The sequence below is a fragment of the Misgurnus anguillicaudatus genome, chromosome 6 (genome assembly GCF_027580225.2).
Source record: "Misgurnus anguillicaudatus chromosome 6, ASM2758022v2, whole genome shotgun sequence".
Lineage (NCBI taxonomy): Eukaryota > Metazoa > Chordata > Actinopteri > Cypriniformes > Cobitidae > Misgurnus > Misgurnus anguillicaudatus.
The window spans coordinates 7,830,454-8,032,500 of record NC_073342.2 but is presented as its reverse complement, the minus strand read 5'-3'; the positions used below and the strand labels follow the sequence as shown (position 1 = coordinate 8,032,500).

The following is a 202,047-nucleotide window of genomic DNA, read 5'->3' as shown; positions in this document are numbered from 1 at the left end:
CACAGTTGCTGATTTCTTTTTAGCTTTGTGCAGTTGAAGCCTTGTTTACACTTTTGCAATTCGAATGGCTCTACTCTACGGCATGAACCTGCGGGCTCCTCAGTAAACCTACAAGGCTTTTATGCTTGACGTGCTCTCCGTTGTATAATTCTGTGAAATGACAGAGGGCAACTCGTGAGTAAATGTTCTCAAAACCATCAAAAAGCAGCGATGAGAGGAAGTAGTTTGCCGAATAATTTGTCAAACACTCATCTCGTGAGAAGTTTGTAAATACGTGGATTTCTTCACATAAAAACTGATTAGGTTGTGGGTCATTTTGACAATACATGAAAAAGTTTTTATTATGTTTTTATAAAACATCACTTTACTTGAAGGGGTGTTCATAAGGCTGACATGACACCTTCATAACCATGACATGACACATGTCATGAATATGAAAGAGATTTTATTGACGTTTATGACTACTGTCATTAAGTGTCATTTGTTCAATTATGTCATTTTTATTGCAAAGATGACATTGTTTGAGATGTCTTTGTTATGACAACTTGACATCAACCAAGACAACACAACTGACCACTTTTTACCAGTGATACAAACTGAATTTGTAATTAAAATGTTATTAAGTGTTAATACTCTGTAAAATAGTTTTATAACAGCATCATGAATATTTTTTCTTGACCTCAACTACAGTGGCACAAATATTATTTGTCATTAAGTGTTAATACTCTGTTAAATGGTTTTATAACAGCATCATGAATATTCTTCAGTTCATAATGTTTATTTGACCGAGTATTACTAACATTTTTGACAAAGTATTAACACTTAATGATTTAAATCACAGTTTAATGTAATGTTAACCCACAAAGCTAGGTAGTTTCTTAAGTTTGATAATTATTGTTTATGATTTATAGCAAGTTGTGTTGTATTGGTTTATGTCAAGTTGTCATAAAGATATCTCAAACAATGAGGTATGTAAAATAAAACGAAAGTTTCTAAGCAGTTGCACACATCTAAATGCTTTTTGGCATTCAGAAATAGACCCAGATAGATTTCAGCACAATAGGGATACTTGCACTGAATCACCAATTTCACATGTATTTTGTGTATTTTTAAAATACAAACTACTGTATTTGTATTTAAATACATTTTTCCTCACAGTATTTTGTATTTGTATTTAAATACATTTTTCAACACAGTATTTTGTATTTGTATTTGAAATACATTTCAATGTATTTATGCCCATCTCTGATGAAGAACAAACTAAACATCTCTATTGGTCAGAGGTAATTTAGTCTTAGTTATAGAAACCCAATCGTACATGAGAATACAGGTTATTTTTTAAAAAGACAGACAACATACATCACACATGCATAAATGTATTTACGGACAAGACCTAAAAGACATTCCTTGCGTCTCTGCAGGACCATTCACACCTTATCAGCTCTCTGTTGAGCTTCAAAAGGGGTCGTAAACAAGAGTTCTGGGATGCTTTCGGGGGAGTTCGAACCTACTAGGTACAAAGGTTGATATCAAGAGACCTTAGGAGATTAAGAGGGAAACTTACTTATGATATCATAATTCAACTGTGAATCAGATCCAACAGCTGTGGCACCCCAAGCCAGACGCTACAATGGAGATGGGTGGGGGTGGTTGGTGAGATGCTTAGAAACTTCAGCGTTGGTCAGCGAATAAAAAGTTCACCGGAGTATTATAACTACAACTCCCATCATGCCACACACTCCACATATAACCCTGTATCTGTGGCTCATTACCCAAGCAACATACTGCACGTATACTGAAGCATTACTCTGACACTGACCCCTGTGTACTTTTTATGCTCTTGTTTTGGTTTACCTGTTTGCCCTGCCTGACTGTTGTTTACTGTGCTGTCAATAACACTGCATAGAGTATGGATCCAGCCTCGTCTCAAGCCTCGTTACAATCTGTTTTTAGATTTTGTCCCTGCTGAAAAAAACAGCATCAAACCAGCATGGGAATTATGCTGGTCTATGCTGGTTTAGCTGGTGGTCACAGCATACCAGCACCAAAACACAACATATGCTGGTATGACCATCATGGGATGCTGGTTTAGCTGGTGCTAATGCTGGTGTTGATGCTGGTTTTGCTGGTGTTCACTAGCAAACCAGCACCAAAACACAACATATGCTGGTCTTGCTGGTATGCTGTTTTTTTCAGCAGCGGTGGTTGTTAGAGAATAAATAAACTTACCAACTGACCAATCAGAATTAAGTACAATTAGATATCCATGTAATAAAAAAAGAGTAATTTTATCCAGAAGAGTCTGATTTTTGTATGTTTAACCCTTTAGAAATGGCACAAATGCTATATTTCAGACTTCTCATTGGTAAGTACATGTTTATGGTTTATATTTTGTTTAAAATGTAATAAGATTTGACTCTGTTAAAACAAAGAATCAATTTCTCTCTTTCATAGCTCTCTGTGCATTATCTGAATGCATTCCTCACCGCTATCACTATATAAATATAAGTATGAACTGGACTGGAGCTCAGAGTTACTGCAGAGAGCACTACGCTGATCTGGCCACAGTCGACAACATGAATGACATGAAACAGCTGATGAGTCAAGTAAATAACAGCAGGGATATTGGCGTCTGGATTGGACTGACCAATACAGGTGTTTATAAATGGAAGTGGTCTATGGGTGATCCTGTAAACTATAAAAACTGGGAAACAATGAGTGGGGGTGATGGTAATTGTGCATATATGATAAATGGAAAATGGCGTGATCTGAGCAATGGTCAGAACCAAGGGTTCATTTGCTACAATGGTGAGTGCAGCTTCCTAAAATTAGAACTAACCTTCATTAAACAAAACACAAATCATATGTCAACCCTTATGTAGTCTCAGCCTCAGACGTCACGCCCATAAACTGTTGGCTGAACGTCTGATGGTTTTCGTACACTTTTCTGGAAACCCTGTGAGAATGTTAAAGTCGTCTTTGATTGGTTGAAAAAAAACGGATTTCCAGGAGACGCGGGTGTCGCGATTAGTTTCGGTCCCTGGAAAACAAAGCTCTGATGGAAGAGAATCAGTCGTGTTCACGTGGATAATAATGACCAGTTATCATGATCAGCTAAACATTGGATTCTCAAAAATATGCAAAGTTCGCAGCATAGACTCTCTAAAAGACGTCCAAGAGTTTTGCTTGAGGCAGTAGTGGAGTCAAAAAGTTCGGTTCTCCTGAATTGCTTGTATGTGTTAAAAAGTGGAGAGATATGCTTCAAACAGATGTTTAACGGGAGCGTTTCATTGGTGTGGCTGTTGATGAAGTGCACAACGTTGTCCTGTGGTGAGTAATGTTGTTTATTTAGAGGCTACTCGGTTGCGGCTGGTTATTTCAATAACTGACTTGTTGCCAGCCGGCTCGTTATTGTGGGGAGTCCGAAACGTGACGCTAGATGAAACAAACTGTGATTGGTTGTTTGACATGTCGGTAAAAAAGCTTGTGGGCGGGCTTTGTCCAGAAAAAGCAGTGAAAAACACCAGACCTTCAGTATTGAAGGTCTGGCTACGCGAGACTAACCCTTACGCAACAAAAATATATTTCTCAATATATTACATGACAACATATTTCATGTGTCTCCATATATTGTGAAATTTACATAGTAAAATGTATTGTGATATATTATATAAGAATATATTATATATATATATATATATATATATATATATATATATATATATATATATATATATATATATATATATATATATATATATATATATATGTGTAAGTGATATATTGCAATATATTATACAATACTGCAATTATTGCCGTTTTCATATATTGAGTAAATACATCTCATTATACTATTTAATATATCCCATAATATATTGGAAATATATGGAGTAATATGTTGATACATATATTCTAAATGTATGTAATATATTGCAGATATATTGGCAATATATGGAGTAATATGTTGATACATATATTCTAAATGCATGTAATATATTGCAGTATATATTGGCAATATATGGAGTAATATGTTGATACATATATTCTAAATGTATGTAATATATTGATGTATATATTGGCAATATATGGAGTAATATGTTGATACATATATTCTAAATGTATGTAATATATTGCAGTATATATTGGCAATATATGGAGTAATATGTTGATACATATATTCTAAATGTATGTAATATATTGCAGAATATATTGGCAATATATGGAGTAATATGTTGATAAATATATTCTAAATGTATGTAATATATTGCAGATATATTGGCAATATATGGAGTAATATGTTGATACATATATTCTAAATGTATGTAATATATTGCAGTATATATTGGCAATATATGGAGTAATATGTTGATACATATATTCTAAATGTATGTAATATATTGCAGAATATATTGGCAATATATGGAGTAATATGTTGATAAATATATTCTAAATGTATGTAATATATTGATACATATATTCTAAATGTATGTAATATATTGCAGTATATATTGGCAATATATGGAGTAATATGTTGATACATATATTCTAAATGTATGCAATATATTGCAGTATATATTGGCAATATATGGAGTAATATGTTGATAAATATATATTCTAAATGAATGTAATATATTGATGTATATATTGGCAATATATAGAGTAATATGTTGATACATATATTCTAAATGTATGCAATATATTGCAGTATATATTGGCAATATATGGAGTAATATGTTGATAAATATATTCTAAATGTATGTAATAGATTGCAGTATATATTGGCAATATATGGAGTAATATAGGGCTGTCCTCGACTAAGGATTTACATATTCGAATCAGAATTCTCGAATCTTTTCATAGTCGAATCATCTATGTGTGTGTGTGCATGGGTTGGGAGGGGGTCAGACCAGGTACAAGTTGATAACTTTTATTTTCTTTCACAAGCAGCACACATAAACAACTTTCTGATTAAGTGACCAAAACTGTCTTTCAAGTGATGAACGAAGACAAAACTTACGATGCATTTATATATTGTTGAGGTAAAATGTAAGGCAACATTGGTTTAATTATTCCTCATAACATTTTAAAGCCACGATCTACAGAACATCACACAAAAAACATTTTGATAACTAAACCTAAAAATATAACAAAGGTGATCCTGCCTTGGAAACCTCGGCTAATTCAGTGTTTTTATTTAATTTGGAGATTAAGCGCGTCAAAGCAGTCATGACCAAAAAAACGACAAATGAGAAATGACAAATAATTTGTGATTGTTACTGCAAATTATAAAAACTATAAGCTTTATATACAATTCATAAAAACACTGAAATTAATGATTTTATAGACACTACGCGTTATTATTTAACACAGAAATACCTGCTTGCTTTCACTTCAGGCATAAATATAGGTTCGGTGCAGATATTTTCCGTTTCATCACCGAAATTTAAAGAAACGGCTTACCTGTTTTGTAGTTTAACTTTTGACAAGATAACCACTATGTTCTAAATACATTTTAAAAACTTATACCCGTCGAAAACATCCGTTTTTTTTTAATGTTTTAGTTTGATGAACTTCTAAATATGAGACGAAGCGCACCTAGCACGTTCGGCTAAATTGCATGCGCAAGCATGGCCAGCACGCAATAGCGCAACATCGATACAACGAAAAGCAATCCAAAATTTACAGACTTAAATTAGATCAGAATTTACGTTTATAATAAATAAATTTTTTAATAAAATAAGGTCAGAAGTAACAAAGTGCAGAACAAATATGTGCGTGCACGAAAACAAAACACAAGCCAAATAGATACATAAGATAACCCAGAGTGATTTATAAATAAAATAAAATAAAGAAATTATTACAAGAATGAACATATAGCCAAAATTGCCAGCTTTTGCTTTTAAATGTAGAAACAAAGAGGCAATGGTTTATTAACATAGGAACCTCTTATGGACGTGTAGCCCGGTCACAGCTGGTTGCTGGATTTATTAACGCATTTTAAAAATATTTAAAGCTGATACTTCACATATTATTTGCAGAATTATAATAATATGCTGTATATTAATATATTGGGAGAAAGCTGTTATATGTGAAATCAGAGTTGTGCACAGTGCACCATATACGGCCAAAATTAAAGCATCCTCATTTCATAACACATCTGCGACGATTCGACTGTGAGATTGGTAGTTGAATCAGGCTTCTCCTATCGATGCATCAAATCTTCGACTATTCAGGGTCACCCCTAGAGTAATATGTTGATACATATATTCTAAATGTATGCAATATATTGCAGTATATTGTAAAATACATGAGTAATATGTTGATATATATATTCTATATAAATGTAATTTATTGGAGTATATTGATAAATATAAATAATTGTCGCTTTTAATATATTGTATGTGAATATAATATATGTGTTTATATATATATCTCTCAAAATATATGCAATATTATATTCATAAATATCCGCCATATTGTATTCCGATTGATATGCAAAAATTTATTAACAATATATGTACAGATATAGTGGCACATGCATGTTTACTATATGGTAGAATGTATTTTAAATAACACGTAAAATTATATAGAAATATATACATAAAAATATGTGCACACATTTATACCACATATTAACACAGACTAATGGATAATCTATCAAAAGCCACCTTTATTTTCTTTTAATCAGGCACCCATACTAAAACCAATTTGAGGTAGAGAGCTAAACAGACCTATTACAACCACAAGAGGTTTTGCACATAGTCAGACAATGTGGTTTGCTTTACATTACATAAATGTCTTGCATTACATTTACATAAATTACATGTTAAAAGAGTGACATTAAACAGAAAATATACAAAATATAAATTAAAGCAATTTAAATTACCAATGTCTATTTATTTCAAACTTCAGCAGTGCCGTTATACAGTTAAAAATACAATATAAACAAAATGCACAGACAAAAATAGATAAATACATAATAAACAAACTTTCAAGGAGCTTTGGCAACATGGAAAAGCAAAGAAATAAATTGCCAAAAGAACAGGCCTTTATCCTGGTTAGAAGTCCATCTTAGCTCTTCACTGATTTAAATGACTTATATACCCATGCTTTTACACTTCACCTGGTGTCTTAGCTCGCTTATTCTACTGTTGATGGATTTTCTAACATCAGCTTCGGCCGTGGAAACTGGTTTAAAACAGCATCTGTGGAACAAAACAACAATGATTACTCTCTCCCTTCTCACTCCTTCCCCTCTGGTTCACAAAAATCTCTCCTGTAAGAGATGCAATCAAAACTGGAAAGCACCACCTCTGAAAACTATAGCCGTTTCTCAATACCAAGTACGCCAAACTCGGACTTGTGTCCTTCGTAGTTTGAACTTGCAAGTTCAGACTCGGAAGAACGAACTCCTGACGCGAAATGCATTCTGGGAAACTTCGCCGTCATAAGTCCACACAAGTCTCCTCTGATGCATCCTCGATAAAATGGGCGGATCAAGAACACATCCGGGGATCCTATGTGAACTTGGGCTTGATGCGAACTTTGAATTGGAACAGTACTTGGGCCGCGACTGATGACGTTTCACAAGTCCACAAGAACGCAAGTACAGACAAGAACGCATATTGAGAAATGGCTTATGTACCTTGTTTTTCCTGGGTTGAAAGCATGCCAACGATCAGTCTCCTTCTCGAGTTTTACTGGTGGTTAGCAAACAACTTTTAGGTGCAGTACCGCCACCTACTGATTAGGAGTATGAGTTAGGACTATAGGTCAGGGCCTATCAGCCTCCTTGTTGCTAGTGTCTCTTACGTGTCCTGTCCTCTCCTCGTGCCTGAATCTCAGCTTCCTACTCAAGGGATTATGCTCCATCGCCTTGGCACGCATTGTGGTTGAAGCAGGCGGTGCTGAGTAGAGTACTGACAAACATAGAAAATGAAAGGAAGGTCTCTGCGGTTTCAATAAAACTGTTATTTGTGTAATGCAGATTTTTGTCTTCAATATTTTCTTTAGGCTATATCCCATTCACATGCATGCATATGGTGCAGTTGTTTATTTGGAAAGTATAAATTGTTAAATCATACATACATACATACATAGCACATGCATATATTCATGGGCATTGCTAGATATAAAGCTCTACTGGGGCACAGGCCCCCCATTTTTTGCTGACTTTTTTTGAAAGCCTGCTGTGTGCAAGAAGTGTGCAACACTTCTATACAATATTGGTATCAGTGGTCAGGCGCTAGCCTGGTTTAGGTCGTATCTAACCAATCGCTATAACTTTGTTTATGTAAACGAGGAAGAGTCATATCACTCCCTGGTTAAATACGGTGTACCGCAGGGATCGGTTTTAGGTCCTATCCTGTTCTCGTTATACATGTTACCTCTAGGAGACATTATCAGGAAACATAACATAAGTTTTCACTGCTATGCGGATGATACCCAGCTTTACATCTCCTCACATCCCAGCGAAACACACACGTTTTCTAAGCTAACAGACTGCCTTAGCGATGTTAGTGACTGGATGGCACATAACTTTCTTAAGCTGAACTCCAATAAGACAGAGATACTTATTATTGAACCGAATCGCTACAAACATAATATGTCAGATTACAAGTTGCACATAGATGGCTGCACTGTGGTGCCATCTTCCACGCTTAGGAACTTAGGTGTGATGTTCGACAGCAACTTATCCTTCGATAGTCATATCGCCAACGTCTGCCGCACAGCATTCTTCCATCTTAGAAATATCTCGAAAATACGCCATATACTGTCTACATCTGACGCAGAGAAGCTTATCCATGCTTTTATGACCTCTAGAATAGACTATTGTAACTCGCTACTCGGGGGATGCCATGCAAATCAAGTAAACAAGCTTCAGCTAGTTCAAAACGCTTCCGCAAGGGTACTTACTCGATCTAAAAAGTATGACCACATAAGCACAATTCTGGCATCTTTACACTGGCTACCAGTTAAATATCGCATACAATTTAAAATATCACTAATCACCTACAAAGCTTTAAATGGCCTAGCACCCTCATATCTTAGAGAATTACTATCAGAATACAATCCATCACGCACACTACGGTCGCAAAATTCTGGTCTCTTGATTATCCCTAGACTATCAAGTGTCTAAAAGTGGAAGGTCATTTTCCTACTTAGCCCCTAAGCTCTGGAATGATTTACCAACCGATGTCCGAGAATCAGACACAGTCGATAATTTTAAATCTAGACTTAAAACTTTTCTCTTCAACAAAGCATTCGCATAATTTGTCTAGTAAAAGTACTTAACTCGAAATAGTTATCTGTACGGAACAAAGCACTCGCGGTCATAACACAGATCAACCAAATAAATAAATAAAAATCTTATCTTAACCTATAGTCGGATTGCGATTTTGGAACTTTCGTGTTCTTGTGAATAGTATGCCATACAAACCCGTTTGCCACTGAACCTGCATTAACGACGACAGTGGGGCCTCCAGCCTTAGTCAAACGGGTTGGCACGTATGGTTGGGGTGTGATTTTGGCGCTTTCTTTCTATTGCGAATAGTATGCCATACAGACCCGTTTGCCACTGAACCTGCATTAACGACGACAGTGGGGCCTCCAGCCTTAGTCAAACGGGTTGACACGTATGGTCAGGTTGCGATGTTTGGCGTTTTTTCGTGATCTTGTAAATAGTATGCAATATAGACCCGTTTGCCACTGAACCTGCATTAACGACGACAGTGGGGTTACAGGCCTTAGTCAAACGGGTCGACAGGTTTCATTTTCTCTTAAAAATCGGAAGGTGACCCTTAGTTACTATATATACCGTCGCAGTGGGCCCCCAATTTGCAAAATCCTCAACTGTGGATAATATAATTATGCTGCAATAGTTAGTCTGTCTGAAACTAAGCTGATTCAACCACATCACTGTGTGACACTTGCATTACATGTGAACGGCCCCTACGCTAATATGATTTTGTTTTTCTCTCCCTGTCTCGTCCCTGGGTCCCATTGACCCTGAGGACAATGGGACAAACAGACCCAGTTCCTGTAGATGTGAAAGTCGGCACACCTCTGATCTACTGGTCGTCCTTCAATGTGATGCCCAGCTAATGCCTGACCAACGACCACCGGCAGGACCCGCTTAATATCCGCTTAATATCCGCTTAATATCCGCTTAATCTCTGCTTAATCTCTGCTTAAGCTCCTTATCCGTTAATATGTGTGTATATACATGTATATCTCCCAAGGGTTTTTCCCTCCTAGGACTTTTATTTCCTCGGCTAAACAACCCGGGGTTTTTGTTTTTTTTCTCCTAGGGGGTTTTTTACCCCGGGGAGGTAGCCTGCTTGGGCTTAACTTAGCTTCTTCTTCTCGACGTTACATTAGTAATAAGCTCGCTCATAATGTCGCGTCATAGCCGCAGCAAATTTGACTGCTTATGCTATTGTGTATTATGTTATGCTATCTGTCGTTTTTCTGTGCTTTTACTGCTTTTATTAATGTAAAGCTGCTTTGAAACAATTGAGTATTGTGAAAAGCGCTATATAAATAAAATTGCATTGAATTGAATTGAATATCCTTTGCTTAACCCACTATTCTACAGTTCAACAATTACTGCAAAATTTACATCTTCATTATACCTAACATTTTTACACAATTCTTGAAACTATGCCTCATATTCTCAAAACAGTAAAGACAAACTTTTCCCTCAGACAAAACACACAAGCTTTCAAAAACACACACACACTACAACATAGTATTACACACTGGTGCAATAAAATCAATATATTCAATATATTCAAAACTGGTAAGTTGCTTGGGGTTCTCCCCCTTAAAAACATTTTCATATGACCAAAAAAGACACAATCAATGTATGCATTTGCTAATAAAATGTTTTATTCATTAATGTGCTATACACAGCACAACTGTAATGTTTTTTATTATTTTGCCTCAACATCCCGTCTTACAGTTTTTCTGAATTGCTAAAACACATTTTTTGAAACCATCACTCATTTTCTCAAAACCATAAACCCAAATCCCAATTTTAAACTAAATTCACAGAACCATGACTCTTCTAGCAAAATCAAACAATTCCTTCAAAACCATTTCACTTGTATTCAAAATCAAACTAAGCTTTCAAATCATACACACACAAGTCTATAATATAAAACACTACAAGCATCCATTAGACAACACCTTAAAAAATGGAAAACACAACATCCAGGAGATCTGCTTACAGAAAAAATACATGTTTATTGTACATAACAACACACTTGACAAATTCTGTTAAAAATCTCTATCACTGTAATCACAAGTTTAGTTCAGTAAATATATAGTGAATACTTTACTGTAAGTACTGCAGGTAATAGTAAGTTTTCAAGTTTTTGCCTGCCTGTGTTTAGCATTTATAAAACAAGTTCATTGCAGTGTGAAATGTGTGTTTTAGTGAGAGGTTTGTGTTTAGTGTTTTGCAAAAAGAGTGCATGATTTGACAAATGGGTTTAGGCCACTATGAATTTGGTTCATAGATTGGGGTTTAGTGTTTTAGCAATTCAGAAAAACTGTAGTTCTGGGTCAGGCCAGAGAATCTCATAAACATCACAGGCTATATTGGTCCTAGCCAAACATCAAGGGTAAAATCCTCTTGCCTGATCCACCCCTTGCATTCATCTACTGATATGTTGATCTGTATGGAAGGCAATTTGATGCATTTCTTTATTCCAGTAGCATAGTCAAACAGTGTATGCACACTAAAGTTACTGTACAGAACAGTCTTACTGTAAGTACATCTATCTGTTTTCTTTCCTGAAGGCTCTGAAGATGGAGGCAACAGTGAAGCGACTCAAGTTAGGCTTTACTCGTTTCTCCGCCTCCCTCATAGTCATGGACCAGGACATGGTCAACTAAAGTGGCTTGAATTTCATCTGAAACTGCTTGTCACCTTGCCCTTCATCTCCCTCCTCCTCTTTCACCATGTCCTCCTCCTCTTCCTCCTCCTTCACCATGTCCTCTTCCTCCTTCACCATGTCCTCCTCCTTTCCCTCCTCCTCTCCCTCATCCTATTCCTCTCCCTCCTCTTCCTCGACCTATTTCTTCATCATGTCCCCTCCCTCCTCCTTTACCATATCCTCTTCCTCCTCCTTTACCACGTCCTCCTTCTTTCCCTACTCTTCTGCCTCCTCCTCTTCCTTTCCCTCCTCCTCTTCTGCCTCCTCCTCTCCCTCCTCCTCCTTGACCTATTTCTTCATCATGTCCTCTTCCTCCTCCTTCACCACGTCCTCCTTCTTTCCCTCCTCTTCTGCCAAGTCTGTAGAATTGCATTGTTGCTGAGACAGATTTAAGATGTTCTTAAGATTATTAGTTATTAGATTTTCGTTAGATAATAATATTCAAAGATTTTAACATTAATTAACATTAATTCTGCATATTAAAAAAACTGCATTTTTAAACTAAAACACAGCAAAAAAAGTGACACCTGAAAATGTGTTCTACAACTAATCAAGACAAGAGGTTTTCCTGAGATTTTTCCTCTAATGTTTCAGACCTGACCGGGTGAGGATGTAGTTTGTCTTACCTCCTTTAAACTCATCATCTCTCTTGTCTGCTTCGCTTTCCCTGCTTTGCACAAAACATGTTCATCTAAAGAAGCCAATTAATAATCGAGTCAAAATAAGATTAACATTATTATTTAGAAACTTTCTTTAGTCTGGCCATGTTTTCACAAGCTAAGTCACTCGCATGGCGTCACCTTTTGAATGCGGTTGTGCGCAGATGAACGCAAAGACGTGCGTGGTCATGGATACATTTCTGCAGGTTTGTACTCTAAAAATACTTTATTTGTAACAAACAGGAGATAAAGAAATTACAAACGGCTCTCCTCACGTTTCAGCACTTTGGACTGCGTTTTTTTTTAGCAAAGAGTTTTTTTAAGCATTACTTACAAATGTTTCTCATCTCGCCATACCCACAGGTACATCATATACAATAAATCCGTGAGGTAGCATTAAAAAAAAAAAACATTTAAAAACAGACGCATTTGTTTAAAGCAAAGCATTTATTTACTTATCAGGCTGCAGGTAAAGCAGCTCTTTGCGCCTTCTGACGTCTCATAATCAGTCCTCATTTATAAATATGTCCAAGAGACTCAATAATAATCTCTTAAATTCAATCCTTTAATCTTTCATATTTAAAAGCATTTTTGTGCTGCTGCGCATTTATGTACTTTGTGATAAGCAAACCCGCGTTGTCCTCCCATTTATGGGCCATTCTACCGAATTCGTGCAAATTGCTGTCCCGGAACCAAAAAACTAATTTAAAAAGCATTAATGTAGGAAAATGTTTGATAATAAAAAAATATAAGCAAATACCAATCAAAACCCAAAGTAATATTTGAGGTAGCGGCAGGCTTTATATATAAAATATCATCATTTATATGGTGCTTTCAATTGAGAGGTGGTTGTCCCAAACCCCAAGGTCTGAATTTCACCATAGGAAAAAAAATATGAAATATTTTTTGTAATTTTTTTTATCATTGTTTTAAGAAGTATCATTTTGAATACTTTTGTTAATTAAACCCAAAAATATATTTATTGAATATTTTCAGTAAAAAATCATGTAAAATCATGTAAAAAAACACTGTCCCGCATTTTCACGTCACTACCGAAACATTGCATAGTTTGGTCAATAATATAATACTGCTTTAAGCCACTCCCCTCCATTTTGAACCAGAAACTTTGTCTGTGTCTCTCTCCCTTGTGGTGACATGGTGATTAGATCAGTCCCATGGTTTTGAAGTAAATGTGATCAAAAGTTTGGAAATCAGTGTGTGACATTTAAGAATGTCACTACCGATCACACGTTTTCAATGATTAATTAAGTTTTTTTATTTTTTCTACTGGTCATTTAGGTTTTACTCATGTTTCAATGTTGAGAACTGTGCTAGTTAACTACGTACTGATTAGCATCTTAGCAGTAGGATCAAATTTAGCTTAAATCGTCACTACCGAAACAGTCACAACCGAAACATTTGTTGATATTTCGGTTGTGACGTGATTGTTTCGGTAGTGACAAAATGACACTTATTTCTTTATTTTAATAAATAAATAGAAACTTTTAAGTGCACATATATTATTTTTCAGTACAAATAATTTGTTAGTCATATTTCTGTAATGTTGTACGTGATTTGACTAGGACTACAAACTAAGATAAAATGAACTAGGCCAGATTAATTTAATTAATTCATACAGTAGTAGCTTGACTCATTATTGATATAAATGAAGGCTATATGATTCTACCTCTGGTCTCTAGGAAAACTTTCTGCACTAATTTAGCGGGACTTTGACTGATTGCTTTATATAAATGACATAACAGATAGCACTTATCAGTATCATTGTAAATTGACATGTCATTGTTAAGTGTAGACAGGGCAGGCTCACACTAATAATGTAAATGTAAATATCTTTGGTTCATTTGTAGAGATAGCTACAGAGAGAGAGGAATCACCAACATGCATAGACGGAAAGATGAAAGTAAAGCGGACAAACTGAGAGAGCCTATTTACTTGAGACGATACTTATTTTGCTCACTTAGTTTACTTGTAACATTTGGCATCTTCGTGTAATTTTTATAAGTCTCAATTTAAAAAAGTAACATTTATTGAACTTAAAAAACTATATTTCTGTGTGTAAATAATGCCGAAAAAACTCTGTGAACACAGCAGCCACAAATCGGCCAATGCCAATACACATAAAACTCGCAAAAACCGGCCGATATATCGGTCTATCACTAGTTCTTTTATATGAAAATGTATTCAACCTACCTCAAATCAAATAAATAATTAAGTTTACTTCAAACTCCAAAAAGTCAAACTCAGCAACAAGAGAATCAGTTAAGGAGGTTTAGAGAACTTAGAATGTGTAATGGAAAAACAGGCACACATGTGTACACCAACATTACAGATGGACATGGGTGCACACACACCAAATTCTGTAGTTTATACTGTGGGCTTGAAGTTTTATATGGACATACATTGTCATCTTTTTCTCAAGAGATGTGAAAATCAACACAGCATCTTGCATCCCTTCAAGGTCTGAACTATCCGCCATCTCTTCAGCGTAATTTCAGTGCAAAGTGCTTTTATGTGGTGTTGCGTTAGATATTCTTTGTGCTGTATGTTTTGACTGCATAATGCCAACCATTTTTGACTAACTAATTACTTTTTTTTACACAAAATATGGACAATCCAATATGGTCGTCACTACCGAACATTTGATGTCACGACCGAAACAAATAATGTTCTGGAAAAATAAAATAGGTTTTGTTTTCAGAAAAGATGACATAATTTTATTTAGTTAGATAAAAATTTAAACTAATGAATCCTTGAATTTGAAAACTGTATCAGTGCATGTATGGCAATTACAGAGAAATATTGCTTTCAAAATGCATTTAATTTGATGAACCACTCTTACAGTTTTGTTAAAAAAATATTTCTAACCAATTTACCCATGACACTGTCTTTAAAAAAATGTAAAAAATATATTTAGAAGGTTAATGTAAAGAAAATCAGAATAGGCTATTAAAAACCTAATTTTTATATCAAATGTTGTTGTGTTTCGGTAGTGACAAATTTTGGGAGAGAGAAAACATTTCTAAACTGTATAAAAACATGCTAGGAAACTAAAGTGTCCAATCAGTAGATTAATGTTCCTTAGATGTTCTACTATGTTTATGACTACAAAGCTTGCAGGAAAAAACACACTTTTTTCAAGAAGTTTTGAAGTGTCAATTTGCACCAATTCGGTAGAATGGCCCTTATAGGCGCATATTACTAATGCGCTCTTTAAATAACATAAAACATATTGCGCCATTGACTTTAGACTTTAGACCAGGTTTTTGTTGGTCAATGGCGTAGTCTATTTTAGTTGCCTCAAAATAGCAACGCGCCAACAATGCGCCTGAACACACCTCGTTTTTCAGACCAGAACGCCCATGGGCGCAAAGGGGGCGCAAATGCATTTGCTATTTAAACAACGCGGCGCTAAACGTGAAAATTAGGGTGGAAACTAGCGAAAGACACTTGCGTTGCGCATTGCGCTGCATTGCGCCGGGTGTAAGATAGAGCCCAATGAAACGCACACGCACGCACGCACCCAAACGCACGCACGCACGCACACACACACACACACACACACACACACACACACACACACACACAGCAGTAGCTCATAACTTTTATAATAAAGAGTGTCTGAAGATTGACTCTAAATGTAGTAAGAATGATTGAATATTATTATTTTTTTATTTCTTCCTTAAACAGCGACAATCAATGAATACGTCTATGAAACTTCTATTAAAACCTGGAGAGATGCTCAGAGTTTATGCAGACAGAATCATACTGATCTGGCGAGTGTGAGGAACCAGAATGAGAATGATCAGATTCACAAGATCATCAATGACAGTCAGATATCTGTCTGGATCGGTCTGTTCAGTGACTCATGGGAGTGGTCAGATAAGAGTAACTCTGGCTTTAGATACTGGAAGTCTGTTGAACCCAATAATGGTGCTGGTGAAATATGTACAGAAGTCAAAATAAATAATCAGGATCAATGGAATGATGAAGTTTGTAGTCACTCTCAGACCTTTGTGTGTCATGAAGGTGCGTAATAAATATTTGTGTTTCATGTCAAGCCTTTCTTCATTGAGATCTGTCCAGGGCCAATGGATGAAAAATAGCCTTTTGGCTAATTCTGGTGCATTTACAGTAATGTTAATTACAGTTTTTTCCAATTGTTAACACACTAAAATGACATGAACAGCACAACTATTTAAACTGACACACAGAGAGCAACACCTCTTCTGAAGTCTCCAAAAGTCTGAACACATTTTCTGCTTTACACATATTTTGCAATTCACAATGGCACTTTTTAAATGCACTGAACACGGTTCTCTGCACAAGACACAACAATCTGACATAAAGTCACATGTTTGCCTTTTCAAAACACTACCATTCAAAATGACACTACACAAGCTAAATGGCCAATATATGTGCCACCTGCCCAAACACCTGAATGGTTAATTGTTAACACTTCAATCAGGATGTAAGCACTAGAAAAGACCACAAGAACGTCATTGGCCACAGAGCCATTATAGATGTTCCTGGCTAACGTGGTGGGAACATCACAATGTGTGCTGCCATCTCCAATATGGTTGGTGTCCTCCACCGTCACGCCAACCTTGATACAACACAGTCCATGTTCTCACATTTCTAGAAAGACTCCACAACATGCTCATACCATCAGAGTGTATGAATGATGTAGACCAAAGAAACCGGTATGTTGTAGTATGGCACAATGTGAGCTTTCATCGTGCAGCCCCAGTCCAAAACTGGTTTGCTGACTACCAAACATTTATCGTGCAATACCTCCCACCATACTTGCCATTTTTGAACCCCATAGAAGAGTTATATGGAAGGTATATACCCAGCAGCCCTTTGTGCGCATGCCTCTTTTGCAGACTATGGAAGAGACATATGATGAGATTGATGTTGGTGCAATTTAGGGATGGATAAGGCGCTCAAGGTGCTTCTTCCCTCAATGTCTGGCAAGGGAATATATTGCTTGTGATGTGGACGAGGCGTTGTGACTTGTTTGGTGAAAAAAAAATTCAACAGCATGTGTGTGTATCTGCAAATATTTTTGTGCATGTGAACAATCTAATACATATTTTAGTATTATGGCAAAGCATACTAAAGAAAAGTGTACTTTTCATTATGCCCAACTGTGTGTAGTTGGTTAGACAAAAATCTGGTAATATGAATGAAGTGTGTTTCAAGTTGTGTCAAAGTTTGATTTTGATAATGTTATATGTAGTTTAGGTTGGAGTGCTTCATTTTGCAGGATATATGTGGTATTTTGCTATTTGGGTGTGTGGTTTTGTAAATTGTGTTAAGTTTTTTGATAAAACCAGACTAGTTTGCAAAATTGTGTGTTAGCAATTGGAAAAAACTGTAATGGACACTGTCCCTGTCAAATAAATAAATTTAATTTAATTATAACAGAATTAAATCCTACACAGTATTTCCCTTTATGTTTGTGTGTGACTGATGTCATTGTGGTTTATTGTGTGTTCAGATAAGCTAGTATTGATCAATGAGAGTCTGAGCTGGTCTGATGCTCTGAGTTACTGTAGACAGCATCATGTGGATTTGGTTTCGGTTGATTCAGAAGAGATTCAGCGCTGGGTGTCAAGATTGGTTAAAAAGGCCTCTACTCCAGAGGTGTGGTTGGGGTTACGTCACTCCTGTGCTCTGGGTGTTTGGTTCTGGATGAATGGACAGATGGTTTGCTATCAGAATTGGGTGAACAGTACAGTAGATAAGAGCTGTGACACTGTGAGATCTGGAGCAGTTCAGTCTGAAGATCAGCGCTGGATCAGCCTTCCTCAAACTGAACTACGCAACTTCATCTGCACCAGATATGAAGAATGAAATCACATGAAACTGTCACTTACTGTTATATACAACTATTAGTTCCCTTTCAGTCGGTCACTACGACGTCACGTCGTGACCGACGAATTGGGAACTCGCTTAGAGAGACCAATCTGCTTCGTACTCTACTAAAACGCCAATGAACTTGGCATTGAGATATTTGCATAATGCTGGTGCCGCCCCGCCAGGTGCGCATATATCTGCTGCTGAGAAGCTACTCTCTGCTCTCTGGGAACGGTTGCTGAAGTTGATTGACAAGCAGTACTGACACAGCGGACGCTCGCAGTATTCCACTGCTCTGCATATTTTTTGTTTTGAGTTTAGTGTGTGCGTTGCCTCTCCCTGTGCGCATCATCAGCTGAGCACCTAAAGAGTAATTTCCCTAAAGAGTGATACGTGAGAGCTCTGTGTCTTTTTAAAGACAGCCACTCTCTCGTATATTCGGAGATCAGCGTCCTTTTCAGGATAGCTTTTCATCTGTGCGATCTTGGATGCGAGAAGTATAAGGGCTCCAGTGACGGTCACGAGCGCTGTCTTCGTGCTTGGGTATCGAGCACTCCGAGGCTGCGTTCGTGGAGAGTTTTTGGTTCTCTCTGTGAGAGCATAACCCTTCTTGGATTGCGGAGACGACTGTCGTTTCTACGGGAACGACGTCCGCGCCTTTGCAGTGCTGAACGCCGCCATGGTGCGGCTGTCAAGCGTTCGCAGGACGCTCTTCGCATCACTACGCTGAGTAGGATGAAGGATGCGTCCTTCACCTACCGGCCTTCTCATCCTTAGCCGGTTGAGGCTCCGGTGGAGACTGCAGAGTCGTGTTCTGCGATTTCTGCCGAATCCATTGGACCTCCTTCTGGTCCCGTCACTTCTGCAGCATCAGAGGGGTGCCCATTTTTTCCTTCCGAGGCGGAGTCGTCCCGGAGATGGCGGCCGTGCCCGCTCGAGCGACGGAAACGGTAGAGTTGGAGGGGTTAACCCCTCTCCGCCCGAACCGTCCCGCCCACATGATTGGTACTTCGGAGCTGCCCGGGCCTCTACGGTCCTCACCTCCTGTGTGCCTTTCCCGACGGCTCGAAGAGCTGACGTGATTTGCGGCCGTCTTGGCCATTCAGCTTTCACCCCTCACCTCCCTCACCAACGGAGCTGCTAAGGACGGGGATCCCTTCAGTAGAGTGGGGGGTTGCGATGCAGCTGCATTCCTGGAGGGACCACCCAACCCTTCCCTCCCGTGTTTGTATAGACAGTCGTCCGGTTACGGGCACTGCCCATCAGGCATGCGGAGACGCGGCTTCAGCCCTGCACGCAATAACATTGCTGCAGGTTCTCCAAGCGAAGGCTTTAGAGATTTACGAGGGAGGCCGCGACCTTCAGTCATGCGATGTCCACCACAGTGGTTCAAGATGGCCACCCTTGGCTATGTCTGGCTTACATGACGGACGCAGACGAGAACAACTTCCTGAATGCTCCTGTCTCACAGACCGGCCTCTTCGGCGAGCCCGGGGAGTCATAAACAGCTCCGCTGCGCAGACTGAGGCGATCTTCTAGGTCCTGCCCCGGCGGAAGAGAGCTGCCCTTGGTCCACCAACGCCGGCTACTCAGTCTGCCTCTCGCCGTCGGCGTCCTGCGGCGGCCACCTCTGTTCCCCTCCTCGGATCTCATCTCGGCAGCGCAGGGGAACCGGTCGTCAGCAGCTCGCCCGCCCGCTTAGCCGCTTCCCGTGAAAATCGGGAGTTTAAGTGGCCAGAGACGGGCGACCCGGAGTGGCAGAGGATCACTCTTCAGGAGACGGTGATTCGCTCCTTCCCCCGGTAGAGGGTCGGGTGGAAAATCCTTGGTTTACATCTGTTCCACCGGCTGTACCCACTTAACCACACACAAGAGTGCATTCCTCTTCCCTCTCCAGGTCTCCGGAGGATCGAGAGAGCCGTGAGCGGGCACACACCAGCTCACCCTACCTTTCCTCTATCGCCAGCGGGTGTTTTCCGGAGTCTGCGCTCTCCGCGCAGGAGACCAGACAACCGTCACCCTCAGCGGGCTCAGGTCAGTGTCACACACACACATACTGTAGATGTTTATGCTGTCACAGCAGATGCACCAGCAGTCCTACCTGTCTCGCTTTGCTGCCCCACCGCGGGTACTTCGGTAGTGTCGTTAATTCTCCTCGTACGGTCCCTGGATGCTTCGTTTCAGTTCCCAGCCCGTCTCGTTGAGTTTTACGCACTGTCCGCCTCGGTTACGAAATACAATTACCGGCACTCCCCCAAATTCTTGGGCATTCGTTTCACTATAGTGAAAGCGTCCGATGCACATGTACTGCGTGCAAAAGTCAATGTCCTGCTGGCGAAGGACTTTTAAAGCCGGTCCCTCTTACCGAGATGATGATAGGGTTTTTCCAGCCTTACGACCGATTTATTTACGCACCGGCTCTACAAATGTGATCCTTTAGGATGATACGCCGAGGCTCGTATTTCTATATTCAGATTGGTTGCAGCCTTAGACTTGTAGACGTGTACTTCATGTGTCCATCTCCCCTCGCCTTAGACCGTTTTCGCTCTGCGGGTGGGTATATTAATACTAAGTACACCATTCGAGCTGTCTCTCTCTCCCCGTGTCTCCATGAAAGTGCTAGTCACGACATTAAAATCTGAGAGAGAGAGAGCGTTGTTTGCATTCTGCTTATATTTACGTCAACTTATAATAGCTTGTTCTTGGCAGACGTGCGCGAACACAGAGATTTAATGCTTCGGCATCTCGCTCGTTTAAATCATCAGGTCAACTGGGAAGAGAGCAACTGTGCCCCGTGCAGAGGATCCTTTTCTCAGTATGGAAATAGACTCGATCGACTAATTGGCGTGTTTTACAAGAGCGCGCAACCAGTCAGTTCGGACTTGCCTCGGTTTAATTCGAGGGAAGTACGCGGTCCCTCTGAAACAATTTCAGAAGCTCCTGGACATATGGCAGCAGATGCGGCTTTGACACCGCTTGAGCTACTTCATATGAGACCGCTTCAGCGTTGGTTTTATGATCGAGTCTCGAGGAGAGCGTGGCGCAACGGCATACACTGTGTAACCATTACACCTGCGTGTCATTTCTATTTTACCCCGTGGTCAGACCCAGCATTTCTGATAGCAAGATATGCCCCTGAGTCGGGGCTCCTGGCATTCTGTCGCACATGCAATGCCCCCAGCACGGGATGAGCAGCAACGTATGACGGGCTTGCAGTCTCAGGGGTGTGCTTAGCACCCCAACTGCCGCGAGCGGTGTGCTGTATATCTGGGACTTGTACGCTCCTCTATGGAGATGCGAGGGAAGGATGTATTAGCCGGCACCGACAACATTGCGACTGTTGCGTTATTTACCGTTAAGGCGGTTTTTGCCCTCTCGTCACCTGTCGCATCTCGCTCATCATCTCCTCCTTTGGAGTGAGAAGCATCTGAGGTCCCTTCGTGCCATTTACATCCCGGGTACGCTCAATACAGCGGCAGACGCACTTCCCGAGCTGCGCGCCCCGGCGAATGGCGACTCCACCCCCAGACGGTTCAGCTAATTTGTAAGAAGTTCGGTCGTGAGCAGATATATCTGTTTGCGTTGCCGGACGATACCCACTGTCGCCGGTTTTTATTCACTCCAGTGAGCTTTATGGCACAGACGCTGTGTAGGTCAGGCAGGATGAGTAGAGCCTTTTACTGGTCGCGCCTTACCGGACGATCAGGAATTGGTTTCCAGAGTTAATGCTCCTCTCGACAGCCCTCCCTGGCGGATTCCCCTGAGGAAGGACTTTCTTTCTCAAGGAGGGGGCACATTAGGCACCCGCGCCCCGACCGGTGGAATCTCCATGTATGGTCGTTGAGCGCGCGCAAGGTTTAGGTGATTTATCGCAAGCGGTATCTAACACCATCGACCCGGCACGAGCACCGTCCACAAGACGGGCTTACGCGCTTAAATTGAACCTTTTTCGTCACCTGGTGTTCTTCGCAACGCGAGGACCCCCGAGAATGCCTCATTAACATTGTGCTTTCATATCTTCAACACCGTTTGGAGCGTAGGCTGTCCCTCCACCATTAAAATTGATATTGCCGCTATTTCTGCTCATCACTCACTTATTAACGGCAGATTAGTTGGCCAGCATATTTGATTATTAGATTTTAAGAGGCGCTCGCAGGCTAAACCCCTTGCGCCCTCCCTCTATTCCTCACTGAGACCTGTCCTTGGGGCTGAAGCCCTACAGATCCCGCGTTCGAGCCTTTGCAGTCTGCGAGTCTGAAGTTTTTGTCAATGAAAACTCTGACCCTGCTAGCATTGGCCTCCGTGAGGCGGGGAAGGGAACGGAGACGTCACGTCCCGTCGCCACAGGGCTGCTCCCTGCTGTTTATCGGCCGGTCACACTTTCCGGCTTTCTCAGCGAAACGAAGGTAATTTCCATATTTGCACCTGTGGCTTATATGCGCTCCTGGCGGGGCGGCGCCAGCATTATGCAAATATCTCAATGCCAAGTTCATTGGCGTTTTAGTAGAGTACGAAGCAGATTGGTCTCTCTAGGCGAGTTCCCAATTCGTCGGTCACGACGTGACGTCTCCGTTCCCTTCATTCAGGGAACGTGGGTTACATACGTTACCGAGACGTTATTTTTGTTGTTTTCATGTTGTTTTGAATTGTTTGGCAATTTGGGAATTTGAAGGTTTATTATAGATTAAATACAACTCATATTGTCTGAAACAAATGTAATGTATACTATTTTTGGGGAGAAAACTTTTCAGTGGTAAACAACTTTCTATGGTAATCCATATACAGATACAATTTAATTTCTTTTGTCTTTTAGTAACTACCGAATTATTTGAGATCAATTTGTAAATTATATTTGAGAGAGAGCAAAAGTTTATAATATTTACTAATCAGAAATCTCTTCTTTGTTTTCTTACATGTGTGATTTTGTTTAATAATATGTTATTATTTCTATTATGTTATAATTAAATTAATTTTATAACATGAGAGAATCACATATCTGAAATACAAACAAAAGATATGAGTGCTTTAAACATCTCTGTGTTTATTGATTTAGGTTCTTGTCTAAATCAAGTGTTTTGCAGTAATAATATTTAGAATATATTGTGTCATGCTACTGACATTTTGGGGAATGCTATGCAGTGTGATGCTCATGAATAACATGTCAAACTAGGTCTATAGACGCCGGCGGATGATGTCATATGTGTGACTTCGCAACGCGAGGCTATAAATAGGAAAGATAATGTAGGTCAAAGAGCTCCTGTTAAAATGAAGTGAATGATACAGGCACAAGGAGTTATGGCAAAGAGACACAGCGTCTTGTTCTCTATCTCAGGAAATCGTGGATACAGTCGTAACCTTGAAGTTCCCTTTCAAAGGGAATCTCAAGGCTGTGTCATGCTAATGACATTTTGGGGAACAAGATACCCACTATGTCATAATTAATTGTAACTGTCTGTAAGTGTGAAGGTGTCTACACACAACTTAAGACGTAAGGACCTGAGATGCAGGAAGAGAAGGGAGGTCTAAATCATAATACCTCATAAAAAAGTGTGGGGGAGATCACCCGCCATACTACAAATATCCTGCATGGATGGCCCTGCCAAAGGGGCAAGAGCAGATGCCATACACCTAGTGTGCCTTAATTCGTAGAGGTGAAGGTATATTGCACACCTCTTATGCTATAGAAATAGCCTCTTCAATCAATTTATAGGGTTGGACCTAAACTCTATAGTGCTCCGGCCCCCCAGGGTAAGGTTTGGGGGAGCCTGGCATAGAGGATGTAGCATCTGTTGATTCGCCTCATGAGGAGGAGGATGAAAAGCCTGAAAGACCAATGTTCTAGCCACATCAATAGGAACCTTGGGAACATAACCCGGTCTTGGGTGTAAAATAGCCTTAATTTTGCCTGAAGCAAACTCCAAGCATGAAAAAGAAGTTGATAAGCTTGAAAGTTGCCCACTCTCTTCAGAGGCTAACCTCAGTGACAGATGTTAAGAGAGCCCTTTCAAAACTACTTCCAGATCCCATGTTGGAACACTGCTAACGTTTACTGTTACTGAGACAGTATTAACCACGTCACGTCAAAATAAACCATAAACCAAAAATAAACATGAATGTTTGTTTATTCGGTTACTAAACATAGAACAAAATATATGTACAGAAAATTCATTACAAACAGACAAAAATGGTAACCAAACAGGTGTAGGTTGAAGTGCCCCCTCAGCACTTGGTGCCCTACGTGTGATGCGCGTTATGGGAGCGGCGGCGCTGCTGATAGTAGATAAACCGGTTAGTAGGATAAAAAACGGTTTTATAAAAATTTCAGAACTGAAACCACTGGGCAGTTTGGATCTAAATGTTTGTCACTACACCAAGTAGTGAATAGTTTCCATTTTAAAATAGCCTTAATTTCGTCTGGAGCGAACTCCAGGCATGACCAAGAAGCTGAAAAGCTTGTAAGTCACCCACTCTCCACATACCATACACTTTTGTAGCTCCAGATTTCACTCTCTTCCTGAAACACACAGATTTTGTATGAAAACTCATCAATTTGAAAAGCTCTGTGTCCCTGATTGGCCAGCTAATCTGTACGGTGTGATTGGCCTGAATACCTCTGACGTCAGCTGGAAACGTGACGCTTCATGTAAGAGTCGGTCATAAGGCAATGCAGGAGTTAACTATGTATTTTGTTTTCTCCACTGAGAATTTTAACCCCACTTATAAGTCCAATTCTCTACATGAATGATCCCTGACTGCATTTTATTAACTATGCATTTCATATTCCTTCCAATGACCCCTAGTGCTCCAGGATCAGCGAACAATGATTTGAATATGCTTTATTGATGCAAATATGTCATTAATCATTGTTATGAAAAGCAATGACTATTTACACTTTCCTGAGGAGTCCCATTCCTCAATCTCACTATAACTTGATATATAATTCCCTATCTTCACTTCAGTATTTCTTTCCATTAAAAATTCTTTAATCCAATTATAGTCTTCCCTGTATTTCCATGTGCTTCAGCTATATTTATTCAAAAGTGTGCTTCTTTTGTTTTTAATCAGTTTGAGCCAGTGTCTCTTGCTTGTTTAAAAGACATAATTGACAAAATAATTCCACTTGTTTGCCCCACATACATTATTTCCCAGTTTTCCTGAAAAAGAGGTTTGAATATGGAAAGAAATTAGACTCAATATTATTAACAAATACATGCACATTTATCTGTGAACTGGATGCATGTTACAAATGTATTTACTATCCACGAACAAATGTCTTTAGATTTGAATATGTGAAATTCAGAATTTGAATGAACGTGTATCGATTTGTACAAATGTACAAATACACATGTTTTATTGTGTATTCAAATATCATAATTTGCGCGTGCAAAAAGGGAGATGTGCATTTGTGGATCAGGTGACACGCGTGCATTAATCCCGTTCTGTTCATTTGTATATTGAGACTTTCATTTCGCCGTTTAAAGCATTTTATGAGCCAAATACAAACAACTATCAATGAATGAACTAAAAAGATGTCTTTGATTTTGTGTCTGCGAATTTTAATATTTACGTGAATGTGCATTGATTTGTACAAACAGAGACATATTTGTGAATTCAGTTGGCATATTTCGTATCATTATTTCACAATTTGTGCACGCAAAAAAGAGGATGCGCATTTGTGGATCAGGCGACGCGCGTGCATTAATCCTGTTCTGTTCATACGAGTTTTGAGACTTAAGTTGCGTGGTTTGCATTGAAAGATCCACGAGCACAGATGTGCTATGAAAACAGTCAACACTACACTCTAAAAAATCCGGGGTTATTTTTTCTACCCAAATGTGGGGTTAAGCCATTTGGGTAATTTTTTGGGGTTATTTTCGCAGTCTTGGGTAGTTTTTTGGGTAGTTTTATGTAACCCCACCACTGGGTTATTTTCTGGGTAATTTTCACTGAGAGTGGAATCAATACACCCCCTCCCCCTCCCGGACTCAACAACCCAGCTCATTGGGTCAAAGCAACTCGGCGCAGATTCAGGTGCAGCACCGGCTGACTGAATTTGAGGTGGATGCAACACACACTAATATTTGGAGAAATAAGGTTCGTATCAACATATTTATTCATATAACATATATTTTTAAACCTATTTATACACGTATCATAATATCGAGGGCTATATAAAGACGTAAGTGCCATTACATTCAGTTTTACATGGCATTAAATACGCCGCCAGCTTCGTTCGTTTAGGTTGGCTTGTTTGATAGGCCCGTTGGATAGTAAATACGTTTTGTGCTGTTTTTGTTTAATGTTTTAAACGTCCCCTTTGGACAAAGCCTTAAGTTTCTTCTTAACTAACGTTATATGACGACATTTACGTTACTTCAAAGCCCAGTTAACTAACTTAAAACGAGATTAATATAAGTTAAAGTAAATGCATTCTTTGCTTTTTCAGATTATTAAAATGAGATTTTTGACAATTACAGCCCGTAACAAATCTCTGGTAATTAATTTCTGAAAACCATTTTTTGTACACGAACAGTTAAAGCAGCCTATCCCCCGCTGTACATCAGTGCTGCTGCTGGGTCAAATCAACCCCCTTCATGGATCATCTGTCGCGGGGATTTTGGATCGTCAGAAGGAGAAATACAGCAGGACTTTACAAGCAGACATTCTTCAGCGGTTCTTTTCTGGTGAAATAAAGGTCTGTATTTGTCTTTGTATCATTTAATCGATACCTATTGGCAAAAGTGTTGTCCAAACGAGGGCATTTCATTACGTTTAGTCAACAACATCAGTCGAGTGCTTGAAATAACTTTTTGTGAGCAGATGCGCGTTTTTACCACAGAACGGGGTAACGTTGGACAATATATTTAATATTGTAATAATGGCGATTAACATTGGACTATAATTATACTTTATTATTATGAGTATAGACCGTTTCATCGGACGCACGGGTGTCGCGGGTACGCGTCTGGCGTTTACTTCCGGTTTAATGGTCTGACTAGTGCCTCAGATGAATTCTGGAACAAATTACATCGTCAAAAATAACTAATGTTTTGGTTTCCTAAAGGCGTGGGGAGACGTCGATCATTACCATGTGAAGGGAGGTTTGATAGCCGATTTGTAGTTAACAATGTATACATTAGTACACATGTTACTTAGCAACGTTAGCTCAGTGTAGTTTTTATACGCTTTAGCTATGAAATAAGAACTGAGGTAATTTACTTGTTGTTTATTTTGCTTGGTTTCAGAAATTAACTACTCTAAAAAGACTTTGTTGTTATTTATTCTTAGCGGAGTTTACCGGAAGTTGTTTATAAATGACAGGATTCAACTAACTTTAAAATGTCCATTAAAGCCTAATCACACTCTGTGACATTCAAATCTGCCTCCGTGCTTATCCAGCGAAAGCAGTTTACGTGTAACGTAACGTATGAAACAAACATTCAGATATGTTATTCTGGAAGTACTGGAATAAATCTTTATAGTTCAAATATAAACACTGCTGTCTACGAAACGATCAAAAGAGATTAAATCGTCTTTTCGACAGTGACAATGCTTCAAATATAGTTTCTCTTAAGTGCAACATTAATGTTAGCAGGTGGTGACAAGAAAATTAAAGGTGGGGTGCATGATCTCTGAAAGCCAATGTTGACATTTGAAATCACCTAAACAAATGAATAAGTATGAATGGTCTATTACAGGGGTGGCGAATGTCGGTCCTGGAGAGCTGCAGTCCTGCAGAGTTTAGCTCCAGCTCTAATCAAACACACCTGAACAGGTAATCAAGGTCTAAAGAGTTACTAGAAACCTTCAGACGGGTGAGGTTTAGGCTCTGTTTACACGTACATGGTTATTTTAAAAAACTGAGAGATTTACCTTTGTTTGTGGCCCTCGTTTACACGCAAACGGAGAACTCGCCTCTGAAACAGATTGTTTCTTAAAACTCCGGCCAGAGTGGAGACCTTGAAAATCTTCGGTTGCACGTAAACTGAGACAAACAGATGTTTAAGCAGGCAACGTCACAGAGTATGCGCCAGAGCTTGCACCTACGTCAAAAGTGCGACCTATGTTTACATGGGACTGCTACTCTGAACGCTTCCAAGATCACATTTATGTTCGTGCAAACTCGTTTTGTGTGTTTGTATTTGCAAATACAGCTGCTCCATTATGTCGAGGAGCAGAGACGAGTGCTCGGAGGTCAGAAATTTTACGCGTGGTTGACTTCATGTGGCGTTGCAAGAACCGACAGATGAATGATGTCAAAGTACCGCGAGAGCGATTTGAAATTAGACCTCTACGTGTGATTCCTCAACTCGCTCTCGCGGTACTTTGACGTCATCGATCACCTACTGCAACAACTCCTCCCTCCAAAATGAAGAACCAGTTTGCGTCACCACCAGCGCTGCCGGTGATTGGCTTATGTGGGCTTGAGCTTCTCTTGATGGCATATATGTAGGGCTGCAGCTATCGATTCTTTTTGTAATCGATTAATCTAGCACTGAATCGATCGATTAATCGAGTAATCGGATAAAAATTTTGTTTGTGTTTTTAAACAACCAAAACAAATAATGCATAACGAAAATGACGTGGCTGTAAAATGTTCAAGCATTTGGCTTTTATTTCTAAAAAAACCAGAGGTATTTGGCTCCAAAAAATAAGCCTATTAATTTAAAAGTTTATAAGTGCCAGTGCCAACAATTAAGCACTTTAATTTATTAATATGCATAACAGGTTTCATGCTGTAATCTAGCACTGACATCAAAGTAAATATCTGGTTTATGTACATTTCTACACCTGCAGCATTTACCATTAGGCTACTAACATATCTAATATAATATATCATTTCTGGGGTGAGCCTATTTGCTATGGTAACAACCTGTGTGTGTGCGCGCGCACGTGCACCTGTGTTTCTGTGTGCACGCGTGCTGTGCTTGAGGAAGAGTGACACCCCAGTCAGACGTTCAGTTGCTTCATTGCATTTTGGTACGGCAGAAAAACATACATTCCTTTCAATAGAACGCTGCATTTGGTTTGCATCACTTGCATTGCGGTGCATTTTAGGTTAAGAATCCGTTCGAAAAAACGCGTTACGACATCACGTCCCGCTGTATACAGTAAATGCATGCTGAAATTATTGTTGCGTGGCTACATAAAAGTTTAAGCATATGTGATGCATTGCGTGATCGGTCTGACTCGCGTAAGAGAGAATAACTTCCTTATGCTAAACTCCAATAAAACAGAGATTATTATTATGGAACAAAATATGTCAGATTACAAGTTGCCCATATATGATTGCACTGTGGTGCCGTTTTTTTGGTACACACACCTGTAAAGTGCATGCGTGTTTGTGAAGGGGTTCTTTTTTAAGCAATTGAACGTGAATACGAAAACATCAAAGCTAAACATCATATCTAGTCAAACCGCATAATGACATCGCTACAAATATAGTATGGGATTAAAATCAGCGAAAGCTATGTTACCTTGTTTCATCGACGCTTGGTGAAACAGCAGTGGATGTTTTCGGTTCAGATGCTGAATGTAATGATCCCAAACTTTAAACATTCTCTCTCTGCCGTTTATGGACATATTCGCTCCGCCATCGCGCCAACTAAATTCAAAATGTACCACGCAAAATGTACGCGAATCAGATCTCGGCGCGTGTAGTGCGCGTCATAGGAATTTAACGAGGCTTCGAGGCAGAATTTTTGCCTCGAGGAATTTTTTGAATCGAGTAAATCGAGTAACTCGATGAATCGTTTCAGCCCTACATATATGCACGCGTACGTGTAAATAAACACCTTTCTGAAAACTGACATGTGTGCACGATATTATTTTTGAAACCGGAGAGGTTGAAATGTCCGTTTGAAAATAGCCGCCCACGTGTAAACATAGCCTTAATCAGGGTTGGAGCTAAAAACTGCAGGGCTGTGGTTCTCCAGGACCGACGTTCGCCACCCCTGGTCTATTATCTATATTGATAGAAAAAAAATGCATCACTTACAGCTAAAAGTTTGTGTTTTTCTGTTTTAGGTGGTCTGAGTTTCCATGAGTTTCCTAGGCTAACTACCCCAGGCATGGTACGTTAATATACTGTCCTTATCATATGGTAACAAGAGTTTTATTTAGTCTTTTTTTAGAAGTTGTTTTTTTGTTATTTTTGCATTTAGATTGCACAAGACTTTTACACATTACACCAGGATGCAGCTCCAAAACTCTTCGAGAAATGGCTCTCTTGATATACCGATAGGATCTTGCATTTTTCTAAACCAGAAGCAAAGCTTCCATGTTCAGTTGAGGAGATGACACAAGGTAAAGTTTCTCAACTATTTTGATATTATGGGCCAGATTTACTAATAGCAATTTAATAAAGACACCCACTGATAAATTAATGAAGAAAAATTTTGACAATAATTGCTGTTGGGATATTTGGCACTTTCTCCATTCATCTTCATTTATTTGAAATGCCAGACAGTTAACCGACATTATCTGAACATATTGCTTTTCAATTTCTGCTGCTACAGATGCAAAGGGATATCTTGCATTAAAGCTGCTCCCTGTTTTGCTTCCACCTCCACCCTTCAAAACTGCCAGAAAAAGTCCGGCCCAGCATTGATGATGGCAAAAAAGCTTTCATCGACATTCAGCCTGTAAGTACAAATCAAGAAATTTACTTTAATACTTTATTTACCAGGTATTTAATTAAACTACCATTCAAAAGTTTGGGACTTTTATGGCGCTTTTCCATTGCATAGTACCCCACGGTTTAGTCTAGTCTGGGTCGGGTCTGCTCACCTCACTTTGGCGTGGTTAGCTTTTCCATTGAGTTTAGTATCACTTCGCAAGTGGGAGGGATTATAGGCGTGTCGTTATATTTGCGCTGCATACTGCTGTGACGTCATACAAGTGAGAGGAGAGCGTCGTGGTATATTCCCATACGTTTATTTATTTCTCAGTCCGCTACAAAATTAAAATTGGCCACCACAAATAGATGTTTGCACATCGCGTTTATCACTACCTCTGTCTGTATCACATGACAGTTTCTGTTCAAACACCCGAGGCCTCACTGAAGTTGTGTTTAGGCATATATGCAGATGTGCGTGTCGTGAATGTGCCGCCACAAACTGCAATTCTCGAAAAAACTGTTATGGTGCCCCTGATTCTCAACCTGTGAATGTTTTTCATCGCTAAAAGAGAGTTTGGGAACTTATAGCAGAGCACAGATGACAACATGTTTGCTCGAGACAGCGCAAGCTAGCACTAAAGGTAAAGCTAACAGCGATGACGCTGTTAGTGACGTTTCTTTCAGACCATTCAGTGATCTACAGTGTTTTTGCGTCACATTTGGTATCAGCTCGGGTCGCTTGGAACCCCAACCGAGGTGGTACGAAAAAAAGTATCGGGTACCACGTACTGCACCTAATGGAAAAGCTCCCAAAAGTAAGCTGACCGACCCAAACTAAACCAAACCGTGGGGTACTATGCAATGGAAAAGCGCCATATGTTAATAGTGGCTGTCTTAAAGTGGGCAAGATCAAGGTGTAATAACTCCCAAACCCATCACCCATACCCACACCCTGACACCCCCCAAGTTTCACCTTAACTCATTTGCATTGTGTGTCCTTTAGGTTGGAACAAATATGATGGAGTACCTCCAGCAGGCTGAAGCATCAGGACTTTACCCTTATTTCCTGTCACTTGAAAATGGACACATGAGTCCCAGGCATTCGTCATCCTTGGAGGAGAAACTTTGGACAAGGCACTTTGATTGGGGTAGTAGAAGCACTACATTCTTGCAAGTAAATGACAAGAGGTTTTTTGAATAGACTGGGTTTCAGTTACAAGAGTTATCATTTTAGTTTTTTTTTACAGACTTAAAGGTGCTCTAAGCGAATCTGTGTGACGTTACTTTTTGTTGATGTTTGAACTGTTTTCAAAAAAACGGAGCGTAGCTAACTCCTTCCCTCCCTTCCGTGCTTTCATGAACGCGTCCAACCCTCACCCCCAAATGCTTCTTGTCGTTAATTGGCTGGAACACTTTGTTATCCTTTCTGGTAGTAGGTTTGGCCACTTTATTTTTATTGCAGTTTGTGGAGCCTAGGCTGTCTAAAGATATCACGTTTTTTACAGTTTGATCAGCGGACAGGCAGCCAGCAGATAGTGAGGAGATGTTTGCTGTATGTAACAAAAAATGTTTTATGGTCTAAAACGCGTGAATTAGAGCACCTTTAAAGAAGAGTATTACTTGATGAATATTAATGACATGTTAATGAAATGTTACACTGGCAAAATGCTGTATTTCATAGTTTTTTTGTGTGTGTTCATAATGTAGACTAAAACAACACTGCTTTGTAACAAACAGTTGTTCTTAAAGGTATTTAATGAATTTCATAATTTTTTTTTAAATGTTAAAACGTATAGAGGCGGTTTCACAGACAAGGATAAGACTAGTCCTTGACTAAAGTAAATGTAAGAGCTGTCCAAACTGAAAACTACTTGCACTGACATATCTTAAAATACACCAGTGCCCTTTGTTTTCCCTCAAAATGCACACAAGTAATGTTTTATTAAGATATGTTTGTTCAAACTTGTTATATTTCCTAATTAATAACTAAGGATTAGTCCTGGCTTAAGCCAATCCCTGTCCGTGAAACCACCCCTTACACTTTTGCAATTAGAGGCAAGTGAAGAAGTTGTTTAAAATTGTTTAAAAATGGAATTTTATTTATTGTATTTATAGTTTTGTATGATCTCCTGAATTTTTGATTGAGCTATTGTGTGCAAAGTGTTTGTACACACATTGTATTTGTTACATTACACAAAGTGTAATATGCTAAAAAATATTAATGAAAAATAAAGTTAATACAATGTTGACCTGTTTGTTTATCTTGTGGTTTTTAATTTTAAATGATAATTTTAAAAGGAATAAAAATAACCCTATATACATTTTTAACCCATTTATGAAGTCAAATTAACCCATCATTTTAGTAAAAAATAACCCAAGTTTTGGGTAGAAAAAACAACCCATTGGCTGGGTTAAAATTATTAACCCAACTTCTTGGGTTAATTTAACCCCATATGGGTTCTGTCCTATATTTACCCTGCAGTTAGGTTAAAAACAACCCAATTTGGGTTGTTTTTAACCCATTGTTTTTTAGTGTGTAGGTGTCAGTCTAACGGAGTTTCACACATGGCGGTGAATTCTGTTTTCTGTGTTTCCCTTTAGTCTGGTGTTTTTATAGCATTACGTTTATTATCTATATATATTAAATGTTTTAATGGCTTGGCTACTGAGATGTGTTTGTGTGCATGTATGTAATGTATCTTTATTGTCCTTTAATGGTAAGTCAATTATTTTTACAGTATAATTCACTTCATTTTAAAAAGTAATACTTTCATGTATTAAACTATACCATTTATTAAATATTTCATAATTTTCCTATTTTCTATTATTTCTTTTTACCTTATATATATAGCCTACGTGTTTGTTCTACAATTATTTTGTTACATGCATACAAATTAATATGCCCCAGCCTGTTTATATATAAATAACACTTCACATCATGGGTTTGTGCTATATTTATTAAGAATGTCCACATAATAATTATTAAAAAATTTTATTAAAACAGGTTATAAAAATACCAAAATAGAAAACTGGCGAAAGTATGAAATATTTAATAAACTGTATTATAGAATACGTTAAATTATTATTATTTTTTTGTATAAACCATTCAAATCTTTAGTCTTTATAAATATATAAAAACATACCGTGATAAAAACGCTACACTAAAGGGAAGCGAACAGACTTTGACAGAACACCTGAAATCAGTTGCCTTGCTTAGGACCTATGCTGGTATCCCCAACGCCAAACAATGTATTATCTGATATAGGAGTCTAAATTTAATTAAGATCCTAGATCAGATTATACGTTATTTAACCTGATCCGAATCCGGTGTACCGTCGGCGGCACACTGCGTGTGTTTTGGTTGATAACATTGGGAAATACAACAACTTAAAAAAGACAAACCTAAACACATCATATATCATTAAAAAGCTGAGATTCTTGTGATTCGAACGATGTAAACCATTTTAAGATACAGTCAACACAGTCAGTTCAATCAGAGTGTTTGTCAAACAACCAACAACCAAAAAACCAGCTTACAAACAGGGTATGAAAATGAGTAAACTGACCTATAACGCCTTCTTGTAGTCCAAAGATCCATAAAATTCCAACAAAAACGGTGTAGTTACACTCTGAAGGGTCCAGTAAATCCAATTCAGTGAAATATTTAGTCCACAGCACATTAAGGTGACCAGATTTTTAAAATGAAAACCGGGGACATTTCCTAGTTCAATGGTCAAAATCTCATTAAAATCTCATTTGTTGTTATCCATGAATTAAAAAATGGGGACAAAACTTTTTTTTTATTGTTGTGGGTTTACTGCAAAAATGATTTACTTGGTTGTCTCTTACTTACTACTAGTAATTACTAGTATTTTTGTCTTGTTTTTAGTACAAATATCTAAATATTCTTAAATCAAGATGCATTTTCTTGATAAGCAAAATCCCCCAACAAAAAAATCTAACTTTAAGACAAAAATAATAAATTGAAGTGAATTTGTGCTTAAAACATGCAAAAATAATTATTGATTTATTATTTATAAATAAATATGATTTATTATTTTTTATTATTATTTTTTGCTTGTTTTAAGCACAAATTTGATATTTTTGGTCTAAAATCTGACTTATTTTCTAAGTTCATTTTGCCCATCAAGAAAATGCATTCCGTTTTAAGAATTTTCAATATTTGGATTGAAAACCAGAGAAAAACACTAAAGTCATTTTTTGCAGTGTTTCTGTAGCCTAAATATTTTTTTTTTCATTTTTATACAATGCACAAAGACTTACCTAATCAAAAATGACTTCTAAGGTACTACTTCAGCTGATTTCATAGAATTGTAAACGTGAATAATGCAAAAGTAACCATATTTAGCCTACACAAAACAAATGCTCAGTACCATGCTGTGATCAGTTCACTTCATTGGTTTATTACTTTAACATGAGTAGTTAGTATCTTAACCCCCAAAAACTTTGACTGTTTTCATATCTTATGATAACTTGATTGATGATAACTTGAAGCCGCTTTCTCATGTGTCTGGTAGTAAATTCTTCTTCGCTAAAGCAGTGACGCGCAACCAAGTAATCAGTAGCTCGCAGCCCCCTCTGCTGGTGAAAATAATCATGAGCACATGTATATGTCAATAAACATCCAAGGAACATAGTAGTATCATTTATAAATAGCCGACAAAGCCACCAAGTCTCCGACGCATTCGGTCGTGTAGCGTCTCTTCACTTGTAAACATTGCAGATGTGTTGATGTCAAAATGGCCGCTGAACTCTGCCCTTTTGATTGACACCTAATTTGAGCGAATAGGTGCTTCTCAGAGGTGACAACAGGCAAGAATACGCAAGGAACGCCCTTGCGCGAGGATGGGACCTTCCCCTATTTGATTGACAATAGATCGATCCTGTCGCGTCAAAGTTTGCAAATGACGGGCGTATCTGATAGCCAATAAGATTCTGAAAAGATTGATACAAAGCTTCCCTAGAAAGATTCAACCTGTAACCCGATTGGTCGTGCACAAACATACACTTGTTTGGTGCGCTCTGTGTGCGTAAATCCCAACAGTGACTAGCGGCCGTGCGCTAAAGCTGCTAACGCTGTGCTAGGAAAGCATTGAGCGTCTAAAAAGTTTTACAATGTCGAAAAGAGCAAGTAAAAGAAACTTTTCACTTGAAGAAGTTGTCGAGCAGTGTACCAGGCGTGAGAGTGATTTGTTGGAGGAAGACGTTTCAGACGAAGAGAGCGTTTCCTCCGTCGACCCAGTAGCGGAAGAGATTTTTTGGATGGGGGAGACGTCACTCTCGACAAGTAAGTGCTTTATTGTATTATAAAACATATTTTACTGTTGGTACTGAGGTTTGAGTTTGGATGCGTGTTTTGTTTGGTGAGCCCCTGCACGAGTGGGTTTGTATGCGCTCATGCACGGGTATCTGTGCCCATGTTTGCATGTGTGTGTCTGTGTGTGCTTCTGCGTTACTTTATGCAAGTAAAATAGTAGTATATAGATTATAAGTAAGTGCTTTATTGTATTATGAAACATTTTACTGTTGGTACTGAGGTTTGAGTGTGGATGCGTGTTTTGTTAGGTGGGCTCTTGCACGAGTGTGTTTGTATGCGCTCATGCACAGGTATTTGTGCCTGTATTTGCGCGTGTGTGCGTGTCTGTGTGTGCTTCTGTGCTTCTGCGTTACTTTATGCAAGTAAAATAGTAGAATATAGATTATAAATGAAAAAAATATGTGACTCAATGTTGTTGTATCTGTCTTACAGGTGCATGCTGGAGTGGACCTTTCCAATGCCCTAATCAGCTATTATAAACTGATCCACAAAACCCAGAATTGGTATAAGACCTTTTTCATCATTTCTAAGACATTGCCACTGTGAATGCCTTACTGATTTACAAGCATATCACAAAAGGTAAAGGGGAGGTGCCAATGCACCAGAAGGCATTTAGGGAGACACTAGTGAGTAGCTGGCAGCGGTTGCTGACATACCTGCTCCATCGCCCACTTCACACAGAGCACATCACAAGCCTTTGCATATTAGTGGAGATGGCACCACAGTTCGTCTAAGGGGCAGGCACTGCCATGCAAAGACTACTGTAAAATGTTCTTCATGTGATGAGCCTTTGTGCTTTTTGCCAAGCCGTGATTGTAATAACGAGTGGCATGTTGCCAATAACCTGTAATATTGTAAAATTTCTAAATAGTTTTTTATATACATTTATATATTTAGATTGTGGTTTTTCTAATATTAAAAGTATTTTATTACTATAGAACTTGTTTTGTATCTTTATTTTTACAAGTATAGTTTCAAGAATATAGTTTTTTTCAACACTATAAAGTGTTTATGCTTCATTTACTATGTGTCAGCAATTATTGACAGTGAATTTTAACATGAAATAGAGTAGCTCTAAGTGTAACCTTTCATTAGAGCCCAAAAATATGATTGTACATTGAAGCATTCAAGAAAAACAGCATTTTATGTCAATGGTTTCAAAGGGCCATTTGGTGTCTCCAAGTGCCCTTTATAGAAGGCCGCCTAGACATAAACTTGGATAAACATGTGAAAAAGACACATTTTCTAAGATATTGTAATCAAATTTGCTTGGTAAAGCTTTGTAAGGCTTCATGCTATGATCCCAATGTGTTTTCCAGCTAATAGCTCCCCATTATTAGTCCTCTGCAGGCAACTGTTTACAAAAAAAAGTAGGCGGAATATTTTTTTCCTCTCTTTCAGTGTGTTTAAAATTCTATTACTTTATAACAGTAAGACTTACAGTGATTCTGACTGTATAGAAATAAACCTCAGAGTCTCACCTTTCAAAAGACATCAAAACCATGCATATACTCCAAATACTTCAAGAACAGTATGCAATTTACTTTGGGTATGTTTTTTTTAGGCGTTTTTGCAAAATATAGCAGGATTGCAAAGGGGGTTATGTGAATAATAGCCTATATTTAAGCACTTATAGAATATTGTATTAACAAAGTACTTATACACACTTTAAAGTGCTGAACTGCTGATCGATTCATAAGTTATGAACGAAAACATGATTTATAAACGTACATAATTATGATATGAATTGTAAAAAGTCTGTTGTTAAAAGCGCTCCTCAGGCTTCGTCTTTGGGTCGTCAGAGGGATTACTCGCCCGAATATTAACATTTACTAAATTTCCCATCGGCCTGTACCTGAGACTGATTGCGCGCGTCGCCTGTTCTTCATTTGGTGGACTTTGTTTATTTCATTTAGATCTTCATTTAGATCTCACCAAACCTGTTCGGTGCGAAGTCTTGCTTTGCCATGGTGAATCTTTACTTGGATTTATATATCCCGACTGTTTATTGGATTAGTATAATCTAATAAAAATGTAATGTACTGTCACCCAGATCAGGAAAGGCAGTAATACTTAAGGATCCTGATCTGAGTGACAGTACATTACACACACGGTAACGTTTTTTTATTAAGCTCCTAAATCAAATTACTGATTAAATTACAAATAATGTCACTGAACTAGTTTTGTAGCGGTGCCGGACTTTCCCTTGCGGTGATTTTGCGTGGCGCTGTATGCAATTTTACGGCCTTTATTTACTAAAAATATAATTTAAATCCAGAACAACGAGGTAAACTAGAAGTTGGTGCTATGTCTTAACCCTTATGAGAAGAAACATCATCAACACAAGCTATACTACAGCTACATTTAAACAAAAATACATAAATAAATTAAAGAACATGGTTTAGGCTTGTTAAGTGCAAATTTTCAGAGCATGGGGAAATACAGAACACTGCGCTGTAAATGTACAAAACGAATGCAATAGACAAGCTCTGCATATTAAATTAGGCCATTTTCAATAATATATTAGTATTCTCATGAAATGCGTACAAATAACACGCAGTGTAATTATCGTGCAATACATAGGCTACATAAAATTACAATTTTGAGTGAATATGTTACGCAAGTCCTTCCTGTTCCCTTATGGCTCATCTATTCGTGTTTTTTAATAATTGGTTTCTCATTTGTTTTTTACCATTGTCTCTTGGGTTTGGGGTTAGAGTAAGTTTTTGTAAAATAAAATGATATCCAAACCCAATCGGCAATGGTTTAAAAAACAGACAAAAAAACAACGACACCAAACGATGCGCCATTTAAGTGAACGGGAAGGACTATATGCACGCAAAATTGGAATTTGCCGTAGGCTATGTATTGCACGATAATCACACTGATTGCTATTCATACGCATTTGATGATAATAGGTTGATTAGATAAATTAATGTGTATCTATGAAGTATGAAAACGAATGAATCAGTATTTTGGCTAAATTAAGATGGATCATTTCAAGATCATTTCCAGCCATTTAGATTTTGTCATCATTTTAGAACAAGCTTATTCTATCTATAACAACTTACATTATATCATGTGTGTTTCTTGAATATATGTTAAAATATATGCAAGAAAAAAAGTACAAAATAAAATCGATCAGGGCTGCGTTTCCCGACAACGTTCTCTCTTAGCGCGCTACGAAGACTCTTAAGTTAAACCTTAACTACAGGTTTACCTTTTCTAGGCGTGTTTCCCGAACTGTACCTTAGCGGGTTTCTTAAGGTATACTTTCTTACGTACGACGTTACCAGGTGCTGTCCATGGCGATGGTGCTGAATAGGTTGATATCGATTGCTCGACAATTAATTGTTCACTTTATGTAATAGGTACTTCGCTGCGTTATCAGAGAGCGGTGTTATTTATTAAAGAAACATTTCAGAAATAGTTCAAGTTACATTTATTAGGAATATCTGGTAAAAATATTTCAAATTGCAAACAACTAAATATAAACCTTGTATATTTTATTTTATATCAAACCCGTGCAAAACTCGCAACTTCATGTCCAAAAGTATAATGCATAACCTGCTCCAATGCATCCATTATTCCTTCACTTTAAAGCAGGGGTGTCAAACTCAATTTCATCCCGGGCCACATCAGCATTACGGTTACTCTCAAAGGGCCGGCTGTATTTGAACGACTGTATGAATGTATCAACTCTTTTATTACTGTACATTGCATAATTTTCTCTGCATCTGCTAACTATTGGTTTTGTTAATAACTCAATTAATACCTAGCTTTGAAAGTAGAAGCCCAGGCAAATAATGACAAATAGAGTACAACTATTCTACAGATTATTTTAAAAATAATTGTGGTGACAAAAACACATGTTGTATGTGAGTACACTCAAAATGTTCTGTTATCCTTCATTGTGCAGGTCAGAAACTGAGAGGCATTTTAGATACTAAGAGTTTAACAATCTCCACCACAATATGCATTTATTAGACACATATACTCTTGCTTGTCATTTCTTGCCCTCTTTACAAAAAAGCTGTGATTTTTTTTACCTGACTTTGAGTGTCTGATTGACTGACGTCTCATGAGTTCAATGTTGTAAGCTACAGATCAATAGTTTCAATCGTTTATTAAAATTAATCGGTTCAGATGAGTCATTAGTTCGCGTATTTAGCGGGAATAGACGCGTTGTAAACTAATCCCAGCAGGACATCGCGAAACATTTCTGTACACGAGACGGAAAACATTTTCTTGCTGGATCCGCGTGAGCGTGCGTGAGAGAGGGAGAGAAAGCACGAGCAGATACTGTCCGTTTCCATCCGGAGGTCGCATAGGCAGCGTCATCAAGCCTGGTTTATTTAAGTTAACTGACCATTACATTCGCAAGTCATACGCATATTATAACTATTTACTATAAACAAAGAATAATATTTAACTTTATAATTGTTAATATTCTGAAACAAGACAGTCTTGATGACGTATGCAGCCTGGAAATGCGACCTCCGGAGGCTGCAGCGTTCGCATTCAGACACGCCCACTCTAGTAGTGCGCGCGTGCAGGGCACTGCTCGTTCTTTCTCATGCAATCATCAACATTATCACTATAATTACATTACAAAGACTTTGGCGGGACAAAAATTAGTTTTGGTGGCTGCTAAAAAAATCAATGTAGGAAATAACCTGCAGAAAATAAAACTTATAATAACAATAAAATAATCTGTAAACTCTCGCGGGCCACATAATTAACATAATTTGTAAACTCTCGCGGGCCAGATGAAATGAGGCGGCGGGCCGCATTTGGCCCGCGGGCCTTGAGTTTGACACCCCTGCTTTAAAGGATAATTTATATTAGGGGTTCCCAATAAATGCATTGCACAGGGAAATAAGGTGGGTCGTGCAAGTCACCTGGCTTGGCATTACACTTAAAATATAGAAAAACAAATTGTTGTTCATTAGTTCACGCGTTTATGTGTTTGGACACTGCGCTAGCAGCGCGTTTACAATGCGGATAACGCTTAATGGACGCATTTCTGGAGCCGCGCCTGTCTGTTTACCTTAAATATAACATAAAATATATATTATATGATATATAAATATATAGTATGATTGTTTTAGGTTTAAGCTTTGATTAGTTTTAATGTGGAAAATTTGTTGACCTTATACAAGCAATTATCAAGTGGAGCATTTTCTTTTTAATGTTTATAAAGAATATGGCATGCAGTTGCCTCAAAGTTATAAAACATTAAAAAAACTTCGATGCAAAGTCGAATTAACATCAATAATAATATTTAGGAAAATCAACAATTATGATTTCGTGATGAATGTGCTCCCGTGGCATGCAATTTTTTAACTTGATTTGTTTTATTTGCAGCTAAAATAGCCGGTAAACTAAAGATTTAACGGATATGAAATGCACAAATAAAATAGTAAGATTCGCTGTATAGCTGCCTGCCTGCCATAGTTTCACCAACTCCTCCACCCAAAATCTTTTTTTAATAGTTTCTTTAGCCTGTAATAATTAGTTCACAGCTGATGTTCCTTTGGAAAAAAATAAAAAAAATCTAACAACCATCAGTGTAATAATGTCTAATTATGTGAATGTTTTATTCTTTAAATAAATAAAAAATGCCTAATTTAACACGGAGTGTACTTCAACTTTTTTTAAAACAGATATTTAGTTATATAGACTGCAATCTACACAAGCTTTTATCACAGTCATGGCCCCTAGCGGAGTCAAGTGGGATAAGGTATAGCTAAGAGTGCTCCAGACCAACCTTCCGAACGAATGACTTACAGAAGAGATACGTAACTAAGAACGTTTCGGGAAACACGTATTAACGATAAGGTACAGCTTAAGGTACAACTTAAGAACGACGTAGAGCTAAGAAGGTTTCGGGGAACGCAGCCCAGCTCATGGGGAGTGAACAAAAAGACGTTAAAGTCTCTCCGCATGGACGTGCTGAAACTGTCGAGTCGACAGATGATCATCATGCTTAAAATGTTTCACCCAGAAATTAATAATGAAAACTTGAATATCTAAATGCCCAGGTAAGAGTCAAGTGTTCAGTCAGTTCACAAAAAAGGAAAAAGCCAACGACATTGGCTGCAGCTTCCTCATCCACGGGCGGATGCTGCAGATACACAAAGAAAAACTATAAAGGTTTAAATGCTGGTAAAAAACGTCAATTATATTATGGCATTTTATATTTGTGTTGATCAGTTAAAGTTATTTGAATCTTTAATACTGCATCTGCAGACAATCTGCAGACAATCTGCAGACGACGCAATCATTCTATTATCTCAGTTTCACTTTCTCACGCATTCACTGTGGCCCGGATTAACACAGTGAAGTGCCCCCCCAATATACTTTATTTATTTATTTATTATTTTAAACTAGTCATTCAGGGCTCCAGACTAACGTTTTTGTTATTAGGAGCACTGTAGCCCCTGACTGAAAATTTTAGGAGCGCTAGCAGAAAATTTAGGGCACACCTTAAATAAGCCTGCAATGCAATATTTTGACATTTTCCCAAAATAACTGCATTACTGAAAAATACTAAATAGACTTAACTATGCAGTTGCTGCACATGTCATCATTATGCACAATTAATGAAACTTTCAGAATAGGAAGTTATGAATCAAAGATTCATACAACCCCCTTAACTAGGCATAAGATAGGCTACATATAGGCTACAATAAGTTATATCTAGATAGCATACTTTAATGAGATGAGTGGCAGGGCAGCAGTTTACATGCTTGTATCCTTTACACGTTTCTCATCTTTTATCTAGTTTTCCTTGGGCACTGATGTAGACCTTTATTCTCGTCTATAATGTTTTTAGTGTTAATGTAGGCTAAAAGTTGTCCGTCTCTCTTTATCTCTCATCGCTGTAATGTTTAACCGGCGCGGTTCTGAGTGCGATGTGTTAACTTTACCAGGGCTGCGTAGATCCATCGGTAAAATCAACCGAGCGCATGGTGACATAAAACGATATACGGGATTACGCGTCATGCAATTGAGCGGTTAAAACTCGATCGTGCATTCCGTAGTGCCCGCACATGGTCGAGTACTTGTAAAAACATTTTCCGCAGTCTGGAGACCTTGGTGACCCCCTATTGCCTGGGGCACTCGCCCAATATTGACAATCCAGCCCTGGCTGTAGCCTGTGATTTAACGAAATGACCTCTTACCAATTTATTTTGCCTTCATTATACATGTATGATGTGAAAAACAAGAAGGTCATAGCTAGTTTCATTAATTCAATGTAAAAAGCGCCGTGGTTGCATTCATGCGGTTGGCTTGTCAGTGCGGTAATACAGGATTGGGTTAATTAGTAGGTCCTAAGCAAAGCAACTGATTTCAGGTGTTCTGTCAAAGTCTGTTCCCTTCCCTTTAGTGTAGCGTTTTTATCACGGTATGTTTTTATATATTTATAAAGACTAAAGATTTGAATGGTTTATACAAAAAAAAAATAATAATAATAATTTAATGTATTCTATAATACAGTTTATTAAATATTTCATACTTTCCCCAGTTTTCTATCGTGGTATTTTTATAACCTGTTTTAATAAAATTGTTTTAATAATTATTATGTGGACATTCTTAATAAAATACATAAATATATCACACACGCATGATGTGAAGTGTTATTTATATATAAACAGGCTGGGGCATATTAATTTGTATGCATGTAACAAAATAATTGTAGAACAAACACGTGGGCTATATATATAAGGTAAAAAGAAATAATAGAAAATAGGAAAATTGTGAGGTGTTTGATGGATGGTGTAGTTTGGTGCATGAAAGTATTACTTTTTGAAATGAAGTGAATTATACTGTGGGGATAATTGACTTACCATTAAAGGACAATAAAGATACATTACATACATGCACACAAACACATCTCAGTCGCCAAGCCATTAAAACATTTAATATATATAGATAATAAACGTAATGCTATAAAAACACCAGACTAAAGGGAAACACAGAAAACAGAATTCACCGCCATGTGTGAAACTCCGTTAGACTGACACCTAGTGTTGACTGTTTTCATAGCACATCTGTGCTCGTGGATCTTTCAATGCAAACCACGCAACTTAAGTCTCAAAACTCGTATGAACAGAACAGGATTAATGCACGCGCGTCGCCTGATCCACAAATGCGCATCCTCTTTTTTGCGTGCACAAATTGTGAAATAATGATACGAAATATGCCAACTGAATTCACAAATATGTCTCTGTTTGTACAAATCAATGCACATTCACGTAAATATTAAAATTCGCAGACACAAAATCAAAGACATCTTTTTAGTTTATTCATTGATAGTTGTTTGTATTTGGCTCATAAAATGCTTTAAACGGCGAAATGAAAGTCTCAATATACAAATGAACAGAACGGGATTAATGCACGCGTGTCACCTGATCCACAAATGCACATCTCCCTTTTTGCACGCGTGAATTATGATATTTGAATACACAATAAAACATGTGTATTTGTACATTTGTACAAATCGATACACGTTCATTCAAATTCTGAATTTCACATATTCAAATCTAAAGACATTTGTTCGTGGATAGTAAATACATTTGTGACATGCATCCAGTTCACGGATGGATGTGCATGTGTTTGTTGATCATTTTGAGTCTAATTTCTTTCCATATTTGAAACCCCTATTATAAATAGTAGTCTCACTAATGGATTTGTACTCCTACATTTTAAACAAGCAATAGTGGAACCACTGATTAAAAAACCTAACATGAATTTATTGCTTCTTACTTTTAGACCCATTTCAAAACTCGTGTCTTTCCAAAATATTGGAAAAAGTAGTTTTTAATCAGATACTGTCCTTTCTAGACCTGCGTGGCTTGCAATAAATGTATCTTATTTTAAATCACTTCAGAAACGGCCCTGTTAAAAGTTTATAATGATTTATTATTGGCCACTGTCGAAGGTAACTATGCTGTGCTTATGCTGTTAGATGTCACTGCTGCATTTGACACCATAGATCACAATATACTGATCTCTCACCTTGAGCATTGTGTTGATATTAAGGATGCCGCGTTACAATGGTTTAGATCTTATCTGAGTGAAATACCTTTCTCTGTACGTCTTGGAGAATTTGTGTGCTCTATGCATATCTTGTATATGGAGTCCCCCAGGGTTCTATTCTTGGACCGATTTTCTTTTCTTTATATATATATATATATATATATATATATATATATATATATAATATATAACCTTTAGGGTCCATTTTTAGGAAACATGGCATCTCGTTTTACTGTTATGCAGATGACTCGCAAGTCTAACTATCTGCCTTTGAAACGAAACGATGCAAACTCTGTGGCACCTTTGTTGAGATGTCTTGAGGATATTAAAGCCTGGATGGCCTCCAACTTCTTAAAGTTTAATGAAGAAAAAAATGAAATAATTTTATTTCGACCTGGTGGTACCATCAATACCCCTGATGTAGATTTGGGTGACTTGAAGTCATATGTGAAGCCCGTTGTAAAAAACCTGGGGGTTTTAATGGACGTTGACTTTAAACTAGACAAACAGATTAATTTGGTAGTTAGGGGTCAAGCCACGAAGTGGCGTAGACACCTATTGTTATTCGTAGTTTTCTTATTATTATTCTGCTTCTTGTTCTTCCGCCATTGAAGTCAATGGCAGCCCATAGAACCGTACGTAGGAAAGTTATGAAATTTGGCACACATGTAGAGGACAGTCTCAGAAGTTACTATAGCAACTTTGGTGTGTCTGACTCAAACCCTCTAGTGCCACCAACAGTCCAAAAATCCACTTATGTTCATGCTCATAACTTCTGACCCATCAGTCCTAGAAACTAAATTCTTGTTTCCTCTGAATCCTTGGCTCATGATGATTCAAATGCACACATTAATGTCATTTGTGTCATGCACATCTTTCCGCCATTTTGAATTTTCCGTAAAACCTACTTTTTCGAACTCCTCCTAGAGCGTTTGTCCGATTTGCATGTCCTTTGGTATCTAGCATCTAGAGACACCCCAGACAAAAAGTTATCAAAAGCTTTTTGATAGACCAATGCGTTCTCGTATACCGTGACAACATATACGGCGGCGAGCACGCCAAAACGGACGTGAGGCCGTATCTTCGCAACATTTCGTCACAGCGCCACCTAGTGGTCACGAGATTCAAAAAATGCCTATTTTTGCTTATAACTACTTCAAACTTGAGTCTAAAATCATGAAGTTGGTCTTGTTAGATTCCTTGAGGCATGCCGAGTCAAACGATATCAAACGGTTTTCGGTCGGCCATTTTGAATTTTCCCATTAAGTTCAGTATTTCACAAACAGAATGGCGTATTGCTACGAAATTTGGCATGGTTCATCAGAGACATGTTCTGAGCGCACATATAAATCTTTAGGACGGCGCCACCTAGTGGTCAGGATATGTAAAGAAATTGTTTAAAATCTTTATTTCATTTGATTAAATTGCCACACTGACATGAGACTTCACTCTATTGATTCCTTGGCTCGTGCTGAGTCCGACTGTACCAAATATGTCTGAGTCAAACCTACTTCCTGTCGGCCATTTTGAATTATATTGAACACGTACTTTTTCGAACTCCTCCTAGAGCGCTCGAGTGATTGGCTTGATTTTTGGTACGCATCATCTAGAGACACTCCAGACAAAAAGTTATCAAAAGCTTTTCGGTAGACCTATCCGTTGTCGTATAACGCATCAAAGAATGCGAGGGCGAGCACGCCAAAATGTGTTTGAGCCTGTATCTTCGCAAAACTTTTGCGTATTAATATGAGACTTGGTATATGTCATAACAGTGATGACCTGAGGGTGCATGCACCATTTCGTCACACTGCCCCCTACTGGTCACGAGATATAAAAAATGTCTATTTTTGCTTATAACTACTGCAAATTTGAATGTAAAATTATGAGACTGGTCTTGTTAGATTTCGTGAGGCATGGTGAGTCAAACGATACCAAATGGTTTTTGGTCGGCCATTTTGTGTGTCGGCCATTTTGAATTTTTTTTAAGTTCAAGTATTTCAGAAACGCAATTGCGTATTGTTATGAAACTTGGTATGGTTCATCAGCAACATGTTATCGTATTTACACCAAATTTGGTGGGTGTCATCACAATCAAGACCTGAGTCACAATTTATTTTTTGGTCAGTGCCCCCTAGTGGTCAAGTCATTTAAGGCTATATCTCTGCATCTCTTTATTGTATTTACACCAAATTTGGTGGGTGTCATCACAATCAAGACCTGAGTCACAATTTATTTTTTGGTCAGTGCCCCCTAGTGGTCAAGTCATTTAAGGCTATATCTCTGCATCTCTTTATTGTATTTACACCAAATTTGGTGGGTGTCATCACAATCAAGACCTGAGTCACAATTTATTGTTTGGTCAGTGCCCCCTAGTGGTCAAGTCATTTAAGGCTATATCTCCGTATCGCTTTATTGTATTTACACTAAATTTGGTATGTGTCATCACAGTCATGGCCTGAGGCACCATCTATTGTTTCGGCACAGTGCCACCTAGTGGTCTCAAGTTACAAAAAAAAGCAATTTTTTTCGTAAAACTAATGCAAACTTAGATCTTAAATCATGACAGTCATCAGGTATGAATCATTTTTTGCCATGTTTGGCTTGACCCCGGTATCGCTGCTTGCAGCTATATTTACATCTTGTTTTTGTCAGCTAAGGCAATTATTTTAAGTCAAGTCATTTGTATAATTTACTGATTTTGAAAGGATCATCCATGCTTTAATATCATCCTGCCTGGACTATTGAAATAGTCTCTATGTAGGTATTGGGCATAAGACCTTAGAGCAGGGTTCCTCAAATCTTACCCTGGAGGGCTGGAGCACTACAGAGTTTAGGTCCAACCCTAATCAAATTTACCCACCTGTGATTTTCTAGTGATCATGAAGACCTTGATTAGCTTGCTCAGGTGTGTTTGATCAGGGTTGAAGCTAAACTCTGAAGTGCTCCGGCCCTCCAGGGTAAGATTTGGGGAACCCTGCCTTAGAGGTTAACGCGGCTGCATGTTTATTAACGGGGACCTATATTGTATCCTGGGTTTCCTCATGCAAATTTATTCATGCTGCAATCTAGCATGGAAACTATGTGTAGCAGGATTAGGTGAGCTGTGATTGACAGCTACTGTCACCTATCAGGAAGGGGCAGTCCCTTTTTAAGCACTGATTGGCTGCTGCTCGGAATGCGTCATGTCCTCTGTTTCCCCCGGGAGTTTGCAGCAATAGCGACAGGTGAGAATTGTTAATGTGCTGTTCGTAGTTTTAATCTGTATGTTATTTAAAACTTAGTTTGTGTTGGTTTTAGCATGTTTGTCCAGCGTACTGGTGCCCTTGTGCTGTTGGTGGCTTAAATGACTGTGCACCCTCAGTTGGCTGTGGTTGACCTGTTGTAGGTTAAACAGTGCTGTAAAAGACGTTAATGTGTCTGGGGTGATGCCACTGTGCGGTAAGTGTCCAACCACAAATTGTAATGTTAGTGTATGACGTTTAGATTTTTAATATTATGTTTGTTTACTTTAGGGTTCTCCCTTTTGTTCTACGTGGTTTCCTCTGGTTGCTGCCTGTTTGAGTCTCGTGCTGTTTTATCGCACCGCTGTAACATTACATTATTGTCACTGTTGTAAACCGGACCGTCCACTGTCTGGTTTCTGACTTGAGTGTGTATTATCTTGAAGTGGAGGATTAGCGCACTGGAGCCGGCGTATGGACTTTGGTGTTTGCGCCATGACTTTCGTGTAGCTTCAGCTGCCAGTTTTCTTTGTTTGTTTTTGTTTCTATTGTAAAATTTGTATATTATTGTTTTGAATATGTATTTTGCTTAATATCCTTTCAGGAGCTGGGGTCCCCACGGGTGAGGGATATTGTGGTGGTGGTGGTACTGCTCAACGGTTCCCGTGTTACACATTTGAAGTGTATAAGTGTGTGTACATTGAGTTCACGGTGTGGTGTGCGAAAGTGTGCTTTTGGACAACTTGTGCCAGTGATCCCTCGAGTGGGTAACCTCAGCTCTGTAGGTTTGTGTATTATTTTAATTAGTTTATTATTTGTATTCCTTTCCACGCACTGCATTGTAGCAGTGAGCCTACATTGAAGTGTACCTTCAATTGTTTTGTATTTTTGTGTAACTTTGTGATTGTGATGTTTTATGTCATTTGTTTTATGTATTTACTGCAGTGAGACAGATTTGTTTTGAATAATGTTGTCTTCTGTGTATTTTACATCTAGCTCATTGACATGAACACAGAATATTGTGTAATAAAAATTTTATTTTTTTGTACTATACCCACGTTTTCTGCTCCCTTCACTTTTAAGAGGAACGAACCTGTGTGCCTTACCGCCTTTCTGGGTGTAAGGAATATTTCCGTGGGTGTAAGTCCTGGGGTGGCGTAGTCGGAATTTTATGCAAAGTCTTTCTTTCGTCACAAAGCTAAACTCTCACCCCCTCGTCATGCCACATATGGACCAATTTTGCCCCTGAAATAGGGAACTAATCACAGAACAGGGATGGGGCAGCAAGACGATGACGACGTCTATGGGACACAACGAAGCAGTATTGTTTATCCAACACAGCAGCAGACGCGAAGTTACTTTTGATGCAGCCTTAGATAGTGTTCTATGTAGTTGGCAGAAACCTGTTCACAATATACATATTGTATAAATATCTTTTATTGGCATGTGTGTTTCCATGGGTTCGACCTTTCGTTGCTAACACAGTTCTTTACCACTGAGCTTATTTCACTTAGAAAAAGTCATTTTACAGTTAGTATCTTTTCTTTTCATCATATTTCTTTGTGTCCCTGTTGCCCCAATCAACATTTCTTGTCTAATGGTCAAACCTTAATTTTGCTATTTCTATAGCATTGCTTTGTGATAATTCTGCACAGCTGAATATATGTGTTTTACCTCCAGCGATCATTAACAATAATAGGTCACTTATAAATTATTACATACAAAAAATAACGGCAGTTGTTAAGATTAATGTGGTTTGGAATTGGTAAAATGTGCCTGAAAAAATTTGCAATCAAATTATCCACATGCTGCTTAAAAATGATGCACACAATGTATCTGTATGACACACAAAAGTATTTGTATATTTATATACTCAATTTTAAGAGTTATGGAAAAGGCACAGTACATGTAAAGCTAAAACAAAGTCCCAGGTACGCCAGCCTTGGGTTTCATACACATCCTTGAAACCTAAGCATAAGTTTGTTATATTAAAATATAAAATACATTAATTAACTTAATCTACTAATATTTTTACATTTTACTAACACCTGCTGTTATGGTCAGCCCAAAACCACAAAAAAGATGGAGACCATAAACGTAAAATAAAGTTAATTTCACAATTCTAGGGGATTACAATTAAAATTAGCACATCAGTAAATTAATTTCAAAGGGCAGATCCAAAAACGTAGCGAGATAAAATGCAGGCATCATGGGATGCCCTTACTAAAAAAAAATATATTTCAGTATATTGGAAAATATCATGTAATATATTATGCAACATATTACCATATATGGGATTTAGTATTTATATTTTCCAAAATATTGAAATATATGCATAAACCATACATGTATATATGAGACAAAATATATTGCAATCAAGAACAGAAAGGGCACTGTATTTTTTACATGTAATAGTTTGTCTTTATATGCTTTGATATATTGCAATATATGCATGAAACATACATTTATATATGATACAAAATATATTGCAATCAAGAACAAAAAGGGCACTATATTATATATATATATATATATATATATATATATATATATATATATATATATTAGGGCTGTCAAAAGATTAATCGCGATTAATTGCATCCAAAATAGAAGTTTGTGTTTACATAACATATGTGTGTGTACTGTGTATAATTATTATTTATATATAAAAACACACCCAATCATGTATATATTTAAGAAAAATGTTTTATATTTACATATAAAATATTTATATTTATATATAATATAAATTATAGAAATGTATATACAGTATTTAAATGCAAATATTTCTTAAATATATACATGAATGTGTGTGTATTTATATATACATATGATGTCAGCAGGCTCCAAGGAAACTTCAAGTTTTAAAAGGTATATAAGTTTTCAGAGCTGGTGCTTTTCAGTTTTTATTGCATCTCTGAGAGATTTTTGTGAACAAGAGGGGCAGCAGGAGGAGGGAGAGAGTAATCCTTGTTGTTCTGCTCCACAGATGCTGTTTCCTATAAGGCCAAGGAAGCTGATGTCAGAAAATCTATCAACAGTAGAATCTGCGAGCTAATGGCATTAAGACACCAGGTGAAGAGCAAAAGCATGGGTATGTAAGTCAGTGAAGAAACAAGGTGGACTCCTAACCAGGATAATGGACTGTTCTTTTGGCATTTTTTTTTTTTTTTTTTGCTTTTTCACGGTTCCCAAAACTTCTTGAAAGTTTGTTTATTATTTATTTGTTCATTATTGTCTGTGCATTTTGTTTATTGATATTGTCTTTATTGATATTGTCTTTATATTGTATAATGGCACTGCTGAAATTTTGAAATAATTTAAGTTGCTTCAATTTATATTTTGTATATTTTTTTGTTTAATGGCACTCTTTTAAAATGTAATTTATGTAAATGCAATGCAACACATTTATGTAATGTAATGTAAAGCCAATCACATTTCCTTTGACTGACCATATGCAAAACCTCTTGTGGTTTTAATAGGCCTATAGAGCTCTGTACCTCAAATTGGGTTTAGTATCTGTGCCTGATTAAAAGAAAATAAAGGTGGCTTTTGATAGATTACCCATCAGTCTGTGTTAATATGTGGTGTAAATGTTTGTATATTGCAGGTTGCATATTTAAGTATTTATATATTTTAGATGTTTCATGTACATATACTGTATATATCCCAAATATATTCATACATTGTATGTGCATGTTCTCATATATGTACACATATTGTGCATACATTTACAATAAATATGTACATATATTTCCATCTAATTTTAAATATATGCAAAATGTATTCCACAATATATCAAACACATAGCTACATATATATTTCCATATAGTTGTACATATATTTGAAATATATTCTACCATATAGTAAACATACATGTGACACTATATCTGTACATATATTGTTAATACATGTTCCCATATATGCACATATATTTCACATATTTTCCATCTAGTTTTACATATATGTAAAATGTATTCCACAAGATATCGAACACATATCTACATATATATTTCCATATAGTTGTACATATATTTGAAATATATTCTACCATATAGTAAACATAAATGTGACACTATATCTGTACATATATTTTTAATACATATTCCCATATATGCACATATATTTCCCATATTATTTTTACATATATTTAAAATGTATTCCACAATATATCGAACACATATCTACATATATTTCATGTATATTTCCATATAATTTTACATATATTTGAAATATATTCTACCATATAGTAAACATATATGTGAAACTATATCTCTACATATATTGTTAATACATTTTCGCATATAAATCAAAATACAATTTGCAGATATTTATAAATATAATATTGCATATATTTTTTAATATATAAACACATATATTATATCCATGTACAATATATTGAAAGTGGCAATAATTTGTATATTTTGCAATATACTGCAATATATTACACATATATAGAATATATGTACCATCAATATATTATTCCTTGTATTGCCAATGTATAATATATTGGAAAATGGAAAGTAAAATAATATATTGCAATATATTACAATATATTTCAAGTAATATATTGGTAAATATATTTTCCTTTCGTAAGGGTGATGTCACTTCCCCGCTTTGGACCACATTTTTTTTATTTATTACTTTTTTATTTCTGCATCCCGACTTGAAGGTGTTTCCCATTTCTCCTGTCACCTAAAACAGATCACAGAAACAAAAAACCCCACACCTTTACACCATAAATCTCTCTGACACCAACATGCAAATAAGGTGAGAACTGACCTTTCATTTTGTCCAAGTTTGTCCACAAAAGAGCTCCCGCAGGTGATGTCATGCAGCATAAACTCTACGCTTTTGGTAGGCAATCGAAGAGCGCTGTAGCATTGGTATTTATAGTGGTTGAACAATAATTTTAAACCAGACTGTTTATACCTTACAATCCTTACTATGCTCTCATGTTGTTATCAATTAGTTTTATGTTTAACAGTAACCCTGAAATGACCTAAAACCTCTACACACAAATAAGGAGGAAATGAAATATGAAAATAACTTTTAAGGGAAATAACCGACTGATGTGATGTGCTGAAGAGCAGATATCATATAATCACATATGCAGATACAGACAGAGACACAGCAGATTCAAGAGAGAAACACAACAACATCAAAAGTAAGGACAACTTACATTCTCATTCAAATTATACTTTTGGCATGTCACTGTTGTGATTGCTAAAAATACTTCTCCTAAACTGTGTTAAAATTGTTTTTGTTTAGAAAGAATATTGTTTATGTTGGCATGAGAAATATGGTTAATTCCAGTTAAGATGACTTGCAGTATGTGTCACAAGCCCCTCTACAATGCTCCTGAGCGGTCACACATTCCACTTATAGACCCCTTCAAGTTTTGTAAACATTGAATGACTATCGGGTGCGCGCACAACATGGGGTCAAACTGTTCATACCATTTAGGCTGTCTAGTTTAATCTAACAGCGCTGAAAAATGATGACTTACCTGAAATGAAGTGAGCCCTACAAACACAAGCCTCTTTTATCATTGCATTGTCCCAGTCTGCACATTTAATTGCGTGCAGCCACAGATGTTGTATTTTTTGTTTTTGAGATTCTGCAGGAATCCCGAAAAACTTAACGGCAGACCTGGTGCGATTTTAAAAGCCCACGACGCAATTAGGCATTTTTGACGATACCGAATAATACGCAACTCAATCTGTTGTAATGACTTTTCTGACCCCGACATGCACAGTGGGAAACGCCTGTGACGTGAACCGTGAATGGTCTATTACCCCTAACCTGTGGGTCATTACTCTGGCCAATAAATTTCAGACTCTCGTACTAACTCTTTGTGAAGTAATATGTGCGTTGATGATGTGCTGCGACAACGGCCTGAAGAATGCAATGCAATGCATTTAAACAATTTGTCCGCCTTTCATCTGTGCTGCAGGCGCCTCACGATCACATGTGTGCCATCAAAGTACCATGAGAGCAAAACGAGACCAGCCATATAGGACAGGTGCTTAATGACAATACACTATTTTATTTGCCAGATTCTCTGAGAACATTAATTACATGCATTTTAGGTTTATCCTGACACCTCTAGCTCCACTAATGCTCATAAAATTCATAGTTTTTATAACAGTAAACTCTGATCATAACCTTATTATTTTATACAGGGCTATTATAAAAGTGAAAAGATTATAGATCATCATAGGTATTCAATAATATATGCTTATCTGTAACTTTATTTTTGTTTTATTTTATTTCCTACAATATAAACCAGCACACAACCTATTCAGTGTAAATTGTTTCTTGGTGCTAAATCGTTTGCATATCTTACAAATATTACATATAATCCACTTCATCTGATAGAAAGGCAAACAGCAAGTGTCTGTCTTGACAGCCGTCCTTTTACTCCTTTTCCCGCCAGCTTTTGCCAGCTGGTTGCAGGCTTTATTTTTACAGAAACATACTGAGCGTGTACCTAAGTTTTGGTGCCTGCTGCCGACCCCTGTTTACTCTTTATGCTCTTGTCTTGCCTTACATATATCTCATTGCCCTGCCTGATATATTGGTTGTTTACTGCGCTGCCAATAAAACTGCATATACACTGTAAAACATTTCAAGTTGGTTAAACTTAGAAACGAAAGTTCACCTGCTGCCTTACAAATCGAAGTAGAATGAACTTGAAGATATGCTTTGCTTCAACTCACAGAGATATGTTTTACATGGTGTTAAACTAATAATCATTTCTTGTTTCAACTTCATCCTCGTAGTTGAAACAACTAGCTAAGTTACATCATCAGTTCAATAAAACTCACTTTATCACTTGATCTCAACTCAAAGAGTTATGTTTTAAACGGGGTTAGATTAATAATCATTTGTTGTTTCAACTTCATACTTGTAGTTAAAACAACTAGCTAGGTTTCATTAACAGTTTAATTCATCATCTTGACTAATAATACTCACACTGAAATAAACTTGCAAATTATTAGCTCGAAAACTATTTATTTGCACAAGAACAATTTGTAACATTGGCTTGGAAAAGCATTTTTGGTAAAAATGAATTTTACAAATGTTTATTAAAAACAAATTTCATTGAAATATTATATGGGTTTCTTTATTGTTTTTAAACTGTGAAATCAACACCATAGTTGTAATAATAGATACAGGTATGTGTAATGTTTCTTTTACTGATAAAAACTCAAATATGATAAAAATAGTTTTGCACTGTTCATTTTCAAATTATTATTATTATTTTAAAAGCCACATATTTTAGTGTTAGTTTTTTTTAAAGAACAATTAATGCAATATAACTATCCCCAAACCTTTTTTGTTAATACCCAGTCGCTAAGAAAGTCGGTAACACTTTATTATAATGTTCATGACTTAACATTAGTTAATGCATCAACCAACATGAACAAACCATGAGCAACACATTTGTTACAGCATTTATTCATCTTTGTTAATGTTAGTTAATAGAAATAAAGCTGTTCATTGTTTGTTCATGTTATTTCACGGTGCATTAACTAACGTTAACCAAATTTTAATAAAGTATTAGTAATTGTTGAAATTAACATTAATAAAGATTAATAAATGCTGCACTTCATGTGCAGTTCATCATTAGTTCATGTTAACTAATGCAGTTAACTAATGTTAACTAATGAACATTATAATAAAGTGTTACCAGAAAGTCTTTTACAAAATAAACCGATGGACCTTGGAAACAGTCAACATTTCACATCAGCTAGTTTGTCTAGTATTTAACACCATTGGAAATGACCATTACTGTTCCATCCCTGGCATAGGCATCATTTGCAGCGCTCAACTGAAGTTCAACATCATGAGAGAAATCAGGAATAACAAAAGGATCAGGCCATTCCACTGATGAGGCACTAGTAGTAACTGTAATGCAAAGTCAGAAACCGAAACAGAAGCTGTCAACAAAACTTTCAGTGTCACTCGATCTGATGGTAGATCTTTAATATCGGTGAAATTGCAGTGCTCATTTCCAAAGTCTGGATCCTCGAAGTGTAGAAGAAAGTTTCCTTGCAAGCCCAGAATGATGGACCATGTCACACATAGCTCCTTGACTGACTCAGGAACACTCTCTAGGGTGACACACCTTATTTCTTGAGATGACACAATAACTCTGAGAGGTATCTTAATGCACCAACTGCTGTAGAAGTGTGAAAAAAGAGACTAAAGTTAGAAAAAGCAGCCTAGGCTTAGCTTATGAAATTGTACTACGAGTGAAGAACTGCTAAGTCTAAAGAATAAGCACCAAGTTGATAGCATTAGGCCAACATTGTTTTTACAATACCTTATGTTAACTTGAACGTCGTCAAAGTGATGGGCAGCTCTTCTTCAAAAGCAAGCGGACTAGAAAAAAAACATGAAATTGTATGAGTGAAGAACTGCACAGTTTACAGTAAATGTATTAAGTTGATAGTATTAGGCAAACATTGTTTTTACAATACCTTATGTTAACTTGAACGTCGTCAAAGTGATGGGCAGCTCTTCTTCAAAAGCAAGCGGACTAGAAAAAAAACATGAAATTGTATGAGTGAAGAACTGCACAGTTTACAGTAAATGTATTAAGTTGATAGTATTAGGCAACATTGCTTTTACAATACCTTATGTTAACTTGAACGTCGTCAATGTGATGGGCAGCTCTTCTTCAAAAGCAAGCGGACTAGAAAAAAAACATGAAATTGTATGAGTGAAGAACTGCACAGTTTACAGTAAATGTATTAAGTTGATAGTATTAGGCAACATTGCTTTTACAATACCTTATGTTAACTTGAACGTCGTCAATGTGATGGGCGGCCGCAAAGATGCAGAGTAACAAACAAGACAAAGTAATAAAAGCAGATTAGGAAAAAAAACATGAAATTGTATGAGTGAAGAACTGCACAGTTTACAGTAAATGTATTAGGTTGATAGTATTAGGCCAACATTGTTTTTACAATACCTTATGTTAACTTGAACGTCGTCAAAGTGATGGGCAGCTCTTCTTCAAAAGCAAGCGGACTAGAAAAAAAACATGAAATTGTATGAGTGAAGAACTGCACAGTTTACAGTAAATGTATTAAGTTGATAGTATTAGGCAAACATTGTTTTTACAATACCTTATGTTAACTTGAACGTCGTCAAAGTGATGGGCAGCTCTTCTTCAAAAGCAAGCGGACTAGAAAAAAAACATGAAATTGTATGAGTGAAGAACTGCACAGTTTACAGTAAATGTATTAAGTTGATAGTATTAGGCAACATTGCTTTTACAATACCTTATGTTAACTTGAACGTCGTCTATGTGATGGGCGGCCGCAAAGATTCAGAGTAACAAAACAAGACAAAGTAATAAAAGCAGATTACGAAAAAAACATGAAAGTGTATGAGTAATGAACTGCACAGTTTACAGTAAATGTATTAAGTTGATAGTATTAGTCAACATTGGTTTTACAATACCTTATGTGAACTTGAACGTCGTCAAAGTGATGGGCGGCCGCAAAGATGCAGAGTAACAAACAAGACAAAGTAATAAAAGCAGATTAGGAAAAAAAACATGAAATTGTATGAGTAAAGAACTGCACAGTTTACAGTAAATGTATTAAGTTGATAGTATTAGGTAAAATTGCGTTTACAATACCTTATGTTAACTTGAATGTCCATAAAGTGATGGGCAGCTCTTCTTCAATAGCTTATCAGCCACAAGATGCAGAGTGACAAAACGAGACTGTAAAAAGTAAAAACAGACTTTTGTGGTTAAAATGTTTAAAGGAACACGCCCACATTTTGGGAATTTAGCTTATTCACCGTATCCCCCAGAGTTAGATAAGTCCATGCATGCCTCTCTCATCTCCGTGCGTGCTGTGACTCTGTCTGACGCAGCCCCCGCTAGCTTAGCTTAGCACAAAGACTGGAAATGCATGGCTCCAGCTAGTATACTGCTCCCAATAAGTGACAAAATAACGCGATCATTTTCCTATTTATGTGTTGTGATTTGTATAGTCAAACCGTGTACAAATAACAAGGTGATATGAGACACAGCGATCTTTTAACAGTATACATACTAAGAACTATATTCTCTGAAGACGAAGCACTGCCGCATGGGCGGAGTGATCTGCTCGCAGCACATGAGAAGCCCCTGGTGAGGAGCAAAGAGTTCGGTCAGAGTTGTGCAAATCACTCCGCCCATGCGGCAGTGCTTTGTCTTCAGAGAATATAGTTCTCAGTATGTATACTGTTAAAAGATCGCTGTGTCTCATATCACCTTGTTATTTGTACACGGTTTGACTATACAAACCACAACACATAAATAGGAAAATGATCGCGTTATTTTGTCACTTATTGGGAGCAGTATACTAGCTGGAGCCATGCATTTCCAGTCTTTGTGCTAAGCTAAGCTAGCGGGGGCTGCGTCAGACAGAGTTACAGCACGCACGGAGATGAGAGAGGTATGTATGGACTTATCTAACTCTGGGGGATACGGTGAATAAGCTAAATTCCCAAAATGTGGGCGTGTTCCTTTAAAAATCACTTGAGTGTTAACATTTGCAAGACTTTAATACATGCAAATGACAAACTTTGTATAGATATTAATCTGCGAATCGCATGGGAGCCGAACCGTGGGTCGTGATCTATTTTTTTTACAGTCTATGGTCGTCTGTGATCCGGTAACTTACACCACTGTAATCGCTATGATCAAAATACTTAGTACTCTTGTACAAAATACCAAAAATACGACATACAGATTATAAAACGGTAAAAATCATGCAAATACCTGTTATTTATGACAAGATAGGGAGGCAGTTTTTAATCATATGGTATCATGTATGTTCAGCAAACACGTGCGTCCTACTTGTAAATCCAGAAACACAGATAGCACGAACAGCATTTAAAGCCACTGATTAGATCGCAATAATCAAAGAAAAAAAGATTAACTATACGCAACACAGCTGTTACCATCAACAACATGTAAGGGGATTCTCTGGCGAGAGGTTGCACACCTATGCGCGTGCGCAGTAGCCTAAATGGCTGCCCTGCGAGACTTAAACACATAATTCTGTGGAAACGAACAGAGATTGTGTCCACTTGTTAAGTGACTGAGAGATATAAATCTATTTAAAGGTTTTTTATGGCCTTTATGTCAGACGAACAGATCCTCGAACACTTATTAGACACTATTTGCGTTCATTTCAAAGCATATTCCCCTCGTGCCCTTAATCGCACGACGAGGATAAAAATCCCTCAAGCACCACAATAATACAACATTACCCGTTTCTTAAATGCTTAACTTTAGTCATATTAAAAACGTACCATGTAAACATATTGAAAGTAAACGAAGACTCAGCCCGTGATTAATTCACATTGACAGTGAATAAACAAATCTGTTAAGCTAACTGTTAAAATGTTAAACTGTAAGCTATATTTATAATCGAAATAATCGATATAACGTTACGCACAACCAATTGAAATATCCAAAATTGTCCCCATGGTGTATTAAACTCTTTTAACATTTGATGCTTCGATGTGAAAGCAGAGAAATATCCTGACGACGACGCATTCGCAAAGCAGGCTCGATGTCTGCATATTTTCTTTACTTTAAACGCAATATTTTTATCTAAAACTGTATAAAGGGCATCTTTATTACATCAAGACAAAAAAAATCATACATACCTCCTTTGCAGCCTTGCAAAAAAATGTATTATTCGTCATTTCAGATGAGCGCTGTGTCTGAGGTAAAGTTAACTGAAATTTTCCCGGTCTTTTCTGGACACGACCCCTCCCTCTCGTTGTGATTCATAACTTACAGAAGTTAGTTAAATGAACATTCACATCACAGAGACAACTCACAAGTAGTTAAGACAATATGTAACTTTAAGTTTAACTTAGTGAAAACTTACAGACTTGAGTTGAATATCTAAAACTTGCTGTGTGTAGTAGAACTAAATAGCAAATGTTAGTACACATAACTTAATGAGGCTATAATGTTTTACAGTGTATGGATCCAACCTCGTCTCAAGCCTTCTGTTACAATCTTGATGAATGTCTGTTCTTAACTTTAGTGGTTAAATAAACTTGGAAGGTCATTCATTTTGTTCAGAAGAGTCTGATTTTTTTGTATGTTTAACCCTTTAGAAATGTCACAAACGCTATATTTCAGACTTCTCATTGGTAGGCACGTTTTTTTGATTTATATTTTGTTTAAAATGTAATAAGATTTGACTCTGTTTTAATAAAGAATCAAATTCTCTCTTTAATAGCTCTCTGTTCATTATCTGAATGCATTGCTCACCGCTATCACCATATAAACATGAGTACAAACTGGAATGAAGCTCAGAGTTACTGCAGAAAAAACTATACTGATCTGGCCACAGTCGACAGCATGAACGACATGAAACAGCTGATTAGTCAAGTAAATAACAGTGGGAATATTGGCGTCTGGATTTTATACTGAATAATACAGGTGTTTATAAATGGAAGTGGTCTATGGGTGATCCTGTAAACTATACAAACTGGGAAACAAGCATTGGGGCTAATGGTAATTGTGCATTTACGATAAGTGGAATATGGCGTCATTGTAGTTGTGATACGAACTTTACATTCATTTGCTACAATGGTGAGTGCAGCTTCCTAAAATTACAACAAACCTTCACTAAACAAAACACATTATATGTCAAATTTTCATGACAACAATAGACAATAAAGACACAGAAATAGCATGTGAGTCACAGTCGATAAACTACACGTGTTTAAGAAGCATTAAGTTCAGCTTATTCTCTGACCTTTACCACTACACATTAAAATGGGATCTTAAAAACTTTAGTTTAATCCTTAAAACCAAAGTTCACCATGTGTATTTGTTAAAACATGTGTCTAAAAAACTGTACATACTGCACATACTGTAAAAACTGACTGACTGAGAGAAATACAAACAGAGACAGAAAGACAATAGCTCATAACTTTTGTAATAAAGAGTGTCTGAAGATTGACTCTAAGAGTAGTAATACGTTATATTCTTTATTTTCTTCCTTAAACAGAGACAATCAAAGGATTCATCTATGAAACTTCTAATAAAACGTGGAGAGATGCTCAGAGTTTCTGCAGACAGAATCATACTGATCTGGTGAGTGTGAGGAACCAGAATGAGATTGAACAGATTCAGAAGATCATTAATGACAGTCAGATATCTGTCAGGATCGGTCTGTTCAGTGATTCATGGGAGTGGTCAGATAAGAGTGACTCCACCTTCAGATACTGGATGTCTGGTAAACCCAATAATGGTGCCGGTGAAATATGTACAGAAGTTCAAATAAATAATCAGGGTCAATGGAATGATGAAGTTTGTAGTCACTCTCAGACTTTTGTGTGTCATGAAAGTGAGTAATAAATATCAGTGTTTCTTTATGTCAAAGCTTTCTTCATTATCAGAATTAAATCAGATTCATACACAGTATTTCCTTTTATGTTTGTGTGTGACTGATGTCATTGTGGTTTATTGTGTGTTCAGATAAGCTGGTATTGATCAATAAGAGTCTGAGCTGGTCTGATGCTCTGAGTTACTGTAGACAGAATCATGTGGATTTGGTTTCGGTTGATTCAGAAAAGATTCAACGCAGGGTGTCAGGATTGCTTAAACAGGCCTCTACTCCAGAGGTGTGGTTGGGGTTACGTCACTCCTGTGCTCTGGGCGTTTGGTTCTGGATGAATGGACAGATGGTTTGCTATCAGAATTGGGTGAACAGTACAGTAGATAAGAGCTGTGACACTGTGAGATCTGGAGCAGTTCAGTCTGGAGGAGTTCAGCGCTGGATCAGCCTTCCTCAAACTGAACTACGCAACTTCATCTGCACTAGATATGAAGAATGAAATCATCTATGTCTTACTGTTATATACAACTATTAGTTATTTTTCATACTTTTTTAAATTGTTTGACAATGTGGGAATTTGAAGGTTTATTATAGATTAAATAGAACTGTCATTGTCTGAAACAAATGTAATGTATACTATCTTTGGGGATAAAACTTTTCAGTGGTAAATAACTTTCTGATGTAATCCATAGCATACAACTCAGCATGCCTTCTGTCCAATATTTACCCAGCATTGGGTTAAAAATAACTCAGAAGAATTTAGTGTGAAAATAAAATAAAGGTTTGTTTGTTTCTTGTATGTGTTTGACTGATGTTAAATAGTGTAAGATAATATCAGTTCAAAAGAAACTTCTCTACAAACAGTGTTCTCTTTTCCATTTCCGGACATCATACTTTAACAAATTCCTCCTTGGTCTACCTTATATAAAGGCCTTTGTGATGCTAAATTGCGGAGATTTTGACTTTTTGTTGGAGGGTGTGTCTGTAGCGGCCTGACAAATGTTGGCGTTTTACCATGAAACAGGCTGTTGAAACAATGACTTACAAAGTGTGACCTGCCTCAGACGTCACAGGTTTGATAATGGTCCTGACCTGCACACATCAACATGGCAATATTCAGTTACAGTCATAACACCACCTGCTGGCAATGTGAGAAGGCGTGCTTTATATTAACTTAAACATACAGTGTTTAATCTGTGCCATTATTAATTTTTTGTAAGAGTTGAGAACTGAAGGCATTTATGTGCCACTATTCAGTTTTAAGAATTAATCTATAGCGATAGAATCCCCATCCCCCTTAGTTACCACCCATTGTTCATTTGACTTGCCTTAGAACAAATGTATACATCCTTGTTGATCTGGACATTAAGTGACATTTTGCTCTGTCTTGTTTGGGCTTAGAAAATGGAATACAATATTAATACATTTATAATACATTTTATTGCCCATCCTCCCAAAATACCTGGGATAAGTGTTACAAGTACCCCAGCCACATAGTTTTACCGTTATGGCAGCATAAACACAATTAAATCGATGTAAGCTTATGATCTTACAGTACATTGCTTTTCTGTGGCGCTGAAACACGCAGTTGTACGAGTTCCGGTCCAAGTGCAACTGATACTCAACTGACATTGGCTCATCTGCGTTTGAGGGGTGGGGCTTAGAGATAGGTCAAATGCACTACCTGCTACAGAAAGGAGGTGTGGCACATTAAAATACCATCAATATACCTAACGTATACAAATGCATATCCCTACTGGTCAAACGGTGTGATGGGGTACATGCAGGTATCCCGAGAGGCTGGGAGATGTTGTGTATTTTTTACCCATTCCCAAGCCACATCTCAACCAAGATAAGTGTCTGCTCTGGATTAAGTTATGCGGTAGACCACAACACCAACTAAACGCTGATAAATTAAACAAGGATGTCTACATCTACTCTAAGCTAAGTCAACAACAACGTATTTGAATGTTCATGTAAGGAATGCTCAGGAATACTGGGATCCATTTTGCGGTGTTTATTTAAAACAAACCAATCAAGCAAACAAATCAAAACGTGAGGCAGAAGAGTAGTCAGGTATACAGGCAGGCAGATCAAAACACAGATAGACAGTCCAATCCAGGCAAACAAAGCAAAGGGGCAAATCCAAAAGGCAGATAAACAGATAAACAGACAAATGGTCACAACGATAGGCAGTCAGAAATCACAATCAGAATAACGCTCGGTACGCAGGTAAACTGGCAATACTTCGCGCTAGCCCTAGGCTAGCTTGAATCTTAAATAGCAACAAACAGGAAACAGTCAGAGAAGCAGAGGGCGGCGCCATGTCAGTACTCCGGGGAGGGCTCCCTCTGGCGGCGTGGCGGTATGGACGTTACAGAATCCCCCCCTCTAGGAGCGCCTCCTGGCGCTCTACGGGGCCTTCCTCTAGGGCGTGGTGCAGGACGGTCAGGTCTGGCTCGATGGAACTCCTCGATGAGGTTGGGATCCAGAATGTCGTCCGAGGCTACCCAGGACCTTTCCTCAGGGCCATAGCCCTCCCAATCGACCAGATACTGGAGACGACCCCCGCGCCGCCTCGAGTCCAACAACTCCCTCACGGCGTATGCCGGTTCCCCGGCAACGTCGAGAGGGGGAGGTGGCTCAGGAGGCTCGGCGTTGGGGTCGTACTCAGCATGGTAAGGTTTTAGCAGGGAAACATGAAAAGAGGGAGAAATACGATAATTAACAGGCAGCTCTAACTGGTATGTAACATCATTGATTTGTCTTATTATTCCGAAAGGTCCTACGTACCTCGGACTTAGTTTCTTAGACGGGAGCTGAAGTTTCAGATCCCGGGTGGAGAGCCAGACCCTCTGACCAGGCTGGTACGGGGGATGAGGACGTCTGTGACGGTTGGCATGGAATTCTTGGTTGCGGATCGCCCTCTGGAGTCTAACATGAGCGCTTTCCCAAACCTCTCCACTCCTCCTCATCCAGTCGTCAACGGCTGGAACATCCGAAGGCTCTCCTGACCAAGGGAACATGGGGGGTTGATAGCCGAGTACGCACTGGAAGGGGGTGAGATTGGTGGAGGAGTGTCTCAATGAGTTCTGTGCATTCTCGGCCCAGGGAAGGAATTCTGACCAGCGGTGTTGTTCTCGGGTACAATAGGACCTCAGGTAGCGTCCAATCTCTTGATTTAACCTTTCAACTTGGCCATTAGACTGGGGATGATAACCAGATGTTAAGCTTACATTTATGTCCAGATTATTACAAAATGCTTTCCAAACCTGTGAGGTGAACTGGGTCCCACGGTCAGAGACGATGTCTTCGGGTATTCCATAGTTCCTGAACACATGATGAAACATAGCTTCGGCGGTCTCCATGGCAGTGGGTAAGCCTTTGAGGGGTATAAGGCGGCAGGATTTAGAAAATCTATCAATAATGACTAGGATGGCTGTATAATTATTAGAACGTGGCAGATCAGTGATGAAGTCAATGCTGAGATGGGACCAGGGGCGTTGAGGTATGGGTAAGGGTTTAAGAAGACCGGAGGGCAAATCTTTAGGAGTTTTGGATTGAGCACACACTCTACAGGATTTCACAAATTGGGCTACATCATGATTCAGGGTGGGCCACCAGAAGGATGTTTGGACTAAAGCTGTGGTGCGGGTAATACCTGGGTGTCCTGAGCTGAGTGAGGTGTGTACCCATTGCATAATTCGGGGCCGCAGTGTTAGGGGAACGTAAGTTCTCTCAGGTGGGCATTCAGGCGGAACAGGGTCATTCAAGTGTTCTTGGGTGATTTCCTGCATGATATCCCACGCTATAGGAGCAATGATAAGAGAAGGTGGTATGATAGGGACAGGTGAACGGTCAACAGGAGTGGGTTCGTGGTATCTGGACAGAGCATCAGCTTTACCATTCTTGTGACCGGGTCTGTAGGTGATTGAAAAATTGAAACGGGTGAAGAAAAGTGACCATCTTGCCTGGCGTGCATTCAATCTCTGAGCTCCCTTCACGTACTCGAGGTTTTTATGATCCGTCAGAATGACAATATGATGCTTCGCACCCTCAAGCCAATGCCTCCATTCCTCCAGGGCTACCTTAATCGAAAGAAGTTCCTTGTTGCCTATATCGTAGTTTCTCTCTGCCTGGGTGAGTTTTCTGGAATAGTAAGCACAAGGGTATACCTTATTTTCTGGACCGTGACGTTGCGACAGAACAGCTCCTACTCCAGTATCCGACGCGTCGACCTCCACGATGAACTGCTTTTCAGGGTCAGGATGTTTCAGGATCGGGGCGGTGGTGAAACAGGTTTTTAGCTTCTGAAAGGCTTGCTCAGCTTGTGAGTTCCACAGGAGTTTTTTGGGTTTACCTTTCAGTAGGGATGTCAGGGGAGCTGCTACAGTACTGTAGTTGCGGATAAATCGACGGTAGAAGTTTGCAAATCCAAGGAAACGCTGCAAATCCTTAACAGTACGGGGTGGAGGCCATTCGGTGACTGCCTTGACTTTGGTGGTGTCCATCTCCACACCCTGGGAACTAATATTATAGCCCAGGAAGTTAGTTTTCATGACATGAAACTCACATTTCTCTGCTTTGACATATAACTTGTTCTGGAGGAGACGAGACAGGACTTCTTTAACATGGCAGACATGGTCTTCCATAGTATTGGAATAAATCAAGATATCGTCAATGTAAGCAATAACATACTGGTTCAGGAGGTCCCGGAACACTTCATTGATGAATGACTGGAAGACGGCGGGAGAGTTAGATAGACCATACGGCATCACGAGGTATTCATAGTGCCCTCTAGTGGTGTGGAATGCAGTCTTCCATTCATCACCTTCACGGATACGAACCAGATTGTAGGCACTACGTAAGTCCAGTTTGGTATAAATCCTTGCTTCCCTCAATTGTTCTAGGGCAGAAGGTACAAGAGGTAAAGGGTAGGGAAATTTAACAGTGATATTGTTCAAACCTCTATAGTCGATGCAAGGTCTTAAGCCACCATCCTTCTTCTCTACGAAAAAGAAGCCAGCTGCAGCAGGGGATGTAGAGATCCGAATAAAGCCGTTTTGTAGCGCTTCAGTGATGTAATCTTCCATGGCTCGGGTTTCAGGTTGAGACAGGGGATAAACTTTACATTTGGGAGGCATAGCATTAGGTAGAAGTTCAATAGCACAATCCCAAGGTCTATGTGGTGGTAATTCGGTTGCTTTGACTTTGCTAAAAACTTCTGCATATTCAGAGTAGACATCAGGAATCATAACATTCTTACCAGTAGGGCTTTCAACATTGGTAGACAGACAGGGTTTGTGCTTCATATGGTTAATGCAGGTTTTCATACAGCGAGATGACCATTGTAGAATCTCTCCGGTTCTCCAGTTTATCTTAGGATCGTGTGCGACAAGCCAGGGGTGTCCCAATATGATGTCATAACGGGGTGAAGAGATCACATACAAGGTAATAGTTTCAAGATGAAGTAGACCAACTTGAAGAGTGAGGGGAACAGTCTGGTGAGTAATACCTTTGCCGATGGGTACATTGTTGACGGCAGAAATGCTTAATGGAGGTTGGCATGGGATGACAGGAATGAGAAATTTATTGACAACATCTTCATTAATGAAGTTTAGTGCAGAGCCAGAGTCAATTAATGCTGTGAATGACATGGTTATATTATCGTGGATGATCGTTACTGGTTGTGAACACATATCATAACAAGAAGGGAGGTTAAAGAATTGGTTTACTGTGTTGGTGTTGCGAGGTTTCTTAGATGGGCAGTTATCGATACGATGTCCAGGTTTCCCACAATAGAAACACAAGTTGTGCTCACGACGTCGTTGTCGTTCTGCCATGGTCAAAGGAGCGAACCCCATCTGCATTGGTTCTACAATGTCGTCATTATTTACAGCGGTATGGAACACTTTACTGGTGGCATATACAGGCCTAGTGGAAGTTTTCAGTTTCGTTCTAGCAGGTAAATTTCTCATCAGGTTATCGATGTGTACAGACAAAGTCACAAATTAAGAGAATGAGAGGTTCTCACCTTTACATGCCAGTTCAGCTTGAAGATACACGTCCAGACTGTTCTGAAAAATATCCTTTAGCGATTTATCATTCCAACCGCTTTGTGCTGCAAGCGTGCGAAATTCAATGGCATACTCTGCGACAGGACGATGGTTCTGGGACATATTTATGATCTGCGATGAAGCACTTCTTCCCCCCGCTGGGTATTCAAACACGTCTTTAATTTGCTGTACAAAATAGGAGTACGATGTGCGGAGACGAGGATCGGTGTCCCAAACAGCGGAGGCCCACTCGACCGCTTTGCCAGTCAACAAAGAAAAAACTTTAGAACACATCGCATTATCAGATAATTTATCACTCACATGATCTTGAAAATAAATATCCAGCTGACGAAGGAAGCCCCTCACGTGTTCCGCTGTACCATCAAACTTATCAGGTTCAGAAACGCTCATTCGTTTCACAGAGGTGGATGGTAATGCTTGAATATAGCCAGTGAGGTGTTCGTTGACGGCTTGAAGCCGTGTAAGCTGTTCCTGATAGCCCTGCAGGAGCGTGCTTTGTTGTTTGTAAGCAGCCATTAGATTGGTTACTTCCGCTGGATCGATGGTAGGCGAAGTATTCTGTCAGGAATGCTCAGGAATACTGGGATCCATTTTGCGGTGTTTAATTAAAACAAACCAATCAAGCAAACAAATCAAAACGTGAGGCAGAAGAGTAGTCAGGTATACAGGCAGGCAGATCAAAACACAGATAGACAGTCCAATCCAGGCAAACAAAGCAAAGGGGCAAATCCAAAAGGCAGATAAACAGATAAACAGACAAATGGTCACAACGATAGGCAGTCAGAAATCACAATCAGAATAACGCTCGGTACGCAGGTAAACTGGCAATACTTCGCGCTAGCCCTAGGCTAGCTTGAATCTTAAATAGCAACAAACAGGAAACAGTCAGAGAAGCAGAGGGCGGCGCCATGTCAGTACTCCGGGGAGGGCTCCCTCTGGCGGCGTGGCGGTATGGACGTTACAGTTATCTTTAACGTCTTTAACGGAACGTTAGCCTAACATTAGAAAACGTTAACATTAGCTTCTAGCTGCGTTTGTACATCATGTCACTTAGCTTCATGTTCAAATGTTATTTGTAATAGCAATGTTGTGCTGAATGATTCATGTAAATACTGTAGCACCAAACTAACAAAGAGGTAACTTACTCTTGGTAAAGATGGTAAAACGGCTTGTCCTGGAAACGTATGCTGAAGCTTTTCATCAACCTTCTCAACAATAAAATTATTAATATAACCCCCCAATGCATAGTTAAGGCCCTTTTGGTAACAAGATAGTCTTTCTGTCTCCAAAACTCATCAATTGCCTCATGTGAAATGTCTCCTACTGTGACAGCTGCCATTGATTGTTTGTCTGAGTGAGTGAATTGACCTTAGTCATAGGTCAATTTAATGAGCGTCGGGTAACCCTGTTGGTCTGTTTGCATTCTTTTTTATTGAAATGTTAAACAAAGACTCTGAATTCATACTTGCATGCTAACAGTTAGTCTATAAAGTGTCTATAAAGTCTACATGTCAATTCCAATAGTTCTTGTCTATCGCTTTCAGCCATTTAAGTTTCCTTTCTGTGAACAAAGTTATATATATATATATATATATATATATATATATATATATATAAATATAAAACATGGAAGTGTTTGACGGCTTCTAAACTCAGCCCTGTTTGGATTCTAAGGAATGAATGGTGCTAGGCTAAATGCGAACACATTCACAAAGCGTTGTACAAAGATTAAGTGCATGCATTAACAAAAAAGATAATGTAGTAGATGTAAGTATGTAATAATTTGTCTAAGGTAAAGGAAGAACATAGTAAAATATTGAAAAAATGGTGGTGCTTTCCTTTAAATTAGTGTTACTTTCATTTACTGACCATAACCCATCCTCCTGTAAAAAAAAGATGCAATCAGCAGCATTCAAAATAAACCTGACAATAAAAAAAAATGCTCAAATAAAACAATCAATCGGAAAAAAAAACTTATAAATGCAAATAATAGGAAATTAGACACTGTAACTGGCATTTGCATGTTATTACATAGCAAATAGAAATTAATTGTATTAGACTAAATGTGGTAAACACTCGTTTCTTTACAGATGCCAGAATTTAGTCACAAAGTTGCATCCTTCACAAATTAAACTTTCAGTTATCACTGAAAGTGTATTAAGAACTGGAAGCCCTTATGCGACACAGTGGGTGGCTCTTAAAAGAGCCTTTGGGTTGTTGGAAGCTTCAACAGATTTATTTGGAGCTGGTGTACTTTGTGACGGCCTTTGTTCCCTCAGACACGGCGTGTTTGGCGAGCTCACCGGGCAGCAGGAGACGCACGGCGGTCTGGATCTCTCTCGATGTGATGGTGGAGCGCTTGTTGTAGTGAGCGAGACGAGAGGACTCACCGGCGATACGCTCGAAAATATCATTGACGAAAGAGTTCATTATCCCCATGGCCTTAGAAGAAATCCCGGTGTCAGGATGAACCTGCTTCAGGACCTTGTAGACGTAGATAGCATAACTCTCCTTCCTGGACCTCTTGCGCTTCTTACCGCCCTTTCCGGCGGCTTTAGTAACGGCCTTCTTGGATCCCTTCTTAGGTGCGGGTTTTGCTGGCTCAGGCATGATGATTACTCTATCACAATAACACAATGAATAAAGATGTATGTTTTTAAGGAACCATTTATTCACCGCCCATGCAAATTTTCAGAGACCGTAGACGTGCCTTCTGATTGCGTGTTGTGATTGGACACAGAACACGACTGAATTTCATTGGAGTAGCTGTAAATAAGCGAGCCAATCAATGTCTTCAAAACCGCAGTCCCACCCATCGTCTCATGTTTGAAACGCCGTATGCGTTTGAGTGTTATTCAACTTTCCCGCTCATTTTTATATATAATACAGTTTATTTGCAGTTTTATCTACCGCTTCTTATTAATGAGCGTGTAACAAATAATTACATGAAAAGCTTACGCAACAAAGTTAGACGAATTTAAAGCACCTATAAACAAGAAAGATATATAAACCCGTGTTGGAAAGCAAACTTATCCAAGAGGACGTTTTAAATTAAGTTTCCACAACCTTTTCTAACTTATGTTAAGGCGATGTGCAATTATTTAAGGAACCATTTTGATAAACATTAAACAAACAAAAGTAGAGCGTGGCTGCCATAATGAAGTTGAAATAAGCCAGACATAGTATCATAACAATGTGATAAATTAATGAATTTCTCTTTATATGAGAAGATGGGCGGTTCTTAAAAGAGCCGTTTGGGTTTGTGTGGAGTTTAAGCGTTTAACCTCCAAAACCGTACAGAGTGCGACCCTGACGCTTCAGAGCATAGACGACATCCATGGCGGTGACGGTCTTTCTCTTGGCGTGTTCAGTGTAGGTGACGGCGTCACGAATAACATTCTCCAAAAACACCTTTAACACACCGCGAGTCTCCTCATAGATCAGACCGGAGATACGTTTCACACCACCACGGCGAGCGAGACGACGTATGGCGGGTTTGGTGATTCCCTGAATATTATCACGCAAAACCTTGCGATGACGCTTAAGGCTCGTACAGACTACATGACTTTGAAACGTAGGTCCGAACTGTGCGGTTCACACTGCATGACTTGCTCTCTGTGAAATCAGGAGTGTTCACGTTTTTGAGCAGTTCACACCACAAGACACAACGTGAATGCCCCACAACAGGAGGTAACGCACTACACGAGTTGAGAACAACTCTATTACCCAACGATTCTATCTTGTCTACAAACCCCGTTCTGTCACGAAAAATCACGCGATAAAACAAACCGGAAATGACGCAAAACTACACGCGCGCCGGTAAAAACCCACAGAAGAAGAAACAAGACGCGCAAAACTTTTGTTTGTATATATAGACTTCAGACAGAAATAAGTGCTGCAAACCGTTTGCGTGATGCAAAGCCGCAAAAGAAAAAAATTATAGAGATGTGATGTGGAGAGGTGGATCAGAACCACACGCGGACAGCAGGGATTAAAGATGTGAGGTGAGTAGCTTGTTTATATAGGAAATATAGCTGCATGCTTATGTTTGGCTATGATCACATTTAAATAGTGTTGTCTACTGTGCTTAAAAGCTGTGTTTCTTGATTTAATTATCGTTCAAATAGAATAGGACAGGCTTCGCAAAACATGATTTGGAGAGCGTTTGTCTTTGACCCTGCGATTCTATGCAACAGGTTTGTGTGATTTCATTTCAAACGAATATGAACTGAATGTTGTCATAACGTTTTTTCTGTCTGGGTATGTTTTTGAACTTTTTTGTGTCTTACAGGTGACACGTTCAAGTTCATCAGGTTCAAGTCCAGGATGGGAGACCAGCACCATCTCACAAATAGTTTTGGATGTTCTGCTCTGTACCAGGTTATAAAGGACGATTTCTTGAAGGTAGGGTTATTACAAAATATAAAGATATATATAAAATCTACTACTTCATTTTAAAAAAAGAACACCCATAACATTGTGGACATCAGCAGTTGACTGTCTTTGATAAAAGTATTTTAGTAAAAAGTATTATTAGAAACAGGGATATAGTTCTGAAAAGCATAAGTAATTCTATTTTTATGTCTATACATACCTGTATACATTAATTTCATATTTTTATCTGAGCTTACACTATGTGTATATTAAAGTATTTTGTGTAGAAACATGAATTGTGGAACTAACACAACAATAAATATAAAATTACTTTTAAACCTAATATTGTAATTTGTTATTCTACATGTTGTTTAGTTTATCGTTATACTTATTTATATGGATTAAGTAAGAGGGGGTCTCATTTATAAAGCATGCGTACACACAAAACAGGTCTGGAAACATGCGTACGCCAGTTCCCACGTAAAGGTTGTGATCTATAAAAAAAAAATTAATGGGAGAATGGGCTTGCATGGTGGGATCTGAAGATCATTCGTGTACGCACACTTTCAGAAAGGGAACATTGCTTTGTCTGTCTTAATAATTTTTGGCATATGCCTTTTTGGCTTTTGTGCATACGTAGACTTTTAGTAAGGATCCTACGCACAGTTTTATAAATGAGACCCAAGGTGTTTGACTCACAAAAGCATGGCTATCCAACTTTGTTCTGCATATAACTATGCAAATAAATCCATTTTTTTCTGTAGTCTTGAATATATAATAATTTAATCAGTGACATTTTGGTGACAATTGGTGTGTCCTATTGTTTTAGACACCATCAACGGAAGGAGAGTGGCATACAATAGCCATGGACTTCGAAAGGAAGTGGCAGTTTCCACATTGCTTTGGGGTACTTGCTACCACTCCAGCTGTAGCAGACTGCTGACCACAACATGGATGATGGGCAGTGGAAGATTCACGGGATGTGTGCTTTGCAACCGATGAAATACACCTCACATCGCAATTGTATGGCAATAGCAAAAGTGCAACGCAATCTGATGCGGGACTACTTTGCCTCACCAGCGGGTAGTGTTTATTGGCAAGTTCATCACATTTTAAAAGGAACTGATGTAGAGTTATCCCTGCAAACAGCAGATTAAAGCCAGTTATTGTCAGTTTAGGACATTCGTTTTCTTGTGTGTTCTAAAGTCCTGTATTTGTAAAGAACGCACACGTGGTTCACTTATTCACTGTTTTAAGTATTCTGTTTATTGTTGTGTTATTATTGAATACATTTTAATTGCATACAAATCAAAAGGTGCAGGAATGTAATAAAGGCAATCTGCATGTTGCAATTAAGTGCCTTATACAAACTTTATTTCTTGATCCACACTCATTATTCACAGAACATTAACAATGTTTCTATACTAGGGCGATTAAACATCAACATATCTGATCATGATAAAATGTATGGCGATTGTGATGATAAGCTTTGGGCATTTTTACTCAATGTGGATTAATCTAACAGCCAATCACACACAATTATATTATGATATTTATATATCACCCAGCCCTTAAAGGAGCTCTACACAGGGAGTTTTGTAATGTTTAATTGTGTTAATGTGGCGCACTGCATGTGTTCTAACAATGTATATTTTGTCTGTTCACATAATATACATTCTAATGTACTACATTGCACTAAAGCACTATTCATATTGCCTGTTTTTGTAAAATATGACTCAATGTGTTTAATACTTTTATACTTTGTAGCATTAAATGTATTACTTTCGATAGACCATTTATTTCATGAAACAGCACTGGGAAATTCAATCTAAACCCTTTAACAAGTTTAATCACCTTATTGATAAATGTAATACATAGTAAAGTCAATAGTTTGTAAACAAAAACACATCGGGACCGCACATGTCATGTATGATATATGCATAAGGTAGGTTGTTCAGGTGACAACATTGATCCACTTTTGTCAGTCTCCTGGGCAATCGAATATCATCACCATTATGCTTCTTTTGAGATGTGATGAAAGAACTGGGTCTTCAGTATCCTTCAATTCCAAAGCCATGGTTCCCAAATGAAGTTGATGTAGTTGTTTGTGAGTCCACGTGTGCAAAAGTAAAGTCTAAAATCAATAAAGAAATGCATTTTTTTCATTTACATTCACACTTTCATTTATTTTATTTGTTTATTCAAACTAAATATGAGAATTTATTCCTTGGTTTAAGCTCTTTCGACTGGTACAAAAGCAGATTGTAATGTAGCTGAATATCCTCTAATACACAATATATAACAATAAACAGAATTACAGTAAAAATAATTATACACTTTATAATGTTTTACAGACATATCCCAAAAATAGGATTACAATAATATCCATGTATATGGAAATATGACCAATCAATTTACAGTTGACCCTATAACATTTAGATAATGTAATAATAACATTTGCTCACCTGGCTGTTTTACAGCGTTTGCTATTTCTCTCCACCGTTTCTTTTTCTCAGCGCAGTTGTTGTACATATATGTGTAACGTCATACAGGCATTCATAACTGTGACATGCTACTCATCTTTCCGTGTGACCTCAACCCCTGGTCGGATTGGCTGTAGCTCGTGACATCACAGGAGGTTGAGTCGCGCGACAGCTCCAGATATCTAGCATGCTAGATATTTTTCTGGTGTCGGCGACGCGTCTGCGAGCGTCTTTGATGCGTTGTTGGCTCTTTCATACCAACAGATTCGCGAACGTCGATCGCCCGCTAATCCCCCGCGATTTGCACCCGATCACACCCCGACCTGTCGGCGAGCGAACGACTTGCAAATCGGGCTTAAATCTGGCTTAAAATCATGTAGTGTGAACTTAACTTTAGCGCCTCCTTTGCCGAGTCCTTTCCCACCTTTGCCTCTTCCTGACATGATTTCTCTTCTCGTAGCAAAAATGCATAATGGAGTGCCGTGAAACGGAGCTTTACCATTGCCTACAGGACCTGAGGGAAACACAGAAATGAAGGCGGAGCCAGCAATGTGCTCCTAGTTTGACCCACCTCCGGTTTATATTTTGTTGATTATTTATTGTCACATAGAGACAGAGCGCAGTTATGCAAATTTGAAAACCACGCCCACCGGGGGGGAAAGCGATCCAACTGTCTCCATTGACTTTGTATTGCGAGAAGCCGCCTCCTTGTCATTTCTGGCTTATAACAAAAAACTGAATAATGCTTAAAAGCTGCTGTGTGACAATATGTAAAGCTAACGAGCCAAAGAACCCAGAAATAAGTTTTTATAAGCTGTCGAGCCGTAAAACCCAGTCTTTAAGGAGAATAAAGTGGATCGCCGACTACGTTTCCCCCTATTGAACGCAGTTCTAGTATTACTATGAAAAGTTGCCTGTATCCATTTCCGTGTCTTTAAACGCTCGTTTTTTGGGGTCTACAGCTTATAAAAACTTATTTACAGATTAAACTTAAAAACAGATTAATACCTAAAAGCTGCTGTGTGACAAGGTCTACATCTAACAACCCAAAAAACAAATACGTTTTTATAAGCTTTCAACTTCAAAAAAAACGAGCGTTTAAAGACACAGAAATGGAAACAGGCAACTTTTCATAGTACTCCTATTAGTAAAACTGCGTCCAATAGGGGGAAACGTAGTCGGCGATCCACTTTATTCTCCTTAAAAGCTGGGTTTTACGGCTCGACAGCTTATAAAAACTTATTTCTGGGTTCTTTGGCTTGTTAGCTGTACATATTGTCACACAGCAGCTTTTAGGCATTATTCAGTTTTTTGTTATAAGCCAGAAATGACAAGGAGGCGGCTTCTCGCAATACAATGTCAATGGAGACGGTTGGTTTGCTTTCCCCCCGGTGGGCGTGGTTTTCAGGTTATGACGCGCTGCGCTCTGTCTCTATAGACATCACATTTCAAAAAACATAATTATAATTTTTGCACATGCACAACACAACTTGCAGTCGTGCTTGTTTACAGTAAATGTGTTGTTTTGTTTTATAGCAAATGTAAACAGAATAATAATCCAAGTAATATACATGTTTTTTCCATTATGAGCACTTTACTATGGTACCGTGTTCATTGTTGCAATTTTCTCAAAACGATTATTTAACCACGCTTTTATAGCGTACTAAAAACATGAATTTGTAATAACTCTGGGCAAGAGATTAGATAAACGCGTCTTATTTTCTTGCTGTCCTTACACGTCACGAACGCCCATGTTAGTTGTTAAATGGTCAGCAGATTGTAATTTTTACGTCTCCTTTAAACAGTGCCTACAATCAGAAATAAACTCTTAATATACTTATGATTCTATTTACTTATTCTTAATGCCTGTTTGGAGTTATTTTTTTAATCTAGTTTTAATAAGAGGTTAGACGTTTTAGACTATAACCGCTAATAAAGAAATTCTCTCGTTCGGTGGAATTGTGGTGGCTCTTAAAAGAGCCTTTGTGTTGTGGATGAGGTTGTATTTAGGCGCGTTCACCACGAATGCGGCGGGCCAGCTGGATGTCTTTGGGCATGATGGTGACCCTCTTGGCGTGGATGGCGCACAGGTTGGTGTCCTCAAACAGACCGACCAAATAAGCTTCGCTGGACTCCTGCAGAGCCATGACGGCGGAGCTCTGGAAGCGCAAATCAGTCTTGAAATCCTGGGCGATTTCTCTCACCAGACGCTGGAAAGGCAGCTTACGGATCAACAGCTCAGTGGATTTCTGATAACGGCGGATTTCTCTAAGAGCAACGGTACCGGGCCTGTAACGATGAGGCTTCTTCACACCCCCGGTGGCTGGGGCGCTCTTACGGGCAGCTTTAGTAGCGAGCTGCTTCCTGGGCGCTTTACCTCCGGTGGATTTACGAGCAGTCTGCTTTGTTCTTGCCATGACTGAAGTCAAACCTCTTCTTCGTAGAAAAGTGAATACAGAACTACACTCAGCAAGCTGCTTTTAAAGACTAGAAGACCACGAGCTCAGAGGGCGGAGACAGTACACTGACACTATGATTGGCTAATGTGTGACCTCTAAAGGCCATTGGCTCTTTTCAAACGAACATCAGCGGTTTGTTCCCGCTCAATATCCTTTGTTTAGTTTAATGCCACATTTAAGCAGTTATATTTATGTTTAAAGTCGTTTGTAATTATTTGGAGTGTTCTGATAAAAAAAAAAAAACGTTACATAAAAAGCAAAAGACATCACCAGTATGAAAGCGCCCCTCACACACAAATAATATAATCGCGATGTGATCACAGACGTCGTTTATCACCATGTAATGTGTGTATTTTTTTTTTTTTGTTGAGAAACCCGATTTTGATGTACATACCATTAATAAACATCTTTTTTTTTATTTATAACGATTCAGATTGAAATAGTTGGCTGCACTTAATGGTGAATACACAAACTTGGAGAAAAAACTTCAATTCAAATTGAATACTTCAATAATCCTGTTTCATAGAAACGTTACAAATAATACAACATTGCAAACATCACGATAAAGGGCACAGTAGAACATACTCTAAAAAAAAAAACAAGTCTTGAAAGTATGTTTGTAGGAAGACGAGGTTCATTAACTTGAGTGTAAGATTTGCTTTCATCAGTTAAGGCATAGTATTGTTATGCCCCATTCAGCACATACATACCAACCCTGGTGAAAAACAAATATACTTTATTGTATTTCAAGTATATTTAACTTTGCAATAGTACATTACAAATATACTTACAAAGGAATGTACTTTCTTTAAACATATTTAAAGTATGCTTACAACATATTTGCGCGTATTTTTTACAATTAAACTTTTAACATACTTCAAAATAATTATACTTTAGTATATTTTCTAAAAGTATACTTTAGAAAAATATACTTAAAGTTAAAGTTTTGTGCAATTTTTAAAGTATACTAAATTTAAACTTATTTTAAAATGTATTTTAGGTATACTTTATCGGTATGCTTAAAGTTATCATTATAATAATGCACTGACAGTATATTTCTAAAATACATTATTTAGTATTCTTTAGAAACAGTATATTTTAAGTACATTTTGAAAGTATATGGGGTGTACAAATGTATATTATTTTATGGAGAAATAACGTGGGCTTAAAATTACGAGAGAGCAGTATGTTCAGTTACATTTTATATTGTAGATGTATACATTTGTAATATACTATTAACATAATAAGGTAACTTCACTATAGTCAAGCATTGGATAATCCAATTAACTGTGTTTTACCACAAAATAACCATGGTTTCTGTAGTAAAACCATGGTTTTGCTAATAATAATCAATACACAAAAAAACATGCTTACTAAACTTTTACCACAAAAAAAAAACATTCATTTTCGTAAGGGGAATATGAGTGTTTGTTTTTTTGTAGTTTTTGAGTCAATTGCATACCGCTTTTAGCTGTACACATTAATTACCTTAAACAGTTTTCGTAAATGCATTTCAGAGAAAAGTGAATTCTGAGATTTGAATAATGCATCTGACGTGTGTGATGACGTCACGACGCAAGTATTTTGATTTTTACCAGTCGTTCAAGACAGACAGATTCAGTCCCAAGGTACGTTAAAATATCTTAAAATTAATATATTTGATTATCGTTTGACCATTCTGAATTTTAGCAGTAGACTATCATATTTCGAATGCGAAATGTTGTCAATAACGCGGTGTCTAACTCGCTATTAGTGATAAGCTGCTGTGTAGCTTAGCTTAGCTTATAGCTAATGTTAAAGGTTTGAAAGATAGCACTGTTAGCCTGTTAAATCGAATTAGTACACCCGATTGTTTTGTTAAATATATGTATTGGTGTGTATGTATATGTTAATGAATAAAGGTAGCGTCAGAAAATCTGTTTTTTTAATGTAGCGTGAAAGTTAACCATTTATTGACTGTTAAGAGGTTGTAAGGCTTTTACCTAACTTAACTGTATTTAGTATTAATGATGCTGCATTCTTTCCTCAGAAGCTAAAGTTTTTCAAAGACATTTGTAGGGATGACTTTGCAGCTAATGGTAAGTCATTTTAAACTCTTAAGATATAATAATTCATTCGTAATAGTAAATCAAGCTTCAGTTTAGATAATGTTATATACATATTGAGGCTGTTTCCCGGACAGGGATTAGACTAGTCCTAGACTAAAATAAATGTAAGAGCTGTCCAAACTGAAAACAACTTGCACTGACATATCTTAAAATACACCAGTGTCCTTTGTTTTGCCTCAAAATGTTTTTATTAAGGCATGTTTTTTGAAACTAGTTATATTTCTTAATTAAACTAAGGCCTAGTCCTGTTTTAAGCTAATCCCTTTACAGGAAACCACCCAATTGTCTGCTTGTTGCATTTTCTTTCTGACAATAAGTTTTACATTTAAATTTAATACAATAAAATCTTTCTTTAGGATTTTATGTATGGAGGATTTTGCAGTCCATATAGGCAAGTCATTATAATGAAAACTCTTAGGGGTGGTTTCCCGGACAGGGATTAGCTTTATCCAGGACTAGACCTTAATTTAATTAGGATAGTTTTAACAAACATGCCTTACTAAAAACATTACTTATGTGCATTACGATGTAAAACAAAGGGCACTGATGTATTTTAAGATATGTCAGAGCAAGTTGTTTTCAGTTTAGACAGCCCTTACATTTATTTTAGTCTAGGACTAGTCTAATTCCTGTCTGGGAAACCGCCCCTTAATATATATGATGACATTTTAGTCAAGCTCTAGTTTAGGTAAAAATATATCTGCTATACAATCTCTGCCAGTAAACTATAGATTTAATACAGTAAGTCTTAAATAAATGTAATGTTTTAATATTAAACACTTTTTAATTGAGCTTATTGTCTATCTTTTTCAGATTTCCTAAGGCTGAACCAAAACCTGCCAGACTAAAGTTAATTTGGGAGATAAAGACGTTGTAAACTTAATCATCTTGACATTCTTCAATGAGTAATTGTTCAATTTTTAGGCAAATACTGTACACTTTGAATGCTGTGAATAAAACTATATTTTAAATATATTTAAAATGAATTGTTTTTGACTGTTTTAATCAGCTTTTATTTATTTGGAAAAAATTATTTTGGTTATGTTACCAGCAAGTAATCTATTCCCAAAATAGCACTCTTTAAGTTAACTAATTATTAACGCACTTAAAGTATACTCATTACTAATCTAGCTGCAGGTATGTAAAAGTATACAAAATGTAATGTACTTGGCATATTCATTTTTCACCAGGGCAGTTTTTAGAATTTTTGATTGGCCAAAAATATATAGAATGTATGCAAACCGTCTATTTAAGGTATACTGATTGTATGTTTGCAAGACACTCATAATACATTTGTAATGTACTCCTAACATAAATAAAACACACTCTAAATCCACTTATGAAGCATGAATTCAGCACAAAAACAGTCATGTACTTAAATTGTACTAAATACACTTAAAGTTGTTCCACTTTAGCACACAAAAGTACACTAAATACACTTAAAGTTGTACTTTGTTACAATTAATATACAACTAAAATATATTAAGTACAAAATTAATTGTTCCAAAATAGCACTCTTTAAATAAACTAATCAATAGCACACTTTAAGTATACTGGTCATTAGTGTGACTGCAAGTATACTTAAGTATATCAAAATTAAATATATTTAGCATACTATTTTTTCACCAGGGTTGTTTTACTTTCCCGCTCAATTTTGTACACAATACTATTTCTTTTAAATTTTATATTATATACTATAAAGTTTTTTATTCTAAATTCGAGCAGAACAAATTAATGCACTCCTTTTGGTTCAAAACACGTAATGAAGTTTGTAATATGCTAATCTTGTTCTGTTCTTCCTTTTACATGAGTGTGTAACAAACTAAAACATGTAAATCTTATGTAACAAAGAAAGTTAAACTATGATTTAATGCATCTATAAGCAAGATAACGTGTATACACGTAGCATTACTATGAGCACTAACTTAAGAGCTATATTGTCATTTCAGTTGCAAAATTCTGTAATCGGAAGTAGATAAAGAACACAAAAGTAAAGTGTCGCTTAGTTTAAACGTTATGTAATGGTCGTGACCGCTGTAATGCATTTACGGTAAATAAGGGTACTCCCATATGTATTTACGGTAGTCCAATTATATAGGGGGATTACGGTAGTAAGCATGGAGTGTTTTATGAATGGAGTTGTAATGGCGGCGTGCACGCGAGTAAACAACGCCGAGTAGACAACGCCGTTTGGTGGCTGTTCTTCCTTATTTAAGGTATAGTGAATTTTAATATGTAAGGTAATGTTTTTTAAAATGCATGACATGTGGTGTAATTGCGTATATTTGGATATGTCATGCAGGCAATGATGAAGGGTTGTACCTGTGCGATGAGATTTGTTGTAGCTGCTGCCAGGTATGTGATGTGTAGCTATAGTGCATTGTTACGGTGTTTTGTAAATGTTTTTGTGCTTTGATGTATTTAAATGTATTGTATTGTATTGTATTGTATTCGGTATTTAAGTAATGCATGTATTTAAATGTATTGTAGTGTATTTGATATTTGGGTAATGCATGTATTTATGGATGATGTGTTTTATTGTTAAATGTTGGGTGTAAGATTAATGGTGATTTCTGGCTCTGTTTTAGGAGCTGGCCTATGTCACTGTTTTGAGGCTTTAGATATAATTATATATAAACCCAATGTGTTTCTAAATCCACTTGTGAGGTACTTAAAAGTGTTTGCCCATTTTAATATACCCACATGCACTTGCTACCAAAGAAGCCTATTTATGTGTTATTTTATTATGGTTGGATTGTGAATAAATAACTATGAAAAAGATGATTATGGGACTGAGGAGTTTGTTTGTTTATTCTATGTAGGCTTTACAGTTTTGGCGTCAACGAACAGGATTTTTTTTTTCTTTTTTTTCTGATTGGTAGCGAGTGATGTGGTAGGGTTGGTTAAGCATTCAAAACAGTGACGTGGGCTGAAGAACTGGAATTTCAGTAGAACAGCGGGGGACATAAAAGCTGTTATAGCGTGACTGACATTAATACAATGGAGCAAGAACTTGTAGCATTGCGGGACAGGTTGGCTAAGGAAAAAGCTGCAATGGATGAACTTCGACAACGGAACGAAGCATTGACTGCTCAGTTACAACAAGCAGCAACATCAGATCCTTTGGAGACTTCACATTCCCCTTCAGATGCAGATATGCCTGATTCTGCTGCCTCCACTGCTGCCTCAAGTAAAATTACAACATCTGTTGAAGTGATTTATATGCCCAAAGACAAAAAGATGTTACTGTTTTCTGGTGATCCAGGTACTGTTTCTTATTATGACTGGGTTGATGAAGTGCAAAATTTTATGACCTATAGACAATACAAAGAAAGAGAGCAGGCAGCATTTCTGTATGATCATTTGGAGGGGGGAGCAAAACAAGAGATAAGATATAGTTCAGCAGAAATACGTAGGAGCCCTGCATTGATTCTAGAAGCTTTAAAGGAGGCTTATGGCCATCCTTATTCATTGACTGCATCTCAAAAGCGTTTCTTTGATCGAAAACAAAAGGCAGGTGAGGGGCTGCGGGAATTTTCTCATTCATTGCTCTCTTTGGCAGGGGATATAAATCGTTGTAATGGAGGAGTGGAATTATGTGGGTAACAGACAATAAGAAATCAGTTTGCAGAAAACGTAAGGGACTCTTCACTCCGTAGAGAATTAAAACGATTGATTAGACAAGATCCAAATATTAAGTTTTCTGTTTTGCATAGAGAAGCTATGCTGTTTTGGGAAGAAGATAATGTACCTGATAGAGTTTCCTGTGGCTTAGCCCCAGAAAGTGCAATAGTTGAATGTGCTGGCATTGCAACTACAACAAGTACCCCTGTTAACCCTGATCCTCTTCTTCTTGAGCTTAGGCATGCCATGAGGAAACAGGAGGAGAAATTAGAGGGGCTTGTACAACAGGTATCCCGATTGCAAAATCTTGAGGGGAGACGGGGACGTAGGTTAAGACAGGAACCCAGGTATGATGCAAATGGAAGACCTATTTGCTTTAGATGTCAAGGAATAGGGCATATAGCCAGATTTTGTTCAGATACAAACATTATTAGTGATAATGGTCGCCAGGCCGCACCTTCTGAGGTACCTAGGGGGGCAGTGGCTCCAGTGAATGTGCAACAGGGAAACTAATTCCTTCTGTAGTTAAGAGCCAGACTACGGGAGGGGAATATTTGGGCTCAGTTGATCCTATCATTTCATGGGAAAAGGTATTTAATGCTCTTACAGGTCCTACCCCAGTTATGGATGTGTTTATGGGGGGAGTATGTGTTCCATCCATGATAGATACAGGCTCTATGGTGACCCTTATAACAGAGAGTTTTTTTAAGGAACATTTTGAGTGTAAAGGGAAGGATGTTCTACAAGAGTGTGGGTGGCTCACTTTAAAGGCAGCAAATGGCCTTTCTATACCATATTTGGGGTATCTAGAACTTGATGTTAAGATTATGGGGAAGATTTTGCCAAAATGTGGTGTTTTGGTGGTGAAAGATCCAACAGATCCTGTAACAAAATTGAAAAGGAAAAATGTGCCAGGGTTAGTGGGCATGAACATAATAAAGGATTGCAGTGAAATTTTGTCAGGTCCTCTTAATTTAATGCCACCAGAACAATGTCCTCAAGTGTGTCAAGGTTTTGCAAAAGTGATGGCACCCTTACCTATACTAATACCTGCAGGTTCTATGTGTTTGGTCCCTGCTACAGGGTTCCAGAATACTTATAATTCAGATTACAATGTGGTGGTAGAAGGCCTAGAGGTGGATGAAGGGGCTTTACCTGGGGCACTTATGGTGTCCCCTGATTTGGTAAAGGTCCAGGGTGGCCAACTAGCTGTTCCGATCATAAATGCTAGTGCGTTAGATATCAGCTTGGCCCCTCATACACGACTGGCCCGACTGCATGCAGCTGAGGTAGTAGCAGGGGGTTTAAAATCTGTTTCTTTTCAGAATATAGGCCCTGGGGAGGTTCAAATCTCTTTAGGTTCAGAGGAAGCCTTGGTTTTGAGTCAAGAGGCTGGGCCCATTTTTTCACATGATTTTCCTTTTGAATGTTCTTTGTTAGAAAGTCATCAGGTAGCTCAGGTTAAAGCATTACTAAATGAGTATGCCGATGTGTTTGCTTTCAATGATGATGATCTAGGGTGCACGTCACTTATACAGCATGAGATCCCAGTTACTGATGATGTGCCGATTCGTCAGCGATATCGTCGTCTTCCCCCTAGCCAGTATGAAGAGGTAAAAGCTCATATTAGACAACTTTTAGAGCAGGGGGTTATTAGTGAGAGCTGTAGTCCTTATTCATCACCTTTGGTTATTGTTAAGAAAAAAGATGGCAATATGCGCATGTGTGTTGACTATAGGCAGCTGAACCTGAAAACGAGAAAAGATGCTTATCCACTTCCTAGGATAGAAGAGTCGCTGGATGCCCTTAGCGGGGCCCAGTGGTTTTCAACCTTGGACCTCGCTAGTGGTTATAATCAGGTGGAAGTGGCAGAGAAAGACAGACAAAAGACTGCTTTTTGTACTCCGTTTGGTTTATACCAATTTAACCGTATGCCATTTGGACTTTGTAATGCGCCAGGAACTTTTCAGCGACTTATGGAGAGAATTTTAGGGGACCAACATTTTCAGTCTTTGCTCTTATATTTAGATGATGTGGTTGTGTTCTCATCATCTTTTGAACAACACCTAAGTCGTCTGGGGTTAGTGCTTACACGTTTTCGTGAGTGTGGTTTAAAAGTAAAATGGAGTAAATGCTCGCTTTTCCAGCACCAGGTGTCATACCTGGGACATGTAATATCTGCTGAGGGGGTTGCAACAGACCCTGAAAAGACTTGGGTAGTGGCCCAGTGGCCACGACCAAGTACAGTAGCAGAACTTAGATCTTTTTTAGGTTTTGCTGGGTATTATAGGCGATTTTTGAAGCATTTTTCGCAGTTGGCAGCCCCCCAGCATGGCCTTGCAGCATTAATGACACCTAAGGCAGGTAAAGCAAGGACAATAAGAGTGCCCCTTTCTGAACGTTGGAGTTCCGAGTATGAGAGTGCTTTTCAATCATTAAAAGAAAAATTAGTGACTGCTCCTGTGCTTGGATATGCAGATTTTACAAGGCCATTTTATTTGGAGATTGATGCTAGTCATCGCGGCTTGGGAGCAATTTTGTCCCAAGAGGGGAAAGGTGGAAGGAGACCAATTGCATATGCAAGTCGTGGGTTGAGACCATCTGAGCGAAATATGGAGAATTATAGTGCCATGAAATTAGAGCTTTTGGCACTGAAGTGGGCAATTACCGATAAGTTTCGTGACTATTTGCTAGGTCACAAATTTATTGTAGTTACAGATAATAACCCGCTGAGTCATCTGCAGACTGCCAAATTTGGGGCTATTGAGCAAAGATGGGTCTCAGATTTGGCTAGATTTGATTTTGAAGTTCAGTACAGGCCAGGGCGCCAGAATTCGGCTGCCGATGCATTGTCACGTCAGACCCCGGTAGTTTCTGCTATTGCGCAAAGTATTTCTAATCAAATTGAGGAAAAGGAGCATATAGTGATGGTTAATGAGCAGACAACAACATGGAGTTTCCCAGTGTTTTCACCAGAGGTTTGGGCAGCTCAACAGCAGGCTGATCCTATTATTGCAAGGTTTTGTGTGTATTGGAGTCAGCAAGTTAAACCAGACAGATTTGCAAGGGGGAAGGAAGATGGTAAGACCTTGGAACTTCTTCGGCAGTGGGAGAGATTGGTAGAGGAGAAGGGAGTGTTGTATCGTCGATTTGTGGATACAAACAGGGCCAAATTAAACAGGTGCTCTTACCGCAGAATTTGAGGGAGGAAGTTCTTCGAGGGCTACATGATGAACACGGACATCAGGGTGTAGAACGCACCTTTAAGTTGGTTAGAGCCAGATGCTATTGGCCAGGCATGTTTCAAGACATTGAGGCTTATTGTAGGCAGTGTGAGAGATGTATTGTGGCAAAAGCTCCTGTGCCAAAACTGGTAACTGAAACTGGTAATTTATTAGCTAGAAGACCATTTGAAGTGGTAGCTATGGATTTTACAGTTTTGGAACCTTCTAGTGATGGTAAGGAGAATGTTTTGATTTTCACTGATGTGTTTTCAAAATTTGTGGTTGCAGTACCTACCCGTGATCAGAAAGCAGTAACGGTAACAAAATCGTTGGTGCGGGAGTGGATCCATAAGTATGGAGTTCCCCAACGAATTCATTCAGATCAGGGGAGGTGTTTTGAGGCAGAGGTTGTTCGGAACTTATGTAAGATGTATGGGATTAAGCAGAGTCGAACTACTCCTTACCATCCGCAAGGCAATGGCCAGTGCGAGAGGTTCAACCGTACTCTGCATAATTTGTTGCGAACTCTTTCACCATTAAAGAAAAGGAGATGGGTAGAATATTTACCGGAAGTAGTTTTTGCTTACAATACAACTGAGCATGCGAGCACTGGCTATAGTCCATATTTTTTGGTGTTTGGGCAGCCGCCAAAGTTACCAGTTGATATTTTGTTTGGGGTAACCCAGACAGATTTTGGTGAGACAGTTGATGAGTGGGTGGTGGGGCATCAGGAGCGAATTAAGGAGGCTTATCAAAAAGCAAGGGAACAGATGGAGCATGCTGCTGAAGTAAGGAGAAGACAGGTTGGTCCACCTTCGTTGCAGAGTTCTTTACAGGTGGGTCAGTTGGTTTATCGTAGGAACCATAGTTTTGCAGGAAGACACAAGATTCAGGATGTGTGGATGCCTAGCCCTTTTAAGGTGATAGCTCGGCCAGATGATACTAAAGCTGTGTATACAGTTGTTCCGGTGGATGGGTCTGGCCCACCTAAAAATGTGCATAGAACAGAATTAAGACCTTGTGGTCCAGCGGTAGTAGGGTCACGTGACCAGGATATGGAGAGCTGCAGTGGTGCAGTCTCTGATAGTGATTCAGATGAAGCATGGGTTGTTAGGAGGGTTCCACCTGAACCACCATTGGGGGAGGGGAGTCAATTGAAACTTGGATTATGCAGTGAATCCAATTCGGACTCGGAGGATGTAGAAGAGCCCCAACATTTTGATGTGGTTCAAATACCTGAAATGCAGTTGCGGCGGTCTAGTAGGCAAACAGCAGGAAGGCATTCTAATCCATTTCATTTACCTAGGTCAGTAGTGTCTAATGATGGGGATGTTGGGAGCACGGGGTGATTAATGGCACTTAAATTATAAAGGGTTATTAAAGTGTTTTTTATGTGTGGTCAAAAAAATGAATTAAAGGATCATCGGGACGATGATCGATTGGTGGGGGGGTGAATGTAATGGTCGTGACCGCTGTAATGCATTTACGTTAAATAAGGGTACTCCCATATGTATTTACGGTAGTCCAGTTATATAGGGGGATTACGGTAGTAAGCATGGAGTGTTTTATGAATGAAGTTGTAATGGCGGCGTGCACGCGAGTAAACAACGCCGAGTAGACAACGCCGTTTGGTGGCTGTGTTCTTCCTTATTTAAGGTATAGTGAATTTTAATATGTAAGGTAATGTTTTCTAAAATGCATGGCATGTGGTGTAATTGCGTATATTTGGATATGTCATGCAGGCAATGATGAAGGGTTGTACCTGTGCGATGAGACATTTGTTGTAGCTGCTGCCAGGTATGTGATGTGTAGCTATAGTGCATTGTTACGGTGTTTTGTAAATGTTTTTGTGCTTTGATGTATTTAAATGTATTGTATTGTATTGTATTGTATTCGGTATTTAAGTAATGCATGTATTTAAATGTATTGTAGTGTATTTGATATTTGGGTAATGCATGTATTTATGGATGATGTGTTTTATTGTTAAATGTTGGGTGTAAGATTAATGGTGATTTCTGGCTCTGTTTTAGGAGCTGGCCTATGTCACTGTTTTGAGGCTTTAGATATAATATATAAACCCAATGTGTTTCTAAATCCACTTGTGAGGTACTTAAAAGTGTTTGCCCATTTTAATATACCCACATGCACTTGCTACCAAAGAAGCCTATTTATGTGTTATTTTATTATGGTTGGATTGTGAATAAATAACTATGAAAAAGATGATTATGGGACTGAGGAGTTTGTTTGTTTATTCTATGTAGGCTTTACAGTTATTTCTAATGTTCATATTAAAAAAAAAAAGTATAGCGCGACCACCGTGTGACGATCAAGTCATTAGAAATATATACAGTGCCACAACATCCGAATATCAGTTTTAAAAAGCAATGTATTCTTAAACAACAAACTGACCGGTATATTATTACAACGGAGACGTTAACTCTTTATATGAGAAGATGGGTGGCTCTTAAAAGAGCCGTTTGGGTTTGTGTGGAGTTTAAGCGTTTAACCTCCGAAACCGTACAGAGTGCGACCCTGACGCTTCAGAGCATAGACGACATCCATGGCGGTAACAGTCTTTCTCTTGGCGTGTTCAGTGTAGGTGACGGCGTCACGAATAACATTCTCCAAAAACACCTTCAACACACCGCGAGTCTCCTCATAGATCAGACCAGAGATACGCTTGACACCACCACGACGAGCGAGACGACGGATTGCGGGTTTGGTGATTCCCTGGATGTTATCACGCAAAACTTTGCGATGACGCTTAGCGCCTCCTTTACCGAGTCCTTTACCGCCTTTGCCTCTTCCAGACATGACTTCAACCTCTCGTAGCAAGAATGCATAATGGAGTACTGTGAAACAGGACTTTACAGTTGCCTACAGGACCTGATGGAAACACACACAATAAAGGCGGTGCTAACAACGCTTTATGTCACTGTTAGAAGGCAGCACTTAATCTCAGTTCTTAACAGGATATATCTTTAAATAAAATGAACACATAAACACTCTGAAATGAATATTTACTGAACTTAAAGGGCGTTTTGCAGGTAAAATTTTTCAACGAATTTGTGCAATTTGCTTGTTGATAATAAACATTTAAACTGTTATCCATTGTATTTTATGTTGTTGGGTATCACAAAACCCGAAAAAGTATGAAAAAGTACAGCAATTTGCAATGATTCTCCTTTCCCTCACAACGCACTGTATGACGTCACGCTGGGGAGAGAATTGACCAAAGCCGCCTTGAGAGCATTGAGAATGACTATAGAAAGACGAGTAAAGTACAGTTCTGATAGCGCAGATTATAGATTAGATAGATAGATAGATAGATAGATAGATAGATAGATAGATAGATAGATAGATAGATAGATAGATAGATAGATAGATAGATAGATAGATAGATAGATAGACATCTATGACAGACAGACAGACAGACAGACAGATGGATAGGCTAGTATAGAGAGATAGGCAGACAGCCAGATAGCATAACGTTAGCATATCTTCGTGTAGAAAGTAAACAAACAATTAACATACTCGTGCATGCTGGGCTGGCTTGAGGGGGTCCATGATCCTGCCTGAAATGGGTGTAACTTTATGCGATCTTCAGCACAAACAGTTTTGGCAGCATGTCTCTAATCCTGGAAGGTGAGTGAAGCACGCCACGTCTGTTCGCGGGGACCAGCGACCCAAACGCACTCACTTTCTTACAGTAGCGGAATGGCAATCGGGACTTTCCCGGTGGGCCGATCTGATAATAGTTATACATTTCGAGTTATATTAGCAACACCGTCTGGCGGCGTGTGGGCGTCCGGTTCCCGCAGCCCACTGGTCAAACTGTGCAGGCAGCCTCTCTGCTCAATAAAGTATATAAAAGTGCTCAACCTGTTCGGCAGGTCCAAACATGTACAGGATTTATAAAAATACGGTGATCAATGAGCGGTTCCTCCTCAAATGGCATAGCCTGTCGTGATGTAAAAAGCCGCCGAACGCCTGTTTATTACAGTATGTATGCGGTCGGATCCGAGTGTGCTGCAGCTGCTGACTGCTTCTGCGTATAAAATGATCGTGTGATTCGTTATAATCGCATAAACAACATAACAAAGCATCCTTTTATTTCACAAAACAATATATTTGAGATATTATCTGATAGACTAGTAAGTGTGTATTAAGGATGTTAAAAAATCTCTAGCCTGGTGGTCAGGACATGAATGGATCAAATCAGCAGATTTGCGAAGTTTTATTTATCTCCACATATATCATAAATAATAATTAGCAAGGTAACTTTGCAGTATAACACATAATATATTTCCTACGATGTATATATGATTTCCAAATTATAAACGTAAGTATTAAATAGCAATAAATGTCTCATCTATCTCTATGGCTCTGGCTGAGTCTTTCTCCACTTCTCCCCAACGTGACGTCATCGCAGAATTGCGTTAAAAAAAACGTTAATACCAAAAACGTAAAAAAAAGTGGTCTTTAAGACCATTTTTGAGACATTTTAAAAATTATACACATATCTTAAGTGATTTATGTACCCATTAATCGACAGTGGTGGTTAACCTGCAACATACAGTTTAAGAGTTTATTATCTACACTTATCTGAAACTTTCAGAAGCAGACTTCTTTGGACCTGTATAAAAACCTTTATTTTGTCAATGCAGATTGGCAGATTGTTTTTTTTTTTTTTGTTTTTTTGCAAAAGTTTATTGTTTATTTAGTCCCTGAATAAACTACACAAATAATGTTGTTTCTAACTATGTGATAAAAGCAGTTGCAGATGTTTTACAAAATATATAACAATGATTGCAACATTGAAATGTGCAACGTTTTACTACCAAAGTATTTAATATTCATTTATTAACTTACAATTACAAGTTTCCGCGACATCTTGTGAGGTCTGAGCAAAACTCTTATGATTTACATCCAGAACATGATGCATGATAGGATACACTTAATCTTCAAGACCGCTCTGAAGCAATATTTGAGATAGTGTGGGTTAAAGGCCCTGCACTTTGCCAGTTTTAAGACATGGGACAGTCTTGTGCACTTCCTGTCACATGCACACGCTCTTGAGTGGCCAAGGCTGTTTCTCAGTTCCATTAACACAAAGAACGGACTTGTGTTCTCGTGGAGATCGGTCTTGCTAGACGACCTTGGAAAAACGAACTCAGAAGGTCGCGAGAACACAGAACCCACTTGTGAGAATTGGGTTGTGTGCAATCTTCCTGTTGGTCCCCTGACCTCCACCATTGGTTTGCGGCATTGACTTCTGTGGCGTAAAGTGAATTCAGCCTGCAAGTCTGCACTCAATGTAACCTCGATATTAAAAACACATCCGGGTATTTTCATGCGTCCTCTGTACTTGCGTTTTTTGAGAATTGTAATTAAACTTCGATGGTTAAGGATGACGTAGAGTGAGAACACAAGGACGTAAGATTGCTGAAGAACGCATATTGAGAAACAACCCAAGACCGCAAGTGTGGGTATTTGGACGCAGCTCGAATTATGTCCGACTTGCTCTGATGTCACCTTCAAATTGGGATGTACCCTGCGTCTCAATCAGCTCCCTTTTCAGTAGTCAGGGCACTGATCAGGGAGTTGACCATTTTAATGGTTTCAATTACAAAATGATAATTCCCACAATGCAACGCAAAAATCAGTGCTCGCTCACTTGACACTGGGACAAACAACATATCTCTGAATGCTTTATTCTGATTGGTTGAGAAATGTAGGTGTTGATTATTTTTCTGTAAAAGGCACACCTATCCTGTCAATGCTTGTGGTAACTGTTGTATAAGAGGGATAATTGACTCCGGTCCTTTGAATTATTTAAAAATAATGCACACCCGCTGGGGACAGAGGTAGATATGTTTATGATACAAAATTCACAAATTTCTCCTTTCTGGGTTTTCATCTTTGACGGCATTCTGTATAATCACAGCCCGGGATTGTCTACTTGTCGCTTAGTTAATTTTAATACACTACAACTATTCAGTATTTAGGCTAAATTAAAGAAATCACTCTCTTCCTAACCTGCGGTCAATGGTAGATAGCGCTCTTTTGCCCATCAGGGGACTTAGGTGCCCTAAGTGCGTGACGAAACATGGACACTATGGATTGGATGAATAATAAAAACTGCAACCAATGTAGTAAATATGTTGTAACATCCCCACTAAATACTAACAACTTACAGTATTAGGTTTGTTCCAAAAGTACTACTTTCTGTCATTTTATGCTACGTTTTTTTTATAATATGCATATTTTTGTCATGTTTTTTGGAAATGTTGTCAGTAAAAAAAAATAAAAATAAAACTTTAATTTTAATTAAAGTTTAAAGGCATGGTTTGTATTTTTGATAACACAAATCATCAGCCAACTTGTGAGCTTTGATAACAGATAACATTGTATTATTCAGACTAATTAAATGTATTATTGCTAAAGTTTTGATATAATATGTAACAAAAATTGACCTCTTGGTAACAGTACTGATTAAAATAACCGATTGAGGAGAGAGGTTGTGATATTAATGCTTGTGTACAGTATTATTATGGCTTTATTTTCTATTTAAGTCTTTAAAGCTTTTTTCATAAAAGTATAACATTTTATTTTCATGAGGATCATTGCATAATCCCTTACAGACAATTCAGACATACTGTATGTCAGCACTGATTTGATTGATGCTTACTGGATTAAAAATGATCAACAGGTTTCAACAGTTTGTGAGGAAGATAGAAAAACTACACACAGTATGATAGATAGATCGTAAAATAACTTTTCAATGAGGGTTTACAGCTCTGAAAAATATCAATCAGCATTGAATAACAAATACACACACACGTAAGCAAGAAAAATATTTTAGCTCCAAATCAGAGATGGAGTCACAAATGAACAGGAAGCTTCTGGATGATCCGTGTGCTTCAATGTGGTCAAAACGACTACTATATATAACAATTTACAAGTCTTTTAATGTTATTCATGTAACGAAAATAATTACCCAAGTGTCTGCTACAAATACAAAAGACACGTTTAACCTTTAATTAAATTTAAAATACAAAAATCACATTAGAAACAAACGCGGCTTTATCCGGTGACTGATGTTGGTCGTGGATTTGATATGAAATTGGTAAAAATAATTGTTTTATCGTCGCGTAATTTAGTTTAAAGATATAGCGCTGGACCTCTGCTCTGTGTTTAAGCTGTTTTTAACGCGCCCATGTATTTTATATCTCCTGTTTAGTTGTAAAAGTTAGAGGAGAAAACACACGCGTTAGCGGCTTGTGGAGGCGCACAGACACTCAGCTGTCCCGGCTGAGTCTATATGGTTCTCATGTGCTGTATAAAAGCGCCGCGCGCTCTGACGCTCGCATTACTGATCTCTTGTTGACACTGTGATAATACAGATACTCTCAGAGAAAATGGCAGAAACCGCCCCAGCTGTTGCCGCCGCGCCGGCCAAAGCGCCCAAGAAGAAATCCGCCGCAAAGGCCAAGAAAACCGGACCAAGCGTCGGTGACCTCATCGTTAAAGCTGTTTCGGCTTCCAAGGAGAGGAGCGGTGTCTCTCTCGCCGCCCTGAAGAAAGCGCTCGTCGCCGGTGGCTACGACGTGGAGAAGAACAACTCTCGCGTCAAGATCGCCATCAAGAACCTGGTCACTAAAGGCACTCTGGTCCAGACCAAAGGCACCGGCGCTTCCGGCTCTTTCAAACTCAACAAAAAGCAGGCAGAGACCAAGGCAAAACCAGCGAAGAAAGCCGCGCCTAAAGCAAAGAAGCCCGCAGCCAAGAAACCCGCCGCTGCCAAGAAGCCCAAGACTGCAGCGACAAAGAAGACCGCCGCTAAGAAATCACCCAAGAAAGCAGCGAAGAAACCAGCCGCCACCGCCGCTAAGAAGGCAACAAAGAGCCCCAAGAAAGCAAAGAAGCCAGCGGCTCCTAAGAAAGCAGCGAAGAGCCCCAAGAAAGCAAAGGCTGCTAAACCCAAGACGACAAAGCCCAAAGCAGCTAAGCCTAAAAAGGCAGCGCCCAAAAAGAAATAAAGTCAATAGCCTACTTTATTTCCACTAAAAAGGCTCTTTTAAGAGCCACCCACCAGCCCTTTAAAGAGCAAAGTTTCAATATGTATTTTTTGTAGTTAAACTCCAGAATTTATCTGATTTATTAAAACAAACAATACTTCATAAAATAGTACTTTTACTATAAAGTACCTAAAAGTTTTACTTTGGTGCCACGCAGATTTTGGAGTATGCCATAAAAAGCATTAAAATTTTAAAATTGTTAAAACTGCTTTGTATTTATGAAGTGCAGTAAAGATGTAAGTAAATGTTATTGCAGCATAATTTCACTACAGTACACAGCAGTACATACTTTTATTTTGTTCCACCTACTTTCCACCTTTGCTTTTAAACGTGCTTACGACAAAAACAAATGTATTAGTAAACTTTCCGTTTCTGCCAGTTTAAACATTTGTCCTCAGGCAACACATACAGATATACACATATAAATTATAATGAACTGTAAGTTGGATTGAAGCATCTGCCAAATGTATAAATATGAATGTAAGCGGCAATTGTAAAACAAAGGCAGGCAGAAAGATAGAAGGGGGCGGGCTTTGGCGTTTGGAGGGAAGTTCAGTGATTGGTTTGAACTTTTCACAGACTTCAACCAATAGGCAACTAAAGCAGCTCTTAAAAACTGGAAACGTCAACCTTGAATCACAACTTTTTGTGATTACAAAAGTGAAACGAAAATGAGCGGCAGAGGCAAAACCGGTGGTAAGGCCAGAGCAAAGGCTAAGACTCGTTCATCCAGAGCCGGGCTTCAGTTTCCCGTCGGCCGTGTTCACAGGCTTCTTCGCAAGGGTAACTACGGAGAACGCGTTGGTGCTGGAGCTCCAGTTTATCTCGCCGCTGTGCTCGAGTATCTTACTGCTGAGATCCTGGAGTTGGCTGGAAACGCCGCTCGTGACAACAAGAAAACTCGCATCATTCCCCGCCATTTACAGCTGGCAGTGCGTAACGACGAGGAGTTGAACAAACTCTTGGGTGGCGTGACCATCGCTCAGGGCGGTGTGTTGCCCAACATCCAGGCTGTTTTGCTGCCGAAGAAGACCGAGAAGGCCGCTAAATCAAAGTAAACTGCGGTTTCTGCACAACTAAAAAAGGCTCTTTTAAGAGCCACCCACTTGAACCATAAAAGAGCGGAAATCGTTTAATTTTATAGATTATGCCAGTATAACTTTACAGCATTAACAAGACGCTTTAAGAAATATCAATACTATTTCTTGCTACATGCATACTATCAGATTTTTTTTATTTTAGTGGTGTTTGGTTTGTACGTCCAAAGTGCAACCAACTATTTAATTCCAAACAGTGTCTTTATTACTATTCATTTAACAGTTCAGATGTCTTATAAATGTTTATTTGTACATAAAAAAGCGGGTTCGTCTCATAATCCTTTTTCATATTTTGGAGTTCTCGGCACTATACAGTTCGAAAACTCCTGTACTAAAAGCATTGAAGGCTCTAAAATACACAATGAACCTTATATGGTTTTAAGGACGTTTGAGATCACATCGCTCGCGATTATATTATTTGTGTGTCGGGAGCGTTTTCATACTGGTGATGTCTTTTGCTTTTTATGTAACGTATTTTTTTATCAGAACACTCCAAATTATTAATTATACATGACTTTAAACTTAAATATATCTGCTTAAATGTGGCATTCAACTAAACAAAGGATATCGAGCGGGAACAAACCGCTTCAGCTCGTTTAAAAAGAGCCAATGGCCAGTAGAGGTCACACATTAGCCAATCACATGTCAGTGTACTGTCACCGCCCTCTGAGCTCACGGTCTTCTAGTCTTTAAAAGCAGCTTGCTGAGTGTAGTTCTGCATTCGCTTTTCTACGAAGAAGAGTTTTGACTTCAGGCATGGCAAGAACAAAGCAGACCGCTCGTAAATCCACCGGAGGCAAAGCGCCCAGGAAGCAGCTCGCTCCCAAAGCTGCCCGTAAGAGCGCCCCAGCTACCGGCGGTGTGACGAAACCTCATCGTTACAGGCCCGGTACCGTAGCGCTGAGAGAAATCCGCCGCTACCAGAAATCCACTGAGCTGCTGATCCGTAAGCTGCCTTTCCAGCGTCTGGTGAGAGAAATCGCCCAGGACTTCAAGACTGACTTGCGCTTCCAGAGTTCGGCCGTCATGGCCCTGCAGGAGTCCAGCGAAGCTTATTTGGTCGGCCTGTTTGAGGACACCAACCTGTGCGCCATCCACGCCAAGAGGGTCACCATCATGCCCAAAGACATCCAGCTGGCTCGCCGCATTCGGGGTGAACGCGCGTAAACTCAACGTCACCCACATCAACACAAAGGCTCTTTTAAGAGCCACCACAATTCCACTGAACGAGAGAATTTCTTTAAATGCTTTTAAAAATTAAACTAAACCTTTTCAACTTCTTAATAGTTTTAAGAAAAATACATGAACTTTAAAACCATCAATAAAAGTAACTGAAAAGATTTTCTGTAGTTACTTTTTAGTGGTCCTACAAGCACTACAACTGACTGTTTTTGCTCGAGTATAAAGTGGTTAAATATTCGTTTCGAGAAAATTGCATCTATGAACACTACCATACGTAAGTGCCTATTAAATATGGGATGAACGACCAAAAATGAAGATCCTCGCTTTACATTTGGTTTTTACATCTTGTTAACATTGCTGCATCTGTAAAACAACACATTTACTGTAAACAAGCATGGCTGCATGTTGTGTTGTGCAGGTGCGAAAATCATAATTTGGTAAACGTAAATATTTTCAAATGTGATGTCTGTGACAATAAATAATCAACAAAATATAAATCAGCTTTAACGTAAACTGGAGGTGGGTCGAACTAGAAGCACATTGCTGGCTCCGCCTTCATTTCTGTGTGTTTCCATCAGGTCCTGTAGGCAACGGTAAAGCTCTGTTTCACAGCAGTACATTATGCATTTTGGCTACGAGAAGTTGAAATCATGTCAGGAAGAGGCAAAGGCGGTAAAGGACTCGGCAAAGGAGGTGCGAAGCGTCATCGCAAGGTTTTGCGTGATAACATCCAGGGAATCACCAAACCTGCAATTCGTCGTCTCGCTCGTCGTGGTGGTGTCAAGCGTATCTCCGGTCTGATCTATGAGGAGACTCGCGGTGTGCTGAAGGTGTTTTTGGAGAACGTTATTCGTGACGCCGTCACCTACACTGAACACGCCAAGAGAAAGACCGTCACCGCCATGGATGTCGTTTATGCTCTGAAGCGTCAGGGTCGCACTCTGTACGGTTTCGGGGGTTAAACGCTTAAAGCTCCACACAAACCCAAACGGCTCTTTTAAGAGCCACCCATCTTCTCATATAAAGAGTTAACATCTCCGTTGTAATAACGTACCGGTCAGTTTGTTTAATATTTTTTTAACACTCACGTCACGGTCATTGTAGTTTTGTGTGTCTTTTTGATCGTCACATGGTTGTCGTGCTATACTTTATTTAATTCGGACATATTAGATATAATGTTTAAAAAAAAGCGTATAATTACGCTTTACTTTGTGTTCTTTATGTACTTCCGATTACAGAATTTGGCAACTGAAAGAACAATATAGCTCTCAAGTTAGTGCTCATGGTAATGCTACATATATATACATTATATATCTTGCTTATAGATGCTATAATATAAATCATAGTCTACCTTTCTTTGTTACATAATAATTATATTTATTCGTTTATTACACACACATGTAAAATGAAGAACAGAGCAAGATTAGTATACTATAAACTTCATTGCATGTTTTGAACTAAAAGTGGTGCATTAATTTTTGTTCGAGTTAAAAAACTTTATAGTATATAAAATAATATTTGAAAGAAATAGCATTGTGTATAAAATTGAGCGGGAAAGTAAAACAACCCATAAACACGTAGGGCGTTTCAAACGTGAGGCGATGGGTGGATCTGCGGTTTTGAAGACACTGATTGGCTCGCTTAGTTTACAGCTAATCCAATGAAATCTATTCGTGTTCTTTGTCCAATCACAACCCGCAATCAGAAGGTTCGTCTACGGTCTCTGAAAATTAGCATGGGCAGTGTATATATGCTTCTTCACAAACACAAATCTTTAATCATTGTGTTATTATAACAGAGTGATCATGCCTGAGCCAGCGAAGTCTGCGCCTAAGAAGGGATCCAAGAAGGCTGTTACTAAAACCGCCGTAAAGGGCGGTAAGAAGCGCAAGAGGTCCAGGAAGGAGAGCTATGCTATCTACGTCTACAAGGTCCTGAAGCAAGTTCATCCTGACACCGGGATTTCCTCTAAGGCCATGGGGATCATGAACTCTTTCGTCAATGATATTTTCGAGCGTATCGCCGGTGAGTCCTCTCGTCTCGCTCACTACAACAAGCGCTCCACCATCACATCGAGAGAGATCCAGACAGCCGTGCGTCTCCTACTACCCGGTGAACTCGCCAAACACGCCGTGTCTGAGGGAACAAAGGCCGTCACTAAGTACACCAGCTCCAAATAAACCTGTTGAGGCTTTCAACACCACAAAGGCTCTTTTAAGAGCCACCCACTTTATCATTTAAAGAGCTTCCAATTCTTTACTCTTTACACTACAGTGATGCTGTGAAAACTAACTGTAATTAAACGCAAATTTTGCGTATTAAGTAAGTCTAGACTTTCTTGATGTTAAATGCAAATCTTTATAACTGCAGCGTCTGAGCGATGTGATCTGTAAAGTTAAGCGGGTTGAAACTATTTGGATTGTAAAGTTGTGGACAGCTAAAACATTCACAGGTAAAAAAATTGTGATTATAAACCTGCTGTTTATTTAAATGTCCTCAGTGGTCCAGTGCTAGAACTCTCCAGGTCTGGGGGCTTAGCAGGCCAAGCATCATTGGGCCCTTTTAAATGTGGGCTTTAGGCCCAAACGTTCTTCCCTGCTACCCTAAAAATTGTGATTTATTCCACAATCTGTGATCGCTTTAGTCGCTTTTAAATGTCACATGAAAGCAGCGACAGACGCCTCGTCTTTTAGTTTGCGTTTTAGTGCACTTCGAGAAGGGACGTCGCATAAACTCTCGCTTTAGATGAAAAGAAAATGACGATTTTCACAAAAATAAGGTTATTAAGCTCTCGTCTAGCAATCTAGATGCGAATATAGAGTAATTAAACATCTACAATTATCTACGTTTGCACGTTTTTTGAGAGTTTTTATGATGTGTTGCTGATGTAAACGATTCTACATTGATACATACAAATTAAAGAATTGACATAAAAAAACATAATTTAAAGGGTGTATAATACATATTAATGCACAGTTTTATTGTAGACTACATAAAATACATCCATTACATATTAATAATTTGATGTCCATCAGAAGTAAAAAATTTAGGAACTCTTACAACTTACAAATGTATTTCCCATAATTCAGTAGTTACTTAAAGACAAAATATAATAAATTGTGAAGTTAATTGTGTTTGTATTCTATACATTACCACAGGAAGTTATTTACCACTGAAAAGTTTTATCCACAAAGATAGTATACATTACATTTGCTTGAAACAAAGCAAGTTGAATTTAAAGGTGCAGTGTGTACATTTTAGCGGCTTCTAGTGTTGAGGTTGCAAATTGCAACAAATGGCTCAGTCCACAGCCCAACCCTGCTTTTGAAACGCACAGAGAAGCTACGGTAGCCACCACTGGACCAACATGTCATCTTCAGAGACAACTTATTAAAAAAAGTTTGTCCATTAAGAGCTTCTGTAGAAACATGATGGCACAAAATGGCGACTTCCACGTAAGGGGACCCTCTGTGTATGTAGATAAAAACGTCTCATTCTAAGGTAATAAACACATAACAGTTAATTATAAAAGGTCTTTATACACCACTGATAATATAGTTTTGTATATTCTTTTGCATTCTTTCAAGAGATCCTTCTAAAAATTACACACTCCACCTTTAATCTATAATAAACTTTTCAAATTCACCCATTGCCAAACAATTCAAAACAATATGAAAAAAATTAAAAGAACAAATAGTTGTATATAACAGTAAGACATAGATGATTTCAGTCTTCATATTTGATGCAGATAAAGTTGCGTAGTTCAGTTTGAGGAAGGCTGATCCAGCGCTGATCTCCTCCAGACTGAACTGCTCCAGATCTCACAGTGTCACAGCTCTTATCTACTGTACTGTTCACCCAATTCTGATAGCAAACCATCTGTCCATTCATCCAGAACCAAACGCCCAGAGCACAGGAGTGACGTAACCCCAACCACACCTCTGGAGTAGAGGCCTTTTTAACCAATACTGACACCCAGCGCTGAATCTCCTCTGAATCAACCGAAACCAAATCCACATGATACTGTCTACAGTAAGTCAGAGCATCAGACCAGCTCAGACTCTTATTGATCAATACCAGCTTATCTGAACACACAATAAACCACAATGACATCAGTCAAACACAAACATGAAGGAAAATACTGTAGATGAATCTGATTTAATTCTGATAATGAAGAAAGCTTTGACATGAAACAGTGATTTTTCTTACTCACCTTCATGACACACAAAAGTCTGAGAGTTACTACAAACTTCATCATTCCATTGACCCTGATTATTCATTTGTACTTCTGTACATTTTTTATCAATACCACTGTTGGGTTGATCAGGCATCCAATATCTGAAGCCAGAGTTACTCTGATCTGACCACTCCCATGAGTCACTGAACAAACCGATCCAGACAGATATCTGATTGTTATCAATAATCATCTGAATCTGTTCACTCTCATTCTGGTTCCTCACAGTCACCAGATCAGTATGATTCTGTCTGCAGAAACTCTGAGCATCTCTCCACATCATTTGAGAAGTTTCATAGATGAATCCTTTGCTGGTGTCTATTTAAAGAAGAATTAAAGCTAATGTTATATTGTTGGATGGTCTGTGGACAAGTTGCTATAACACCAGTGAGAGAAATCAAGGATTTAAATTGCTGCACACTAATATAATGTCAGAGTCTGCTGCTTGTGTTGTAAGTAAACATGCTGCAGTGTTTTGTAACACGTGTAAAAGCTCTCTCTGACATTTCAGAGCAATTGATGAAGTAAGCTTGGACAACTTTTACACGCTCACAAAATAAACAAGCTTAAAAACGTTTTACAGGTCAGCCTCTTAGTCAATTAGTTGAAAGTATGTGCTAAGTTTATTTGACAAATGTTATAACACATACACAGGGTGTACTCTTTCAGGAATCGATATGTTGTAACCATAGAGATAATTTTAAACATACCCTTTTTAATGTTTAGTGATAAAGCTCAGAAAATAAACTGATCTCAGTGCTTCTTAAACACGCTGTAGTTTGTTGTAGTTCACAATAGAGTGAATGTGTTAAACATAAACTCACATGCTACTGCAGTACTATTGTTGTTGTCATGAAAGTTGACATATGATTTGTGTTTTGTTTAGTGAAGGTTTGTTCTAATTCCCAGAGCTGCACTCACCATTGTAGCAAATAAACGTTGAGTCCCGCTGTTTACAATGTTGATGATGCCATTTTCCAAATTTCATAAATACACAATTATCTTGACCATTAAGGTCACTTTCCCAGTTTGTATAGTTTACAGGATCACCCATAGACCATTTCCATTTATAAACACCTATATTGTTCAGTCCAATCCAGACGCCAATATTCCCACTGTTATTTACTTGATTCATCAGCTGTTTCATGTCATTCATGTTGTCGACTGTGGCCAGATCAGCGTAGTGCTCTCTGCAGTAACTCTGAGCTTCAGTCCAGTTCATAGTCATGTTTATATAGTGATAGCGGCGATGAATGCATTCAGATAATGAACAGAGAGCTATTAAAGAGAGAATTTGAGTCTTTATTAGACAGAGTTAATTCTTATTACATTTAAAAAACAATATATAAACCAGAAACACATACTTACCAATGAGAAGTCTTAAATATAGCGTTTGTGCCATTTCTAAAGGGTTAAACATAAAAAAAAAAACTCAGACTCTTCTGGTTAAAATTACTGTTTCTTATTAAATGGCTGTCTAATTGTACTTAATTTTGATTGGTCAGTCTGGACCTTCCAAGTTGATTTATTCTCCATTAACAACCACTAATTCTAAAAGCAGACACTCATTCAGATTGTAACAAGGCTTGTGATAAGTTGGATCCATATATTCAGTTTTATTGGCAGCACAGTAAACAAGCAATAGTCAGGCAGGGCAAACAGATATATATGTAAGGCAAGACAAGAACATAAACAGTATACAGGGGTCTGTGACGGCAGTCAGCAAACGCTTTGGTACACGCTTAGTATGTTGCTGCTCAAACATAGTCTGCATCTGACTGGCAAGATCTGCTGGTTGCAGGCGGAAAAGGAGTAAAAGCAACGGCTGTCAAGACGGATACTTGCTGTCTTTACATTTTTACTGCAGATGAAGTGGATTATATGTAATATTTGTAAAATATGCAAACGTTTTAGCACCTAGAAACAATTTGCACTGAATAGGTTGTGTGCTGGTTTATATTGTATGAAAAAAATAAAACCAAAATAAAGTTACAGATAAGCAAATATTACTAAATACCAATAAATTGATGTCTATAATCTTTTCACTTTTATTTTAATAATAGCACTGTATAACATATTAAGGTTATGAACAGAGTTTACTGTTATAAAAACAATTCATTTTTTGAGCATTAGTGGAACTAGAGGTGTCAAGATAAATCTAAAATTGACGTGATTGATGTTTTGGCAAATAAAAATAGTGTGTCGTCATTAAACGTTGAAGCCGGTTTGAAGGCAATTGCAGCACCTGACCTATGCGGCTGGTCTCGTTTTGCACTCACGGTACTTTGATGGCACGAATGTGATCGTGAGGCGCCTGTAGCACCGGCGGACAAATTGTCTAACCAAAATGCATTGCATTTATCAGGCAGCTATCAGTTCTTGTGGCACCACATCAAGTCAAAAGCACCTCTTACTTCACAGAGGGTGCGAGAGTCTGATATGGACATAGAGGCGTTTATGACACTGATACTGCGAGTCATCTTGACTGGTATTAACTATATTTCTCATGCCAACATAAACAATATGCCTAAACAAAACAAACAATTTAGCTCATGTCACAAGTTTATAACTTACAGACAAACAGAATATAAGTGAAAACATTACCTTAAACCCAGTGATGCCGGTAACGCGTTACTTAGTAACGCGCTACTCTAATTTTACCACTTTTTTTAGTAACGAGTAATCTAACGCGTTAATATTTCCAAACCAGTAATCAGATTAAAGTTACTTATCCAAGTCACTGTGCGTTACTATTTTTTAAATTTTCCTTAGTAAAATATATATTTTCTTGTATATTTCTTCTTGCGTCTCGGGAAGTGAAGTCAGGTGTGCGACAAGTCACGTGTTCAGCACGAGGACAATTCAGGTCACGTGTAAGCGACACAAACGTAAACAGCGTACAATGGAGAGAGAAGAGAGATGCAGCTACAAAAACACTACGTCAAATAAAAAATTAAAAAACATGTGGAGTCGCGGCACGGCGCAGACAGTGAAACTACCCACCCGGTGATGCGAAGCAGTGAGCAGGAGTTCATCCACTACCCAAACAACAAAAGCTGGACTTCAGTGCAAAACCAGTAAGTGTGGGAGAGTTTAAGAACGAAAGTAACAAAGCGATTTTCTCCGAGCCCTTATAACTTCTAAATCTCACTATGACAGCATATTAGCACATAACCTCTGAAAGAGTTGACAAAATCGCGTTATTTACTCACCGATTTCCACGTGTAGATCCAGAACTGTGTTTTCAATCATGATAAGTAAATTCCAAAAGCGGTCTTTTTTTCTTACAACGCGTTGTGTTTCTCGTTTCATGTGTTACAATACTGATAAATCTACAAGGTAAATAACATCCTGAAGACTTCTCAGTTTTTCAAAATAAAAGTAAGTCGAGTTTATAGAGTAAATAGATCCTGTCGGGTCAAAAGTAACACTTAGTTTTGTCCCGCTGCTAATACTGTGTATAATATGGTAAAAAATTGATATTATTCTAATTTGATTTAATTTTATTTTCATAGTGTTCAAACTATTGAATTTTTTTTTTAGTCTCAGCAATTTAAGTTTGTACTGTTGGTTGCTTTTGAAACATTTGATAAAATAAAAATGTAATTTAATTATTTTTTACAAAGATAAATGACAAAATAAGTTTGCAGTTACATATTAAAGAGGTCATAGTAATATATATTTAATAAAAACAAGTGTAACACAAAAATCTATCATGTTTTGTTGTGTTACTTTTGACCCACCTGTGTGTTACTTTCGTCCCTGCTGTCAAGGTCAACAGTAACAATTCACTACTCTTGTTTAAAGTGAAATTATACAGACGTCGTTTTACATTTGTTCAAAATTCCAGCTGGTTTTGATAGACCACACTTGTGAGTTATTGACCACAGCAAAAATATATCTCTGTCTAAAACATTAGCTTTTAAAATTAAGTTTTTCTGAAAATGGCCCCTGCTCACCCCTATTTATGTTAAGTGAAGTCAAGAAAGACTCATATATATATATTTTTTAGTTTTTTAAAACACAACAGTTCAACTTAAAATGTCAGGAGATACATTGTTGACGTTACTGTTAAAAATGCACTTCCAATAAAGTGAGTGTTGGCAAAACCGATTGTCAATGTTGAGGCAGTGGGGGTGTTGGCAGCTACTGGAATGTAACTAACAAAGTAACTTGTAATCTAACTTAGTTACTTTTAAAATCAAGTAATCTGTAAAGTAACTTAGTTACTTTTTAAAGGAGTAATCAGTAATCAGTAATCAGATTACTTTTTCAAAGTAACTGTGGCATCACTGCTTAAACCCAACCCTGATCACCTTGTTTAGTGGTTCATTTTAACCTAGTTTAGGAGTATTAGAATTTTAAAGTGTTTTGAGCATTCACAAAAAACAGTGTCATGCTAAAATTATCATTTGAATAGGGATGAGAATGTAAGTTGTTCTTACTTTTGATGTGCGTTTCTCTCCTGAATCTGCTGTGTCTCTGTCTGTATCTGCATATGTTATTATATGATATCTGCTCTTCAGCACATCACATCAGTCGGTTATTTCCCTTAAAAGTTATTTTCATATTTAATTTCCTTCTTATTTGTGTGTAGAGGTCTGGATTTCAAGTGACCCATTTTGTTTATGCCATCATCAGTGCCAGTTAAGGACAGTTGGGAGTGAATATGAAGTGAATGGCACCAGTAGGAGTTTCATGGCAACAGAGTTCATTGTGCACTTTAATTCAAAAGATATAGATATATACATCCAAAACTTAATAGATGAAACATAACAGTTCCCTTTCAGTCGGTCACTACGACGTCACGAATTGGGTTATCAATTGTGACGTATATATGATTAAGTGTTCAATCATCCATTATGATTGGTTTACCTTGAACTCTATACTGTGATTGGTAATTTTATATGTCTGAAGAAGATTGAATGATCAAAACATTGCAATAAAACTCATTGTATTCATTTGCAAGTTGATAGTGTGCGGGACTTCTCTTTATTTGCTGATTTCAGGACTACATTGTCTTGTTTACCTATGCACCTATCGCACACAGGTGTGGAACGCTGTTGTGGTTAAATATAGTAATGATGCAAAGTCCGATTTATCCAGTAGAGCCGCACTGCAGAACATGACATCCAGGGGGCGGGGTTGGATCCAGATCCAGGGGCGAAGCTTGATTCAGATCCAGGGGCGGGGCTGGATCCAGGTCCAGAGATCTCTTCCCACTGCATTTTGATTGGTCGGCAGTTTTACCACAAGACACGTCATACACTTGTTGTTGCATTACCATTTCCACATTGAGTCGTAACTAAATTACATGATTCTTTTGACGGAAAAACAAACTTTACTTGTGACCACAATAAAAGTAGTCTCTTTAAGGTGAAATGTAAGGTTTTTTTGCTATAATGTTTGGAGTAAAACTTTTCAGGTATTACGAGTAATCTTACCACAGGCAGTTTAATACATATAAATGTATACAAAATAATATACATAAATATTAACATATGTCATGTTATTTAGAAATTAATAAATTGAATGTTTATCTTGTATGACTTTGAATTTGTTTTAGTCTTTGCTTACAGCCATTAGGAAACAGGTTTTTCCCTCGCATCAGTTTTACTTTTCTTACAAATCTGCTAATAAAAGATATCAAATAAATTGTGTTTTTATATTTACTCATATAGAAATAGCCCTGTATAAGTGGGATAATGTACAGCCAACCGAGTCACAAATAAATCCCTTTAGTGATATTATCCTTACCTTCTCTTACAGCTAACTGTGTTTACAAAATTATGAATCTTTCTTGGCTATATTATTAATCAAACGTAAACTTAAAGGGATAGTTCGGCCAAAAACAATATATTTCAAATGTGGCTTACAATCACTAGACTGATCTGGGCCACAATCCCTACACTGATCTGGGCCACATACCTCCCACCCACAACTGGCCCAAATGTTATCTGCCATCATGGATCCAGTGCCATCATTGCCACACCTGGCCCATACTTGGCTGACATGTTGCATGCCGTTGCCAGCAGTACGCCAGCAGTGCCATCATGAGACCACTGCTATCTGGGTTGTGAAGTTAATTGTGTATGTATTCTATAAATCAGTGGTTCTCAAACTGGGGTCCGGGGCCCCCAGGGGGGTCGCGAGATGGTGCCGGGGGGCCCCAGTTTTATGACATTTTATAAAATACATTAATTTATCATGAATTCTGTGAAATTAAACCTAAAAAAAATAAGGCTACTAACCAACAGCACTACTTTGTATAACTTAATATGTTTTGTTTGATTAAAATGTTAAATTTTAGAATAGTTTTTGTCATAAATTTTCTTTCGGAGGAATGCACCGTACACAAGGGGGCTGTACGCGGAAAAAGTTTGAGAACCACTGCTATAAATTACCACAGGAAGTTATTTACCACTGAAAAGTTGTATCCCCAAAGAGAGTATGCATTACAGTTGCTTGAAACAAAGCCATTTGAAATTTAATTTTTAATAAACTTTCAAATTCACCCATTACCAAACAATTCAAAACAACATAAAAAAAGTTAAAATAACTAATAGTTGTATATAACAGTAAGACGCAGATGATTTCATTCTTCATATCTGGTGCAGATGAAGTTGAGTTGTTTAGTTTGAGGAAGGCTGATCCAGCGCTGATCTTCAGACTGAACTGCTCCAGATCTCACAGTGTCACAGCTCTTATCTACTGTACTGTTCACCCAATTCTGATAGCAAACCATCTGTCCATTCATCCAGAACCAAACGCCCAGAGCACAGGAGTGACGTAACCCCAACCACACCTCTGGAGTAGAGGCCTGTTTAACCAATCTTGACACCCAGCGCTGAATCTCCTCTGAATCAACCGAAACCAAATCCACATGATTCTGTCTACAGTAACTCAGAGCATCAGACCAGCTCAGACTCTTATTGATCAATACCAGCTTATCTGAACACACAATAAACCACAATGACATCAGTCAAACACAAACATGAAGGAAAATACTGTTAATGAATCTGATTTAATTCTGATAATGAAGAAAGCTTTGACATTTTTACTCACTTTCATGACACACAAAAGTCTCAGCATAACTGCAATTCACATCATTCCACTGACCCTGATTTTCTATTTTGACTTCTGTACACATTAATTTAGGACCACCATTAGGTTCACCAGACTTCCAGTATCTGAAGGTGGAGACACTCTTATCTGACCACTCCCATGAATCACTGAACAGACCGATCCAGACAGATATCTTACTGTCATTAATGATCTTCTGAATCTGTTCACTCTCATTCTGGTTCCTCACAGTCACCAGATCAGTATGATGATGTCTGCAGAAGATCTGAGAGTCATTCCATGTTTTATTAGTAGTTTCATAGATGTATCTTTTGATTGTCTCTATTAAAGAAGAAATAAAGAATATAAATTATTTTCAATCATTCTTACTACACTTTAAAGAGTCAATCTTCAAACACACTTGTGTGTGTGTGTGTGTGTGGGGGGGGGGGTGTTGGTATGTGGTTAATAGGGATAAGTGTATAATGACATGTAAACTGAACGTCTTAAAAAAGATACAAATGTGATGGTTGGGGTTAGAGGAATAGAACATACAGTTTGTACAGTATGAAGTTTATCAGACAAATGTTTTAACACATACACACAGGGTGTATATTTAGTTTTACTAATTGAATTGAAATTATGTGTGTTAGCCATAAAGATAACTCTGAGGACCCTGTCCCGGGTCCAAAATTATTAATTATGTCTTAATATAAAATATTCCTATATTTAGTGGTCTGTGATGAAACCAGTACTCCGTATGAAATACTGTTTGAAAGCTTATAATCTCTACTTTCTGCAGATATGCATCACTTTAACATATATTTTACTGTAAGAAAGTTATTTACATTTGATTTACATTATCCCCCCCAAAATTTGCATACTATTTAAAGGTTCAGTGTGTAATTTTTAGAAGGATCTCTTGACAGAAATGCAAAATAATATACAAAACTATATTATCAGGGGTGTATAAAGACCTTTCATACAGAACCGTTATGTTTTTATTACCTTAGAATGAGACGTTTTTATCTACATACACAAAGGGCCCCCTTACATGGAAGATGCAATTTTGTGCCGCCGTGTTTCTTCAGAAGCTCTTAACGGGCAAACTTTTTTTTTAAAGTTGTCTCCAACAATGACATGTTTGTCCTGTGTTGGCTACCGTAGCTTCTCTATGCGTTTTAAAAGCAAGGGGTGAGCTGTGAACTAAGCTGTTGGTTAAAATTTGCAACCTTACCACTAGATGCTGTTGAAATTTACACACTGCGCCTTTAATATATTTCATATTTTGCAAGTATGACAAACATGGGCAAGTCTTATATCAAATGCAACCTGAAACGGAAATTTGTGAGATCATGTTGATCAAATGAAAGCACTCATTCTCAGGAATAAGGTTACATCGTTATTTTTGTTCTATTATCATCACATACCCAACAATCGTCTAATGAATAATGAGTTAAAAAATTGTCTTTTGTAAACGTACGTGAAACTTGAGAGTGAACTTCCTCCGATAGCACAGATAGCCACAAATGCTACACCATCTTTTATCTTAGGTCCTAAATGAGTCCATTAACAGCATTTTCTTTGGTTGTGTGCATGAATAATCCCTTGCTATTTATCATATGTGCAAAACAAAAAATTAATATTTATATGAAAAATGTATTTTCGCACCCTTCAGTAAAATAAGAATAACTTTTGAATGTGACATGCTAAAGAGTTCATTCTTTTTTTGAGTGTTTACTGTCTGCTGCTGGTACAACCAGAACTATCTGCAGTCTGCTAGAGCACCCAGAACCAGAGTTATACACTATCAAAGACAGTGTTTACAACACACAAAAAATAAAATTAGGTGTTTCATCATATGAAAAACAACCTAAATAACAACAGGAACGGACTGGGGCTAAAAAACAGCCTTGGACTTTCTCCCAAATAGGCCCATCATCCGGCCATTCGCCCCTAGGCGTGCGCAACAGACACAAGGATTTCCTGATACTATGACACAATACTGTCAGACTATCAAAGAAGGTTATTTAATATTTTGTAAATGTCATATTACACTTTGATGTATAATAAGTCTGTGAAATAATGAAAATGGCTATGCTCTATATTAATTTTCCCAGTAAACAATTACGGTCTTTCAACGTTGAAATATGGTTGAAAATAAGTCAGTCCGCCTTGGTCTGGTTTACGACGTGATTTCAACTAAGTAGTTTTGGCTGGACTGTTTGACTACGTGTTTTCAAGTGACCACGATTTCAACTCATAATCTAAGACAGCTAGATAATCTGTTATACATGCTAAAACAACGGAGAATACAAATTACCAAACCATGTTTATTATTATTGTAGATCATTCTTGTTAATGACTGCGCTTGCGTACTCTATGGACACTGAGAGACACCGTACTAGTGGAAGTGCGGATGAATCCTGTTGGCGCTGTTTTACATTCCCCTGCCGGGTTGAAATGTTTAGTTTCGGTTTGTTGCCTGTGGCTGTGTAAGCTGTAAATTGAATATACACTACAGATGTTTATGTAATAAATACGGCTGGTTTGGATTTATCATGGACTCTTCACTCATTTCTACAATTATCTTAAGTAAATGTAAAGAGTTTTACATATTACGTCAAAGTTATAAAAAATTTGAAACTGCGATTGAGGTGCAATGAGGATTCATGATATAATTACCCCACCCCACCAGGTGGCGGTAATGCACCATTAAAGGTAGTTGCCAACCGCCATAAAACTTAAAGAAGAAGAAGCGAAGAGGCGTGTGAATGTGACGCGAATCTTCCACCCATCATCACAGAGAGAAGCCCAACCAACTGCCAGATTACAGAAAGCTCTGGACTGCTCATAGCAGGGATTTTCAAAGCTGTCCTGGAGGACCACTAGTACTGCACCTTTTGCATGTTTCCCTTTTGTGACACACCTCATTCAGTTACCTTACACACCCAGTTCAAGTCTTGCAGTCTTTACTAATGAGCTGAAAATTTAAACCAGGTGTGTCTAATGAGGGAGACATGCAAATTGTGCAGTACTAGTAGTCCTCCAGGACAGCTTTGAAAACCTCTGGCTCATTGCATTGGATTGACCTATGTTTACTGCGTTCTGAAATCTGTGTTGGTATATGTTTATTGCACTCTGTGTTGGTTACTGGACCGACCTGTTTATTGCAGACTGTGAAATCTGTTGGTTACTTGACTGTTTGCACTATTTAAAATGTGCTGTTTTATTAAAGTTCTTATAACCCTTTAAAGCTTTGTTTCATTTTATAAAATGTTATTTGGTATGTTAATGTGGTCCTGTTTTCAACATTGAAAAGATGGATGAATATGGACCAAAATTAGACGTTGAAGATCGACCTGATTTGAACGTTGAAAAGATGGACGAATATGACGTCTTTTCAATTTTCATTTTCAACCTTCAATGGACCAAAATTAGACGTTGAAGATCGACCTGTTTTTAACGTTGAAAAGTTGGACAAATTTGACGTCTTTTCAATTTTCATTTTCAACCTTCAGTGGACCAAAATTAGACGTTGAAGGTTTACGTCTACTCAACGTCCAATAGACGACTTTTTGCTAGCTGGGTTGCCTGTAAAGCTTTCACAAACAACCACCAGGTCTTTGCCAATTCCACAATAATAAACACAAATATAGGAAAGACAAGGAAGAACTGCACTCTGATGGAACACAGACAGAAAGTGGAAGCTAGGATTTTTTTGGTTAAACTAAAATTTTGTCAATTATTTAGCCCCCTTTCTTATTAGCACGTTTAGAGTGGTTGCAATGCATGCCTGATATTTACCCGTTTAATTCAATACCTTAGTCTTCATTGTAGCAGAAAATGTGAGCTCACTACAACCTCTCATATACAATAAAGTCAATGAAAGAAATAAAAACCAATGCAATACGATGAATGTCCACCCACAGACTGTTTTAAATGAGGTTGGATAAATATTTTTTGCTTGTGTGTGTGATTTTGGTTAGATGACAGTTGTAGATAATACAGTTTGACAAGAGTTTACACTTTGAACAAAAGCACAATATTTTGTTTTGTTTTATTGCGACTGTATACAAATGAATGATGTCCCATATGAACTAAATGACGAAGTATGTATTGTTTTTACGTTTCCATTGTTCAATCGCGCCCACGCCTCTCTCTCTCTCTCTCTCTCTCTCTCTCACACACACACACACACACACACACACACACACGTCTCTCTCTAACAGTAGTTGCGCATTACGTTAATTTTTACGCGAGTTTTATTTATTTTTATATCATGTATATTACAACCCCAAAACAGAAAAAGTTGGGACACTGTAGAAATTGTGAGTAAAAAGGAATGAACTAATTTACAAATCTTATAAACTTATATTTTATTCACAATAGAATATAGATAACATATCAAATGTTGAAAGTGATACATTTTGGGGTGTCATGCCGGGTGTTGGCTCATTTTGGATTTCATGAGAGCTGCACATTCCAGAGGGGGTTGGGACGGGTAGCAATAAGAGGCAAGAAAATTTAAATGTACATATAAGGAACAGCTGGAGGAGGACCAATGTTAAGGAATAGGAATGTTGTACTATTCTTGTCTAATACAGACTTCTAGTTGCTTATCTGTCATAGGTCGTCTTTGTCGCATCTTCCTCTTTATGATGCACCAAATGTTTTCTATGGGTGAAAGATCTGGACTGCAGGCTGGCCATTTCAGTACTCAGATCCTTTTTCTAAGCAGCCATGATGTTGTAATTGATGCAGTATGTGGTCTGGCATTGTTATGTTGGAAAATGCAAGGTCTTCCCTGAAAGAGACGACGTCTGAATGGGATCAAATGTATCTAGAACTTGGATAAACCTTTCAGCATTGATGGTGCCTTTCCAGATGTGTAAGCTGCCCATGCCACACGCACTCATGCAACCCCAAACCATCAGAGATGCACGCGTCCCAGTTTTCCAAAAAGAACTTCAAATTTTGATTCTTTGGACCACAGAACAGTTTTTCCCTTTGCCACAGTCCATTTTAAATGAGCCTTGCCCAGGGAAAACGCCTGCGCTTCTGGATCATGTTTAGATATGGTTTCTTTTTTGACCTATAGAGGTTTAGTTGGCAACAGCGAATGACACGGTGGATTGTGTTGACTGACAATGTTTTCTGGAGGTATTCCTGAGCCCATAATGTGATTTCCATTACAGTAGCATTCCTCTATGTGATGCAGTGCTGTCTAAGAGCCCGAAGATCACAGGCATCAAGTATGGTTTGTCGGTCTTGAGCTTTACGCACAGAGATTGTTCCAGATTCTCTAAGCCTTTGAATGATATTATGCACTGCAGATGATGATAACTTCAATCTCTTTGCAATTTTTCTCTGAGAAACTCAGAAAACTATTTTTCGCTGCAGCATTGGGGAAATTTGTGATTCTCTGCCCATCTTGACTTCTGAAAGACACTGCCACTCTGAGAGGCTCTTTTTATACCCAATCATGTTGCCAAATGACCTAATAAGTTGCAAATTAGTCCTTAAGCTTTTCTTACGTGTACATTACAATTTTCTGGCCTCTTATTGCTACCTGTCCCAACTTTTTTTGGAATGTGTAGCTCTCATGAAATGCAAAATGAGCCAATATTTGGCATGACATTTCAAAATATCTTACTTTCAACATTTGATATGTTATCTATATTCTACTGTAAATAAAATATAAGTTTATGAGATTTGTAAATTATTCCATTCCATTAATTATTCCATTACTCACAATTATTACAGTATCCCAACTTTTTCTGTTTTGGGGTTGTATATTATAATGTCACGTGTCCTGCTACTACTGGCACTTACAGGACATCTTGCTGATGTGAAGTTAGTTCTGTCTGTCCCTCATCATGACCAGGCTGTGATGCTCAGGCTCGCGAATTCAGGCTCACGAATTCCAAGAATCCGTGGACCAATCACGTTTAGTAGCTAGTAGGCCGTCTCTTCTTCCTCGTTTTTTACACGTAGCATCAAATAAGTGATCGTATTAGTGCCCCTGCTGTTGGCTGTTAATATTGTGTTATTAAACTTTTTTTGCTGACGACCGGGCGACGGCCCTCCGTTGAACGGCCGTTCTGGACTTTTCCAGAATGCACAGATTACCAATCCGTCCCTGAATAACAATATTTGTCGCAAACAGCATCTTTTTAGTAACTTCAAAGGGTTTTCTGCAAAATTAAAGAAATTGCATTTATTCCACTGTATGTGGTTATGGGGACAATTCAAATGTTTTTAGGTGGAAATTTTATACAAAAAGGGTATTTTTCCTCTCTTCAGTTGTAGTAAAATAACTTTTGCATAGATTATGATAGAGAATTTTTTTCTCTGTAAGCTGACATTAGAGGGAATCAAACGAAACTGTAAGCACCCAGGGCTAGAGTTATACACTTTTAAATAGACTTAAAAAAAAAAATCAAAAACACAGGTGTAGTTTGTTGACGGTGACTCAAATGCTATTTCTCTTTCTTTACTGTCTGTTGTCGTTATGAAAAGATAACATATGATGCATGCTTTGAAGGTTTGTTGTAAGGAGCTGCACTCACCATTGTAGCAGATGAACCGTGATGTCTGATCACAGTACTGATGATTCCATTTTCCATTTCTCATAAATACACAATTACCATCACCATTAATGCTACTGTTTATTACTAAGTTTGTATGGTTCACAGGGTCACCCATAGACCACTTCCATTTATAAACACCTGAGTTGTTCAGTCCAATCCAGACGTGCATCTGATTGTTCACACTTTTTTTCAGCTGTTTCATGTCATTCATGTTGTCGACTGTGGCCAGATCTGTGTACTTCTCTCTGCAGTAACTTTGAGCTTCAGTCCAGTTCTTATTCATGTCTATATAGTGATAGCGGTGCTGAATGCATTCAGATATTGAACAGAGAGCTATGAAAGAGAGAAATTGATTCTTTATTAAAACAGACTCAAATCTTATTACACTTAAAACCAAATATAAACCAGAAACACATACTTACCAACAACAAGTAGTCTGAAATATAGTATATGTGCCATTTCTAAAGGATTAAACACATAATAAACTTCAGATTGATCTTTGAATTGTAAGGGACAAATTACTTTTGCTTATTAAAATGGCTGTCTATTTATACTTCATTCTGATTGGTCAGCCGGGACCTTCTGAGTTTATTCACCAAAAACAGACTAAACCTGATAAGAGATGCTCATCCAAGTACTGCGAATCATCTTGACTGGTATTAACTATATGAATTATCATGCAAACATAAACAAAAACCCTCCTAAAAAAAACTTTATAATATTTAGCTCATGTCACAATTTTGTAACTTACAGACAAACAGAATATTAGTAAAGAAAATTGCATAAAATTGAACCCTGATTAATCTGTTCAGTGTTTAGTTTTATCTTTTTTTTGCCACAAATAAACACAGTTTAGGAGTACATTTTGAAATTATTTTAGCAAATAGATACAAAAATATTATATTTAAATGTTTAATTTGTTCATTTTTAAATGTCTCTAAAACTAAAAAAAAAATGTTTGTTAACTCTTTGCCAGATTAAGTCTGATTATAAATTATTGAACTGAAATCACAATTAAATAGTATTGCATTAAAACTTCACATTAAAACATCATAAAAGATAAATCCCATTCCCAACCCGGTCACTTTTTCAGGCAGACAGTAAACAACCCATACAATCTTTAAATGCCATGCAAGACTCCTTGAAATCTATTAATTTGTATTCCCTATAATATTTATATGAAATATTTATGTGGTGCCAAAGTGTAAATATCTGTGTCTATATTTATCTTTTGTATTTTCCATTATTATTATGATGATGAATATTATTACTATTATTATTATTGCACTGTGAGTTCACACTTAATTTTATTGTACATCCCATTGTTACAATGACAATATAGATTAAGATTAAAAGTATAATTTGAAAAGGAATGAGAATGTAAGTTGTTCTTACTTTAGATGTTGTGTTTCTCTCCTGGATCTGCTGTGTCTCTGTCTGTATCTGCACATGTGATTATATGATATCTGCTCTTCAGCACATCACATCATTTGTTTGCTTCTTTAGAAAGTTATTTTCATATTTCATTTCCTTCTTTTTTGTATATTGTCCACCTACCTTATTGTTATCTGTTGTTACTGTGAAAATAACAGCAGCCAAAGTGTAAAACAATGAGAGATCAGTTCTCACCTTATTTGCATATTGGTGTCAGTAAAATATAGTGAATAAAAGACAGATGAGGTTAATTCAGTAATACATACATTTAAGGTGGGTTGCACCAACAAGGATTAGTCTTAAATCTGGTTTAAATCAATGATGATTTGATCATTCTGTTGTAACAAACTTTATCCCTTGTTTAATTAAAAAAAAATCAGGGCTACATTTTAATTCCCATTTTGATTCAGGTTTAAATTTTACAGTAAATCTAGATTATCTTTAATCCTGTTGATCCATTAAATTAAACTCTGATTTAAAACTCAAATGGGGATTAACTTTAAATTGAGCAAATGAGAAGGGTTAAATATACAAACATTTACAATTAAATTTGTTGCTAATTGATCAGAAACAGGCACCTTGTGCGTGGTGGCACATTTCAAAGATGTAGGCTATTTAGGCTTATTACAAATAAAATAGAGACATTTGGTGGCACGGTAACTTGGCTAGTCTGTTTCGAAGCGTCCAGTCCGGGATGTCGTCTTTATTTTACAGTAAATACAAAGACATCTTTTGTAATTTCACAGAAAAGAGACCAATCGCTCGAGAAAAACATTAACAGCACCGGTGACAAATATATCCAGCCACACTGCTCCATTAGTCAATACAATAGATTGTTTTAATGAAATGTCAAATTATTATTTCAAATTTATTTATTTATGATTTATTTTGAATTAACCCATTATATTACCGTCCGATATATGGAGGTGATTTATAATCCTAAAATTACTTATTACCTTTCCCAGCAAGGATTTCAACGTTGATTCACCGTTGAATCAATGTCAAGGACAAGGTTGAATCAACATTGAATTACCTTTTGATTTTGCTAATTTTTTATTGATTTTTAAGCATTTTATTAATCATTTGCAACCTTTTACCATTCACCGTTGTTTCAAAGTTGTTTGTCCACGAGCTCCACTTTCTTCAGGTTGAAACTCTATTGTCTAATTTCTTGAGTATTGTATGACACATTTAAAGCCAAAAATATGTTGTTTTAGCCAAAAACATACTTTTTACTCTGCGCTTTTTATGTATCGTTTTCTCATTGTATTTTCCTATTTTCTTATCATTGTCCATTGGGGTTGGGGTTAGAATCACTTTCTGTTCCATTTTTAGACATCCAAACTCCAACTCTACCCAGCACTCATGTTGTTTGACTCAAACCGTTTACAAATAAAAGTGATTCTGGGAAAATGTTGTTGTTGTTGTTTGAAATCAACACTTAAAAAAAAACACACACACAAACAACAGAACCCTTGCTTCACTGCGCTGCCATCAAAGTAACGAACAACAGATGATGCATCAAACAATGAAAAATAAAAATGTCTATGTAACCAATAAATAATTGACAAAAGAAAAAATTACTTCAAAAGAAAAAATAAACCGGCGGTGGATCAAGGGCCCGTTTCAGTAAGAACTCTGAGTTGATTACTCTGAAATGGAAAACTGAAATTAGTTAGTTTAAATTGATTCTAAGTAGGTTGAATCTGAGTTAAGTGCGTACACAACTACTATAAAAAGTCATCATCAATAGAGCACCGATATTACGATTCGCCCTGTCAACAGCACGTGACAAAGAGGAGCTGCACTGTAAAAAATTACCTGTAAATTTTACAGTAAAATACTGGCAGCAGGGTTGCCAGCCAGTTACTGTAATTTTTACAGTAGTGTCGCTGTAATTTTAATTTACAGACTTTCCCTGTATTTTCTGATTACTGTAAAAAACTGTATTTTTTACAAAAATGTTGTAATTTAATTTACAGACTTTGTCTGTAATTTTTATCACTGTAAAATACTGTATTTTTAAACTAATGCTGTATTTTTTTACAGTAAATTACTTTTAATTTAGTATGTAAATGCAGTATAGTATTCTAATGATTAAAACTGGCCACTGAAATACATTTAAGGCAAACTTTACACTTTATGTAACTGCATAACATGTTGTACATAACTTAATTCACCTATTATTTCACTAAATTTAAAAATAACACAAGCTTTAAAAACAGTTCAAAATTAATTTAAATTTAATATATAACTTTTACATTTGCATGGAAAATGTCAAAACATATATTTTGAATGTTTTTCTTATGGACATAAAATTAAATATTTTTAAAGTAATTGAAACATGTACACTGTGTGGCCCTTCACACAGAAAGAGAAATATCTAAAAAACTGCATAACTTTAAAGGCACAATATTAAATATATTTAGCTAGAGGTTGCTAAACAACGATGACAACAACAATGGCATAGCTTGATAATGCTGTAAAAGAGTGTGGAACAATGGGTCTTTACCTTCACTGTTGATAGGAATCAAATCCAATAGGACTCACAAATAATTTTCGTGGATGACAAAATGAAATGAAGTTGTATAATTGTTACATAAAAAACAGATTAATTGTCACCACTGCAGGAACAGTCCAGTATGTCCAAATGATCCCAAGCGATTCCAATAAACTTCTGGTCAAGGAGAACAATTCGGCTCCAGACTGTTTTCCATCACAGGTTGCGAAAGGCAGCTAAGCAAAAATAGAAGGACAATATATTAGATATTACAAAACGTAATTATACAGTTAAAGACAGATGCATAACAAATACAGTCAGATACAGATAGAGGGATTATAGATACGGTCAGAAACAGAGCGATGTCAGGGGCTGTTTACACTTATTAAGATGTGTTTTTGTCGATCGGATCAAAAGTGGACGAGAGAGACACATCACGTTTAGACCTGGTATTTAAATCCGTATCTTTTGTTCACTTTTGACCGCTTCTGTCCTGCATACTTTGAGGGGGTGGTCTGTGAGACTGTGGGCGAGTCTCTCTGTTAAACACGAGCGGGAGTAATGATGAGTTTATATGGACGTGAACTAATATTATGTCAGAGTCAGCTGCTTGTGTTGTAAGTAAACACTGCACAGTGTTTTGTACATGTTAGATCTTTCTCTGATATTTCAGCGCAATTGACGAAATAAGATTGCGCAACTTTCACACGCTTGCAAAATGAAACTACACGGAGATCAGCCACTTTAGTTTTATCAATGAAAGGTACTGTACATCGTGTGTTCGTGCCAGATGTCAGAAAAGATGTAAAACATTGTGTTCAGTACCTCAGATTAGATAAATGGGTGAAGACATTTTAACACATTTAACCACATGTGAATTTACATTACTAGACTAGAGAAAACTACACTAGAAAAAGCTCTAATATATTTGTCACAGAGTGACTTTTTGGGGCGGAGCTAAAGTTGGTGGAAATTGGTTCCGCCCGGACCGTAAAACACAAACACCGGCACTTCCGGGAAATTCCCGGAGGAAAATCAGGCTTCATCAGGCACAGGTGTGTTAAGTGAGTGTGGCGATTATTGATTGGACAACGGGGAGAAGAGGAGGAGTATATAAAGAGCCTCAGAAGTGGCAAACGGTGCAGTTTATTCTAGCCGATCTGGTGAGAGGAGTTTAGTGTCTGGGCGAAGTCAGCATTGTGAAGGCGGCAGATACTATTGACTGGATGAAGACGGAGTTAAGGACACTAGTGATTGGGCTGAGTATATCACATTTAAATGACGATCTGTGAAACAACACATGCAAAACAATAACATACTCTGAGTAACAGCAATAGGAATACTTACCGGTAGTGCCGCCGAGGGAGAACGCCAGCGATTGATAACCGATGGTGTGAAGAGTATCCGACAACTGGAAGGAGACAAAGGAAGAGTGTTATCACCGTTTGTGGGTACCTCTGAACATTTGTAAATTACATCATATTGGAGAGTAAACCATCCAGAGAGTGTTGTGAGTTTTAGCATACAGGTGAGCGGCCCCACTGTGGAAAGGAGTTGTGGGTGAGCCAGGGATCACAAGTACAGGAAGACACAAGGGGTCGCGGCAGTCACAGTTCGACCCTCCATTGCAATCAGCGCCCAACGAATCTCAGGACGAGTCCTAGACAGCTGTGGTTGTGACCCTATTTCGCTTAGAGTGTGTGTGGTGCAGTGGGTGAGTCCTTGACCTTGCCGTGAGTGTGTACACTTGAAACCTTGCAGTGTTATGTTGTGTTTGTGCTGTCAGTAACCACCTCTAGGCTGGATGAGTCGTGCTGAACCAAGTGGACGTCAAGGCTGGTGAGTTGACATCATATTTATATGCCATCCGCGACTTCCTGCATGGATACCCTACGTTGACGCCCTGCATCGACATCCTGGATCTTCCTGTCCCTGCGGAGGCGGTGGTGAACTAACCAAGTAAGAAAGACCGGTGTGAGAAAAGTGGAAAGCATATATATATGCAAGGAGGAAGCTTGGCTGCTGAAAGAGGAAAGTTAGCTGTGTGGATAACATTACCTGTTGTGGAGCCCCTACAAAGGTTCGCCCCTGTCTAGATCTCTGTCCCGTCAGCTGGAGTAGAGGAGAGGGAAGCGTTCAGCTCAGCACAGCAGTTCCCAGCTTAACCGTTGTCCATTGGAGCGTCAACATAGGCCAGTGCCAAGACGCTCTCGTTGTTTAAGGTCTGTAAGCTCCATTTAATTACTGTTTCACCGTCTACTTGCCAAAAGTCCACCGCCAAGGAAGAATTACATAGGTGGAGCACCCGCCTGTTGTTGAGAAGTCAAAGAGGAGAAAAAGTAAAGCCCCAGTCACCTGTAAATTACTTACCTTTCTGCCTAAAGCTAAGAGCCGGCAGATCGAGTTGCACGATACCTGAAGTAACTGTAAAGCCCCAGTCGCCTGCAAATTACTTACCTTTCTGCCTAAAGCTAAGAGCCGGCAGATCGAGTTGCACGATATCTGAAGTAACTGTAAAGCCCCAGTCATCTGCAAATTACTTACCTTCTGCCTAACGCTAAGAGTCAGTGGAGTGAGTTGTACGTTACCCGAAGTAACCGTGAAGCTCCACTCCCCTGTAAAAAAATACTTGCCTTCTGCTTAAAGCTACGAGCCGCAGTTTGAGTTGTACATTACCCGAAGCAAACCCAAAGCCCCAGTCACCGATGAAGTGTTGACTTACCAGTGTTTCCATCGCAGATTGAGTGACCTCCCTTCGGCAGTACTTACCTGTGCCACCATTCAAGGGAACTGCGGACGATCACAGCAGCCACTTCTCACCTTTCCAACCGACGGGCGGAGCCAAGCCCGGCAGCAGAAGCACGGCTCATCCAGCCATAGGGCGAGTAGGGACACACCTACGGGACCGACTCGGAGTTGGGCACGTATAAGTGCAGGTATCAATACACCAGCCTCCAAATACTCACCCTCTGTCTCTCCTTGTACCCAGGAAGAGAAGAGTGCCCCGGATCGGGCCGCTGAAGCAGAACAAAGAAACCCCATGAATAAGCTGTTTGTCGTCGCAAAAACCAGGAGATAAGCAAAAGAAGGACCCACCGGAGATTTGCTTGCGACAGAGTCCAGGAGACTCGGAACTGTGCCTGCTAGTTGGATTTTAGCTTTCCCTTTCCCTTCCCCCATAATTTTAAGTAATTTAAATAAAGTTTTGTTTTAATTATACTTACGCTCTCTGTGTGTCTGGTCATTGGGGTACTCTTGGGACCTCCTCGAGGTGGAAACTAGAAAGGGGCATGACTCACGACACCTGTGGTCCGCTCCGACCTGTGACATATTCATGTACAAAACACTGTGCAGCATGTTTACTTACAACACAAGCAGCGGACTCCGACATAATATTAGTTCGCATCCATATAAACTTGTCATTACTCCCACTCGTGTTTAACAGAGAGATTCGCCCACAGTCTCACAGCCCACCCCCTCAAAGTATCGATGACAGAAGCGCTCAAAAGTGGACAAAAGAGAAGAATTTAAATACCAGGTGTAAACGTGAGGTGTCTCTCTCGTCTAATTGTGATTCGATCGAGAAAAACATATCTTAATACCAAGTGTAAACAGCCCCATAGAGTGATGATAGACTAAATACAGTCAGATACAGATAGAGGGATGATAGCTACAGATAGAGATAGAGAATAATAAAAGAAAAAAAGAGATCTTTGTATGTGTATGTACTTCTTACATTGTAGAAACTCCACTGCAAATTCATCACTTTGCAAAGAAGAGTAGCAACATGTAGGTTCACTGCAACCTGTTTCTTCTGTACCATTTGGCCTGATGTTTACTTTTCCTCCTGACTTCTTTGTTCCTCTCTCCAGATACAGAGCGCTTAAAGAGTCAGAAAATAAATATAATTCGGATTGATTTCAGTTTTTGAGGCATGTAATTGTTTTTAAAATTAGTCAATATGTTAAAGCATTGTTTCTAAACTCCAGTCCTTAGGACCCACCTCCCACAACGTTTTAAATGCCCCACTAATTTACTAACCTAGTTTAGATCTAACATATCATTCAAGTTCAGATATATCATATCTACTAAATGTGATCAACGTTTGAAAACCCAGCTAAAGCTAAATGTGAATTACAGTTTATAAAATCATCCTACATAATGTAAAGAACATTCTGTGAAAATATAATCTTGATATATTTAAAGGATTACTCTATTTTCTTTAAAAAAAAATCGAGATAAATGACTCACCCCCATGTCATCCAAATCGTTGATGTCTATCTTTGTTCAGTCAAGAAGAAATTAAGTTTTTGAGAAAAAAACATTCCAGGATTTTTTTCATTTTAATGGACTTTATTGGACCCCAACACTTTACAGTTTCAGTGCAGTTTAAAATTGCAGTTTAAAATGTCTCTAAATGATCCCAAACGAAGCATAAGGGTCTTATCTAGTGAAACGATTGTCATTTCCACACACAGATAGCCATGTGGCGCGCCAGCGTGACCTCACGTAATGCGTTATGACGTCAAAAAGTCACAGATGACATATGAGAAACTACCGCCCCAGTGTTTAAAAGTGTGGAGAAAGAGGACCGTTCCGACGTTGTTGTATGTGGGATGATACTAATTAATGTCTTTGTGCCAGTTTATTGTTTAAAATGTTACGCAAATTGTGTACCTTTCGACGTGCTTACGCAATTACACAAGGTTGCGCTGGCGCGTCACACGGCCGGTGGAAGACGTGGAGTTGTGGTTTAAAAGTGCACATTTTTTATTTTTCTTGCCAAAAATGACAATCGTTTTGCTAGATAAGACCCTTATGCCTCATTTGGGATCATTTAGAGCCCTTTGAAACTGCAATTTTAAACTGCACTAAAACTGTTAAATGTTGGGGTCCAATAAAGTATTAAAATGAGAAAAATCCTGGAATGTTTTCCTCAAAAAACATAATTTTTTCTCGACTGAACAAAGAAAGTACTCAACGTTTTGGATGACATAGAGGTGAGTAAATTATCTGGATTTTTTAAAGAAAATTAAGTACTCCTTTAATATTGACTAAGTTTGTGTGAAAGATTGAAATCAATGTAAAATCAGTGATTGAAATCAAAATTTGATGCTCCAAATATCATAATTATAAGACTGTAGAATGAATTTCATAGACAGGGTGACATATGTAATGTGCTGAAGATTTAATAGCTACTGTACCTTTGAATGAAGATGATATGCTGTGAACAGAGTGGCAAAGTCAGACAGGAAGCTGGGATGAATGCATCTAGTGTCTCCTAAAACAAATACATGTAACAACAGTTATTTTAACTGTACTCTTTATCTATACTTTATCTTTACTATTTATCTTTTTACATTTAAACCATAATTTAATGTTAGGGTAAATTACCTCTTTATTTTAAGCCAAATAAGTTAACAAGAGGCGTTACAAACAAACAATAAGCAAATTACACAGTGTATACCTAAAAATATATTAATTACATTGAAATGTAAGTCCCTAGGGATGTCAGATTAGAACTGAAACACAAATAAACAACTCTCTGTAAATAGAATATATAACTTTAAATGTATATTAGGATTTGCTCTTACCTCTCCACCTGCCTGTCCAATTGCTCACCCCACTGTAAAGATATTTACAAATTAAGCACTGTACTGTACACATGTGTATATATAAAAGGATTATGAAATAAGGAAAAAACAGTATTAATCAAACGTAATTATCCTGAAGTAATTTAAAGCTAACGTTACCGGGTTAAAGCGCATTGTGTGTGTTTATGTAACTGTTTAGGAACGCGTTTTCGTTTAATCGCATGTGTTAACAGATGGGTGCAAATTTAAACCATACCACAAACACCAAAAACATCAAGTGTGCTGATCAACACGAAATCCGCGTAAATCCTAAAGGTAACTGAAATATTTAATACCAGAGATTTTGGTTCATAGCTGCTTTTGTGCAGGGGAATATGTGTGACATTCTACCAAAACCGGGATGCAGATGAAGCCCATTGCACGTCTCATTCGTGTCCCGCGGACGACTTTGTTCCTCAACTTTCTCACTGAAGCATGTAATTCTTAACGTAGTAAAGGCGATATATATGTGAAATACTACAACGACCGCGCGGCTAAAACCCCGCGTCTCATTCGCGTCCCGCCGACGAAGGAGTTCCTGTAAATCCTAATTTTTGTCACGGAATGTAACTCTTAAAGTAGAAAGCCAGTTTTGGTCCGTAGCTGCTATATTTAGCGTCGGGGTATGTGTGAAATACTACCGCGACTGTGCTTTTCAAAACCCGCGTATGTATCATTCGCCCCCGCGAACGGAGAACGGATGCGACAACATGGGCGTGTCCAAAATGAACCACGAATATAACTGTTAGATACTTTCATATACTACTGCACTTTCCAAATATTACAAACAAATACACGAGTCACTTACCACAGCTGTGAATCACTCCTGTTGGCGCTTCACGAATCTCGACCGTTGAAGATCCCACAATGCATTCTGAAAATTTGAAATTTACAGCAATACTCTGTATATTGGGTTAAACCGCCACGCAGCCCCACAATGCATTGCAGTTTACAGCAATTTTCTGTATTATTAGAAAAACAGCCCGCTGCTGTAAAATAATGCTGTAATTTTTACAGCAATTCGTTACAGTGTGGGCCCTTATGTACAAAGGCTTGGATTGAAATCGTACTAAAACATTACTTCACGAGTTCACATTTTCAAATAATGGGCCCAGACTTATGTATCATCTAGATCCATGCGCTCTGCCATCAAGTGACGTCTTGTAATGCCATCCCAAAAAGGGAAAAAAAATCGCTATCACGTACCTTCTCTGGATCTGTATCATATCTGTGGAATGATCTGCAAGTTGCAACAAGATCTGCTGATTCTGTAGCCGTCTTTAAGAATTGGCTAAAAACCAGTGGAGACCAGTGACTTATTTTTCGAGGGGGCACACATGAATGTAGCCCGTAAGCTGCGTGGCTCGTCCTTTCAAAATATGTGTTCACCGCGTCATGTAAACTTATGTGTATCACGTGTCATGTCAAAATACAAGCCTGCAGCAGATGCTTCTAATGGGTTTAATGATAAAAGAGACAATTTTTTTATAAATTGTCTGCAGTTGGATTGCTTTCTTCTATTTAACAGTTTATAATAGTTATGCAACACACATACAAGTATTGCATGTTATAAACGAATGTTCTACTAGATGAGTGTGATAAATAAAAAAGTGAAATTGCAAAGTTGTGTAATTAGTCATTTCTGATACTCATGTGTTATTTGGAAGATCTGCTTAAATGAAGAGCAATGAAAATAATTTTGTGTCTTATTGTATTGGAACCACAAGGTGGAGCTCGTGGAGAAACAACAGACCTCAGAAGAAAACATTACATAAGTGAATGTAGATAAGACAATGGATGTCTAGGTGTGATTCTGTATTCAAGTATCTGTGATATATTTACATCAGGTTCAGTAGGCATGAGACTGATTGTCATTGATCTAAATATGTTTGATCTGTGATAGAGGAGTTCAGTAGAGATGTGTGAGATCTGAAAGTGTGATGTTACACATCTGCATGTGAAGGAAACTGTTAGTAATGATCTGATGATGATGATGATGATGATGATGATGTGATGATGTTTGTTTGTGTACTGAGATTATTCTGACACTATTGAGATTATGACAGTGCGTTTTGAAAAGGTTTAGGTGAAGGCTTGGGTCTCTGAAAACAAACATCTCAGACACATATAGGACAGATCATCTAAAATCAGTCAAAGTTTAATTCAGTGGTGGATGCAGAACGTGGCAGATGGGTGGGCATGAATTAAGTTGAGGTGGGCCTGAATCTTTGGGTGTCCCGAAATCAATTCCGAATCCAGGGCTGGGTTTTCCGAAACCTTCTTAAGGCTACATCATTCTTATGTTACACTGTACCTCATCGCAGTGGTTCTCAAACTGGGGGCCGCGATCGGGGCCCCAGTTTTATAACATTTTATAAAATATATTAATTTATCATGAATTCTGTGTAATTAAAACCTTAAAAAAATAAGGCTACTAACCAACAGCACTACTTTGTATAATTTAATGTTTTGTTTGATTATAATGTTAAGTTGGAGAACAGTTTGTTTGTCATAAATTTTCTTTAGGAGGCTGTGAATGAACCGTACACTGTGAAAAATGAAATGAAAAAGTCTGTTCAGGTAAATGATGTAAATGAAGTGAGAGTGAGTTTGCATTGTGTTGTCATGCTTCAGTGATGTGTGAGTGTTTATAGTGCTGTGAGTTTAACACTTCATGACTGAGATCAGAACAGAACAGAATCTTCATCATCACACAAACCAAAAGAACAACAATGACTTTCATCATCATCTTCATCTGGACACTCACAGTCTTTACTCAAGGTTTGTGTTGTAACATTTTTATCATCATCATTAATTCATTGAAGAGTGAAATATTGATTTGTTTCAGTGTTGTCTTATATTTCATTCTTGTTGTTTCTTTCAGTGTGTAGAGGACAGTACACTCTTACTCAGAGTCCATCAATAACAGTTCAACCAGGACAACAAGTTCAAATAAACTGTAAAGTCAGCAGTGCAGTGTATGGTGATTACTTACACTGGTACTTACAGAAACCTGGAGAAGCTCCTAAACTCCTCATATATAGAACAAACACCCTCCAGTCAGGAACTCCATCAAGATTCAGTGGCAGCGGATCAAACACAGATTTCACTTTGACCATCAGTGGAGTTCAGACTGAAGATTCAGGAGATTATTACTGTCAGAGTTTACACAGTGGTCCAGTGTTAACACAGTGATAAAGAGTGATACAAAAACCTCTGACAGTCAGACTGCACTCATACACCTGACAGATACTGCAGATGATGATGCTGATAGTTTATTTCACTTACAGCTCATTTACTGTAAATGACAACTTTATAGATACTGATACATTTAATTGATTATTTATTTATTCTGATAGTTGTAAATTGTATCATAAATTATACAACAGTTCTTTCTGGTTCTCGAATCTGATTGGCTAAGAGCTATGCGATATTGTGCTGATAACGGCACTGTAACCGCTTCACCTTTCGTATCATTCCGCCACCTAGTGAATGGAGGTCCTAAACAGGCTCATCTCTGAATGGAAAAACACAGACACCCTGTTTTTAAACACTCTCCGTGTGTCTCATTAGTTTACTAGCTCATAAATCAGTCTGTGAATCCCCAATCGGAAGTTATTATTCCGTCAAAGATCAGCGCTCTTGGATGTTACGTTAAAGTTAATGGGAGAAATGTCTTGTCACATCGTGTGGACGATTAACACTTGGAAAAAGGAATATAAACACTCGTTTTTTTTCTGGAGCTATATCTCTTATCAGAACGCGAAAACACCGTGGAACTGCAGGTAAGCACCGCAGCTTTTAAATGTGGACATTGATCATTTACTTTATCGTGACGTGACTATTAAAACATGTTATGAGATATCGCCACTGATATATTTATAAGCAGCATGCAAAAACATCTCTCTGACACTTATAAAAAAACGTTTTATATAGTACTGACAAGAACAAAGTTTAATAATAATAATCGAGTGCTCGTATCGCGTTAAGAATAAATGAGAAAACAATAGTAACGTTATACAAGTATAGTTTTATTAACTTTTACCTCGCGCCAAAACAATAACAACACAAAAGACACTAAATATGAATTAAAAAACAAGTAATAGTTTGATCATGACACCAAATACTGCTGATTTGATCTCATTTTGACGATCATAAACAAACAAGGCCAACATGAGAGCCAGGGAATCCCTGTCAGAGATGTAGCCCAGAGAGGGCGGTGGTCAGCGGTGCGAGCCCACATGGAAAAAACATATATAAACATATATGTTTCAATATAGGTTTTGATATAGGTTTTACATATATATGACATATATAAAATTGGCCGTTTTCCTATATTATATGTACATATATGTGTCAGGATTTGAACAGATGAACCCAATAGCGGACGATGAAGGGGTTAACAAAAGACTTTAGTCATAAAACAAGACAAAAATAAAGCCCACGTGGGGGCAAAATCACACTGAACAAGAAACTTCCACAAATAGACAGAGTACACTAGAACTAAAGACTATAACAAACTAGACTGGACTAGATTCAACTAGATTTAAACACTAGACTTGGAACACACGACTTGAACTGACACAGACAGTACAAAATGAATCAGCACAGGACCATGGACACAAAGGGATTTAAATAGCAAAAACTAAACAAGATAACAAAGGAGGAACAGGTGATGGGAATAAACTAATGATTAAACAATTAACAGGGAGAACAAGGGGGCGGGGTCAGGAGACGAGACACCGAAGGCACATGACTCTAAACACAAGATCATGAGCCTTCACATAAGACATGGGACTGTCAGAACCCAGCCATAATGACAAGACACAAAATTAAACAGGATACAATGGCCGGACCCTGACACTAGACTAGAACATAGACACTGCTCAAAAATAAGTCCACTTCCATGTATGTATCATGATTGCCCCTGCATGTTTCACACATTCGGTGAACTCAAAAGTCACCTGTGTAGAAGCCATTTAACGGATAATTCCTAATAAGTGATGTACTAAATTCTGGCAGCATCCTTTTCATGTTCTTAATCTTTTTTGTTTCTGATTTTTTAGCTTGAAGATTCTGAGGTGCACATTGAGAAGGAGCCACTGGAGCAATATACGGTTGTGCATTACAGCTCTAATGCCCAAATGCATAGTGACCCAGTGAATGTCTCTGTTGTTCTTGAGGACGAATTGGTCCACTCCCCACCCACAACCAACTTCCAGAGGCCTTTCCTGTCCTCTTTGGATTCCAGTATGCTTTTCACATACATATTCCAAAAGGACTTGCAAAAACATTTGTATTTGTGCAAAAAACTTTTGCTTGGCATGGAAGGTGGGAAACTGTCTCCTCGCCTGCAAACATTAAAGAACGAGTTGATGTGAAGCATAACTTGTACTACCTCAGCACACACAAAAAACAAAAAGAGTTACTTAAATGTTATCTAACTGATGTTACTTAGATTTTTTACTTGTATCTTCTTAGTTCTTATTGACAAGTTATTGTATTAACAAACCGGTTCAGTTTAAGAAATTGTCATGTTTAATGCAACTGTGTGGTGTTAATATATGAAGTTGGCTGTTAAGCATTACTTGCTCATTTCTCATTTTATAAAATGCTGTTAAACAGTTTGAGCCTGTTAAAAGGTATGTTGTATTGCTAAGAGAATTTAATTTTTGACTGAAAAATATTAAATGCTATTAAACAGTTATGTTACCTTGAACCCATTAAAAGGGTAACTTTACTTTTGTGGGTTGCTAAACAGACTTTAATTTTTGACTGCAGATTGTATCACATTTGTAAATTTAAGAGAGATGTTTAATGCCACTGTCTCATGCTAGTTTAAATGTATGAAATGTGCTGTGGAGCAATCCTTTTGTGAAATAAATTGCCAAAATTGTATTACATATGTCATGCGTTTCTGTGAAATTGCTGAAGCATTTTGATAAAGATTTTTGAAGTTGATTTAACCTGATATAGAAAATAAATAATTTGCTTAGCAAGAACTCAAATAGAAAAGTATAGTAAATGACACATATTATTTGCAAGAACTCAAAATACACAAGTTTAGTAAATTAAATGTTTGAGTTGCAAGAACTCAAAATATAACAGTGTAGTAATTAAAATGTTTGATATGCAAAAACTCAAAATATAACTGTGTAGTAAATTAAAATGTTTGATATGCAAAAACTCAAAATATAACTGTGTAGTAATTAAAATGTTTGTGTGAACTAACTTAGTACTTTCAGTTAGGTCCAATTAACATAAATGAGAACCAGAAACTCAAAACTTAGAAGTTCTGCATAATTAAAATCAGGATCATCAAAACTCAAAAGATTTGAGGCAACTGATTACCTCAAATTGTTTGAGTATTCCCAACTTATTCCGGTTTACAGTGTACTTAAAATGATTCTTCTGTTCTTCATATGATCATAATAAACAAAAACTGCAGCTTTACACAAATTGTTTTAAAAATGTGATCTGCTCAATGAATTTTACTCTGTTTACTTCATTATATTTATTATTGGCTGTATAATAGTTTAATAGCACAAGTTGCTTAAAATCCTGCCCACTTCTTTGCATTGTGTTGTCATGCTTCAGTGATGTGTGAGTGTTTATAGTGCTGTGAGTTTAACACTTCATGACTGAGATCAGAACAGAACAGAATCTTCATCATCACACAAACCAAAAGAACAACAATGACTTTCATCATCATCTTCATCTGGACACTCACAGTCTTTACTCAAGGTTTGTGTTGTAACATTTTTATCATCATCATTAATTCATTGAAGAGTGAAATATTGATTTGTTTCAGTGTTGTCTTATATTTCATTCTTGTTGTTTCTTTCAGTGTGTAGAGGACAGTACACTCTTACTCAGAGTCCATCACTAACAGTTCAACCAGGACAACATGTTCAAATAAACTGTAAAGTCAGCAGTGCAGTGCATAGTGGTAGTTACTTATTTTGGTACTTACAGAAACCTGGAGAAGCTCCTATAAACTCATCATAACATATGCAACAAGCCGTTACACAGGAACTCCATCAAGATTCAGTGGCAGCGGATCAAACACAGATTTCACTTTGACCATCAGCGGAGTTCAGGCTGAAGATTCAGGAGATTATTACTGTCAAAGTTTACACATACCTAGTGGCTATGTGTTGACACAGTGATAAAGAGTGATACAAAAACCTCTTTCAGTCAGACTGCACTCATACACCTGACAGATACTGCAGATGATCATACTGATTTTATTTCACTTACAGCTGATTTATTTTGTATTGTAGTTTATTTAAATGACAACTTTGATACATTTATTTATTTATTTATTTATTTATTTATTTATTCTGATAGTTGTAAATCGTATCATTAATTAAAACAACTTCAACATGGATGATTTATATAATTATTGTACTATAGTTTAATTTTACAATATTGAACTGATAATAATCACTCATATAGAGAAACATCAGTCAGTATCATTCAGTCCGCAACTGTAACACAGATACTGAAGGAGTCACATGAGAATCAAACTAAACACACCAATCACTTCATGTTTAAGGTTCTTCATGCATATTATTTGACTGACAGTTATGTTAATTTACTTCATCTGCAGGTGTTTTCATGCTTCATTGAGTCAAGTTTATTTATAAAATGTGAGCTTTCATATTCAAAACAGACAAAATGAGTGAAAGACATAAAGATAGAATATAATTTTATTTGATGAATTGTCACACAATCATGAGTGAATGAATAAAGCAGACATAGACTTGTGTTGTTTGTGAAAAGAGATGTGAGATGAGAGAGAGAAACACAGTTAGTCTTGATGTGAGACAGAGGAGAGAGTGAGTGGATCTACTGTGAACACTGATCTCTCCTCAATTCTCCAGTGACTTTATCACGCTGGTCTTTCTGTGTGAGCTCACAGCTGACTGAGATCACTGAGCTCCACTCCTGCTCAGAGAGAGTCAGACTGCTGCTCCAGCTGTACAGACCGTCCTTCTCCAGGAGAGCAACACTGCTGTACTGAGACCTGCTGCTGATCCCGTCCACCTTCCAGTTCAGACTCCAGTCTGAGGGGAAGCCCTTGTTGGCCACACACATCAGTGTTGCTGCTTGCTTTGTGGAAATCTCTTCACTGGACGGCGGCAGGACGCTCACTTTAGGGGGACTGTTGGCTGACAATCACATCAATAATCAATAACTCACACAAGAAAGATAAAATAACTTCACTCTCTCTGTGTTAAACATTAAAGGTCATAATAATAAATGAAGAAAGTTTAGGTCTCCTGAAGAGTTTTTTTTAATCATATAGCTGCATTAAATGGCTAATATCACTTTTGTCATGTTCATCTGAAGGCTTTGAATCACTGAAATATTCTTTGTTAATTCAATGAAAATCAACTAAAATATTTAAAGGCAGTTTCCTGGACAGGGTTTATATAAATAAAGGATTAGGGCTTAAACACACTTTAGTTTTAACAAACAGACCAATAAACATTACTGGCGTGCACATTGAGACAAAATAATGGCACTGATATGTTAAGATATTTCAGTGCAAACTATTTTCAGTTAAGACAGCTCAAACATACATTTTAGCATGGGACAAAACTTAAACTCTGTCTTGGAAACTAACCCATATTAATTATTGTCAAAGAAAATATTAAGACATTTTAAATATATTGTATAAAGGACAGTAAGTTAAAGTTTTCATAGTTGTGTAATACTGTATATAAATGTATAACATTTATAAATAATATTAATAAATAATATTCAAATAATATTTTGTACAGAATACAAGTTTAACAAACACTTTAAAATAATTTTTAAGTAACAAATTTTAAGTAAATGCAGTTTCAAAGTCTAACTTACTGTTTACCAAATGCTATGACAAAATATTTTTTGTAACCCAGTTAGTTTTAACTACACATCGAATAATAAAACATAGCTGTACTTTGTTAACAATAGTGTGAGCCTAAACAAAATAAAACTAAATGTTGACTTGATGTAAATGTAAAAATGTAAAATAATTTTAAGTTTGAGAAATCCACAAACTTCTTCAAGTATCTATATGTACAAATGATTAAACACAAACAAATATTAGTAAACATTTCTGGGTGCTCTTGTATACACAATATCATTCAAATACAAATAAATATGATATAAAGTACCTCTTATCTTGTGTTTTATATCTGATGTATATATTTAGACTCATTTATTTATTGTATTAAAATTATTATTGGATTATTTACTTACTGCCAACATCCAGTCTGGTGCCGCTGCCGAATGTGTACCACAGTGATACAAACTAATAGAGCGACTGTACAAAAACCTCTACACACTTGACTGAACACAAACTACAGCAGAATATACAACACTAACATCACACAACACAAACTAATATTGTGAAAAATGCTAAGCACAAAACTATAAAATCTTTTCATGTTTGTTATCAATGTATTTTCTGCAGTTTTCACTCGGTTACTTTTAGTTTTCATTTATTTACTTGTGTTGTGTGAACACTTTATAAACTCTTCAACTGGCATACACAAACCTGAAACTTTAGACAACTGAATTTTGAAGATTTTGAACATTTGTTTTTACTGTTATTCAAAACTTTATATTTATTTATTATTTATATACAATTGTATTATTCAGAATATTTAAGCATTCAAGTCCACATTAAATAATGTATGAGCAGAAGTTTCCTGTCGTCTTCTTTGCATTGTGTTGTCATGCTTCAGTGATGTGTGAGTGTTTATAGTGCTGTGAGTTTAACACTTCATGACTGAGATCAGAACAGAACAGAATCTTCATCATCACACAAACCAAAAGAACAACAATGACTTTCATCATCATCTTCATCTGGACACTTTTTATCCAAGGTATAGTTTTTAATAGAAATCTTAAACTATTGAAAGTGTAATGTGAAAAGTTAATGTTACACTGTGTTTTACTCTAACAGGTGTCAGTGGACAGATAACTGTGACTCAAACTCCTGCTGTTAAAACTGTTCAGACTGGTGAATCTGTCACTATAAACTGCAAAACAAATACACAAGTGAGCAACTATTGTACTGGTTCATATACTTGTATGGCCTGGTACCTGCAGACAGTGATGCCGGTAACGCGTTACTTAGTAACGCGTTACTCTAATTTTACCACTTTTTTTAGTAACGAGTAATCTAACGCGTTAATATTTCCAAACCAGTAATCAGATTAAAGTTACTTATCCAAGTCACTGTGCGTTACTATTTTTGAAATTTTCCTTAGTAAAATATATATTTTCTTGTATATTTCTTCTTGCGTCTCGGGAAGTGAAGTCAGGTGTGCGACAAGTCACGTTTTCAGCACGAGGACAATTCAGGTCACGTGTAAGCGACACAAACGTAAACAACGTACAATGGAGAGAGAAGAGAGATGCAGCTACAAAAACACTACGTCAAATTAGTGTTTGGAGTCGCGGCACGGCGCAGACAGTGAAACTAAGAGCAAGTCCCACCCGGTGGTGAGAAGCAGTGAGCAGGAGGTCATCCAATACCCAAACAACAAAAGCTGGACTTCAGTGCAAACCAGTAAGTGTGGGAGAGTTGAAAAACGAAAGTAACAAAGCGATTTTCTCCAAGCCTGATAACATCTGCATCTCACTATGACAGCATATTAGCACATAACCTCTGAAAGAGTTGACAAATATCGCGTTATTTACTCACCGATTTCCACGTGTAGATCCAGAACTGTGTTTTCAACCATGATAAGTACATTCCAAAAGCGGTCTTTTTTTCTTTTTTCGCGTTGTGTTTCTCGTTTCATGTGTTACAATACTGATAAATCTACAAGGTATATAACATCCTGAAGACTTCTCAGTTTTTCAAAATAAAAGTAAGTCGAGTTTATAGAGTAAATAGATCCTGTCGGGTCAAAAGTAACACTTGTTAGTTTTGTCCCGCTGCTAATACTGTGTATAATATGGTAAAAAAATATATTATTCTAATTTGATTTAATTTTATTTTCATAGTGTTCAAACTATTGAATTATTTTTTTAGTCTCAGCAATTTAAGTTTGTACTGTTGGTTGCTTTTGAAACATTTGATAAAACTGAAATTTAAAATAAAAATGTAATTTAATTATTTTTTACAAAGATAAATGACAAAATAAGTTTGCAGTTACATGTTAAAGAGGTCATAGTCATATATATTTAATAAAAACAAGTGTAACACAAAAATCTATCATGTTTTGTTGTGTTAATTTTGACCCACCTGTGTGTTACTTTCGTCCCTGCTGTCAAGGTCAAAAGTAACAATCCACTACACTTGTTTAAAGTGAAATTATACAGAAGTCGTTTTACATTTGTTCAAAATTCCAGCTGGTTTTGATAGACCACACTTGTGAGTTATTGACCACAGCAAAAATATATCTCTGTCTAAAACATTAGCTTTTAAAATTAAGTTTTTCTGAAAATGGCCCCTGCTCACCCCTATTTATGTTAAGTGAAGTCAAGAAAGACTCATATATATATTTTAGTTTTTTAAAACACAACAGTTCAACTTAAAATGTCAGGAGATACATTGTTGACGTTACTGTTAAAAATGCACTTCCAATAAAGTGAGTGTCGGCAAAACCGGTTGTCATTTTTAATGTTGAGGCAGTGGGGGTGTTGGCAGCTACTGGAATGTAACTAACAAAGTAACTTGTAATCTAACTTAGTTACTTTTAAAATCAAGTAATCTGTAAAGTAACTTAGTTACTTTTTAAAGGAGTAATCAGTAATCAGTAATCAGATTACTTTTTCAAAGTAACTGTGGCATCACTGCCTGCAGAAACCTGGAGAAGCTCCTAAACTCTTGATTCATTCTGCAAGTCAAAGACTCTCAAACACTCCATCAAGATTCAGTGGCAGCGGATCAAACACAGATTTCACTTTGACCATCAGTGGAGTTCAGACTGAAGATTCAGGAGATTATTACTGTCAGAGTTATCACAGTAGTAGTGGCTATGTGTTGACACAGTGATAAAGAGTGATACAAAAACCTCCCACAGTCAGACTCACAGTGAATGCACTCATACACCTGTAATAACACACAACACTGATCACACAAATAAAACAACATCATCTTATGGTCAACAGAAATCATGCTAAGGTTTATACAGGTATGTATTTATGATCAAATAAACCACATATTATAAGTAGTTACTGTGCAATATCCAGACAATAACATTGCCAATTTTGTTTATTTAAAGGTATTATAAAATGGTAATAACTATAGTAAATTTGTACTTTATGAAGTAATATTTCTGTAATTACACCAGCCTGATGATTTTATGAATGAATCAAATGTTGGTAAGTACATGGTTATAGGAGAACGGGACAAAAGTAATTTTCTCCGAGCCCTGATTATATTTGCATTTCAAACTATGAAAGCATATTGACAGAGCTGACAAATATCGTATTATTTCCTCACCGTTTTGCGTCTGTAGGTCCAAAAAGTTGTTTTTCAACCATGATAAGTAGATCATTCCTAAAGCGGTCATTTTTTCTTATAACGTGTTGTGTTTGTGTTACAGTACTGATCAATCTACGATTATTTAGTGCTCTAACACCTGTGTTGTTTTGGCAGCCGTTTTAGTCTTAGTTTTTTGGACAAAAATGCTTTTTAGTTTTAGTCACATTTATAGTCACTTATAAACTTGATAGTTTAAGTCGACAAAAACACAACAAAGGTTTTAGTCAAGTTTTAGTCAATTTTAATAAAAAGTAGTCTTTAACAAATTAATTTAGGTTAAAAGTATTGGAAATGGGCTTAGGTTTGAAAAGTAGATACATGTAAAACCTTAAGCTTACCATGAAATGTGTCACAAGCCAATTGTCGAGTAAAATTGAACAAATATGGTATGTTAAAGGCAGGGTAGGCAGGAATTATCTAAAAAACTTTTTTTACAATTTTTTTAAACTGTATTTATATACAAATGCATAATTAAAATGTAAGTACTCTGAAAGTGAGAGTATAAAACTCGAGTGTCTGAAGACCTCTCACCACTGTTTTAAACACAGTTAATTATTTCCATTCGGGACGAAACAAATGATTAGCTTGCGCGAATATCACTCTCTCTGTCATGGTTCTGCCATCTTGTCCTTTGGTTAATCTAGTCTTTTGGCAGAATCATGACAGACCCATGTTTTGTGTGGGTTCACATGGTCTCAGTATTGGTTTACTGGACCACGTGTTCCCTGTGTCTTGTCTCTTTTACCCCGCTCCCTTGTTATCCTCATCTTCATTGTTTAACTCCTGTCACCTTTTGCCCTCATTAGTTGTCCTCTATTTAAGATCCTTGTGTTTGTTGTCCTGTGCTTGTGCATTGTTCCTAATACCTGTGAGTACCCTGTCAAGAAGTTTAGTTTAGTCTAGTCTAGTCAAGTTGTGACAGTGCACTTTCATCAGTACAAATTAAATTGCATTATCTTTTGAAGTTAAATGGCTCAGTTATACGATGGATATTTTTTGACAAAGCTGCCACAACAAAGATGGCGTCCATGCTGGTCCGTTCTGGAAAGCCGGATGCACGATGACGTAGGCGCTAGAGACGCTGAAAAGAGCAATGGCGGAGATACGAGATCAGATCAGTTCACCGGGAGTCTTGCCTCGATCAACACCGTGTTTATTTTGTTGTCGCGACGGAAAGTGGGTTACGTCGGCGAACAGAGATTTACTTTATCTAATTAAATCACTGGAGGATGAATTATGCCGTTGCTGCTGTTTTCATCGAAGTGTTTGCATCATGGAGCAAATGAAAATAAACACGGACGCTATTCGTTGATTAGGGGAATGATCGTGAGTAACTGAAAATCCTGAATGTCCAATTAAACTGGCTTTGACTGAGTCTGTTACTCCTCCTTAATACAAAGGAAACAATGAATTGAGTTACTTTGATGAACTAGTGCCTTGACTTTCCCCTATATTCTTACATGAACAATCATCTAAATTTCAGAACTATTTAAACTATGGTGAGGGTTATGAAATGAATACATTTTTTTCTGTCAAATGATATTGTTTATACTGGTGTGTGTTGCTAACTAATTGTATTGAGTGTGGTGATGAAACTGTTATATGGACTACACTGAATATATGCATATTGGTGAAATGTGATTGAAAGTGTTGCACTGTTATATTGAATACACTGAATATCTGCATTATTGTGTAAAGTTGGGTTTCTTCCTATTTTGGTTTACTCTTAAAGATTACGGGTACATGAGATGATTACTAATTATTAATTTAGATACGTGTGTCCTTTGATCACTCCCCTTCTACTGGACTAACAATCCTTAAAATATTTGGCAGAGTAATTATATCTGCCTGGCACCCCAGCATAACTTTAGAAGGGAAAGTGTTACAAAGTGTTTTGTATATTTAGTGTTTTGTCTAGTTAATTGTTTGTAGCAACTCAGTCAAAGTTTCTAGTCAAGTCTGTTAGTCTTAATTATTGTCTTAGTCAAGTTAGTCTAGTCTTGTCTGTAGTGTCATCTGTTCCTGTGCTGTTTTCCCTCACGTGGGCCTTTGTTTTTTGGTTTAATAAACCCTGTTTGAGTTCACCGTTACCTTGCACTTGGGTCCCGTTCTTTGTGAATCATGACAGAACGATCCAGCCAGTCAGGGACCCAGCAGGTATGCAACCATTATAAGCTTTCAGAGTAAACAATGTTGACAGAGTTAACTTTTACCAAGCAAACAGCCGCCTTGTTTCTCTCCATATTGTTTGTTGTGTGATTATGTAGGCTAATCTTGTGCATGTGAGGATTAAGCGTTTTTCTTCTCAATGAAATGAATGTGGTTGTGTGTGTTGGATTCAGTGAAGGTGTGGTTTATGTCAGCATTGCTGTACAAATGACCTGACAGTAATGCATCTTGATTTTGCCTCATACCTGGAGGCTCTTGGTGGGGCCCGGCCCAGTTTAGGGCCTTGGCTCGCACTGGCCCAATAATGGAAATCTGACTAATGAAAGTTTACAATTATGCATTCATCTGATGCTTTTATACAAATCAACTTGCATTCAAGATATTCATATTATCAGTATTTGTGTTCCCTAGAAATTGAACCCATGACCTTCTGGGCTGCTATCACAATGCTTTACCAGTTGAGCTACAGGAACACATAGTTCACACATGCAGCACATTTAGTCATTTAAGACTCAATACTGAAAGAGAGCTCAGGTGTCATATCACTATTAGATCTGTCAATGTGCTGTGTTTGCTAAAACAATAAATCTTCTGAAAATGTCTTCAGTCATCATGGAGAAAATGACATCAGTAGTATTTGTTGCAGGATTGTCCTGTATCATGATCTTCAATAGTTTTTATAGTTGATTTAACGGTTCATGTTGCAGTAAAATCCAGCTCTTGTGATGTGAAGATGATCTCTGGAGACAGAGCTGATCTATTCTGAGTCTCTTCATCCTGACAATGTAAATATGATTTTCACTTCACACTCTCAGTGTCACTGTTTGATTGGTTAAATCATCTGAACTGAAACAAACCAGTTTCACTTCTCTTAAATGAAGGTATCAGTCAGTTATGAAGTTATTTACATATAATTTTCAACACATCCTCATCCCATACTTGACCATTCGTCAATATGTGACGGGGAGGGTATACCTTTCGCGTAATTTTTTGACGAACTGGGGACTTCAATACTATTACGTCCGTTGCATTCTCTTTCCTATTTTCTTACCATGTTCGCGTCGGTTTAGGGTTAGATTACGCAAAATGAAACAGTGTACGCGAAATTAAACAGTGTACGCGAAATTAAACAGTTGTCACCTGGCGTTGGGGTTAGAAACAGTTGTCACCTGGCGTTGGGGTTAGAGTTAGGTTTGGGTAGGGATGTCATTATGTAAATCTAACCCTAAACCGAGGCGAAAATGGTAAGAAAATAGGAAAGAGAATGCAACGGACGTAATAGTATTGAAGTCCCCAGTTCGTCAAAAAATGACGCGAAAGGTACCCTCCCCGTCACATATTGACGAATGGTCAAGTGTCGTCAAATATTGACGACATGGAGTGAGGATGGGTTGATAATTTTATAATTCTCATAAACATTTAACATTTTTCTAATGGATTGTGCTAGCCAATTCATAACAAAGTACAAAGTTTTTCTTTCCTTTGCAATAAACTTATTTTGTAAAAAAATAATTTCTCTTTTATTCTCATTTGAAGTTGAGGAGTCTGAATATGGTTTGATGCATACGCAGTATAAACAGAGGGATGTTAAAATAATCTGTGTTTATCTTATCAAAAATACATACCTGTATAAACCTTTGCATGATTTCTGTTGATCATGAGATGATGTTGTGTTATTTGTGTGATCAGTGTTGTGTGTTATTGTGTTGTATGACCATCTGCAGTATCTGTCAGGTGTATAAGTTCAGTCACTGTGAGTCTGACTGAAACAGGTTTTTGTATCACTCTTTATCACTGTGTCAACACCCAGCTACTAGGTATGTGTAAACTTTGACAGTAATAATCTCCTGAATCTTCAGTCTGAACTCCACTGATGGTCAAAGTGAAATCACTTCCATAGTTTGATCCGCTGCCACTGAATCTTGATGGAGTTCCTGACTGAAGTCTCCTGATGTAATAAATGAGGAGTTTAGGAGCTTCTCCAGGTTTCTGATGATACCATGAAACACAGTCACTACAGCCAGAAATTGGCTGACTTGTTTTACAGCTGATTTCAACAGTTCCTCCTTTAATTGATGTTATTTGTGGTGTTTGAGTCACTGTCACTTGTCCACAGCTCTCTGAAATAAAATATTTGAGGTATTTAGTGTATGTAAAAGACACATTTAAAATATTGACATGTGTGCCATACAACAACAGAATTAAACTAAACTTGCTTTAACTATTAAAAAATATTCACCCTGAATGTAGAAAGTCAGTGTCCAGATGAAGATGACGATGAAAGTCATTGTTGTTCTTTTGGTTTGTGTGATGATGAAGATTTTGTTCTGTTCTGATCTCAGTCATGAAGTGTTAAACTCACAGCACTATAAACACTCACACATCACTGAAGCATGACAACAGAATGCAAAGAAGACGACAGGAAACTTCTGCTCATAAAGACTACTACACTATCATTATTTAATGCCCTTTTAATGCTAAAAATATTCTGAATTAAAACTAAAATCTTGATGAAAAAATATGTGAAAAAATTTATTTGTCTAAAGCTTCAGAGTTACAAAGTGTCCACACAACACAAGTAAATAATTGATACAGCGTGAAAACATTAACTAAGCAATAACAACCATACAAAAAGATTTTGTAATATTTTTCTGTTTATTATTTAGACACAAATCATTCAGAGATTTTCACAATAGTTGTTTGTGTTGTGTGATGTTAGTGTTGTATATTCTGCTGTAGTTTGTGTTCAGTCAAGTGTGTAGAGGTTTTTGTACAGTCGCTCTATTAGTTTGTATCACTGTGGTGGACTTTCGGCAGCGGCACCAGACTGGATGTTGGCAGTAAGTAAATAATACAATAATAATTTTAATACAGTAGATTGCCGTTTATTTTTTTAAAGTTTTACTGTAAAACTAGATGTAATAACTGTTTCTAAATATATACTTCAGGTATGAAAGACAAGATAGAAGGCACTTTATTAATTAAAAGATTTGCCGAATTCTGTTTTCACATCAAAATTTGTTGCAACAAATAATCTTATTTTGTTTAGACTCATAATCTTTTGTTAACAAAGTACCGCTCCATTTTATTATGATATTATACATTATAACACTATAGAGTAACAATAAAAGTGTAAATATTTATTAATAGTTTACAGTGATTTTATATTCACCTACAACTTAAATGTAAGTTAATAAGTGTTAAGCGTAACAGAAGCGCATGTCAATCTTCTGTACAACATATTTACATTGTTTAGATTTTTTATATTTATATTATTTAAATATGATACATACATTATATGGTAAAACTGTTAAGATTTTATAATTTTTGTTTTTTGAACAATTATATTTTATATATTCTTATTAATTTTTTAGTTTTTACTTTATTCACTGTTACAGTGTAATTATACATTTAAGTACTGAGTAATAATGATTAACAACATGTACTTAGTATAGGATTGGGTTTGGTTTAGAGTTAGTTGCATGTAATTATGAAAAAAATACTGTTAGTACTACAACAATTACATGTGTAACAAAAACACAAAGACAAAATAAAGTGTTGCTATTATTTTACTGAAATTAGGAATATATGATACAGTATGATATATGATATGCTTTTTATTTATTTTAAGAAAGACTATTTTTAAAGCTGAAAAACAGTATTTAAATGATTTAATGTCAAATATTGTGTGTACAAACTTTCACATAAACCGACAAAAGTTATATTAGCTGTATAATGCAGCCATGTGATTAAAAACTTTACAATTCTACATAAGACCTAGTTGTTTATTATTTATTTTTATGATCTTTAATGTTTAACGCAGAGAGAGTGAAGTTATTTTCTTTCTTGTGTGAGTTATTGATTATTGATGTGATTGTCAGCCAACAGTCCCCCTAAAGTGAGCGTCCTGCCGCCGTCCAGTGAAGAGATTTCCACAAAGCAAACAGCAACACTGATGTGTGTGGCCAACAAGGGCTTCCCCTCAGACTGGAGTCTGAACTGGAAGGTGGACGGGATCAGCAGCAGGTCTCAGTACAGCAGTGTTGCTCTCCTGGAGAAGGACGGTCTGTACAGCTGGAGCAGCAGTCTGACTCTCTCTGAGCAGGAGTGGAGCTCAGTGATCTCAGTCAGCTGTGAGCTCACACAGAAAGACCAGCGTGATAAAGTCACTGGAGAATTGAGGAGAGATCTATGGGGTCAGAATTGTTTCGTATTTCTGAATAAATATACTATGATCCACAAATAAATATAGAGAGTTTCATAAATATTTTTTAAATCCACAAATGCACAATAAGCGAACCATAAATATATGTTAGACATTTCATAAAAAGGAAGGAAATTCACAAATAAATAAAATGGGATTTGCAAATGAATTTTTTTTTATAAATATATATTTGTATTTTATTTGTATGTGAATGGCTTCCTGCGCATTTGTGGATCGCTTTCTGTGCATTTGTGAATCGCTGCACACATTTGTGGATCGCTTTCTGTGCATTTGTGAATTGCTGCACTCATTTGTGGATCGCGTTCTGTGCATTTGTGGATTTGAAACATTTCTAACGACAAGACGTGCACAAGAATCCACAAATAGGTGGACTCCGCCCACCGTCTACTCCAGCCAATCAGACAACAAGCACACTGTGCTGACCAATCGTGGCACGATCTCCCTTCAACCAATCATAGAGTCTTTTCTAGAAACATTGTGCAAAAGACCCAGACGGAGGAGGACTTTTATTATGACAGCGAGTATCGCTCACTCAAAGCAATGGCGGAAAAGCGCTAGTTTTGTACAAGTGTCTCGCTGTGTGAGGCATGAATCGTGTTGTTGTGGAGACAATAGCACAAGATTGTCACGCGGTGTGTTCATGTGCGTCATTAGAGTAAGTACAGTTAGATTTGCATGTTTTTTTGTTGTTAAAATTTCCGTTATTAATAGCGCTAACATGTTATTAGCTAAACTGTGAATCTACTACGCTGTAACGTTATATAAATCACTTTCTTTTGCTGTTCATCAATGTGTTTATCCTGTAATAATCTCAGTTATATTACATACGTTGTGTAAACACTGCTAATGGTGTAAAATTTGTCATTTGAGACACGTCTGTTTATTTTATTTTGATAACGTATGAGGGGAGAAGCTGTAGCTAATTTGTCAATGTAAGTTATGTTTATTAGCATTAGTGTTACTTTGGGAATCCTGTTGTAATCTGTTGCAGGAAACCACATCTCCACCTGCCTATGATCTGGCTAAGCTCTCAAATATAGCCAGGCACTCATGCATCTTCATTCACATGCCATGCAACCAAGCTCATAAATACAGCTCTGGTCTATCTCTCTTAAAGGAGCATACCCTCATCCTGTTCAGAGCTTCATTAAAGGACTACTACCAATATTCACCATTAACTTCATCAACGACTGCTCTGCTATCGAAGTTGTGCCTCTCATTCAGAGTTCTGTGCGGTGTGTGCTACCTCATAAATACTGAATGCTGGCTCTCTCCTATCTGATGTATGTTCTCTTGTGTGCCTAATAAACAGCTCAAGTTGGTTCAACGCTCTCTATTGTGTTCTGACAGACACCCTGGTACACTGCTATATTCATTCGTAACTAGCCCCCTACACTTCAGAGTAGTCTTCGCTACCATCATAGTTATGTAGTGACATTTGCTTACAGATAGTTTGTATCTAACGTGGTACATTTAATTATGACATGACAAAACAATGTGTTTTACCTCGTCTCCTACTACAGAACTGATCATTTAATTACACATTATGCATTATGGTATCTTTTAAATGAACAAGAAATTCCTGTGGCGTCTACATCTTAATGTCAAGAAGGTTTAATATGTCAAAGCTGTTAGATAGTCTTACAGTGTTGTTTTTATTTTCCCTTTTATGCTCTGAACAAGCTTATGCTCTTACTGTCATTAACAGTAAAATTCATAGACGTAAGATGAAAAAGCCAGATTTATTTATATAGTGGTTTTTTTTTACAAAGTTGCATTGCTTCAAAAACCAGGGAAATTACTAAATTAATAGTAAATATAATGGGTTATATAGTATTATTCCAAACTATAGATTATAATCTAATAAAACAGTATTTTGTTCTTCAACTATTGATAATTTAGTCAAATAATATAAATAATCAGGAACAGACCAAACTATACAAGCCTTTCCAATTTCCACCTCACATTAAAATGGAACCTTAAAAGGATTAAAATTACCTGAGAACAGGAGTTTGATATTACATAAGGGATTAGCAAAATTGAAACCAAGACGTCTTTAAGATTGTAGCCGAATTATTTCAAGAAAGGCTATATGCTATATTAACAGAATTTACAAAATGCTAAACTTAGTTACTATCAGCCAGGAAACAAACCAACACGGCAACAGAAGGAACCAAAATGCCACGTGTGAAGTAAACTACTGCTAAAAACCGGTTTTAATCAATTTAATTTGACAAATATTAACCTTGACATACCTTACCACAAAGTGTATTAAGAGAATCCCTAGTAAAGAATTATTGACAACTGTCAACAGTGCCCGTTCCTCAATCGGAAGGCTGCAGCCTCCGGAGGTCGCATATGCAGGCTGCATAAGTCATCACGTCTGGTTAATTTAAGTTAACTGAGCATTACATCCGCAAATCATAAGCATTTTACAACAATTAACGACTAACTAAGAATAATAGTCAACTTTATAATAGTTAATTTTCTAAAATGATGATGTATGCAGCATACAAAAGATTGCCTGATGAAATTCAACTGTGTTCCCGACCTAACAGTAAAACAAAATGTGATTGGTTGGAGGGAAATCTTGCCAGGATTGGTCAGCACAGTGTGCTTGTTGTCTGATTGGCTGTAGTAGACGGTGGGCGGAGTCCCCCTATTTGTGGATTCTTGTGCACGTCTTGACGTGAGAAATGTTTCAAATCCACAAATGCACAGAACGCGATCCACAAATGAGTGCAGCAATTCACAAATGCACAGAAAGCGATCCACAAATGTGTGCAGCGATTCACAAATGCACAGAAAGCGATCCACAAATGCGCAGGAAGCCATTCACATATAAATAAAATAAAAATATATATTTATAAAAAAAAATTCATTTGCAAATCCCATTTTATTTATTTGTGAATTTCCTTCCTTTTTATGAAATGTCTAACATATATTTATGGTTCACTTATTGTGCATTTGTGGATTTAAAAAATATTTATGAAACTCTCTATATTTATTTGTGGATCATAGTATATTTATTCAGAAATACGAAACAATTCTGACCCCATAGAGATCAGTGTTCACAGTAGATCCACTCACTCTCTCCTCTGTCTCACATCAAGACTAACTGTGTTTCTCTCTCTCATCTCACATCTCTTTTCACAAACAACACAAGTCTATGTCTGCTTTATTCATTCACTCATGATTGTGTGACAATTCATCAAATAAAATCATATTGTATCATTATGACTCATTTTGTCTGTTTTGAATATGAAAGCTCACATTTTATAAATAAACCTGACTCAATGAAGCATGAAAACACCTGCAAATGAAGTAAGTAAGGAATAATTGACGACGGGCCATTGAATTATAAGAAAATAATGCACACCAAGGTGGTAATGCGGCACGACGCGAAGCGGAGTGCCGTTACACCGCAGGTGTGCATTATTTTCAAATAATTCAAAGGACCGGAGTCAATTATTCCTCTTATACCACGGTTACCACAAACATTGCTCTGGTGCCTATTTTTAAGACATTTGAAAAGTTAGGTGTGCGGTTTACAGAAAAATAATCAACACCCATAGAACATTTCTCAGCCAATCAGAATGCAGCATTCAACAGACCCGTGGTATAAATTAAAATAACTGTCAGTCAAATGAAATGAAGAACCTTGAACATTAAGTGTTTGGTGTGTTTAGTTTGATAGTTATTCTCATGTGACTCCTTCAGTATCTGCGATAGCTGTTGACTGAATGATACTGACTGATGTTTCTTTTTATTTGAGTGATTATCATCAGTTAAAATATTGTGAATTAAACTGCATTCAAAAATATTATAAAAATCATCCATGGTGAAGTTGCATTTAAAAAACTAATACACAATGGCAATTAATTAATGATAAGATTTACAACTATTAAAAATAAATTAATAAATAATAAATTAAATGAATAGTTATCTATAAAGTTGTTATTTAAATTCAATTCAATTCAATTGTATTTATATAGCGCTTTTCACAATACTTAATTGTTTCAAAACAGCTTTACATTAATAGAAGCAGTAAAAGCACAGAAAAACGACAGATAGCACAACATAATAATAAATAGCATAAGCAGTCAAATTTGCTGCGGCTATGACTCGACATTATGAGCGAGCGTATTACTAATGTAACGTCTAGAAGAAGAAGCTAAGTTAAGCCCAAGCAGGCTACCTCCCCGGGTTAAAAAAACCCCTAGGAGAAAAAACAAAAACCCCGGGTTGTTTAGCCGAGGAAATAAAAAATAAAAAGTCCTAGGAGGGAAAAACCCTTGGGAGATATACATGTATATACACACATACTGTATAAGCGGATAAGGAGATTAAGAGGAGAGTAAGCGGAGATTAAGCGGGTTCTGCCGGTGATCGTTGGTCAGGCATCAGCTGGGAATCACATTGAGGGACGACCAGTAGATCAGAGGTGTGTCGACTTTCACATCTACCGGAACTGGGTCTGTTTGTCCCATTGTCCTCAGGGTCGAGGACAAGACAGGGAGAGAAAAACAAAATCATATTAGCGTAGGGGCCGTTCACATGTAATGCGAGTGTCACACAGTGATGTGGTTGAATCAGCTTAGTTTCAGACAGACTAACTATTGCGGCATAATTATATTATCCACAGTTGAGGATTTTGCAAATTGGGGGCCCACTGCGACGGTATATATGGTAACTAAGGGTCACCTTCCGATCTTTAAGAGAAAGTGAAACCTGTCGACCCATTTGACTAAGGCCTGTAACCCCACTGTCGTCGTTAATGCAGGTTCAGTGGCAAACGGGTCTATATTGCATACTATTTACAAGATCACGAGAAAACGTAGTAAATATACTATAATAGAAAAAAAAATCAATAGTAAGTGAAATAAACTATCAGCATCATCATCTGTCAGTATCTGTCAGGTGTATGAGTTCAGTCACTGTGAGTCTGACTGAAAGAGGTTTTTGTATAACTCTTTATCACTGTGTCAACACATAACCACTGTGATAACTCTGACAGTAATAATCTCCTGAATCTTCAGTCTGAACTCCACTGATGGTCAAAGTGAAATCTGTGTTTGATCCGCTGCCACTGAATCTTGATGGAGTTCCTGACTGGAGGGTTGTTGCAAGCTATATGAGGAGTTTAGGAGCTTCTCCAGGTTTCTGTAAGTACCAGCTGAGTCGAGGCCCATAATAACTATCTGAGTAGACATTACTGCTGACTTTACAGTTTATTTGAACTTGTTGTCCTGGTTGAACTGTTATTGATGGACTCTGAGTAAGAGTGTACTGTCCTCTACACACTGAAAGAAACAACAAGAATGAAATATAAGACAACACTGAAACAAATCAATATTTCACTCTTCAATGAATTAATGATCATGATAAAAATGTTACAACACAAACCTTGAGTAAAGACTGTGAGTGTCCAGATGAAGATGATGATGAAAGTCATTGTTGTTCTTTTGGTTTGTGTGATGATGAAGATTCTGTTCTGTTCTGATCTCAGTCATGAAGTGTTAAACTCACAGCACTATAAACACTCACACATCACTGAAGCATGACAACACAATGCAAAGAAGACGACAGGAAACTTCTGCTCATACAGACTACTACACTATCATTATTCAATGGACTTGCACACAATAAATATTCTGAATAAAAATTAAAATGTTAAGCAATAAAGAAATAATAAAGTTTTGAATAAAAGTAAAACATTAATGTGCAAAATTAATTTGTGTAAAGTGCATGTGTATGCATGTTTAAGAGTTACAAAGTGTCCACAAAAACTGGAGAAAATACAACGATCAAGCAACAAACATGAAAAGATTTTGAAATAGTTTTTTGTTTATTATTTAAATAAAAAACATTCAGAGACATTCTTCGCAATAGTTGTTTGTGTTGTGTGATGTTAGTGTTGTATATTTTGCTGAAGTTTGTGTTCAGTCAAGTGTGTAGAGGTTTTTGTACAGTCGCTCTATTAGTTTGTATCACTGTGGTACACATTCGGCAGCGGCACCAGACTGGATGTTGGCAGTAAGTAAATAATACAATAATAATTTTAATACAGTAAATAACTGTTTCTAAATATATACATCAAGTATGAAACATTGAATGTAATTCACTTTATTCAAGTTTATTCAATGATCTGTGGGATTCCGATTGGCTGGAAATTATAAAATAAAATCGTTTAGTAACTGAAAATATTTTTAGCCATTCTGTCAAATACTGCACTGTAAAGAGAAATACTAGTTTTAACTTATCTTTAACTTGACAAATGACCCTGGAAGAAGCGAGATAATCAATGGCCTGCAATGTATTAAAGGATTTATTGCACTCCTCTTCACATCGGGCGTTTGTGTAGTTAAAATCCTTTAATGCACAACAGGCCGTTGATTATCTCTTACGTATTAATAATATATTGTGATCAGCTTATAATTTTGACTTTAGTGTTTTGATATAATGTAATGTGTGACTAATATTCATTTGTTCATAAAGTTTGTCGAATTTTCCAAACTGTTTCCAAAAATTGTTGCAAAATTTGTTAATATTTATATGGACCCCGACAACTAATCTTATTCTGTTTAGACTCAATATTTTGTTAATAAAGTACAGCTTCAATTTATTATTTAATTTATTATGAGATTTTAACTATAGGGAACAACAAATGGAAAAATTGAGATACAAAAACATTATTATGTATTAATAGTTTATGGTGAACTGTAAGGTAAACTTTTTAAACTGCACTTGTTCATAAATGTGTTCATGTGTATTTAATCAAATAAAAAAAAATGTTGGTTGTTTTATCTGTAATATGAATGAATTTATATTCACCTACAACTAAAATTTAAGTTAAAAAGTGTTTACAGAAGCACATGTCAAACTTATATTCTGTACAACATGTTTACATTATTTAGATTTTATATATTTATATTATTTACATATTACATATTATAATTAAACTGTAAATATGTTATAACTGCAGTTATTTGTACAATTTTACTTTATTTTACTGTGTCACTGTTACAGTGTAATTATACATTTAAGTACTGAGTAATAATGATTAACAACATTTACTTAGTACAGGATTGGGGTTTGGTTTAGGGTTAGTTGAAAGTAATTATGCATAATTTACTGTAAGAATTACATGTGTAAGGCACTGTAAAATAAAGTGTTATCATTATTGTTTTTACAATAACCAATCATTTTCAACCTGACAAACAGTATTTCAATATAATAAAATACTTAACGCCATAATGTGAATTTGAACTTTCACCTTAAAAGAGAAAAATGATATTAGCCGTATAATTCAGCCATATGATCAAATAACCTTAAAATTATTCAGGAGAACTAAATAATTATTATTTATTATCAAGACATTTTATTTTTAACACAGATTCTTGTGTGAGTTATTGATTATTAATGTGATTGTCAGCCAACAGTCCCCCTAAAGTGAGCGTCCTGCCGCCGTCCAGTGAAGAGATTTCCACAAAGCAAACAGCAACACTGATGTGTGTGGCCAACAAGGGCTTCCCCTCAGACTGGAGTCTGAACTGGAAGGTGGACGGGATCAGCAGCAGGTCTCAGTACAGCAGTGTTGCTCTCCTGGAGAAGGACGGTCTGTACAGCTGGAGCAGCAGTCTGACTCTCTCTGAGCAGGAGTGGAGCTCAGTGATCTCAGTCAGCTGTGAGCTCACACAGAAAGACCAGCGTGATAAAGTCACTGGAGAATTGAGGAGAGATCAGTGTTCACAGTAGATCCACTCACTCTCTCCTCTGTCTCACATCAAGACTAACAGACTAACTGTGTTTCTCTCTCTCATCTCACATCTCTTTTCACAAACAACACAAGTCTATGTCTGCTTTATTCATTCACTCATGATTGTGTGACAATTCATCAAATAAAATCATATTGTATCTTTATGGCTTTGACTCATTTTGTCTGTTTTGAATATGAAAGCTCACATTTTATAAATAAACCTGACTCAATGAAGCATGAAAACGCCTGCAGATGAAGTAAATTTACATAACTGTCAGTCAAATGAAATGAAGAACCTTGAACATGAAGTGTTTGGTGTTTTTAGTTTGATTCTCATGTGACTCCTTCTGTATCTGTGTTACAGTTGTTGACTGAATGATATCGACTGATGTTTTTATCAACCCATCCTCACCCCATGTCGTCAATATTTGACGACACTTGACCATTCGTCAATATGTGACGGGGAGGGTATACCTTTCGCGTCATTTTTTGACGAAATGGGGACTTCAATACTATTACGTCCGTTGCATTCTCTTTCCTATTTTCTTACCATTTTCGCGTCGGTTTAGGGTTAGATTTACATAATGACATCCCTACCCAAACCTAACTCTAACCCCAACGCCAGGTGACAACTGTTTAATTTCGCGTACACTGTTTAATTTCGCGTACACTGTTTAATTTTGCGTAATCTAACCCTAAACCGACGCGAAAATGGTAAGAAAATAGGAAAGAGAATGCAACGGACGTAATAGTATTGAAGTCCCCAGTTCGTCAAAAAATGACGCGAAAGGTACCCTCCCCGTCACATATTGACGAATGATCAAGTGTCGTCAATGGGGTGAGGATGTGTTGCTTTTTATATGAGTGATTATTATCAGTTTTTTAATATTGTGAATTTAACTGTAGTACAATAATAATAGTAATCATCCATGTTGTATCTGTTTTAATACTGAAATGAATAGACAGACAAAACCGTAATGGTTCGATTTACAACTATCAAAAAAATAAAAAAATAAATAATCAATTAAATGTATAATTATCTATAAAGTTGTCATTTAAATAAATTATAGTAGAAAATAAATGATCTGTAAGTGAAATAAACTATAAGCATCATCATCTGCAGTATCTGTCAGGTATATGAATGCAGTCACTGTGCAGTCTGACTGAAAGAGGTTTTTGTATCACTCTTTATCATTGTGTCAACACATGAGTGCTACTTGGATAGTGAAAACTCTGACAGTAATAATCTCCTGAATCTTCAGTCTGAACTCCACTGATGGTCAAAGTGAAATCTGTGTTTGATCCGCTGCCACTGAATCTTGATGGAGTTCCTGTGTAGAGGCTTGTTGCAGCATATATGAGGAGTTTAGGAGCTTCTCCAGGTTTCTGTAAGTACCAGGCTAAGTAATTACCACTACACACTCTACTGCTGACTTTACAGTTTATTTGAACATGTTGTCCTGGTTGAACTGTTATTGATGGACTCTGAGTAAGAGTGTACTGTCCTCTACACACTGAAAGAAACAACAAGAATGAAATATAAGACAACACTGAAACAAATCAATATTTCACTCTTTAATGAATTAATGATGATGATAAAAATGTTACAACACAAACCTTGAGTAAAGACTGTGAGTGTCCAGATGAAGATGATGATGAAAGTCATTGTTGTTCTTTTGGTTTGTGTGATGATGAAGATTCTGTTCTGTTCTGATCTCAGTCATGAAGTGTTAAACTCACAGCACTTTAAACACTCACACATCACTGAAGCATGACAACACAATGCAAACTCACTCTCACTTCATTTACATCATTTACCTGAACAGACTTTTTCTTTTGAACATAATCAGTGACCTCTTCCTACAGTGAGTATTAAACATGCTTTTTAATTCAAACAGTATTTACAAGAAAACTTTGCAGGAAAATATGCACACAGTCCACAGACTCTGTACAACATATTTTATTCCACATTTTAAAACAATGTGATTCGTTTTAATCTGTCAGCTGAAACACAATCTTAATACAAATGTTATAATTTAAATTTTGCATAACTTAATTAAAGAGGCATTACAAATTAACCTTTGAATAAAAATCTTTGTCAATATATGGTGTTCATTTCATGCTGATTTTAGATGATCTGTCCTGTGTGTGTCTGAGATGTTTGTTTTCAGAGACACAAGTAGGGTGACCACCTGCTGATAAGCCCAAGGGGGGACAAGGGGTGTGTTTCTGAGGGACAATGTGGGACACTCCCTGGCCCGGCGGTGCACCCGACCCACGGGCCAACTTATTGATAGTGGTTTACCCATTTCTAGCACATACCACCTTACCCCTAAAATCTTGTATTTTTGTCTTGTTTTCAGTAAAAATATCTAAAAATTCTTAAATGAAGATGCTTTTCTTGATGAGCAAAACGACCCAAGAAAATAAGTCTAGTTTTTAGACAAAAAAAAAATCTAATTTAAGTGATTTTGTGCACAAAACAAAAAAATCTGCCAATGGTGTAACAAAAAAATCTTTAACATTTTTCTAAAACACTTAATTTAAGATTTTTCCTTCTTTTATGCACAAAATCACTTAAATTTGATATTTTTGGTCTAAAAACTAGACTTATTTTCTTGGGTAGAAATTTTTAGATATTTTTACTGAAAACAAGACAAAAATACAAAGACATTTTTTTCTTGAAAATCATTTTTTTGCAGTGTACATGGCATATTAATAATGCCCTATTCCCCTAAACATGATGTATGCTCATTCAATGATTGACAGATTCACTTTCACTTACGATTTACTTTAGCTATTTAATTTATTTTTCATTATAATTTATTCACTTTAAATACATTATAATATAAAATTATAGAATTAACAGGAATTGAAGTTGCTCAAAAACACAGAAACCGTTAAAAAAAGTCTTAACTCACAACTCCAGGGGTTCACGGAACGAGAAGAGGGAGGAAGGATGGTGAACTTGCATGTTAGTAAAGGCAGGAGCAGGAAAAAAACTGTTCAGTGTTCTGGAAACATCTTTAGGACTTTCAGCCACAAATATTTATTTTCCCAGTCTTTCTTGTACCCACACCTTCTCTTTTTAATTGATGATGGCGGTGCAGAGTCAGACTCAGTCTTTTTCGAATTGGAAACCGCGCATCTAAAAGGAATGCACGTGCGTGGCTGCGTGCGGACTGCGCTGTCATGACAACAACGAAAAGTTGACAACAACCTGTCAGCAGTTCAGTTGAGGGGCAACAGTAGCGTGTGAGTAGCGAGTGGCGAGCGAGCCTGAACTGTCTAGTAATGTCCGTTTGGCTGCGTGGGGCTCAAGGATATAGAGCGACCAACTTTTTTTAAGCAAGCATTAATTATGCGTGACACGGTCTCAATTTGCGGGACGCATGAATTGGGCTTCAAACGCTGTGCGTTCACGCGCTACGCGGGACGGGTGGTCACCCTAGACACCCCCCAAAATCCCCCCCCCCCCCTTGACACTGTCACCTTTTTTTCTCTGAGGAGTTTGCAGGTCTGGTTATTCGTGATGCCGTCACCTACACTGAACACGCCAAGAGGAAGACCGTCACCGCCATGGATGTCGTTTATGCTCTGAAGCGTCAGGGTCGCACCCTGTACGGTTTCGGAGGTTAAACGCTTAAACTCCACACAAACCCAAACGGCTCTTTTAAGGGCCACCCACATTATCACATAAAGAGTTCACATCTGATCGGTATTTTTTTCTGTACCGGTTAATTGCCTGTGTATTCATGTTCTCATGCTTATTGTATTTCAAGGAATCACAGCCACGTTACATGCAAACGTTCAATATACGCCGTTGCATACACATTTGAAAGTTTTCCTAAAATACAAATATGTTTAAGCCTAAAACGAAAGTGTTCTCAAAAACTGTGCCCTAAAGTTGCGGATTCCTCGTAATTTTCGCACACATTATGAATGTAATTTGATCGTAACGACTGATCATGCCTAGTCTGTCCCAGTTGTGCTCAGTCTTTGTTTATAATCACAGATACAAATCATTTATGCAAGAAACACTCATGTGTTGAGTCTAATCTTAGAATGTGTTAGCAAGTTATTAGTTGCCTTTATACGCATACGTAAGAGATCTCGCTTGTAATAGTTAAATAAACACTTTCGTGCAAAATGAAAAACGAACAGTGGCTTCGGTTATATTGAAAGTATTTTGCGCTTTCTATTTCCAACAAACAATTATACTTAAAAAAACTGTATTTTAAAAAAATGAGCGGGAAAGTAAAACCACACATAAACGCACAAAGGATATTCACTTCAAATGAGGCCATGGGTGGGGTTACAGTTTTAGAGACTGTGATTGGCTCGCAAAGATTACAGCCATTCCAATGAAATCCATTCGTGTTGCTTGTCCAATGAAGACATCCAATCAGACTTTAAGTCTGCGGTCTTTGAAAATTAGCATGAACAGTAAATAAATAGTCATTCACAAAAGTGACGTGCTTCAGTCTTTGGTTTTGTTTCTGAAGTGATCATGCCTGAGCCAGCAAAGTCCGCACCTAAGAAGGGGTCCAAGAAGGCCGTAACTAAAGCAGCCGGAAAGGGCGGCAAGAAGCGCAAGAGGTCCAGGAAGGAGAGCTATGCTATCTACGTCTACAAGGTCCTGAAGCAGGTACATCCTGACACCGGGATTTCCTCTAAGGCCATGGGGATCATGAACTCTTTCGTCAATGATATTTTCGAGCGTATCGCCGGAGAGTCCTCTCGTCTCGCTCACTACAACAAGCGCTCCACCATCAGATCGAGAGAGATCCAGACCGCCGTGCGTCTACTGCTGCCCGGTGAACTCGCCAAACACGCCGTGTCTGAGGGAACAAAGGCCGTCACCAAGTACACCAGCTCCAAATAAATCTGTTGAAGCTTTCAACACCACAAAGACTCTTTTAAGAGCCACCCACGTTATTGGTTAAAGAGCTTTCTATTATTGTTCACGCATTATAGTTAAACCCTTTTTGCGTGTATGAAGTACCAAGTGTTTTAGCTTTACAATATCTGGCAGTAACTTCAGAGCAGTACTACATAAAACAAACCTTAATTTTCATTGTTAATGTTGCTTTCATTACATGGTTCAGGAGTCCTCCATTGCATTGATTACCGTAAACCCACTGTAAATTCTGATTTAAAATAAATGTTTGGCTTATATTATTTATTTAAAATTAACATCTTTGTTTTTAACACTATTTATGAAAACATTTTGACAACAGGAATTTATACTATTGCATGTAAGGCTACATATTTTACATTTATTATAAATATTTTGAGATGTTTTAATTTCACTTTAAACTATTGAATTAGTAATATTTAGTTGCATAACCATTGTTGTTGATAACTGCTGCACATCTGTGTCAAATCCGGGTGTGCCTCATAAGCCTTGAAAAGTGAAGCCTCTGGCTCTTTGATCGCCCCCTGGTGGCTGGCTGCAGTACAAGTCATAACCCCGCCCTCTCCATTCAAATGAATAGGACTTTGCTCTAAATAAAAAAAATATTTACACTTCCAATAAAAGTTTTCGAAAGATGGTTTTGGTCCTTTCAAGTAGTTGTTATCACGCTGATATATGTTCAAGTGTTAATTTTTGTGATAAGTTTCATTGTAGCTTGTAATTTGATGCTATAGAAACGGGGCGTGTCGTTATGATTGGAGTGGTTGAATTGGCCGCGCGAGCGTTTGGGCGGAAGTTTGATACCGCGGCTCCGCCTCTGGCTTCACGGACGATTCCTTCTGCGCATGCCTCGGCTCCAAACTGACGTTTTTACGTAACATGGCGGCGACTGTGGTCGGACATTTTTGGCTTCAATTCACTACAATGGTGGGAGGCGACGTCGCGTCGTCCATCTTTTTTACAGTCTATGGTCAAATCGAGTCAATCAACTTCTGGCCTTGAAATTTCAGCACATGATCCACAGTTCCTGTCAATTTTTAGGGTTTGCTTCAGAAACTGCATTTTTAATGTCACCCCACACATTTTCAACGGGGTAGTGTTGTAAAACTTTCTTGCAAAGACCAGTAGACTTGGATTTCCTCGAGCAGCAGTCTTTATTGGAAAAAGCTATCTTCAAATCCGAGCATAGAGCTCAGGAGCTGCAGTCACCAAGTCTGACTTACAATCGCCCTACATTTGCATTTTAAAGAAAGCATTGAAGCAAAGAAGTAATCCTGCCACCCCAATCGTGAAGTTTCACCAACCCTTAATCCCATCAATATTACACTGTCTCACTCAGACCATTTAATTATCATAGAAATGGGTTCACACCTTAGGCTTGTTATTCACCTATGACTCAGACCCTTCATCAGCAAATGGCCACCAACTCAAACAATGAAACAAAAGGTAACAGGGCCACAGTTACCTGCTAATTTCTTTCATATTAAGATGAGACAGGAACTTGCCATTAAGTATTTTGATGTATGTAAATTGATCCATGTTCCATTCTATACGATAAAAAGGCCCAACACGGTAGTATGAAAAACATCCCAATACCATGATTTTTTACTTTACAGTGTACTGTGGTTTAAATTCAGTACCCAGGGGTCACATGAGGTTCTGTCAATAACCACTAGACGCCAAAAGAGCAATTTCACTCTCATCAGACCAAAAATGTTACACAATGTTTCTTCGGGCCAGTTGATGTTGTTGATGTGATTCTGCTCATGTCTTTTTTTAACACTGGTGCTTTATGGGAGCTTTTTGCAAACAGCTTCGCTTAAATCAGACGTCTTCTGACTGTCACAGATCATTTTATATAATCTTTGATCTTTCTAGAGACATGAAAGGCTGAATCTTTGCCATCCTGGCTATTCTTCAGTCTGTTTTAACTGAAGTAGCTTATATTTCCACGTGCTTTGAGTTTTGGTTGCCATTCTGAAGTTTTTGAGATAATTTTAGCTGAGATTCTTAAACTTCTCAAATAAACCTTTTTTAATCAAATTGTGTTGTTCCTCAATGATGGAACAGTCCAGTTTACTTAGAAATTCAGCAGCAGATATATTTTATAACAAACATCCACTCTTTAGTCACATAGGTCCTTTTTTTCTAACTTCACACTGCTATTATTTTGATCACACCACTTTCAATAAATAAGTCTATAACTCATAATGGCCATATAAATAAGTAGAGTGGTTATCATAAATGTTCTTAGAACGTCAAGAAAACTGGACACTTTTTATGTTGGCAGAAAGTTTTTGGGAACGTTGGGAACTTTCAGGGAACGTTCTTAGAACTTTTCTCTGTTAGCTGGGTATATGGATCAATTCAGACTCACACACACATGAGCCGGTGCTTACTGTGCCATATCTTTGCCAAAACAGGCCCTGGTGCATCTTTATACAGCTGGGCCACATTTACAGCATCATATATGGGCCACTTCAGACTCACACCCACATGAGTTGGTGCTTACTGTGCCACATGTTTGCCAAAACCGGCCCGGATATGTTTTAAAAGAACTGGGCCACATTTGCTGCAACATATGTGGGCCACTTTAGACAGAAACCCACATGAGCTGGTTCTTACCGTGCCATATCTTTGCCAAAACTGGCCCAGACACGTTTGTAAAGAGCTGGGCCACATTTGCTGCAACATGTGAGGGCCACATTTGGTTTATTCCAAGATTAGGCCGTGTCTGTTGTGCAACATTTTTGCCAAAGGTGGCCCATATTTGTTGTTTGATATTTGGGCCATATTCACTATTTATCAGATGGGCCACTTTTGGTTCATATTCAGATGACATGTTGCCATGGGCACCGCATCTTTGCCTTAAAAGGCCCACATGTGATTTGATATATGTGGCCCATTTTTGCTATTTTACATGTGAGCCACTTTAGGTTCACATCCCTTTTATTCGGGCCATAAGAAGACCAGCAGTGCCGTATCTTTGCCTGAAGTGGCCCACATGTGCTTGCTATCTGGGTTGGTATGAAATACTAAAAGGAAATGAATGTTAAGAAGGTGTTGGAGCTCACATCTATGCTAAATTGTTGGGAATTAAGTATGAAAAGATATTTAAGATTCTGCTTTAGCAGGACAAAACAAAGTTCTTTACATTCTTACCATTAATTGTGACCACAGCAATTGTCTTTCCTGGACAGACCCTTAATGACTCTGGTGAACAACCACAGATTTTGTCAGGCATTTCCACAGGTACAAGCCGCACTGAAAAACATCATACATCATTTCTTTTGACTGAGTAACATAAGATTGTAATGGATCAATAGTGGTGAAGCACATTGTTGAAAAAGTACATGAGAATGTACATGTTTAAAATGCTGACTGACACGGTGTATCCACATACATTCAACATCAAACAAAAAGGTTTAATTGAGATAGTAAAGCATATTACTGTAGCTTAACTATTCTGAAAATGATATATGATGTACGTACACAAAACTCACCACAATGGGAAAGAGCCGTATCCACCACAACAGTTGTTAAAGGCAATGGCTGGAAGAATTCAGCAGTCATGGCATCTATGCTATGGAGGACATGTCTGGTGTGCATGATGACGTCACATTCAGCACAGAAGAAGGGGCGAGGTCAACAGTCACAACACTGGATAACAGCTGGACTTCTCCCACAAACATTTTCTTGTGCCACAGCCGTGTTCAGCAGACGGGGTCTCTATGCCCTCCACCTCTCTGAAAAGAGACTTTGACGTGTGCTCCAGTTTGAGGAAGCCAGAAGAGGATCTCTTGGGGTTCCAGGAGGTGATGCCTCTGAGAAATTGTTCAGTGATCTTGTAGAAAACACTAAAATAGTTAAAATAGTATACAAAAACAATACTTTTATATTTCTCTTTATACATATATATTTACAGCATCTAAGTGTACTTCATGTGTAAAAGGTCCAGTATTCAAGCTAATTTAAGAAAATAAACTATGTATTTATTTACATTATAACCCACTGTCATATTCTGTACATGTACAGATATAAATGATCATTTAAACACACTGAAGTACACCAACAGTCTCTGGAGCAAAGCACACCTCACAATGAATGTCAAGAACATTGGGAGGATCAGTGTTCCGAATGTGATCTGCTTAAGAGGATTAAAACAACACAAAGCAACATTTATATATAACATACAATATAATATACATATTTACAATTTCCAACTTGTCCCAAGGCTAGTGGCACAGTCTGGTTACAGTCTGTAATGGTGCAAGCTCACTGTTTAACATTATAGCTTGAGAGAAAAACTAGAACACTTTATTTTCCCAAACCCTTATGTTAACAGTCCAATAACTGTATGGTTATCTATGCGTCATGCAGATGATGACAGCAAATAAGAATGCTCAAATAGAACCGATTATAAAGAAAGCATCTGATTGGCTTAGGGGTCAATTACACCAAACGCGTTTCAATGTGTGGAAACGCAAGGGCGCAAATTGCTAGGCAACCACAGATGCAACTCTCTTGTCAATCAAATATTGAAGCGTGAGCGCTCTTTTGCTGTTATGAAAGATATTAGCAGAAACTTTACAAAGAGGGCACTTGCTCTGGCCTTGATGCGGGGTGAAAGTGCACAAACATGCAGGAGATAGTGAGTGACCCCGTACCTACAACGGAAGGCCCGCCTCTCCCCTCATTCGATTGGAGAATGGAAAGATGTGAATGACGTCGGACGCTTTTCCGCTCTCAGCTCCTTCAAACAGCACGTGCTGCGGCCAGCAGCAAAAAACGCAAGGCGTTCGGCGCAAATAAACAGTGTGCATAACGCTCACTGCCCATAAAATATCATTCAAAAATGCGTCTACAACTGCCATAAACACGTTTGGTGTGATTGGCCCCTTAGAAGTAGAAGTATTCATTAATTTTATACACCTGCAAGTACCCAAACAGTGTAGATCCTAAAAATATATTTTAAAATGTAAACAATACTGACCTTTCCTTGGTTGATTACTGCTTGACCTTGCATAGACAATATTTCCCATCAATGTCTCTTTTCTCTAATGCACCCTCGGCTCAGGTGTCTTCACTGGCGCTGCTGCTTCCTCTTCTTGCAGCTCACCAAGAAAGTCATCAGGACTTTGGAGTTCATCCTTCAGTTCTTGACCATCAACCAAGTTATCCAAGATCATGAGATGATATTGGAGCTCTGAATGGATGGACATGTTGATGGGCAGAAACACAAACAGACAGAAAGACTCACAACAAAGAGAACAACAGATAAAACAAATATAAATGTAAACAGAGAGTGCTACAGTGAGACTGACAAGTACAGTTTAACAAAACACATGTGACTATTAAAAGTGCCTTTGTTTTTGGTTTGTTTGTGGTGGTGGGGGTATAAAGAGTTTGAAGCTTGCAAATTTGAAGGACATAAACAGAAAATAAATAAAAAACTAATAATACACACACGCACTCACGCACACAAGTCAACATAATAACTTAGTTGCGAGCTAGTGTAATATAGGTATATCAATACTGAAAATCTTGCATTTCCCTGTATCTTGCTGCAGGATTAACTTTTACACGACAAAATTAATTGAATTAAGTTAGCATAAGCTGGTAGCTGGTTTAAGGTGGTTTAAGCTGGTCCTCCCAGCCTGGCAAACCTACAAGCTGGTTGGTCAGCTGGTCAAGGTGACCAAAACACAGCTTGCTACACCAGCAATATCAGCTAAAACTAAGCTGGGAGACCAGCTAAAACCAGCTTATGCTGGTCGTAGTAGTTTTTTGCAGTAGAGTAGACATCAAACTGCCCCTTAACTTTCATACTCAATGCAAAGGTCAACTACGATAAAAAAATGACGTTCGATGACGTCAGAGTTATTAAATTACAGGATTTTAAATAAACAAATTAATAATCATATAACACATAAATTAATCAAACACAATCGCAGTATAGTAAAATGTATATTTATATCTATATTTGTTAACATCAACGACGAGCCTCTGATAAAAATTATTTACCATCCAGCATGGTAATCAAAGCTACCTAACAGTTAGATGAGCAGAAAACGCTTAAAATGCTACTCTCACGCGCCGTGGAGCGTTGTTAAAGTCACTTCTGAGTGTTGTTTTACCTGCAGATGATCGATGTTTTAATAAAACTCCTCTCTGAATGTTGTTTTACCCGCATTTGAGCGTAAACTCACCGCTGAATGCTACTGAACCTGCAGCGTTCTTTAACTCACCGCAGACCGCGCTAGCTGATACCTATTTGAGATCAGACTGCGAGGGAATATTAACATTTAAAACCCAGTTGAATGGCCAGATAAATATGACCCGGGTCATAAAAGAACAGATCAATTGAGATTATGGGGGTCAATAAAATATATTTTTTGTACCAGGGTAATTGAAGCCGGGTGTCCACTGCTCACTAACTTGCTGTACGTTTCACCGAGTACATAAAACAATCACCTGACTGAAACGTACATATCGTTACGTTCTGGCAAAACTTTATTATCTTTTGATATTATCTATTCGGATTAACAGTTAACGTTACAGTTAACTCATAGCCTATTCGAGTCTCAGTAGTGAGACACCTACACATGTTTAATATTTTGTCTAGCTGTTCAAGAATAGTTTGCCATATAGTTTTGTGCGGTTTGGTACGTATTAATCAACGCGATATCATTATTGTGCGATTCCCTGCCGTTTCATTTTATCAAAACACAAAAAACGAAAACATACAAATGCATTTTTATTATAAATTGTTCTGTTTGCGAGGCAATACCATACTCTTTAGGTAACTTACCTCGAGTAAGTGCGATGACCTCGATAAAGTGCGATCCAGAAGATATGTGCTCTTGGCACCTCAAAAACATGGAAATAATTACTAATTGATGTCAAAATGAGTGTATGCTGACAAGTCTGAACATCCTTTATTAATATTGTCCCTTTTATAAACGTTAAAAAACATGCATCTGATACGGGCCAAGTATGACTCGATGTATACCACATAGCGCCTCTAGTGGACGTTTCACAGGGAAATGTACTTTCAGCTACGTATTTTAGGTTTTGCAAAAATGTAGGCAGAGTAACGTATTTCCAATGAGCCTGGGTTGAATAAATCAGCTGTAAGTTAAATAAATTATGACCATCATCATCTGCAGTATTGGTCAGGTGTGTGAGTGTAGTTTGACTGACAAAGGTTTTTGTATCACTCTTTATCACTGTGTCAACACCCAGCTACTACTAGGATAGTGTAAACTTTGACAGTAATAATCTCCTGAATCTTCAGTCTGAACTCCACTGATGGTCAAAGTGAAATCTGTGTTTGATCCGCTGCCACTGAATCTTGATGGAGTTCCTGACTGAAGGGTTGTTGCATATGTTATGAGGAGTTTAGGAGCTTCTCCAGGTTTCTGTAAGTACCAGGCTAAACGATTACCAGCATACACTGCACTACTGACTTTACAGTTTATTTGAACTTGTTGTCCTGGTTGAACTGTTATTGATGGACTCTGAGTAAGAGTGTACTGTCCTCTACACACTGAAAGAAACAACAAGAATGAAATATAAGACAACACTGAAACAAATCAATATTTCACTCTTCAATGAATTAATGATGATGATAAAAATGTTACAACACAAACCTTGAGTAAAGACTGTGAGTGTCCAGATGAAGATGATGAAAGTCATTGTTGTTCTTTTGGTTTGTGTGATGATGAAGATTCTGTTCTGTTCTGATCTCAGTCATGAAGTGTTAAACTCACAGCACTATAAACACTCACACATCACTGAAGCATGACAACACAATGCAAAGAAGACGACAGGAAACTTCTGCTCATATACACTCATTATTCAATGGACTTGCACAAAATAAATATTCTGAATAAAAACTAAAATGTTAAGCAAAAAAGAAATAATAAAGTTTTGAATAAAATTAAAACATTGTTGTGCAAAATTAATTTGTGTAAAGTGCATGTGTATGCAGGTTTAAGAGTTACAAAGTGTCCACAAAAACTGGAGAAAATACAACGATCAAGCAACAAACATGAAAAGATTTTGAAATAGTTTTTTGTTTATTATTTAAATAAAAACATTCAGAGACATTCTTCGCAATAGTTGTTTGTGTTGTGTGATGTTAGTGTTGTATATTCTGGTGTAGTTTGTGTTCAGTCAAGTGTGTAGAGGTTTTTGTACAGTCGCTCTATTAGTTTGTATCACTGTGGTTCACATTCGGCAGCGGCACCAGACTGGATGTTGGCAGTAAGTAAATAATCCAATAATAATTTTAATACAGTAAATAACTGTTTCTAAATATATACATCAGGTGTGAAACAATGAATGTAATTCACTTTATTTAAATTTATTCCATGATCTGTGGGATTCTGATTGGCTGGAAATTATTAAATAAAATCGTTTAGTGCACAGTATCTACAAATATTTTTAGTCATTCTGTCAAATACTGCACTGTAAAGAGAAATTATAGTTGCCTTTAACTTGACAAATGACCCTGGAAGAAGCGGGATAATCAATGACCTGCTATGTATTAAAGCAATAAACCCCAAGAAGGAGTGGGTTACCAGTGCATTTTATAACAGCTAAGGGGTGTTGTTAGGCACGACGCGAGCGGAGTTTATAAAACGTTTACTTCATATGCATAACGTTAGCGGGATTTTATAAAATAAAACACAAATAAGTTGTAATTATATTAGTATAAATATTACCCGTCCGCCAAACAAAGTAGTTCCTCAGAATCAAGTGTGGCTGCAACAGAGCGCAGTTCACAAACAACAGAGACGCAGCAAAGGCACAATGAAAATATGATTAAAGACTGTGGTGTTTATTTTATAAATCAACATTCATCTAATTTATACATTAACATTTATATCGTGCAACTGTTGAAGTGATGATCAAATATGCTTGGAAGCATGCTTAACTTTTTCCCCGTCAGCGTTTTTTTAAGTTGCCACCCAGTTTTAGTTGAATGTCTTACAGAAAAATTATCTTCTTTAAATAAACATAATAAAAATAAAATATCAAATGAAAAAACAGTCCATCCGCTTTCCAACAACATCAAAAAACGTTTCATCCTACCTTCATTTGTTGTCTTATCAGTTATCACCTCTCAAATGTTCAGATAATTGATAAGATGTCCTCTCAGATGTTCAGATAATTCCATTTTTGTGAAGAACTTTGTAAGAGATCAGATTCAGAGCCTGATCAAAACACACGTCACGCTAAATCCACCACAACGCTGTTGTGTCGAGTGAATGCGTCAGTGTTTAAGTTGGGTAAGATTGCCATCTTGTGGATAATAGCGGAAATATCAACAAGACAAAAAAAACTTCAGATAACGTTTTCTCTTTATTGATGAAATGTTTTATTTATTGACATTTATCTGGATATCGCCATAATTGTGCAAAGGTAGAAAAATTAAAAAATGATTAAAGACTGTGGTGTTTATTTTCATAAATCAGTATGCAGCAACAGTGGCGCAGTGATACTTGTGATGCGGTCTGAACCGTGGGTTTACCGGGGTATTTTATCACGGCTTAGAACGCGTTTTAACCAATCAGAATGAAGAACCAGAACGAGCCGTTTTATAATAAAGGATTTATTGCACTCCTCTTCACATCGGGCGGTTGTGTAGTTAAAATCCTTTAATGCACGAAAGGCTGTTGATTATCCCTTACGTATTAATAATATATTGTGATCACCTTATAATTTTGACTTTAGTGTTTTGGTATAATGTACTGTGTGACTAATATTCATTCGTTCATAAAGTTTGTCGAATTTTCCAAACTGTTTCCAAAAATTGTTGCAAAATTTGTTAATATTTATATGGACCCCGACAACTAATCTTATTCTGTTAAGACTCAATATTTTGGTAATAAAGTACAGCTTCAATTTATTATTCAATTTATTATGAGATTTTAACTGGAACAACAAATGGAAAAAAATTGAGATACAAAAACATTATTATGTATTAATAGTTTATGGTGAACTGTAAGGTAAACTTTTTAAACTGCACTCGTTTATAAATGTGTTCATGTGTATTTAATCAAAAAAAAAAAAAAAAGTTGGTTGTTTTATCTGTAATATGAATGAATTTATATTCACCTACAACTAAAATTTAAGTTAAAAAGTGTTTACAGAAGCACATCAAACTTATATTCTGTACAACATGTTTACATTATTTAGATTTTATATATTTATATTATTTACATATTACATATTATAATTAAACTGTAAATATGTTATAACTGCAGTTATTTGTACAATTTTACTTTATTTTACTGTGTTACTGTTACAGTGTAATTATACATTTAAGTACTGAGTAATAATGATTAACAACATTTACTTAGTACAGGATTGGGGTTTGGTTAGGGTTAGTTGAATGTAATTATGCATAATTTACTGTAAGAATTACATGTGTAAGGCACTGTAAAATAAAGTGTTATCATTACACTCCAAAAACAAACGGTGCTATATAGCACCAAAAGTGGTTCCTTGCTCGCAATCACAGAAGAACCGTTCCCAGCGCCACACAGAACCGGCGAAGCACCAGCGAAGCACCCGTGCAGAACCACATAGTGCCATGTAGAACCATATTTTGGTGCTATAGTGGTTCTATATGGCCCCTATATGGTTCCACACAGGTGCTTCACTGGTGCTTCACCGGTTCTATATGGCACTAAAAACGGTTCTTCTATGATTACGATCCAAAGCAACAGTTTTGGTTCTATATAGCACCGTTTGTTTTTTTAGAGTGTATTGTTTTTACAATAACCAATCATTTTCAACCTGACAAACAGTATTTCAATGAAATAAAATACTTAACGTCATAATGTGAATATGAACTTTCACCTTAAAAGAGAAAAATGATATTAGCCGTATAATTCAGCCATATGATCAAATAACCTTAAAATTATTCAGGAGAACCAAATAGTTATTATTTATTATCAAGATATTTTATGTTTAACACAGATTCTTGTGTGAGTTATTGATTATTGATGTGATTTTCAGCCAACAGTCCCCCTAAAGTGAGCGTCCTGCCGCCATCCAGTGAAGAGATTTCCACAAAGCAAGCAGCAACACTGATGTGTGTGGCCAACAAGGGCTTCCCCTCAGACTGGAGTCTGAACTGGAAGGTGGACGGGATCAGCAGCAGGTCTCAGTACAGCAGTGTTGCTCTCCTGGAGAAGGACGGTCTGTACAGCTGGAGCAGCAGTCTGACTCTCTCTGAGCAGGAGTGGAGCTCAGTGATCTCAGTCAGCTGTGAGCTCACACAGAAAGACCAGCGTGATAAAGTCACTGGAGAATTGAGGAGAGATCAGTGTTCACCAGTGATGCAACAGTTACTTTGAAAAAGTAATCTGATTACTGATTACTGATTACTCCTTTAAAAAGTAACTATGTTACTTTACAGATTACTTGATTTTAAAAGTAACTAAGTTAGATTACAAGTTACTTTGTTAGTTACATTCCAGTAGCTGCCAACACCCCCACTGCCTCAACATTAAAAATGACAACCGGTTTTGCCGACACTCACTTTATTGGAAGTGCATTTTTAACAGTAACGTCAACAATGTATCTCCTGACATTTAAAGTTGAACTGTTGTGTTTTAAAAAACAAAAAAAAAAATATATATATATATATATATATATATGAGTCTTTCTTGACTTCACTTAACATAAATAGGGTTGAGCAGGGGTCATTTTCAGAAGAACTTAATTTTAAAAGTTAATGTTTTAGACAGAGATATATTTTTGTTGTGGTCAATAACTCACAAGTGTGGTCTATCAAAACCAGCTGGAATTTTGAACAAATGTAAAACGACTTCTGTATAATTTCACTTTAAACAAGAGTAGTGAATTGTTACTTTTGACCTTGACAGCAGGGACGAGAGTAACACACAGGTGGGTCAAAAGTAACACAACAAAACATGATAGATTTTTGTGTTACAGTTGTTTTTATTAAATATATATTACTATGACCTCTTTAATATGTAACTGCAAACTTATTTTGTCCTTTATCTTCGTAAAAAATAATTAAATTACATTTTTATTTTAAATTTCAGTTTTATCAAATGTTTCAAAAGCAACCAACAGTACAAACTTAATTGCTGAGACAAAAAAAAATTCAATAGTTTGAACACTATGAAAATAAAATTAAATCAAATTAGAATAATATCAATTTTTTACCATATTATACACAGTATTAGCAGCGGGACAAAACTAACAAGTGTTACTTTTGACCTGACAGGATCTACTTACTCTATAAACTCGACTTACTTTTATTTTGAAAAACTGAAAAGTCTTCAGGATGTTATATACTAAATACCTTGTAGATTTATCAGTATAACACATGAAACGAGAAAAACAACGCGTTGTAAGAAAAAAAGACCGCTTTTGGAATGTACTTATCATGGTTGAAAACACAGTTCTGGATCTACACGTGGAAATCGGTGAGTAAATAACGCGATATTTGTCAACTCTTTCAGAGGTTATGTGCTAATACGCTGTCATAGTGAGATTTAGATGTTATCAGGGCTCGGAGAAAATCGCTTTGTTACTTTCGTTCTTCAACTCTCCCACACTTACTGGTTTTGCACTGAAGTCCAGCTTTTGTTGTTTGGGTAGTGGATGAACTCCTGCTCACTGCTTCGCATCACCGGGTGGGACTTGCTCTTAGTTTGACTGTCTGCGCCGTGCCGCGACTCCAAATGTGTTTTTTTTTTTATTTGACGTAGTGTTTTTGTAGCTGCATCTCTCTTCTCTCTCCATTGTACGTTGTTTACGTTTGTGTCGCTTACACGTGACCTGAATTGTCCTCGTGCTGAAAACGTGACTTGTCGCACACCTGACTTCACTTCCCGAAACGTAAGAAGAAATATACAAGAAAATATATATTTTACTAAGGAAAATTTCAAAAATAGTAACGCACAGTGACTTGGATAAGTAACTTTAATCTGATTACTGGTTTGGAAATATTAACGCGTTAGATTACTCGTTACTAAAAAAAGTGGTAAAATTAGAGTAACGCGTTACTAAGTAACGCGTTACCGGCATCACTGGTGTTCACAGTAGATCCACTCACTCTCTCCTCTGTCTCACATCAAGACTAACAGACTAACTGTGTTTCTCTCTCTCATCTCACATCTCTTTTCACAAACAACACAAGTCTATGTCTGCTTTATTCATTCACTCATGATTGTGTGACAATTCATCAAATAAAATCAGATTCTATCTTTATGGCTTTGACTCATTTTGTCTGTTTTGAATACGAAAGCTCACATTTTATAAATAAACCTGACTCAATGAAGCATGAAAACACCTGCAGATGAAGTAAATTAACATAACTGTCAGTCAAATGAAATTAAGAACCTTGAACATGAAGTGATTGGTGTGTTTAGTTTGATAGTTATTCTCATGTGACTCATTCAGTATCTGTGTTAGCTGTTGACTAAATGATACTTACTGATGTTTATACAATAATAATAGTACTCATCCGTGTTGCATCCGTTTTAATACTGAAATTAATAGACAGACAAAACCGTAATGATTAGATTGATCAACTATCAAAATAATAAAATAAATAAATAATCAATTAAATGTATAATTATCTATAAAGTTGTCATTTAAATAAATAATCTGTAAGTGAAATAAACTATCATCATCATCATCTGCAGTATTCTGTCAGGTGTATGAGTGCAGTCACTGTGAGTCTGACTTGAAGAGGTTTTTGTATCACTCTTTATCACTGTGTCAACACTCTTGTGCTGCCTGGCCAATGAAAACTCTGACAGTAATAATCTCCTGAATCTTCAGTCTGAACTCCACTGATGGTCAAAGTGAAAGCTGTGTTTGATCCGCTGCCACTGAATCTTGATGGAGTTCCTGAATGGAGGGTGTTTGTTCTATATATGAGGAGTTTAGGAGCTTCTCCAGGTTTCTGTAAGTACCAGGCTAAGTAATTACCATGATAAACTGCACTGCTGACTTTACAGTTTATTTGAACTTGTTGTCCTGGTTGAACTGTTATTGATGGACTCTGAGTAAGAGTGTACTGTCCTCTACACACTGAAAGAAACAACAAGAATGAAATATAAGACAACACTGAAACAAATCAATATTTCACTCTTTAATGAATTAATGATGATGATAAAAATGTTACAACACAAACCTTGAGTAAAGACTGTGAGTGTCCAGATGAAGATGATGATGAAAGTCATTGTTGTTCTTTTGGTTTGTGTGATGATGAAGATTCTGTTCTGTTCTGATCTCAGTCATGAAGTGTTAAACTCACAGCACTATAAACACTCACACATCACTGAAGCATGACAACACAATGCAAAGAAGACGACATGAAACTTCTGCTCGTACAGACTACTACACTATCATTATTCAATAGACGTGCACACAATAAACATTCTGAATAAAAACTAAAATGTTAAGCAATAAAGAAATAATAAAGTTTTGAATAAAATTAAAACATTGTTGTGCAAAATTAATTTGTGTAAAGTGCATGTGTATGCAGGTTTAAGAGTTACAAAGTGTCCACAAAAACTGGAGAAAATACAATGATCAAGCAACAAACATGAAAAGATTTTGAAATAGTTTTTTGTTTATTATTTAAATAAAAACCTTCAGAGACATTCTTTGCAATATTTGTTTGTGTTGTGTGATGTTAGTGTTGTATATTCTGGTGTAGTTTGTGTTCAGTCAAGTGTGTAGAGGTTTTTGTACAGTCGCTCTATTAGTTTGTATCACTGTGGTACACTTTCGGCAGCGGCACCAGACTGGATGTTGGCAGTAAGTAAATAATCCAATAATAATTTTAATACAGTAAATAACTGTTTCTAAATATATACATCAGGTATTAAACAATGAATGTAATTCACTTTATTTAAGTTTATTCCATGATCTGTGGGATTCTGATTGGCTGGAAATTATAAAATAAAATCGTTTAGTAACTGAAAATATTTTTAGCCATTCTGTCAAATACTGCACTGTAAAGAGAAATAATAGTTTTAACTTGGCTTTAACTTTAACTTAAAATCAATGACCTGCTAGGAATTAAAGGATTTATTGCACTCCGCTTCACGTCGGGCGGTTGTGTAGTTAAAATCCTTTAATGCACAACAGGCCGTTGATTATCCCTTACGTATTAATAATATATTGTGATCAGCTTATAATTTTGACTTTAGTGTTTTGGTAAAATGTAATGTGTGACTAATATTCATTTGTTCATAAAGTTTGTCGAATTTTCAAAACTGTTTCCAAAAATTGTTGCAAAATTTGTTAATATTTATATGGACCCCGACAACTAATATTCTGTTAAGACTCAATATTTTGTTAATAAAGTACAGCTTCAATTTATTATTCAATTTATTATGAGATTTTAACTATAGGGAACAACAAATGGAAAAATTGAGATACAAAAACATTATTATTTATTAATAGTTTATGGTGAACTGTAAGGTAAACTTTTTTAAACTGCACTCATTTATAAATGTGTTCATGTGTATTTAATCAAATAAAAAAAATATGTTGGTTGTTTTATCTGTAATATGAATGAATTTATATTCACCTACAACCAGGGGCGAAAATTTCATCTAAATGTTGGGGGGGACAATAAACATAAAATTTTTCAAGAACAATTTTTGAAGGGGACACCAATAATACAGGCAAAATTGTACTTGCAAGGAAATGGGTACAGATAGAAAACGTTTCTCTTTCTCTATGAACGGACGCAAATTTAATTTTAATACACATGAATGCAGAGGTGAAAAGAGTAATAAAATATTCTACTCAAGTAAAAGTAAAGTTACTTTAATAATATTTTACTTAAGTAAAAGTAAAGTTACTGGTCTAAAAATCTACTCAAGTAAAAAGTAAGTCATTTTAAAGTTACTTTTTTACAGCGGGGAGAGGTTTCTAGTATAGTTCAAAAAGGAAGGATATATACATCTCAAACTATGTTTTTAATTGTTAACATCTTTACAATTAAAGTCCAATAACAAAAAGTTAATAAAACAAAAAGCTTTTTTATAACTAAGAAACATTTATGGAATTATTTAATGATTTTTACAGGTGAGTTATGCACTTTTGAAGCAAAAATAATATGAGGTCAGCAGCTGTAAATACAATCATTATAGTAAGGTTGTAATTGATGTATTGCTGGTAACATACATTATGTTATTAAACTATATACATAAATGAGCATATAATGAGATGAGTGTCATGGCTATACACTATACATCCTTTACACATTTATTGTATTCTAGTTTCCCAGACCTGTGTACCAGATGTCTTTCAATCTCTCTCTCTCGCGCTCTCTTGCTCTCTCTCTCTCTCTCTCTCCCTCTCTCTCTCTCTCTCTCTCTGCAATGTCTAATGACATGCGCATTCTCGAGGACGTTGTTTGACTTGACGCGAAGCTGCTAGACCTCGGAAGATAATGCGCATGTATTAAAAACGCGTCGTGCAAATTAGCGGTTAAAACCCGGTCGGCAATTCTCAAACTCCGTACTCAAGAGCATGATTCCTACATAAATGAAACACTTGCTTCGCGTCAATGGCCAATGGTTTCTTTCATAAGAATTTAATTGAGGGTCTGCATTAGCCCACGCCTGTCTCGTCTTTCTCCATGGTTCTTTTTGCGCGTTCCCCCGCCCATCAATCAATCATCCGTGGCGCGTCTTTATCACCTTACTTTTTTATTTATTTTTACTCAGTAACGGATATGATTTAACATGTTGAGAAGTAGTCTTCAATACTTTAAACATATTTAAGTAAAAGTAAAGTACAGATTTTAAAAACTACTCATAAAATTTAAGTTAAAAAGTGTTTACAGAAGCACATGTCAAACTTATATTCTGTACAACATGTTTACATTATTTAGATTTTATATATTTATATTATTTACATATTACATATTATAATTAAACTGTAAATATGTTATAACTGCTGTTATTTGTACAATTTTACTTTATTTTACTGTGTCACTGTTACAGTGTAATTATACATTTAAGTACTGTGTAATAATGATTAACAACATTTACTTAGTACAGGATTGGGGTTTGGTTTAGGGTTAGTTGGATGTAATTATGCATCATTTACTGTAAGAATTACATGTGTAAGGCACTGTAAAATAAAGTGTTATCATTATTGTTTTTACAATAACCAATAATTTTCAACCTGACAAACAGTATTTCAATGAAATAAAATACTTAACGCCATAATGTGAATATGAACTTTCACCTTAAAAGAGAAAAATGATATTAGCCGTATAATTCAGCCATATGATCAAATAACCTTAAAATTATTCAGGAGAACCAAATAGTTATTATTTATTATCAAGATATTTTATGTTTAACACAGATTTTTGTGTGAGTTATTGATTATTGATGTGATTGTCAGCCAACAGTCCCCCTAAAGTGATCGTCCTGCCGCCGTCCAGTGAAGAGATTTCCACAAAGCAAGCAGCAACACTGATGTGTGTGGCCAACAAGGGCTTCCCCTCAGACTGGAGTCTGAACTGGAAGGTGGACGGGATCAGCAGCAGGTCTCAGTACAGCAGTGTTGCTCTCTTGGAGGAGGACGGTCTGTACAGCTGGAGCAGCAGTCTGACTCTCTCTGAGCAGGAGTGGAGCTCAGTGATCTCAGTCAGCTGTGAGCTCACACAGAAAGACCAGCGTGATAAAGTCACTGGAGAATTGAGGAGAGATCAGTGTTCACAGTAGATCCACTCACTCTCTCCTCTGTCTCACATCAAGACTAACAGACTAACTGTGTTTCTCTCTCTCATCTCACATCTCTTTTCACAAACAACACAAGTCTATGTCTGCTTTATTCTGTAACTCATGATTGTGTGACAATTCATCAAATAAAATCAGATTTTATCTTTATGTCTTTGACTCATTTTGTCTGTTTTGAATATGAAAGCTCACATTTTATAAATAAACCTGACTCAATAAAGCATGAAAACACCTGCAGATGAAGTAATTTTACATAACTGTCAGTCAAATGAAATGCATGAAGAACCTTGAACATGAAGTGTTTGGTATGTTTAGTTTGATTCTCATGTTACTCCTTCAGTATCTGTGTTACAGTTGTTGACTGAATGATACTGACTGATGTTTTTTATATGAGTGATTATTATCAGTTAAATATTGTAAAATTAAACTATAGTACAATAATTATATAAATAATCCATGTTGAAGTTGTTTTAATTAATGATATGATTTACAACTATCAGAATAAATAAATAATCAATTAAATGTCTCAGTATCTATAAAGTTGTCATTTACAGTTTTTTACAATCACTTTGCTACTATTTTCAGAACCTTGATGTCATTTTTCACAACTCTAGACACAAAACTCACAACCAATGATCAAAATGCACATTTTTCAAAACTCTAACTCTTTCTCAATTGCTTGGATACAATACACATAAAACTTGGATCATTTGTTCATTCAACCAAAATCACATGTTCAATATGACACAACTTAACATCAAAGTACAACTATTTCAAAAGGCAATTCACACATCACATTTCAAATAAGTGTCTATTCATTTTCTTACAATGATCTAACTATCAATCGATACACCTGCTCAAAATGATAAGTAACTGTTGCATTACTCTTAATAGTTGTCAGACAAACAATCTTCCATGTTTACTGAAATCATGAAAGTTTCAAGATAATGAGGTTCCTTGTCACCAATAAGCATGGAGCATGAACCAATTATCACTGTACTGTATAGATGCAGGCCCTTGTAATTGCTTGTCCAATTCTGCCAACTTGTTACTTGAGTGCAGATTGTGAAATGATGTGACCTATGTTGTGATTGTACTGTAGTGTTTTCATCAATACATTACAAACTTTGTTCAATGATTCTAATGTGTCTGTAGTATTCTCTCTACTACTGCAGTACTTTTACAGGTATGTATTTGCTCTACATGTACCATAATGAAATCTGTATCACCAATTTTGTTCTACAATATTTAATGATTGTACAAACAATGACATTGTGAAACTATCAGTGTGGGTGATCTATAGTTATGTTTCAATGGTATTTCACAGGACATTTGTATTTTGAACCAATGATTGTGCAAGTGCAAGATGTCTTTGAAGATGTGAATGCACAATGCAATGTTTTAAACACTAGACAGCCTGTGTTACAAGTGATAACCGTTTTGAGTTTTGTATCTAGAGTTGTGAAAAATGACATCAATGTTCTGAAAATAGTAGCAAAGTGATTGTAAAAAACTGTAAATAAACTATAGAATAAATGAGCTGTAAGTGAAATAAACTATCAGCATCATTATCTGCAGTATCTGTCAGGTGATTGAGTGCAGTCACTGTGAGTCTGACTGAAAGAGGTTTCTGTATCACTCTTTATCACTGTGTCAACACATAAGTGCCACTAGGCTCATGATAACTCTGACAGTAATAATCTCCTGAATCTTCAGTCTGAACTCCACTGATGGTCAAAGTGAAATCTGTGTTTGATCCGCTGCCACTGAATCGTGATGGAGTTCCTGTATGGAGGCTTGTTGTATGTGTTATAAGGAGTTTAGGAGTTTCTCCAGGTTTCTGTAAGTACCAGTGCAAGTAACTACCAGCATACACCCTACTGCTGACTTTACAGTTTATTTGAACTTGTTGTCCTGGTTGAACTGTTATTGATGGACTCTGAGTAACAGTGTACTGTCCTCTACACACTGAAAGAAACAACAAGAATGAAATATAAGACAACACTGAAACAAATCAATATTTCACTCTTCAATGAATTAATGATGATGATAAAAATGTTACAACACAAACCTTGAGTAAAGACTGTGAGTGTCCAGATGAAGATGATGATGAAAGTCATTGTTGTTCTTTTGGTTTGTGTGATGATGAAGATTCTGTTCTGTTCTGATCTCAGTCATGAAGTGTTAAACTCACAGCACTATAAACACTCACACATCACTGAAGCATGACAACACAATGCAAAGAAGACGACAGGAAACTTCTGCTCATACAGACTACTACACTATCATTATTTAATGTATACTTGCAAATATTAATAATAATAAAATATTAAATAAATATAAAGTTTTGAATAAAAGTAAAAACAAATGTCCAAAATGTTCAACATTTATCTGTCTAAAGCTGTGTATGCAGTGTTCACACAACACAAGTAAATAAATGAGAAGTAAATGATACAGAGAGAAAACTGGAGAAAATACATTGATAACAAACATAAAAAATAGTTTTGTGCTTAGCATTCTTAACCTTAAATCATTCAGAGATTTTCACCATAGTTGTTTGTGTTGTGTGATGTTAGTGTATATTTTGCTGTAGTTTGTGTTCAGTCAAGTGTGTAGAGGTTTTTGTACAGTCGCTCTATTAGTTTGTATCACTGTGGTGGACTTTCGGCAGCGGCACCAGACTGGATGTTGGCAGTAAGTAAATAATACAATAATAATTTTAATACAATAGATCATTGTTTTCTTAAATATATACATCAGGTGTAAAACAATAAATGGGAGGTACTTTATATCATATTTATTTGTATTAGAAAGATTTTGTGTATACAAGAGCACCCAGAAATGTTGATTAATATTTGTTTGTGTTTAATCATTTGTACATACTTGAAGTTTTTGGATTTTCTCAAACTCAAATTGTTTTTCAATTTTTACATTTATATGAACTCAACATTTAGTCTTATTTTCTTTATGCTCACACTATCGTTAACAAAGTGCAGCTCCGTTTTTTTTATATTCACTGTGTAGTTAAACCTAAATGAGTTACAAAAATATTTTGTTATAGCATTTGGTAAACAGTAAGTTAGATTTTTCAGATTGCAGTTGTTTAAAAAAAAATGTTTGTTGTTTAAAACAGATGTTTATTCGGCTGTTTGTTTGAAATGTGATTGATTTCATATTTACTAGAATTTAATTTAGACAAAAATTCAAGTTAAAAAGCCTTATAAGGTGCAAGACTTAATGTTACAAATGATTTTTAAGTGTATGCTAAACTTTTATTATTTAATAAAAATATTATTTGAATAATATTTATTTATATTATTTATAATATGTATATACATTATTACACAAAAAATGTCAGGACTTTAACTCACTGTCACTTTTCTTAATATTTTCTTTCCCAATAATGAATATGGGTCAATTTCCCCGACAAAGCTTAAGTTTTGTCCCATGCTAAAATGTATGTTTGAGCTGTTTTAACTGAAAACAGTTTCATTGAAATATCTTAACATGTCAGTGCCATTGTTTTGTCTCAAGGTGCATGCCAGTAAAGTTTATTATAAGGTATAAAGTGTGTTTATATAATTAAGCCCTAATCCTTTATTTATATAAACCCTGTCCATGAAACAGCATCTATTTTTTTTTATTTATATTTTCATTGAAGTAATGCTGCGGTACAGGCAACCTGTAACCCGTAAATCACGACTTCAAAACCACGACTCACGACTCTGAACTGGGAGTACATCGATCTAGTACGAGTTCACGGGTTTGACTGCCGTTCCAGTGCACTTTCACAGTTAGAAGGCTGTAAAAACACGAGTTACAGGCTGCATGGAACTCATACTCCCAGTTCAGAGTCGTAAGTCGTGGTTTTAAAGTCATAATTCACGGGCTCAAAAACCTGCCTGGAATGCAGCATAACAAACAGTATTTCAGTGATTCAAAGCCTTCAGATGAACATGACAAAAGTGATATTAGCCATTTAATGCAGTGAAGTTATTTTTCCTTTCTTGTGTGAGTTATTGTTTATTGATGTGATTTTCAGCCAACAGTCCCCCTAAAGTGATCGTCCTGCCGCCGTCCAGTGAAGAGATTTCCACAAAGCAAGCAGCAACACTGATGTGTGTGGCCAACAAGGGCTTCCCCTCAGACTGGAGTCTGAACTGGAAGGTGGACGGGATCAGCAGCAGGTCTCAGTACAGCAGTGTTGCTCTCCTGGAGAAGGACGGTCTGTACAGCTGGAGCAGCAGTCTGACTCTCTCTGAGCAGGAGTGGAGCTCAGTGATCTCAGTCAGCTGTGAGCTCACACAGAAAGACCAGCGTGATAAAGTCACTGGAGAATTGAGGAGAGATCAGTGTTCACAGTAGATCCACTCACTCTCTCCTCTGTCTCACATCAAGACTAACAGACTAACTGTGTTTCTCGCTCTCATCTCACATCTCTTTTCACAAACAACACAAGTCTATGTCTGCTTTATTCATTCACTCATGATTGTGTGACAATTCATCAAATAAAGTCATATTGTTATCTTCATGTCTTTGACTCATTTTGTCTGTTTTGAATATGAAAGCTCACATTTTATAAATAAACCTGACTCAATGAAGCATGAAAACACCTGCAGATGAAGTAAATTTACATAACTGTCAGTCAAATGAAATGAAGAACCTTGAACATGAAGTGATTGGTGTGTTTAGTTTGATGGTTATTCTCATGTGACTCCTTCAGTATCTGTGTTACAGATGTTGACTAAATGATACTGACTGATGTTTCTCTATATGAGTGATTATCATCAGTTAAAATTTTATGAATTAAGCTGTAGTACAATAATAATAAAAATCATCAATGTTGAGGTTGTTACAACACAGCAGAAATTAATAGATAGACAATAAATTAATGATACGATTTACAACTATCAAAGAATAAAATAAATAAATAATTAATTAATTAAATGTATCATTATCTATATAGTAGGAAATAAATGAGCTGTAAGTTCAACACATCCTCACTCCCAACTCGTAACATATTGACGCTTGGTCAGGAGCCCTTTGCGTCAATACTATACGCACAGGTTACCCCTTTAGCGTTATTTTTTGACGTCCTGGGTTGAGCAATGTAGAGAAACATGGATACCAGGTGTGCTAGAAATGCAGAAGAGTGGCTACTGGCCTGCAACTGTAAACTTCTGTACCATTTATGATGAGGAAGTCTTTGTGTCCTTCGAAGACTTGAAAATGGCTGCTCCAGGATTGTCCCGTTTAGCATTCATAAGAATGCTTGACATGAAGACAGTGCACTATGGCAGAGTGAGTACTTTTCTCTCATACAGGTCAGCCATATAAAAGAACCTGCCTATTATTTTGTATCTCTAGCTCACACTAATGTTTTTTTTTTTTTTTGTCGTTGGGTATGTTTGTAAAAAGTCTAAATCTCCCAATATAACTTAAGGCCTAGTTGTGTCTTCATCTAAACCCTGTCTGGGAAACTGCCCCTATATCAATGAGTACGTTTACATGCACAAAATAAACGGATAACTATCAAAAATCTGCTTATTATAAAAAACTGTTTTTTATGCGTTTACATGTAAATCAATAAACCGGCTATGCAGACAACTGTGTTTACATGGGACTTGGAGATTTGTCAGGTTTCTCGCAGGTATTGACATCATCGCCTATAGCGCATAATATTCGATCAAAAAGTTGACGGCATATCTGTCTTAAGCTATATTGTTTTATCTCCTTTCGTGTCTCTAGAACCTGTAAATATAACATCAGTTTTATTTTTGCAGATTCTCTGCTACTGCTTTACTAGAGCAGAGACATTTATGTGTTACTTTGCACTTTCTTTCGCGTCTGATGTTTATCTTTCACACGCGGAGACATGCACACAAAACCGTGAGAAAGCCTGTTAGCTGTTTACATGCTACGCAAAATTGGGTTAATGAGCAAAAAAGACTCAAAATATGTGCCAAACTATTTGCACACGATACCAAAAGGCAATCCTTATTTAGATTAATCTTCATTATTTCTGTTAAATGTTAAAGCTTCAGGCTTTTGAAAGTGTTTGAATTACTAAAGTGTTTTAATTAGTTTATTTTCAGGCATTTTTTACAAAATGTCATCTCTTCACCTTCGTCTCGCTCGCTCGCACAAGCTCGCTCGCTCTCTCGCTCCCACAAACTCGCTCTCTCGCTCCCACAAACTCGCTCGCTCGCTCCCACAAACTCGCTCGCTCGCTCCCACAAACTCGCTCGCTCGCTCCCACAAACTCGCTCGCTCGCTCCCACAAACTCGCTCGCTCGCTCGCACTCACTCGCTTGCACTCACTCGCTCACACATACTTTTGCCATTGTAACTAACCATATCACTGGTTTATTGGTTTGTATGTTTTAGACTCAGCTGAATCTAAAGAAAGACACCGAAAGCCTACAAGAACCTACAATGAAAATGAACTGGTTGTAGATGATGGTCACAGATGTTCACCCTAACCCTAACCCACAAACTCGCTCGCTCGCACAAACTCGCTCGCTCGCGCAAACTCGCTCGCTCGCACATACTTTTGCCATTGTAACTAACCATATCACTGGTTAATTTGTTTGTATGTTTTAGACTCACCTAAATCTAAAGAAAGACACCGAAAGCCTACAAGAACCTACAATGAAAATGAACTGGTTGTAGATGATGGTCACAGATGTTCAGGAGTGGGCTCACACTAGTATGTAAAAGCTATAACATGTCTTTTCATATACATTTGCAAAAACAAGTGTGCTACAACTTGAAAATGCTATTTTTTTAATGATTGCATTTTTTGACACTTTTTACAGCAACTGTAGGAGACAGTGATGTTGCAATTCAGACAACAAGGAACACAATAGAAGAATTATCTTTGTGCATTAAACAACGGCAGCATCGTCTTTATAGACTCACTGGTATGTTAATTATTTTTTTATCATTGCATGTAAGTGGAGTGGAACTCTGTATAAACCCAATTGGGTTTCGTTCCCCTCCATGTACTGTATCCTATGTGATATTTGTGCAGAACAATTAAACTTAAACTTAAACTTAAACTATCTGCGTTCTGAGCAGTTTTGAGATATTGAGCTTCAAAGTTTTTGCATAGGAAAACTTACATGGGGATGAAGTTTCTTTCAAACATGAAAATAACAGGGACCCTAAATGCATTCTAAATATACAATATCAAAATCCTCTCAAATTTCTAAATGTGGATTTTTGGAAGGGCTCAAATGCAGAAAGAACCTTCTAATTCTAAAACAACACTTTTCGCTAAGAATTATAAGGTTCTATCTGCCAAAACATTATTTAAACATTAAATATAAAATTAATGTTGTAACAATTTTTTAACATGTGTTAGAAAGTAACATTTTAATCCTTTCTATGACATTTAATATTTCTATTTTTAGCACTTTTATCTCTAAAAGTCTGATTTTACATTGCTCCTTTACAACATTGCTTCTTCCCTCTTCTGGCTCAGTTTCTCTACCATCCTCCTGGATATGTTGGGTTCATTACAAAATAGACAATTTTGTTTTAGCATGTTATACCATTCCCTACTGAAAAATCCAGTTAAAACCAGCATAAGCTGGTGAGCTGGTTTTAGCTGGTCTCAAAACGTGGTTTTAGCAGGTCTCCCAGCTTGGTTTTAGCAGGTATTGCTGCAGTAAGCTGGTCTAGCTGTGTTTTGGTCACTTTTTAAGCTGGTCTAGCTGGACTTAGCTACTGCCACCTTAAACCAGCTAAAACCAGCTACTAGCTTATGCTGGTCTTTGCTGGATTTTTCAGTAGGATTGAGCAGCTACAGGCTACAATCATTCTGAAATCATTTTAATACTGAGGTAACTGCTTTAACAATCTTTCACATGTTTACATTTTGACATAACAATCATAACTTACTGTAAACGCACTTTGTTTGGGTAGGATAGGTTAGTTCGTTTTTTCTGTATTTTTTATCTTAGTGCTTGCCTCTTAATATCAGGAACTAAGAAGCTAGCACTGCTGGCTAGTGTGGTGTCTAACTATGAAAACAATCTCCTCAGTAAGACCTAAAAAAAGACTGCCCCTACTGAAACATCCAGCAAAGACCAGCATAAGCTGTTAGCTGGTTTTAGCTGGTTTAAGGTGGCAGTAGCTGGTGTAAGCTGGTCCAACCAGCCTGGCAAAGCTGGTCAAGCTGGTGTGTCAGCTGGTCTTCCAGCATGACCATATAAGTCCAGCTTGACCAACTTAAAAAGTGACCAAAACACAGATAGACCAGGTTAAAAAGAGACCAAATCACAGCTAGACCAGCTTAAAAATTGACCAAAACACAGCTAGACCAGCTTAAAAAGTGACCAAAACACAGCTAGACCAGCTTGCTATACCAGCAATACCAGCAAAAACCAAGCTGGGAGACCAGCTAAAACCATCTCACCAGCTTAAGCTGGATTTTACAGTAGGGTAAACTTGCATAAAATCCGGGCTGTCGATCTTAAGGTTTCTTAAAAACTTTACGTTGCGTGCCATAATCCTCACAGATATTGTGTGTCTGTGATTTTTCCTGTCGTCAAGGACAAAGCCGGCAACACCACATATAGGGACAGTTTCACAGACAGGGATTAGACTAGTCCTGGAATAAAATAAATGTAAGAGCTGTCCAAACTGAAAACAACTTGCACTGGCATATCTTAAAATACATCACTGCCCTTTGTTTTGCCTCACAAAAGTAATACTTTTAGTAAGGCATGTTTGTTAAATATTTTCTAATGAAACTAAGTTCTAGTTCTGGCTTAAGCTAATCCCTGTCTGAGAACGACCCCATAAAGTTGATCCTGATTGGTCCCCTTTTGTGCATTCGAAGTGCTGTTTAGCTCACGCAGATAGAACCTTATAGAGCCAACTTAGAGATTGATTTTGTAGATAGAACCTTTTTGTTTTTTTAATAAAACGTCCCAACATGTACAAAAATTAAAATAAAACATCAGATAATGTAAATAAATTGTCTCAGAGTAAGAATATGTGATTAACTCAATTTTGACAAAAATGTTAGATAGAACCTTATAATTCCAAGGGGACGAAATGTGTTCAATGATACTTACTGATGTTTCTCTATATGAGTGATTATCAGCAGTTAAAATATTGTGAATTAAACTGTACAATAATAATAAAATTCATCAATGTTGAAGCTGTTTTAACACAGACAATAATAGATAGATAGACAATAAATGAATGAAATGATTTATAACTATAAAAAATAGTTATCTAAAGTGTTGTTATTTAAATAAACTATAGTACAAAATAAAAAAGCTGTAAGTGAAATAAACTATCAGCATCATCATCTGCAGTATCTGTCAGGTGTATGAGTTCAGTCACTGTGAAGTCTGACTGAAAGAGGTTTTTGTATCACTCTTTATCACGGTGTCAACACATAGCCACTAGGTACGTGTAAACTTTGACAGTAATAATCTCCTGAATCTTCAGTCTGAACTCCACTGATGGTCAAAGTGAAATCTGTGTTTGATCCGCTGCCACTGAATCTTGATGGAGTTCCTGACTGAAGTCTGTTTGTCTCATATATGAGGAGTTTAGGAGCTTCTCCAGGTTTCTGTAAGTACCAGTGCAATAAATTACCATTAGCCACTGCACTGCTGACTTTACAGTTTATTTGAACTTGTTGTCCTGGTTGAACTGTTATTGATGGACTCTGAGTAAGAGTGTACTGTCCTCTACACACTGAAAGAAACAACAAGAATGAAATATAAGACAACACTGAAACAAATCAATATTTCACTCTTTAATGAATTAATGATGAGGATAAAAATGTTACAACACAAACCTTGAGTAAAGACTGTGAGTGTCCAGATGAAGATGATGATGAAAGTCATTGTTGTTCTTTTGGTTTGTGTGATGATGAAGATTCTGTTCTGTTCTGATCTCAGTCATGAAGTGTTAAACTCACAGCACTATAAACACTCACACATCACTGAAGCATGACAACACAATGCAAAGAAGACGACAGGAAACTTCTGCTCGTACAGACTACTACACTATCATTATTTAATGGACTTGCATGCTAAAATATTCTGAATAAAAACAAACATTTTACAGAAATAATACAGTTTTGAATAAAAGTAAAACATTTATGTCCAAAATTAGTTTGTCTAAATTCAGGTTTGTGTAAGCAGGTGAAAGAATTACAAAGCGAATAAATGAAAACTAAATGATAGTGCGAGAAAAAATACAACCATCTGAAATATTTTGTAATAGTTTTCGGTTCATTATTTAGACATAAATCATTCAGAGATCTTCACAATATTTGTTTGTGTTGTGTGATGTTAGTGTTGTATATTCTGCTGTAGTTTGTGTTCAGTCAAGTGTGTAGAGGTTTTTATACAGTCGCTCTATTAGTTTGTATCACTGTGGTTCACATTCGGCAGCGGCACCAGACTGGATGTTGGCAGTAAGTAAATAATACAATAATAATTTTAATACAGTAAATAACTGTTTCTAAATATATACATCATTAGATATGAAAAACAAGGTGGGAGGTATTTTATATCATATTTATTTGTATGTGAATTATATTGTGTACACAAGATCACCCAGACATTTTAACTAATATTTGTGTTTAATCATTTGTACATATAGATACTTGAAGTTTGTGGATTTTCTCAAACTCAAAATGATTTTCAATATTTAACATTTAGTCTTATATGTTTTGTTAACAAAGTGCAGCTGTTGTATTATTTGGTGTGTAGTTATAACTAACTGGGTTACAAAAAATATTTTGTTATAACATTTGCTTAATAATATGTTAGATTTTTCAGACTGCAAATGCTTGTTTACTGTTCACATGTTGGGCTGTTTGTTTGTAATGTGATTGATTTTATATTAACTGAAATTTAAATTAGGTTAATTTAGGTTTAACTAAAATTCAAGTTAGAAAGCGTTATCAGGTGCAAGACTTAATGTGACAAATGATTTCTTAAATGTGTATCCTAAACTTGTATTCTTTAAAAAACATTATTTTTATTATTTTTAAATGTTATACATTTATATGCAGTATTACACAAAACATGTCAAAACTTTAACTGACTGACCTTTAATTCAATATTTAAAATGTCTTAAAATGTTCTTTCACAATAATGAATATGGGTCAGTTTCCCAGACAGAGTTTAAGTTTTGTCCTGCGCTAAAATGTATGTTTGAGCTGTCTTAACTGGAAACAGTTTGCACTGAAATATCTTAACATATCAGTGCCATTGTTTTGTCTCAATGTGCACGCCAGTATTGTAAGGTTTGTTTGTTAAAACTAAAGTGTGTTTATATAATTAAACCCTAATACTTTATTTATATAAACCCTGTCCAGGAAACCGCCTCTAAATATTTTCATTTATATTTTCATTGAAGAATCAAAACGTATTTCAATGACTCAAAGCCTTCAGATGAACATGACAAAAGTGATATTAGCCATTTAATGCAGCTATTAAAACATTCTTCAGGAGACCTAAACTTTCTTCATTTATTATGATGACCTTTAATGTTTAACACAGAAATGTGAATTTTTTTTGTGAGTTATTGACTATTGATGTGATTGTCAGCCAACAGTCCCCCTAAAGTGAGCGTCCTGCCGCCGTCCAGTGAAGAGATTTCCACAAAGCAAGCAGCAACACTGATGTGTGTGGCCAACAAGGGCTTCCCCTCAGACTGGAGTCTGAACTGGAAGGTGGACGGGATCAGCAGCAGGTCTCAGTACAGCAGTGTTGCTCTCTTGGAGAAGGACGGTCTGTACAGCTGGAGCAGCAGTCTGACTCTCTCTGAGCAGGAGTGGAGCTCAGTGATCTCAGTCAGCTGTGAGCTCACACAGAAAGACCAGCGTGATAAAGTCACTGGAGAATTGAGGAGAGATCAGTGTTCACAGTAGATCCACTCACTCTCTCCTCTGTCTCACATCAAGACTAACAGACTAACTGTGTTTCTCTCTCTCATCTCACATCTCTTTTCACAAACAACACAAGTCTATGTCTGCTTTATTCATTCACTCATGATTGTGTGACAATTCATGAAATAAAATCATATTCTATCTTTATGGCTTTGACTCATTTTGTCTGTTTTGAATATGAAAGCTCACATTTTATAAATAAACCTGACTCAATGAAGCATGAAAACACCTGCAGATTAAGTAATTTTACATAACTGTCAGTCAAATGAAATGAAGAACCTTGAACGTGAAGTGATTGGTGTTTAGTTTTGATGGTTATTCTCATGTAACTCTTTTTGGGTCTGTGATACAGCTGTTGACTGAATAATTACTTACTGACGTTTCTTTATATGAGTGATTATCATCAGTTAAAATATTGTGAATTAAGTTGTAGTACAATAATAATATAAATCATCAATGTTGAGGTTGTTATAACACAGCAGAAATTAATAGATAGACAATAAATTAATGATACGATTTAAAACTATCAACAAATAAAATAAATAAATAAATAATTAAATGTAAAATTATCTATAAAGTTGTCATTTAAATAAATTATAGTAGAAAATAAATTAGCTGTAAATGAAATAAACTATCAGCATCATCATCTGCAGTATCTGTCAGGTGTATGAGTTCAGTCACTGTGAGTCTGACTGACAGAAGTTTTTGTATCACTCTTTATCACTGTGTCAACACATAAGTGCTACTAGGATAGTGTAAACTCTGACAGTAATAATCTCCTGAATCTTCAGTCTGAACTCCACTGATGGTCAAAGTGAAATCTTTTCCAGTGTTTACTGTTCCACTGCCACTGAATCTTGATGGAGTTCCTGACTGAAGGTTATTTATGTAATATATGAGGAGTTTAGGAGTTTCTCCAGGTCTCTGTAAGTACCAGGCTAAACGGTTGCTATATATTCCTACATCTATATGACACTCTATTGTAGCTGTTTGTCCTTGTTGAACACTTTTTACTTTAGGTTGAGTCAGAGTTATTCCTCTCGATTCTATAAAAGACAAACAATTAGTTTATAAAACATTAATATCATAGTAGAAAAAACACAACTACACCAGAAATAATAACAAATACATTTAATTTTATCATTTCTTACCCAGAATAAAAACTGAAAGAGTCCAGATGAAGATGATGAAGAAAGTCATTGTTGTTTTTTTGGTTTGTGTGATGATGAAGATTTTGTTCTGTTCTGATCTCAGTCATGAAGTGTTAAACTCACAGCACTATAAACACTCACACATCACTGAAACATGACAACACAATGCAAAGAAGTGGGCAGGATTTCAAGCAACTTGTGCTAGTAAACTATTATACAGCCAATAATAAACATATTGTATTAACCCTATAACTGTCACCGCCCCTTTTGAGTGGGGGGTGAAAAGGTTATCTGCACGTTAAAATTACTATAACTCTGGCATTCTTTGGTTTAGAAGCAAAATCTTGGTCTCTTTTTTAAGAAGACAATTTATAGTTTTACACTGAGATGTTTGAAGTTGTAAATATTAAATGACAAAAAAAGTTATACTCGTTTAAATGTTTTTAAAGAATACAAATAATGCAATAAAGTATATACTCTCTAATCAAATGGATATAAAAATTAAAATGTTTTACTCTCAAAACACCACACCAATAAAGACACAAGTCTCAACTAGTTCTGAACCAAATTTCAGGTAAAAATAACAAAAAATGAAGTTTCTGTCACACTTTTAGTGGTTTTACCAACCAAGGCCACTAGGTGTCAACGGTTAGTTGCAATATCTTGTCACAAGTTAATAAATTACTGTCTCTGCATTGTGTTTAATGCAAAAAGGTTTTGAAATATGAAAACTACATTCTTAGAGCTTTCCAACGATATATAGTTTGTCAAGATTTTTGAAGATTCGTATATTCATTTTGAAGAATATTAGAATTATGAATATATACGAATTCATATGGACTCCTACAGGGTCAGTGACAAATAACAAAATGACTGTCCCTACTAAATTTCCATCACCAAATGGCCTTGAAATATGAAAACTACATTCCTAGGGCTTTCCAACAATATATAGTTTGTCAAGATTATTTCAAGATTATAGGGTATTAGTGTTATAAATATATAATCAATTATATGTATTCCTATGGGGGGAGTGACATTTAACAAAATAACTGTCCCTATACAAATTCTATCATCAAATGGCCTTGAAATATGAAAACTACATTCCCTGAGCTTTCCAACAATATATAGTTTGTCGAGGTTATTTCAGGTTAATGGGATATTTACAAATAAATATGTAATAACATTTTGGGCCCACCTGTTGGTCTGCGACATTTTAGAAAATGACTCTTACTACATACTTTTTTTTCAAAATGGTGTTGATATATTAAAACTACATTCTTAGAGCTTTCCAACTGTATATAGTTTGTCAAGATTGGTGTAGATTTAGACTATGTAATTACTGTTTTAAATATGTAATGCCAAACGTCCCACCTGTGGGACAGTGACAGTTATAGGGAAAAAAACTCATTGAACAGATTACAATTTTAAAACAATTTATTATTTATTATGCTCATATGAAGAACAGAAGAATCATTATAAAGTGAGAAATCACAGCTCGAACAAACAACTGACCTTATTTCAATAAAATTTTAACGTTGAAGATCGGTCATATGCCTGCTGGGAAAGTTCAGCTCAATCAAGTGTGATGAAGTTTTATTTTAATGGTGTGTATTACTGTGATTTACTTTCAGTGATAGATTTTATTGGCCATTGAAAGAATGACGACCTCTGTGTTTGGCTGAAAGTGTCTGCAATGGGCATGTGAGCGTCAGAATTGGACAATGGAGGACATGTAGAAGGTTCTCTAGTCTGTATTTGATCAGGTGGATGACCAGGTGCAACTGCACCATTTATTTAAAGATAAAATGGCAGCTGACATACAAAATAAAAGACAACTAGGCCACAAACTGTTCATAAGTAAATAACTGAGTTTAACTACTTGAACAAGTCATTTGAAAAAAGAACATAAACACAGTTATGCCCAGGGCTGGCCTGGGACAAAAAATCAGCTCTGGACTTCATCCAGACCGGCCCACTATGCATGTAAGCACACACATGCACCTACGCATACTACATGTCTATACACACATTAATCTGCATGTAAAATCACTGAATAGATTTGATTTGCTATCAAAACTAAGAAAAAACAAACTATTAAAATAATAAACAAAGAAAAGGCTAATGATTTTATCAGGCTTTATTGCAAGTATAGAAAGGTCTTAATTTATGTGCTGCTTATTATTTTGATAGAAATATTAATGCTTAGGGAACACAATTTCTGCTGTAACTATATTTCATGAGGTGCAACATCACTGCCAGTGCCTACAGATGAAGCTTTGTACACTCTGCAACTTTGTCAATGATCACATCAGAGTCAAGAGAGAAAATGATCTTCCTCTCTGTTGCCATCAACATCAAAGCTTCCAAGTGCTCCTGTGAGAGCTTGCTTTTGAGTCTGGTTTTAATGAACTTAAGCATTGAAAATGTGCATTCACAGGCAACCTGAGTGATTGATACGGTGAGCAGGAACTAGACCTAGGAGGTGGTAGGCATTTGACATCAGATTGAACCTCCCAAGAATCTGATAGCAACACAGTGGACATTCATTACACGAGGAACACTCCTTGCATCGGATTTCAACCACCTCATCTTCGGTCTTCCCTTCAAATGTTTTGACCTTGTACTCATCTAGTGGATACATTTTCATTTTTTTCACTGTAGAACAAAATTTCTAAATTCACATTGTAAATCCTCAGCAGTTGCTTCACTGTCAAACCTTAACAGACATTTGCTAAGCTCTTGAACATCAATGGTGGAAGAGAAGACGTCTTTAACTGAGTGAAGTTTCTGAGGTCTAGAAATGCAAGGTCAGCATAGAGTGTTGCATGACCCAGAAACCTCCTGTGCAGTATCTCAGTAGCTGCCATCATCTGATTATGGACTGGAGCTGTCGTCGAGGATTTAAACATTGACAGGTGCTCTTTTATACATCAATTATATTAATTAGAGATTTGAAACTGCAGCTATGCACAATTTCAAGATAATTTGTGAATTAAAGATTTCACATTTGCAAGTAAGGCTTGCAAGCATTGTCTGTGTGTACATTTGTTCTGTGAATCACACGTGTGCGCTTTTGAGAAATGATCGTAAGATAAAATTTAGGAGGTTTCTATGCCCGTTTCATAAATAATGTTATTATATTATATCATAATGTTGTGGTGGATTTTTGCGTGATGTATATGTGATTTTCACTTTACACTCCCAGTACTGTTTGATTGTTAAATCACTGAAACAAACCAGTTTCACTTCTCTTAAATGAAGGCATTGTTCAGTTATGAAGTTATTTGCATACCATTTTATAATTCTCATAAACATTTAATAGTTTCCTAATGCATTGTGCTAGACAATTCATAAAGTATGAAGTTTTGTTCTCGTCATTGGTATGAACACTGAACTCATTGAAGAAATGTTGTCATTGCAAACATCACCTGTTGGGTCATAATTATTCAAAGATCATCAGATCTGCTGTCGTACTGCTTTCTACTGAATTACAAGAACAGACAAAAATAATTTCCTCTCTTTTATTCTCATTTGATGTCAAGGAGTCTGTCTATGTTGTGCTCTTAACAGCTTCATTATTTAATGAGGGGTTTAAAGCAAATAAAGAATAAATGAGTTTGATATTAAACCTAAAATCTGATCATATGGTAAAATAATTTTAAGCTCCTGCACTCCCAGTGGCATCAGTATGCATAAGCAGTTTGGATGAATGGTTATTAAAATTGTTTGTATTTATCATCATAAGTACTGATGAACTTTGTGTGTTTCCTCTGATCAGTGTTGTGTGTTATTGTGTTGTATGATCATCTGAAGTTGTCTTTGATCAGTGAGCACAGGAATGCAGATGGTACAGGAGTAATTAATTCCTACATTTTTAATCTTACACATGAAGTGTAATCACAATATTTCCAAAATCCCGTTATAATCACATTATGAGGGTTCAAGCAAATGTGGTCAATGATACTTACTGATTTTTCTCTATATGAGTGATTATCATCAGTTAAAATATTGTGAATTAAACTGTAGTACAGTAATAATAAAATTAATGTTGAAGCTGTTTTAACTCAGCAGAATTTAATAGATATACAATAAATGAGTGATACGATTTATAACTATAAAAAATAATTATCTAAAATGTTGTTATTTAAATAAACTATAGTACAAAATAAATTTTCTGTAAATTAAATAAACTATCAGCATCAGCATCTGCAGTATCTGTCAGATGTATGGGTGACAGAGGTTTTTGTATCACTCTTTATCACTGTGTCAACACCCAGCTACTACTTGGATTGTGTAAACTCTGACAGTAATAATCTCCTGAATCTTCAGTCTGAACTCCACTGATGGTCAAAGTGAAATCTGTGTTTGATCCGCTGCCACTGAATCTTGATGGAGTTCCTGAATGGAGGGTGTTTGTTCTATATATGAGGAGTTTAGGAGCTTCTCCAGGTTTCTGTAAGTACCAGTGTAAGTAATCATTACACACTGCACTGCTGACTTTACAGTTTATTTGAACTTGTTGTCCTGGTTGAACTGTTATTGATGGACTCTGAGTAAGAGTGTACTGTCCTCTACACACTGAAAGAAACAACAAGAATGAAATATAAGACAACACTGAAACAAATCAATATTTCACTCTTCAATGAATTAATGATCATGATAAAAATGTTACAACACAAACCTTGAGTAAAGACTGTGAGTGTCCAGATGAAGATGATGATGAAAGTCATTGTTGTTCTTTTGGTTTGTGTGATGATGAAGATTCTGTTCTGTTCTGATCTCAGTCATGAAGTGTTAAACTCACAGCACTATAAACACTCACACATCACTGAAGCATGACAACACAATGCAAAGAAGACGACAGGAAACTTCTGCTCGTACAGACTACTACACTATCATTATTCATTGGACTTGAATGCTAAAAATATTCTGAATAAAAACTAACATCTTAAAGAAATAATAAAGTTTTGAATAAAAGTAAAACATTGATGTGCAAAATGAAAGAGTAACAAAATGTCCACACAACACAAGCAAATAAATGAAAACTAAATGACACTAAGAGAAAATTGGAGAAAATACAACCATCTGAAAAGATTTTGTAATAAAAGACATAAAATATTCAGAGATTTTCAAAATATTTGTTTGTGTTGTGTGTTGTATATTCTGCTGTAGTTTGTGTTCAGTCAAGTGTGTAGAGGTTTTTGTACAGTCGCTCTATTAGTTTGTATCACTGTGGTGGACTTTCGGCAGCGGCACCAGACTGGATGTTGGCAGTAAGTAAATAATACAATAATAATTTTAATTCAATAAATAACTATGTCTAAATATATACATCAGTTGTGAAACACAAGAAGTGATGCATGTTTAACATATTTATTTGTATTTGAATGATATTGTGTATAGAGCACTTTAAATTTTTTACTAATATCTGTTTGTGTTTAACCATTTTTACATATAGATACTTGAAAAAGTTTGTGGATTTACATTTTTACATTTATATGAACTCAACATTTAGTCTTATTTTGTTTAGGCTCAAATTATGTTTTGTTAACAAAGTCCAGCACTGTTGTATTATTTGGTGTGTAGTTGAAACTAATTAGATTCTAGATTGATGCATATTAACTGGAATTTAATTTAGGCTTAACTAAAATTTAAGTTAAAAGCATTATCAGGTGCAAGACTTAATTTCACATATTATTTTAAGTGTATGCTAAACTTGTATTGTGTAAAAAATATTTTTATATTTTTATATTATTTATTATTGATTATTTATTTATCATTTATTATTATATATTATTTATAAATGTTATACATTTATTATACAGTATTACGCAAAAACAGTTTCCCAGACAGAGCTTAAGTTTTGTCCCCGCTATGTATGTTTGAGCTGTCTTAACTGAAAACAGTTTGCACTGAAATATTTCAACATATCAGTGCCATTGTTTTGTCTCAATGTGCACACCATTAATGTTTATTGTAAGGTTTGTTTGTTAAAACTAATGAATTATGTTCTCATAATTAAGCCCTAATCCATTATTTATAAACTGTCCAGGAACCGCCTTGAAGTAACAAACAGTATTTAGGTGATGCCAAAGCCTTCAGATGAACATGACAAAATTTATATTAGCCATTTAATGCAGCTATATGATTAAAAAACTCTTCAGGAGACTTAAACTTTCTTCATTTATTATTATGATCTTTAATGTTTAACGCAGAGAGAGTGAAGTTATTTTTTCTTTCTTGTATGAGTTATTGATTATTGATGTGATTGTCAGGTATCAGTCCCCCTAAAGTGAGCGTCCTGCCGCCGTCCAGTGAAGAGATTTCCACAAAGCAAGCAGCAACACTGATTTGTGTGGCCAACAAGGGCTTCCCCTCAGACTGGAGTCTGAACTGGAAGGTGGACGGGATCAGCAGCAGGTCTCAGTACAGCAGTGTTGCTCTCTTGGAGAAGGACGGTCTGTACAGCTGGAGCAGCAGTCTGACTCTCTCTGAGCAGGAGTGGAGCTCAGTGATCTCAGTCAGCTGTGAGCTCACACAGAAAGACCAGCGTGATAAAGTCACTGGAGAATTGAGGAGAGATCAGTGTTCACAGTAGATCCACTCACTCTCTCCTCTGTCTCACATCAAGACTAACAGACTAACTGTGTTTCTCTCTCTCATCTCACAAACAACACAAGTCTATGTCTGCTTTATTCTGTAACTCATGATTGTGTGACAATTCATCAAATAAAATCATATTGTATCTTTATGTCTTTGACTCATTTTGTCTGTTTTGAACATGAAAGCTCAAATTTTATAAATAAACCTGACTCAATGAAGCATGAAAACACCTGCAGATGAAGTAATTTTACATAACTGTCAGTCAAATGAAATGAAGAACCTTGAACATGAAGTGATTGGTGGGTTTAGTTTGATGGTTATTCTCATGTGACTCCTTCAGTATTTGTGTTACAGATGTTGACTGAATGATACTGACTGATGTTTCTTTATGAGTGATTATCATCAGTTTTTTTAATATTGTGAATTAAACTAAAGTACAATAATAATAAAAATCATCAATGTTGAAGCTGTTTTAACTCAGCAGAAATTAATATACAGACAATAAATTAATAATACAATTTACAACTATCAAAAATAAAATAAATAAAATAAAAATAAATAAAGTTGTAATTTAAATTAACTATAGTAGAAAATCGTCTCGGTTACGTATGTAACCCTCGTTCCCTGAAGGAAGGGAACGGAGACGTCACGTCGTGACCGACGAATTGGGAACCGCTTCGCGGGTGACCTATCTACTTCGAGAACTATCAAAAACGCCAATGAACTTGGCATGCAGGTATTTGCATAATGCCGGCGCCGCCCCGCCAGGTGCGTATATAAGGCGCAGGTGCATAATACCAAATCAGCTATATTATTGCTGAGAAGCCGAGCAACAGTGCCCGGCCTGAACAGCAATGGAACAGCAAACTGTGGCGACGGGACGTGACGTCTCCGTTCCCTTCCTTCAGGGAACGAGGGTTACATACGTAACCGAGACGTTCCCTTTCAGTCGGTCACTACGACGTCACGTCGTGACCGACGAATTGGGAAACCCTACCAAAACGCCACTGCAGCTGAACCCTTCCAGTGCCTGCAAAAGCCCTCCGCCCTCCACATAAAGGGGCGGAACCTAAGGCGAATGCAGAAGGCCGGTCACTACCTGTTCCTTAACCCACGATAGTGAAGCAGCGAACTGGGAGAAGCGTCTAAACTGAGCGGAGCTAGAACACTGCGGAAGCCATCCCCTAAGAAGGTTAAATGGATGACATAAAAATAATGAAACAACCGACAGGTTGCTCAAATAAAGTCTCTGAACAATACATGGTATGTTGAGAGGTGCAGAGCAGGCTCTGCTAAGGAAAAACGTGGAGGATTAGAACCCCACGGACTATACACACAAATGAACCCCACGTAGGGGACAAATGTGGACGCCTAGCCTACACAGGTTTACAGAGAATACATCAGTGATAGGTTGACAGCGGATGCTCCGCAACACCAGCTATCAGGGCGGTGGAGGAGAGGCAAAAACAGTTTTTTAGACGTTTTTGCCCCGATGGCCTTCCATAATGGTGCAAATGTGCAGCACCAAAATAGAGGCTCCAAGCCGACACACGAGCCGACCCTCTGCATTCTTAACTAGTTAGTAGAAAGAACCCGAGTGGAAACCGGTTCGACACGAACACTATAGAACCTTGTGAACGTATTAGGTGTCGCCCAGCCTGCAGCTCTACAAATATCTGTTAGCGAGGAACCGCGAGCCAGTGCCCAAGATGATGCCACACTGCGTGTAGAGTGGGCACGTAAATTAAATGGACAAGGCACATTCTGCTTTTGATATGCAAGGGCTATAGTATCCACAATCCAATGGGACATCCTCTGCTTGGTGACAGCTTTTCCTTTCTGCTGACCACCGTAACAAACAAAGAGCTGGTCTGAGGTCCTAAAACTTTGCGTCCTGTCTATATACACACGTAGTGCACGAACAGGACATAACAAAGCCATGGCTGGTTCTGCCTCCTCCAAAGGCAGTGCTTGGAGATTCACCACTTGATCTCTAAAAGGAGTGGTGGGAACTTTGGGCACAAAGCCGGGCCGGGGTCTCAGTGTTACGCTGGATGCAGCCGGCCCGAACTGAAGGCACGATTCATCGACCGAAAATGCATGAATATCCCCTATCCTCTTAACAGAAGCCAAAGCAAGGAGAGTTAAAGTTTTCATTGTAAGAAACTTAACACTCACACTATGCAGAGGCTCGAATGGGGCTTCCTGGAGTGATTTCAGCACCAAGGACAGGTCCCAAGGAGGAATAGAGGGGGGACGCGAAGGATTCAGTCTTCGAGCGCCTCTGAGAAATCTAATGACCAGGTCGTGCTGACCCACTGTTCTACCGTTTACGGGTGAATGGTGAGCTGATATCGCAGCGATATCGACTTTAATAGTGGATGGTGACAGCCTATTCTCCAAACGACGCTGGAGATATAAAAGCACAACACTAATCGGGCATTCTCGGGGGTTTTCACTTCGGGAAGAACACCAGTCGACAAACAGGTTCCATTTAAGCGCGTAAGCCTGTCTCGTAGACGGCGCTCGCGCAGCAGCAATAGTGTTAGATACCTCTTGCGGTAAATCACTCATATCCTCCGTGCCCCGTCCAGAGACCACACATGGAGGTTCCACAGGTCGGGGCGCGGGTGCCATAATGTGCCCTCTTGTTGAGAAAGAAGGTCCTTCCTCAGGGGAATCTTCCACGGAGGGGCTGTCGCGAGGAGAGAGAGTTCTGGAAACCAACTCCTGGTTGTCCAATACGGTGCCACCAACAGCACGCTCTCCTCGTCCTCCCGGATTTTGCATAAGGTTTGCGCAATGAGGCTCACCGGAGGGAACGCGTATTTGCGCATGTTTCGCGGCCAGCTGTGTGCCAATGCATCCACGCCGAGCGAGTCGTCGGCTAGTGAATAGAACAGGCGACAATGGGTCGTCTCTGGGGAAGCAAACAGATCTATCTGCGCTTTGCCGAAACGTCTCCAAATTTGCTGAACCGCAATGGGGTGGAGTCGCCATTCGCCGGGACGCGCAGCCCGAGAGAGCGCATCCGCCTCTACATTGAGCGTGCCCGGGATGTAAATGGCACGAAGAGACCTCAAATTCTTCTGACTCCATGTGAGGAGGTGACGGGCGAGATGCGACAGGTGACGCGAGCGTAAACCGCCTTGACGATTGATGTACGCCACGGTCGCAGTGTTGTCTGTTCGAACGAATACATCTTTGCCCCGTAACTCGTTGCTGAAACGGACGAGCGCAAGATATACAGCCCACATTTCCCGGCAGTTTATGTGCCAATGCAGCTGGGGTGTCGTCCAGACCCCCGAAGCCGCAAGCCCATCGTACGTGGCCCCCCACCCCGTGTCTGACGCATCTGTGCATACTATCGCGTGCCTGGAGACCTGTCTCAGAGGCACACCGGCTCGGAGAAACGCACGGTCTGACCACGGAGTGAAAGTGCGACGACACGCAGGTGTAATGATAACACGGTGAATGCCGCGCAGCCACGCTCTCCTCGGGACTCGGTCGTGAAGCCAATGCTGAAGCGGTCGCATATGAAGCAGTCCGAGCGGAGTTACAGCTGCGGCTGCTGCCATATGCCCCAAAAGCTTCTGAAATTGTTTCAGCGGGACCGCGCTCTTGCTCTTGAATGTATTCAGGCAAGTCAGAATCGACTGTACACGCGCTTCTGTTAGACGAGCTGTCAAATCGATCGAGTCCAGTTCCATACCGAGAAAAGAGATTCTCTGCACCACTGCATGAAAAGTGGGATTTTCGTCCCCGTAAGCGCCTGTAGGCTCCCGAAAATTTCCCTAATTTTCGGCAGCTTTCCTCAATTTACAGGCAGCGAGCGTCGCGTTCGTCTGTGTCACAAATTGTCGTAAACGAACCATGACGCAGGTGGAGAGCCCCGCGGGGGTACGATGCCTCTAATTAGCATATGAATAGCAGCGAAACCTCTGCCGGCCAGGTAGAGCGTCTCTAGTCTAATTAGCATGTGAATAGCAGCAAAACTAGAGTAACTGCCCACTTGAATGTACTCACTCAGTATTGGCTGAAGCCACTACTTTTAAACAAGTAAAATCTCCCGTGAATGGTTGGCAGATCACTTCAAACCAATCACAAGGGATTTTTCTTGTTTAAAAGAAGTGGCTTCAGCCAATACCGAGTGAGTAAATTCAAGTCGGGCCGTTACTCTAAAGAGGGGGGTTATTGGGCACCCTGGCTCATTATAAATGTAAACCCCAATAATAATAGTAATAAATATATAATTTATGTGATATTAATTTTTTATATAATAATGTCATTGTGCTATGTACTTCATTATTCACACCATCAAGAAATATAAGAGAAAACAAAGAGGTTTATTTATAAACACACAGCTGTTTATTCAAAGAAAGAGCTTTAATTAGAAACACACAACTATGTACAAAGCAGCATAATGTCTCTTATGTTGTCCTCCAAACACGTCAAAAAGTGCCCAAGACATTCGGGAAAGATCCCTAAAAATCTTTTTCAAAGTTCTCAAGTGTTGAAAAAAGAAAAAAAACTCAAAAACGTTGTAAAAAAAGTCACTTTTTCAGGCGTATATGGTGAGTTGCCCTGTACTTTGGTATCGCCTCTAATCTGAATTGCAGCGTGGCACAGAGCTCGGAAAGTTCCAGGCTGCGAGAGGGCGGTGGCCGCACAATCCATCCAGACACCCCGCCAACAATGCCGTCTTCCTCATCAGATATGAGATCTATGGTGGCGCACTTTCAAATGTCCATCTCACCCTCAGCCAGCACACCTCGTCTCGCTTCCAGCAACTGTAATATAATCAATAAAGACAATAAGTGACCAGAAAAATACTCACATTGACAAAAAACTGATCTAATATAATAAATCTTACCCTTTTTCTTCTGGGTCGACTCCGAGCTAAACTTTTCGCATTTTCCGCCCGCGATGCGAGTTCAGGTTGTTTGTATCTGAAGCTCCGGCGAACCGACTCATAATACGTCTTACAGGCAGCTGGAAAACAATTAAATGAGACTGGTATTAATAAACAGAGTCACGGTACAATTAAACAAGAAATGAGGAAAAACATTAGAAGTTATACTTACAAACAATGTCGTCATTCTCAGCAGTTAAATGTGGACTTGCTAAAATAGCCCCAACCAAATAGGAGGTCACGGCTTCGTTATGAGGCGACGTTAGTCTGTGAAAACAAGATGTGCGGGTTTAAGATCGGATCTATTAACGTACCTATTTCCTTATACAAGAATAAAAGCATATTCTTTAAATCGTAACGTTACCTTTGCTCTGGTTCAAAGCGCCTGCAGTGTACATCAGAGACGCCGTACAGCCTCCTAAAAATTACAAGACAAAAACACCTCTAAGCAATAAAACACACAGCTTGGGCTACTTAAAAATATGCTTTTACATAAAATCATTCTTACCGCAATCTTGGGATTGTGCACCCGTCTTCTCTTCTTGGAGAGTTACAAACACCCAACCAAACATCGCTTAATGTTCCTCTTGTACTGCTGTGTGAGCCGTGGCCATGACCTCGCACGCGATTGGACGAAGGCGAGAAGCCTGTCGGGCTCCTCCAATCACACGCGAGGTTATTGATATAAGGAAAATCTTGTGAGACGTGCGCGCATGCGTATGATATAAACAACAAACGCGATGTGCCGGGAGCTCTGTGTGATATCAACACAGTGTGCTGTCAGTTGAAAGATGGAAGTCCCAAGACTGAAGAAACGACATTGGCGCTTCCATAGATATGTATATAAAGGCTAGATGGCTCGTCCGCGCTGCTGGCCAATTGAGTGCAACGTCCGCATTTTGGCGGCCATCTTACGACAGGGCGCTCGCTCACTCGTAGCATTGAGTTTTAATGATGAAGGTACTTTTAAATGACCATAACTTGCTTAATTTTTTACCGATTTTCAAACGGTTTGGTTTGTTATAAACGTCAAAGATGTACATATGACACTGCATACCTATACTAAAAATAAAAAATAAATTCATGAAACATGTTAAAGCATCCAGAATTATAGCCACGTTAATAACGTTTGTAAAAGCCCAAACCGTTTGAAAATCGGCAGAAAACCGAGCAAGCCATGGTCATCCAAAAGCACCTGCACCATTAAACCCAACGCCACGAGTGAACGAGCGCCCCGCCGCAAGACGGCCGCCAGGTGATGCCGTTAGGGACTCCGCCTTGAGCCATCCAGCCTTTATATACATATCTATGGGCGCTTCTGTGAACATTGCAACACTGAACTGTGTCATACACAGTATTTTGACCACAGAACGCGCTATTTCAAAAATGGAGTTTGGGAGAAAAAATCCAAAAGGACTACGTCAGGTCAGATAACGTACAGAGCCTGCTGCTATCCAGTCGTGAACCCGCTGTGAGTGATGTCCTGTCATGTGTAAAGACCCGGAAGATAACTTTACTGGAGTTAGAGAGATTGGTGAAAGTGAAATGCAATCCGAGGACCCAGAAAAAAAAGTGATTGAAGAATTTGAAGAAATGCACCCAGCGAATTGCAGTTCAGACAACGGTGAGCATAATTACATATTTTTATATAAGCTTGGCTTGCTTTACGTATGTTAACATTTTAAACAATACTAAAACATATCAACAAGTAAAATAAAATAAAATAAAATAAAATCAACAAGTTAAACAAAAACGTTTTGAGTATGCTATATCAAAAAGTAGCCATCCAGCATGTTTTATCCATTGTGGCAGCCCTTGCTCACAAAAAGGTTGGAGACCCCTGGTCTAGTTAAATGTGGTTGATTATCACTGTTGTTGTTATTTTAATAGTATAAATTAATTTATAATTAAATAGGAATATCGCGTTTTAATGCATAACGGTATCTTCTGTTTGTTGTTTTTCAGACGAAACAGCAGATGAACAAAGCATTCATCTTTTCCTGGACATCTCCTGTTGTGTGGTAAGCATGAAATTACATTTGGATATACCAGTATAAAGTTCATTACATGCTAATCCAGAGCTAAAATGGGAAAACCTAACATGTTTCACCCACATTATTGTTTTCCACTCTCAAATTTCTGTTAGTTAACTAATGAAAGCAACTAAAGTATAAACACACTTTATAAAGTATAAAAAAAACTAAAATGAAGTTGAAGTGGATGAAGTTCCCACAAAGTACTTAACTGGTTCATTGCACTAAGATAAAGCTAGCTGTTTGAGATGCACATGATCTTTTCCAACTACAGTTTTCAAATCTTTTCATACTCAAATGGCCATATTGATGAGAAATGACCATATTAATTATGTTCTTTTTAAATCTCAAATGACCATATTAACGATGGGGTTTTCAATCTCAAATGGCCATATTCATGATGGACTTTTCAATCTCTAATGGTCTAATGGTGGTGCTGAGTATGTGCATTGCATGTGTTTTAAATATGTCCTTTAAATTTCCATAGGATGACTATGTGGATGAAGAGGGGGAAATCCTTGCTGAGGAGCAGAGTGAAGCCTATCCTCACATACAAGATGGGGAGGAGCATGGAAGTGATCAGTCCAGAAGTAAAAAAAACAGAACACTTGTTGATGAAACTTTTGGCCATGATGAAATTGACTGGTATCCTCCGTGACGACTTCTTACAGTATGTGGTTTGTCCAAAATGTATGACAGTGTACATGCTTACTGAAACCTATGAGCGCAGACGGGATGGTACAAAGGTTTGCAGGACTTGTGGTCACATCCCGTTCTACAATCACCCACAGCAGAGGTCTGCATTAAGGAAGAAATATGGCTCTGCCTTGCTAAGAAAGGCTACATATTCGAGCGGTGAAGAGTATGTCCATCCAATACGTTCTTACTGTTACAAGAGTGTTGTGCAGTCTCTGGGAGGACTTGTTAAAAGACTTGGATTTGAAGAGAAATTAGATGAAAGGCGAAAGCGGGAACTGCCAAAGGGTGTGTTAGGAGATGTAAATGATGGACAAGTATGGCAGGATTACCAGTATGTGAATTCAATAAACTGTAGTCATGCCACTATGCACAGTATTTGAGCTGTGATGTAATTGCACAAGTTACCTTGCTTCATTCCCATCCGGACAGACATTTTGTTGTTTGACATGTTGTTTGATGGTGTTTGCATAGAATGCACAAATTGAGCCTGATTAAAACTCTGTTAAAACAATTAAAATTGTTGAAATAAATAGTTTGGTGTATCTTTTTTACCTAACATTGGTTATTGCTAATTACATACAGAGTAATTAATATACACTGTTAGCCTGGAGAAATTGAATCTACTTAAAGGGATAGTTTAAAAATTATTAGGAAAAAATATTTTGAAAGTATTGTGATAAATGGTGAAGAAAAGTTTGATAAATGATTGTCATTAAACTTAAAGTTGATTTTGAATTACTCTGTCCAACATCTCCACTTAGTTAACTGAGTTGAAAAAAATTATATTTTTAATTAATGTATAATTATAATTCTCTTAGTGTTATAAATGGTATTATAACACAAAACTCATGACTTAGTCAGTCATTAAATCAACTTGATTCTCCACTGAAACACAATACAATACAATACAATGTGTTGTTTATGTCAATAAACACTGATCACCTGAACGGGGACTTTCATTTACAAAAATGGTAATTTATAATTTTAAACTAAACAACATGAATAATATTAGAGCATAAATCTCTATGACATTTTAACAAATATTTAAGTAGTTAAAGTTCTTATTAGTTCTTAATTCTGTAAAAAAGCTTAAATAATCGTAATATTCTGAGACAAAGGATTATGGGTGTTCCT

At 37.3% G+C, this 202,047-nt stretch overlaps 11 protein-coding genes, 9 long non-coding RNA genes, 1 pseudogene and 8 gene segments (V, D, J or C); 16 read left to right on the top strand and 13 right to left on the bottom strand.

The window, feature by feature from the left end:
• The window catches only part of LOC129433657 (macrophage mannose receptor 1-like), a 61,556-nt gene extending 40,818 nt beyond the window's left edge, over positions 1–20,738 (top strand). The window contains exons 2-4 of the mRNA XM_073868456.1: positions 2,330–2,365; positions 2,455–2,808; positions 18,123–20,738. Of these exons, the coding sequence (XP_073724557.1) occupies positions 2,332–2,365; positions 2,455–2,808; positions 18,123–18,478 (744 nt within the window). The 5' untranslated portion in view covers positions 2,330–2,331 and the 3' untranslated portion in view covers positions 18,479–20,738. The remainder of the gene's footprint in view (positions 1–2,329; positions 2,366–2,454; positions 2,809–18,122) is intronic.
• Positions 20,739–26,302: 5,564 nt separating this feature from the next.
• LOC141364274 (uncharacterized) lies at positions 26,303–33,591 on the top strand. Of its 2 annotated transcripts, XR_012369956.1 has the most exons (6): positions 26,303–27,176; positions 28,180–28,256; positions 30,509–30,555; positions 30,646–30,787; positions 31,000–31,125; positions 32,104–33,591. It is a non-coding gene; the product is annotated as an uncharacterized lncRNA (long non-coding RNA). The 2 variants fall into 2 exon arrangements; XR_012369955.1 differs by lacking the exon at positions 28,180–28,256 and having other exon boundaries at positions 26,311–27,176; positions 32,104–33,590.
• Positions 33,592–48,588: 14,997 nt separating this feature from the next.
• Positions 48,589–49,550, top strand: LOC129435453 (uncharacterized). The gene is made up of 3 exons (XR_008641312.2): positions 48,589–48,707; positions 48,781–48,921; positions 48,996–49,550. It is a non-coding gene; the product is annotated as an uncharacterized lncRNA (long non-coding RNA).
• Positions 49,551–55,806: 6,256 nt separating this feature from the next.
• Positions 55,807–60,717, bottom strand: LOC141364273 (uncharacterized). The gene is made up of 3 exons (XR_012369950.1): positions 60,393–60,717; positions 58,363–58,449; positions 55,807–56,892 (listed from the first exon to the last, which is right to left on the bottom strand). It is a non-coding gene; the product is annotated as an uncharacterized lncRNA (long non-coding RNA).
• Positions 57,034–57,997, bottom strand: LOC129444123 (uncharacterized). 4 transcript variants are annotated; one of them, XR_012369954.1, is made up of 5 exons: positions 57,845–57,997; positions 57,688–57,746; positions 57,350–57,408; positions 57,194–57,252; positions 57,034–57,095 (listed from the first exon to the last, which is right to left on the bottom strand). It is a non-coding gene; the product is annotated as an uncharacterized lncRNA (long non-coding RNA). The 4 variants fall into 4 exon arrangements; XR_012369951.1 differs by having other exon boundaries at positions 57,688–57,997; XR_012369953.1 differs by lacking the exon at positions 57,350–57,408 and having other exon boundaries at positions 57,506–57,746.
• Positions 60,718–60,856: 139 nt separating the features above from the next.
• LOC129434478 (C-type lectin 1-like) lies at positions 60,857–62,773 on the top strand (annotated as a pseudogene).
• A 7,363-nt stretch (positions 62,774–70,136) lies between these two features.
• On the bottom strand, positions 70,137–70,983 carry LOC141364162 (histone H2B-like). Its single transcript, XM_073868264.1, has one exon. The coding sequence runs from the start codon at positions 70,771–70,773 to the stop codon at positions 70,399–70,401; it is 375 nt and encodes a 124-aa protein (XP_073724365.1). The 5' UTR covers positions 70,774–70,983; the 3' UTR covers positions 70,137–70,398.
• An 845-nt stretch (positions 70,984–71,828) lies between these two features.
• On the top strand, positions 71,829–74,327 carry LOC129420353 (uncharacterized). Its single transcript, XR_012369948.1, has 4 exons — positions 71,829–72,167; positions 72,291–72,359; positions 72,455–72,567; positions 73,367–74,327. It is a non-coding gene; the product is annotated as an uncharacterized lncRNA (long non-coding RNA).
• A 32-nt stretch (positions 74,328–74,359) lies between these two features.
• On the bottom strand, positions 74,360–75,471 carry LOC141364272 (uncharacterized). Its single transcript, XR_012369949.1, has 2 exons — positions 75,003–75,471; positions 74,360–74,671 (listed from the first exon to the last, which is right to left on the bottom strand). It is a non-coding gene; the product is annotated as an uncharacterized lncRNA (long non-coding RNA).
• A 1,475-nt stretch (positions 75,472–76,946) lies between these two features.
• Positions 76,947–78,188, bottom strand: LOC141364271 (histone H3-like). The gene has a single exon (XM_073868449.1). The coding sequence runs from the start codon at positions 77,435–77,437 to the stop codon at positions 77,027–77,029; it is 411 nt and encodes a 136-aa protein (XP_073724550.1). The 5' UTR covers positions 77,438–78,188; the 3' UTR covers positions 76,947–77,026.
• Positions 78,189–78,827: 639 nt separating this feature from the next.
• Positions 78,828–80,573, top strand: LOC129442309 (uncharacterized). The gene is made up of 3 exons (XR_012369947.1): positions 78,828–79,107; positions 79,509–79,557; positions 80,401–80,573. It is a non-coding gene; the product is annotated as an uncharacterized lncRNA (long non-coding RNA).
• Positions 80,574–93,749: 13,176 nt separating this feature from the next.
• On the top strand, positions 93,750–94,603 carry LOC141364277 (histone H1-like). Its single transcript, XM_073868452.1, has one exon. It carries the CDS (start codon positions 93,857–93,859, stop codon positions 94,475–94,477), a length of 621 nt encoding a protein of 206 aa, XP_073724553.1. The 5' UTR covers positions 93,750–93,856; the 3' UTR covers positions 94,478–94,603.
• A 525-nt stretch (positions 94,604–95,128) lies between these two features.
• On the top strand, positions 95,129–95,619 carry LOC129433677 (histone H2A). Its single transcript, XM_055192344.2, has one exon. It carries the CDS (start codon positions 95,188–95,190, stop codon positions 95,572–95,574), a length of 387 nt encoding a protein of 128 aa, XP_055048319.1. The 5' UTR covers positions 95,129–95,187; the 3' UTR covers positions 95,575–95,619.
• Positions 95,620–96,179: 560 nt separating this feature from the next.
• LOC129433669 (histone H3) lies at positions 96,180–96,928 on the top strand. Its single transcript, XM_055192336.2, has one exon. The coding sequence runs from the start codon at positions 96,370–96,372 to the stop codon at positions 96,778–96,780; it is 411 nt and encodes a 136-aa protein (XP_055048311.2). The 5' UTR covers positions 96,180–96,369; the 3' UTR covers positions 96,781–96,928.
• Positions 96,929–98,358: 1,430 nt separating this feature from the next.
• Positions 98,359–99,221, top strand: LOC129433707 (histone H2B-like). Its single transcript, XM_073868455.1, has one exon. It carries the CDS (start codon positions 98,601–98,603, stop codon positions 98,973–98,975), a length of 375 nt encoding a protein of 124 aa, XP_073724556.1. The 5' UTR covers positions 98,359–98,600; the 3' UTR covers positions 98,976–99,221.
• Positions 99,222–99,384: 163 nt separating this feature from the next.
• Positions 99,385–102,431, bottom strand: LOC129433736 (macrophage mannose receptor 1-like). Its single transcript, XM_073868451.1, has 3 exons — positions 102,398–102,431; positions 101,951–102,307; positions 99,385–100,880 (listed from the first exon to the last, which is right to left on the bottom strand). Exons 1-3 carry the CDS (start codon positions 102,429–102,431, stop codon positions 100,522–100,524), a joined length of 750 nt encoding a protein of 249 aa, XP_073724552.1. The 3' UTR covers positions 99,385–100,521.
• A 5,169-nt stretch (positions 102,432–107,600) lies between these two features.
• LOC141364161 (P-selectin-like) lies at positions 107,601–115,143 on the bottom strand. Its single transcript, XM_073868263.1, has 3 exons — positions 115,107–115,143; positions 114,664–115,017; positions 107,601–107,980 (listed from the first exon to the last, which is right to left on the bottom strand). Exons 1-3 carry the CDS (start codon positions 115,141–115,143, stop codon positions 107,625–107,627), a joined length of 747 nt encoding a protein of 248 aa, XP_073724364.1. The 3' UTR covers positions 107,601–107,624.
• A 2,786-nt stretch (positions 115,144–117,929) lies between these two features.
• On the bottom strand, positions 117,930–125,278 carry LOC129416800 (uncharacterized). 3 transcript variants are annotated; one of them, XR_012369946.1, is made up of 5 exons: positions 125,060–125,278; positions 124,213–124,244; positions 123,823–123,899; positions 122,355–122,500; positions 117,930–118,854 (listed from the first exon to the last, which is right to left on the bottom strand). It is a non-coding gene; the product is annotated as an uncharacterized lncRNA (long non-coding RNA). The 3 variants fall into 3 exon arrangements; XR_012369945.1 differs by lacking the exon at positions 125,060–125,278 and adding an exon at positions 119,966–120,029 and having other exon boundaries at positions 124,213–125,052; XR_012369944.1 differs by lacking the exon at positions 125,060–125,278 and having other exon boundaries at positions 124,213–125,052.
• A 6,781-nt stretch (positions 125,279–132,059) lies between these two features.
• LOC129433714 (Ig kappa chain V-III region MOPC 321-like) lies at positions 132,060–170,058 on the bottom strand. The segment is given in 5 exon segments: positions 132,060–132,425; positions 133,504–133,537; positions 139,630–139,635; positions 163,060–163,367; positions 170,010–170,058. Coding segments are annotated over 5 exon segments (720 nt in total).
• LOC141364270 (Ig kappa chain V region 4135-like) lies at positions 140,465–141,235 on the bottom strand. The segment is given in 2 exon segments: positions 140,465–141,036; positions 141,156–141,235. Coding segments are annotated over 2 exon segments (378 nt in total).
• Positions 152,049–152,566, bottom strand: LOC129433534 (Ig kappa chain V region 3547-like). The segment is given in 2 exon segments: positions 152,049–152,414; positions 152,518–152,566. Coding segments are annotated over 2 exon segments (372 nt in total).
• On the top strand, positions 155,288–156,067 carry LOC129433324 (histone H2B-like). The gene has a single exon (XM_055191923.2). It carries the CDS (start codon positions 155,411–155,413, stop codon positions 155,783–155,785), a length of 375 nt encoding a protein of 124 aa, XP_055047898.2. The 5' UTR covers positions 155,288–155,410; the 3' UTR covers positions 155,786–156,067.
• LOC141364403 (Ig kappa-b4 chain C region-like) lies at positions 163,497–167,190 on the top strand. The segment is given in 3 exon segments: positions 163,497–163,529; positions 164,035–164,086; positions 166,850–167,190. Coding segments are annotated over 3 exon segments (426 nt in total).
• A 105-nt stretch (positions 170,059–170,163) lies between the features above and the next one.
• LOC141364402 (Ig kappa-b4 chain C region-like) lies at positions 170,164–173,648 on the top strand. The segment is given in 3 exon segments: positions 170,164–170,205; positions 170,587–170,638; positions 173,249–173,648. Coding segments are annotated over 3 exon segments (417 nt in total).
• A 9,915-nt stretch (positions 173,649–183,563) lies between these two features.
• LOC141364401 (Ig kappa-b4 chain C region-like) lies at positions 183,564–185,574 on the top strand. The segment is given in 3 exon segments: positions 183,564–183,605; positions 183,982–184,033; positions 185,175–185,574. Coding segments are annotated over 3 exon segments (417 nt in total).
• Positions 185,575–190,725: 5,151 nt separating this feature from the next.
• Positions 190,726–191,396, bottom strand: LOC129434424 (Ig kappa chain V-III region PC 3741/TEPC 111-like). The segment is given in 2 exon segments: positions 190,726–191,244; positions 191,348–191,396. Coding segments are annotated over 2 exon segments (369 nt in total).
• Positions 191,397–191,501: 105 nt separating this feature from the next.
• Positions 191,502–193,264, top strand: LOC129433554 (Ig kappa-b4 chain C region-like). The segment is given in 3 exon segments: positions 191,502–191,543; positions 191,888–191,939; positions 192,942–193,264. Coding segments are annotated over 3 exon segments (417 nt in total).
• Positions 193,265–197,504: 4,240 nt separating this feature from the next.
• Positions 197,505–199,132, bottom strand: LOC129436266 (uncharacterized). 2 transcript variants are annotated; one of them, XR_008641776.2, is made up of 5 exons: positions 198,690–199,132; positions 198,546–198,599; positions 198,354–198,448; positions 198,143–198,261; positions 197,505–198,059 (listed from the first exon to the last, which is right to left on the bottom strand). It is a non-coding gene; the product is annotated as an uncharacterized lncRNA (long non-coding RNA). The 2 variants fall into 2 exon arrangements; XR_012369943.1 differs by having other exon boundaries at positions 198,546–199,126.
• Positions 199,133–199,500: 368 nt separating this feature from the next.
• Positions 199,501–201,443, top strand: LOC129446558 (uncharacterized). The gene is made up of 3 exons (XM_073868448.1): positions 199,501–199,805; positions 200,147–200,202; positions 200,702–201,443. Exons 1-3 carry the CDS (start codon positions 199,670–199,672, stop codon positions 200,870–200,872), a joined length of 363 nt encoding a protein of 120 aa, XP_073724549.1. The 5' UTR covers positions 199,501–199,669; the 3' UTR covers positions 200,873–201,443.
• Positions 201,444–202,047: the final 604 nt, after the last annotated feature.

Bases quoted from the DNA above. Each gene is read 5' to 3' on its own strand.
- LOC141364162 (XM_073868264.1), bottom strand. From the start codon at position 70,773: ATGCCTGAGCCAGCAAAACCCGCACCTAAGAAGGGATCCAAGAAGGCC.
- LOC141364271 (XM_073868449.1), bottom strand. From the start codon at position 77,437: ATGGCAAGAACAAAGCAGACTGCTCGTAAATCCACCGGAGGTAAAGCG.
- LOC141364277 (XM_073868452.1), top strand. From the start codon at position 93,857: ATGGCAGAAACCGCCCCAGCTGTTGCCGCCGCGCCGGCCAAAGCGCCC.
- LOC129433677 (XM_055192344.2), top strand. From the start codon at position 95,188: ATGAGCGGCAGAGGCAAAACCGGTGGTAAGGCCAGAGCAAAGGCTAAG.
- LOC129433669 (XM_055192336.2), top strand. From the start codon at position 96,370: ATGGCAAGAACAAAGCAGACCGCTCGTAAATCCACCGGAGGCAAAGCG.
- LOC129433707 (XM_073868455.1), top strand. From the start codon at position 98,601: ATGCCTGAGCCAGCGAAGTCTGCGCCTAAGAAGGGATCCAAGAAGGCT.
- LOC129433736 (XM_073868451.1), bottom strand. From the start codon at position 102,431: ATGGCACAAACGCTATATTTAAGACTTCTCATTG. The intron at 102,308-102,397 runs GTAAGTATGTGT...TCTCTTTAATAG, and splicing joins ATATTTAAGACTTCTCATTG to CTCTCTGTTCATTATCTGAA. The intron at 100,881-101,950 runs GTGAGTGCAGCT...TTGTGTGTTCAG, and splicing joins AACGTTTATTTGCTACAATG to ATAAGCTGGTATTGATCAAT.
- LOC141364161 (XM_073868263.1), bottom strand. From the start codon at position 115,143: ATGGCACATATACTATATTTCAGACTACTTGTTGTTG. The intron at 115,018-115,106 runs GTAAGTATGTGT...TCTCTTTCATAG, and splicing joins TTTCAGACTACTTGTTGTTG to CTCTCTGTTCAATATCTGAA. The intron at 107,981-114,663 runs GTGAGTGCAGCT...TTGTGTGTTCAG, and splicing joins ACGGTTCATCTGCTACAATG to ATAAGCTGGTATTGATCAAT.
- LOC129433324 (XM_055191923.2), top strand. From the start codon at position 155,411: ATGCCTGAGCCAGCAAAGTCCGCACCTAAGAAGGGGTCCAAGAAGGCC.
- LOC129446558 (XM_073868448.1), top strand. From the start codon at position 199,670: ATGTGTAAAGACCCGGAAGATAACTTTACTGGAGTTAGAGAGATTGGT. The intron at 199,806-200,146 runs GTGAGCATAATT...GTTGTTTTTCAG, and splicing joins GAATTGCAGTTCAGACAACG to ACGAAACAGCAGATGAACAA. The intron at 200,203-200,701 runs GTAAGCATGAAA...AAATTTCCATAG, and splicing joins TGGACATCTCCTGTTGTGTG to GATGACTATGTGGATGAAGA.